The sequence below is a fragment of the Caloenas nicobarica genome, chromosome 5, assembly GCF_036013445.1.
Source record: "Caloenas nicobarica isolate bCalNic1 chromosome 5, bCalNic1.hap1, whole genome shotgun sequence".
Classification (NCBI taxonomy): Eukaryota; Metazoa; Chordata; class Aves; order Columbiformes; family Columbidae; genus Caloenas; species Caloenas nicobarica.
This window is the reverse complement of record NC_088249.1, coordinates 38,184,231-38,428,883: the sequence shown is the minus strand read 5'-3', so window position 1 is coordinate 38,428,883 and position 244,653 is coordinate 38,184,231. Positions and strand designations below refer to the sequence as shown.

Genomic DNA, 244,653 nt, shown 5'->3' with positions numbered 1-244,653 from the left:
TTTGTTCCTTTGAATGTTTAGACTTGCACAAGTTTGCTCCTTATACTTGGCAGAAGAGTAATTTGGAGGATATATTCTGTTGTTCTGTTTCACACTCACTTGGTCTGTGTTAGAAGTTCAAAATGCATAGACTTAAAAATAGCCCAGGAAAGTATGCCTTTAGGGATATGAACAGCTGGATAATTCACCTGAAGCTTGTATAGTTTGTGAGCTTTATTTCTGTTTCTTTACGAGGCAGACAACCTGCATGGCCTTATTCTAAGCCATTTTTCATTGATTAGGCCTGTTTCTCTTAGTGATTTAGTGATACAGATCTTTGGCTTCCACAAGATAATTTTGAATTTTAATACGGTAACAGGAGAACAGTAGAAGTGCCTATAGAAAACTGCATCAGCAGCCCTTTCTGTGAACTGTTTAAACTGTTAATACTGTCACTGTTGTAGACTGGATTCAAAATGGTTATATATATGGTGTGGGTACTTGATGATCTGTATGTAAATTTGATGCGGATATACATATGGACAGGATTCTAGGCAATGTTTCCTGTTGTTTGCTGGCTCGTGGTTAGTAATTCAGAATGTCTAATATTTCACAAGTAATATTATACTCTGATTCTTTCATTGGCTTTGCTTCGTCTTTTTAATTTCTGATGCCAGTGAGCAATGTTTCAGGTTCTGTGACCAATATGCTGTTTGTAAGCTGTGGATTTGACTCCACTGAAATAGAATTACCATCGGGGAAGAAGTGTGTTAAGTGGTTTGTTTTCTCACTTGTATTGCATATACTTATTATGGAAATTCATAGACTAGAATAGACTGGAAGATATTTCAGAAGTTGCTGGTTTTCCGTGTATATATGCATGTATTTAAATAGAATCTACAAATGTGTAAATAAAATACACAATACACACCTCACCCCAACTGTGTTCCATAGCAATTGTTTGTCTAAACTTTTCTTAAAGCCTTTTGGTTTGGTTTATTCTGATTTTTTAATTCTATCTCTCACTGAAAGATTTTCTGATGTTTTACCTGAAAGCTTATTGCTGCAATTTAAAACCATTACTGCTATTGCTTCTGCTTTGTGTGAATACAGAAGACAATTGATTATCGTTTACCTTTTTACTTACTTATCTACCTTATTTATTATTGTATTACCTTACTTTCTGCAACCATATTACATATTTGAAAATTGGTAATGCTGTCCCACTCGAGTCTTTTTCTCTAGATTAAAGAGTGGCTAAAGAATGTCAATTCACTCAGCTATTACAGATGACAACTTCCAGCGTTGCGCATTCTTGCTTCCTTTTTGAATGCTTTCCATGGGGAATGCACGTAGGTCTTTTCCAACCTAAATGATTCTGTGATTCTATGAGCAGTGTTAACTTCCATGAAGCTTGTGGTTGGATGGGATGGGGGAGTTTCAGTTTGAGAACTGCAATGCAATCAGTTGTTTTCAGTCTGGTTTGTGGAGTTGGCTGTGTGCCCGGGCTGGTCACAACTGAATGCTGCTCTTTTCAGGCTGGTTCTTGGACTGGTGAAGGCCATGCTGACCTGCAGAATGCACTCTGCTATCAAGTTGTGACCTTCATTTGCTCTGGCTGTTTTCCTACTTATTTAACTTGGGAGACTGGATTTATACTTGTGTAGTCCATTAAATACATCTGTTCAGGCTATATTTACTTTGTTAGTTCGGTTTAAAATATAATTGTAAGTTGCATTAAAACATTCTGTAAAGACCAGACTTTGTGAATAACATCAGAATTTATGGTTTGTACGTAGGCTTCGGATTATTGCAGTTTAGTGAGTTGCTTTTTGGCTGAATTGCAGTACCTGAACCTGTGTTCATTCTTAGCAGTCATATCCAAAACCTAAAATTAGTTTGCTTAAACTCTTTTTGTGCTGAGGCTTAAGCTGTGTAGTTTATCTCATGCTTGTTGGGGGCTAAAACTGTGTGTTCTGCCAGCTGAAGCTTAGCTGACACAAAGCAATTCATTAAGCTCAGGTAAATGGAAGTTGTACCTGGGCCTGTGAATTACCTTGGGCTTGTTCAGGGTGATCAGAAGCAGGATTTTCGTAGGAAGATTTTTCACAGTAAAATTTGTCCTTGTTCTAATGCCACTGAAATTAAAGCAATTGCATTAAAAGCCTGTTTAACTTCGTATGCTTACTCTTTGCATGATGAGCTGCAGTTGTCCTGCAGTAATAACGTCAAAGCTTTTAGGTGTTTTTGAATGTGAAAGTTGCTCTTTGGCTTTCTGTCTTAGTTCTCAGAATATTCTGCTGTCCCAAAGGCTAGCTCTAATGTTGATGCTGAAAATTGCTTCTGGGTTCTCCTGCACCAGGTTACAGAGGAAGGAATAAACTGCTGCACCATTTAAGGATTTAAGGTGACGAATTATCACAGTTTGTATAATGATCAGTAACTTGATGTGTTTATTCTGTATGTGTGTGGGTTTGGTGGTTTTTGGTTTTTTGTTTGGTTGGGTTGGTTGGTTGGTTGGTGTTTTTTTTTAATTTGTTTTAAATCTGGAGCTCCCAAAGCAGTCCTGGTGTTCTTGGAGATGCAGCTGCCTTCGGGGTCTGCTGGGTGGTGTAAATAGGGGAACAGACCTGATCCGCCCCAGGAGAGGGCAGTACTGCACTGGCACAAACCCGCCGTCTCTTGGCTCTGCAGGGTATTTCTTTTAGGTCTCTTTTGCTCCAAGTATCGAATTCCTATAAAAATCAATTTAAAAAGCAGAAGTACACCAACGAATCCCTTTGCAACACTACTCGAACTGTATTTATTTGTATTTATAGCTCTAACGTCCGGGGGCACTGATGTTAAACTTCTCCAAATAAGAAACCGAAGCTTCTTTCTCCTGATGTACCAGCTTTGTCTACGGTGCAGGTCGAATGTCATGAAAAAGCCTGAAAAGTCAGCAGATGAAACTGAACTTTCATAGTTTATATCATTGCAATAGTTAAGAGCTTTTAAAAAATCTAGTACTTCTGACCGTTGATATGGCAAGGAGTGCTTGTATGCTAATAAGCAACTCCTGGAAATTTTATGTTAGGTTCTGTATAAATCAGGTCTTAGTATTTTAGTGTAAGGGTTTTTTGTTTGTTTGTTGTTCAAGTTATCAGTTAATATAAATCCAAATTGTCCTCTGAGACTGTCTGCAGTCTCTTCAAGTATCCTTAGCAGTGAGAAATATTCTGGTCAAAACTCGTCTTCTCTTCAGTACTGCTGTTCTTAATAGAAGTGTTCAGATATCATTTACTGAATAGTCTGCTGATTAATTAATTGCACTTTTTTTTTTCTGTGGGATCAAAAGGAATAAAACGTCTCAACGATTTGTATGTAAAACTTACCAGAATTAAGTCCCATTTTAAAATTATTTTGGTGCTTAGGAAGTTTTCACTAACAGGCAATAATGAAGATATTTAGGTTACACTTTTGGTGGCATTGGTGGAGGGACTCTATGGCTCCCGATTATAATCAGAGAATTGAGTGCAGAATATGCAGGTATAAGTGGATGCCAACAATTTACATGGTTTGTGTATTGGTAGAAATGGAGCTGTGGTGTTACAAGTGTGTCCTAGTTTCATCTGAGATAGAGTTAATTTTCTTTCTAGTAGCTGTGTTTTGGATTTTGTAGGAGAAGAATGTTGATAATACACTGATGTTTTAGTTGTTGCTGGGTCGTCAAGGACTTTTTCGGCTTCCTGTGCTCTACCAGGTGCACAAGAAGCTGGGAGGGGGCACAGCCAGGACGGCTGACCCAAGCTGGCCAAAGGGCTGTTCCTTACCATGTGACATCATGCTCTATATAAACTGGAGTTGGCTGGGTGGCAAATACTGTTTCTTGGGAACAAACAGGTTATTAGTGCCATGGGTGGTGAGCAGTTGCATGTGTATCACTTGATTTGTATATTTTATTATATTATTTTCTCTTCCTTTGCTGTCCTATTCAACTGTCTTTTTCTCAACCCACAAATTTTACTTATTTTTATTCTCCTCCCCATCCCACTTTGGGGGCAGGTGGTGTGGCTGATGGTGAGTGAATGTTTGCATGATCCTAGTTGCTAGATGAGGTTAAACCATGACAAGGCCTCATTAGGTAGGCTGGCATGTTCCAGGAGATAGTCTCTGTTAAAAACCCATCTCTGAGACCTTCCAGTTGTCATCATCTGCTCTCCCCCATGGGAGGCACGGATGACTGGGCTGCATTTGCTGCTTCAATGGCTGCATGCCACTGCGTTGCTGCTGCCACGTGGAGCTGACTGGAGGAAACAAAACAAACAAAATCCCAGAATCACGGAATGTTAGGGATTGGAAGGGACCTCAAAAGATCATCTAGTCCAGTCCCCTAGCCAGAGCAGGAACACCTAGATGAGGTTACACAGGAAGGTGTCCAGGTGGGTTTTGGATGTCTTCAGAGAAGGAGACTGCCTCTGGGCAGCCTGTTCCAGTGTTCTGTCACCCTCACTGTGAAGAAGTTTCTTCTCATATTTAAGCGGAACCTCCTGTGTTCCAGTTTGTACCCATTGCCCCTTGTCCTGTCATTGGTTGTCACTGAGAAGAGCCTGGATCCATCCTTGTGACACTCACCCTTTACATATTTATAAACATTAATGAGGCCACCCCTCAGTCTCCTCCAAGCTAAAGAGACCCAGCTCCCTCAGCCTTTCCTCATAAGGGAGATGCTCCACTCCCTTCATCATCTTCGTGGCTCTGCGCTGGACTCTCTCCAGCAGTTCCCTGTCCTTCTTGAACTGAGGGGCCCAGAACTGGACACGATATTCCAGATGCGGTCTCACCAGGGCAGAGTAGTGGGGGAGGAGAACCTCTTTCGACCTACTAACCACCGCCCTTCTAATACACCCCAGGATGCCATTGGCCTTCCTGGCCACAAGGGCACAGTGCTGGCTCATGGTCATCCTGCTGTCCACCAGGACCCCCAGGTCCCTTTCCCCTACACTGCTCTCCAATAGGTTGTTTCCCAACTTATACTGGAACCTGGGGTTGTTCCTGCCCAGATGCAAGACTCTACACTTGCCCTTGTTATATTTAATTATTTTTTTCCCTGCCCAACTCTCCAGCCTGTCCAGGTCTCTGGATGGCAGCACAGCCTTCTGGCATGTCAGCCACTCCTCCCAGCTTGGTGTCATCAGCAAAGTTGCTGACAGTGCGCTCTAGTCCCTCATCCAAGTCGTTGATTAATATATTGAATAATACTGGTCCCAGAACTGACCCTTGAGGCACTCCACCAGATACAGGCCTCCAACCAGACTCCACCCCATTGACCACAACTCTCTGGCTTCTTTCCTTCAGCCAGTTCACAGTCCACCTCACCCGATCATCCAGTCCACACTTCCTCAGTTTAGCAGCAAAACAAAAAAAAAAAACAAACCAAACAACAACAGAACGGTTGCAGGGAGACTCCTGATCCATGTTGCAGCAGCCTAGTGAGTGCAGAATGGCAGGTGTGGTGGCTGCTGTTACCAGCTTGGTAGAGAAATGCAAGTGTTTATCACATCTGGGTGTTTCCTGCTGTAGTTTCTATGGGTATTAGAACCCAAGGTATAGTATTACTAGGCTGCTATACTTGTGTATAAAATCTGGAATTGCAGGACAGGCATAGTCTTAGATATACGGAAAAGATGTACCCATACTTGCTAGTGTTAACAGATTGACTCTGTTGTGTATAGTCAAGACAAATGACTGGAGTCTACAAATGTCTACTGTGTTACTTTCTAGAGTCTAAGATTGGGAACTCAGAAGTTAAGGCTCTCTACTGTGACATAAACTTATTTTGTGCCTATGTGGATTTGTATTTGAAACCTCTCTCCCTAGAAACACAAGCTGAAATCCAAATTCCAGTGCTAAATTTAATGCAGGTTGCTGCATGTATCTTAAAGTAGCTCCTGTTGACTCTGATTCTGAAGGGATGTTTAAAATCCTTTAGTTTTTGCTGTAAAAAGAAGGGTGTACTTTGCCGTTTTGGTTCAGACTTGCTACTCCTGTGTGCATGATTCTGTGCACCAACTAGTTTTTATAAGTCTCTGTTCTGGAAATGGCTGCGCTTTAATACGATGTTTGTCTTTCAAAATAGCATGATGTCTTTCAGATGGCAAAGTGCTAGATATCTGCGAAGTCGTTTTGAATATTTTTGGTGTTTTAGCTAAATAAATATTATTTATGTGCAGCATGAACAGTTACCTAGCACTTTATTTTTTTTTTTCCACTGCTGTCATTATTACTTGTGGGCTCAATCTAAGAATTATTTAATAATGTAATAATATTTACCTCTTCTGCTGATGGTGTAGGTATATATACATACGTGAACCTATCTCAGTCTACAAAACCAGGACTTCATTACCACATATTTCTGTGTATGGATGGAGAGAATGTTACGTTGAAGGCATGAGATTAACAAATGGTTTTCACCAGAGTGGTATCTGTGCTCTGCCGTGTTTCCTGTGGTACTGTAGGTCTGACATCTGTCAGTTCAAAACAAAAACTGGCCCCTCTGTTGATAATTTTAGTGCTTTTGTGAAATCTTTTTTTGCTAAAAGATCATGTCTGCAGATGGTAAAATGATCTGTCAGGCAGGTAGGGATGGTAACGAGGCTTTACACTGCCAGGACGTGGAACTGGACCTTATATTCCTTGCAGAGCTGTTGTAGAGTAGAATATCCTGATGGTGTGGTCTTTGAAGAAGCCTGTGTTGAATAATGCGGTCCTGCCTCTTCACAGGGGGAAAACTTAGGATCTACATTGGAAGGTTAAGTTCACGATATAGGTAATGTTGTCTTTAGAGCAGTGGCAGTTGGCAGCTTTTTCATTTTTCCTCCGGACTCATTTGTTCAGCTTATGGGTCTCTAATAGAGAAAGTGCTTGCAGTTTCAAGATTGATTTCTAGGTTTGTATTTTAAAATTGCCAGTGAAAAGAATGTTCAGTGTCTCCAAGGAAGTATTTTCTTTGGGGATCTAAATCTCATGTGCTACTTCATATTGTCTCTTGTCTGCTTTGGTTGTAAGGTTGTACTTTTATACGGAGAGAGGTGAACTGTTTTGCTTTTACACATCAATAGCAGATGTCAAGGCTCTGACAGTTGATTTCCCAGTGGAAGAAAAATTGGTGACATAGACCATAGGAATCATGGGTTTAGTAGATTTTTTTTTTTAATATACATTAAATACACAAGGCTTTGAATGGATGTAGAGACCAATGATAATGCAGGAAAAAACACTTCTCCAGAAATGTCAATCTGGAAATCAGTGTTTTGCTTTCAGAAAGCAACACTTTATCTCTGAAGTTTATAGGAAGTTAACTAAAGACAGTGTCACAGAGCTACTAACGCCTAATTTCTCAAAGCCTATAACCTGCTCACATCTAAAGGAAAGTAATCGGTGAGACTTGTGTGCAGGAAGCATTATAATGGTGTGAGTGTGGTTCTCAGAAATGCACAATAAATGAACATAGTCCTGTCTCGGAGCATGAGCTTCCTCGATGATCTTGTATGCATTGTATGCTGTAGAGGTACCCTTTGTGAAAGTATTGTTTGAATGATGCAAGAGTGACTTGCTTAGTTTTCCTTTCCCCCACCCCATCAGCTTTGAAGATATGTGGTGGAATTTCTTGTTTCAAGTGTTGTGCCTTTTTTTTTTTTTTTAAGAAAAGGGAATGAAAGTTTTATGAGATAAGAATTCTTCCTTCTAAGTCCTCTCTCAGGAGAATGTGGCAGGAGGAGGAAGCAGCTCAGCCCAGTGTATGCGGACTCACGTGGGAGGTTTCCTGTTATTGAGGTGTAAAGTGTAAGATTCTTTTGAGGTGTTTCAGGAGCACATCCTGAAGGGAGAAGGGTGGGAGGAGGGAAGGTTACCATGGGAAAGCAGTTTCCACATATCAGTACATTTTGCAGAGGGTATGTGTGGGTTCTTTGTTTGGTGGCAGGGGGAAGGGTTTGATGGGAAGCTGAGGATACCAACCTACAGATACCTAGTCTCATAATGATACTTTATATTGTCTGCTCATGTCTTGATTACTATTTATATGCTGTTTCATATTCTGGATACTTCCAGATGTCTCATTGTGACCTCAGTCTTAAATTTTATTCTTAGACTGCTGGCCCTTTGGTCATTCTAATTGCATGTGTATACTGATATTTATGATTGACCTTGGTATTGCCTTCAATCCACTGCCTGTTCCACATTGCAGAGACAGCTCTATAGACGCTCTGCTTCATGGAGCCCTTCTAGGAGCTGGTTTTCAGACTGCTTCTCTTCTGGGCACTGTATAGAAGCCAGGAACAGTGAACTCTGGTCAGTCGTAATTGCCAGGATAGACATCAGCCTGTAGACTTCAGTACACGTGCCTAGTGCAGAAGTCTCCCCATGGGAACAACACCACAGGATCTGTCCTGTATCTACAAACTAATAAAACTAACTTTCTACACAGTTTATGATCTGTCATTTCTGTATACTTGTGGAAAAAAAAAAAAGAAATAAAAAGATAGTTTAGACCAAGACATACAACACTTACATGGAAACAATGAACTGTTTCTGCAAGGAAATATTAGATAAATCACTAAAATAGAACTGCAGATAGGGCAGTCTTAGCACTGTTTTGTAAGAAGGTCTTCAAGAGTCTTAAGACAACTGAAACTGCATGTGTGCTTTGTGGAATTGGAACAGTAATTGTTTCATATACAAGATGTAATATATCAGTTTGCAGTTCAAAAAAAAAAACCAAAACCCAACCAAAAAGCTCTGCCTCTCAGCTTAATTGGATGGAAATCGAAAGAAGAGGTAGGATACAGAAGACGGTTTATGGGCTTGGTTGAGCTATCATTTTCCTGAGCAAAGCACTTTCTAATTGGGAGTTGGAAAGCTCTGCAGGTCCAAAAGAAAGAAGAATAGCTAAAGTAACTGGCTGTAGGATAATACAAATTCTGTACTATAACCTTGTGGGACATCAGGAAGGGTGGCAGAACTCTGTATGAAATGGTTAAGAGCTTCCAGAGGCTTTAAGAGGCTACCAGACCGTGGGGTTTAAGCTGTATTAATTACCCAGCAAGATGTAATTGTGTGTGGTGTGAAATGTTTGGTTTGGTTTTTTTCTTTTCCCTACCTGGGTGACAATTGAGTGTAAGTTGCCTAATAGCATTTACTTGTTTCCTTTATAAAACATGCCTGCTTTCCTAAAGCTAACAGACAGTGCAATTGTGTCAGCTGGTAGCACATCCTCACCTTGAATAGCGAACATAGTTTCTCGCCTCTGTTCAAAATGCCAAGTCTGAAAGAAAAGGAAAATACAGATGATCACCAAGTGTGTGTAAGGTCAAGGTCTAGGAGAACATTTGTGAGAGAAGTAACATAAAGGGTGAGAGTTGTATGGTGATAAGTCAGCGAAGTAAAATTGTTTCCACAGGTTCTGCATAAAATTAAAATCACAGATGAATATCTTTATACGGTGTAGCTCTGCATTTATACTGTGTCCAAAAGAGAAGTGCTTCTGACTTCAGATGATTGTCCTCTAAAAATTTCTTCTAGGATACAAGTATGTAGTCAACTTTCCCACAGGCAGTTGCATCCATTCATGCAGTTGTCAGTCGCAGCCCTGTGAAATGAGGGGGGATCCTTTTTGGTAGAAATTTTATGAAGAACTGTTTTGACAAGTTTCTTTCTCAAAATCAAAACAAAACAAAAACTACAATAAAAAATGGAGATGAAAGAAATAGGGAAAAATATTTTAAGGGTCATCTATATTTTGTTTTGGAATTCTTTTTGACCTACGTAGAATTCAAACCAAAGAGATTGTGCTATGGGGCAGACTCACCAAGGTATGGAAGAATCTGCTCATTGACAGTTGTATGTGGGAAATGCCTACTGTGCAGGAGTATACCATGACAGGGGGCTAAAAAAGCTTATATTGGGTAAATAACTGAAAGCAGGACTTTAGAGATAAAGTAAACATTACAATCAGGTGTAGACCTGTTACTGATTCCATTTTTTTTTTTTTTTCCTTGGAGGCAGCATATGTACTGTGTGTGCTTGGAAATCCATAGGTATAGACTGAGTAATGTAAACGGTGACTGTACTGAGGGATAACGCCAATGTCATTGAAGAAAATCAGAGGGCCTTAGAAACTTTACTAAATAATTGAACCCACAGTTACCTAGTCAGGGAAAAAAACCCAAACAAACAAAACCACCCCAAGCAACCAACAAAAAAGACAACAACAAAAGGCCCCACAAACCAGATGCCAAAAAAACCCTTCACCCCCCCCAACCTCTGTCTATGGACCTTTCAGTTTGAAATAGCAGAAATTGACTAAATCAGTAGGTGGTAGGTTGCAAAGTAGACATTTGTCTCTGAAAACCAGTTAGATTCCAGAAATGAAATTACAATTTTAAATTAATCAAAATTATGTCCCTTGCCTTCACAGCATAGGATATAATGGTACTTAAGCACACAGTTGCATCTAGACCAGTATGTTGTTTCCACCCGTTACCAGTAACAGGGAAGACAGTGATGTTCCGCATGTAAACTGGTATCTTCTGTCTTATGCATCTAGTGGCCCAGGGTCTCATATGTAAAGACTTAAATTTTTTTCATCCGGGAAGACTTAAAAAGTCATTGATGTATTTTTACTATGTGAAACTTTTTTTTTGTTTTAGCACGTGCACATTTTTTGCAGACACAGCGCCTTCTGACAAGGAATTCCAGAACTGAAATGTAAACTATATGGATAAGTACCACCTGTGTTAATTTTGAACCTGCCTTTTAGTAATTTAAACACAAAAAATCCTTGTTTTAGGACAGATTGCAAATGCTCTTCCCCTATGGCAGTCATAGACTTCTAATATAACTCACCTCAGCCATCTCTTCCAGCCTGAGGAGTCAATATCTTTATTTTTTGTTTATACAAACTGGCTGTATAGAAATTGTTCTGTACCTTTGACCATCCTTGTCATCCTTCTCCGTGCCTTTTCTAGCTGTAACAAACCTTAGAGAGTATTGAGGAATTAGGCTCACCAGAGATTCTGATGTTGTGGCACAGAGCTGAGAGTGTGCTGTCTTTGACTTGTGGCTCAATAGTGAGCTGTTCTCAAGTGATTCCTGGTTATACCCCACGATCTCGTTCTTGACTGATAAGTGGTTCAGAGGCTGAACCTGTATGTGCAAAGGTGGGATTTTTTAACGTATTTCACTTTCTCACACATTTTACTTGCCATTTAGTGTCTTATAACTCTCCCTCTTGTCCCCCTAACCTCTCTTCCCCTCACCTTTTGAAGGCCTCGAAAACCAAAGATGTTAAAAATTACTCCTACTGAGTTCAGTTGTGTGGGAAGAATAAAGTTCAGTTCCCAAGCTTCTCTGCAAGTCAACTGGAAATTGTCACTGAGACCTTCTTGAAAATTCACCACCTTACAATGCCCTTTCAATAGGTAGACTAGGGGGAGCTTGCTTCAGGGAAAACTTTGGGAAAAATCCATTACTTCCAGGTTCCCAATTCTAGTACTGATGAAATGACTTGGAATGCACCAGAAACGTAATGCGACTGATAGTAAATGGTTGCAGGATTTCTGAATTAGTGCAAAACGTTTTGATGGAAAGAAAAAGTTTCACAGGGTGGAGGTTACTAAGTGGCCCTGATTTCTTTTTGACTGTTGCTGGTAGTGGCAAGCAGAGCTACAAGAACTGGAAAACACTTTATTAAAAGTTTTGTATGCAGCACATCCATAAAGAATGTGCCTGTCCCTAAAGAGGATAAGAGCCCAGTACCTGCAGTTAAAAATAATTTATTCAGGCTTAGCTAATGCTGCAAAATCTGGTGATCTGTTATGCTGCTGGCCTGTGGTGAGCTGCAGTATGTGAGGTGTGGTGTAGCAGAAATGTGTAGCTTTCTGATTGCTTGCTGAATGTGTGCATGAATACATGCTATCAGTTGTGTTATAGCAGACATAATCTAAAGATATAAGCAATGCCATAAAGGTACTGTTTTAGCTAAACTCTGCTAGCCTTAACGTGTTAGATGTATCCTACACATGAGGAGGAATGAACTCATAAATGTTACAATTCAAAGTCACCTCTGTAGTATTTCTTAAAACGTGATTAACAGGTGATGCTGGCTTGTGGAACCATTTCCTCTTCCATTTTCTAAGTTCAGAGATGTGACCAGCATTTATTTATGTTGTCATTGCATGAAAGCTTTGTGATAATGGCACCAGTGGAAGGGTAGCTACATCAGCCTCTGGCTCCATAACTAGCACTGCTATACCTGCATGGAACAGTGCCTGAGACAATAAATCCTATTTGATGGCCCAGCAGCTCCTTTCTTGTGCCAAGTTATGTGCAGCTTTGTTCACCCGTAAAGCTTAGACTAGGCATGACGCTTGGCTGGTACAGTTTGTTGTGCTGACTTGGCCCAGCTTGCTCAGCTGGCCGACCAAACAAGGTGCAGACAGCTCCAGATTTGCTGTGTGTCATGGTGTAGCCAGCAAGTAGGCAAGACTGGCCATGGAGTAGGAAGACACGCCCTGATAGATGCAAAGCCTATTTTAATTCTCTAGAATTATTTTAATGGAATGTGGATTAGGTGCGAAATCCTGGAATGGCATTTAAAAGTTTCTTATCTAGGAACATTCAGATCCTCTGAGAGACACAAAACACACCTCTTCAGCTCATTTTGCTGAGCCAAAACAAACCCGTTGACTTAAAGTATCGAAATAATATGCATGTTACAATTTTTGATAATTTATAAGTATTCTGGGTCAGACTTGTGACTGCCTAAATTAATCTGAGGGATGAATCAGGCACTGTCTTGTTATTTTTGGGCGTCGTAACTTGACTATATCCTTTAATATTCCTGATGTTAATGGACAAATTACAAGACTTAATTTATTTGGCTTTCCCATTGCATTTCCATTGCATTTTGTTTCAACCTGCCACACACACGCTTTCCTGTAGGAGACTGCGTGCACGTCCCTTTTCATGGACGGTGGCCTGGGGTGGTTACTGCCACTGGCTTTTTGTCAGGCTGGATGACAGGTCAGATGACATGCTAGGCTGCCACCCATCTGTGGCTGGCTGTGGTGAGAAGGGCTGGGAGCATTGAGTGGAAAAGCAAGAATTTACTCTGTGTTAGTGTGACAGCAGGAGTGTCCTGTTCAGCCTCCAGAATGCTCCAGAGTAGTGCCAGGTATGTTAATGCCAAGGCCAGTGACAAACTGTTTCCCCATGATATCCTTCTCACAGGGCTGTCCTTGAAGACATGCCCAATTCAGTAGAAGCTGGAGTAAGTAGGAGTAGTTGAGATATTTATAGTGCTAATGAATTCTCCCCCCCACCCAGAGACAATTGGTTGAGCTGAATGTTTTGCTTACCCTTTGTTCCTGGAGTAAGATTTTTTTTTGTAGTCTGGAGGAAAAAAAAAAGCATTAACTGTTGATGTTTGTATGTGTTTGTCTTCTGCTTTAAGAAAGATCTGTCCATAAGAAGCTTGAAACTACTTTGATGGCTGGCAACAGTGCCATAATGTATGGACTCCTAAAACAAGAAATATCTGATCTTGAAATCATAACTTTGCATTCGTCAAGAGTTTCCACTGGCTGAGACTTTTGGCTTTGGCTTTTAGGGCAGTGTTATAAACTGAGTGGTACTTTCTCATATTTATGAAGGAAATCAGTTTAGATACTGTAAATGGCTTCTTCATGATAAAAGACTTCAACTAAATAAATGTCTTGTACGCTTCTTTGGCTCTATAGCCTGTGACTAACAAGTCCCATGTTATTTGAGAGACATACATAGTAAATCCTTAGTGATCTTGACTACAGGTTGTTAATCTTTCTTTAAAAATCATTGTATGGTGAAAAAATTTTAAACTTTATAGCGACATGTCTTTTATGTTTTTCATCCTTCTATTACCTGATTTTTCCTGATTAAAAGTTTTGGCATGAAAATGCTGCTTTCTGTGTAGGTGTTCCTCTGATCATTCTGTTTTGTTCTTCACCTGAAGCATCATCATCATCCCTATAAAATCAGAGTTGGCTGTTGTATGAATAATTAAAGTGTTACAAACAGAACTGTGATTTCAAGTGAACAGAGCAAAAGCAGATAAAACAATTCAAAAATTGGCTTTCAAGGAATATCTCTATACTAGCAAAGTGAAAAGAAAAATGAATAATGCTGTGTATATAACACTGATTATTTTTTTTGAAATTGTTTTCAGATGTAGTTTTGAGGTTGTCCCAAGGCTTCCAGCCTGACTTCAAAGGTTAAATGAGACTCTGTAGGTCTGTGTTCATGCTTGCATGTGCATGCCCAGGTGCTGCAGAGGGACTCTCTGTGTGTGCGTACAAAGAATGGTCAAAATAGAAATCCTGAGGTGTAACCTCTTTGTTCTAGTGCTAGTACATGTATTCAGCATTCTGGGGAAGAGCAGAATGGTACACAATAGTCCATCACAGCTATATATAGATATAATACCACATGTATGATATATTAAAAAAGAAAAGTAGCATTAAGGTTGCAAAATCAAGACCTCAAATTTAGGAGATTCCAGAACAAAGTTTTTCTTGAAGAGTTTTAATTCAGCTTCTTTATGTGCCATTATAATACAGTTTTGTTTGCAGGGCTGAGTCCTTTCTTCCACTCTCCTCTGCCGCCCTTGTACATTAGCAAAGAAGCTCCAGCGAGGAGAGGTGCTGCTCTTCCCTCCCTGCCACCTGCTGCAACACTGACTTCTGGGTGAGGAACCAATACTGCAAAAATACAGATGGAATCCTTGGGAATTTAGTTGCCACATCCCAACAGGTTTCTGATGGTATTTTTTCATGGGTTAGGCAGTTGTGGGTGGTTTTTTTCCACGGAAAATTTGTAAAGCCTACATACCTAACACCAAATTCACTGAGTCATTTGAATTTCAAAGCCAGGAAGATGTACAGTCACTCGACTTTATTAGTGGTACCTTGTTTGCCCTCGCTGTTGGAAATGCTTAAAATTGTTCAAATGCCAAAACTTTTAAAAACTTATTTTTATCTAGTTTCTCCTCCTCATTCCTATTTAAAAACAAAAAACCAACCAACCAAACAACGCAAGCAAAAGACCACAAGAGTCAAAACAATTTACCGATTAGTTTGGCTCCGACAAGGAGCGCGCTGCCGCGCTTCGCCGCCAGGGGGCGCTGCAGGCGGGGCGGGAGCGCTGAGGCGGGAGGGGGGAAAGGAGGGAGGGAGGAATTTGCCGGGGAGGATTTCCCGTGACCTTAAAGGATTCACGCCCATAGGCACTCACTGTACGCAACATACATTGAGTTTTATTTCTGCCACACCCGCTCGTGTCATCTATCTGGGGAGTCAGCAGATAAATTAAGTAACTGCTGTGTAGTTGGATGGAAGAGCTACGTTGCATGTTGCTGTTAGCAGATTTCTTTCAGAGTATCTTTTTTTTTTTTTTTCATTAAGACCATGCTTTCATAATGAAATACCACATATAGGCCAAATTCTGCACTTACAGGTCTAAATAATTGCTAATTCTTTGCGGGTTGGGACTTTTAACACTTAATCCTAACTTCAGACAGTACCAATTTCTCAGCTGGGTTGCCTTTATGAAAACAGTATACAAAAACTTGCACAGAAGATTTCAATGGCAGCATGCATGTGTTTTAAAACTTCTATATAAACATAGATGATGATCTGCTTTAGTTTACACCAGTATAAATGCAGAATAAATCTTACTGGCAGTGTAAACTGGATTTGATTGTGACAGTGTTGGACAACTCTTCTTCCCGTTGAAGCCAACTTTGGCAGAACCAAGCCCTTAGGTTAGAATTGCATGTTACAAATGGGAACAGAATCTGACTGGCAGGGATTTTTCTGTTTGTTTGTTTGTTTTTAACATCTGTGGCCAACATTCAGCCTTAAGGAGACTAAAGCTCAGCCCCTGAATCCAATAACTCCCAGAGTTACCGAATAGGAAACACTAGGCATAGAGACCTATGTGGAATTTAGGCTACATGAATCTTGGCTTACACAGCTGTATTGCAGCACTCAAAAATATTCGTCTAATTTTTCAAGGTGTCCTATAGTTATTGGCCCTTAGCCCTTAGCAACTCTGCATTAGCTATATAATCATACTCTGATTCTAGATCCTTTCTTTAAGATATCCAAGTCTCATCAGCCATTGCTTCCTAAATTATTTTCCAGTCTTTTCTGATAACTGTGTTATTCCTCTTCCCAGTCTTATTTCCACAAGGTATTTAATAGTACAGCTCGCCTTTAGCAAATGAATGCAACGATTATGCATAGACAACTGTTTTAGTGTCTTGCTGAACTAGGGCCTAATTTTCTTGATAAGACTTTTGAAAACAGCACAGGGCTTCCATAAGCCTTTCAGTAGCGGTATAAGGATATTTGTGTAAGAATATGGCCTGGGAATAAAGTATTGCTGGTGGGTTAGAGTACATATTTTGGGGAAAAAATAATTAAATACGCAGTAACCACAAAATGAATGGCTATTGTCCCAGCATTTTTGATGCTATGCTAACAAGTAAGCCAGACTTGGATGTCCCCAGCACTCCAGTTTGGAATAGCGCCCAGCTTTGGAATATAACATGCTTACGTTTCTATCTGGAATACAAGTGGGATTCTCATGTTCAATAATCAGGAGGGAGTGTGAGTGAGGGAAACAGCTGCACGTCTCTGGCACTGGGCTTTGCATACTGACCCTTGTTGTATAACCTCCGTGCTCCAGAAGTTGGAGTCCATTTCAGGAGGTGGGCATTTATTTAGCTGGGAAAAAGTGTTAGCTAGTGAATTATTCTACATGTATAAATAGAGTAAGGGAGTCCATCGCTTCTCTGATATGACAGTGATATTAAGCAATAAGTACCTCTCACCCACAGCAAATGCAAGTACATTTCAGACTGTTCTGTGCTGTCTTTCCCCTTCCCCCTCAGTGGATTGAGCCAATGTCTTTGTCTAGAAGAACTATGAGAGTAGATGGTTGTGACTGCTGGGAGAAATTATTACTATGTAGGGAGAGAAGGTTTTCCTAAAAAAAAGTTGGAGAAGAACTAGCCAATGGCTAGGAAAGAGTAAGAAGCTGTTGCAGGGCCAAAGGGGAGTGGAAAAGAACATGGGTCTGTTATGCTTGCTGATACCATTTCTGAAGAGTTGTAAACTGGGTAAGGATCAATTCTGAGGCTTTATTTTCTGGCCGTTGGTTGCACAGGGTTCCTGAAAGCTGGATTCCCATGGCTTGCATTTTCTAGTGAGCTGCTGATGCTTGCAGGAGCCAGGCCAGGAGAATCTCTCCTAAGAAAATAATTCGGTAAGATATTCTACTTTGTGCAAGCTGGAGCATTGCAGTAGCAGCTGCAATATTGCTCTTCGTAGATGTTTTTATTCTATCAAAGCTGTTCTAATGCCTTTAAATCATATTTCATAAGGGCTATATCCATAGGCACCAGATGGGAGAGAGCATTCCTCTGTGTGTGAGATGGGCAAACCTTTTGGGTTTTGCAAGTGAGTGCAGAATTCAGCGTGTATAAGACACTGTCCTCAGCAGATGACTGTTCTTCCACCTAGTTTTACAAAGTTCTGCTCAGTTTAAAAATCGTAGTGCTTGATCAGTCCTGAGCATGACAGGTACCAAAATATCCTATTAATAAATGTTATGAGGTTTCCTTGCATATGTTTGGTGGGAATTTTTCTGATGTTGAAGATGCCTATGTCTTCTTTCAAATATACAGGCTGGCATGCTCTCAGCTGGCTGCTGACCTTTAAAACAAACAAACATCGCAAGCAAGCACTGGGAAGAATAGTGAAGTGAGGAACTTGGATTTTCTGCATGTGGCACAGTTGACATGATGGAGAGAGCATAAGCTTTGTGAGACAATGTATTTAGACTTGTATTCTGCTCTCAGTTCTTGGATACCAATCCTTTCTGTGCTGCTGGCCTGAGATCTGAAGATGGGTTAAATATGTAGTATATATGAGCACCACTTGTAGCAATGTGGGGGAAAGAGTGTTTGGGTTCATGGGCAAACTGGTTAGGAAGCTTGAGCCTACCTGAGCTCCCTGGTAATAGCTGTTAACTGCGGCTTTTGGAACAATGCCTATCTAAACCTACTCTTGTGGATATTGGGGTAAATAGTAGCAGTGGTGCTGTTCAAGTCAGTAGGCCTATATTACTAATGCAACTGAAAGATGAGAATCTGGCCCTACGTATATGCCTGGTAAATCCTGCACTAGGCAGTCTGTCTTGGAGTGGCACAAGGGCTCTACAGGATAGTCCTAGAAAGAGCCTAATAAGCAGCATTAGTGGTAGCACAAATATGGGCCTTGCATCAAGCAGCATCCCATCAGCCTTTTTCTTTGCTTGGGCTTTAAACTTTGACAAGTTCTTCTCAGCTGCTTTCTGTTGAGGCAGCACAAAGTAACAATGTCAGCAAAGGCCTGTCAGCTCAAGCAAAAGCCTGAGCTTTTGTAGAAGACTTGACACAAGGGCTTAGATGTGCGAGAAGAATGGCTGGGGCACAAGTTGCGTGGCAGAGCTGCCGGCCAGAGAGGTGACCCCTGCAGTGGAAAGAGGTGTCCTGACAGCAAAGCTGCTCCAGCCTTCTTTAAAAACAAACAAACAAAAACCGCCAACAAATAACTCACCACCCTCGGCAATGCTGTTTCTCTGCAAGGGATGTTACCAATGTGGCTATCCATGTTAAAAAACTATCAGATAAATTATTCTGAAGGGGAGAATTCTGGCCTGAGAGCCTGTTTGGCCTGGGGAAATATGTATCAGATTAGCTACACAGGTGTAAGTTGTTGGGGAGATTTGGGGGCAAGAAGAGTGGGGCTGGCTCCACTGTGACATTGACTGCAATAACCTATTCTGATAGATTCCCAGGAACAATTTTGTGTTATACCAATATTGCATGTGTCCACTGAAGTCTGCAGTCATCAACTTTCAAAGTTAGGCTTGACCTAAACTGGTATTTTAGGCAGGTCAGTCTGTACCTTCCTGTTGTTTCCCTTCTCTACCGAAGTAAAGTTGGATGGGAAATGGAAAAACAATTTCGTGACACTTTTAAAGCTGGTTCTATTTAGCAGGATTTAAAGCACAGCTGGACAAAAGGAGGCTTATTTCCCCCTTACTTGCATTTTCCTCTGGTGTTTGGCCAATCAATGAAATAAAATGAGCTAGTGCCTTCTTATCCCCTTAGTAATTCCAAACTGTTGTTTATGGGGGTGTTTTTCTGCCCACCTTCAACCGCCCCATCGTGTTTTATTTTTCTAACTCTGAACTTTTTACAACGTGGAAGGTATTTTAACTTATAGATTGTTTTGAAAATAATGGAACAAAACAGAAAGAAATAAAAAAATATAAGTTGCAACACTGAAATTATTTTGTATTTATATAGAAGAGGGGGTGAAACCATTGAAGACATTAGAATAGTTTAAAAATACTGAAAATAAAAAATATTTCACAAATAATATTAAAAAAAACTAAAGAGAGTTGGCAAGTGAGACATTTTCTGGCTAAATTTAATTTTTAGTGTAGTTAAAAAAAAGACTGGTTTTGTTGTAAGCTGTATAACTCCTGTATGTTGTTCAAAAGTAGCCTACTTATGATAGTGTTTGTTCCCTTGGCCTTATAAAGACCGAAATACACTTTATAAACAAAGAAGTTTGAATGCTGAAAGAAGACAAGTTGTTACTCTCAAGCTGTGTCTGGACAGTTCACTTCTGTCCACTCTTGAAAAACAAATCTCCGTAGTGGAGTCAACAGATAGTCACAGTGAAATATTAATTCCTTTCTTTGAGGTGATCTCATCAGTAATGAAGAAAAGGTAAAGCTATTCAAATCAACAGCAAAATGCAAAGTTAACACTCTCTTTGGATGAACATGGTAGTTTATGTTTTTCTCAGAGTTGTTAATTTTCTCAGGTAGAGTTCTGTTCATTATGCTCAATGCAAATGTTAAACCTGTCTTAGAATCATAATTACAGTATGTTCTATGTGCTTATTAGAGGTAAGATTGATTAGCGAGGTATTACATTCTGGTTTCTACTGATGGGCAAAAGGGAGTCACATTGCAGCACTCTTCGACCACATTTGGAATCTGTGTTTAAAGGTGGTTAAAACTGTAGGTGGTCAATCCCCTGACTCCACCCACAGCGGTGATGAGGAACTTTTTGGAGGGTCAAATCTGTCCATATAATTATGCCCTAATCTATACAGTCTGCTCCCTCTGAGACTCAAGGCACCTTTGAAACTCCCTTTCAGCCCCACACTAGGAACAGACGGCGACAGGAGACACACCATTATCTCGGATGAATCAGGGAACCACCTCTGTATCCCATCCCTGGATATGGATGTAGAAATACTTTTCCCTACCTTTAATGCAGCATAGAGTGAAAATGAGTCTTAAAACATTCAAACATTCACCTTCCCCCCCCCCACCCCCCGCCCCAGCTAGTTACTCACTTAAGAAGTAAGGCAGGCAGACCTGTGACTCTGGATGTGTAAATCTTGTGCTTCATGATGGGAACTCAGTTTTGTTCCATCTAAATTGTGACAATGACTCCCCTCATAGAGAGGACAACCATAGTTACACACGTAGAGCATGTGTCTATCTGTATTACTAGATTATTTTTCCTGCTATTACCACAGTACTGCAGTGGCTACCATGCAGATTTGTATTCTCCTTTTAAGGCAGATTGTTCATAATGTTATTTTTTGTTTTGGGAGAAATTTAAGAACAATCTATGATAACATAAAGAATTTTTTGGCCACCACACTGAATAGATTTTCAGCAGTTTAGTAAATTGGAGACAGTCTTGAACCAGAATCTGGAACCTTAAACAACTTTTCTCTCCCTAAACTTTTGAAAACTTCAGATCAAGGCCTCAATGTACTTCTTAATAGTAGTTACTCCTCTCTAGTGTTAAAATATATTTCTTTTATTGGAATGTCCCATTAAAAAATAAGGGGCTAGAGTCCGGACCTCAGCACAGATGTAATTTAAGGTGTAATGTGATAGAAAACCGAGTAGTGAATACAAAATTAAAACTTTGAGTACTCAGAATCAAGCCTGAAATCAAGATAGCCTAAAGGCATCCAAAAATTGTTGCCATGGCTATAGAGGGGAAATTTGCTTAAAAATAAAAAAAATTTAAAAATTAAAAATTGGAGTTACCTTTTAAGAATGCAATTCCCAAAGTTGCAAAGAATGAATCATTGGCACCAATTTTTACGCTGTGTAGCTCCATAGTTATCTTTGTTATGCTGACTGCATAACATTTTTGGTGATATGTCTGCAGAGGGCTGGCGTTGAGTCTGTAACATTGATACTCTGATACCTTTCCCTCCTCTTTCAGCTAACCAACTATTGGAAAAGATCAAAGAAAGAGAGGAGGGCTGACAAGAAACAGTGTATAAGAGATGCCTGCATAGCTTTAAATAAATAAAAAGGGGTTAAGACTTGAAATCTGTTGCAGAATATCCATGCATGTGGGGCCCTGTTTTGCTGTAACAAGGTACGTTAACAGCACACAGAGCATGCTGTCCTATTTAGACTTATATGAATCTGGTCCTTTCAGTATTAATGTATTTGAAGAAAATAAAGTTGTATATCACTGGAAATACTGGGAATATTAAAGCTGAAAAAAACCATGTGGCTTCTCGTAGACTAACAACTCTTTGTCTTTTATGTTTCCCTCCATAGCAAAATTAGATTTGTGGCTTTCAGTGTCAGTCTCTAGTTTGTTTCACTTTCCAATTCACAAGAGTTGAGGAATGTGCAAGTAAGAACCTAACTTTCCCTCCCTCCAGAAAAGAGCAATCCTGCATTAAAACTTAACAAAATGAAAAGGAAAGCAGCAGACAATAAATACAGGGTAACAACTGCTCCACAGTGAAGGACTGTCAGTGAAAATAAGGCTTTGCAGGCTGAATATTTTTGACACCTCACAGAAAGTATCAATGCACTTGCATTATGTAAATAGTAAAAATGTTTGAAATAGAGGTGGATCAGGAGGGTAGCGATATGATCTATGACACATGACACTTGAAAATAAATTACACTGTTTTTCTTCTCACTGGGCAGAGACCAGCTGCAGTTCTGTAGAGGGGACCAGACATGAGACCATGGATTCTGCCTTTTAAAGCCCTGCTCACTTTATCCCCACAAAGGCAGCACACTTAGGCCTTGTATTAATGCTATGAATTTTACCCCAATAGTTTTATGTCAAAACTTACCTTCCTTTTTAAAATTTAAATTTCGGCCATCCAAACACTTGGCAACCTCTCATTAAAAATATGCCCACCTAGGGTTTTTATGCCAAATATTTTTTCAGTATTTATATTTTCTTGCAGCCTCCTTGTTATGTTTCAGGTGAGTCTGAATAAAGTTATCAGAAGCTAAGTAAGAATGTAAAAATCCTGAAGTTGGAACAGTGTATGTGTAACTGAGTGTGTCTCAGATATGTTGGTCTTGTGTTGAAGTGTAAAACAACAGTAACACTATTAATGAGTGACTTATGGTAGCCTAAAACCAGAAGAAAAACTAATCTAAAAATTTTGTTCATAAATGATTGATTGATGATGGACTGTTGTGTCTGTGAAAATGGAAGTAACTATGGTGTGGCATAAAAGTTTTATTAACATAGGTTTGTGATTGTCCCCTTGCAAATAGTGAATATATGAATAAGTTACGTAGCTCGTTACAAGTGAAATGCCACTTAGTGCTCCGTGCCTTTTTTCCAGCTAAAATGGTAATTTAGCTGTTGTGGATTTCTACATGAAACACACTGTAGGAAAATTGTATGGTCACATGAGCAAAGCCTGATGTCTTTGTTACCATGGGTGAGACTTCCCACAGTTCTGATGAGGGAGCTCTGTCCTTGGGCAGATTCCTCTGAGCGAGGCATTGCTGTTGACTGGTTCTCCTGGCCAGCATCATGGGGTCTGACTGGGAAAAGAGCTATCAACCATCCAAGGTCATCTGTGGCTGTTCTCACTGTTTGCTGCTGTTGCTGGTAGCTGATAAAGGCCCAACGTCTGAATAACAGGAGCTGCAAGGGAAGCACATGTGCAGCTTAATCCCATTTTTGCAATACGCTACCTGCCAGGCTGTGCCAAGAGCTCTTTGCCTGCAGAGCAGGAATGGGTCTATATATCCAACCCAACAGGACCAGAGGGATTCATTAAACTCTTAAAAATGACCTCAAATAATTTTTTAAAAACTCTCTGAAAATGTCATCAGTTTGCATTAGAATATCTCAGGGCTTTCTAGAGCTTGGCTGAAATTTTGTGCCTTCTCACAATAGCACAAATCCGCCTCCAGTTCTGCAGCGTGATACAATCCTAGGCTATTTTTTCTTTTATGTGAAGCAAAGTTTTTGTTATCCCACAAGTGGATATTGCCCATCCTAGGGTAAATGCTAAAATTTGGTTGATATTTGCCATTAAGTGAATGTCATGGCAATAACAAAAGTCAAACCAGAAATCCTCATAGTAGCAAGATGTGATATATGTTGCTAGTTCAGGGTCACCAGTTCAGGTGCATGCTAAGCTGTTTATTTCTTTGCAGCATGTACATCAACTGTGTGCTTGTGAAAACTTGGCAGTTTGTGGTTAGCTTTTCCTGTGAACGGTGAGAGAGTACTGCACAGGGGGTCTGAAGTCACACTCAGTGTCACCTGGGCTACCACTATATTAAAGAATATAATGTGATATGATAATGGAAACATTCTTAAAGATGGCTTCCCAGAACTGTTTGGGGATAGATCTCAGCATCTTGGCAACTCTCCAGCTGACAGAAAGCTTGTTTCTCCTAAGCTGTGCCTGTAACCAAATAGCTTAGATTGCTTTGATGGAAGAGATGATTCCTCCCAGGGAAGGATGCCTGGCACAGCACCTAGGTGGACCTAGTAGCTGGAGTAGGCAATGTTTTGGAAAGAGGGACCCTAGACAGATCTCAGAAGGTTTAACTTTCTGCAAACTTCTGATGAATCCTTAATGAACAGGAAACTGCTGCACTGCTCTCTTCTCCCCTCTTCTCTGTACATAATCATTTCTCTGTCTTTCTGTTCTCCATCCCCTTTTCTGCCTCGGTGTTAGAAAGTTTTAAGTTCTCAAACAGTTAAAAGAGAGATTTTGGTTCTCTTTGGCTTTTAAAGTTCAGCTCATTAGCTCAGAAAGTTTGTTATTTCTGCTTCTGTTAACACCTGAATATCTCACAAACATCATCACTCCCATTCTTTTATTTGTGAAGTTGTGAGTCAAGTTGGTTCTGTAGTCTCCTCTCTTTTACTGTTCTTACAGCAGTGTATTTTAGCTGTCTTTAGTTGAGTTTCTTCTGGTTATATAAACGCAAAGAATGGAGAAGCAGGCTTGGTTTTGGTGGTGGTTGTTTTGTTTCTTTCAAAGGGATGGAGGGTGCCTGAAGGGAAGCAAGACCTTTGAGAGACAGAGAGAAGTATTAGATGACAAATCTTACGTTAATATCAGACAAGAAGAAAACTTCTTGGTCTGATTCTGCTCTTGGTGACACCTAATTTACACTGGTGTAATTTCGTGAATTTCGGTGGACTGACTTCTGAGAGTGACATCAGGATTGGCACCTCTTAAATCACTTAGGTCATGCTCCATAATTCATTTGCAAGCTCCTTTAATTAGTTGCAGGTAAGCCCAGGCTTCCTGGAGTTTGCTGCCTCCCCAGAAACGGGCTCAGCCCGCACCCCGCCGCGCTCCGGGGGTCCCGCCTCCCGCCCGCTTTCTCACCGCGGGGCTACATGTGCGGAGAAACGCGGGTCGGGGCTCTTCCCCCGCCTCCCCTTGTGCCGAAAGCGGGGGGCCCGGCTCCCGGCGCGGCACAAGTTGCCCTGTGGGAGAGCCGGGCCGGGCGGGCCGTCGGGCGGGCCGTCGGGCGGGCCGTCGGGCGGGCTGTCGGGCTGGCTGTCGGGCGGGCCGGCCGCCGCGCGTTATGTAAGGGCGCAGGGGCTGCGGGCCGGGGTGACTGACAGGGAGGGGGAAATTCCTGGGGGAGGGGGAGCGGCAGCGGCGCTGCCCTGGAGCCACTGCCAGCGCCGGCAGCTCCCGGAGACCTGGCGGGGAGAGCGGCTTTGGAGAAAGGGAAACAGCTCGGGAAGCACGGTGCCGGGGAGCGGGACGAGCGAGCGGAGCGGCGCGGGGTCCTGTCCCCGGTGGGGCACGCCGCCTGGGAAGCGGGCGGCAGCGACGGCGGTGCAAAGAGACAAGCGGCGAGCCCGGCTTTCCCTCTCCCGGCGCCGGTGCGTTCGAGCGGGAGCCGGAGAGCTGTGGCAAAGCCTCCCCCTGCCCGCCCTCGCCCCCTCCATCCCCCCTGGTGCGGCGGCGGCCCCGCCGACGGGCGCTGCCCCTTTAAGACCTGCTCGCCGCCTGTTCCAGGGAGAGGGAGTGACCTCTGGGCTTTGACAGCTCCCCTAATAACTAGCAGAGCCCCGGCTCCGCCCGCGCCGTCGGATTGGCCGGCGGGCCGGTATGCCGCGCCCTGATTGGCTGGTCGCTTCCCCTGAGCGAACCTTTAGAACTCCGAGACACAATATTCTGTTACATTGTAGCAAAATGGCGACTGTCATTCACAACCCCCTGAAAGCGTAAGTAGGAATCAAAAATGTACATATTCCGCGTGGTTTAAATATGAAAAAAGGCGCCTTTCCGGCGCCGGCTGCCAGCCTGAGCCGGGCGCCGGCAGCCTCCCGGCGGGTCCCTCCTCCCGCCCTCCTTTCTGCCCCAGCGCCTCGCTCGTTTTTTGTGCAACACATCCCCGCGGCTCGCGCCGAAATTAACGGGGAAAAATTGTTCGGCTCGCGCGCCGGCTAATTGGCGCCCGGGCGCGGAGAGGGGGCGGCGGGGCGGGGGGGCGGCGGCGGGCCGCGCGCGCCCGCTGCTCCCGGAGCGCAGCGCGGGGACGGCAGCGGCGACGTCCCGCGGGGCTGCGCGCACTTGGCAGCCGGCGGGCCCCGCTGTCCGGGCGGGCTCGCCCCGCCGCGGCTCCGGGGTCCGGCGGGGGAAAGGGCCGGCCCAGGGCAGCGGCGGGGCGGGGGGCGCGGTGCCTCCGCGCTCCGGCCGCAGCTCGGAGTTGCCTCCGCGAATCTTGGCGGAGTTGGGATGACTTGGCGAGGGGGAGCGAAGCGGCCCCCTCGCTCCTCGGCCGAGTGGCGGGGGGCGGCACGGGCGGTCGGCAAGCGGGGCAGCAGCGGCACTGCCGGCGCACCCCGGCGCCTGTGCGGGAGGGAGGGCGACAGACTTGCGCGGAATGAATGACTCGGGGCTGCCGGTCGTTGATTTGGGGCAGGAAGTCCGGAGATCTGTTTTGCATATGACAGGCTTTCGCTTTTCAAAGTGGCAAAGAGAGTTGATTGTGTTTCCATCTTAGGAGCGGGCACAGGCAGCCAAGGGCTGCTCGGACGGGATCTGACCCACTGCTGGCGGGGGAAACAGGGAGGGAGAGAGCGAGCGCGCGGGAGGAGGCAGGTGCTTCTGCTGCCGAGATATTCCGGGGTTCCCGATCTGGAAACGGGGCCGGTTTCAGAGGGGGACCGCGAGAGCCGGTTGTCGTCTTGTGGATCGCGTCCTTTATTTTCCCTGTGGTCCGCAGCGCACGCCGTTAATCCCCGAAGGCATTAGCGAGAGTGGGATTTGGCACCGTGTGTGGGGAGAGGAGCTGTCTTAACCTTTTTGAAACGACTTCTTTGCTAACGGGGGCAGCGCTCTGGCTAATAAAGCAAGGAAGCAGAGTACCTGGCGGTGACGCTTCGTTTGCACTTTCTGGCTGCGCTGAGTGGGTGTTTTTATACGTTTGAGTTTTCAGAGATGAAATTAGGGCTGCGACTTTGGTTTTTTTTCCCCCTCTCTCTTTTTTTTTTTTTTTTTCCTCCGACTCAAGTCTCTCCGTCTGGAGTTGGAAAAACAGTTGAAGGTTTTTCCAGGGATTCCTACCGCTGTCTCTCGGCGTTCGGGAGGGAAAGGAAAGCTTCGAGCAGGGACGGGGTGCTGACATGCTTATCAGCTTTCCTGCTCCGTCCTGGCAGGAAGCCTTCGCTTTCATTTACCCGTCCTCTCGGTGGCACCTTACAAAAATCCGCGGGGAGAGGGGAGCGAGGTCGTCAGGGGGTTAATCGAAGAAGTCCGAATATCCCCAAGGGGGGTGGTGGGCTTGAACACGCTCTGAAAACCGGGGGGAAGAGACGCCGTGCCCCCCGTTTGGCGGCAGGTCTAATACTCGTGCAGGCGAGAGCAACTTCTCCCCGTGCCTCTCCCGGCCGCCGGGCGTTGCTCAGGCGCGGGCAGCGCACCGCGGGGACCGAGAAGAGCAGCAAAGGAGGGTTCGCACCGCCCGGCTCCTCACCTGGGCTGGGAACAGCCGCGGACGTGTGTGCCATTCCCGAATATCGCCCGTAGTGAGGAAGCCCGGGCCGGGTGGCCTCCGGGGCCGGCGGGCGAGCGGCGGGGAGCGCCCCGGGAGCGGCGAGGGGCCGCGGGAGCGCGCCGGGGGACGGGACCTCGGCCCCTCGCCTCGCACTTCGCGACACCGTGGGGCTCCCACGAGTCGCGGCAGGTCCCTGGAGAGTGGGGGGAGGTCCTGCCGAAGGGCCGCTTGTGCCGAAATGAATCGAGGGCCTGATCCCGCTGCTGCTAAAGTCGGGGAGAGCAGGATTAGGCTCTCTTATAATTAACTCCCTTCTCCTCCCCTCGCCCCTGGGGGGTATGAGAGGAGGAAACAATAGACATCAAGTGCTGGGTTCGCTTTTCTCCGTGTGCCTTTTAAAGTACTAATGTTATGTGGAGGAAACAGAATTGTTACCGGCTGTCTGACACCATCTGCGTTTTTTATTAACAACTTGTTTAATAAAACATTTTATAATTTCCACTGATTCTTTAAAGTTGCTGATCGGGAAACAATACACATATAAATAAATTATGCATGGGAAAAATTAGGACAAAAGCAGTAGGACACATAATAGGGGAAGGGATGCAGTGCACAGTATTTTATCCTCATGTGTCCTTCCTGACAATGAAAAGGAGCTGAATGACATTTGCATTTCCTCTGTCTGCGTTTTGATTGTATCTCAAAACCCACAAACGCCCCCTACAGAAACTGGCCACACAAAGGTTTTGCTCGGAGATGGGGGACAATGTAGAGTCTGAGAAATCCTGGCTCAGGTATCAAGCAGCTCCCTGGGTGTGCTTGTGCATTTAAGTGTGTCCAGAATTCAGTTTATCTCTGGCACTTGGACACGTATGTGGCCTTGGTCATACTAGACTAGTCTCTTGGGATAATGTATTCCAGCGTACCTGAGCATCTGTGGGAATACATTACACAGAATAGCTCAGTGTGTGGAGTCCCTTATTAATGATTGGCACCTCCTTACACTCAGCCTGCCTCTTTATCCATCTAGCACTCTCTTCTCACTTTCTGGTTCTTTTTTGGTACTTTCATCTCTTTGCTATTCTCTGCTTCCTCTGGCGATCAAATCAACTTGACACAACTGCCTGTTATTTCTACCATTTAATACCTTGTTGTTTACCAGCATGGTGCTACAGGCAAAAATATCAGAAATCCAAGTTTAACAGATCTGCAAGGGCAAGGCAGCAGGTGTCTGGATAAACACATTCTTCTTTATCTGTAGAAGAGGCAACATTCAGATAGTTTTGATGGGATGGTAGTGGATTTGAAGTGTTGGATTTGTTGGGTTGTGTTTGTTTTTTTTTTTTTCTCCACTAGCCTGTGTACCTATCTCCAAAGTTTTTCATTCAATCTTCTTCTCTTTTGGCTATCTTAATATGGAGACATTTGAGCGATGCAGTAGAAGAAACAAATACAGTTTAAAAGCATCCTGAATTACTTCAAATGTCAGTCAGAAATGTCAATGAACTTTGAAAGGTTTAATTAATTAATGTTTACAACACCCCCGTGAAGAAAGGATTACTGCCTTTGTTTTATGGACGGCTAAACTAGGACAAAGTGGTTCAGAAACTTTCTAATCCAAAGATCAAGTCTAGAATGCAGCCATTCAACTTCCACTCTTAGCATCTAGTCCCATTTCCTCTGTCTCTGCCTTATTAGCAATGTGCATATGGTACCATAATGCATTTAATGTAATTAAGACCTTGTAATTTACAAAGTCCTATCTAGGAGCAGAGCTGGTTTCCCCTCCACCCCTTCTCTGTCATTGCTCCCACAGCCGACTTTTATTTCAGGTTGTCATTTAGACATTCTCACTGGAACATAGGTTAGGCTATTGCCTTTTCGGCATGTGAGATTCCCGCACGCCATGTAGCTCTGCCTTGGTGCTCACCAGAGGAGCTGTTGCCTTCCAGTAGTTTGGCTGGTGCTGGTGCTCTCCCTTTCTTCTGCTCAAGACTCTGGTACAAAAGAGGCTAACTCAGGCACAAATGCTAGGCTAGGTCACTTGCATGCTGACGATTGCTGGATAACTTCGATGTGCTTGGGGACACTTATTCCCTGCCAGGTGTTTGCGGACTGGATCATTGCAGACTTGTGTGCACGGTGCTAGAGCTGACCTTATAAACCCTGCCAGGCCTGGTCTGTCCCTGCGTTCCCGCTGCAATCATATAGCAGTGGTCACTTGTCCAGTTCTGTACCTTCTCAGATAAAATTGCCTTGACAGCCAGCTCTGACCCCTGGGCTGCCAGTTGGCCATTCTTGTGATGATGAATTCTGTAGCATGCGACACCTCTGAAGAAATGGTCTGTTCGTGTCAGCAACAGGCCAACACGAGTCTTGGGATCTTGTATGGCAAGAGTATTTCAATGGCGATAACTCTGGCTTGAATTCAAGCTGGGGACTCTTAACTGGAAGGTCCCATATGCCATTACCCATCTCCAAAACAGCCTTATGTCCTGATTAAGTGCTGATGAAGGCTGTTGTGTTTTTTTTTTTTTTAGGAGGGGGTATCCTGTTGCATAAGCATCTTGTTGCTGATTTTTAATATTAAATTGAAAGTATAATGTGCAGTGCTGCTTTCAGCTGGTGGAAGCAATGAAATAGACAGACAGTTAGGTTGCCAGTTCAGTGTTTACAAGTGATGTGGAGGTGATTTTAATGTGGCTTCGCAGAAGGGAATTTTCTTCTGCTTGACAGAACAGTGTTGTTGTGCACATTAAATCACATACCAAAATCTCTACAGCATTTCCAGTGTGACTCTAAAGTCACTTAAAAACATAAATGAGCCCTAGTGTGACACATTTCAAACCCAAACTGTTGTCCTCATGAATCTTCTGTATCAGCACTAGCTTCCAGAGAAAATGAGGGACAAGTGTTATTGTATTTACGCAGGGAAACATGAGCATAAAACTACAGTCACTGGGGGCAGAGAAGCCGAGTTAAGAAGACGTGTTGAATATGAGAGAGTCTGATAAATGGTACGTTACTAGAATTACAGTGTTATGTCTGGTTCCATGAGTTGCTTGTGCATGATTAGCTGCAGTGCTTTTGTAATTTTGTTTTGTTGGTGTTGTAGCCTTTTGTAGTCTCTCCAGTTGTGTGGCTGGATGGAGGTTGCATCATAAAACTGTTGCTAAAGAAAAAGTTTTTAGAACATATGATTTGTGGCATGTGGAAGCAATATTGACCTGTGTGGGTTGGGCTACAGAAGCCTAAAGGTATGATTTTTGGAGAGTGCAATAATTTCAAGGTAAGCATATGTCCAGTGGGCTGGGTGCATAATGCCTGTGAGATTGGATTCACAGTGTCCGACTGGAAACAGTTCGTTCAGACCACTCAGAAGTCTGGTACACAAATCAAAATGGGACTCTGTCTTCAGTCTGAGTCGCGGTGAAGGTAATGTGGCTCATCCTTTGTGTAGCCTAATGAAAATTGATTTCTTCTTCTGCCTTCCTAAAACTGGAAGTGTGGTGTTTGGGGTTTGCTCTCAAGAGCAGACTTTGTCCATCTTGTGTATCTGTCTTCTGCAATTTATGACCATTTGCCGTACCTCTGCTGTCCCGAAATGAGGCATTCCAACGCCCCCATTCGCTGCGAATAAACCATCTTTTAGGATTATTGTTTGCCGAGTCTGGTGTTTTCTCACTCAGGTTTGTCGTTCATGTCAGAGCTGAATTTCTTTGCTTGGTAGATCAATTTTACAATCTTGGTATTTATTCTGGGCTCATCACTGTGTTGTCTGTATGTGATGTTGCCTTGAGCAAGAACCATCCCTGTGTTGTTTATCCCCGAGGACTTGTACGAGTGGAATGAATCTGTTTCGGCAGCTGACGTTTTTCTCCCTTGGACAGACCGACCTCTGATCTGAGGCTCCCCTGGCTGGGGTGACATACTCCCGTGTGCAGAGAGGCAGCACCAAGGCAGCGTTGCTGAAGGCCTGTTCTGAGGGCTTTGTTAGGACTGTGCTGCTCTGCCGGCTTTGCCTGACAGCTCTGCCCAGGATGCAGAGGCTGAGGTGTGTTCATTGCTTCTTTAGTGCAGGTCCCAGTTTTAGCACTGGTGTGTTTCTCTTAAGGAAGGTTATCTCATCAACACAATCTAAAATAAAGCATACTTTTAAAATCCTCCCTTTTTTAAAAAAAAACCAACCACGAACCAAAGTTTTTCAGATGGAAGTATTTCTTTCTTGTCTTTAAAAACTTCTCTACAACCTGTGGAAAAACCCAAATACACTTGACTAGTGTGCGAGTAGCAGAAAGTGGTTTTCCTTTCTACTTTCTTATTTCAAAAGAAAGAGCAGAACTGCCCGGTGTATTTTTGCTGTCTAAACTGAGTGACACGTGACACAAATATCGCAAGTGAGTGCTTGAACACTGAATGTTTAAAATTCTTATTTATCCTTAATAGCCTAAATTATCAGAAGTATGACACTTTTTTTTTTTAATTGTTATATATGGTTTATTTCCCAGCAGAGCATATTTTAACCACAGATTCCCAGCAGATGTTTCAGAGAAGAATAATGCAGTGTCTCTCCGACTGCTGGCTAATATCCTTCTCACACCCCTAGCCCCTCCAGTATGGCACTTGCAGGAGTATGTATGTCAGCGCGTGTCTCAGTTTTCAGGTTACCTGCCTGAGCCAGGTGCAGTCAGAGAGCTGCAACTCCAGCGGCATGGAAGGCTGTACTGGCATCCAGCTCCGTCTGAGGGGAGGCTTCACTGGGAGGCAGTGGAGCAGTGAGAGCTGGGCAGGGACGGGCACTGGTGCACGAGGTGGCTGTGACCAGCAGCCTGTGCTCGCCAAATCACGAGGCATTAATTTCACGTTCTGCTGAGCTGTAGCTGGGAAAGAGTCCCCTGCCCAGGTGTTGATGGGGACACTGACTACACCAATGTTATTCTTCCGGTGAGAAAGGCTGGAAGTGATGTTTAATATTGCAGTGCCTTGTGACAGAACTGATCCAACCTAACTGTGGATCATCTCTCCATTCATACAACTTTGTGAGTTGTGTCAGTCTTTGATAATGCTGTCCTTGCTTACTGATAATTTTAATAAATTAATACAAAAAGCCAGATGTAATGTGTATCAAGTCTTAGTATGCAAAAGAAAGGAATCCCACACAACTTATAGTTTTTCCCCCTTGTTTCTTCTCAGATTCCCCCTTGTGATACAAGGTGCAAGGCCTTGGTTAAGAAGTTGAGCTGAATTCTCTACAAAAACATGGCTCACTTCTGGCATTTTAGGTCTCAAAAATCTAAACAGGTTGGATGGTGCAAAGAAAATGAGGTGCAGCGCAGTGAAATAAGGCTGTGCCCCGAGCTGGTTAATTCCAGGCTGCCCTACCGCATCAGCTGGCAGGGCTGATGTGATCTGATCAGATGCGGGCATGCTACTCCTGCCAAAACGCAAAGTACAGTGCTTATGCTGCTTTTATGCTTTGAGTTGGCTTTGTGCTAGCCACAGGAAGACAGATTATGCCTGTTGGAACAAAATTTCCTCTTGAAAATGTTTTGGGTGCTTTTCACGTTTTGGAAGAGTAAGTGAACACCAGTGCAGTGCTTTGTGTGGCATGGCTGTGAAATTTTTGGTCTGGTTGTAGGAACTTTGCAGTTTCTAGTGTTCCTCTGGATCCACAGCTTGACGTGGTTAGTCACAGAGTTGGGAGAAAAGTTGAAATGGCTGGAGTTATAGCCCAGATAGTTCACTATCCAGTGAACAGTGCTATAGGGAAACTTATAATGGAGGCAGAAAGTTACTATTATTTCTTCAAGGGAAAGTAATGTCCGTATTTCCATTTCCTTCAAGAACAGTTCTGAAGAAAGTCCTCCACGGATTTGTGACTGTTCAAGTATTTTGGTCCCAATATTGTTTCCTGAGAGACTGTGTTTAGTCAATGTTGGGGACAAATATATTTTATGTTTATGATTACTTTAAAACCAACGCAATCTGAATAAGGAATAATGGAACAGCTTCAGAAAGCTGTTTTACTGCTGAACTCCATTGGTCTTGACCATGAATAAAAACTGCATCATGTTTGAGGTTGCTATCCTGCTGATTGTTCAGAGAAATCACTCACCAGTATCCAACATCAGAAATTTTAACATTAACCCACTTGTACCTACAAACTCACCCTGACTGCCTTTTAAAACAAACAAACAAACAAACAAACCACACACACAAAAACCAAACAAAAACCCCCAAACTACTAAAGGGTATTTTGAAGACTGTAGGTTTTTGCATTTTCTATGGATTCTTTATACTTTAAAGTTTCAGTTCATTAGCATGTACCTGTTGATGTGGAATAATGAATAAATCAGGAGCACAATTTTAATTCAGAGATTAGTACCTTTTATAGTTGGGGCAGTGCAGGGCAAGAGGCCTGTGAGATGTGGTGGGTGAGGGTTGATGGTGGGAAGACTCTGCAGTGAGCTCTTTCTCCACAGGTGTGGAGAAACCCTCTCGATTGCAGCATGGAGGTACCTCTCCTACTACGTCATCGTATCTGACCGACCCTTTAATATTTAGGAGATGCTTCTCCAAAAGGATGTGTCCCTCTGTTAATTTTGGTGATGTTAGTCCTCCCTGATCAAATGGCATGTGAATGGAAGTGATGTTAGTACCTCCCCAAGTAGAACGGGGCCCTGAAGACTTCTCGCTTCTCTCCTCCTGTGCTGATGCAAATGAATGGGAACTTGGTTGGGTTAGTTGGTGGTATGTTGATGGCAAACAGGCATTCCTGAGGTTGAAATCTAACAAAAAAATGTTGATGGGGAAAATACGTGGAAAACCCTTCTCGATTTCTGGTCACCAGATCTGATTTTTTTTTTTTTTGTGGGTAGTCTCAGCAAAATATTTTATGTTCTCTGAGCTTTCCTCTTCCCTGCCTCCCAACCTCTTTCCCCCATTGACCTCTACAAGCTCAGTCCTAGCCGTTGATTTATCAGGGCAGGCTAGCTCAGCACTGTGTGGAGATTGCTTTTAATTAACTCTCTTCGTTTTTTCCAACCTTCAGGGAGCAGCAACCCTTTAATGATTTTAATATTTTATCTGGATTTATATCCACCTTATGTGTTGTTTGTTGTTCTGCTTCCTTACCTGTTCTTCTTGAGTCGTTTCCCAAAATGAAATGTTTGTTTCAGGCCTCTCATTCAGGTTGAGGAGGAGATTTTTTAATGGCTTCTGGACTGGGAGGATGGAATCTCTATGATCTACCCTGGTATTTTGGAGGAGGATGGGGAGTATGAAGTGATGCATTTTGGTGCTGTCTTGGAGCAAGACTGGCATCAGTGTTCTCCCTCCATGCACAGGGAGAGGCAGCTTTTTTTCGTGGTTGCAGCATGGCGGATCAGAGCACACTGAATTAAATCTGACCCCTGAGTTCTTGTATGGCGTAGGCAAGTCATGAGCTTATTTTCACAGTCAGATCTGACTCTCATGCTAGTCAGGCTGAGTAGAGGAGCAGTAATGTAATTACCTGTTGCTCATATGTAGTCGACTTCCTGTGCGTGAATACAAGTCTAAAGGAGAGTCCCTCTTTACCTGCAAAAGACTACCTCTGCCTACTGTGAGTAACTCTACCAAGTGAGATCTCTTCAGACTGAGCAGAAAGCAGCTCTACAAAATTTCTCCTACCTGGAGTTTTCTCACTATGTATCCTACAATGAGGATTTCAGAAGGTACCGGCATGAAAGAATTAGGAAAAATATACGTTATTTGTAATGTAGAGTATGTGGCACTTTCATGCCAGAGCAAGAAAATGCTTTATAATCGTGCTTAAAATAAGCATCACAGTCCCTTTTGTGGGATTATTTTTTCCGTTCTTCTGATGGGAGGAATGGCGTGCACTGACTTGGTGATGGCCACACTAGTCACACTGTCAACCATTGACAAAATTGGGTGTTTAGAAGCCATGTTGCTTTGCTTTTGGTGTTGAGTGTCAGCATAGGAGTGGTGTGTTGAAAGTGAATCCTTTCTTGGTAGCACTTCCCTGGCTGAGATGAAATTAGGGGCATGGAAAAATGGTGGAAAAGTGAGTTAAGACTGTGTGCCCAGTTCTGATGGAAGATGTTCACCAACAGATACTGCTAAACCATCCTTAATGGCAGCGGATTATGCCTAGAGCTGATAAAGGCACTGTTGGGGTGCAAAGATTTTACCACGGAAATAAACCAAGTGGCAAGTAGCTTTAAAATATACATGCTGCACACCAGGCAGTTTGTTAAGTACAATTCATACATCGTATTCAAAGTCATCAGTGTGAGAACGGTTTGGCTCAATTTATTTTACAAGGCTACTTGTGAGTATGTGTAAGTGTATTTAAAGCCTCCGTGTTAAAACGGCGGAAGAAATGAAGAGGTTCCCAGATCTAGTCCTCCCTTACTGAGGAAAGTGACTCTCAGACACCAGCTGAAAGGAACACAGTCGTGGGTGCTACTTATCAAAATATTGGCAGTGCATCACTGTGTAAGATCATCTATGTCATCTGATCTGTGGTGTGTGTTTTTGTCTTTCCTATCTTCCTCTGCAGTCTACTTTACTTTAAAGAAATAATTGTTTGGGTGTATTTTTTTCCATGTTGTTGCTGTGATTCCACAGTAACTAACTCCTGGCATTCTCATCTGACCAGATTGCAAATGTATCTGGTTCAGGTATTCATTCTGCTGAGTAGATCTGAAAGTAAATTCCCTCCTCCCCTATTATTAACTTTCTAGTTTTGTTTCCACAACTAACTTATCTGCGAAGTCCTAGGGTTAGGAGAGGCTGTCTCTCCTGACACGTCTTCCAAATTCCTCACTGCTAAACACACGCCATGCACAGTCGAAACCTGTCTGGCCCTCAGAGGGCAGTCTATTTCCCAAGCTGCTGTTTCCAGCTACCTTCTCCTCCATGCACCCCTTAGAGGGGAAGAGGAGGAACAGATGAGGGCTGAGCACTCTGCCTTTGGGAAAGGCTCTGACCTGAAAATGGATTGCAATTCCAGCCGAATGGTTCCTCCCTTTGGTAACAGAAATGCACGCCTGGGCTCTGAGCTCTTTGCATTAATTCCATCTCTGCTAAACTTTCCCAGTCAATTAACCATGTCCATCTCCTGCTTTAGCAGCCACATGTGCATTTTCTGCCACAGCAGGGTTTTGGAACAGTAAGCCCCTGCAGCCTTTGCTGCAGCAGTTTTCCTCCGGCAGCTTCCCTCAAGCATGGTTATCAATCAGGACCTGTCAGGTTTTTCCCTCCGACACATCTATTTTCAGGGCTATAGGACTCTGACCTTTTGCTTTTGTCTTTATAAGTACTATTTTTTCCAACAGGGGCCAGCTCAAATGCTGAGTGTTAGGTCTTTACACTGGTACAAAAGCTGCATGAAAATTTCAGTCTTAGTGTGAGGAGATTCTGCTGAAGCTGGATATTTTGGTTTCTGTCATTTTGCCTTCCTTCGTTTTTAATTTTGCTTGTCAAAAAGGCCTCATTAAGCTGGCCAGTAGTTCTTGTGTGGTGCTCCAGGCAGCACCTGCAGTGCAGAGGTCTCCTCAGCGTAGGTGGCTAACAGGACTGGATGATAGATGAGTGACTTCTTGGAGTCTGAAGAGTCTGGGAGATGCTCACCCATGGGATTTGATACTGACTACCTTTGAAGGAAATTCTGCACACGCCTTTGGGAGAACAGTTTGGATGCTGGCACTAGTGGTCTCTTGGCAAAGCACTTAAGGGGTCATGACAGTGGCTTGAACATTATTTTCTTGCATGATGTACTACCATCAAAGGTCTGGTTGGGCTAGAGTGCCTATTAAAGCAAGAGGCTGTGCTTAATATCTTGTCTTGATCATGTGGATGAGCCTGGTCCTGTTTCTAGTGGGTAAGTACCTGTATCGTAAAGGCTGCCATCCCAGTTGGAACTGATTGGTTCCTGTGTGGGTACTTTCAGCTGAGAAGACAAAGACCAAATTGGCCACAGAGGCTCAATTAATAGAAGTGTAGATTTAAAAGAGGTTCCTGGGTCTTATGTCCAGTGCCCTGGTACCATGTCAGATAATCCCTTTCATAAACTGAAAAGTCCTTGCCTTAAATCCCCACTTGAACTGTTTGTTCCCATTACTCCTCTTGGGAGGGTTCCAGAACCCACTGCTCTGATGGCTGGAAATAGCATTTTAATCCCTAGCCTGGCCCTACTTGTGACCAGTTTATACCCATTTGTTCTGGTGCCAGCATGGAGTTGTTAGTTTAAATACTATTACCCCTTCCATGTCTTCTTCTCCATTGTCATGCATTTGTACAACACTATTATAAGCCCTCTCAGCCTTTGTTTTGATATACTAAACTGCCTGTGCTATCTTTTCCTTTCCTTTGATCGCTGGAGTATTTATTGTTTTGGCCCTCTCTACTCCGGCTTGGATTACTCACATTCAACTTCCCTGAGTGTGAGTAGGCAGAATTGTGCTCTGCTCCAGGTGAGGTTTTGCTCTCTACAATAACTTTATTTTTTTTACCCCTTCTGGGAGCCCCTTGCTTCTGCATTTGTTTGTGATCGTGTTGTGCTGGTGGTTCATACTCATCCTGTGGTAGATGGATACTGTTACGTTTCTTCTCCTGTCCTTTCAGCTGTTGTTGTTGAGATGATGATCTCCAGGGTACTAAGTGAATGTTATACTGAATTAATCTAATCCTTCTTTCCTGATATTCTTAATTTCCTTGATGTCCTTCAACTTGTCTAAGTGGTTAACTTTTATCAGCACACATACTTTTTTTGTACCAAGGTCATTAGTGGAAATACTGAATAAGATCAGTCCCTAGACCACTCCTTTCTAGACCTCCAGAAGTAGCCTCTTGCCAGCCAATGTAGTAGTAACCTCTTGCCAGCCAGTCTCTGGTAAGACTTCACCTGTGTCCAACACTCTTTCAGTGTTTTTTCAGTCATATCACTGTTCTTGTACTAATCTTCATCTTCTCCATTTACAGTAATTTTTCATGTAGTACTGTATAAAACATTTTCTGAAAGTCCAAATAGCTAAGAAGAAGATGTCTGGAATATCAGTATCTTATGAAAGCAAGATACCAAGTTATTCCGGTACAAGGTGTGAATCTTGCATCTTAGTTGTATCCTTGTTCAAGAGTGTCCTTGATTATTTTGCACTTAAAAAATTGCATGTGAGTAAACTCTGGCTCAGCCTTACTGCAATAATTTGCGAGGGTTGTGTTCTAAAACAACTAACAAAGAGTATTTTAATTTGCTTGCTATACTTCAGTAATATAGTAGTAACCGTGATTTGCAGTATCTGTTTAAAGAACTTGCTAGTAGATGTATGGTTCCATGTTGCAGTTCTTGGGCAGAGATTATTCAGAATTTATGCCTTGACTGCACAAATGTCTTTGTGGCTTCCACCTCAGTCGTCTCACTGAAGCACAGCATTCCTTTAGTTCTTGGCCTGTACCTACATTATATTTAATCTATGTACCATTCTAACTGCAAAACAGCTGAACTTTCTTTGATTGCTTTTATTTTGATGTCTGAAGAATAGTACTGTTTTTTAATAGCTTTTGCAAGTTCTAACTCTTGACTTTGGCAATTCTCTCTATGCTTCCTGACCTTTAAGATCCAGTTTTTTCTTCTATTACTACTGTTTTCTGCTCCTGAAGGGTGTCTGTTTAATTCTGATAGCCTTTTCAAGCTAATTATTCAGCCAATAACTTCTCCAGTCTTTCCATACAAGCTTCAAACAATTCTTGCACTTTTCTCTTAAAGAAATTCCCCAAGTTCTGCTGTATTCCACTCCTCCCATGCTTAAGAAGCAGGTTTAAAGCACTCAGGAACAGGTTTAAAGCACTCGGTGATGGTGATGGGAATTGTACAATTTTGTACATATTTTTGTACTGCAGAAGACTTAGGCCATGTTGATCTAGGGCAAGCAGGGGCAATTCTGCTTAATATTAAGTTGTTTAATTAGATCATGCCTTAATGTGGCTTTTAAAAAGCTCATCAATGTAAAACAATGTTGCATCTTTCATTGGAGTTGCAACCATTAAGTAAAAATCCAGATGAGCAACATAAAGTTGATTCTTTCTTAAATGGCCTTAAATGGCCTTGTTATCAGTCTTACTCAGAAAAAAAAAAGTGCGTATGCATAATACATATATTTGTGTGCATCTGTACTATAGGAAAGAGTGTGTTTACAGATGGTGTTTAGAAAAACATAGTATTGTTCCTTAATCAATGTCTTTGCATTTAAATATTTCCATATACTTCTTACTGATTTACAGCAGTATGTGGTTCAACTCCTTCCTACTGGTCAGTTTCAAAAAACTCATATAAATAGGAAAAAATTATACATGTATACTCTTTTTTTTTTTTCTTATTAGAAGAAACTTAAAAAAATATTACAGCACTCTTTGGATCAATGCATATCCCAGCAATCCCTTGCATAAGTGACCTAAAATTGTGTGATCAAACCTCTTCTCCCCTCCCCATCCCTAGAGAGATATTTGTAATTAGATAAAATGAGGACAGAATATGCATAAGTATCTGTTATGCTGGGATTCCTGCCCAGAAAGGAAACTAATGGCCTGAGCTGGCCATAATCTTTTGCACCCTCTGTACTATTGACAAGGCTACAGCGTGAGACTTTGGGAGTTCAGGAGCAGATTTTTGCTGCTGTCTTGTGGTAACCTTTCTAAATTGACTGTTTTCCAAAACAAGTGGAATTACACAGCCTATATTTTACTCGTCATTCATTGTCGGGGACATTTTGCTTGTAAGAGAGGGTCTGATTCTTTAGTCTCATGCCTATTGCAGTGAAAGCGAGTGTAAATTACTGCTTCTGTGGTCTGGAAGTGTTTCACATTCACTTTGCCTAGATGTGAGTGACCACGTGAAGTACAAGACAGTGGAGAACCGTGACTGGAGTTGCTGGTTATTTTTTTCCATCTCATCTAGCAATTACTACTTGCGTCTGCTTCTTCAGAGGAAAGGACAGTGGGGCTCTGTGGGCAGATTCAGCTCTCTCTGCTTGAACTAAGTCGCCTCATTGAAGTCTATGTGACAGGTTGTCTGGTGTTGTGGTACTACGCGATGCAAGAGGATCATCAGGTAGGTGGCATTTCAGAAATCCGGAGGCTGCTTTATGTACTATTACAGTATGCATACTCACAAAATTCTAGTTTTTTAGTCACCTGCTATATTTGTGGTTTTTGTGTTGTGACTTGGCAATGGTGAATCTGTCAGTCTTCCTTAGATATCCCAGTTGTCAGTAAGTCGACTGATGAAAAGCTTTTCTTGGAGCAGGCGGGCAGTCTGTGTGCTAGTCTTCCTCTCTTGCTTTGCTTCGATGTCCTTGGGGTAAATGTCAGTGAAAGTAAGAGAAGTATTTTGATAAAAGGAGGGGCAAGGTCACGTAAAAGCATGCCCTCCTGCACATTCCCAAGGAATGGATACGAAGGAATTGATACATAGGTGTCAATCCAGCATTTCCATTGCTCTGCCTGGTGTAGCTGAATCAGAAAGTAAGAGGACCAAGGCCATGCTGAAATGTTATTCTTTTTTTTAAAATTATGTCCAGTTTGGCATCTTTTTGAGCTAAGGAAGTTTGGCTTGCTCTCCGTCTCCACACACGGTAATTTGCAGAGTGGGAGATTTGGGGTGAATCTGTTTTCTGTGCTTACGAGGGAGCAGGAGCTTCTATGGCTGGGCTGGAATGTGTTGTTTCAACACACTGAATGTGAAAAAAAACCCCTCTAGCTTCATACAGACTGTGGTTTTTGTTTGTATTCAGTCAGGATGATTTCACTGAAGTCCAAAAAGTTATGCCAGTGTGAGAGACAGACCAAGTCTATGTTATTTCAGGACAACTGTACTACCAGAGAAAATTCCTTTTACTCCCCCCCTTTAATTTGCAGAATCTCCTCCCAGCTCAGATATTCAGTAGTGCCCAATGCTTAATTTGGCAGCAAACGTTGACATCAGCAGCCACCTATGAGATCCTGAGCAGAAGTCTATAGCTGGACGTGCAGGACAGGCAGCAGACGACTTCTTAGTAAGAGGGATGGTCAGAACAAAATCCTGGATCTCAGCGCTTCTTGCGAGCTTTGAAGATTGAACCTGGATCTGAAGTTAAATGTCTTTAATGGGAAGGATCCAAACACCCACATGCTTTGGCAAAGCTCAGATCCAAATTTTGTCTACCTAAAGAATCAAAGTTCTGTTTCCATGTAGATTCTTTTACTAGTGAGAAGCAAGGGAAGGGATAAGACAGAAAATATGACACATTGGCAAAATTGTTTTTCAATACTATGTTTTTCAAAGTTTTTTCCATGAGGCGTCAGCAGCTCTTAAAAATCACAGGGAGAGCGTACTGTTGTCAATGAGCCAGAACAGTTAAATGCTTTTAAATATTTGAGTTGGGTTATTCCTTCACCTTTCTTTCTCACAAACATGTCTGGTAAAACTCCAGTAATGAAAACACTTGCTTGGGGAGGGGGGACTAAAATCCTTTTCAGCAAGTAATGATGGTGACATTTTAATCATATCACAACAACACTGTTAGCAATGGTTTAGGTTTGGCATTGAACATATACACAACATTTGTTCTTTTATACAGTATTGGTAATACATAGTAAAAATAGCACAATTGCAAAACTCATTTGTTACACTCGTGCCAACTTTGTTCAGCTGACAGTTGCTGTTTGAACTTTTAAAGGATTGTTTCATCCATATGTTAATACCAACTGTATGATTAATTCTCTCTACTTTCAAATGATCCTCTTGCACCCTACATCCCTAGACGGTAGTCACTTCCCAGTTTGAGATACCTGCAAAACCATTTCTGTTAGATAAGCTGTGCTCACCCTGGGTGGTTCCGTACTTTGATATGGTATAGAGAAGACTCAAGATAGTAGCTGAAGAAAGATACTCAGAGCTTTTAAATTTCCTGGTACATTCCTACCCAGAAGTTTGTTTTAGGCACTTCACTGAGCCATTTCAGGATGGTGCTATTCAGAAATTTTCAGCTTTCTAGTAAGAAATGTTTTGGATGCCATATATTCTTTCTGATTATTTGCTGTCTGTGAAGGATGCTTGTTGTATAATTTCTCGGTTTAGTTTAATAGCAGGCTTTTGATTTTGGAAAAGAAAGAAACAAAATTGAGAGGGGAAAAAACAAGATCAAGAGCATCCATAAATGAACCCCGCAAGTCATGTTACGTAGTAACAGGTGCTATGCAGCTGGCATGGAAGTCTCCACTGGATCACACTGAACTAATTTCAGATTAACAAAGTAAAAAAAACCCAAACCAACAAATGGGAACTGGGCAGAACTCTTTCCAGTTGAAATGGGTGGATACTAGCTGGGAACAGGCTGACATGCAGGTAGACCTGCCGCTGCATCCTCCCGGAAGGTTAGAATTCGTCTGGAGAAGGCACAAATACATTTTAATTTAAAACCTTTTGAATTCTTCCTTTTTCCTACTGTTACAGTTAAACCACACTTTATTTTAGAAAGGTTGTTATTGTTTTCTGTATTTACTTCTTAACAGTTTCCTGGGTGGGGAGCTTAAAATGGGTAAGAAAGAATCAACATGCAGGAGTTTGTGTGTAGACTAGAACCTGATCCCAGAGGGGGAATCAATAGGCTTTCACACTGGGGAGGGCATCAGAGGAGATGCACTTGGAGAGACCAGAGAGGAGCCAAAAGTACCATCGATCCCTAAGAAGTCCAACTTACCTAGGAGTTACATGGAGTGATTTTGTTTTCTGACAGGCCTGCTCAGAGTTTCACTCAATGTTACATACTTATATATATGACAGTGAACTTGTTTGTCATGACTGATATTAGACCCAATCCTTTTTTGTTCCAAAGTACCACTAAAAAGAGTTGTGGGGTTGGTAGACCTTTGCATAGTTGGAGATTGTTTGAAGGGTGATGAAAGTTACTTCATAATAAAATTGTAGCTACACAGTAGGGGACAGTGCTTGTGCGAGACGTTTGTTTTCCTGATTTAAGTTGCCAGCACACTTCTATAGCAATAATTCTTACCAAATCACTCCTTAGCTTATGCAGGGTATCACCTGCTCTAGTCACACCGGTGCTCCCTGGGCTGCAGATGCCTTCGCTCCAAAGAGACTTGGGGCTTCCTGGCAGTTTGCCCCTCCAAAGATGAGGTGCCAAGGATAGTGCTATTCCAGCTATGAGGAAGGGAGAAGTAGGAAGAGCTGGAATGGAGAACTAGGGGAGGACAAGGCCCGCTGCCCCTTTTCCTGCTGGGAATGCAGGAGGGATGGGGGTGGCACCTGCGGCTGGGGAGCAGAGCTTTCCTCCAGTGGCAGCCACCCCCACGCAGCAGCCAGCACGACACTCAGCTTTGATAGTGTTCTTCTCTAGAAGCTTTTAAAGAAACCAAGCTGCCTTGGGAAGTCCTCTGGAGGCACAGTTAGTTAAAACCCTGAAAACACAGGCTAGGAACAACTGGTCAGGTCACCTGTGGAGACCCATCTGGATCAGTAACCGGGCCTGTGCTGCCTGATATTTGCAAATGATCTGGAAAAGAAAGTGGAGAGGGAGGTGATAAACTTAGCTGGTAATACTAAGTATGTTCCAGGTGAGAAAAACACAAAGTTGCTGCAAAGTGTTGAAGAAGGACCTAATGAAACTGAATGATTTGGCTCATTAAAATGTCTGATTATGTTCAGTTTATATAAATGTAAATTAGTGCATGTGGGGGGAAACAATCCCAAATTAATATATACAGCAATGCGGGCAGAACTAGTTACTGCCACTGAAGAGAAAGGTTTCGGAGTTATAATAGCTAATTCTACCAAAATATTAGCTTTGTGCTTAGTAACTGGGGAAGGTAATAATAAGGCAATAACACAAAGAAAGAAAGTGAGAAAGAGAGGGAGACAGGCTGAATGTTAGGAGGAAAGGAAAGGAGAGGAGAGGAGAGGAGAGGAAAGGAAAGGAAAGGAAAGGAAAGGAAAGGAGAGGAGAGGAAAGGAGAGGAGAGGAGAGGAGAGGAAAGGAGAGGAGAGGAGAGGAAGGGAAAGGAGAGGAAGGGAAAGGAGAGGAAGGGAAAGGAGAGGAAAGGAAAGGAAAGGAAAGGAAAGGAAAGGAAAGGAAAGGAAAGGAGGAAAGGAAACAAATGTCATTACTATGACACTATGTAAATCCAAGGTTTGCTGTATGTTGAATACTTCGAGAAGTTTGGTCTTCTTGTCTTGAAAAGGATAAAATAAGCTCAAAGATGTACTGAGAAGGAAATAAGGATGATCAAAAGGAACAAATTCCACATGAGGAATTACTAAATTGATTTGGGTTTTCCAGCCTGTAAAAAAATTTCTGAGGGATATATGGGAGAGGTTCATGAGATCATCACAGAAGGGGCAAATAGGGGATGGATGTTCACTCTCTCTCTTGAAGCCAGAAGTTAGGACATCAAATGAGATTATCAATAGACTGGTTCAAACTGGACAAAAGAGGATACTTTTTCACAAACTGGTAAATGAACCTGTGGAACTCTCTACAATGGGATGTTCAGGGTATTAAAGTTTACCCGAGTTCAAAAAGTGTCAGCTTCACAGAATGAAAATCCTTCTACTGTTATTGAGTACCAAGATACCTGAATCACAGTTTGTCAGAGGTTGAGAGAATATACCAGTATATTTCCTGCAGAATATCACTATATGATTCTGTGAAATCCTGTTCGTATTTTGTGCTCCTCCTTAGGGATTCCTTATTGGCTGAAGTTTGAGACAGAGCCCTGGGTTAGATGGACCTTTGGTCTGACCTGGTATGGCTGTTTTTATGTTTCAAGGGCTCTGGCAGTTGCATAGTACTTAGCAGTGTTGCAAGAAACGCTTTGAGAAGTTTCAAAATAAGAGACCCAGAAATACAAGATGGAATTATGATTACTGGCTAAATAAGCAGAGCTTTATTTTGTTCTTTGCAACGTTTGCTCCTTCATGTCAACCCTAGGGGGAAATCTGTGTGCCAGTTCACCCAGGTCTTGCAACAACCTGAGACAACCTGTTTATTAAACATACGCTTTGGCTGCTACACAGAGGAAATGGCATGATCCAGACTGGTGATGCAGAGACTTGCATTCAGTTTCTGCCTACACCGTTGACTTTCTCTATATTTCCAGCCAAACCCTGTACCTTATTGTCCCCCTGTTTCCCTATGCAAAGAGCACATAAAATCCTTTAAATCTCTCCTTGAAGAGCAGTTTGACATTAATTGTTGTAAAATGCTGAAAAAGTGCTAGAAGTTGTGAGTGGATGTAAAGTTTGTTTGATGCTGATTTCTTTAACGGGCATTACAGTTAAGAAATTCGCTGTCTTCACTATCTATTCATAGGCCTCTCATTCAGACTGGATAAGAAGGAAAACCTATATTCAGATTCATTCTAGAGGGAAAAAAATCTGAATTAGTTGTTTCTATACTTATTAGTCATTCATTGGTTTGGGGTGTGTATGTCGGAACTGGCAGGGTGAACCCCTGGGAAATCAGCAGTGGTCTGATCTGGCTAGAGGAAGCATTATTTTTTGTCCTTTCTGTCTTATTGCACGGTTTCTTTTTGGTTTTTTGTGCTCTCACTAGGTCACTGTTTATGAGATGAATTTTCTAGTCATGTCTCAGATTCACGATCACAGGTGACCTTTGCTCTTCCATGTGGCTTTCTTTCTGCTCCTGTGGCCATTTGCAGACGTGTCTTATAAGTTATTATTTATAATGAAAGGCAGCTGATGGCACTTGCACATAAGGTGGTTGTCCTCTCCTCATGCTGTGCAGTAGCATATCTGAATCTTGATGAGAAGACAAAGAGATGCTCTTGTTCAAAATTAAATATATCAGAGGCGCCAGAACTTGCCTTAGCATTTGCTGCTGAGCTAGGTGGTATCAAATTTCAGGGAGATATGGAAAAAGTCCTCATATCCAGCTGTTGTGTCCCAGGTAGCTGCTGCTTGCTTAAATCAAGTTTCAGTAAGGAGGTATTTAGCCATGAACATAACAAATTCTGTTCCTAACCTTCTCTACACATATTGTAGAAAATGGAACGGATTATTTAAGGCTTTCCCTCCTTTGGACTGACTAAAATTTGGTAGGAGAGGTGACAATGTGCTTGATTTCTGGATTTCTGGGAAGTGGTTTGATTCCTGGCTCTCATTGCTATTACATCTGATTGCCGTGGTCCTTAGGCTGCTTTGGTATAGTTGAGGTACATGAGTATTTCAGCTCCACCTTCTGTCTTTCCCCACTCACAAGCCCCGTTTCACTCCATTTTCTATGGGAGGAGGCTGCTAATTCGCTGCATTCCCACACAGGAGCTCCTCCATGGGAGACCTGTCTTTACACAGGAGTGGCTACTGCTGTGGCTCGGTGGAGTGATTAACAGTTGCATATTAGGCACTTGATCAGGCATCTGTAAATGCTTCCAGGATACTGTACACATTGGGTAAACAACATTAAAAAGTCCATCTTTTTCAGTGCACTAGCTAAGTATTAACATACCTTTCTACTGTTAGGAGAAAGCTCCAAGGTGCTGCTTTTATATATCAGCATTTCAGTTCTTGATATCATGTTTTTGAGAAATCTTTGGAGATGAAGCACAAGCTTTGGAAGCATGACCAAGAAGACCTACATGATTGCCTTTACACTGGGATTTAAGTGCTGGGATTGCATCAGTCCTCTGCCTCAAAGCTGTCATGGGTCAGGAAGTGTGGGAGAGGACCCAGGTGGCTGTGCAAACCTCCTCTAAGTTTCACCAATAAACTTCCAAACACTTTTCAAATGAAATATCTGGGACTGTGAGGTTCCTACAGAGAACCTTGCTGCAACAAAAGAAATTAGCAGCTCCTGTTAAAGTCTCTGCTTGGTGCTCATATAAGGAATAGTCCTACTGGGTGTGGGGGCAGTCACAATGTGAGTGCAGGTCTCCATTGCAAATGTGAAGGCAAAAGACGTGCAATTGCTTCTTTATATCATGGCATGTTTCCAGCGCTTGCTGATGGGTTCACAGAGCCATTACAGGTGGCTGCTAGGAAGACGTCTGTGGATTGTCAAAGAGAGGCTTGCAGTAAAAGAAGAAATGGCATCCACCTGCTAGAATCATAGAATGTCCTGAGTTGGAAGTGACCCACAAGGATCGAGTCCAGCTCCTCTCTCTGCATATGACAACCGCACAGTTCACACCGTGTGTCTGAGGGCTTGTCCAGTCTCTTCTTGAACACTGTCAGGCTTGGGGCTGTGACACCTCCCTGGGGAGCCTGTTCCAGTGTCCACCACCCTCTGGGGGAAGAACCTTTTCCTAATGTCCAACCTAAACCTCCTCTGGCACATCTTCCCGCCATTCCCTTGGGTTCTGTCACTGGTCATTAAAGAGATCAGTTCCTGCCCCTTCTCCTCCCCTTGTGAGGAAGCTACAGACCACCATGAGGTCTCTTCTCAGTCTCCTTTTCTCCCAGTTGAACAAACCCAGTGACTTTGGGCACTCCTCATAAGGCTTCCACTCCAAACCCTTCACCAACTCCGTAGCCCTCCTCTGGACACTCTGCAGTAGCTTAATATCCTTTTTACCCTGTGATGCCCAGAACTGCACACAGGGCTCCAGGTGAGGCCGCACCAGCGCAGAGCAGAGCGGGACAATCGCCTCCCTCGCCCGGCTGGCAATGCTGGGCTTGATGCGCCTCGGGACATGGTTTGCCCTCTTGGCTGCCAGGACACACTGTTTGCTCATGTTCAACTTGCTGTCAACCAGAACCCCCAGGTCCCCCTCCGCAGAGCTGCTTTCCAGCATCTGATCCCCCAGTCTGTATGTTTAGCCAGGGTTGCCATGTCCCAGGTGCAAAATCCAGCACTTGCCCTTGTTGAACTTAATAGAGTTGGTGATTGCCCAGTTCTCCAATTTATCCAGATTCCCCTGCAGGGCTTCTCTGCCCTCGAGAATGTTGACAGCTCCTCCCAGTTTTGTGTCATCAGCGGACTTACTTAGTATTCCATCAAGTCCTGCATCCAAGTCATTTATCAAGATATTGAAGAGCACTGTCCCTAAGATGGATCCCTGCAGAATCCCACTAGCGACTGGTCACCAGCCCCACAAAGCCCCATTTACTAGAACCCTTTGAGCCCAGCCCGTCAGACAATTGCTCACCCCACTGCATTGTGTGTTAATCCAGCTGTATGCTGGACGTCTTGTCCAGGAGAATACTGTGAGAGACAGTATCAAAGGCTTTACTGACATCCAAAAAGATCACGTCGACAGGCTTCCCTTGGTCAACTAGGTGGTAACCTCGTCACAGAATGAAATGAAGTTTGTTAAGCAGGACTTTCCCCTCATGAACCTGTGCTGGCCGGAACCAATGACTGCATTGTCTTTAAGATGTTTTTCAAGAATTTCCAGAATAATATTCTCCACTTTTTTGCCAGGCACAAAAGTGGGACTGACAGGCCTGTAGTTACTGGGGTCATCCCTGTTGCCCTTGAAGATTGTTCGGATAGGACTGTCTGCAGGCATGGCCTGTGGAGCCATCCTGGGTCACGGCAAGGAGCACAGACACCACGCCAAGTGCAGCCCCTGAATGCCATTCTTTTTCCCCAGTAAACTCTGCCCATCTCAAGGAAATGCTCAAATGAATTCTGCCACTGCCCTGCACTAAAGATTGCAATAGTAAGCTGTCTGGATTTCATACAACACCTACCCCCATATATTTTATTTAATTCATGAGATTCACCCTGGAATTTGTTTCCACTTACACTCTAAGCCACTTGTGTGTCAGCTACAGCTACTTTTTGACTTGGAAAAAAATGTTTATTTGAATGACACCTGCCTCTCTCTCAATTTTATATAGTTTTTCCCTCCCCACATGTAAATTTTGCATGAAGGCCATCATGCCCTCTTGCTCTTTGCATAAGTGTAGAGAGATACCTAAACACAACTTAGCAAACAGTTATCCTATGCAATGCAAACAGTAACTGTGCAAAGAGCGTTCACTCCAGCCTGTGCTGCCAGTGACAATGCTGAGAGCGTGGTCCTGTCTCAGGCATCCCTTGTTGACTTTATTTGTCTGGGTACATTGTACTGCTTTACTATCTGCCCAGTGACCAAAGGCATCCAGTTATTTAGCAGAATAACTGACTGAAAAAACCCAAAAACCACACACACAAGAAAACACCCAGTCTGGTTTTAGATATGCCACCTTTTGAGCCAAGACCGAGGGATGTATCCAACACTTGAAGTGCCTGTGAAAACAGAGCAAAAGATGTTAAACTAAAATAGAAAAATGAACTCTAAGTCAGTATTAATATTTCAGTTTATGGTTGTACCTTAATTTCACTTTCTACCTTTTTCTGTGTGTAATCCCAGTTCTGGTTATAGTTAAAGATTTTCTCTACCTTTTGCACGTCTGAAAACTGTCTCTGGCAGTTTTAAGGTAGTTGATAACACTGTGAAAGTGTTAAAGAGTCCCATCCTACAGTTTAACTCTTCTTTTTAAGGGGCCCAGGGACACTCTACCAGAGTGACTTGCCAGTCTTCCAGGCTCAGTCCCAGTTTTTGCTCACCTGGTGTTATTTTCAGTGGAAGAAAACAGAAATATTTCTAGTTGTTAGGATATTCTATTCCTGGAAAGGCCAAAGTGAGATGGGTGAAGCTAAACAAACCCCCCAAAAAGTGCAGTGACGAGTTACCACTGTTGAAGCAGGGCAAGAGGTCAGGACTGAGAGAAGGATTGGAAAGAAAATGCGTGTGTGTGGGTATGTGCATACATGTTTATGCTGCTTTGCTTTGAGAACGAGTCAGGAAAGGACTGCAGGTATGAAGGCACCCAGTCCTTTAAAAGGCTTGCAGCATTTTGATTCAAAGAAACTGATATTCCGATGGGACAGGGGACCTCTATGCAGGCTTTTTTCCTCACTAAACTCTTGGTTTTCCTGTAATTGTAATAGATACTCTTCCAAAATGTAAGCTCATGTGTCTGTGCTCTCCTCATACACTAATGATGAGTAAGGTAGTGGTGGTGTGGGCAGTTTTCCAGGTCCTATGGATGGTGTGAAAGCAGATATAAAGGCTGGCTACAAGGTGTGGTGACACAAGGAGGCTCAGAGAAGACCACTGCCTGGATTCTAAGGCAGATGTGTTTTAGGAGAGGAGGGCTAAGAGGGAAGGCTCTGCATGGGGAAGAGACTGGTAAAAGGACATTGGAGAATGAATAGGAAGCACAGCAGAGACATGGTAAGGTAGGTAGGAAAAGAGGTTTTGTAGGCCAGAAGAGAAACGAAGACACAAAAAGACAGATTGTAACACAAATTAAAGACATTTCCTTTAACTAATTCCTTAAAAAAAATACTATTAACTAGAAATCAGTATTGTAAGTAGCTCCCACTAGGCTGTGATTTCATTGCACTAATTGAGCCATTTCTGACCCACAGAACTTACAGCTGGCAGTTACCACTGGTCCCAGGCCCTGCTCATAACAGGATGGGCATGTGTTAGCAAATGAAGAACATGAGAGCAATTAGATATCCACAGTGCTCCTTGGGGCCTGGTGTAATATCCTTGAGTGTAATGTTGGGATTTTGCATGAGAAGACTCAAATCTGGAAGAGCTGCAGCAAGACCTCTTTTCCAGGCCCAATGTGAAAAGGTGGCAAGGGAGAGTTTAGGAAGGGTTGTGGTGGGAGCAGTGGGAGGGCACTCATGGCAAAGAGGGGTGAAACACAGGTTTGGTAGTGGGTGCCAAAACTGGTGATAATTGTGTTCCAGTTCCTGAGGGGAAGTGTGAGGCGGAGACCCCTCTGTGGATTTGGGTTTTTACAGAATAAATGGATACCTGAGCTCAGGGGATCTGATAACTTTTCCTCTCACTGGTAGTGGAAGGAAATCCCTTTTCCTCCTGCTCCTCCCACTGAAGAGCGGTGGCAGGGAATGTGGTGGCAGCCTCGCTGGACAGGGCAAGAGACAGTGTCAGGGACACCTCTGCACCACTGCATTGCAACATGGAAAAAAATTGCACAACTCTCAGGTTGAAGCTTGTGGATTACTGTTCTGCAAGGAAGCAGAAGCAAAGATCCTTTTGCTCCGGCTCATAGACTTAACCCTTGGGTTGCTAAGAAGGATTTGCCATGCCAGATCAGACCTGTAATCTGCCTCATCCAGAATCCTATTCTGGCAACGGTTTTTGAAGCTGGGTTTTTAGTGTCTTCTAGGGGTCTTCAGTGAAAGCTTTATCAGGAGAGGCCAACTGCTTAGGCTAAACAGACAGCGAATGCTGTCCTCAGAGGTGGTTGACTTCAACAGATTTCCACTCCAGTGCCATTCCCATTCCCATCCCCACTTCCTTCTTTTGGGAATCTGTAGGGACCAAGAAATGTAATCCCATTATTTATTAATATTTTGCTCATGGGTACAGAATGGATTCTGTGTCCACTGAATTTGGCAAGGTCCCAAGGGGAAGCCTGTGATGGTCGTTCCCTTTATCCTAAACTTCTTGCAGCCTTTGCGTGACCTGAAAGCATTTAGTCATAACTTCCCAGCTACAGATCTCAATGTCCATCATCACCAAATACAAATAGGCAGTTTCCCACCCTTACTGTCAATCTATCTGTGCTAGAGTAATTTGAGTAGTTTCCTATTTTGTGCCTTTTTTTTCTTTTTTTCTTTTTTTTTTTTTTTCTGAATTGATCAGTAGAAATGAGGACTTGGGAAGGGATCTTCAGCCTTTGTTTTTTTCCTGATATGATGGTTTGCTCACCAAGAGAGCATGTAAAATACTTCAGTTTGGAATGTGTCACATTTTAGCCAGGTGTTAACAACAGCGCAAGGTGTGCCAGGAGAGGTGAGACGGGCCTCGGGCTCTGTTGGTATATAAAATATTGGCTTAATAATCGACACCTTCGTGTTGTCCTATATGACTGTTTCACCCTTTTGTTCTCATTTTTGTGGCAGTGAGTAGCACATACAAGGCAAACACATTATTTTCTTTCACACCATAGATACAAGACAAAAGGATACAAAAGCCCAGCCCCATGACTCACAAGTGAATAAAAATGGAGTGTAGACATCATACCATTAATCTTCAGGGGGGAAGTATAAAAGCTGTTCAGGGTCAGGAAAGGTTTTCTAGAAGGTCAGCATTTGCAATTACTGTTGCAGTGGTCCTAAGGACACCCCCTTCCTGTTACGGTTTGGAGTGCTGGTCGTGTATTGTGTGCAACAAACCATACAAGAAGATGCTACGTGGTTTCTTGTAGGAATTTGGTGGGTGACTTTACTGCCTTGCTTTGTTCTGTCCCCTGTCCAGGTCAGGGCCTCAACACTGGCACAGGGCATTGTGCTGAAGGCCAGGGCAGTTCTGCAGCAGGAGACCTCTGTGTCCTGCCAACGTGCCTCAGAGAGTCCTTCCTGCGCTGCCACTATCCTCATCTACCTCCTTAAGAAAGGAGCCACAACCTGCCCTATATTTGCTTCTGATCATTACAGACTTGGTGGTGAAGAAACACACCTCCTTATAGTCACTGCGTAAATACTACCCGGAGTTTCACTACGTGCACTGGAACTATGGGTGGGAGAGTAGTTTCATGGAAGCAGTTTTATTTCCAAGAACTGCGCTGAGGAATTTTGTGCAGCCAGTGGAGAGACTTACCAGGCTTTGTACTGAATCCAGTGCATGCTGAACAGGATTTTGCATGTTTAATCACTGCTGTGTGACTGTGCGTGTAGTGCAGAAACAGTCGAAAAAGTGTGTAATTATGATACACCTCATTGTCCACTCTTCATGCCTCGAATTAAGGGTGCTCAGAGTAGCAGTTCACATCTTCAAAGCACTGCACCAGTTCTAATACTGGAAATTCCTGTGATCGGGCCAAGGGAAGTTATTCTCATTTTTAAAATTAGGGAAATGGAAGAGAGGAGACAGAAAGATGGAGAGAAACGTGAAGTCACAGGCCTGGGACTTTAGAAAGATTTAAGTAACATTTAGGAGTTGCTGGCCCCTATGTTTATGTTAAGCACAACAAAACATGCCTCTGTCTGATATTATTTATGTACTCTTATATGTAAGATTATTGAGTCCAGCCATAAACCTAACACTGCCAAGGCCACCATGCTAAACCATGTCCTCAAGTGCCACATCTACACATCTTTTAAACACCTCCAGGGATGGTGACTCCACCACTTCCCTGGGCAGCCTGGTCCAATGCCTGACAACCCTTTCAGTGAAGAAATTTTTCCTAATATCCAACCTAAACCTCCCTGGTGCAACTTGAAGCCATTTCCTCTCATCCTATTGCTTTTACCTGGGAAAAGAGACCAACACGCTCTATGCTACAACCTCCTTTCAGGTAGTTTGAGCCATAAGGTCTCCCCTGAGCCTCCTTTTCTCCAGGCTTTTGTTTAGCCAAAAGATTATGCAATATTTTGCCTCATGTGCTGCAAAACAGTGTTGATATTGAATTTCCAGAAGGCTATGTATGCTGTGGAAAGGAGGCGGAATGGAACAAACATGACAGCAGGGATGGTAGAGTGAAATGTTCCCCATTTTTGAAAAGTTTCTGGGTGTCTTCTGTTGTATTGGAGGTACACACTTAAAAAACTCAAGAACTTGATGGAAAGGCTTGGTGGCAGTCTTGTGCTCTGGAACTAGCAGTATGAAGAGCTCCTTTCAGCTTTCCACAACTGTAAAAAAGTAACCTCTTTCAGATGACACACATAATTCCTGCTAACATTAAAGGGATGTAGCTCATTCTTTTCCCCTTCTCTCTCCTTCCCACCAGAAGCATTGCCTTGGGATGACTCTCTTTTACAGTTTATGGATGTGAGAAGAGGTGGAGGAAGGTCCCCACAGCTCCTTTCTCTAGGTGGGGCATGACAGTGTTTACATACAACTCATGCTACCTCCACTGACCATTGTTTGTGGTGTATGACATACACATTTTCAAGAAGTAATTTCTTTCCTAGACTCTGTTTTTGACTAGAGTAAATGAAGACTGTCTAGGCCACAAGTGTTTGGTTTGGGGAATTTATAATACACTCTGGAGAGAGATTTAATGGGAAAAATAATGGAGCTTTTGCAAATCTTACATTTTGGGAACAGACTAATATTAATCGCTGAATACCCTTTCCTTAGAATGAAGAACACATGCAGTATGTTTATCTTTGTTAGATTTTCTTTGCTTAAAACTGTAGACTCCACTTTTGTTGATGTATTGGCGGTATACTGTGTCAATAGAGCTATTTTAAGTGAGTGCTGGAAGCAGTGGGTTTTGTGTGGGATAGGATGCTGTATTTTTCATTTTTGATCATGTATTCTGAAGTGCCAAGACTTGAGTTTGAAACAGTTGTCCTTGGAAAAACTGCGTTGTATGGAGAAATAAAAGGTCATAATCTAAGAAGAACATAATGCCAAGAAAAAAGGGTACACCTACAGAGTAATAACAGTTGAGCTGGGTACACTGTAGGTAGCAATGCAATGATAATGGTTTCTGCCTGGAGCTCCTGATTTGAAAGAACTTTATGAAGTCCTTACCACACTTCCCTTTACTCTTCTCTACCCTGCTTGGTGTCACTTTTTGAACATGTTGCCTAACTGTTCTCATTTTCTGTGAAAGCAAAGCTTTTAAACTGAAACAGAACCTCTGACCCTCTCACCTGACACCTGGTAAGGGTAGATAGCACGAGACTCTCACTGCTCATTGAACACCTGAAGCTGTAAGAGGACACTTCTCCTTTGCTAGGCTGAGGCTCCAAAAAGCTTAGCAACCTGTCTCTTTTTCCTTCAACTCAGATAATACCATTAGAACAGGAAAACTGAGGCAGAGATATACGGATATAAAAGATAAAAGCGTCCTTCCTCTTCTCTGTCTAGTCAAGTTGGGATAGGAAAATCCTTTTGACAATTCAGATTATGTGTTTCCTGAAAATGTTAATGAACTCTGCAAACTGCCTGGAGAAACCAGCATGGGAAGCATGCCTAGCAGTTAGATTTCAGGCATAATGAGTCAGAACACCCAACTTGTGTTTGTTGCATCCTTAGTGTCTTTGGACAGGTTGTTTAACTACTCGGTGACTCAGTTTCATTTCCTATATAAGGAGAACAATAAGCCTCACATGCACTAAAGGAGTATTTAAGGGTTAGTTGGTGCATACCCGTAAAAGGCCTTAAAAGGGCCAGTTGGGAGACAAACTGTAATTATGATGTGCATCGTGATTACCTGAGATTGCTTCTATGTGTGTACATGAACCTCTGCACGCAATTGGTTCAGGTCTGCTGAGGGCACCTGACCAGCAGTGGATTCAAAAAGGAGTTCGTAGATTTGGAAGGTGGAAGAGAAGTCTTCTGCTAACGTTAAACGACTTGCTTCGGTGGGAGCTGACATTTACTGAGGTATTAAATTTAGGCAAGGAGGGGGTGATGAAGGAGGAAAATAAGTACTCCTCATGTTTGGCTGGTTGCAGGTTCTTTCCTTTATCTACAGCATGCTTACAGATAAGATCTTACAAGACACCCTCATCTTCCCTTAAAAAGATCAAGGGATCCTTCTTTCAAAGGAATGAGAATATATTTTATGCTCCACAAGCCTTTTAAGCCTATGGCTTCTCTCCAAGGGAGGTAATTCTAATGGTGTTTCTAAAGATGTGTCTGCTTGTCCACAGGAAACTAAATTGAAACACCTCTTTACCCCCCCAGTTCACAAATGCCATGTGCACCTAACATGTAAGAGTAGGTCACTGTCATGGAGAGCTGTGTGGAAAAGGCAAAGACGAATTTGGTGGCTGCAGTTTTATAATAGATGTTTGATAGACAAGTGTGGGCTTTGCTTCAGTTCAGTGGTGTTACGGATCTTGGATGGGAAGACAAGGAGTACAAAGAAATGAAAGGTGTGGTTGAAGGTGGAGTCTTTTAGTAGGGCAGCTTCTTCCTTCTCTGAATTTCCCAAGTGTTTTCAGTTTTCTTGCTTCTGAGACCTTGAAAAGAAATGCAAGCCCTCAAAGAAATACTGCTTTATTTTTTAACTGAAATTTTTAGATATTCACATGTCTATAACCAGAGAATCTTTAAGAGCCATAAAAATGCAGGGCTGAGCCTTCTAATTGAAGAAAGAGTTATCTGAACTCTCTTTAAGTCGTTGTTCAAGAGCAGAATGCTGTGTGCTCAACTTGTGAGGTGGGTAGAGGGAGCAGGGAGTTTCTGGGGCAATTATTTGAAAACTAGAGAAGACTGAGCATTTTTTCACTGACTGTTTTGGAGTAAAGTATGCTGATTCACCAAAACCAATCCAGTTCACAGAACACAGTTGATTTTTTGATTAATTTCCTAAACCAAATAATTGAAGTTGTTTTTTGGAAAAGTTCTAGAGCATGTAGGAACATTCCATTTTGATATATTTTCTGATTTATTCCTTTTAAATGGAAATTACTTAGTAATTCAAAAGGCCCCAAAGCCTAAAATCAAAGTGAAGCACTGTAATTGACTTAAAGATAGTTTTTTTATTATTGTCAGTTTACGCTCTTTTCTGACACTTTAAATTTCTGTGCTGTTGTGGAAGAGGGCAACAAATCTCCAGACCACCAAAGCTAAGAAAATAATTTCGCAATCAGATTTAGTAAATGAGAGATGTGAATCCAAGAAGTTCTAGTCACAGTTCTCTGAATGTCTGTGCTGTGTTGAACAAATCAGAAGCCTGTACTAGAACTGGGACTGCAGCTACTTAAGTCTGCTGTGTAGGGTTGCAGTACAGCTAATCTGAAAATTGTGACAGATTATTTTCTTCTCTACAGGAAGGTTAAAAATTATGATTTTTTTTTTTAATTGTGCCATTTTGAGTGCCTGTCTTTACATTTTGGGTTTTGAGCCTTTAGGGTACAAGTCAAAGGCATTCTCTTCAAATCCCGGAGTTATAAACACTTTTATAACTTTGAAAGCTATAACTGTGTAACTCATATGGCTCTGGAGTTGAACTTTGAGGGAGAACACCACATTGCACAAAATGTGAAATCAAACCATGGGAACTGGTAAGAGCTGCCTTACATATTTTGTGGTATTGCAAGTGAGTTGAGAACTAGTGGCAGCTTCCGAAAATCAAGATAGGAACTTGACCATTCCCGATTCCTGTTTATGGACTGACTGACTACACAGCAGGCATGTGAAAATGAACATAAAGCTCCTTGAATTATAAAGCTCCCTGAAGTTGCAAAGAGAATGTGATTTGTGCTGGCCCCTTTTTTCCTGTGATGACAACCTATCTCAAACTCGAACAAAGTGAGGCTCTTTCTTGTTTGCCAGAATATATTTAACTTTCCATAACTTATTCACCTGGTGTGGAAGCTAGCTTGTTTATTTTTTTCAGGAAAGGTGCCTGCTTTTGCCCCACTTTATGATGGGTAAACAAAATCGCAAGGAAGATGGGTGGTCACTCACTGAATTATCTGCTTAGGTGAATTTAGCACTATGACCCATGGTCAAGTGAGTGAGAACCAGCAATATTTGTTCTCTTCTTCCTCCCTTTCCCCATTCCTCACATGTGAATCAGTCCTCTCCATAGTCAGGAATGTCTTGCTTAGATTCTGATGTTTTGTCCAAAAGGCACCAGAATGGGGGCATTAATTCATAGGGTGTTTCCTAACATTTGTGGCAGGCCTGCTTCCAAACCCTAATGCGTGGATGAACAAAAACTAGGTTGAAGACTATATGAGGGACAGCCAGTCGTAGGGAGACCACGACTGGGCAGAGAACCACTGTCTTCAGCTGAATCATTCATGAACCAACAAATGAGTTACATCTTCATCACAGGGGCTGGGCTCATTGAAGCTTTTCAATAGTCGTGGAAGTAAAGCCTTTAGATACGCTTGGCAGGACAGAGCGGGGGACCTGTGGGTGCTCTGAAGACGGTCCTTTCCCTTTTTTACAATTGTACCTAAACGCGAGTGATTAACATCCTTTTCCTGCTGACAAGGTTCTCTTGAAACTTATATACTCTGTTGTGTGCAACTTAGTTTTCAGAGTGGCTGTTAACGATTAGGTTCCCTGTAGAGGCTTATGTGGGGAACTGCTGTTGATGTGGAGTGAATAATGCCCCTGGGCCCTTCGGAGGGGCAATTTGGGTCTCCTCACATGGTGCTTTTGCAGCATGCTGTTGGAATGGCACCTGCCACGCTGCTGTTCTCCTGGCCTGGTCCCTGCTCCTTCAGCTGGGTCACCATTTCAGCTGGTGTTTTCTGTTGGGCAGATCAAACAGTATCCTGTTGTGCCTGCTGTGCTTTATCTCCTGTCATGAAAATCAATTCTCCCATCCCTGTCTGAGGATAGACTATTCCCTTGTGAAATGCCTCATGCCTTTCTCCCTCAAACTCTTACTTTAACTTCTTTATGGTTAGACCAGGTAGTTTGTTTTATTACCACATGTGGTTTATACAGCTAGGCCTCTGAGAGGCAAAGAACCCCCCCTAAGCCTGCAGCTTATGTATCTTTTTCACCGCCTCATCTTCCTTCTCTCCTCCCTGCCCCCCACACCAGAAAAAAAATTCAACTAATCAACCGTTGCATCTATTAAAATGTTAGTCTGTGGGATACTACATGCAAGAGCAAATCCTACAGAAACTTCTTGCACCTGCAGGGGAAATGTTCCATATACGGTATGGAGGCTGGCAGAATCTTGATTCGGAATAAAATTTAAATGATTCTGGTCGTTTTGCCACATCCTGTTTCTCTCATTTATGCATGCACTATTTTGATAACCAGCAAATAGTTTTCAGTTTGTGGAGCTAAAGATAGCCTTGAATCGCAGTACTAGTAGCCTGCTCCTTTAGAAGTGCTTGGCTTCTCTCCCCTGCAGAGATTGGGGACAGCCTTGAAAATTGGGGACAGCCTTAAGTTTCTTTCTGGTGTTTCTTTAGGTTTAGCATGACTTCATAGCTGCTTTTGAAGTCTTTCACAGTAACCCAAACATGACAAGCTGCAAAGTTTCATTCTCTGGTTATTCAAATGACCAGCACATCATCTCTCTTTTTTTTTTTTTCCTTAAGTTACAGTCCTTTGTTTCGTGTGAGATAAAAAGTGGCAGGAGAAAAGCAGTTGGTATGCTTCAATTTCCTGACTCTGCCCCAGGGCCTTCCCTTGTTAACTCTGCTTCTAGCATTAGGGCTTTTTTGGCATGTGAACCATTCTGCAGATTGGCTGATTTTGGCAAATCTTGTGTTTACATCCTGTTTCATCCCCCTCAGAGCACAGGTATTTTGATGTCAGAGAGAAAACTTCATCTTAAGAACACCGTCAGTGGCCACGGGGGCAATCACCGTGTGGACACCTTGACTAACATGGCAGCTACACCACGTCCAGCAGTCCTCCTGCTGCTGTCCCTGGGTACCGCGGCTCGCTCGGTAGCAACCCGTGGTGGTTCAGGGTGTTCTTTTAGCTTTGGCCATGTTTGAATGGCCATGTTGTCTCCTCCACCTCTTCTGCAGACTCCAGCGGTGGTTGGATTTAGAATTCGAAAAGCCAAGCCACATACGTAGGATTGGATAGATCCACCTACATCTCTCAAATTTGTAATGAAGAAGAGACATGTAGAGGAGACACATGAAAGCCCATTACTTGTATGTACTTTTATTTGACTTCCAAAACTGTTTGGTCTAAATATATTTTGTAATGAAAAAGGGCATGCAGTCTGCTTTGGAAAAGCAGTGGTGCTGTCTGCATTGGAAAGAGTGACGCAGTTTTACCTTCAGGTAGTAAATCCATGCAGAGCTCAAATATGAGTGAAAACGTTCATGAAAACCTGTGGTTTTCTAGCCCATTAGCTGTTCAAGTGAAGTGGTAAGTGGAACTTCGAGTTTACCTTGATCTGATAATGTGTTAATACTGCAAAGGCTTTGTATAGAGCTTTGCCTTGGAATAGTGTTTTCTTAATGAAGAAAAGAGGTAGAAGGTTACAAATCCAGTTGAATAGCTGGCAGGATTAAAGTGGGAAACTGGTGGCTTAATGGAGCTCCCCTGCTGGAAAATCCCAGTCGTGGCTCCACGGGCTGTGCAGTTGGCCATGCAGTTGGCTCCTCATGCGCAGGAGCTCACGTGGGCCATCGGATTCAGCCTTTGTGGAATCGGCCTTCTCTTGAAACTGAGATCTGGTTAAAGTTAATGCTTGATTACTCTCAAATTTAAAGAAAGACCAGGCTGATATTTTGTGCAGTTCCATCAAACTTTTGAAAACAAAGTTCTTCCTGACATTTGACATCTCTGGGCCTCTCACATGACATATGTTAAGCTGAATCAGACTTTGGTCTATGCAGGCTGGTGTGCTTCCTGAGACAGATGGAAAAGATATATGTTCTAACAAGATACTTATATAAAGAGTTTTAGAGGACAAAAGTGATAAGCAGCTCCTTCTACAGACTTATAACTTCTTCATGCTTCTTTTCCTTGGTCTAGCTGGAGATGCTAACCATCCACTGATTAGCACTGCAGCCATTTAGAATTGCACACAGAAATACTTGGCTGGCCAATGCCTGACAGAGTAGAATGTCCCAGCTCCCAGGGGTGGCTGGGAGCCCCGCACCAGGCACACTAGCCCTTATCATCAGTTTTTTGTGATTTGTAGATAAGTAGCAACCAGAGTAAGGATGAACTCGGTGAGACTGCTCAGGTGAACAAGACTGGTATTTTGGGGTGCCTCCCTCTCATCAGCAATCCTGGAACTATTCAGCTACGTGAGGCTAATAACATTTGGCTGTGTGTGCAGAGAGTTATGTTCTTTCCATTAAACAAAACGTGACCTCTACAGGTTCTCCTTTTCTGGTGTAAACATGATGTCTACACTGACCAGGGAACCTCTGCACTAGCACTGCTGATTCCAAATAAAGTAATGGTGACAGGACCCTTCCTGGGAACTTACTCTGCCAAATTCATAATGCAGCAATGCAAGAAAATGAACTAATTGGACCAGATCCTCACAACTGTCGTAAATCTTGGTCACCTTATGGACTTTGCTGGAAGTGTGCCAGTGTACACCAAGAAACAAATGGAAGTGTTTTCCTTCTTTACTCCTTACCATCACCATGTCTATGTTCTTTTACTTTTAGTATTTTTATGCAACTGATGCTTTTCTTGAAGGAAATCCTTTGCTTGCCTATTTTTTTTCCCTTAGTGGTGCTGCTGACCTTATGTGAGCCATTCTGCAGGGTAGAGATGTGGTTTGTTACCGAGTTTCGGCATGCGTTGCCTGTCCCTTCCCCTTCCCCCTCCTTCTCCGCTTTGTGGAGCAGATGGTGTGAATTCCCATGGTGGCTCTTGATGCAGCTGAGGTCTCTTCCCTGATGCCTCGACTGTATCATGGAAACTCCCTGTGGTCTTTTTGGAGAAGAGAACACACAGTTGATTATTGTTCTTTGTTTATGACTTTTGAGATCCTATTAGGATTATATTTCTTTTTGCTGTTCTCTTCCACCTCCCCTCCCAACCTGTCCCAAAGATCTTTGGTTTGAAACCCCCTGCAACTTGGGGAATATTGCTTTTTTCATTACTGTTGTTAGTTATATTTTTTTGCATTCCTACAGACACCTGTCCCCCACATGTTTACCTTTGTAAACATTCTCCCATTTTGATTGTATTTATGTTTTGTTTTGTTTTTTTAAGCAGAAATGCTGACTCTTTATATATAACAAAGGTAATTCTATTGTTTTCTGTTTTGATGTAGAGGCTGAAGCACCACTAATTGCCATGTTTAATTAGCCCCTTCTTTAGTGTCCCTTTTCTCATCCTTTGGGCCTCCCCCTCTCTTGTATTATACAACAGGATGATCACTAAACCAACGTCTTCCTCTCCAGTGGCCACCAATGTATCCTGCCCATACCCTGTGATGTTTTTTTGGTCTCTTTATCTGTTTGTAGCACCACATCCCTGTCTTCAATGCGCTGCATTGCTCTCTTCAGACCTTTTTGATTCTTTTTGACCATATTCTTTCCTCTTTACAATTAAGTCAGTGTTTGCACATTGGTGAAATCAGGAACAGAATTTCAATGCATGTATCCCATTGCTTATTTCTTGTGCCAGCTTCTGTCCTAGTTCAGCTTCCTGTGTTGCTCCAGCATTCTCCTGCCGTAGGTGTGTCCATGCATTTTCATGTATCATGTAATGATGCCTCCCCGACCAGGTGGATTGTGCTGCTCAGCTTTCCTCCAAACCGCTCACAAAATCCACTCCTTTTAGGCTAGCCTTCTTTTGCTGTTCTCCACCCTTGCCTTTTATGCCAGATTTGAAGCCAACTCCTGACGCTATTGATGTCATTTGAAATGTTGCCATTTGCTTCACTGAGATGAAGACTGAGTTCACTGTCTACAGATTTAAATATTATGAATGGGGGGGAAGTGGGGAATGAAGTGACACAAGAAAAAGAATCTTTAAGTTCATTTCACCCACTGAACAGATCCTGTGAGCTCTCACTGTTGTGGTATGTGTCCTCCTCTGCCGCTGTTTTTTGTCATCCTTGCTGTGCTATACATAATTTAGATTGTAAATTCCTCACATTAGACTCTTCCTGTTTCATTTCTCCTTAATATGGCATGTCCACCTATGGCATTGTGCGAACGTAGTAACTCAAGGAGAAGATATAGTCTTCTGAAAATTTTACCCAATTAAAAAAAAAAAAATAACAAACAAACCACCTTTTCATAGTACCAAACAGGAAATCTGTGAGCAGGGGTCAGGATCTCAGTGGAAAGTCTGGCTTCACTGTGTGACGGGACATGCAATGACCGCAGTAGGGAGCAGGACAGAAGCCTGTGGAGGAACATTTTGTTCATCAGCTTTGTATCTGTGCCATGCTGAGAGGTATAAATCCTTAAAATTCTTTGTATGGGAAGATGTAGTTTTCTTTTGAAAATATGCACACAGAAAAAACCTCCTTAGGGTCTCCAGCAAGTACTCGCCCCGGTTCTGTATTATGAGACAGGACAGGCAGTGACCCTGTGTTTTTTCTTACAGCGCTGTGTACATTCTCCTACATCCCGTCAGCCTCTCAGGTGAATCCTTAAAGGCCTGAGCTGTCCCAGTGACATAACGTTTTAGAGTAGCTTTTGTTTTGTAGAGAGCGTTGGGTTTGGTCCAGGCAGTCCTAATGATGTGCTGAGTGGTGGTTGTGTCCAAGCCGAGGCAGCAAGGAGCGCTGTGCACAGCTGGAGCTCGGGCTGGAGGTGGGGCAGTGCAGCAGGCTGTGCTCTGGGGACCCGCGGGACCCTGCTCTTCACCCTCCTGTTCGTTAGTAAGTGGTACGGAGCGATGTCTTCCAGCTACATAAGCTCTGATACTGCCTGATAGCAATGGCACAATGGATTCAACTTTATTTTGCAGATATCGCAAGTTAATTTCATTCTTACTGAAGTCACCAGCTAAACAAAGCCAACATTCCTCTCTGATACGTGAGAGATTACTGCCCCCCCCTTTTTCTTTCCCTGCTTAAAGTTCATTTTAAACCACCGAATACCTGACTCTTCTCTTGCTCCTTGATTTCTCTGGTTTAATTCCTACAATTTGCACAGTTCTCTCCGTTTAGAGAGGTGATAAAAGAAAAAGAGAGTCTCTTTCATGTCATGTGACAAGCCAGTGGTGGCCCCGTGCAGAGGGAGAGAGCTGCTTGCTCTGAGCATCAGCTAGCGGTGAAGGTCTGTCTGTCTTGCTGCATTTGTTCCTTTGATATTTGAAGAGGGCTCTTCTGAGACAGTCTCTGTCACTCCTTAATTAGCCTGTCACTCCAGGGAGCGAAAAAAAAAAAAAATCAACAAAAAACCTCTGGGATGGGAATCTAATCTGGCTTTCCTGGATGACAGGACACAACACAAGGTTGGCCAAGAAATATGTATTTAAACAAATTGTTTCATGTTTATACATTAACCCTTGAGAGAGTGTTTTACATTCCTTAAATAATGTGCTTTGTAATTGAATAATTTCCCATCTTTTGCTAAGACCGATGAAGGAGCTTATCAGGGAGAGCCCAATCAATCATCTGTTTCTACAGCTATTCCTCCTATCCATCCTTTTTGATGCTAGAAAATCCCCCTCTATCCCACTCCCAGACAAGTCTCTCGGAGTAGAAACCTTCTCTTCATCAGTACTTAGACCATTCTTGCTGTCCTGTACTCCAAGAACTGACAATGATGGGAAGTGGTTTCAGGCAGGAGTCTCCAAACAACTCTCGTGAACATAAAGACGCTCATGAGAATAGTGGGGAAAGGAGACAGAGGTCGGAGATCTGCAGCAGGAAAACCCTCTGCCTCATGCTGTCCTCTGAGGATACCAGTGAAAGCATCACGGGGCCGATGGGGAATTCGTGCCTCTCCACATGATGGGCTCACGTGTACCTGCGAAGCAGCTTCACTCACTGTCCTTAGGATCTCCGCTGAAACAAAAGGTATCACAGGAGTAAGTAAAAATATTAAACCAGGCTGGAATGTCCTGCTGTGTGGGAGACAAGGGCTTTAGCGGGAACCACTCGCAAGTGCCAGATCATGTTTAAGCCAGGGATAAGAATGGCCATTGTGGGAATTACAGCAAATGCAAAACACAGGCTTGGTTATTGTTTCACTCACTTCTGAGCAGTCAGTAGTCCATTCATTTAACTCTTATGAACAGGTGTCTCTTTCTTTGCAAGAGACCAGAATTCATGTTCTCAAGTACATAGGTCTGTAAAAGTGGTTTCACCTAGTATTTTTAGCTAATACAACTCTGATACTCTGCAAAACAATTGCTGAAGTCTTAGCATGTACCTTGGTTTTATTCCTAAGGTCACCTGCCACTTTAATTTCTCTACAACCTTGTTTTTGCTGCTAGAAAAGATACCTAACAGTTGCACTGTGAAATATCTTTGTTTTGTTCCTATAACATGGTATTTTCTCCATACAATTTTTAACTAGAGAGTTCATCTCTGGCGTAACTCCGACTTCACTGGAGTTACAGCAGAAACAAATCTTTGTCTCTAGAAAGTGAGTAATGGATCAAAGATTTATAACTAGAATCTCTCGTACCCTGTGGTCCTGTAAACGTTTTCCACATCAGAGGCAAGGTTTTCATTAGGATAAATGAGATAACACACTTCACTTCAGGCTTGTAGTAGCTGTGTAGGCTTTTTTTCTCTCCCCATTTAAACAGATTTAGCTGAAGCTAGTTCTTGTTGCTGGATTTCCAGATCCGTTGACTTAAATCACCTTCCTGATGAGCCTGTCCAATATTGTCAGCAGGAATGGAAACTATCTTGACCATCTACGCCAATACTAGGCCTTGACTGTGTGAGATAACTGGATCTTTCTTATTCTTTCAGCTAGAAAGGAAATTGGTAAGCAGTTAATTTAAGGTAAATCAATATATTACTTATCTAAAGAAAAATAAAGACACTGAGTTAAACATATACATGTTTTGACCAATGTAGTTAGTCCAGAAATAGACATATTTTGATGAATGATGTTGCAATTATAAGCTGCTTGTGACTTCCTTGCTTCCAGAAATTACTGCTGCCCCAGCCTCCTAGCAAAGCAGTTTGTCTGCAACTGCTTTCATTTCAGGTGAAATCAGTTGGTTTAGTTCTGATCACCAATTTAAACTATTTAAGCTAGCCCAGTTTGTTTTGCTTGCTGCAAATTAGGAATCTTCTTCAATGACGCTGGGGCAGTAACCTCTGATACGGTGGTGCTGTAACCATTCCAGCTGAAGCCAGATGAGGATGTCTGTGCACAGCAGAAATTGGTACAATTTCCTTAGGGAACTTGCTCTTCAGGAAAGTTCTGGGCATACGTGGTTCTAAAGAAACAGGCTCACTCTGGTACAGGTGCTCATGTTATCATCATCTGTCCACTATTGACTGGATTTTGTCTCCCAAGACACTATGCGAGGATGCAAGTTTCATGAAATTCTGTCAAAGTTTTTCCCTCAGTCCCCTTTATTTCAAAGTGCGGCTGAAAACTACAAATTTTGTTGGTCTTCACTGCAGATCTAAATGCCTCAGACCTGGGGCTGTTCGTACTTCACAAAGATGGTGTTCCTTGCCAGTAACTCATTTTATTGATGGATCTTCATAGTTATTTATGAACCTTGTAGAGAAAATATGATGGTCAAGGTATAGATTGACCTGCACCATTTGATAGCACTCCAGCATCTAAGAGATGAAGTATAACTCCACATTTACTCCTCACTTGTCCCATCAGTATAAAGAACAAAAGTTACATTCAGAGGCAGTTGTAGCAATTCTCATTATTGCACTCTACATCAGGAGAACCCTTAGTAAGAACAGTACAAACCAGCCCAGATTTAATAAGAAGCAACTTGAGCCTTTACTAGAACTGAACCATCTTGGATGACAAATTTCTGAAAAGTAAAGATTTCCTCCTCTATCGCTTTCACATTCTAGCTTACCAAAAGGAGTAGAAAAGCCAAAACAGAGTGAAAGTGCTCTTGCCGGATGGTAAGCCTGCTGGGGAGGCAGACATTGCTGCTGTCCTGGAGGAGGGCTCTGCTCAAATGGAATCTTAGCTCCGTCGTGCCAGACCAGGCAGTTTGAGTCCAAATCACAAATGAGCCGATTTGCTAGTGAGGTTCCAAAGCGGCTGGTGAGAGAGCTGCTATGAAACTTCCCAAAGCAGGGAACTAGTCCTGAAACAATTAGCCAGCTTTGTGGGCCTGCCCCACGTGCAGGTGTTTGAGAGGAGGCTGTTTATTTCAGTTCACGGGGATGTCTACAGGCTAAAATTTAATTGTGGATCTCCTCTATAGGGCTTATTTAAGCATGAGTATATGTACATTATGAAGTGTTTGTAAGGATGATTACAACATGGAAACGTCTGTTTCTGGCTGTACAAGTTGGAGGAAGAAGATGGTAAAGTACTCTAAAGTGGAGGAATTAGAGGGACTACTAGCATGAAACTCAAATTCAGCAGAAAACTCAGATGTTAGCTTTGCCTTATACTTCTTTTTAGTTATTTTTGTATTTTTCATATACTATTTTCTCATTTGTTCTGTATGAAAGGTGTGAAAAACAGCAAGATCCAAATATAAGCAAGGAATAGTCAAAACTGCAGTGTAGGCAAAGAGGAGCATTGGCTTTTCCTTTTTTTCCCTAGTGTCTTCCTTACAATGACCTTCAGTATGACTTATGTTAACAGGAGATTAAAAACCTTCTGATAGGAATGTGACTTTGAAGTTGGTCGTGTTCCTTTTACTGAAAGCTTTGTTGCAAGAGACCCCCGGCCTTCCCACCGCGCTGCAGAGAAGCCTGGCACTGCTGCGAGGTTTTTCTTGTGGACGGAACAGAAGGTGAGTGTTTTTCCCAGGGGATTTACAGCCTAACATGAGCATTACAAAACTGCCCCAGAACTCCTCTTCCTTCTCCCCCTAGGAGTAAGTTTCTCTTTTTGTTTTCATGAGGTCAAATTCGCTGCTGAGTTTTAGTGGATTGTGGTCTGCCCGCAGTGTGCATTGTACTCGTGCGATGAATTCTATAGGATCACCAGAAATTATGGTGTGTCAGGACCTCCATCTCAGAGCTGATTTGGGCATCTGCAGAATGTTCCATTAACATCAAGTTTGGGCTTTGATTCAACAGTGACTCACTGAGGGCAGCGCGTGGCTTCATGAAGTACCAGCTGTGCGCTCCGTACTGCCTGGGGTTTCAAACTAACTCACGGAAACACAGCCCCCCTTCAAAATACGTTCCCAAGTAGCTTGTAACGCAGCAGTGTGAGGAGGGCAAATACTAGGGACCAGTAACCACACTGGTGACAAATCTTTTATAATTGCAGAGCATCCCAGGAGAATCTGATTTATTTCTGGAGCCAACAGGGCTTTGGCAGTCAGGGACTTGTTCTGAGATCCCCTTCCTGCCAGTGACATACCTGACATCACCAACATGACTGGGTGGTTGTGTGGGATGCAGTGTGAGCTGATCCGGAAGAAGCTAAGGTTCTGTCTGTTTGTTTGTTTGAATGTATCACAGAACATTGTTGAGGCTACCAAGAGCACTGGAGAGGAATATTTATTTATTTATAGACATGCTATTTACATATCATAGCTTGAGGAAAGGCTGAACTCATTACACTAGAGCTGAACATGTGACTGTGTAGTTATCTGCATCACGCTGGATGGCTGTAGGCCAGGGCAATATGTACTCTGAGCTGCAGTTGTGCAGCTAAAGCAGTTGTTGTCTTTCAGCTTGTGTTTGCCTCTCTGCTGAATCTTAATGTCCCCTTGGTGTGCCAGCTAAGCTGCTCCTTTTAGATATCTCTTTAAAAAATAATTTAGATCAGCATAAACGAATAATTTAGATTAGCGTACACAAATAGTTTAAGCAGTAGGTCCCTTTACTTGAGTTTATCTCAACTGGTGAAGGTTAGGGAATGCTTGTACAAGCCCCTTGACTAGTGGCAAGGGTGGTAACTTCTGGCTGAGGTCTTGAGGATTAAGTCGAAGTAGCAGACTCTCTAGGTACCATGGTGGCACTTAGAGGACATGTGACAAAGGCATTTCCCTTTATAGTTATTTATTTAAGTCCTGTTTTGCCTAAGTAGTCTCCATTGGCAGCAACATTAATTGAAATGGAATACACTGTTCATAAAGGTTTCTTTCTGAATCACCATTGCGATTTAGTGTAATGGCTTTCTGTAGTATGTGAAGGAGGAGAGAGGGGGTAAAATGTCAAAGCAGATGCATTTCTGCTTCCAAGCAGAGTTAAGCTCCATCATATTCTGCCATAGTGCATCCAGCGTGAATAATATTGCAAGGGTTATGCCTGCTGCTTACAAACAGTTCTTTTTGAAAGAGTCACTTTTTTGCTGATATGTTATGTTGACAAATGCACAAGAGTAACTGTGCTCCCTGTTGACAGGGTGGCTTATGAGTAGCACACAGACTATCCATTTGGGAAGAATTTCTCTGCTGTCTCTCAGGCAGTGCTGTCTCACTAAACACTGCCTCTTTCTTCTTTGGAGGCTTTTCTATTGGTGTGCCTTTGCAATGTTATCCAGGTGAACAGGGAGCCACATTTGGACTTGTGTCAAGGGTAATCTCTTAATGAGACATCTAGCCATATTTTTTATTATCTTTGCGTTTGAAAGTATGTTACTGACTTGCTTGCATACCAAGCAGAGAAACTGGACAGAGTGGATAGAAAGATGTATGGTTGGTAGCACAAGATGAGAGAAGAAAGTGGTAGAGTAACAGTGCTGCAAGAGGAAATAGCAGGCAAGCTGAACTTTGTGGCCTTGTGGAAAGCCCGAGGTGGCAGGCACAGTAATGTTGACCTGGGAAAACTGTCTCATTGCAGCACGGATGGCAGAAACTTTGAAGGTGCCAACAGAGTGAAATGAGACTGAAACAAGTTCATGGCTTCTAAGGGTGAGGATGAAGATCCTTTGGAGGTGTTGAAACAACAGAGACAACTCCTACAACCTCCTTGCTTCCATTTCTTTCAACATATGAAAAAAATTACTGGATCAGTGAAGGATGTGTAGGGCTTGCTGACTGATGGTGCAGGTCCACAACTGGTTTAAGCCAGTGCTGTACTCTCGTCCTCCTGTTGTCTCTGACTACATGTCCCAAGCCCAACATTATTTTTTCTTGTACAAGCCATGGAGTAGTTTAGGCCAGAGAACTAACTGCACTTAAAACATTCTCGTTTTTTTTACATCATCATTTTACATCTAGTGATTACGTGAGCACTTGTGCTGGCATAAGGGAGAAAGCAGTATGAGGGTGGGAACTGTAGCAAAAGAAGGGTAGAGGACGTTTATTTTAAGGTCAGTGCTAGATACTGCTGGCTTAAATTGATCGTGGGGCTGTGGCACAGAGTGGCTGTGTAGTAGGCAGGGAAGGAGATAAAGCATGTCTGGTTGATTAAAATAGTGCAGGTGTTGAAGCCAATGTAGCAGGTCCTGTACTTGGAGACAGTTCATGTCTTCCCTGTGCTTTTAGCTCCTCTATCAGCAAAAGTGCAGATAACTCCCTCAAAGGGCTCCTGTGGGGTTTAATTCAGCAAAGCCCTCAGGAGGGAAGGTTTATAGAGGCAGACAGTGTTTGTAGATTGTAACCAGGTGCCTGTACTGACCAAGAAAGTTTGCGGCATTGACACTTGGCTGGGAGTGTGCAAGTTTCTCTGGCCTGATACAGACCTTCCTTCAGCAGTGGGATCCTGGCTTTGTAACGCTGGGTTTGTGCTGCACAGTCTGGCCTGCAGCCTTCAGTGACGAAAAGTAGGGCTAAGGCAATATCCATTCAGAGGGACAACGCTTGCAGAAGTGCCACCTTGTCTGCAGTGATAATTGCTGGTTGCAAAGTTGTCCCTGTGTAAGCGGCGAAGTGTCCACTTTCACTGAGAACCTACCCTTAAGCAGATTTTATCAGGTAGATATATCCTTTTGGTATATACCCATAGGCCCTGTCTACTCTCCAGGCCCTCTAGAAGGGGAAGAATAAGCCACAGTGACAGCAGTGAATATTTGTTGATCGTGCTGAGGGGTATGGAGAGGGGTATGAGGGTGGTGTTTAATTTTATTTTGAATGGGGACAATTGTAACATTAATGAAAGTGCATTGAAGTCTGGAGAAGGAACCTACCTGCTTCTCACTTGCTTCTTTGTAGCTCTCCTAAGCAGACCTTTCTGATTACTCTTGGCTTTTCCACAAAAGTTCACATGTGCAAGAATTTTGTTTAAATCTATTTCTGCTAAAGAGGGCAAAGAAAGACAGACCATTAGGTCCCCTAGAATGTGCTAGGTTTAGAGCAAAAGCCAAAGTCTTGGTTTTAAAATAACATTGATTCTTCAGTTTGCTTCTGTATATTTCCAATGCTACTGATCAGTTACATGTCTTAAGTCATGTGTCATTTTACTATTTTTACATATTCTCAGGTCAAAAACTGCTCTTGAACATAATGTTGACTGCCATAGGATCATATAATCATTTAGGTTGGAAAAGACCCTCAAGATCAACTGTAAACCTAACACTGCCAAGTCTACCACACTAAACCATGTCCCTAAGCACCACATCTACATGTCTTTTAAACACCTTCAGGGATGGTGACTCAACCACTTCCCTGTGCAGCCTGTTCCAGTGCTTGACAGCCCTTTTAGTGAAGAAATTTTTCCTAATATCCAATCTAAACCTCCTCTAACACAACTTGAGCCCATTTTCTCGTGTTCTATCACTTGTTACTTGGGAAAAGAGACTGACACCATAAACTAGCTTCCTCATGGAAGATTTCGTTTGTCTCCTTTTATCTACCAGTCGTATAACAAACGCACTTTTACCTTCCTTTGGTCAAGTAGACAGGCCATACCAATATTGTAAGCATGAAGTTGTGTTACTTTGCAGAAATGCCCTGCTCAGTAGTGTAACTTGAGTGAGCTCTGGCTTTGTGTCTGTATCTCTTTCGTTCTGGAGATGTTCCTGTCTTCCAGTACTACGCATGAGTAGAGGGGATGTCAAATACCATAGTATTTGATGTATTTTTATTTCTAGCTGTTCCTTGACTCCGCATTTTAGTACTTTTTCTTTAATGCTGTGCTTCTTATAAGAACATCAACTCAAGTCACAGTTCTGTTGCAGAACAGCTTGTTACCACTATTTTAAAATGGTTCCCAAGATGGCCTTACCTCAAATATTTTAGCATTTCCCCCAAACGCAACCCCACAGGTTGTTAACCTGACAGCACATGACAGCATTTACTCTAATGGAATTATCTGAGCAAATTTCGAATGTGTGCAGGAACAGTGGGTGAGAAGCAAGTGTACAGAAGTTCTTGCAAGAGGAGATGGGATGGGCAGTGTGGAGCTCACCGCACCTGCCTGGGGCTCTGCTGGGCTCTCCACGCTGCACTGTTCTGCTCAGCCAAACCTGGCCAGGCCCCGGGTCAGTAAGAATGACGAGAAGTTGGTCAGCACTTTCAGTCCTGGAGGTTTTCCACATAACAAAGCCTCTGGTGCTTCTGGGTCAGCTTCCTCTCTGGTTTTCATCTGATTTAAGTCAAAAAAGGATATACAGACAGAGTGATTTCTGATAAGGAAAAAAAAAATAGAAAGAATGAGAGTAAACCTACCAGACATTGCTTTGACCCAAGCCAGAATAGGAGCAAGAGGAAGGGAAACTATTACTTCTTCTCAAAAGACTTTCATCAAAAGGCAGTCCTGTGCATCCACCTGGCAAGAACACACAAGTTTATTTTTGTCCTGGGAAACTGTTTTTGGATCTTTGAAATGCAAGCCTTGTTATGGCAAGTTTGAGGAGTTTGCTGAGTATCAGACTGCTGAGGAATTTGCTTTGTTACATTTTTGTCTCCTTCCTTCTGCTCCTCCCCAAGGAAGACATCTTTTAAAGCTCCTGCCCCCTCCCAAAATACCATAGTAACCCACCAACTTTGCCAGAAAATGCTTAGCACATTAGCGGGCTTAAGTGTCATAGTTGTAATCCCTCAGAAGGCTGCAGAGCTGCATAGATTTCATTCCAGTATCCTTTCCAGCTGGTGGCTTTTTGACAACCCTCAGTGGGCAGAGTTACAAACTCATGAAGCCCATGGTACAGATGAAATGCGAGTTGCTGTATTGCACGGAGGGGATGGTCATATATGTGTGGATGTGGCAGAGAGAGGAGGGTTATGAGATCAGCTGCGTGTCTGTAGGGAGTGAAGTATGAAATAGTAAGGGTAAGTTTTCCATTACGTAGTGTCCAAATAAAAATGGTTGTTATTATTGAGGTTATCTGTTCTAGAATGAAAAAAAAAAAAAAAAAGGGTCAGCACTGCCCTATCCAGCATTCTCTGTAAATTAGCTGTATTTATGCCCTGTTGTTTTGGCTGTCTTGGATGATTCCTGTCTCCTCTAACTTACTTCTGTAATTGCCTGCGTGACAGATTCTACTCACAGCTTCAGGAGCATGACATAAGGAACCATTCTTCCTGAGTTAATGGAATTATGCTGATTTTTTTGTTTATAACCTGGTGCAACTGAGAGCACTTCTTGGTCACTGTCTGTATTAACACCTGTTAGCAAGAACAGAGAGGCCCCTGTGCTGCTGAAGCTGCTTATCGCTCTTGTAGATGTTCCTGTCTTTTTGTCTGCTCAGTGGGAGGAGGCAGGATGGAGCACAGGAATGTGTCATAGCCTTTGCATTCCCCTCCCTGCTGGTTTGAGGCAGCCCAAAATGAGAGGAGACTAGAGACCCATTAGCAAAGTGAGTGGGGGAATGCTTAGTAATCTCCTATATTCTTGAGCGTGGCATCTGACCTTTTGGCTGTGGCTGCTGGCAGGGCTGCGAATGGGCACATAGGCAGAGAGAATGCATAACTCCACTTTCTTTTCCCAAAATTACCATCTTGCAGACTTTTGGTGTGCAAAAGCTGCTTTCAAACTGCCTGCTGGTTTTAGGCAGAGCCCCGCTGTCACCTTCCCCTCACAGGACCTTGCAGCAGGCTGGCTCAGGAGCTGCTCTGTGATTGCGGAGGCTCAATGTTGATGGTCACACAGCTGATGGGCAGCACCTCGCTGCTTCAGAGCCAGTGGCCCTGTCCCAAGTTGCTTCCAGCCTGGGAGCTCCTCCCTCCAACAGGGCCAGTTGAACTTTTGCCTCCATGCAAAACAGTCCTTGCCAGTTCCCTTTGCCTTCTGAGCTCCACAGGAATGTGAATTCCTTCTCTCTCAAACGTGAGATGGTGCCCATAATTTCCAGCACTCGGTAGTGCCACACGTTCCCTGGTAAGTTCAGTGCTTGCCCCAGCCTTTACCAACCGTTTCTGGGTCTACATGAACTTTGCAACAGCTCTGAGCTCTCCCACAGAGGTCTAGCACTACCAGCTGAGTGATGAGAGCTATCCTGCTTTGTGTAAAGCAGGGACTCCTGGATTCCCTTTCCAACTTTGAACACTAGAAGCGGTCTGAATCCCGTCAGGGAACAGCGCTCCAAGTGCTGGCCTGCAACGTAGCCTGTCACTATTGGGCTGTAAATACCTTTAATAACTCTTCACACTGGCATTTCCTAGCTACAGAGCACAACCAGCTTGCAGCTCAGAGGATGCACATCTGACCACGCTGCCGGCAGGGAAGCTTTGCTAGGAACACTTGGGCTTGAATGCAGCTGTACACTAGTGATGTGGCAAGACCCTGCAAGGGCTGATCTGTGTTTTGTTAGGAGTTTTGTTTTAGTCTTTGCTCATCATTGGAGATGCAATGTGTTGGAGTGGCTGGACGTTCTCTCTGGAGGGAACAAGGCTCAATCAGTCCTGTCTACAGGGAGGAGCAGAGTCCACCTAGAACGAGAACAGGCAGAGGTGCTGATGTTAGTCTGCTTTTTTGCATACTTGTACACAGTCCACTCTATGGATGAAGCGATATAGTTGCTTATACTAGGTTGTCATAGTTACCCACTCTATGTGAAAAAAAAAATCAAGGACAAACATTCAGATTTTGCAGAATTGATAGGGTACTCCACTCTTTTTTATTACTTTGGGACAAGACTGAAGTGTCTAATGCAACATACTGTCTTTTAGAAACAAACAGAAGCAGCAAAAAACCACAGCTCCAAGTCTTTCTTCCAGTATTTCCCCAACATTGCATAACACTACGAATGCAAGCGGCATATTTTGAACAGGTGTCGAGTTGTGCCTCACTGCTTCCTGTATTTCAGTACCTGCTATCTGATTGGAACGGGAATGCAGGTATTGAGTGCCTGTGTGCCCTGTGTCTTGGTAACACTTGATTATGCATGCACTGAATCACCAGCCCTTCGCTTTTCTTTGTCCAGAACTGAAGTACTTCTCCTTCCACCTTTCTCGTCTCCCACTGCTTATACACGTGGTGCAGTCACACACTGGGCTGAGCTCCTCTTGCGCCAAATCCACTGTGCTGTCGAAGGAGGATGTTACAGCGCTGGAACCAATTGCAGCATAAAGAAGCCAAGAAATGCATGAAAAAAGGAATTGTGTTTAAATCATCACATCAAATAAAAGAAAAACCCAAATAAAAGCAAAGAAAACATGAAATCTCTGCTTTGATGTTCTGTGCTGGGAAGGTTTCAATCTCTTTTTAAAGCTCCTCCTCCACCCCCTTGCTTCTTATGGGATTGTATCCAATATTCTAATGTTCATGTAATGCCTTGACTTTGCTATCATTCCTCTTGGGATAATTATGGGTTAGTATAATGTACCTATTGTTCTGTTCCACAAAGCAACACTGTCACACGGATGGCAGGGGCAGGGTGGGGGGTTCTCTGTGTGTTCTCCTGCATCCACACTGTGCCTTCAATTAGTGTTCTTCCTTGCCATTCCTTTTTTATTTTTATTTTTTTTCCTTCCCATAGTGAATGGCTTCCCCTTCTCAGACTATTGGTCTCTTTTTCCAGTTACACTTGTGCCCTGTTCTTCAGTTTTGGCTGAGTTCATTCCCATCAGAGCAGCTTTGCCTTTCAGATGAAAATAACACGAAACCAAGGTAGTGAGCTATTGGTATTTACAGAGAAAGCAGATACGTTGTTCTTTCCCAGGCCTTATCAGTTGAGTCCCTTATATTGTCTCGCATTGTTTTCTCCTGAATTCAGAAAGAAGAAGAAAGCCTGCCCTGTGCCCACGGGCTCCACTCTGCATTTGGGCCCTGCTGCACGAGGCACCGCACAGACATGTACTGACATGGTCCCTGACTCTGAGTGCTCACACGTTTTTCTGTAACAGCATTTGTCTTTGCCCTCCAGGTGCAGGTGTGGGAGACTGCTCTTTAGAGTTGTAAAGTGGTTTTGGTGCTGGGGCTTCAGTCGCGTTTGCTAGACAAGGTGCTGAGTGTATTACGGGTGCTTGAGAAACATTATGGAAAGGCTGAAGAGCCCAGTTAAATCTCTGTTGTTCAACACAGGAGATAAATGTTGGTTCATAACTCGTGGAGAAACTGTGTAATCAGTTGCTCACTTTCTATTGTTGCCACCTCCAAGATAAATAATATTCAGGGCTGGTGCTGTATTTTAGCCAGTAAAGCTGTATAAGCAAATAGGTTCATCTTGATTAGCTGCTGTTTATTCGCTGTAAACTGCGTTCTGCCTTTGAGTCAAATGAGTGGTCTGGAGAGATGGTTCCTGACTAGCCCATCAAAGGAGAACAGTAGTGCGGTGGTTTTTTATTTTTCAGGACTTCACACAACTTCCTCCTCTTTGAATGTGGGTTTACCAGAATGATGAAGTGGGAACCTCCACACTATTGCATTTTTAAACCCTGTTGCTATAAAGGAGGCAATTACAGATTTTACAAGAATCTGGATTAAAACCTCTCTGCTAGCAACGAGCGTGCCTCAAACGCATGTACCCTCCCTGCTATAAAAGTGGACAAAAGCTTGCTCAGAGGTCAGAACTCTGTCTCTTCTTCTGCAGTCCCTGGGCTTCCTCTTGCTCCTGTTGCACAGAGACAAACCATGCAGTTTTCACTTGAATGTCTCATTTAAGATACCTTACATGAATCTTGGAAAGATAGGAAGGTTCATCCAGGCATAGCAACCATCCATTGCTATGTCGTTCCGCCACAGGAAGTGACTCCTAGTGTGAAGCCTTTAAAATTGTCAATGTCTCTGTACATCTTTGCAGATTTGCAAATCTGAAGAAACGTAATGTCCACCTGTGGGTGTGTGGAGTGGAGGAAAAGGGACTTAGTGGATGGACCTCTTACTGTGCCCTGAGAATGCAATCTTTTTAAAACAAAAAATAATCTCTTTCATAATGATAATGTGTAGAACTGTGTCTCCAAAACAAAAGAACCAACACAGATGCACAATTTGGCAAGCTGCAAACATTAAACAGCCAACCTCTTTCTCCCTGGTGTAATTCCGTGGACTTCAAGGGAGTTACACCAGTGGCAGTGAATCTGGCCTAAAATGCCTTTGACTAAAATCTGTTGGTTTATATCTGGTGTCCTGAATAATGCTGAATGAGATTTGGTGTGTCAGAAATGGAAGAAATCTCGTGTGTTCGGTGCAGCACGCTGAGGAACACACCCACGTGTGAGCACACCTGCATTCCCGCGTGTGTGCATGTGCCCCGATTGCTCTCTGGGGACATTCCCAGCACCGAGATGTGCTTGCGAGGTGTGTGTGCAAGCCAGCTCTGGCTGCGTTGTGTGTCTTGGAGAAGCACAGGGATGCTCCTCACAACTGCTGCTTGCCTTGTGCTTGCTTTTTGTATTTCTCCTTTGTATCCTGAAGTGGAAACCACAGGTTAATCCCCATCAAAGCCTGTAAACGATTGCCCCTGTTGGACCAGACCCAGAAAAATTCCTCCCGCTGGCTTAAGCATATTTACATACCACAGGTCATTACAAGTTGGCACTCACCTTTGTATTCATTCCCACATGTCAAAGCAGAGATATTGGTTCATTTTTATTTTTTTTTCCTCCAATATTTCTTCTGTTTTCTAGGTTACCTTTTTTTTTGAAGAAACAAGAAAGCCAAAGGACTGATCCCAATGGGTCCTGACATCTGCTGCAGTCATTCTTACTGACTCAAAGGAGACCTAGGGAAGGAGAGGGAAGAGTCTGGCTGCAGTCTCTTTTTTTTTCTCTTTCGTGGGCTCCCACCCTGCACCCTCCTGGGTCTGCAATCCACTAACTAGCTCCTCCTGACTCCAGCTGTCATTTTTTCTTTTTATCTACTCCTCTCTCAAAGCGCCAAATGTCATCTCTTGTTGTTCCCTTAGCTGGGGTCAAAGACTCCTTTATGTGCCTTACGCTGATCAAGGATTTTTAACTGGAAATGAGAGCGGTAATCAACTGCATGGTTGGGGAAGGGGAGAGATTAAATCCAAGAATTGCCAGTGATTGCCCCACGTGAAGAACAGCAGCTCGCAAAACACATGCTATCATTATGCTCTTATGATTATTTTATTCCCTTAGTGACAGTAAAATGCTATCTGTACCAGCAAGATAGAACAAAGTCCATCCTTGTTTAGCCCTGTGGTATTCAATGGATTTTCAGTGGGGTAGAATTGGGAAAATTTAGATTTACAGTGAGGAGTGACTCATATTTTCAGACCCTCTCCCTTGGAGATTTCAAGAAGGGGAGAAGGCCAATCAAATATATGTTTGTGTTCTAAATTGAGGACCCATTTTTGTTCAAAAATGGGGCAACCATTTTTATTTCCAATCTTGACTCTATAGCTATGGGGAAGTCATTGGAGGGTGCAGTGGCATGTGACTTCTGCTGTGTCCTGCCACTTCCACTTCATCAGCCAGTTTTTGGACATGCTGGCTGAATGAAAGTGGAGAAAGGAAGGATTCCTGGTGCCACTTCAGTCTCTGCCCATGATTTATTTTTTTGGTTTATTCAAGACAGAACCAAGCTCCAGGGACTGCAGCAGATTGCAAACTGTTAAGTTTCACAGTCAAACCTAGGAAGGCAAAACGGTTAACAAACAGGCTAGATGATGAGAATTACCTTTGGATTGATTAACTACTTTAATTTTAATAGCCTAAACTGTCTCCTTCAGTACGCTCTTTTTAAAGACTTGTCAGTCCCTCTAAAACATCTTCTGTTGTTACAGAGCTATAGGGAGAACAGTACAAAGTGTCCTGATTCTCCTTTTGCACTGATGGAAGTCAGAAGTACTCTGAAGTATGCAGGAATGGAGTCAGCCCTCTTCCAGAAAAGCATTTTCTTCACCAGAGAAAACCAGGCTGTATTTAGAGTTTGTTTAATGAAGGGAGACCTGGCTGGTGGAGAAAGAGGCTTCAATGAACTCAAATTGCCAACTTTTGCTAAGATGTGTGTTAGGGACTAACATGCTAGTATCATTCTGTGTCTATTCTCTAGGCATTTGACAGTGTTTTGGTAATGCTTTTGAAATCTGTTACTTTCTTAGCAACTCCAGATTCTAGAAGCCAGGGACTGCATGAAAATTTCAGTTTTATAGCAGAATTTTTTGTGTCTGTTTGCAGTAGGAATATCTAGTTCTGAAGTAATCTACCAGTTCAGAAACAGGACTCAAGTCATGATTTTTTAAGTGGTTTGATTTGGAAATACTGTAAGTACCAGATGCAGGTGGTAGCTGGAATACAGGAAGAAAGATGGGAATATCAGGATAAAAAAAGACCATATGTCTGGGGTTAAGCTGCTTGAACTTGTGCTTCATCCTCTTTCTGCCTATTTTTCCAGTTAAAATAGGAGAAGTGCCTGAATCTCAAGTTTAAGTTGGAACCTACTGGGAAAGTTTCATCCAAGTACTACATTGTGAAGCCCCTGAATCTGGGGGCATGTGGAGTTGTGCCTGACCTGGCTTTTCCTGCTTCCCTCTGCCATGATGTTTCAGCTCTAGCATGGAGCCTTTATATACAGTTTTCAGGTATGATTTTTGTATGCATTGTTATATGAAAAGAAGGATGGATAGGAGGAGTCAACAGTCCTAGAGATGCTTGTCAACTGTCTTCTTGGACTCCTACTTTGCCTTTCTCTGTAGCACGGGATATGGGTCACCTCCTGGGACCATCTAAGCACATTCATCCCACTAATCGCTTGGAATTGTGCATGCCCTAGAACACTGGTGATGCCCCTTTTCTGGGGCAGATTATAGTACTTGAGAGGCCTGGTCTTTTTTACTATATAACTTAAGTTTTTTTAGAATACTGAGAATTTGTACCCAGTTTTGTGTGGACTTCTATGTGCTAAATACCTTGTACATTATTTTCTGGGGTTGCTGGAGACTGGGCTCCATCTTTCAGTTTGTAATTTCCAGTCCTTTGTTCAAAGACACACAGTCCCTGCTGTGTGCTGCTCCATTTACCGCTCCCTTTTCACTCTTTCCTTGCCATCTTTCCTTTCTTATTCAAATTTGTCATTCCCAGTAGTATTGCTGTTTTGTTCAGTGGGACCCATGATTAAGTTTCCCCATTGGACTGATTTGGATTGACACCTGTCTTTTCAACCCAGTGGTCTTTGGACAAATCCCTCAGTATACATGCAAATAGCAACACTGAAGGTGTGGCCTCATTCTTCTTCCATCTTGTGCAGTCTTTTTACTTTAGCAAAACAGGTGTAAAACACTAGGAGAAATCAGAATGGAGTGCTCAGTCTATGCAAGCTTTAATGGCAACCAAGTGTACAATCGCATGGGGAAATGATATTTCTGAAGTTCAGATTCAGGCCCTAAATCCAGACTGAAGTTAAAATGTCATTCGTCGTAATTTACCTGTCACTGCAATATTAAATATTTTAGAAAATAAAATGGTGATTTTCTGGTTCCACCTTTTTTCTGTGCTGTTGCTCTATTTAAATACATTGACAGTTGCAATCACATGGAAAGATACTACTACAGTAGCCAGTTTGGTCCTTCAGGACATAAAATGAACATGTTCCTCAAGTGACTATAGAACATAGAACACTGAAGGAAGCAGCTAATTGCAGAAACCAAGTACTGTATTTTTACTGCCATTTTTGGAACACTAACAACTCTCCAAAAAGTAGATGTTGCTAGAACTTGTTCTTCTTTTTGCAGAACCACGTGTTCTGGGATTCTTATCCAATATTTTATCAAGATTTTGTCTTTTATGTAGGTAGAATTAACAGAAAACAGACAAACAAACCAACCTAAGCAAAAGCATGTAACATAAAGATTCTGAAAAGCGTCAGGTTTTAGATATAAAAAACTATCTCAAAAACACGTCCGCCTATAGTAAATTATAACCATACCTGCTGTCACCTCAAATCCTCTTGGAATTTTTGCCACAGATGCTTGCCAGATGCTGCAGCAGTTTCCAGCTGTTTCTCTACTCTTGGATGCACCAGGCAAAACTGAGAAACCTCATCAGCTGATGGACAAACTTACGAAGGGTAAAGCGGAGTAGGAACTGCTTAGTGGGAACAGAGGGAATTTAGTCTAAGATGATGCTGACTGAAGACGTAAATGTGAGCTGTTTATCAGCTGGCTTCATACCGAAGGCTCATTTTCCTTTGGCATGTTCTGTACTTGTACTCCCTCTCCTTCAGTCTTCCTTCAGTCTTTTGGCTTCCTAGACCAAAAAAAAAGAGTGTAAGAAAGGGAACCATGAACTTTTCATTCATGTTAGGTGTATAATTTTCTTAAAATTGAACTTCTTTCTGGCAAGAAGCCACAGAGAAAGCAAGAGAAGAGATCCCCCCCCAAGCTCTTCATTGCCCCCACAACAAGAAGGGATTGTATCTAAATGCATAAAATGTCAGATAAACACCAGGCATTCTTTGCATTCAAAAACCAAATGTGAGTTCCTATAGCTCCTCCAAAGTCATTCAGGGCAGCCTTATAAACAATCTCCATGTGGCAGTGATTAATTTGTAAGTATATGCAATTTGTCTAGGTATAGACATGACTATAGGTCAGTGATGGTCAAACCTGAAAAGTTTGATTCTTGAATGGACTGAGAGGGGGTGACATAATCACCAGGGTGTGGTAACGTGACGCTGTGCTATGCTGTCTTTGATGCTTTGTCATCATTGTTGTATATTGGTGGTAAGCAGATGCCTTAGTGCGGTGTCAGATCCTCACACCACAATTAGCTTGTAGAACTCTGCAATCATGTTTTCTTCCTGAGTGCTGGTGAAGAGTTGCTTCCCATCTGTCCATCTTCCTGCCTCTCTCTTTGACTACATCAAAGAGTGAAGAACAATCTCAAGTGCTTTGGAATATTGGCTAAGCCTTCCTGTTTGTTGGGCAAAGAGAGGCTCTGATTAAGCCTACGGTTCCTTTGAAACCCACATGTGACGTTTTAAGGAACTCAGGTTGAGCATCATTGAGCTACATAATGCATAAGATTATTTTCTGACTCTGTGAAAATGTCCTGTGTTTCACTGAGTGACATGGTGCTATCTCCTAGTCTTTCTCCTTATGCTGAGAAGGATACAGTGTGTAATTGCTTAGTGCATGTTATGCAAAAACACCAAAGAAAGAATCTCTGAAGGGTTTTTCTCTCGTAACTCTCAACAAAGATGATGGGATTTTTTTAGTATTCAGTGATTATCATTCGCAGTTCTCTTTGGGGAGAGAGGAGAGAGTGTATGTTTGGCGAGAAAGGGGCTAATCATTCTGTTGTGCATGTGACAGAGCAAACAATGTTGCTGTCAAATAGCAGCGGTTCCTGAGCTAACCACAATGGAGAACCCCCAGTTGAGGGCAGAGGAGACATTTTACTTGCCTGCTTTGTGCTCAGTAGCTACTACACCAAGATGATTCATCTGTGTGTGATGGTCCTCAGGAGAAGAAGACTTACATACCCTCCTTACGTTGTGACCATTTTGCAGATCCTTCCATTTTCTTCTCTCCTCAACTCCTGCCCCTTCCATTGCCTTGGAGCTGTTCTGCTTCTCCTGATGAATGTCAAGTGCTTTGGGCCTTCCGCCCTAATGGGTGGGGGCTAAGACTTGGATCTACCCCTGAGACAGACTGGAGCCAGCAAGGATGGGTTGTTTTAAATTGTGTGGTGACAAGCCTTTTTCTTCCCTCCCTGCTGGGGAAGTTTGTTGTGCCAAATGCCTGGAATGTGGTTTTTATCCTCTTCCTCCCCCTTCAAAACAGAAAGAGAAAAGTTTATGCTGTGAATTGTGTTAAATGGAGAACATAAATCCAAACTGTATTGCAGCATTGCTGGGCCTGGGCCCCTATTGAAGTTGAATGAGGAAAGAGCAGCTTTCTCTTGTCCTCCCCTCTTATGGTCTCCCCACATCAAACTCTTTCTTGTGGTACAGTCCTGTTCAGATGGGAGTATGGGAATGCCAGGAGAGAGTGTGCGTTGGTCCAGAGTTCTCACGGGTCTGAAAGCAATATGTGACTCCTTTACAATAATTCAGCCAGAATGAGACATTCTCCCAGGCCAAAGTTAGTTGTGTTGCCGGTGCAGGAGAAAGAGGGACAGAGTCCTCTGGGTACCTGTCAGAAGTGGCTGCAAGCCCATTTGAGGCAGATCCACTCTGCAGCAGAGATTGGATGGTCCCTGTGCCCTGACCATGCATGTCTGTACTGATGTCAGGGTCCAATGTAGCATGTTATATGACTTTTTACTCCTTGCATCAGGCCTGATACTTTCTCAGAACTTCATGATGAAGTATTTCCTTATGATTACTGACTGGCTGAAGAGATGTCTAATTACATCCAGAACTGAAAATTAGAGTCCTTCTCCCTGTCCCAGCCATGGAACTGGGAATAAATCGGTGCCTGTCAGCTTTTACAGGATATAATGGAGTACCTTACACAGAAAGCCAACCTAGGAGGGCCTTGATCAGAGCATGAATGGGAGTATAATAATCCACTGAGTGTGATAATGTAAACTTTAGCAGAGATGGATGAGTTCATCTGAAATGGCTCTGGAGTGAATGCCAAAAGCAAAAGCTTCTCTTTGGCACTGATATTTCAAGAAGAAAAGCAATTCACACAGTGGAAGAAAGGTAGATTGGGAGAGTAACAAGAAGAGAGCTTAAATAGAGGGCCCTGCTCGTCCCAAAATTTATTAAAACCAATACCGACTGGCTCTGAAGTCTGCTGCAATAAAATAATAAAACTTACTCTCAGATAAAAATGCTTCTCACGGTGGTGCAAGACCAGCATTCGTCCTTCAGTTCTAGATAATATAACATTACTACAGGAGGTATTTTAACCTGCTGGTAGTATTTTACTGCTTTTGCCCGCAAGCTCATCAATGTTTGTGTAGCATTAAGCATTAAAACTCTTATTTTTATCAACTTCACCAGCCCTTGCTGATGCAGTGCTGGAAGTCTGGGAAGAACTGCTTGCTTTTGCTGTGAGAGATGGGATGAAAGGTTAGAGGGGGTGGATGGCGATCGCATGAGCAATGCAGGTCAGGTTACTGGTGGATTCCTCTTGCAAGATAAGTGAGAGCCCTCTGAAAGGTAATTATTGGAAAGCATAAATTCCTGAGATAACCTGTCCAAGAAGAAATACTGACAGGAGCAGAGGCCATGTGTTAAAGGCTAGCCATTACTCCAGGGCAATGGGCTAACCTCTCTCTCTGTTTTTTTCTGTAACCTCTCCTTGCTCTGACAGTTTACTCTCTCAGTTCTTTTCCTTCAGTTACTTGTCAATTTTTTCCTGGTCCTGTTTATAGACCACTGTGATACTCATCTCCATTCTGTACTAATTGAGGTTCAGACAAGTGGAAACTCAGCATGCAGTTTAGTTTCGTGTCCAAATTCTTGTTTAGTCATTGTCTTTGCTTGTCATTGTCACTGCAATATTCAGGTAGCTTTTACAGCATAAAAAGGTTGCTCTTGTATTTCTTTAACTGATTTTTGTGTAGAAGAGCTTCAACTAGCTTTCAGGGATGACACTGAGTCAGCTTTGCTTCTGAATGAAGAGAATTGTGGGATTGCAGTTTGGGAAGGATGTCTTGAAGAGTGGGAAGCATTTCAGAAGAAAAGATGCAGTAAAACTGGGAAATAAGAAAAGTGCCTTCTCTTTCTCTATGGCTTCGTTATGCAAACTCTGTGTCTCATCTGTAAGGCAGAGATAATGATATCTGCCCAGCTCCTATTTCCACTGGTTGATTGATTAATGACTCTTTCATGATCCCTAGATTACACTTTTGTGACCTCCCGCTTCAACTAGTGCAGTGTGTTATATCCCAGAAAGAAAATGGAAGTAATGTGTTAGCTCTGGCTAGTTTCAGCTAGAAAAACATGATAAACTGACCTGAGCAGGCTTGCCCAGGTGTACCTGCTTCTAAGACCTCATTCTAAAAGTGCATGGAAGCATGTGCTGTCTGTTTAGCTGCCATCTCTGTTCAGCAAAACATTCAAGTGTCTGCCTAACTTTGAACTGAAGAGGACCTGCACACTCAATGAGGTGCTTTGCTGAACTGGTGCTTGGTCACAGGCAGGGTTTCATCATGAGTCTTTGAAGACCTCAGTGAACACACAGGACCAAGAAGGATCTGAGGTCTGCCCTAGCATGATTTGGATATGTGTTAAATAACTGGAGTCTTTAAGAATAGTGAAACTTGCCAAAAGAATAAGTTATTTGAGCAGAAGAGAGCATCTTCATTGTGCGGTGATAATTGCAGCAACACACTTCTGCAAGCTTTGCTAATTGGTAAGTGAATTACAAGGCTTTTCTATTTGCTTTTGCTGTTCTACAGTAACAACCATCTCAATCTGATACTTGAGTTAAGGCGCTGCTGAGAACAGGAGGCAAGCCAGAAGAAAAACTTGTGCAGGAAAAGTTGGTGTATAGGGGAACCACCATCAGATATATGAGTTTCTGAAAGCTAGCTGTGGCAAGTGCTTTTTCTTGACTTTTTCAAACAATTCCTCTTACATGCTGCATAAGCATCTATAGAAACAACAGCACAGGTGTTTGAAACATCACTCCTCAGAGTTAAAGAAATGTGTGTGTTTGCAATGATGGTTTTCTCTGCTCCCATGAGATGTGCTCCAGGTGCAGAAGATCCTGTGCGTAGACCTTTGAGTTAGTTCAAGTGTGCTCTCAATACAGGGCACTCTTTATGCTGAGGGAGCTGTGAGATGATGTATTGGAAGACACAGTGCATCTGTTTCACCTCTTACTTCTAACTTCTACTGTTCCTTTTTCAGGCGTAATAATGATACTTCAGCAGAGGAATGCCCGTAATCTGCCCTACTTCCATTTGCGGGTAGAACTGGGGGAAGGAGGTGAAAAAAGGAAATCTAATTCACAGTCCTCTTGGGAATTCCCCTATGTAGCATGAGTCAAGTATATCCCTGCTGTATGCCTGCTGAGGTCTGTAGATTTATACAAGTATCAGAATGATTGTTCCTGTGTATTCAAGAGAAATAATAAGTCAAAGAAACATAACTTTGATTATCCAGGTTTAAGACGCCTTTGTAGAGAACAGAAAATATGATTTCCCATTGTAAGTGTTTTGTGTGGTTAATAATTATTGACTAGGTAGAGTAGATTTTTGTGTTTTCTTACATGTGTATTCTATTTGTCATATGTATTGTGACTGGGGAACTGAAAGGGCTACCCATTCAAGATTAGTAACTTTATCTTTGAAGTAATGGCTATAGCTGGTTTTTTTTCCCAAGACTGACCTCGGAGGCAAAGTGAACTCTAATAATTATGTGGTTTTATTCTAGATCTATATAAATCTCTGCTTTGCCACTTGTGTGATCATTTTCATCTGAGCAAAATGGATTGTTTCCTGTAGCGGGATTTCCTTTGCAGCAGGAGATACACGGTTCCTACAAAAGAGGCAAGTCAGCAGAAAAATGTGAGCTCACTAACTCTTTCTAGTAAAAAGACAGGAAGTATGTAAAATATTAATGTAATTACAGTGTTGTGGGGAAGCTTGCCTGCCATTTAGGAACATTTCTACTGCTCTTCTACTTGCATTTTTATTTCAATCTCTTCTAAATTCTGCCATCTGGGTTGAATGGAACTATACATTTGTCTACTAAATAACTGCACAAGGTACAGGGGAAATCCCAGCCTGGGAATTTCCAGGAGGGCTAAGAGAGGTCATTCAGAGCAGGACGGTGTTGTAGGGCTTGGATGGTTTCGACTCTGCAAAACCCACATGCTCTTTCCTGGCATCTCCCTGCCTGTTGAGATCTGATGCAGATACATGGCTTCATGAAAGATGTGATACATAGAGACACATTAAAAGGAATGCTCTTGTCAGCTTAGCTGATGTCATTTGGGCTGACGATGTAACTGCGGTGATAGGGAAAAACTCCTCCCATTTGCATTTGCTGTGTCTGCCGGGTGGGCTGTGCTGACTGAGTGACAGAGATGTCACCACCGATGGTGTGGACAGGCAAACAAGCAAACAAGTGTGCTGCTTGACTGACACAGGCTGGCTGTAGTGCTGGAGACTACCTCTGGAGGCAGAAGGGATTTGTGAGCTGGACCTCAGCTCCTCCAGGCAATGTCGGCTGGGTTTGCTGGAACAGACCAAGTGGTCTCGGCTGAGGTGGTGAGGGAGCGCTCAGGGAGACAAACAGCAAAGAGCAGCAGGGTAGGAGAGGACGGGTGATATACTTTTAGCCAGCACAGCTAGAGCTGGAAGACAATGTCCGGTTATGATCTGAGCATCTCTTAGCAGAGACAGTGCCTAAAGTAACGCACACAATTCATTAGCGAGGTGAGTGTGCAGTGTTACCCGTGTCCTGCAGAGGAACTGTGAAAACTACAAAGGAAGTCATGGGAGAGTCATTTGTAGAACCCTGGGTTGCTGGCTTCCCAGTGCCAGCTCAGGCGGTACAGTATGTTTTTTACTAACGTACCTTTCTCCTGGTTGTAGGAACGCAAAAGATGAGTCCACTGTGGGAAATCAAGACTGAGGGAGTTGAATGTGCAGATTTTGTCTTTGACTACATCTGACCCCTAAGGCTATGATTGCACTAAGCTGAACAGACTTCTGGTGACCCCGAGCCACAGCAGCTTGAGATGCTTTTTAAAAAATATATATTAAAAATAGATTGGATGTTGTCATGTCCAATCTAATATTGTTGCTGAAGTTTTCGTTAGTTCATTTCTTTAGTAACTGGAGAGAATTTTTGACCTTTTGGGAGAGGTTAGGACCAAGCTGAATTCTGACAGCTGTCTTCAGATACAAAAGAGGTCTAGGTTATTACCTTTTGTACCTGTTGTTCATTTAATTGGCTGATGCTGCATCTCTTTAAAACAGAAACCCTGGCCTGAGAAAGAATAGATGCTCTGAGATGTCCCCAAGGAGTCTGCCTCTGAGATTAACCTAATTGGTCACTGTGCTGCGTCTAATAGAGATTGCATGCAATGTCTGTCTATGGAAACACCTTAGGCAGCCTGGTGTGTGGCATGGAAACTGCTGCCGTTATCTCTTCATGGATATGGAGAAAAAGAGAAGTGGACAAGTTACCACAATCACCGTAGTATGGTTGTTCACAGTCCAGGATACTTCAATGGGGCTGAGAAATTAATCTTCTGAAATACCTCATCTAAGCGGACATCATCTTCTACCATACACAAATACCTGTTGTATCTAACCAACAACTCTGCATGTCAGCTGCTAAGTAGGATGGGCATAGTGATCCCAGCTTTCTGGCTTTGAGAGCTGGGAATATTGCTGCCGGCCGTGTGTGGGGCCATGCACAGCTGCAGGAGGAGGAACTGCTCCAGCTCTTTCTTCCTGCGCAAAGATGGCAGCAGCTCTTGACCCTGAAAGCCAGATCTGGCCTGTCAGCAGAACACCCTGGTGTACCACTCTCTTCTTGGCAGTATTAACTTGTGCTGCTGTTTCTTTTCTTTAAATGGAAACGTTGGCAGAGCTCTCATACTTCCACAAGACTTGTGAGGATGGGGCTAATCAGATCAGTTTTCCCCAAATTGTAAGGTATGCCTACCTTTTGTCGTTTTTCTTCAGAGATAGATTTTTTGCATGAGATCATACCTGTAGTTTCACACAGGATTAAATTACAGTTTAAGACTGTTTCCAGAGTAATGAATTTCGCTCACTCTATGAGGCTGGGTTCTCTGTTATGATTCAGCATCATACCGTGATTCAAGCAGTGAGAAGCCTGTCGATTCTGGCCACAAATAGCCAATAGGGATTTCCAACCCACCAGGGGAATTCTTGCTGATAAATACCTGGCAAAAGGGGATTCTTTCGCCCTTCTGCACACAGGGGATGTGCTTGTGTTAGGTGCTCATAGAGGGATGCTGGAAAATCTCACATCGCTTTTTCACTGATCTAGGATTCAGCCTGGACTCGTAGCTCAGGACATCTCCTTGACTGCTGTTAATGTCTGGACTGTGCCAGTGCTGACTCAGGAACTTGTCATCAGCTCTCTCATGGTTCCTAATCTCTCACAGCACATACAGTCTATGCACCTGGCACAGTGCTTCTGAGCAAGTGCTTGAAATCTTGTCTGTTTTGACCTGGCCGTATGGGTCTGTATGGAAGATCCAGTGAAAGGCTTTAACTCCCTCTGCAAGCCTTTCCTATCATCTGCCCTTCAATCATTGCTGCTCCAGCAACGCTGTCTCTGCTTGCAGCTGTATACTGCTTTGTGATCTGATTTGTGTACTCTGGCTACTACTGAAACCGTTCCGCTGGCCATTTTTTTTCTCTGATTCCCATGCTGGGAAGAGTTATCCAAGCCTCTTTTTGTCCATCAGGTGAAATTATTCAGTGTGCATAGAAATGAAATAGATGTCTCAAGGACTCTGGCTCTTGGAGAGTCTAGGATAGACATGTGTTTGTAGTTCTTTACACAGCTGCCAAGTTTATGTTAAAAAACTGAAAGCCCAGAAAGTTTGAGTCATTCTGTAGCCCATCTGGAAATCCTGTTTTGCCTTTGCTCACGTTCACACCCTTTACATCACTGAAAGATGTTGGGCAGGGACAGACGCAACTGACCCTTATAAGAAAACTGATTCTGCACATTCCTGCACTTTCTGGCTTGCCCTTGGAGTTTGTGGTGGGATTTTGAGCAATTCGTTAAGCTTCACCTAACATCAGGAAAGCCATTCTGTATTTCTGTTGAGTCTCAGTATCCTACCTCTCTGCAGTTGCAAAAGGTGCATGATTTAGCATTTAGGAGCTGCCTATAGACTGGAAGTTCCAGAGAGTACAGACAAAGGAGGGGCCCAGCCAGTCCTTTGTTATTTAGGGCTTAATAGTGGTCTGATACTCTTGAACAGGTCATATTTCCTTTTGCTTCGATCTTTTGATGAATGTTGTGTTAGCATCCTGCAATGTAGCGTGAGGAAGAGCAGAGCAGAATACTTTATCTCTTCTGGGAAGATGCTCTGGAACTGGGGGTCTGCAGCCTGAAGGGGCTGCAGTAGTCTGGTGATACTGGGCTCTGTTAAGCACAGGTTTCCAGTTGCATCTGCTGTTCTGAGTCTAGAAAGGAGAAGCAGCTGTTCAAGCAACTTGAACTTAGCCCACTGTGCCCTTTTTGAAAACTAGTGATGCTTCAGAGTGCATGAAGAAAAGAGATGAGGACAGGCTGGGGACCACTGATCTCTTTGGCTTGCTTTGTGATAGGGTAGGTACCACACTTTGCAACTGGCTCTGTCTTGGTTGCTTATCTAGTCTAAGGTAGAGAGTTGTAGTAGGCCAGCCCAGATGTGAAAAACACACATGAGCATGGCCAGACCAATGCGTGAAAAGAGAATTATGCTGACTGGAGGGGGAGAGGCAGGGGAAGGCCCTTTTGATGATTGTCTATTAGATTGCCCACATTAGTGTCTATCCTTGAATCATAAACAACGTTAGCTCGTAGATTGTAATGTTTCCCACTTCCAGCCAGCCTCACTACTATCTCTGCCTTCAGCCTCTGCCAGCCATGCTACCCTCGCTTTCAACGCTCAGAGATTTGGGAGAGTGCCATCTGTATGAGGGGGAAAAGATACATAAAGCTGCGTATCATCAGCCTAATAGCTGGCATTGCTGCCCATATACTTCATCATATTCCCTGGAGGTTTTGCATAGATATTAAATAGAAGTGGTGGAAGAATTGAGCCCTGTGGCATTCTTCATGTCAAGGCTCATGGAGGGGAGGAGCAGCCGCCTGTCAGGGGCCCCTGGGATCTGCTGGAAAGGAACAAGTGTAGCCAGCTCAGTGCAGTTCTCTCAGTGCTTGCCAAGACATGCTGTGGGTCAAGCTGTACCTCTTGGTCTGCAGTGGCGCAGGCAGCTGATGCTCAGGTAGCATCTGCATGATTTCTAGTCTCTGTCCATCTTTGTGAGAAGGCCTGAGACCCCACTGGTGCTTCGTTTCCAGACTCATTCATTCTCCAAAAGGAAACTGCGGAATATCTTCTGAAGCCACGTTGCATCACTTCTTTCCCACCACTTCTCAGATCTTACCCAGTTTGAAACTGGGTGGCAGTGCTGCTGAAGAAAAAATTCTGATTTTAAATACCTTTTTCAGTTGCCCTCAGTGTTCCTCACAGTACCAAATTATCTAAAATATAAGACTAGAGGTTAAAAGTATAGCAAATGAAAACTCCATGGTCTTGAGCAGAGCAAGACCCACATTTTTGATCATGGCTGGGAACCATGGCAAACTTCAGAAGGAAAAGTCTGTTACTTTCTGTTACATGATTAGTAATTTCTTTCTGTGCTATCAGCTTTTTACTTGCCTAGTCATGTAGTGAGCACGGTTTTAGAGGGAAATGACTAGAAAGGGGCCTGGCCTCAGGAACTGGAGATAATCTGGATTCATAGTCAGAGGATCTGGTGGAAATTTCAGAGCAGCACTTAAGGAGGACTGGTTCTTCGTTAGACAAGTTTTCCAGGGGCAATGTAGGCCTGTAATCATGGTTGAGCTTGGCTGGTAATACGTCTTCAGTGAGTGCTCTCCTTCTCTGGATCCTAACCTAAAATGTGGTGGGCACTGCAGGAGGGGTGAGCTAGATTCTGCTCGTTTTGTAGCTTTTGTAAAAGGCATAGCGCACTTGAATCTCTGGGACTTTGCAGGATGGGCTGAAAAGTCATGATGGAGAGCTGCTCTGCTGCTTTCAGGGCCCCTCAGGACCCTCTGTCAGCAGAGAAACAAGCGTCCTGAAGCAGCTGCACTGAAGAGCCAGGCTCTTGGTCCTTGTTGCTAACTTACAGGCTTATAAGCCAGGCCAGTTCTTGGTTTATGTTGTTGTTGTTTGGTTTGGTTGGGGGTTTGTTTGTTTGTTGTTTGTTTGGTTTGTTTAAGGTGTGCCTAGACAGAGGAGTCATGGCACTAGGTATTGTACCAAAAAGCAGTAAGTCAGAGTCTGCTCAGAAATCCTATGGTGTAGTTAGAGCAGGCAAGCAAAGGCTGAGAGAAGGGAAGAGTTGTTTTTCGCTGACTTTATTGTTTAGCTGACATGATTCCAGGATAGAAAACCTCAGTTTCTTAACACTTAAAAGGACAGTGACCTAATGAAAGTCACAAGGCCTGTTCCTCCATCGTGGAGCACGCTCCCATGCCTGTGACTCCCTGCAAGGCTGCACAGGATGGCACCGGCCTCACGTCCCTGTCCCAGGACCCGCGGGGCTGGTGGTGCCTGGGGCATCTTTCAGAGCGCCCGCTCCTCATTCGTGCTGTCCTTCCGTGGCTCTGAGCCTGCTGCTTAGTGTCAGTTCCCCTCTTTTTCACCAAAAGAGAGCACCTAACTCCTACTGGACATATACACCTCCTATGCAAACTTGCAGAAGATTGTAAAAGCGTAGGTTGCTCTGTACCAAGCCAGGGAGCTTTTGTTAGTCAGAACTTGGTTATTTTAGCATCCTTGCACTGGAATGTAAATGCAAAGCCTGTGTGTGTGCCAGCAGTGTCACCAGTGTGCCTGTCCCGAGCAGATGAGATTTCACCTGTGGCCCTGCACTGAGGGGCTGTGTGCTTTTTGCAGTGTGCTGACAACTTTATTCTGTATTTCCAGTCATGCTACTTTCAGTATGATTTGCCTTCCTTGGCCAGCAATTGTTCATGTCTGCCCCTTGATTTTTTTTTCCACAGTGTTTTTGAAATCTGCATGTATGCTGATGATTTTGTGTCATTAATATAAATCTAGACAAGTCTGTGCAACCTTTCACTCCCCTGTCCAAAGGGAAGGATTGACCCTTGCAGTCAGGCACAGCAAACACTGAGTCATACATACTTCTCACAAAAATAATGCAGAAATTCCCCATAGTTTCTACAGATACTTTTTCAGGAGATGAACTGTAAGTCTTCCACAGCAACACAGCTCGGGAAAACGATGAAGCATGTAACATCAGATAATTAATCTTTGTGACACATGATGTACTTTTTACTATTAATGTTGTCTGCCTTTTTTTTCCTCTTCTCACTTGCTCAAACTCACCCGATCCATTTGAGTTTCATTTGAGCTCATGTGCTTTCCAGTCTTACTCCAGCTCCATTGTGAAGCTCCTGGGAGAGGGCTGGGCTTTGTCCCACCTCCGTGACTCCACAGTGATGAGCACAATAGGACCATACTTTCCTTTTTTTTGCTCCGATTACAGTAATACTTTCTGGTTTTCCTGCGTAAGATGAAATATGCTGTGTTTGGATATGTAGCACTGAAAACAAACAAACAAAATCCTAAGTTTAAAGCTCCTTTAATAAAATCCACTGAAATTTGGAACAAGTCAGAGTCACTCCAGTAAAGACTAATGGTAAAACAAAACAACCAACCATCCAAAAGTAATTGCAGGAAAGCTGTTTTCCACTGAGATATGACTGTCATAAGGAAATACTGTTTCTTTACTTTCCTATATTTTATTATTTGCCACTTTTAAAAAATTCCATTCCAAACATAAGTCAGGGAAGCCCTCGAGGTCCCAGTATCTCAATACTGACCTTTCCAGTGAATATTTAGGGGCTGGTGTTTTTGATCATGTTTACTGTAGTGGCGCCAAGGCGAGCTTTCTTAAACTATGGAGGTGGCTAAGTGCTTCTCCAGAATCATTTTTCTTTAAGGCAAAAGATTTAAAATCTTTAAAATAAATGTAATGAAAGAGCAAGATGAAAAGGTTGTGTCAAGAGTGAATTTGACCCATTAACTTGGTAGCTTCTCTGCCATTAGGATCTCAAAAACCCTTTTCTCTCTCAGAAAAATCTGAAATTTAATCTTGCAACCTACTTAACAGTGTGATTTAAAGCCAAATATTTAGCATTCTAAGATTTATAATTATTTTCAGTCTTAGAAGAAAGTGGAAACAGAGGTCACGTCCAGCCAGATCCTATGTCGGAGTTGCTAAGACCTATTGGTTTTATTAACACAAATGCTTTGTGGTGTGCATATTCTAATGACTGGAGTAATTTTTAGCATAAAGACAACCTATGCAGTGGTGGCAGTTTGTTGTCACACAGCTGTGCTCTTCCTTCCAGTAAACTTCCTGGAGTTAGCTAGCATCCCTGGCTTAATGTAGGGAAAATCTGACATAGCTCTGTGGAAGCTCAAGTGTTCGTGGAAAGAGCTGTTAATCTTTGATCAACTGGAGTCTCCTTGTTACTGACTTTGATTACACAAGTGTACAACTTTAATTACATCTTTTAATAAGCTTTCATTTCTTCCTAGTCACATTCTTTTTATGGTAGTGCAGATTATCTTTTTCCTTTCTCCTCTGCTCCCCTTCCCTCCCCCCCCAGCCTTTATATGGAAAAAGGGCTTTGAGGTCATTGCAGGGAATTCAGTGTCCAGAGGGATCCTGCTGTACGGGCTCTGCCCTCAGCTCTGCCCTCCACTTGCTGGTACAGCCCAGAGAGCTCCCTCCAGCTGCCCTGCAGACATCATTCCTGCAAACATCCATCCCTGCAAACATCCATCCCTGCAAACATCCATCCCCACGCTGGCTGCTGCCCGTGGCTGCTGCTGGGGCTCATCAGGTAGGGGACAGGACTGTGAGGTATCAATGTTCACACAGGCGTTGGCTGCTGCATGAAACCTCTGAACAACTCTTAGAAAGTCTCTGCAGCCAAAGGATGTACTCACTCTTGTGTGCAACTCCTGCTTGTGTAGAGCTGTCCCCTTCTCTCTTTCCCTTTGGGACACTCTGAAATGCAGTGGCTGGGTGGCAGAAGGCAGCAGGAAGCTGGTGGGCTCCAGCATCCAGCCACTGTGCTCGTTCCACATCCAGGGGCTTGGCATGCTGGATACCCTCTGCTCATTAAAGAAATGACCTAGTGGAAGCTTTGTGAGAGACTTACAGACCTGTAGTTGTAACTACTTGAGATATGGCTTAAAACAAGCATAAAGAAATGCTTTTTCACATGTATCATATTTCAGCTATGGAACTCATCACACTACAACATTTTAGGTATGAAAAAGATAAGTGAGTCGAAGAGTTGGTTAGATAAATGCATGGAAGAAAGATTCATCAAGGTCTATTAAACCATTGGGTAACCTGAGACTTCAGGAAGTTAAGTTCTGATCATCAGAAATGACAAGGGGGAACTAGAGGCACCTCTCTCTGTATTTGCCCCGCTCTTGTGCTCTTCCCTGAGCCGCTGCTGTTGGCCCCTCTCAGTGAGGCCAGTACAGCCTGGGGGAAAAAGGTACGGATCCCATGGAAGCCCTAAGGCGCAACCGAGGAGTGACTTAAAAGTTGTGAGTCACAAAAAAGACACAGATGGTAAAACAGAGCAATTTGCACTCATTTGATATTCAGAGGTGTGCAAAAAGAGTATACTTTTTAAATGCCAGTTGTGCCTACGAAAAAAGTAGCAGGGAAAACAATTAATAGAACAGGAAAGGGAGCCTCTTTTATCTCTGTGCATGTATCCCTTCGGCTCCCTTGCTGTGCATGCTCTACTCTTTTTGCACATTAATGAATATCCAAGTCAGAGCAAGTTATGCTATGTATCACTCTACTCCTGTTTTCTAACGAACTTCCTGCTAATGGGTAGCTTTCCTAGCTATTCATGTCATGACTGAACTTCACCTTGACAATAGATCAAGAATGAGGTTCAGCAGTGTGGCCCACCTAGTTTGCAATGCTCCAGCATGACAGCCGCTTTGTGTCCTCAGGGTTGCTCTACTTTGATGCTTTTCCCTGTTTAGAAAAATTTGGAGAGAGGATTCTGGTAAGCTCCAGCAGGCAGAGTTTTTAAACCTTTCTCAAGGGAAGCTGAAGATTCTACAGAATTTTTGAACAAATAGTTATTTATGAAATAAGCGACACTGTCTTTAGAACTGTTCCTCCCACTGGGCTCCCAAGGAAAGCAGCATTTGGCATGCTGGATCTTACTGGTTGCTGTTGTAGCCTGCTGCTGTTGGTGCCTCAGGCTTGTCTGTGGAAAACTCTGGAAAGGTTATGACAAAATGTCTAGTCTGACCATTGCAGACATGGCCCTAGTTGTTAAGGGGTGTGTTTTCATGCCGCAGAAGCACACAATATGAGGACTATGTCCTGTGCTCTTACGGGCTCTCTGACACCAGAAATGCTGGAGTGGGATTGTTCTAAAATTGGCTGGTTTTCTGGTTGCTCAAAATATACTGCAGGAGTTGCTGTAACATAGAAGTGAAATGACTGGTTTGCTGAACTGGCTGAACAAACTACAGGGGAAGAGAAACAATAGAAATAGGTTGCTGTGGTGTATATGTTGCCTGACCCAGGATCATTGACTGGTGCTCATTTGCTCATTCAGTAGCTGTGCCACCGCTGGAAAGATCTGTGTCCAGTTCCTGAGAGTCTGATCTTTTAGTGGCACTTTCTGCATCATTTGCTTCAGCAGTGTCTCATGTCAGCAAGCTTGGCATGGGTTCAGGGAAAGTTTTCCTGCTTGTCCATTTTAAAACCAACCTTACGTCCCCTTTTTACTAGTCTTGTTTGAGGGGGCAGTGTGATCTTTCTTACTCTCTGCTCTGTCTCTTTTGGCAGACTCGGGGACCAGTTCTACAAAGAAGCAATCGAGCACTGTCGCAGCTACAACTCTCGGCTGTGCGCTGAGCGAAGCGTCCGCCTTCCCTTCCTGGATTCACAAACTGGAGTAGCTCAGAACAACTGCTACATTTGGATGGAGAAGAGGCACAGGGGACCAGGTTGGTAGTGTTGTGTCTGTGTATGCATGTGCATGTATGGGGGGCTGGCCACTGAGCCCTCATGGGGTTTAATTAATAGGAGCTCAAACCTGCTACAGGCCACACAGAAGAGAAGCTGCCTAAACCTCTGTGCCTGCGGGGGATTTCCTTTGGTAACTGCAGAGAGCTCATCCTAATTATTCTCTCTCTATCCAAAGAGGTGCCTGACATGGTAGTTTCTAAGGCTGCATCACTGTAGCTCTTTTAATGCTATTGATCCCAGTCTGTAGCAGAAGACACAATGCCCTTCCCTAAGCAGGACTGGTATTATCTTCAGGGTGGAGAGGTGGAGGTGAGAGTTTCTCAGATGAATGCTGAACATAAGGTATTACATTGGGAAGGATATAAAGCCACAGTAAAGTATAGGAGAGTCCACTTATTGGACTGGCCGTTGTTCTGATGGTTAAAAAAATACCTATAACTCCTCGTTCTGATTTGGACGAGTTACTCGGATACCAGTTCTGGAGCTGCAAGTTTCCTCAGGTGCAGAAAGAAGTTGGTATATATCCTTAAAGAGCTTTGGCTAATGCCTGTTCCAAAGCTCAGTGAAGCTGAGGGGAAAAGAGTGCTGTTACTTTTGTAGACTTTGGTCAGTCTTTCCTTTGTTAGAGTAAATCCACCTGAAATCCTTGTTTGAAAGGCAAAGGACAGACACCAGTCTGAAGACTGGAGATGCTACTCAGATGAAAGTCCTCCTGAACCCCAGGGGGAATTTTGCTAGAGTATGGCTCAGTATCCATCCCACCATAGCTCAGAGAGTGGATTTTTTGACAGCACCAAACTGGGTTTCTATCTTTTTTTCCTTTTCTTTTTTTTTTTTTCTCCTCAGTGCAGACCAGAGAATCCAGGTAGGGAGGGGGCTAGGGTGCATGGGCACCAGAAGCACAATGTGCACACATGCGAGTTCCTGTGGACCATACCAAAATAAACCCCAAAACTCCAAATCTGGAATTATGGGAAGGTGCAGCCTGCTCTTACCTCCTCCACTGGCCAGTTTGCAGGAGGTAGAGTGGGAGTAACACATAGAATATTTCCCTCCACTCCTGGGGGTAGACTAAGAAAGCAATTGCTGCCTCTGAAGATTTCTTAGCTGAAACTTTCCCTCTCCCTTTCCCAGGATCCTTGAGAGAGAAGGATCCTTGCACAGCTCCTGTTCCTAAAATATCCAAAGTCAATATAGTATTGTCTTGCAGTACTATCAGAGAAATCTTTCTATAGTAAAATACAGCCACTTCTGGTGCAGGAGACAACAGGTGCTTTACCAGTGTTAAAAATACCCTGAGAACGTTTCAGCTGCCAGAACTACTGGGGTAATCTGGGACTGCTGAATGTGGTTTACAAGCTGGGAGTTGTCTGAGGTTCTGGGCTAACCCTTCTTTTGTAGGTTGGTTCATGACCACAGCTGGGTTTTTCTTTCAGCTGAAAATCCCCCATTCCTAAGAGATTATGCTTAGGCAAAGATAGCTTTCCTTTTTTTTGTTTGTTAATCCATTTACCCAAGGAATTTATGTTCTTGTAACATCTGGTTATGAATAAGGTGCTGCTATTTTTATCCATTTGAATGCAGTCATAAGCAGGTATACATCCACTACCTCCACAGGTAATGTTTTGGCAAAAGCATCTGCTATAAAGAGAGACATAGATAGTTTTGTGTGAGTCTCATTGGTGTCTCTGCACTTACAGAAGAAATCATCATAAAACTGTTATGTCATCGCACCAGGAACCAAGACATCTTAATGCTTTGCCTTTCTCAGCCATGAGCTCTCTGGACTACCCTGAGCAAATTCACTGTGCAAATTTTTCTTTCCTTACTTCTGATAGTGAACTGTTTGGCAGCTTCTCCTGCAAAAGGGGATCAGTGGCATTTCTCCTGCAGGGCTGCAGTGGGGACTAGTGGTGGAACATACTTCACAGAAAGGCTTAAGTGAAACAAGCCTCCTGCATCTGCATTGGCCACCAAATCTGATGCCTTTGTTAGTTTGAATTAAAATAATCAATACAAAGCAGCCTTCCTCCCTCATTTTTACTCTTCTCTTTCTTCATTTTTATTAGCCCATTTAGTGCTCCGTTGGGTGTCTTTGCATCATCTATTTCTAGTAGTATTAGGGTGGGTCGAAACATCCCTCTACCCTTCTAGCATGCCTTCTTTCAGGTTGCGCACAATGCGTTTATGCCCATACTGAAGGGCTCTGAAAATTCTCTGCCAGCCACCCTAGTGTCTGCCTTGTGTTCTGTGTTCACTGCCATTTACTATTCCTAACCCGAAAAACTGTATAAAGACAAATTGCAAAGTTCCAGGACCTCTTTTCATGTACAGAGGGCTTAAAAAACAGAGAGGAGAGTCAGGATCTCAGCATATTAACCTGGTTTCTTGCTGTCCTTGTTGTTAAAGGAGTCAGAAAACAGCATCTCATGATAAAGAGTTCAGGGTTAATTTCACACAATACTGCACATAACTCCCTCCTCCTTTTTTTTCCCCTCCCCCGGTCTTTCACACCAGCTTTGAGTTATGACTCTCCTACACTAATGAGATAAACAACATAACTAACTGCAGGTTCTGCTATTTCCTCTGTAAGCAAAGGGCTGGAACCTTCTCTGGTTGCCCTATAAGGCACCAGAGGGAGAGACAACTGAGGCATGATTGAAGGCAGTAAGATCTGTATTTGCATTATTTCCATATGCACTGCAAGATCAACTGTAGAGGGGCTGGAGTCAAAGTCCAGAACTGACCTTCTCCTTGTTACCCCTCCTTTGTGTAAGTAATCAAAGATCCACACTTAATGTGAGCCAGCAGAGTGACAGATGGGGGTCAGGGTGGAGAACTGATGGTAGCATTTGGTGGGTTTGGATCAAGTGAAGGTCTGGTGTATGTTTTAAGTTCATTGGATGGCTGGGTATTAATGAGCCAGGGTATTGTGTATAGGAACAGAGAGCTTCCCTCAAGGGGTGCAGAGATGGATGTTGGATCATCCATCTCTTATTGATCTGTCTGCCACCTGGAGTGGGCTGTAGGCCCTCTAGGGAAGAGACTTTCCCACCTCTTTCTTTTCAAGGATACCTGCTTTGTTTCTTGTCGGGCTTTCAGCATTTTTGGTCAGCTTTCGCTGTCCTGGCTGAATCCAGGACTGCTATTTCGTATAAGAGTGCTCCATAATTGAACCCACATTAACAGATACTCCCTCAAAACTGCAGTAGATCGTTGTTCCTCTGTCTGGGACAAATGCTCAAAGCTGTGGTGCTTATTTAATTCAAATGACTCATCTGTGGGGGCCTGTGCAACAGGGGGCTGATTCTGTCCTATTGCTTTGCTCTAGCAAGTGTCATTTCAATGTTGTGAGCTCTTGCACAGGACCTGCTGTGAAAGGGTGAGGCTTCTTGCCTTCACCTCTTTAATGACTCACATCAGAGTCAGGCACAATCCACCTCATCATAATAGCAATCGTTTGCAGTGGTTAATGTTTGCAAAGTGCCATGAAGAAGTGTGTCCAAACACTGCAGAAGTGCTAGTTATTATCATTTTTATTCCCAAACCAGTCCTGAGTGCCCCACTCTGAAATATATCCTTCTTGGGGTGGGCATAATGCCCAGCAAGCTGTGCAGCAATGAAAGAAGGGTGCGAAAAGCCTCAGTCCAGTAGCACTTTGTGCCCTGGTATAACCAGGACCTCTGTGAATGCTCCATCACGTTGCCATACTCAGGCAGTGTGCTGTAGATGCTCTGTTTATGCACTGAGGCCCTGGAAGTAGGTGAAAAGTGCTGGGATCTGAACTGGCATTCCCAACAGTTGAAATATTTTAAATCAGAAGCTTAGGCTTTTCTTGCGGAATTTGATGAGCCCATTCCCTTGAGGTTAATAATTTTGTTGTGTCTTCACCCCTACCCCCAAGTATCAGGGTATTGCTTTTTATCATTATCCTCATTTGGTTCAGCGAGTCAGTTTTGTTCCCAAGCTGGTATACCTTCCTGGCTGCTCCAGAAGGGATGGCTGAGAACTCTTGGGCCATCCTGCTGCCCTTGAGCTGTTCTGCTTTCCTGGCACTGCCTTGACTGTTGTCCAACTGTTGGCACAGTTTCAGACATGGTAACACCACTCCTGTCCTCTGTTGTGTGGTCTTACCTGTTTTCTAAGGGCAATGAGTCTGGAATTGCAGTCGTGCTCTGTAGCCCCTTCAAGACTAACAGCAACAGCAGAAGGATAGAAGAGTCAAAGTAGAACTGGTGGATGGAGAAGGCAGGGGAAGCAGGGGAGAGGATGACATTCTTCTAAATTTTCTGTGTCTTGCTGGGTATTTCTGTGTGTCATGAGTATCTGGGGCAGCTGAGGATACTTGGAAGCCCTTGGCAGTGTGGTCCTGTGCCTGTACTAGCGAAGCATTCATGAAGCCCAGCTGTGTTCTGAATACAGGAGAGCAAAGCGTAGGTTGAGCATTGGCTAAGGGGTGTCTGTCAGGAGAACCAGGGCAGCTCAGAACCCAGCGTTGCCAAATGTGATTCAATGAAGCATGCAGTAATATAAACAATGCTGCTGTATCTCCTCCCTCATTTGGGATGTTGGCATGAGGAGGTAATAACAAGAAAGAAGATCTGTCTTCAAACAAAAGTCCAGAATTTAAATGAAAAATACAGAGTCCAAATAGCCAGACCTCATGGAGCTTGGTTTGTTCCTACTTGGACGACACAAATGTCCTGAGCTGCTTTGTGCATCAGGGCCTTACGATCTGCATGTTGGAGCTTCATATCTTTTCTCTCAAGGGGCTTTCTCTGCCCATGGAGGAGGCATCACCCCTGTGACCCAGGAGAGTCTGAAATTCTATTTACCCTGAAGAAATCACAAATTATTTATGTGCGGCTCTGGTTTCAGTGAGCTGAGTGAAGTATATAAGTGAGACTTAGATTCTCTGTAGGCCCGATCCCAAGAGGTGCTGAGCAGTCTCAGGAGCACTCAAGTATGTAGTTCTGCCTCATGATTTGCAGGATTGAACCTTCCAACAAGGAGACACCAGAAGAGCAAGAACAAAGATGCTACAGACAGTGCTTGTGGTTTACAAACTGAAATGTGATTATATTTATTTTTTGTCTTTAATCTTCAGGCCTGGCCCCAGGTCAGCTGTACACGTACCCAGCACGTTGCTGGCGCAAAAAGAGGCGTTTGCATCCCCCTGAGGATTCCAGGCTGAAGCTGCTGGAAATTAAACCTGGTAAGTATTTGTTTGCCCCTCTCTCTCCTCTCTGTGTTGTGGATCAGCTGGCATACATGCAAACCTGGCAGTTAGACTTTGGGCTTTATCTTTGCTCCTCTCTGACCATTTCTCTTTGTATCTGTTGCATCTTACTTGATTTGCTGTAACAATAACCACCAAACCCTGTGCACTCAACTCATCCCTTACAGAAATGTGTACAACTTGTATTGAATGCAATGGGAGCTGAATTTACCTTCCACAGGGGTGAATGTTAGCCTCTATTGTCAAATTTATAAGGATGTAAAGAATCAATAGGTTACTAATCATTTGCCTCAGTGTGTTATTAACACAAAATCTCACTCTGGCATCTGCTGCCTTGTCTTTGTGAAAAAGACCTCTGTGAGTGTGGAATAGTACACTGATAAGATTTTTCATAATGGGGCTGGGGACCAGGGGTGTGACCAGATTATGAACAGCAAAAATAAAATTTAGAGCATATGCCATATTTTTGTATGTGTGTATGCCTGTATGTGTACTTCAGTCTATTCTTCTTTCATTCTTGTTGTCCTTGATACTCTTCTCTCACAATTAAACTAAGTGAAGCGATGAGTCTGGATGCTGAATGAGTGACTGTAAAGCAGAGTGGAGCATCTACAGCTGTGTCAGGTAGAGCGTAGTGTTGTGAATTCTTCCCTGCAGTTAGTAATAAAGGCTCGCTGTCTTTGGGGTCAGCTATTATGCGAAAGAGGGAACAGACGTATTCACAGCTGTATGTGGTTTTTAAGAGGCGAGACACAGCCAGTACAAAAAGTACAGGAGAAAAGCCCAAAATGTAAATTAAAAATATTTTAAAAACCTGTTCAACAGAAGAAGATGTCTGGGAACCGAGCTATGCAAGGCAGTACTGATGACTTTGCTTCTATGCAGTAGTTGGTGAAGACAGAGGAAGGGGTGATAGAGACAAGTTCCAAGCCCAGTAAACTCAGAGGCAAAATTGTTGATGTTGATCAAAATGTTGATTTTGGTAGAAACAGTTTCTGAAGGCTCCCTACCTTCAATATAGGAGATGTCAGCAGACAGTTGGAAGGGGGAAGAAATGCCTGTAACCACTCAGCTGGGGTTCAAACCAAGGGTGAAATCTCAGCCAGCAAAGACCTCAGTCAGACCTCACAGCAGAGCTGCTCAGAAAGAACTGGTGAGGTCAGTCAGATACACTGATGGGAATGAGACTGGACTCTAGGAAGAGGATAACACTGACCCATAGAAATATCTGCCTCAGACTTTGTGATGGTGCAAACACTGCTGTGCCTTGGTAATTTAGTCAGGTAAAGCAGTAGTGTGGAGTTTCTGTCTTCTTTGCATTGTGTTTCTTTGCTGTGCTCACTGAATGCCAAATTAGCACATCTTACATGCCGGAGGGCGTGAAAGGCAATTACCACAAAGTTATCAGATAAAGAGACCTCAGCATGTCTGTCTCTGTGTTGTTTTCCCTGCTGTAAACATCTCTTCTGCATCTCAAGAGTGCTGCTTTTGTTGCATTGCCAGTGGCAGCCAAGTAAGGCAAGTTATATTGCTCTGCCATTTAAATCTATTTTCCAGCCAATTTCTATCTGGTGATTAACTTTCCTTATCAGTTACACCACAACATAATTTGACTCCATCTGTGCATATCCAGAATGGATTCACTAGCCCAAAATGAGACTTTTCCCTTCTCTGATTTGAAAGTATAAAACCTGTGGAAAACATTGGGTTGCCGTTTAAAGGTGGCTTTTGACAATCTGAGGAAAACATACTGTAATTTATTTTCAACAAGGTCAGCAGAAATCTTCTACTTTTTTTTGGGGGGGGGACACTGTGGTAAAGCTTAATGCTGAACTAGGAAGCTACCTACTGCTGGTCTCTTTATTCCTCAGTTAAACATTAGGTGACTGTGGGGCAAATATAGGGCAATTTAAAATCCCTTAAAAAGCACACAGATGACAACTGTAGGACACCTAAAATAAATTTGGAAGAAAACTAATCTAAATGTTCCATTGTTTCACTCCACCTGGGTACTGGACATCCTAGTCAAGGATGAGAGCTGTTCTCAGCAGCCAGAGAGTGCTTGTGCTGGGTTCATGTGCGATTGCCTGATATCTATATAGGAGGCTGTTGAATTGGTTATATGTTACATAACATAGGCAAGCAATGCAATTCTACATCACCAAATTAGGACCTAACCTTAGTTTTAGTATGTTTTACATTTGTTAGCTGTTCAGAAGTACTGCTTGTAAGACTGCCACTGCAACAAACACAGAAAGGGATCTTAGCTCCAAAAGTTGCTAATCCAGCAGCCGGTGGGATCAGCCCCAGGCAGTGCGGATACCTGCTTGGGCTGCATCTGGGCTTTTGGAGTGGCTCATCATAGCCATAAGTTGTATCCAGAAGTTGAAGACTTCTCCATAACTCGGGAGATACACAAACCTTGGATTTTTGTTTCGGTAAGTTGTAGCTAGTCATCAGCTGGTCAGTAAGTAGAATCAAAATATTTTCATGCTAGCTGTTCAAGGATATAATAAATCATTTAGTAATAATATAGTATTTACAGTCACAAGCTACTTTTGCAGTGTTGGTAGCTTGCAGGTTTAGGTAGTGTGTGACACAGCTCAGTGAGTGAGAGTTTCATATTTGGTAATACCAAAACCTAATGAAGAAAATAACCATGCTCCAACGGTCTATAACGGTGCACTATAATGTTTTTCTTGGGGTCAGTTGCTGCTTGCTTCTTAACAGAACATGGTACTTTTTATTGTTCTGGTCTGTTGCTTTTATTTAGTTTCAAGTGGAAACATTTGGTTTTAAGAACAGTTACAGCCAAAGTTGTAGAGATCAAAATGCTGGAATAGGTGTTGCTGGTGCATCCTTTCGATGTGTATTTTCTTGTGCCACAGTACTTAGAGTTACGTGCATGGATTGCCCTAGTAACGTTGTTTGATCAAGGCTCTAGCAATGTTCGTGTTCATACTGTTTCTAAGCATTTTCCATCCCATCCCGTAGGCTATCAGATAGATATGCGGTGGAAGTAAAGTGTCGCCAAAACCTACTTATGATAACTGCTTCAGTGGCAATACAGTCAATATTATTACCAGACCTTTAGGAATGGCACTAAGGATTCCTGAGATTTACTTTCACATGGGTTGATCTTCATCTTTCAGTGGTACATTCGTGTCATGAGAACCAAGCCTTATGGCTCAAGTATATTGATGTGTTGCTAATACTGTGGTTTTCTAGGTACAGAGTGCTAAACTTATTAGGTGTTGATACTCTCTTAATACTCATGAAATTACACTTCTGTTTAACCAAGTATGGGCAAACTTCATTCTCTGCAGAACCGGGCAGTGATATCACCACGGCACTTCAATGTGGAGCAGTGGGAGGATTGGAAGCAGCTCATGCTTCCACACTCACTCCTCAGCTGGTTGTTCTCCTGGCCAGTAAAAGAGCAAGAGCAGAGCAGAGCTGCTGTGCGTGGGAGGTCTGGGGGTCAGGGAGTGGGTGAGGGAGAGGTGGGACTGGGCTGGATAGCCTGTTCTTCCAGAGGAACAGGAGAAGAAGGAGAATTGCCAACTCTCCACCACCTCGAGCTGCAGGTGCCGTGAAGGCAAGCAGTAAGGTTCTGGCCCTCAGTAATATTAGAGGAGCTGGAAAGATGAGGGTTAGAAATGGAAGAGAGATCCCTGATTACACCCGAGGCCCCTGGAAACCTTAATTGCTCCTTATCCCATGTACTTAGTGGTTTTGTGGTATTGGGTGGTATCATGATTTTTGTGTTGGGTCAGGTATCAGTATGTGGAAGTGGTATTACCTATAGTAAACCCTGCTGACAGTCAGGTATTACCCAAGCTTTGCAGCTATGCAGATGAGAACAAATAGGGTGTGTAAGGCTAAAAGCTCCGGTGGAGTTTAAATTGGTAGTGTCCTGCTTCAGTTTTGCAAGATAGCTAAATATAGGTACGTAAGTACAGACACACAGAGCTTTTATTTCACATGCTATATAAGTGAAAAGCATATGACTGGAACACTTTTGTCTCAGTACATGGCTATCCTTTGGGTTTGGACTGAAAGCCAACAGTGAGGTCTCGCAGCCTTCCCACCCACTTGGAAGGTGTGGAGTAGTTTGTGTGTGCTGCTACTCTGGTGAGAATGAGCTGGTGTCCTGTGCTGGTGTCTGTCCTATGCTAGTGTCTGTCCTGTTGCTTATTTCTGGACAGTCTACTGTTCAGCTGAACTACAGAAGTGGCTTTTTTTTACAAAAAACAAAACAAAACAAAAAACAGCTGTTCAAGAGGTAAAAGTAAACAAAAGTATTTTTCATTTGCTATGGTGAACCGTGGTAGAATTTTTTGAGGAAACTACTGGAAACAGATTTTTAAATGCCACTTAAACCTGATCTGTTTTTAATCTGACATATGGGATATACCTATGTAAGTGTGCTTGTGGATGAATGGATGGGATCCCTACAGGTAAGCTATTACTCTTTCAACCATCTCATTTTACCTTGTACAGACTGCATCTGATTGTACATGGTACTGTGTTTTTTCTGGGAAGTGATGAGTGCCCCCACCTCTTGTGGAAGATGCTCAGCGTGTCTGTGGAGGTCACTGCTCTTTAAGATGAGGCACTTCACCAAGATAAAGTTAAGGTGAAATTAAAAAGCAAAGGACAGAATTCACATTAGTGTTGCTGATATGATAGCAGCTAGAGACTCAAGCAGCATGTTAGATCATCATCCTGGGGGTCATGGTGAAGGCTTTTTATACTCTCCGCTATAGTCATGTACTATAGCAGATCTTACAGTCCAAATATAGAAAATATAGTAAAAGAAGTACTTTGTTTCCAAAACGGAGAAGTTAGTGACAAAGATAATAAACTGCTCCTATGCAGGTTTAGCTGAAGGTTTGTGGTAGAGCTGGAAATTGAACCCAAGAACACAGAAAGAGCTCAGTTCTGCTGAATTCCGTATTCTTTTTTCTTTCTCTGGTTGATATTCCATTGTCACTCAAAGATATTAGAGCCTAAAAATAATTCAAACCACTAATTTAATGAGAATTTCTTTTATCATTTTTCTCAGGCCAATTAATATTGACTAGTTTCATTTCTGATTTCAGCAATTTCTACACAATGACACGTTGGTTCTTGTTCAATACTATGAGACAGCAGTGTTGTTTTGCTATGAGCGCTGTAAAGAAAGGCACATATTTTCTTAACAAAAGGTTTTGCTACTATATAGTATTTGTGGAAACTTCTCTGTGATTAAAAGTTAGGTTCCTGTTATATTATCAAACCTACTAGCTATGGCTCCTCTTTAATATCCATTAACACTGTCTTAGGATCAAAACCGGGAGAATAATTCTGGTGTGAAATAAGAGTATTTCTGCAGAATTCAGATTCCTGAAGGGGGCTATAATATCAATGTCTTGGTTGTTCAGATTCTGCAGATGTGAATTTACCCAAGATACTTTTTTGTAGAGCTAGATTAATTTTATTTAATTGTTCATGGCTTTTGTAAACATTTGCTGTCAGGAAACCTAAATTTGGGGCAGATGTGACATTACAACCAGCAGACAGGAGCAACTTTTGTTCTCTGATGACTTAGTCTAGATTCCTCAAGTAAGATGGAGTTTAATAGCGGTTTATCAACTCCTGTGGCTTTTGCTGTCTTCCCTCCAAAATCTCGAAATTAAAATGTTGGTTTAAATCTGCTTTTTAGTCAAGTACTTCTGCATTATGAAGTACTTAGCTTTTAAAATAACGCTCGTCTTTTTTAATATATTCTACGGTACTTTAAAATATCACTGATTTTAGAATTTTTTTTTTAATACTTACTTTTTTTTTTCCACATGCCTGATTCTCCCTGGCAGGTGTTTAGTTGGCAGTGGGCTCTGCACATCTCTTGTGCTCCTCAGGCAGGGGCAGCCGGCAGCGGTGGGTTACCAGCTGGGCTGGGACCTGACTCCAGCCCTCCCAAACCACCATCCATCGGGAGGTACCTCTCCAGGAATGGTGGGGCTCTGTGGGTGCAAAACGAGGGTAGGAGAGGGACTGAGCCTGCTCCACAAGTCTACTTTTTAACAGATATTCTTCTGTGGCAGGAAGAGCCTGTTTTCAAATTATTATTTGTTAGAAACAGGATTTGGTTTTGGTAGGTGGTGCCAAAGCAACAGTCCTGCAGTGTATTTAGGTCAAGTGTTAGGCAAATATCAGGTCAAATATCAAATAACTCAACATCACAGAGTGTGGACAATGATGAGCTTCATATTTGACCCACGTCAAAGAACTTTACTGAGCAATTCCACATGGGTCCTGTAGTTTCTGGTTGAGCTAGAGCAGATCTCATTTTCACCCACTCCCATCAATCTTTATTTTTGGCACCTCATGTAGAAGAAAACAAAAAAGTACTTAACTTTTTGTGGCAGGGAGGGTGGAAAATTTTCAGTTCTCATTTGATGTGTTACAGTGCACATCTGCACGCTGGCCATGCTGAATCCTGGTATATTGTGTACACGTCACATTTCTGTAGCACTTTGCAATAAAATGGGGCTTTACATTGTGAATCCAAATCTGGGAGCAGAGATGCTGCAAGGTTTTTGTTTGTTTGTTTGTTTGTTTGTTTGTTTTTATAGGGCTAGATAGAACATTTCAATCCAATCCCTAACCTTCTGTGATTCTGTGTAAGAAAAAGGCGACATTCATCATGGCTGTAGGAATCCCTAAACACCCCAACTGCTTTTTTCCTATAATTTCTTTAGCAAATTGGGAACCTCTCATGAGAATAGGGGGGAAATTCATTTTTTACCAGCTCTTGCTTTATTTGTACCAAAACAAATACTGATTTCTGCTGAGTCTTCTCTTTTGGGCTTCTTATCCAGCAAAGTACCTAAATATTGGCCTAAATTTAAGTAGGTGTTTGTTCATCAGCTAAGCCTGCATCTTACAGATGAATCCATCAGTGCTACTGCATCAAAACAGTAGGCTCCAATTCTCCACTTTTCTTGCCTTCAGGTTGTTCACAGCAGGACATGGCACCAGAGGCGAGAGCTGCCGCTCTGTGGCACTTAAACATCCAGCTATGATTGGGTTATAAAAAGAGACTTTGTATCCCCAAGAGAAAACTCATCAACGTGGGACCTCCTTGTGAATCGGCTTCTTCCTTTTACACACACATCTAGCCAGACTCTGTTCCATCTCATCCACCACCTTTACATTCTTCCTACAATGGGGACCTTTGCTGGTCCAAATCTCTGGCTAGATAGAGTTTGCTTCCCTTTTCTTATGTGGCACTAAGAATACCAGAGAACCTGCCGCTTTCTGCATGTATTCACTGAGACTGAATCATGGTGTAGAATTCCTGCAGTGAAATATCTTTGTCCCATTTCCAGTCTGCAGTAGAAGTGCCAACCTCCACATTTAATGTCCTGCCCCACTATTGTGTACTTGCAACACCTGTACCCCATGCAGGTCCACACAGCACCAAGGACAATGCAATATATCTTTTTCTCTCAGCTTCTCAATGTGTAAAATGGAGGTGCTAAAACATTGATTTCATATGTCTGTCTCAGATAAGTGCCTAACAGACAGCTGATAAATCTTTCTAGAGAATTTGGGAAGGGTAGAGAAGACTTTTTTATTTAAAGGAATGTATGATTACAGTGTGCCACTTGCCAAACCTTTCAAGTGCCAGTATTAAATGTTTTGGCCATCAGCAAGAAGCCTTGCAAAACTGGTATGAAAGTGTAGCAGCTCTGGTGCAAAACCTGGGCTTATGTGTACCAGGATGGTGATGAAAAACAAGTAATTTGTTACACACCCACATATACAAATAAGGAGACTCACCGTGGGTGAATTGCTGGGCTAGTTTCTGCAAGGCTGGCTGTCCAGCGTGTTAGAAAGATACCTCAAGTTTTTCACAGTGTAACTCTTCATGCTTCATTTTGGCCACCGATGAGCTGGCCTTCTGCACGTCATGGCTGCCAGGGTTGTGATAACTTCTCCTTCAAATCATGCGCTGTTCTTGCTGGGTATTGTTACGTGTGATAAGCTGCAAATTCTTAGACTAATTCAGCTCAGAATGTTCAAAGATGTGAGTGAACATGTATTTTCCCCCAAATGGGATTTCATGATTTTGCAGGTATGGAAATAAAACACGCTCATTTCTAGGAAAGCAAATAATATTCTATAAATAGTCCAGTCAAGAAAACAAAAACATTTTTTCTGCTGCTTAACTCTGCAGTCATGCTGCTAGAATTTACAGGATTAACTTTGTGTAAATAGTTTCTCTTTCATTTGTGGGATCTGGAACAGGTCACTACAAGTATTTTATGTGCATAGTTGTAGCAGGAGAACTGTGTTGGTTAGTGAAGATTGCTCGTATGAATCACCTGGGATTACTCCTGGTTCTTGTGTGGCTGAGCCAGTTTGCATAATTAGGAGAAAGCTGCTTGAAGAAGCCACTGGGCTTTGGAACCTCTCTGGGTTTTGATCAAAAGCCCATTGAAGCCAGACCACTCTGGCTCGAGTCATCAGGCTAAGGCAGAAGTAGCAACTGAACAAGATAAGGCAATTTTGGAAGCTGTTAAATCCCTGTCTGAGTTCTCCGTGTCTCGTCCCTGAGAGTGGGAACGTGGGCTGCACATGCAGCGACCCACAGACTGTTTTGATTTCAGAAGCAATGCAGCCACTTAGAGGTGATTTTTCCACAGGTGTGTAGTCTCAGCTGCATTTAGGATATTTGTGAAAATAGAGTTATGATTACTTTGGAGCCAGGCCATTTTGAAAAATGTTTTGGTCACTATAGTAGGCCATTAAATGGAAGGAATGAGTTGTGCTGATGAACTCCTCAGAGCCTTTACAGCATGACTGCAGGTCATCTCTGGGGCCTAAACCCGCAAGACACGAGGAAAGCTTGGAGGGCTCGGGTGGCTGAGGTGGCCTTGGCTTGAAACACCCGGGCTGTTGAGAGGGAGCTTGCTTGTGGTGCCGCCACCCTTCCTGTGTTATCCAGCCCGTTGTTTTGTTCTTTCACTTTTCTTGGCTACTGTGTGTTTGACCTACATCTGGCTGCTAGGACGCGTCTTTGGGAAGAGGTTTTTCAGCATGTGCCTCTTAAGCTGCCAAGGCCTGACTGTGAAAGCCATGTCTCTAGGAGACATATTGTTCCTACTGGAGAGGTAAAATGCTGTGAGATTTATCCCCTTACTATGAAGTTAACACCTCTGTTTGTAAGAAACCGTCAGGATTATGTATTTCTGAAACAAGCAGATTTAACCTTAAAAAGAGGGGAGTGCAGGTGAGCCAAGGATGGGAGAACGGGTGGCTTTGAAAGAGTGATTCGGTTCTCCCCAAGTCGGTGCGGGGGCCCCTAGGAGTGGGTGTCTCCAGCAGTTCCCTCAAGGCTTGTCAGGAGGAAGGGGTATGGGAACCCTCGGGGAAGCGCCAGGGGACGGTACCCAGGGAGATGGCGGAACCTGGCAGATTGGTTTCCCCCAAGGTGCAAATCATCAGCTCCCAGGCAAGGGGAGGGATCGCTGGGAAGCTGGAGCTGAACCCGAACAGCTTTGCTGGCAAACCTCCTCACGCTTTTCTCCATATGGCCCGTACTGACACCTGAAAAAGAACAGGCTGCATCGGCGAAAAGATTTTTGTGAAGCACAAGAATAGTTTAGATGCAAGTACTGGACACAAGGTTGTAGGAAATGGGTATATTTTATCTAATTCACTGCACCGATTTTGTATGTTCATGTGAGCAATCTTGGGAGTTCTCTGGTAATCATGTGAAAAAGGGTTTATAGGATCAAGTCCCCAGGGTCTTGTAAGTCTTGTAAGATGCCAAGCTGTCTAACCCCAGACAACGAAAGAACCCGAGTTTGGTCTTCAAGAACGTGAGTGATCTTTTTGTAGTTAATGGCACTTGTCATATGCTTAAAATTGAATCCACATGTAAAGTACTGGGTTGGACCAGACTTGCAGGTTTGGTACTCAGCATCCTGCAGGATGGAGCCCAGTAAAGTCACTGGGCTACTAGATCAACTGTGTAGTAGAACTTTCACACTCTTTTATAGAAGAAAAAGTTAACAAAAAATAGGAAAGATATTATGGAATATAATTACATTCAAAATATGATTTAAAAAAACACTTTTATTCAATTTTATTGTTCTCCTGACACACAGCAAATGAAATTGTTTTGTAGTCTGAAGTATTATAAAATTTATACCAGGTGATATTTTTCTGGTGTGTAATATAAAGGAATGAGCAATAAATGTTAATATAAAGTCTAGTTTGAAATCTTACAAGCCAAGCTTTACAGATTTGCTGAGAGTAGAATGGAGACCGTGATGACTTCCCCTCCCACATCCCCATACCTCTCACCACCTTCCTTGGTGCAAGTCTTCAGTCTGTCATTCCCATTCTCTGGAATAAATGTTTTATAGCCTGATAGTTGTCTTGTACCTGAGAGGTATTAAGTAAGTTTTTACTAGATTACGATACATTTCAATATTGCCTGCATTTTGCATTTGATTGCCTAATAGTTTATTACAGGTATTTTATGCTTCAGGATTCTGGCACCATTGGTGTTTGCCATGGTGTCCATTCCCAATAGTGAACTCTCTGGGGGAAAGAGGGTCAATGTAATGTACGTTTGGAGGGGAACTAAGAACGGAATTGGTGGATGTGGCTTTTCTGTGCAATGTCTTCCAGACCAGAGATGTCACTTAGGATGCACTTGGAGCATGGTTCCCCTTAAACAAACAAGGTAGTTTAGGGCTGGGACCTTAGCTGTGGTAGGTAGGTACAGTTCTGTTAAAGCCTACAGCGAGTAGCAATTTCTATCAGCTAAAACTATGGTTCTTGATGTAGAAGAAAAGATGAGGACTTTACTCCTTTTGATGGAAATGATGCACTTCTGAATGCAGGTTATTGCCTCGGGAAGTGTGGGGTTGATGTCTTAGGAACACATATGTTCATGATTAATATCATATACATATCATACAGAGCTGTAGTGAAAATCCCTGTGTTATGGGCCTAAAATAAACAGCATTGCATGATGGGAATAAAAGGAACATTTTCAAAGCTGGCTCAGACAGAGTGCTAAAATTACATTTGAACACTTCCAGCAAGTAACTTACTTCTTTGTGTTTTTGAGAGATGGTGAATGCTTTTATCTTCTCATGATTTCCTTGGTGCAATGTCTGTGACACAGTTACAGATATGTGCTACTCTGACAAAGTGAGGTTCATACTTAGAGGAATTTCTGGAGTGATGCTGTATTTGTAAATGATGCTGTGGCTACATCTGCCATGTAATGCTCATTGCCTAGGCGAGGTAGCAGCACAGCAGGAGAACTGGAAACGCAGAGGCTGTATCTGTGAGCAGTGCTGTAGACCAGGACAGTATCTGCAAACAAAGACACGATTAACTAAATAGAAAGGAGTCAAGATTAAGTGCTTTGTGTCTCTGAAGCTGCTATACCAGGATTTGCACTATAAATATACTTACAGTATATTCTTCCAGGGAGCTTTCTGTTAATATCTGAATGGGCAAAATAAAAAAATTAACCTCTGTCTCCTGAAGATGATGCCCTAAATACATCTGAACTCTCAGCAAGTGCTACAGATGGAACCAGAGTGCATCCAACTTTTTTGTTTTGCCTTTCAATCCTGAATCTTAATTAGTTCCCTACTGCTTTAGTACATGCACAACATTTTAATAGTCATAAGGACTTACTCCAATCCATGTTGCCGTTTCCACAATTCACTCTTTCATACCAGTAGCAATTCTCTCTCCCCTGCCCCCCATTTAGGAATAGCGTAAAGAAAACTAAATAGCCAAGCATGTAGCTGTAGATTGATGAGGTTGTCACACCATTGTCTTCACCATTTTCTTCCGACCTGCACTGTGCTCTAATAGATGGATGATTGCTGGGGGAGGGAGAGAGTTACCAAATCCCACAGCCAGATGTTCAGGGATGGACAGAGCGACCTTCTCAAGGAGCCCAGAGGAGTATAACTGTGTCCTTCTGAGGGAGGAGGACACTCAGGTGCCTCCGGCTGCCCGTGTTTATCTCTCTTTTCAAAAGGAGCACAAATGGGCTCAGCATGGCTGCAAGGATAGATGTTTCTCAGTGCATCGGGGGAGATGACCAGTCATCCGTCTCTTCACTGTGGAGTCTGCCTGCAGCCATCAATCTTGTAGCCCAGTACGGCAGCTCCTTTGGCTTAGTTTGGCTCAATGTTAGATGAACAAAGGGAAATGAAAGCTGAACAGGGGAAAGGAGAGAAGAAAAACTATTCTCTATTTCACTTTGTTTTCTCCTTGCATGGCTATCTCTCCCTCTTCCCCATTATCATCTATCTTCACTGTGTTTTGTAAGGTGTGGAAAGGGCCCAGAATATACATTTTCAGGATCTAGGAGTTTACAGTGTTTCTCTGTTAGCAGAGAAGAGAAAGGAGACAGAAATTGAAAAGGCAAAATTCAAGGCCCAGAGCTTCCATTTTTCAGACTTTTCTGTGTCAGTTTTCAGAACAAGCCTGACAGTGCTAGGTTAATGGTTGGACTTGATGAACTTGAAGGTCTTTTCCAACCAAAATGATTCTATGATTCCATGATTCTATGATAGTTTAGCTGCAGCAGGTGAGGAGAGGGAATACGATGGCTTTCCTCCATCTTGCTGTTTTTCTCCCTTGTTCTTCCTGATTCCTTCCTCAATGCCACTTCAGTGTTTTCAGGTGTGTACTTCATCCCTCTGATCCTGTTCTATTCAAAAAACAATCAACAGAGCCACATGATGGGGCTTTCTGGAGAAAGGTATGTACTGATGTCCAGAGCTGCGACGGCAGCTCCTGTCAGCAATCGCAAGCTCATTTGAGTCAAGCCTGCGGGATGCAGCAGCGCTGGGGCTGCACAGGCTTTGCACCAGCTGCCGGAGCTCATCCAGCACCTGCAGTTCCTGCTGCAAAACTGGAGGTTGTGCCAGTACCTTTTTTGCAGTTGGTAAGCAGCCCGTCAGAATAAAAACCATTCAGATACGTCTGCTTGTACACTTAGCACTGAATTAACTGATTTCAGCACTGAACTCAGATGGGCCAGTTTTGCCTGATGAAATACTCAGGTTTGGTGTACTTTGAGCCAGGCTGGAAGGAAAAGAGGTGTGTGAATTCACTACCTGCTGGACTCCCACATCTAGGGTCTGCTTTCTTCCACGGTGAGTTGTAATGTGGTTGCTTATTCTGTTTTCCCCTGAAATCTTGCCACTGGATATCACAGCAGAACATGTTTGGCTTATTTTGTAGAAGGCTTATTTAGAGATAGCATTGTTCCCCTTAGCACTGCCTCACTGAAGTGTTTGATTGACATTTAAAACCCATGCGATTGCATTTGCTTTTAATTTTCCTGGTTGACCTCAGTGATCTAAGCGTCAGGTCTGAAAGAGCCAGGCTTTCCTGCAGATTTCTGTCTCCCACACTTTACTGTGAGCAAAGAACTGAGATCTCGGCATACATGAAGCGTATTAGGAGATTCAAGGCCCAAATAAGCACTGCGACGGAGCAAGGGAACTCCGCAAAAGCAGATATTGGACAGAGAGATATGTCTGAATAATCTTTACCTGCTTTCAACCCAAATGGGCCATCTGGAGTGAACAGACTTATGCCAAGATGGGGAAAATTTATACCATCATGGTTTAAAGGGCTGTTTTGTAATTTGTGCTGAGGTTTGGTGGTGGTTTTGGCTTTTTGTTTTTTCACCCCCCACCCTAAACTTAAAGCATAAGCCCTCAAGGAAAACATTTGTTTGGTGAAAACCAGTTACTTCTTCTCCCCCACCTCGCATGCACAGGCTTTACAAGTGGGCAAAAAGCCTTTCTGAGTGAGGATATTCAGGGAATTCTTTCGTATTTTCTTTACAAAATAGATAGCATCCTTTTCCAACCTGTGCATTTAATTGTGCCCATTTTGAAAGAATGGTCATATTTTCTGCTGCTACCCATTTTCCCTCCCTACAGATTTTGAAAAAGACAAATCTTGTTCACGTTGTCATGAGACAGCCTACCCCAGATGGCACATCTGTGTCTTGGGATGCCCTCTGGCCGGCCTGTTGGCAGGCATTCCCGTGGCTTTGAAGGTCACCTTGTTTACACCTTGCGTTTTTCCCCCTCCCTATTCATAGTCTTGCTGAGCCTGCAGGCTGGGGCTTCACCATCTGCATTTTCTCTGGTGCCATTAATCTTCCTGTTTACCATTCCGTTATTAATTCTAGAGTTCACCTTTTTCTCTAAATGCTTTATAGGCCTCTTGGAATTTCTTGGCTTTTTGTGGCAAGAGATCTGAGCATCTCAATAGATGATTTGCTTTGTTCTTTCCCATTTCTGAAAGGATACCTACTAGCATCTCATGCCATTTTTCTGTTACAAGCCTTCCTTCTTATAACATTTTTCAATGATATAGCTTCATCTGTCAGATGCATCTTACCGTATGAGTAAATATTATCCTCATTGCTTGGAATTTGTGAATTGGCCACTGAAATCTGGTATCTGTGGAAATAGTCTTGCTTTTTCAGTGTTTTCCTTCGTGGGAAAAAATGTGTTTAAACCTGTTTTTGTGAGAATGTGTAAGAACACCTTGCATTTTTGGTGCATTTCATTTGAATGCCTCGATGCCTATGAATATTAAACAAGCCCTACCAAACCCCAGAGGATAGATGAAGACTATCTCCATTTGACAGATGATGGAAAAGCAGAGGGTACCTTTGTTAGAGTTTGGCCCAAGATCACATGGTGAGACAGTAGTGATGCCAAGCGCAGCATCTAGGATGTTTGTTCCCTGTCCCATCCTAAAATCATTGCCACTTTGTTGTTGTTCTTCAGTGGTTTATGCAGGTTTGGTATTTACTGAGCCAGGGATGCTGAACTAGCTCTGCGTGGCATGGCTGACTTCTTCAGACACCGTACCACGCGAATGTGGCCGTCCTGCTTCCCAGGCCTGCAGAGCACTGTCTTCCCGCACATGAGAGCTTTGCAGACCAGAGATACAGGATCAGAATTGGGACACCCGTTAATCTGGCTGGGCAGTGCTAATAACTCTGCTGCACCCATGCTGATGCCTTCAGAGCTGACTGGGTGTCTCTGCTGCTCCCCTGCACTTTGGGTTTTAGAAGAGCATCTTTAGTGGAGTTGCAGCATCATGTGGGCATGTGGAGCCAGGCAGAGCTGAGCACTGCACTCAACCAAATAACCCCCCTCAGTCCAGGGCATGAGAAAGCACAGAGAGGGCTTCCAAGAATCATTGCAGGACTCAGATTGGCTTTGGCAGGTTTATCAGCTCTGGCTTAGTGCCGGCTCTCCTAGGCCTGGACTGAATTAATTGGGATGCTTGCGCACTGCAGTTGAGAGATAACTGCATTACAGAGATTTATCTGTTACTAAAGGTATCCCCTCCACCATCCTCGATAAGGAAGAGGAGAAGCTATGCAGAATCTCACAGAATTTGCAGCAAGGTTATGGCATGGCTGGTTTTACGCATGGTTTATCTGTGAGTTTGCATTCAGTATTAGCGGTTTTATTCAGTGCTGTCACATATAGAAGTAGTACATTTGATTGCAGAGGTGGTCCACTCCCTGTTATCTTTTGCGGAGGGTGCAGTGTGGTGGTGACTGGCACAGCTGTGTGGTGTGGGGGTGACTGGTGGCTGATACCTGTCTGGTTAGCTGGCAATAATCACATTCTGTTTCTTCTGAGGGGTCAAAAGGCCCATCCATCTCTGTGCATGTACCTGTATGACCACTTGCAGATAGGTGGGCAAAGTTATTATCTTCCTCCAAACAGGCCAGAAGCTGTGTTAGAGTGGTGCAAAGCCCAAAGGAGTAGACTTTGTACTCAGAAATTTTCTCCAAGTTGTAGCAGTTGCCCAGCCTCTATCCCTTGATATTGCCTACAGTGTTGGCTGATGCTGCAAAAGTCCTGGTGCGGTGTGAGCCCATCTAGAACGCAAATGCAAGAGTGACCAGAACACAAATGAGTGCTAGAATAATGTTATTGAATGGAGATATTCCTTTATGATTTAAGCCCTGAGGGTAGTTACCTGATCCAACATTTAGCCTGATATTGTAATTTGGCAGTCTTTGAGAAGCAGGTACAGTATATTATATGTGACAATGATTTATATCTGTGCTGAGAAATAAATCTGTAAAGAACTTCCAAGAAACAACTGACAGGAGGGCTGGTTTTTTTTATTGAGAGATTTTATGGAGGCATTTTAGTGTGCCAAAGAAATACAGCTGCTTGTAAAGTCCACATTTTGATGATGGGTTAAACTAAACAATGCTTAACCTTATGTTTGAGGGCCTCTGCTATTTTCTGCAGCCTTATTTCTCCCTCCTGTTGTGTTGTAGCCTCCAGGGATGTATTTTAACTAGGGACTTATAGAAGCTTTCCATTGGATCCTGGTCTCCAAAGTTGTCCTCTGTTTTTTCTGCTGTTTACACCCAGGCTGAAGAGTGAAACTATGCAGCCCCCCATGTCATAGCTTCCTCTGCCTTCTTCCCTCTCTTCACTTTCCCTGTCGCCCTACCCCGCTCCAACCCCACCGTGAGACTCGCAGCTTTGCAGGAAGACCTGCTAGTGAGAAACTGGGATTTTTCAGTCTCCCAGCGCTCCCTGGAGCAGACCTCACTGGTGCCCAAAATTTGCAACAAGTGTTTACTGCAATTCATTTGGGAGCTTTACAGGATCCCATGGCTCCAGCCTGAAGAGGAGTTTCCACTTAATGGCAGATAGTCCTCTGAACTATTCTTTCCACACAAAATGGTTTGTTTCTGAGGTAACACTCTCCTCTTTTCAAGTACTCTTGCTTCTAAAACTGGTTTATCATTCTCCTCCACTGGATTCTTGTTCTCACCACCGCCCTGTTTACGCTGAGAGTGCAATAATATACATGAGGTTTGAGGGTGGAATTGGCAGGGGAGACAAAGAGTTATTGGAGTAGTCTCACAATCTCCAGTATAGCCATGGCTTTATTGCGTCTGGCTTGGATTAAAAATAAAGTGAATTTGATGTTTACTAGTCCCTAGGGCCATTTGTTTGGCTTTATGGACTCATTGTGAGAGTCTGTGTTATCAGTAGCCTAGTCCCCAGGGAGGCCCAGGACTGGGCTGACAGGAGCTCCCGTGGGTCAGAGTTGGAGAGGATGGGAAGTGTAGAACTGGCACTGACAAGTTTGCTGCAGATGGGTGCTGAATTGCAGTAGTGTTGGGAGGACAGGCTGGGATAGCAGAGACCGTGGAAGGTCAGGATTAAAGCATAACAGCAATAATGTGATCATCTGCCCTGGGATAGCAGTAGGTGGTGCAGAAAGAAGGGTTTTGAAGATCCAGATCTGCAGGAGGAGTGAAGATCCGTGCTGCACTGTGCTGGTGAAGGCGTGCTTGTGAAAAAAGGCTTGCAGAGCCCTGCCTTTAGTATACCTGGTGCTGGTGCTGTTCACTGCTGTGAATGCATACATTCCAAGGACGGTAAGAAATCACTGCACTGGCCATGAACATAACAAGCAAGCAAGCAAACAAGCTAAGGAGAGTGGGTGTATGCACACAGAAAGGCTACAAAATCCAGCTATTCACGTAAGGCATTGTCTCCTCTCTCTTTCTTGAGGGATTCCACCCCCCTGCCCCCACCCTTTGCACTCTAACGCTGTATTTGTGCCTTGGAGATGGGGAGATGAGCGTATGATGGATGGATGGATGCTGCTTGTCTGGGTTTTTCACCACCATTTCCCCTGGGGCACTCTGTCTGCTGGCAGAGAGCACCATCCCAAAAGATGGTATCTTTTGCAAACTCGACAGCTAACAGACAGCTTCTCTCTCTGCATATTTCCCCAAAGAAGAGCAGGCTTAATCTGGTTTTTATATGGCATATTTCATTATAATCTTTTTGACTTCCCATGTTCCCAATACGCCATAATAAATAAAACGCTGGGGGTGGGAACAGCAGAGATGCTGAGGCTTCACACTCTTGTGACACTGATAGATTCTCATTTTAAACTGTCATGGGATTTAATTGCTTGCTGAGCCACTGCACTGCACTTTCAGACACATCCTGCCACATCCTCTTAATGAGCTTAGTGGCTGCATTTGCTCAGCAGTAGTTCTGTTTGCTGTGAATTAGGTGGCTTTTTTAGACCACCTATATGATTTTAAAGAGGTAGTGGTTATTAAGATAATATCCATGGATTTATCCATCTTAAACAGCACTTCATGGACTCTTAATATATAGTTTCCTCTGGCACTCATTATGTTCCAAGAAACCAGCACCAAGAAACAGAAATGCAAGAATCTGTGTGCAAAGTCAGTGTTTGTCTAAGAGGGTTTTTGGAAGCCGAATTGCTTTGGTTTGCATAGTAGCTGTCTCTGGCGTGATAGATCATGCTGGAACTCACCCAATAAGTATCTCTGTTCCCAATTAGAACTGGAAATGGAGCTGCTTACGAGTGCACAGAGATGATGGCTTGGGTGGCAGCTGCTACTGTGGAGATGGAAATGATCCATTGTAAAACAAATACATTGCACTGTATAGAAAAAGAGATGGTTGTTTTTAATCTATGTCTCAAAGAGACACAGAAAAGTTGTTTAGCTCTCAATGCATTGTAAACCAAATGTAGTATATTTAAGGACAGGAATTTGCAGCTATTTTGGTGAATCAAAATTTGAAAAAGCCCACCATTTGGTAGGATTTGTGAAAATGTGCTTCTTTGGAAGGCAGCAGTTCAATAGATACAGGAATGATGCTGGCGTGGGTGCTCGTAGAGATTCTACCACCGTGGTCTAAGGACCTTAAAAAATAGAGAGGTTGCTGCACTGAGCTGGTAAGCAGAAGTAACCATGTTAATGTAATCACTATGAAAGAGACCCTGCCAAGTTAAGAAACATAAATTTTAATTGTATGCATACACATATCACATATTTGAATTATAACACATGCACAATATTTAGCCGTGACACCAATAACACTGTGGTTTATTAAAACAGGAAGAATTCTCAAATAATATTTTATTTGTTATTGATGGTTTTTGTTGATTCGACATGTTCATTTTGCCTGGTTCTGACTATTTCTTGCATCTACTACACTAACCAGGTGCTGTTGCATTTGCAATACTAATCAAAAGGAAATTTATCTTCACACCTTCTTAAAATTTTTATATAAAAGAGTAAGCTTTTAGTTATAGTGCTTTTACTAGTAGTTATTACTTTTAATGAAGATTATGTTCTCTGAAATGGCAATGTCTGAAGAAGAGCTTGTGATACAAACTAGGAGTTACAACAGAAAGAATTTAGAACAATTAGTGGGTAGCAAATGTTATTACCTATATTTAAAAAGGATTTGGATGTGATTCAAGGATTTAAAGACTCATAAATTCTACATGAACATTTGAGAAATTGATTGAAACGGTAATTAGGTATAAGCAGTAAAGCACCTGGGAAATGATATAGGAGGTTCTAACTGACTAGTTGGTGTTTTTTTTTCCTACTGAGGAAAAGCACATCTTGCTACTTTCTCAAAATTCTTTGCATGATATGTAAAGGACTAATACATAAGGGGTTGACAATTTACTTAGACTTTCTGAAGACCTTTGGTATGGTATAGGCCTCCAAACAGAACCAAAGCATTGTCTTAGATGAAAACTTTTAGAATAAAAGACGAAACAAAGGAAAAAATGAAAGAAAGAACTTTCATTATAGAAAAAGGCTAACGGCTGGTGCACCAAGGTTTGGTCTTTGGTCCAATGCTGTGTAATACAGCAATGAACAAGCTGGAGAGAGAGAGTACCTTGTAAACTACGAAGATTTGCATGTGGTACAAAGTTATTTAGAGCCCTCGTGGCCAGGGAGGTCTGTGTGGGCCTCCTTGGGGAAATCTGGATGTGCTTGGTGAATGGGTGGTGGGATGGATATTTTAATTTGTCACATACGTGTTAGAAGTATTACGTATGGCAAGTTCTTGTTCCTGTTACAAGGTTCCTAATTCTGCTTAGTATGCAGCTTGGACGCTGCAGGACACTGCCTGAGGGGCAATATAAAGAATACTGTAACACTTTTGTTTAAATGCGGGATGTGGCCTCATCTGGAAATATCAGGTGCAGTATTGGTCTGTTTTGGTAAGGTTATTGAAGAATAAGAGGAAGTTTAGAGCAGTCTGACAGGAAAAAGCCACATGGAAAACTTCCCACAGCAGAGTAACAAAAAATATTGTGACTGTTTATCTTCGAAAGGAGAGGAATAAAAAGAAATGACAAAAAAAGTTTGGTCAGGAACTTTTGTTTTCCCTGTCTCGTAACAAGAACGAGCAGGGAAGCAATAAAGCAAAGTGCTCCTTTCCAACCATAGTTCAACATTGAACTCACTCAATTTGGAAAACATTGAGGGCAAAAATGTATCAAGATTCAGAAGAGGCTGGGCTATTCTGTGCATTTCCAGAAGAGCCAGATTTAGGATAACTGCAAGTGATACTGCATTTATCCCTCAGGACTGACCTATTAGAGATCAAGATGAAATGTAGGATTAGGGTAGATGATTTTGTTTGCATTTCTTTCCCGATAGACACTCATACCTTCTTCTGCAGCACCTGATGTGACTGCATAGTAGAGCACAACAAATGTCAAAGCAAACAGAAGCAACTGTGGGGTCACAACTTAATTTCTCAAGGCTAGAAGACTCTCTCTGGCCTTGCTGGAAGCTTCTGACATTGGCTGGTGTGCCTTCATAAGCAGGACAGTGGGTGGAACGGACCCCACTTTGCTTCCATACAGCAGTTCCCATGGTCTGGGGGAGGCCTTGATTTTTCACCGGAAAACTACATTTCAGGCATTGAGTTGGCTTCACAGTTTTCTTCAGGGCAGAGGCATAAGAGAAAAAATATACCTTTCTAGCTTTTGTGGGAAAATCCTGGAGAGTTAAATAGGAAAGAGTAAATTATGGATTTAGTGAAATGAATTTAATGATCTCTGGTATCGTTTAACTATTTCTCTAGGTTAACTGAACCATTGTTTAGAGTTTTGGAGACTTTTTTCTCTGAGGATTCAAAAAGTGGTTTGGAAACTTAATTTCCTCTCTTCATTACTGTATCCTTTACAGACTAGCCATCTTCCAGGAAGGACTGTATTCGTTACAAAGAATGCATTCCTTACTAAGAAGTTGTCTTTGGACCTTTGTAGGTTTTTATACTGTAAACTTTACATTCCACATAAGATAGCATCTGCCATTTCTCACTTTCTAGAGCTACTTCAGAACAAAAATGGACTCCTAGAAGCTACTGGTGGAGAAGAAAATGAAGGAGTTGACTAGCAGTAAGCTTAGTGGGCAGATGGGAGGCAGCTGCCCTGAGTTTCTTTTTGATGGATTTCCTGCTCACTAACTTAACTTCTTGGTGGCTCAATCTCCCCATCGGTAAACTGGGAATAAAAGTATTATCTCATGCCGCCTTGTCAGTGGGATGCTAAATTAAAAAATTTAAAAATGCTCTGAGAGTTTTGGCTGAAAAGTCTCCCGCAGTGTTGCTGGTGAGAAGTAGCAGCACCACAAAAACCAAGCATGCCTATCAAAGACAGCTGCTGGTTTTTGACCTTAGAGCCTACCTTTCCCTCTGACTTAATGCTCAATATCTCTGAACAAACAGGAAGCAGTTTTACTTTAATATACATTCTACTTCTCCTTCACCCGTTCCTTGCTCATTCTTTTTCTCTAATGCATTCGTTTGCTGAGAGTGTCGGTATCCAGAGACAGGCAAGCTTGTCACAGTGAAGACATGTTTGTTTCCGATGCCCTTGAGCTTCCTTGAAGCGTCTTCTCTTGCTGAATGTATGATGACCCCGTGGGTTTTGCAGTCCCACAAGATTCCAAATACAAAGCAAATGCCCTTTTGCACCTAAGCACAGGACTTTGAAACCAAACCAAGCCCACAGCTAGAGATGATTATGGAGGTTCCTTAGTGACTTTGGATTCAAGTGTCGGGATTTGCACATAAAGCAAGTCTAAAATGCCTTATTTCTATTGAAATGTCTGGGTTTAGCATCCAGAGGGAGGAACTAGGAGTTCATACAGGGAAATTAAATCTGTATGATTCTCTTTTGACTTCTTGGTCTTTTTTATAGCTCAAGTAAAGGAGAACTTGGGGAAGGTGGCATAAAGGAGTGGGTATGCAGAGCTTAATGCTGGAAACAGGGGCTTGATTCGATAGACCTCCTTGTGATGGGAAGGAGGATCAATCCACAGTTGACCCCATCCCATTTTGTGGGTTGTGCTGGGGGGGTTTCCTTTGAAAATCCCAGTGGTTTGGGTTTTCTGCATGGTTTGTACTCAGCCTTTCCCTTCATGAATAGAATAGATTTTGCTGGAATCTTTGCTGGATTTTCTGTGGTTATTGGCTGAGCAATGCTCTCTCACTTCAGAAGACTTGAGCAAGCATGTTGTGGAAGCACTGATCAGGGACCCTGAATCATTTGCTGGCTTAGAGTTTTTCATATATAGAACAAACGTATTCCTGGGACGCAATTGCCCCCAAGAAACAGATTATGCTTTACTGTCCCAGGTGGAAATGTTCATTCATTATTTGGATTGCAGGAGTGATTTGGGGCTTTATAAACGCATGAATTTCTGCCCTGCAGAGTTTATAACTCTGATAGAAAAGGCAGGGAGCTTCAGGCAGACTGGGAAACACAACACAGTCCTAAAGGATGAGAAGCGGACAGAGCTATGACATAAGGACACCAGATGCTGATTTGTGAGCGTCAGTCCTGTACATTATTACTTTATAAATCTGTTGGCCTAGAGGAAGGAATTCATTTTAGAAGGGAAGGAGTACTTGAGAAATCCACACCTGGCATTGTCAGGTGAAGAGGCATTCAGAATGTCTCCATGCCATAGGGCTGCTCTGAATGAACTCCTGCACAAGTGGGGCAGAGGCCAGGATCTACAAGGAAAATAAAATTCTTCCTTAGGTGTATTTTAACTTCTTGCTAAAATTAACATGCTGTGTTTGCCTGCCTGCTGCACAGCCCTGTAGTCTAGTGGCAGCTTTTGGAAAGGGAGTAAAGCTTTGTTTCTTCGTGTGCACGGCGAGTTGCATTGAGCTTCTCATAACCGTCCCCATCTCTGGAGCCCCGTGCCCCAGGCCTGGCCCCCACCAGCCTTTGGCTCTTCCCACAGTGACTGAAGGTCATCCTCTTCCGTGGCCTGGGTTCTGTACTCATGGCTGTGCTGGCTGGTGGTTCTTCACTGGTGTAGGCCATGTAGGTTTTCAGTAAGATAGACATGAACCCTAGATGGAGATCCTTAGTGGTTAAAAGAAGAACTTGAAGAACTCTCAGAGACAAGCTTGAAAGTCTGCCAGTCTTCTACTTGTTGTCTCTGTCCTTCTGCTTATTAGCTGTCTGGGGGAGACACCTACAGTCACCTTGTTTTATTTTTCAGAAGTCGATCTGCCTCTTAAAAAAGATGGGTTCACATCGGAAAGTACAACTCTGGAAGCTTTGCTGCGCGGAGAGGGAATAGAGAAAAAAATGGACACTAAAGAGGAAGACACTATACAAGAAATCCAGGTAAAGGAGAACTCCATGCTTTGACAGCAGGGCTGGATTTTACAACTTGTCTCTAAGCCTAGCAGATTTTGTCCTGTGGCAGAACAGTGCATCTGTTGATAGGTGTGTCATTCTACTGTCAAAATGCTATCAAACCATTGTGCTACACTGTGATGCTCAAAATGAACCTGGGATCTCACACACTTCTCCTGTCACAAGAATCTCAGTCTTTTGGCTGTGTTCTGCATGGCTCCTGTGCTGGAATTTGTTTTGCAGCACTGTGAGATGATTAGAAATAAAGCTGACAAGCAGAGATGGGTCCCAACCATAAACCGAATTTTAGTGCCTCATATTTAAAGTGAATTTGGACATGGATTTGAATTTGGATCCACAGCTTCTGACTGTAAACAAAAACGTATTGTTGCCTTGCATGGTTTTGTTTGGTGCTTTTTAAAAAAATTATATTTTTTTTTTTTACCAAGAAGGCTTCAGGAAGTAAACAAGCAAAATAAATAATTAAAATTATTCTAATCTTAAGTATCTCAGTTGTTATTAGTGATGCATGTAGGAAAAATATTGCCTCCTCAAACTATTTATTGCTTGAAAGTTATTTGTCAAGATTCCATTTCATCCCTTAATAATTAAAAGTAGAAACATGTTTCTGGGTCTATTATAGAAGGAATTCAGCCAACATAAAAGGTTCTAATACAAGGGCATGTCACTTTATAAAGACGTCTTCCATTGCTAGGAAAGCGGGCCTCTCCTGAGGGAGCAGCACCAAATCTTTGGTGATGCTAAACCACTATTGTGCTATGAGCCTATTAGTGATTTTTAGTGGGAGCCATTGGCAGTGTGTCAAACTTGGTAATTTTGGCTGAGAAATAACACGTTGCACCTATTCCTAAAATTAGTAAAGATCATAGGGGGCAGCCCCCTCTCAAATGAAATAAGAGTGTGGGCATCAATTCTATAGTAGTTGGAGCTCAGTCCTACTGGTCTATTTGCTAGAAATTTCATCCTTGTAAGGGCAGCAAAATTAGTTCTCCAGTTCCCACTTACTGAGGTAAAGGAGCACCACCAAAGAGGAAGAATCCCCTGCTCATGGAGTGGGGAAAAGCTTGGCATGAGGTCCCCTCTGTCCTTTTTCAGTGGTATATCTGGATCTACTAAGCTGAGAGCCCTAAAGCTCTGTTGATGCCTGCTTCCGAGGTCCCAAACAGTCATGGTGCAGCATCCTTATGAGATCCACAAGTGCCTTTGGATGTTGCTGTGTGATCTGATCTCCCAAATTATCCCCAGCAGCAGTTCAAGGAGGGAGACTTCAGAGATGGTGGAACCAACACAAGTCTGGGCATTGCAGAGCAGGGAGGGTGCGCAAAAATACACGGAAATTTTTCAGCTAAACTGCTGGAGCTGTAACTGGTCACCTGGATGCTAGTTTCAGCAGAACAGGTGCAAAAGGCATGTCTTGCTGTTGTTTCTTACGCAGGCACAGGTTATCTGGATTCAGCCTGTATGACGCTTCCTGAAGCCTTTACTAGTAGCCAGCATTCAGTGTGTGCTGCGGCACCCGGCAGCTAGACTGGACCAGGTCAAAATCATGATCGGTGCCTTTTATCCATATGACAAAAGGGACAAGGCAAATCTCTCTTTTGTTCCTTTGCATGTTCTTTTGTGCCGTAACTTGAAAAGTGATGGCCTCAGTGATGGCGAGAGTGAGCAGGTGGGATAGACATAATTGTAATTCCCACCTCAGTCCCAGCCACTTACCACCCTCTCAAACTCAAAGTATCCATCAGGAGAAGAAGACTTGGTGCTTAGCTGCGCTGAACTACATTGGGCTGAGAAACTCTTTTAGAAAGACAGAATAGGAAAAGAAAAATTACTTTGCTAAAAAGGGTAAGGGTACCCCCTGCTAAATAGATGCAGTCATTGGGACCTGCTGTACAGTTGGTATTTAAAAGGGTTGAGGATTTTGCCCTGCAGTAAATTGATGTTGAATGTGTGTCCCCATCGTTTGCTGGAGAAGGCTTAGAATAGCCTTTTGGCTGTGCACTGGAAAGACTATGCCCCTTCTGTCAAGAATTATAGTCATTACCATGGCAGTGCCACCAAATTCAAACTTGGTTACTTATTATCTCTTTCTTAAATTGATGCTGCAATTTTAAATGAAGAAAGTGGTTTGTAATATTTCTTTTACCTGCTCTTGGGTGCTATTATTGTTGTAAACTAGCTCCTTCCCCTCCCATACACAGTATGGTTGCAGCCTTCTCTTTTTTTGGAGATGCTTTAAGATATGAAGCACTGTGAAAATACAAACTTATGTCAGTAAGGTTGCATGTTTTCTTACATAACACTAGTCTCCTCACGTAAAACGTTTTCCGAGTGCTTCAGTTTTCTAAGATGAAGTCAATGAATAAATTTAATTGCATGAATTTTGAAGAAACTTTTTATGTACGTAGAACTGGAACTTGCTCAACTTTTCCACCCTCTAGTAGTTAGTACTCTAGTATTATGTGAAATTATATCTCATGATGGTGTGACCTCATTAATAGATCTTGATATTTAAAAATAAAAGGAACAAAAACCAGATGAAGACTTGATCCTCTACCATGTTCTAAAAGTTGTTTGTACTTTTTAAAAGGGACACCATCCAATATTAGTCTTAAAAATTTAGCTGATAAATTAAGAATGAATTTGCATAGTTGGTCCTCCAAATATAAGCTTTTAAAAAATTTCTGTTGTACTCTTTCCCACAAATTCAGAGTTCGGTGCTTGAGTTATGCAGGAAGGGGAGAAAGCCACTGTGATTTGCTCCTGTTCTCCCTCTGTTGGCTCTCAAATAGCTGTTGAGTAGAAATTATGTGGAAGGGACAAATATAGTAAGAGACTGAAAAACCTCCCCATCAGTTTAAAGTCACTGATTTGTATTTGCACCGTGGCTGCCTGTTGCAATTTAGATGAATGGTGGCATGGCAAAGATAAGTTAGTGATTCCAGATGAGTCTCTTATGAAATGGCACTGCACCATGAATGGCAGGAGTGGCTGGGGCCCATTTCTGTTTTTCAAGCAGACATGCCAAAGATTGAGGGGATTTCAACTTTCCACATTGGTGTTGTGATGGTTTGTCTTGCCTTTGTCCGTGTGATGTCCGAGTTGTGCATGTTTTCAGGGCGGCCAGCCTGTGTTTGATTCTGTAGAGGTTACATTTCAAAAAATCAAGATAAAAGGATTGAAATTCCCTGGCCTGGGCATCTCACAGTTATGCAAGATGATTAATTTTTGTTCCTATTAAATAATTAATTGAAGGAACTATTGCTGTTGTTCCTATTAACTTCCGTGAGACCTGTACTTCTTCAGGATTCTCATGCAGCAAAACCCTTGTTTCCAGATAACAGAGTTGTACCTGTACTGTAAGCCCTAGATCCACTAAACATACTGGAATATATGAAGGAATTTTCTCTATTTTTGCTAAACAAAGAAAATTGTGAGCTGCCAAGGAGAAAAACACTGATTTGTGTCTTCTTAGAGTGCGTTCTCAATGTTAGAGGAAAACAAAACAATTTAAGGTACAAAAACCAAAATAAAAAAAATCATGCAAACAATTTCCCAGACAGGGCCTGCAGTTATACATACTAATACTTGTGTTGTCTTGGGATATCGGCGCTCAGTAATACCGCTATTATTTCTTAGGAACCTTTTTTTCGTAGGTGACTGATATCAGTGGTATTTTTAAATATGAATTCCTCAGAGAACTGAGGGTGGAAGGGAAAGCACATTTTGCTTTAGTGGAAAGAAGTAAGGGTTCTGGGATCTGATTTGGCATTATATCATTATTCAACCGCAGTCTCTGTGGTAAAGAGCAGCAGTTGGTTGTGTGTGTCGTCATCTTTTCTTCTAACCATTCCTGTTTACTGTTCAACCACAGAGGGTTTTAGAAAATGATGAAAATGCAGATGAAGTGAATGAGGAAGAGGATTTAGAAGAAGATATTCCAAAACGAAAGAACAGGCCTAGAGGACGGGTAGGTGGAGAGTTTACTGGAATGGGAAGGAAGGAAGCAAACCTCTGCTTTCTAGTGTATATTTGTCACGTGTACTGTATATAAGAAGTGTATATCCCTGGATATATGATAATCATAACACTATAGGTCATTTTCAGTCATATGGTCAAAGATTTGTAATATTTTTTCAGTTTGTTTTTGTCAATTACCAAGAAAAAATACTATTTTGAGAGCAAAAAGTTGGGGTAAATTTATTATAGTGTTGTATTTACAATTCTAATATAAACTGTAATAGTTATTATGTCATCCTGCTATTACAATGCTCTTACTTTAAACCAACACTTACTAGTTACAGAAAAGCAACAAATTCAGTTACGACAGCCCCCAAAATATTAACGAAAGTAACTTGAACTGTGTTAATGCATTTTGCAGCTTTCTCCAAGGTAGCACTTTGTGGCTGACACTGGCCCTCTTGAGCCCATGGCAAATCTTCCGTTTGCTTAAAATGGGCAATATTTTATCCTTACGGGAGTCTGTGTCCCTTCTCTTACCTAAGATGTCTTTTCACAATTTCGGCAGGGCACCAGCTGAGTAATGAGGCCAACATTTTAAAACTTGGAATCAACATTTTCAATTGCGGCCCCGTAAGCTAGGCATCTAAATAAACATGGACACAATTCTCAGACGTTTCAAGCATTTTCATCTGTCTTTGGCTCCAGCAGATGCTGCAGGGGCACAGGAGCTGTAGAAGTACCTTTTGATGTGCTTGTAGGAGTCAAGCAAGAAGGGCCACATTTTAGGCCAAATGAGCAGGATATAATAGCTTTTGAATAAGAGACGTGAAACCACATTGAATACTTGCAATGTACTTCTTATGCATCAGACCCTCTCTTTTGGTTTCTTCTGTTATTGTGTTGTTTCAGTTTTCTGCTCCTCTTTATTTTGGAGCTTAAGTCCTTTAATATAAGATCAAAGCACTTTAATAATTGGATAAGTATATATTTCACCTTCCTTATTCTCAAAATCACCTGAACCAGTTTCTTTCTTTCTTTCTTTCTTAGCCAAAGACCCCCACCTGGAAAAAAATTTTCCAGAAAAATGTAAGTTTCAGAAAATTTGTATGAACCAGTAACCAAACCCAGCAGTTAGAATCAATACATGCACACAAGCTTGACTGTAGCAATCAGCTAATATTCCAGGCTAACAACTCTTTTCTAATAAGTTGCTCTCACATGAATCGCACATGCTGGTTAGAGTGAGTAAAAGGGAGTGAACAGCTAAAAAAGATGTACTGCTCAGGAGAAGGGAATTTGCTGTATTCATGTACCCCAAACCTACACAAAGTCCTGAAGTTGCTGTTATATACAAAGTTTTACTCCTCTGTTCAGGAAGCTGTTTCAGAATAACTTTGGTACTTTTTCTCTGCAACTGTAGGGAAAGGAGTTGGAGGGCACTAGATATCCCGTTCATTTTGAAACATAAATTTGTGTCTTATTTTTGCCCTAGAAGCGGACTCCTATTAAGTACAGGAGCAGCAGGATCTCTTGGTTTTTTCTTGCAACTAACTCCTGCTCTGCTAGTGCCCTGGCTTCATTCAGTACAACAAAGAGAAGTCTGAAGAGTGCCAAATACTTTGAGCAATTTTCATTTTTATTTGATGGCATGAATAACCAAAGCAAAATGTGGTCTAAATTAGGATTTCAAAATTAGGGCCAGATTCTCTAGCTGTTGAAAACTGGTAAGCCTGAATTGCATCTGGTTTTGCCACTCTTCAAGCAGCCTTTTTCTAATGCGAGCCTGACCCAGTGTAGGGAATTGAGGCGAAGGATTTGAAATCAGGGGACATGAAACCTGGGCAGCACTTTGTTTCTGGGAAGGAGGTGGGTAGGGTATTTTTAGAGAGCAGAAGAGAGGAAGGACACACATAGGAAACTAGATCCTTCAGAGTGTGGCCTTTGGGGACTCGGAGAAGGAGTGAGAAGAGCTGACAGCATCATTGCAGGATTCATGCAACAGAATTACTGCTCTGGACTTTCCAAATCGCACATGCCCTTTCCTTTCCCTATAGCATGATTTTATTTTTAATCCTGGACTCTCCATCTGTCCCTCTGGCTACTCTCTCTGGCTGCTTCAGGGCTGCTTCAAGGCTTCCATGCCATGGCTTCCAGGCCTCACACGTTAAGTCTCGTAGCCTTTGCTGCATCCTGTCAGGAGGATGAAGGCAGTCGTGGGTGACTGGATTGGACAGACTGGAGTGCTGACAGCAAGCACGGGGCGCTTGGTTTAGTGCCTCTGGGGCAGCTGCTCGGTTTACAATCTCCTCAAGGCCAGGCCTGAAATGGTGGGAGCATTAGGAAGGATGCTGAAGGCCGGAGAGATAGATTCACAGAAGGAGGTTTTTAGTGTCTTTGCTGTACAGGGAGAATGGAGTAGGAGCTGGGAAGAACAGTTTGCTAGGAGACAGGAGAGGAATGCAGCTGCACCTGTACAGATTGTCTGCTCGTCAGCTGGGTATCCCATGGGACAATTTCAAAGGCACTAAAGACATTTAGGAACCCAAGTCCCATTGAAAGTCATTGACTGGAAAAATCTCCCCGTGTGTTCAGTGCGTGGAAAAGTATGTCTGATGTGCAGCCATGATATGAATGCTGTACCCTTGCCTTTCTGTAGAGAGTGGTTTGAAGGGAAACAGCTGGCTGTAAGACTAGCGAAACTCTGAGCAACAGACCTTAAATTACCATCCTATTCTGAAAGGTGCCTATGTAAAAAAAGTGCGTTCTTACTCAACAGGTCCATTCTCAGTGTGTAAACAGAGTCGGATCTACCAACTAGTGACAAAAATAAGACTTTAGAGCTTTTTCACAGCCCTGAAAAGCCAATGCAGCTGGTAGGCTAGGGAAATTAGATCCTAATCTGGATACCAGCAGAAATATTTATTAAGGGCCAATCACTTGTTTCTGTGAAGACTCTCTGATGAGCTGAGGGTTGTGTAGGAGCTGCCATGGACTGAAATTCAGCTTGCAGCACATTTGGCAGTATTGAGGGAAGAAAGGAACTAGCCTGGGATTGATTTCATAGCCCAGAGGGGGTTTATAGAGCTGGCAGTTAGAGAGAAAATATTGCAGACTAGTAAGACGATTTTATGTGATATGGTCAGTAAAGTAGCTTCTTTCCACCGAACAATTGTTGCTGGGGCCTCTTCCAGGGTGAAACTGCTTTTCAGTTCACCCTTACAAATCTCACTCTGCACATGTGTGCTGATCTGCACAGAGGTCTTTGCAGAAGGCAGAGCTATACTTGTCATACCTAATAGTATTTACCCCATCCAGACAGCTGCAAATCCATGTCTTTCCTTCAGGACTCTGTTAAGAGTTAGACCTGAGCCATCCCAGGGAAATAATGTGTGAAGTTTTTATAAATCCCTGTTTTGACAGACTTTGGCAGGCCAGTGTAAAACTGTTCCTAGTTCCTCCTCTTTAGATGTCCAACGGAATGCAGCTCAAATAGTGCTAGCTCAGTCCCAAATCCACAGAAGAGGGACAGAGCTCCTATCACCCCTTTGTGTCTGTGGTACTAATATTCTCAGAATTTCTACATCTTCTCCAACTTTACTTGGCGAAGCTCTGTCCCTTTCTTATTTTCACATGCAAAAGCTTGAAGGATTTGAGTCAGGTGGCTTGTCTAGGGTGAGAATCATCAACAGTTTAATAAAAGGAGCACAAGAAACAATTTTGTTGCTTTTACTCAGGAACAGGGTATCTGACAGAATTAATAAAGGGCTATCTAGCCATCCACCTGCAGATCACTTCCTCAAATAAAGTTCAAGTCTAAAATTATTGTCATCTACACACTGTACATTAGTGAACGTGAAAGAATTGAAGGCCTCATCTCAGTTCCCGGTTCCACATCACAGCCTCCACCATTGAACAGATATGTCCCCTTTTTCAGCATCCCAGCTGAGAAGGGTCAGGACAAAGTAGCTTTGACGCTGAATTCCACTCTTACCCCTGGAGCTCAGGACAGAGCAGTCTGTGCTGTGGAGAAACAGAGCTTTTCAGTTTCCAAGGCTGCTGGCTTGGTATGTCGTAGGAACACAGAACTGCAGAGAGACCTTTCTGGATAATTCCCGTCCTCTGTTATTGCAGGTAGCCATGTTACCTAATCTTTTCCACTAACTGACCCAAGCTCCATTTTGTAATTAGCCATGATATCTTTGTCCCAGAAGGCCATTTCAAAGCATTGCTTTTCAGGTAGAAAATGAAACAAAACAAAACAAACAACCCCGCTTGGAAAATATTAAAGAAAATAACTTCACCTCTCTTTTATTTGATGCCTGTTTTCTGGCTGATTTAATGGTTATATTTATCCTCTAACACCTGTTCATCTATTCATTCATTCATATTCAGTTAAGCAAGGTATTTGGACATCTTCAGAAATGAATGTGTGAAGATACTCAACTGAATATGTGCTGGCAGTGACCTACTGCTGTGGATGAACAGTTTGGGTTATCTGTGGAGGGGATCTCCACTGCGTTACAAGGTCCATTAACATAGCGCGTATCTTAGGGGATAAAAGGTCAAGCCCACCCTTGATAAACCTCTGTGGAAGCTGAGGATTTCTTTAGTTTATGTTGCACATTTTACATAGGTGGGTGAGGGGCATGAGGAGACCTGAGGGGTGATGGAATAATGTTAACATTCCTCTTGTCCTTGCAGGCTCGAGGATCTGGAGGTGGCAGGAGACGGAATGATGCTGCCTCCCAGGATGATCATGACAAACCCTATGTTTGTGACAGTAAGTAGCACCCACACAGCTGATTCTGCTTCCAGCCTGGTCTTACCAGCTCAGTGCACTCAGGGCTTCATCTTTTCCCTTCCAGCAAGATATTCTGCTGCTCTCTGACTTGCATGTTTGCCATCTGCTGCTGCTGCTCTTGGTGTCTGTGCATGAAGGAAATAAAACTAAGTCCTCGGCAAGACTCCACTTCCCTTTGACTTATAATAAATCATCTCTTATACTTTCTTTCTTCTTCTCTTTTTCTGGCTTCTCTTCATTTTGTCTTCCTTTCCCCCATGTAAGATTCACCCTCTATTTCTTTCTCTGTTTCAGATAGTTACAAACAAAAGCATAACTCAAAAATCTCCGACAAAGGTACTTCAACCTCATCGTATCTCTTCATATATTTGGTGATTCTCTTTCCTTCAGTCCTTTTAAAATCTCACTGGGCTAAATTTTGAAGGTCTTATTCTCATCCCTCACTTAAAGTACTCTTGTGGCATCATCAGGAGTTGAGGCCTCCTAAGAAACAAACACAACTGGAATGCTTTTGTTTTGATACATATTCCCTTTGAATAAGGCCATGCTGTTTGACGTCTCACAGTGGGACTCCGGGTGAAATAAGGCACTGCCTCAACTGAGAAATGATACCAGAGCCCAATGCCCAAACTGAAGAAGGATACCAGAGTCCTAGCCTGAGGAAGGAGTCCAGTACTTGATACACAATGTATTTTTTTTACAGTCTAGTCCTTGGTGCTTTCCTTCTTCTTTAGATACTCTTTTTTTGCTTCACTATGTCATTTCTGTGAAGGGCATTTATCTTACATGCTTTCAAGGTCTCTCATCTTAAGGCTTACTGTAGAGTGTACATGCAGCAAGAATTTGTGCTACTGGGTGCCTTATATCCTATAAGACAATAACCTAGCAGAAGTTAATAGAAGTAGGAGAATAGCAGAAGGTCTTCACTTCTGTGATCCAAAAATGTTTAGTGGTTTTGAGAACAATTAGAATCCCCCTTTCTCCACTATTTACCTGTCTTGCAATGTTCCTGACCTTAAAAGACCAACTGTTACTGTGTCAATCTATGGGGGTATTTCCTACGTGTTTTTAAAAACATGAAGAAATAAGAAACATGCATGGTAAATAAGAACTATATTCCATGTGATCAAATCATATTATTTTACGGTGAGACCAGGTGGCTCTGCACAGCACAGTGATGGAGATGTTGGGTATTTTGCTTCAGCAAGATGAACATTTTAAGGGCAATGAGTAGAAATGGAGAGACTTGCACAAGAATGGGAGTGTCTGAACACATGATCAAGGAGGAAGAGCTCTTTAGGATATGAAGAGTCAGGAGATTTCTACTGTGGCTAAATAGGAGTCCAGTATGGATCTTGCTGAAATCCACAGCTTTCCTCTCCTGGTATTTGCATTATTGTCTTTATCTCTTTTCTGGAACATCCTTTTAAATCCAAGAACACTTGTCAATGGTAGCCATTTGGAACATAGTGATTCTTTATTGTCTGATCTTGCTTTGCTTTTGGATCTTACAGAGAACCCACAATGTGCATAGTAGTGATTTGCACAGAGTAGATAGAACATCTAAGATATCAAAGCAGGCTGCAGAAATCTGGGCTGCAGTCAAGGCTCTGGTGCATTGTTGTACTGATGGAATTTTGCCTTGGCTTACATTTTGGAGCATAAATTTCCTCTTTGGTTTTGGAAATATAAACTTTCCTATTTCATTTGGCTGATACCTTTCATTTTTAGGAAACTTATAGTTAGAGGTGAGTCATAAGGAGTTTTGGAATCCAGACTTCACACAGTGACTCCTCCTTTCCCATTGTAGATAGCTAAGAAAAGGGTTATGTGGTAGCAAAACTCTTTTACCTGACTGTGGAGCAGAAGGAAAGAACTCTGCCAATTGTAATGCCATCATCCTGAAGTAACACCCTACCCTGTGAACTTTCTGTAGAAATATTAATTGTGAATAATTGGCTTAAGTTGAGGCCTCTTTCCTGCTTGAGTGGATTTCTTGAATCAATATTTTTTTCAACATTATTTGCTGAGTATCTTTCTAGATAAATCTCAGTCTAGTTTTGGTAGGTTAGAAATTGGTTTGCAGTACTCCATGTGTAGATGCTTTGGGCAGATGTGGTTTTTTTACATGGAAGTATGCAGGTCAAAAATAGTGAATGTTTCCTGTTTAGAAAAACATGATTCCTCCAATCACATTATTGGTATAAATAGTTACCTTAACAAGTAGACACTTTTTCCCCCCTGTATATTATTTAATTTACCTCCAGGTTGCTTTTTCTGCAAGTGTTCTGATATTTGAGTTTGGAAAGTGAACACAAAGAAGAAAGCATAAGCGTATCTAAACCAAATTAAATTTCTTATTTTAACTGCATGGGCACAAAAAATGATTTGTGGTGCAAAACTACTGTGCTCTTTTTTCATAGTTACACATACGTATTTATGGGAAACAAGAATATATCATCAGGTTTCATCAGTAATAAAAAGGTTAAGGGAAAAAAAACCCCTAGTCTATGTGTCAGTAAGATGCTACAAGAGCAGTATCCAGCTGACACTGCCCCTTGTGTTGGGAGATAGCAAAGTTATTTCTGAAAAGGGCTGCCTTTTTGGAAGAGGCATTCAGCTATACACCAATACTAAACCTGATCTCAGTATTAAAACTGATTGAAAATAGGGAATTTGTATATGGAGGAAGGTTCTCAAAACTCAAAATGTTTTGTCATCCTGTATTTTTACAAAGAAGTGGTTGATTGCCTGTTTTGTGGAATGAAATATTCTGAAATACTTCAGTTGATTTTATTGAGCATATACTGTACCAGAAGTTCAAAATAAATGTTTGACCATTTAAAACATTGACAAAATTGCTAACGTAATCATGAAATACTTAATTTCCTCAAATCACCAAGTGGAAAACTAGTTGATCAGATTTTCAGCCAGTTACACTGGATAGTGTTGTGCCTTGAGCTCCCTTGGGAGAAACGCTTGGCAGGGCAGCCTGGTGTGAGGTGGGGATAGGCTGGAAATGGTAATGTAGCCAAATGCGTCAGCTGCTGTATGAGGCCACATCCAAACATCGCTTGAATACCTGGGCAGGAGGTAGAACAGGTGCCTTAAAGTATAGTGAAAAGTAGGGTTTGAGGAGCAAAGCAAAGCCTCTGATGTCAAGCAAGAGAAGTGGAAGATAAACCACCACAGCTGTTCACGATAAACTGGGCATGTGATTTTTAAAGGAGCGACAGAGTGAACAAGTGTGTGAATACCTACATGCGTAATAAGAATTGATGTCATGTCCTTGTCAAATTATTGGCTGGAGAACTGTCAATTCTACCACAATAGTCTTCTTAAAATCTTTCTACTATTTTAATATTTTTATTATATATTATTTACTTTAAAAAATAATAATAATTTTTAAAAGCTTATCTGAAGTTTTATCTAGAAACTTCTATTCTGGTTTAACAATGGCAATCAGTTGTAGCACCTGAGTTTCATGACTCCAGAGGACTCCTTCCTTTAGCCAGAGAGGTTTGTTTGAGCTGAATCTCTACTTTCCTGCTGTCCATGCTGATTTGTCTGTTTTCATTCTTCTCATGTTCCCACGGAGACTTAACTATTTACATACTTACACCTTTGTTATCTGACTGTCTGTCTATGGAAGATTCCGCTTGCCCATATCTAAAAGGAGTTGTTTCTTTCTTTTCCTTTTACCAATATGTCCTCGTCTCCTTTTAGTTTTACTCCTGTATAAACTGCTATTTTAGCATGAAAACTTATGTTGGTATCGTATCCTTTATTCATAGTCCCTCTGAGGCTGAGATATGCGTTCAGATCCATTCCTTGTGTGAAATGAGAACTGACAAACCTTTCTATGATCTCTGCTGGATCAGTGACTAATGCAACCTTGTGTGTACCCAGAGATGCTGATCCTGGAGTGTTTTGTAGAAGCTGATTCTTTTGTCAAAAACTTCATTTTCAGGTTTCTCTAGTTATTTAACCTGAATTTTCTCTGCTGCAGTCTAAGACCAGCAGTTCTTGCTCTGTTCTTAGTGAATAACAACGTCTTCCTTCTATGTCTGTAAACAACTACTGCGGCTGTGTTTTCTTCAGTTCTTTTACTAAGCTTCTTTCTTTTATCTGAAAAACCTCCAAAAGGTCTTATTTAAGTATAATAGCAGTGGCCAGAAGTAAGTAAAATGTGCTGTTCTGAGAACAGAAGCAGTCCGGAAGAGGAATGGTTGATACATTTACATGTAACTTACATTTCCTTATAGAACTGGGATTTGTGCAACATGTTCCATAATGTATCTATGAGAGGTACAACCTAATAGGCTGTTTAGTAAACCCCTTTTCCGTGCAAGATGCTCCTCTCCAGTGCTGTGTCATGTTTCAGTGGCAAAGGAGTTTTCATCCTTGTCCTCTGTGTGAGTTCATATTTAATATACCGTTTGCTAAAGCTTCTTGTTCCTTCCCTCTTCAACCTGTTTCTACTCAGGCAGGTCATCTATCATCTTTAGTTTCCTCATTATTGTCCCGCTTATACTGTATTTTATCTATTTATACTAGATGTCATTAATATTTACCAATTATGTCACTGTTTGAAAGACTTCTTTGATTAATGAAGCTCACATGATATATATTTATTATTACTCCAACATTTTCACAATCATTTCTCTGCATGTTTGATGCTTTTGCTCTCTATTTTACCCTCCAAATTAATGATAAAAATTGAGGCAAGCATTGGGCCAAAAATGGACTCTTTCGGGTGCCTGAATATGGAGAAAGGTGCCTTGTGAAGTTTTAAAAAAATTAGGCTCCTCATTCCCACTGATTTCATCTGGAAGTAGGCTCCTAAACTGTTTTCCCTGAGTATCCCACTAAGTGCCTGCCGGCTTGTATTATGCCTACAGGTCATGTAAGGCTTGGGCCTTAAGTGGACACTTGGAACTTGACTTTGAACTACTAATAATTATTCAGAAATGTTTTGTTTTAAAAAATGCTTGACTCTACATCCAAATCACTGCAGCTTGAAACATGCTTCTGCTTTTTATGTAAGTTCATCATTCAGTAGGGCATAGAAATTTGATTATTTTGAGGTTAATTTTTTTCTTCGGCATTCCCTTTCTCCACTAAATGTACTGTAGGTTCTGCCAACAAAAGGCTGGAGTCTTCAGGTAGTTTAAGTGATTTAAGATGAACAGATTCCAGTGAGTTTCAATGGTTAATGAGGATTTCTGTCTTTTAGTTTCCTTAGAAAATACCACTTAAATATTATATTGTTCTGGCATGACTTGCCAAATGCAGTTCCTTGAGGCCTATTCTTTAGGAACTCTTTTATTGTATACGTTCATAAAGTGATGGCTCTAGTAACTACCTTGCTAACTTCACCTGCATTCTTTCTCATCTCCTTGAAGTGGACCTGATCCTGTCATACTCATTTTAACAAGCACCTCATTGATTCTCTGGAAGGTTTGCTGCAATACAAAAGGCTTACAAGATAAATAATGATTTAGCTTTATTTTTACCAGTTCTCTGAGACTTAATCTGTTGCCTCATTGTTACAGATACTATGAATGAGTCCAACACTACTAACTACTGCTTCTTAGCACAGACCTTTGGTTAAATATCACAATGACAAACTGATTTGAAAATGCTTTGATTATAGCATTGTGTTTTTACATGCTTGTTATGGATCTCCATCATGACTTCAGATTGCCTTTAAACTATTAGCAGTTTAAGCCCTAAATCATCTCCCGGTATTATCCTTTCTAGTGAATCCCTAAGTAGTTAATAAGCAGTAAGATCTAGAATAAGATGATTGTTCAGATGAACCCAACAAACAACTCTCCCACCACAGCTGCTGTACTTGGCATTCATTGATTATATCATTGTTAGGAAAGCCAAGATTAGAGAAGCAAGGACACTTTTTTGTTGTTGTTTAGATATTGAATGACACAGGTCTGGAGTAAAGAACATGGTAAGAAAAGAACAGAGTTGACTCTAATAGTTGAACGTTTTCTCCTCATATAGGCAACCTGTTTTCTCCTTTGCTCCTGCTAGCAATTAATTTATTGAAATGTGGACATATATATTGTTGACTTGTGCATGTTTTCTGCTGGAGTTCAGTGTGGCTGTGAGCTTAATGCAGCAGGTATATTCTGGAACTTGTCCTCTGGGGGCACTGAAACAAGGACTATTTACCATCTGCAGAAAATCCCCCCTGAAATGGGTTGCTAACCAGCTGCTCCAGTGCTAGAGGTGTATAGCAGGACAGTACTGATCAAAGAGGGACAAATGTGATGTCTTTCCATCAGTGGAGGTCAAAATACACTGTTAGCATTTGAGATCTCTAGATGCGCCAGAGTGTGGACATAACTGTAACAGGGGAGATTATATTACCAAACCAGTGCAAAACAAGGAATGCTTTTTTTGGAGTGGTGCGGATGGTGGGACGGGAAGATAACTTTGAGGAATGACTTGCCTGCCAGCAGCTGACTTACAATTTAGCACTTGGCACAGCCCAGCTGAGAAGAATGAACAGGAGGCAAAGGAAAAAGTGAAGAAAGACAATGAGGCGGGCAAGATGCAGTGACAAAAAAGTCCCAAACAACATGTACTCCCCCAATTTCCTGTTTCCAGTAAAAACATGGATTATTTACTTCTGTCTCATACTGGTGACAGATTGTGCAAAATGTATGTGGAGAGCTGGCTGGAACACAGCTCACACAGCCTGCCAAGGACCAAATGTGTAACGATGTCAAAATGACAGCAACACAGCCATTAAATATTTGATGAGGAACTCTTTTAAGTCATAGATTTCAAATCCGCCTTTAAAGCAGGGGAAGTATTTTATATTAATTTTACTCATTGAGAAACGTAAACAGAGCAAGAATTTGCTTATCCAAAGTGTTGCAGGCTGTTACAGGCCAGAATTTAGAACAGAGCTCTCTTTTATGAAACAGTCCATGCTTATGATTAAACTGTCTGCAATTTATGATTTCCCCCCATAACACAGTTGTGTAACGTCTTCATTTCAGTCTTCAAATTGGAAGGGAAGTAAGATTCATCATAGGAGAGTGAATGGTGGCCTAAGAAAATCTCTCCTTCCCCATTTGTGGTGTTTGATCTGCACCGCTGTTATTACTGCTTCCTTACCCAGCTCGTTCCTAAGTTGGCATTCACGTCAGGTTAGAGCAAAAATACATCCTTTGCATGCAGGAAGAACTGGAGTGGGTTACGTTCTACAAACTCACACTGTTTTCATTGGGCTTGGATACCTAATTAAACATCAAGCCAACTTCCCAGTGTTGGGATTCGAGACAAAATCTACCACATGCAAGGATGATGAGCCTATCCAGCAAGGAAAATTAAAGATTAAAAAAAAGTCAAAGTTGCTGAAAGAAAAGCAAGGCCACCTGGCAAAGTTTATGAAAGGCACACTCTCACTTGTTATGTATGAGCTGCATAGCATTAGGAACTAATCACCAGCATACATTTTAGACTGGGAGAACCAGTTCTCATTATGCTTTTGTCAGCTTGGAGAATGAGAAAGATGCTGTGTGAGCACTGGTCTGGATGCTGGAACTCATGAATTCTAGTCCTGATAAGAGCAAAGATCACTGTGTGGACAAGTCACTTAACCCCTCTGTGGTTCTCTTTTTTCAGAAGTGAAATGAGAGTAGTATTGTCCACTCAGGAATGTGGAGGAAGATTAATTAATGTTTGAAAAGCCAGTCTTGCAGAAGGAAGAGTTATATAAGTGCTAAGTGTTTATTAATGATCACCATTTTATCGAAACTACTTCTTAGCACAGTGATATGGTAGATTAATAAAATGTGCTCCATCTGGAAAATAAGAGATTAGGGTGAGTTCAGGAAGATTCAGTCTGGTGGAGAAATCATGAAGTTCCGACTTAGCTTTTATTCTAGCAGCATCTTACTGAAGCCAGTGGTTCTTTTGCCTGACTAATAATATCACAATATCCTTTTTTGCCTGCAAAAGTCTAATTTGCTTGGGGAATAGGAAATCTCTGCAGTTTCAACTCATGGCATAGCTTTGGACTTTTTCCATGGCAGAACATGAGTTTGAAAGGCAGAGAAGTATAGACACTAAGAAAAAAAGCTACTGGAAACTGCACATCTTTGGTTCTACAAAGGATCTGCTTGGACTGTGTAAACGGAACTCCTTTGCCTCAGCTCTGCTTATAAAGTCCTTCAAACTCCTTTTTAGTGAGGCATGTCTCAGCTTGCTGCCACCCTTGAAGGCCATCTGAAAGAGTTTTGGTAGTGGGAAGGGCTTAGCTGTAGAATTACTACTGCCTCAGCTTACATCAATACTTGCTGTTTTTTCCTGGTGAGCTGATACATTTTTTTTGCTGGAGAAGGGCAAGTGGGCTAGCCCATCTGATTTTCTATGCCATCCTAAACTCCTTAGCTAAAATCCCTGCAGGATCCTGTAGGGAATGGAGGCAAGGATGCAGCCTTGGGACTTCCCACAGGGAATGCAAGTTTCCTTCTGTGCATCGAGGGAGAAAGATGCATGAGGTCTCTATTCAAGGACATGATGCTTTTGTAAGATAACAACAGTAGAGCTAGAATTGTGGATATGTTTTCAGGTAGAGTTGAATGAAATAAAGTCTGGTAGAATTTCTCAAAATACTTTTGTTTTGAAATTTAAAAGTCCCCCTATTTGGTAAATGGGATTGGGTTTTAGAGTTTATCTGATTTTGCAGCTGGGTGAGCATAATTGCAGGATCAAGCTATGTAAGAGCAAGATGGAGTTGGATAGTTTGTATCACGGAGCTGTTAAGTCCAAGTACCTCCTCCTTTGTCAGTACAGCACGGATCACCTTATAGTGCTCTGAAAATAATTTAAGTAGACAAAAGTTTTTGGGCAGTATCAGTGATTCGTAGCAGAATTATTATTTTTTAACTTCCATCTTCAAACACACACAATTAGGAATATAGAGTAGGATAACTAGTATGACACTCAATCTGCTAGAAATGTAAATCTCTCTCTCCATTCTAAGAAGTGCTGTAACGTTGGTGTAATTAGAGGGGGTTATCTTTCTGAAATAATTTAAACATTGAGCATTTTGTAGCTCTCTCTGGTTTGATGATTACTTTTGTGTTACACTTTTTCAGCTGTTCAAAAAGTAGAGACAAAGTCGTGTGAGTCTCTTCTTATTTGACTCTGTCAGCATCTGTTCCACTGCTTATCCTTTGCTCTGTAGGACCACAGAGGAGGAGGCGGAGGAGGAGTTTACCTCTCCAGAATGCATTAAAAGAATACATGGCTGGTACTAGAAGATGGGAGATGGAACTGATGTTTAGTGGAGAATGTGCATCTAACAGCAGACTAGTTGTTCAAAATACTGGGTGATAGAATTAGGTTTACATATGAAACAAGGGCAGATGCTTCGAAGAATGGATGTGCATATGTATCTGAGCATTTCATTTCTCTCCAATTTTCCCCCTTCCCTCATGCAGGAGTTCTTATTTCTAAATGAAGGGCATTCAAAGACTTAAAAAATCTGTGGCTAAGGACGTATTACCTTTGGAAAAAGCTTTTGTCCTGTTGTGATGACTGTGTGATCATCACTTTGCAGAATGGAGAAAGCTGGGATAAAAGTATCTAATATTCCAGATCACTCATCTTATTCATATCATGAGGTGGTTTCACACATTTCTAATAAGGCAAAATATTTTCCTTGAGGGACTTTGCAAATCAGCTACAAGAGATGGAGAATGAAATATGTTATCATGCTAGGCTTTGATTTACAATTTTCTATCATCTGTCCCAGAATGTGGACCATTAATTGGCTTTTTGTGAGTAGTAGCAGGAAAGTATAATAATGGAAGTTTTACTTATATGTAAATGAGTAATTGGGGTGAGTCTTTTTAATTTATGGAGCAGTATGACATTCCCAGACTCAGGTGTCTGGAGAATGGAAGTAAGTATCTATTAATATATACATTGCAGGATACATTTTCTGTATCAGGGCTGAGTGAAGTTTTTACGAGTGGATGGTCACTTCCCCCTTGGAGGTTTTTTCAAGGGGTCTAAAAACAAGACAGAGAACTAGAGACTTCTGGGTTCTTTTCTCTCTTCTGGCACCACTTCCTTCACTTCCCTAAGCCAGCTATGCAGGGCAGACAGCTGGGCATGGCATCTATTCCTGTGTGAAATCTTTGAGGTTAATGAAGCTAATGAAGTGACTGAAAATGGGGCTGGGAGTAAAAATTTGTGAGAAGGTCACTAAGCTTCTTTGCCTTTGTTTCCTAATCTTTTAAAATGGCAATAATTGTATTTGGTAGACAAAATAGCTGTATAAAAGAAAATGAACATTCAGAGACCGCTTTGAAGATGAAACAAGATAACTTTTAGAGACAATAACATGAATTAAAAACTTTACAGGAGCTGAATTTGTATGTAATGAGTCTTATGATGAAGCTTGCCCTTGTGGTGAGCTCTCTGTGAAAATGTAGACCTTTCATCACCCTGAATTGTTTGTTCCTGTTCTTAGTATCTGTTGACTTAGTCCTAAAATAAAGAAAAGTTTAAAAGGAGGATTCTCTGTCATGTTTGCTAGTATTTATTGGGATGCTGAATATGAAATTTACCTGGGCAAATAAGTATCACTACTACATGTTCTTCTAGCAAGAAACTGTGGATGATTTTCACCTCCTTGTCTTGACTAGGAATCTGCAAATAGACTTATTTATTACCCTTTTACAGAAATCATTTTTAAAGCAAAAAAACCCCAAAACAAGCCAACCAATCAAACAAACCTTGTTCCCTTTTCTCAGAGATAAGTAATGAAGAAAATAATGTCCTTTCTTCTCAGTCTAGTTCCCATTGCTGTGCATTCTGCAGCACAAACATCATAACTGGCATTTCATTTAATTTTATGTGCAATCTTGTTAGTAATCTTAGCAGAGAGGATTAGGGCTGTATGAGCTGCAGAGACCCGATGTGCATTTGCCCAGGCCCATAGGAAGGGCTGCAGGCAGCACAGTGGGAAGGACGCTTGTCTGGGGACCTGCAGCTGCAGGGCTGCCCTTCTGTCACACTTCACAGATATCGGCTGGAAGAATTTCAGGCAGGCACATGGAGTGTGTGGTGCTGCTCTAAGGGGAGAAGGGAGAGTTATTTGAGAGGACGCTGCCATTGTTGCAGATCACACTGATGTTTCCATTCTCTCTTCCCCTCCCTCATATCTCCTTTCTTCCCAGTCTGTGGCAAGCGTTACAAGAACAGGCCTGGTCTGAGCTACCACTATGCTCACACCCACCTTGCCAGCGAAGAGGGTGACGAAGCCCGCGAGCAGGAGACCCGCTCTTCCCCTGTCCACAGAAACGAGAACCACAAACGTGAGTAGTATTTTGCCTTTGAGATCCTTTTCAGGGATGTTGCCTCCACCCTGTCTTTGCCTCGCGGAGGCTGGCATGATTGCCTGGCTCCGTTGTGAGTGATTGGGACCTGGATGCCTGGAGCTAATCAGCCACAGCTCACACGGGTGCTGGCTCAGCTAGTCAGAAATTCATTTCAAACCCAGCATTATCTCTGCAGCAAGTCACTTTTCCATTACTGCTCCTGTGGGGAGGAGGTGGCAAAGAGAGGGGGGAAAAGAAGAGATGCCCAACCTGCCCATCATCAAGCAGCCTCCCAGTGGCTGTTAGCAGGGATGTCAAGGAAACACACATGCCATATTTTGAGGGGACTGCCTTTATTTTGCCTTTGAATAAGAGACATTCATCCATGTCTTAGTCTTTTAGGCATGAAATTCTTAGCTGCTCTCCCCCTTATCCCTGCATCTCCTCCCCAAATGGCTTACCCTCAACTTTACCAAAAGCCGCTTTTTAGTTGCAGTTTGGGAAAATCTATGAAAAAGCATCAGTACTGATCTGCCAGGAAGAGCACTGGAACATGAGAGAGGAGTTATGCACCTGGATTCTTATGCTGGTATAGGGCTGAAAGACATCTTAGTGGTCCAGATGGCCCTGTTTGACTGTCCTTCCTGTGCTTCTTAGGCACAGAACTGGGAGTCAAGGAGACTGTGTTTTATTACTGATTTTTGCAAGTCTCTAAGCCCCTGTTTCTCAGTTTTCCAGCATGCAATACTATGTGATGTTTGCTTTCACCTTGGGATTTGTGCAGATAGCTTTGTTCACTTTCAAAAAGTCCTTTCAGATCACCATGTGAACTGTGTCATTTTAGTTCAAAGTAATGAACAATGTGGACAAAGCAATAAAATGCTTATGGGAAAAATATCCAGGCAAACACTTTCTAATACATTAAGAAGAACTGGAAGAAATATGGAAGTAGGAAAACATTTTCTTTCTGAGCAGGATAATTGATAATTGTCCCCAGGGAGGTGTGGGAGGGGGTTTCCTTCCTCCAAAGCATCTGCTACTAGCCACTGTCTGAGCTTGAAGAGCCGTTTAGTGTTATCCCATTTGGCAGTCCCTATGTTTCTGTCACTTTTATGCTCTACCTTTTAGTTATTTACATGTTTTGTAGGTTCACAGCAAAAGTAATTTTGACTCCTCCAGCTGTTGATAAACTGGAGCTGTCAATGCACCTAAGAGCAACTGCTTGGGCAGGCTGGAGAATGGCAGTGTTCAGCCAGTAGCTTTTGTTTACTTAGCATTTACATCATTTTTTCCCCATGCCTGCAGTAGTCAGTAATAGTTGCATATATGAGAGGCATATTGCAAATCTGTATTGAATTAATATTGATAATAGCCTTGCAGAGATGCCGAAAAAGAAGGGTAGTGTCACCTGCTCTTCATATTGTCAGAGAGGCTAAGGACGATCTCAGTCCTTATGTTTCTGGTGCTTAGGAAATGATAGAAATTAGCAAGAAGAAGAGCTAGAAAAGGTGTGGTAAGGTTAGGAGCAGCCAGCCTTGACTCATGGAAAGAAAGGTGGGAAAGGCTAAAGCAGGAGCTGCTTGGGGTTGTGCTTCTCCAGAGCTCCTGTGTGATGCATGTGGCAGAGGGAAGCTGTTGACGCACAGATCCCCAAACAGGCAGAAGTTTAGAGCCAGTGGGATAAACCCCTCTCAGGTCCAGATTCCTGAGCAGAAAGAATTGGCTTAACAACCAGCCAGGAGCTGGTGAGGTACAGGCAACAGCCATGTGAATGTGAAGATCACCCCTGGGGATAGTCCCAGATGCCGGAAGGTACCTCTCCCAAATGGCTTAGCTGCCGCAGTGGCTGTTTGTTCCTTTTTGCCTGTTTGTTTGTTTACAGCCTTGAGCTCAGATCTTGCATCTTTGCTCTTTCACTTGGCGTTATTTAATTTATGCTGCCATTTATCTTCCATGTGAATGCTAATTGTCTACATTGCTAATGTGCAGTCATTAAATGGTCCCTTTGTACAGGGGGATGGTGGGGAGCCAGGGCATCAGATCCTTCGTCTCCCCTAAGAACTGCTAGGCATGTGTTGTGAATTAGATTTGACAGGTCTGCAGTGTCGCAGGGCTCAGGCTTCAAGAATCCTCTCTGCATGGGCTTGTGGGGCGGGGGGAGGGAGGAAAGGCAGGAGGGGGGATGTTAATCCAAACAGCTAATCTGCAACCTACTGAACAGCAGGACCAGAGATATGGTATAGAGCAGGGTCTGGTTATTTGCTTAGCAGCGTGTCGGAGAGATACAAGCAGCCTGATTTAGAAAAGGCAAGGCAAATTCAAACCAGCCATTTGGAATTTGCCGTGCTGTGGGAGGTGAGCACTGGGTCAGCAAAGTTCAGGTGGGCGGCTGCAGTATGAACTTCCTTCCTTCCTACCCATGTCTCCTCTGCAGCCTCCGCTCAGTGTGGTACCTGCAGTAACAGCAGCTGTGCTGATGCAGGAGGGAGCTTTATGGAGCAGGGCTTCTGCAGCGTTCAGCTATTCATGCCCTGGCTGGTGCCAGCCCAAGAACTGATGGCCTCTAATATTCCTGCACAACCTGTCCCCTTTATCTTTACTCTTCTCCTCATGCACAGACTAATTGTGGTAGCTCAGTAAATTATCCAGGGACTGGAAAAGAGATGTAGATAGGACAAACATACCTGAAACTGAGAAGCACTGAATAGATGTGTATCAAAGAACAGGAACTGGCCCAAGCCCCAAGTCTCACCTTGGCACATCTTGCTGTCCTTCTTCCTCGCCTATAGATTACCCTCTGCAACACAGAAGATAGTTAAACAGTCTTCTCTGGCCTTTGCCTTTCCTAAAACATCTTATCTTGTGCTTTGTTTGAGCTTTAGTTGCTTTGTGTGTCTTATTTGACATACAAACCCTTTGACACAAATGAATATCCCTTCATCAGTGCCTAGTCTTGCCTCTGCCTACACAAACATTTATTTTTGACATGTTGTCTGATTTTTTACCTGACTATGGAACTGTGAAAAGGAAGTTACAGAAAACCCTTAAAAAGTCAACTGCCTCCTTCGCTGGCTCCATTGATAAAAAGAAATGATCCCACACCATTCTCAGCCTTTTTTTCTGCTGTCTTTTCTTCCACATGTTGGCACCGACAGCATGAGATTTGTGAGCCCGGGGTGCATCCAAGCCTTCCACAAAACACCTGCTGTTTTATTCCAACTCACTCCATGGGCCCAGGCCAGCTCTGGGTGCAGCTGGTGCTCATAAATTTGGAGGCACTTCTGATACAGGAATTACATTAGACTTCTATCTATTGAAATGTGTATGTGAAGGAGTGTACCAGTATAAATGTTCTTCCTTAGTTCCTGTTAGAATAGGATAGTGTGTCTACATGGAGAGAAACTTCCTCTCCTTTAAAGGAGAAGAGTTTTCAGTGGCATTTTGCTGTGTGAAATGTTGGTTACAGGCAGCTGTGCAGTAAACAGCAACTGAACAGATCTTATGCCCACAGGCACTTTGGCCAATGTCAGTCTTAAATAAAGCACCTGGTGTGGGCTGCTACTGACCTTGCTGCCATGTGCAGGTTGGTCCATCCTGCAACACAGGTAGTTAATGAGGATGCAGCCCTGTGCCCTCCTGTCACTCTGTTAGCTCGTGCATCTGACTTGCAAAAACCACCTGTGCACATTATTTCATGGCATCAGCTTGTTGTGCCCAGTTCCATTGCAGATTTTATGATGTGGATAAATCTCTACTGGAGAGACCAGCCAAAGTTGTTTGTGTACTCTAAGCATAATTGGATACCCAGTCTCCAGAGATAAAAAATTAATGTGCTAACCTCAGTGTGCCTCCAAGCTGTCCTCCAGCTCCCCCACACAGTCATCTTTGAAACATTTTTATTTCCATCCAGGCAGGGGGCTGGCCATGAATAAATGACGAGAGTCAGCCCCTCAGTTGGAGACGAGCTGTTTGTTCCTCTCCACAAGCAGTGTCAATTTGAAAAGCTACATCAGGCCTACTTTTTCCCTGCCTCAGTGCTGATCCTCGCTGGGGCCATGATGGGAGCTACTTCTGAATGCAAGGATCCATCAATGCCAACCTTGCGACAAGACACCCTGCAGCAGGTGCCTTTTCAGTGAAAATATGTACATTACCTTCAGTTGACTTCTCATTAGTTTAATCTGTTTGTTTTTTTTCTTTTCTAGAGCTTGTTTTCATAAGGAAAAAGAGTCAGAATACTAAAAGGAACAGTAGTGATTGCAGAGGTTAGAACTTCATAAAGATTTCCACTCAAGCCCTGTTTGCAGCTGTAAATTTCTCGGACTTTTGTGCCTGTGTTTTGGGATGCTGAGGAAAAAAATAGTTCAGTTGTTTAGAGTTTTCACAGAATCACAGGATGTTAGGGATTGGAAGGGATCTTGAAAGATCATCTAGTCCAGTCCCCCTGCCAGAGCAGGAACACCCAGATGAGGTTACACAGGAAGGCGTCCAGGCGGGTTTTGGATGTCTCCAGAGAAGGAGACTCCACAGCCTCCCTGGGCAGACTGTTCCAGGCTCTGTCACCCTCACTGTGAAGAAGTTTCTTCTCATATTTAAGTGGAACCTCCTGTGTTCCAGTATGTATCCATTGCCCCTTGTCCTGTCATTGGTTGTCACTGAGAAGAGCCTGGCTCCATCCTCCTGACACTCACCCTTTACATATTTATAAACATTAATGAGGTCACCCCTCAGTCTCCTTTTCTCCAAGCTGAAGAGACCCAGCTCCCTCAGCCTTTCCTCATAAGGGAGATGCTCCACTCCCTTCATCATCTTCGTTGCCCTGCGCTGGACTCTGTCCAGCAGTTCCCTGTCCTTCTTGAACTGAGGGGCCCAGAACTGGACACAATATTCCAGATGAGGTCTCACCAGGGCAGAGTAGAGGGGGAGGAGAACCTCTCTCGACCTACTAACCACCCTGCTTCTAATACACCCCAGGATGCCATTGGCCTTCTTGGCCACAAGGGCACAGTGCTGGCTCATGGTCATCCTGCTGTCCACCAGGATCCCCAGGTCCCTTTCCCCTACACTGCTCTCCAACAGGTCATTCCCCAACTTATACCGGAACCTGGGGTTGTTCTTGCCCAGATGCAAGATTCTACACTTGCCCTTGTTATATTTCATTATTTTTTTCCCTGCTCAACTCTCCAGCCTGTCTAGATCTCGCTGGTTGGCAGCACATTTGGAATAGTGGAAAATCCCAAACTTGTCTCCTATGTATGGAGACCCATAGGGGACTTTTTGTTGTTTTGTTTGGAGTTGTGGGTTTTTTTTTTTTGTAGTTTGGATATGTTTTTTTAATTTGGTTCAGGGTTTTTTTTGTTTGTTTGGATTTTGTTTTGTTTTTTATATATACTGTCTGGGCAGGACCTGAAATGTTGTCAATGTGCAGCTCCTCTCATTGAAGAGAACCACCTCATGGTTCTCAGTAGTTTATGGGAAAACATTTCCAGTTTGACTAATTAGTTTTTGAAAACCATATGTTGCTTCAGTAACATATCAGCTCTTCAGACAGAATGGTATAATTTATGTATTTATATATTCTTTTTCTTTCTTGCTATCTCCTTGCTTTATTTCTGCTCTGTGTGGAATTTGAACCAAGTAAAATCCAAAAGTTTTGACTGAATTTGAACTTAGGTGCTTTGCATTCTCACACTCCTCCAGTGAGTAATTCCCAAATCCAAAGCCTACAACATGTTGCCAGGATGGATTTCATGACACTGGGCATTCTTACCTGAATACTGAGGGATGCTGCTGGATGAGGCTGTGTATTGGGCACTATAATCTTTCCTTGAGTTCCCTAAGCTGATGGTAATGATGCATTTTTGTGTCCAGAGGCCAAATCTCAGGAGAGGTACCCCTCAAAATCAGGAAATCTGTATGTTAACATGTCAGACTCTTTTGTCTGCCTTTCTGTTCTGTGTTTCCCACTGTTTATTGTCACGAGACACTACGCAGTTACAATGATTTACTGTGAGCAGTGGGATTTTGGCCCAAGCTTTAGGTGTTCCTGCAGAAGACTCTATAAGATCAGCGCACAGACATTTCTGTGAAGTGCTGCCTTATGGTGCAGGAATGCTGACTCTCCAAATCTGCAAGATCTAATCAGTTGATGCTGTTATTTTCCTAGCTGTACCTTCCACTACCCACCTCACAGCTAATTCATTAGCTGTTCAACTTAAGGGCCATATTGATTCCTGTAAAAGACATGATCTAATGCTCTTCGTTTCCCCACATTCAGAGGCTTCCTCTGACTCCTACAGATGTACCTCCTTCTCGTAGCACTTCTTCTGGCTTGTAGTCCTCCTTGACCGTGCCCCTCCATGAGCAGGGCTGTTGGAAAGGCGAATCTGTTAGAATTGCTAAAAACTGCGCAAAGGCGATAGCTTCTTCTATTCCCACAGCACCAACTAACTCAAAGAGGAGATAAGATCCAGTTACTAGGGAGAACTGGCACCACTTTGGGTGGGTGGTTTGCAGCACCTCTCTCAGTAGCATAGCCTGCTTCTCTGGATGCCAGCAAAGGGCATGCCCATGCTGTGCAGGGGATCGTGGTGTGGGGAGCCCAAGCTAGCAGAGGCCGTCAGGCCATGCAAACTGATTAGCTGGACTCTGGGAACAGAACAGCAGCCGTTTCCCAGTGCTATACCCAAGTTCAGAGCTTATTTGGTTAAATACTGTGCTACATGGACACAGACGTGAGGCTACCAACCTAAGCTGCCCTTATGGCCTGCTGGAGGGTCTCTGTATCAAGTGCCCCAGCACTTCCCTGTTTGGTGTTAGCCAACAAGCTTATCTCTGGTGTGAATGACAGAGTAAACATGCCCAGAGAGGCTGGCCATTTCCTCTCATTCAGTTCGCTTTACATTTTTTCCTGGAAAACTGCAATGAAAAAACCCTGCAGTTAATTCACTGGTGAGGAGGCCGCAGAAATGACTGTACACATCTCTGCCTGGCTGCGTACCTGTGAGAGAGCGATAGCCTTGAATTCATCTTGGCTCTACTTGGCCTGTTCCTCGCCACACCATGTTTTTCTTTTATTGTTCCTTTCCAGGTCAGGGTCTAGCCCTGAGCACAGAAGCACCTCCACAACTGCCCCTCTGCTCCCCCGCATTGCTCATTGCACCCCAGCAGTGATGGGGGCAGAAGTGGGTGCATGCCCAGCCAGGCATCTCCCTCCTCTTCCTTCAAGAAAAGCCACAGTCCAAGTGCTGATTTTCTTTTTCCTTCTCCTTAAAGCCATTTTTGTATTTAATTATGATGTTATTTTTTGCACGAGCCTGCCTGTCCTCCACTGATGCATTTTGAGCAGCAAATGAAGGGACCACGCTGCAATTCCTTACACTTGAGAGATGAAGCAGTAGCAGGTGGCAAGGCCAGAGGCAGCCCCGGCTGGGCACTGCGGTCACCATGGAGACGGGCCAGGCCTGCCAGGGATGCGCGCTGGCAGCGGGGGCAGCACTTAGGCTATAGGTTGGGATTATATGTCATCAAGTCCTCCAAGGGGCTGCACAACCACAGGCTCAGGCTCCTGGCTGGCGTTTCACTGCGCAGGCGGCCAAATGTTGGACTTGAGCTCCGACAGCAAGAAACAGGGAGGCGTCAGAAAGGAAAACCGGGCCCCTGTCTCCAACAAAGAGTCCTGTAGATTGGGAAAAAAAAAAAAAAAAAAAAAAAAAAAAAGCAGCACATCCACCCTCCCTCTCCGACTTGATTTAGGCCTACAGGCAGGTTCCTGTGGTCTCTATTGTGCTCTGCAAATTTTTGTTGCAAACAGAGTAAATGGCCTGATTCAAAGCCTTTCAAATTGAATTGAAAACCGCCAGTGGACTTTATTGGTTTTGGATCAAGCCCAGAAGAAACAGGTAGGAGCCGGACAAAATGTGCTAGGAAAAATCCCTTTGGGAGTGCATATATGCCTGACTGTAGCCAATTCAATGTAATCATTTAAATAACTGATGCAAAGCCCCCCACCCTGACAAGGCACAGACTCTACTCATTCTCTACTGCCTTGCCAGTCATGTGGATATGAGAAAAAGTAAGGATAAAATGCTACCAAACCTAGATGCACAGCTTAAACCATGGTTAAGTATTGTGCTGTATTACCGACAGACAGAGGAATATATGACTGTGATTTGGTACCACAGAACAGAGAAAACAGTTTTTCTTTTAGCACTGGCTCCAGCTCAAAGTGTTTAAAGATCATGATCCAAATCGTCAAAATAACTTCACTTAGAAATCAGAAAACTGAAAAAATACAAGATTCTAGGGTGGTTTTGGTTTGGTTTGGTTTTTTCTGTGTGTATTTAAGGGCCACATTTTGAAGGAAAGCTATTTAAAATATCTATATTCTGAGTTTTCTGATTAAAAACCAAACAAATATTCCTTCTTCTGAACTTGCCTTCCATTCAAGATATCCTCTGCAGCCATGAGAGCTAGGAAACGGAGATTCATATTGAGTCATGTGGTTCCAGGACATGATGCAGAAAAGAAAAAATTTAATTTCTTGATGTTATTTCTCTAGAAGCAGCTTTCTTTTATTATTAAATTGAAAATATGAGGAAGATAATTTCCAAGTTTTAAATTACTTGGGGAGGGGAGAAGGGAAGCTAGTACTCTGTTCAGAGCCCCTGCCTTCAAAATCAAGAAGGCACAGAAGTTATTTTAAATAATGTTTAGCTTTTCAGGGTTTGTCCACAGGGCAACGTTACTGTGTGATATGCTACAGAATTTATTTAATTTACAGTACTTATTTTGCAAGAAGATTCCTGTGAATGATGGTACCATATTTTAAGTAGGTCTTTATTCTGCTTAGCTTGATATAATTTGAAATTAACTTGATTAGGCTAAGAAGAAAAAATATATTTCAGAATAAGCACATACCAAAGTTATTTGGAAATATTGACTTCATTCTCAGTCTGCATCCTGTCTTCATAGGAATAACCTTTCAGGTCCAGAGAAACTATCATTTGACTGTGCAGAGATTTCTGTGTCTCCCCTTAATCCATTTTTTAAAGTACTTTTTAAAAAAATATTTGGGGGCAGATGTAGATGAAGGCAGGGCCTTTGATGAAACTAGAAAGTGACACCGAGTTGAAATGGCAAGAAGCACTGATTTAAATCCACCCCCTACCAGCACACCTCAGCTCAGGCAGTGCTCCTCAAAGCTCCTCAGAGCTTTTGATCTGTTGTTGCAGTTTGCAATGTAAAAGAAAATCAGAGGAGTTTTGAGTAAGTTAGGACAAGACCGTCGTTGGTTTTCAAGGCTTTGCTTTAGAGCAGTTTCTGATTCCAGGTGAACAATTTTTAGACAAAATCCTCAGCTGTAGTCAGCCAATCCAAATGATTGAGCTAGCAGTGAGTTACTTCTCATTAGCTGAGCAATGGTCTGGCTTAAGCTAGCACCTTATACTTCGTGATTAACGTGTGCAAAAAGTGAATACCTAGTTAATTACTGTGTCTCAGATGAAAAGCAGTAACACATTATTCCCTAGTAATTTAATTGCTTTCACTTGTGAATCCATTCCCATACTTACTTTTCTAAGTAATTTTATTGATTAAGGGGTGGGATTAGGGTTGGGGTTTTGGTGCATGATACCCTTCTCATGAATACTGCACGTTTTATCTTGCTATCTTTGCTTTCTTTCGTAATTCCCTCATCATTCATGAACTACAGTAGAATAGAATTAAAAACTCCAAGGACGTACACAAAAAAAAAATCATTTGAAAGTAAGAACTCTGCTTACTGTCATCTGGAAGTCTCTTTATTCTCAAACCTTCTGTGATTTAGCCTGGGGCTTAATTCACTGTATAATACTGATCAAGAAAATAAGCTTGAGTCAGGTTTGATTCTAGGTTTTGCACCTGTTAGAACAAAAAACATTGAAGAGAATAACATTGCCTGGCTTATTTGGCTCTAGAGATACATCATTGAAGACATCATTGATGTAACTGCAGGAACTTCTTATCTATGTACAGCTTTTCAGACGTGACACCTCTATCACACTCAGCTGAGCCAGGTCCATATTTATGAGTGACGAGCAATAGATGAGCACATAGGCACATTAAAAATTAAATTGGAAGAAAAAAGAAGAAAAGAAAAAGGAGATGATCAGAATCCATGCTTATTTGCTTGCCAGTAGTCTAGGAGACTTGTTCAGCTTCATCACAGTCAGTGAGTATCATCCACCTGTCCCATACATGGCCGATGGAGTGATCAGTATATGTATTTTTGCAAGGTCCTCTGTCCCATTTCCAGTTTGACAGTCAGTGGATCTTAGGGTCATAAGCTGCATTGGAAAAATTTAAGTCAGTATATGCAGAGTATTAAATGGATTGTACCATTTTGAGTGGTAGTAGAAGTTAAGCTCGCTCTTAAGCCCGCTGGCGAGCACCTCGAATGCTTGTTTGTATTTGTGGCCTCACCACAGAACTGTTGTGTGTTCATGAGTAAAGCAGCTCCTGACTCTACCTCCAAATCTTTCAGCTGTAAAATGCAGTGCAGCCTCCTCACCATGAGACTTAATTAGGGCCCAGCAACACTCTGGTTAGAGTCAATGGCAAAAGAGGCTTTGGACCTCACTGAAAGATCATATTAAGATCTTCATATCTGTAAGGCACTTTAAGAAACTCAGATGAAATGCGAAGTAACATAATAAGGAATGAAAAAAAAATCACCGAACGCTGAGCGTGCTGAGTGCGCATTGTACATGGCCTCTCTGTAGATGCAGAACAATATAAAGAAGTAATTACTTAATTTTTTCAGAATGGGATTGTAGTGGGAAAAATAAATGCTAGGGAGATCTACTTTTTATACACAAAATATGTACAAGTAGCAACTTTATGATCATTTTGTTACAGCTCTTAAAACGAGCCAGTGCACTAGGCTCCCACCTGGTTCCTGTTCTTTTTTTGCTTATCTTGCACGTACATATTAAATGCCTCTCTGCGCACAGGCAGAAAACTAATCTAACACTGGGAACTTCCCTCTGGTTTTGCGAGAACTGGGGATCTGCTAACCAGGACCATTTCAGAGCCAAGTCCATTGTTTAGTAAATACTGTCAGGGACTCAGTGACCTTGCAGGAAGATATTGATGTATTTGCAGCCTTACGGATTTAAACTTTTTTCTTAATTTCACCTTACCTGCAATCTTGCAGTTACCAATGTCCAAAGAGCTCAGCTAATCAACAGCTGAAAGCAAACAAATAACTAGATGCACCCAAACCAGAAAAGCAGATTGAGCTTGGAGGATGTTTTAAAGTGTATGGCTTGGACTGCTACCAGAAGCCCTTTAGAATGTCATTGTTCTTTTGGGGGAAATTTGGCTGTGGACAAAAAGACCATTAATAAAGGCTGTCAAAACATCTGTTAAAAATCTCCAAGTTACAAAATATGCATTAAAAAGATAATTAAATATAGATGGTACGGTTTAAAGGTCTTCAGTTTCTAGTTTGTAGAAATCTTCATGGGGTAGGATTAGACCACATATACCACTGGATTTTTTAAGTTAAAAAAGGAGAAACAAGGATGAAGACCAACCATTCCCTCCACTCCCCTCTTCCTTCCCCAGTTCCTAGTTAGAGTGTACAGGAACAAAAAGTTTTCCCTCTCTGGAGAGCAGAGGAAGAAAATGGCAGTTGTGAGCAAGAAAAAAAGCACATTGCTGTTCTGCTCAGCTCAGAGAAATGCAGAAGACCTCTGCCCTTCTCTTCTTTCTAGCGGAACTGCCTCCTCCTCTACTTAAGACCCAGTGTGTGTCTGCTCCTTTACAGCTATTACTAGCTGGAAAATAAGAAAGCAATTTTCGTCCTTTTTTTCTTGGCTGAAAGAATTTCTAACTCTCCCGGCTGGGACACCTAACCCCGGGCCGACTCTGCCCCTGTGCTGGGTGCTGGGGTAGCGCTGGACCCGCTGCCCTCCCCGCGCCTCCCAGGGGACATGCACTCTGCTGCTGGTAGCTTAACCCTTGGGTAAACCACCTACAAATGGCTTTGCCTGTGAATATTGCTAGGCATTTGAACCAACTTCTTGACTAAGGACACCCTGCCACTTTGAGATGAAATGCCCCCGAACACTACTTGAAACAAAACCATTTGGGGTACCTATCCCCCCATCTCCCTCCTGTTCGTTTTTGAGTTTTGGGGAATGTATTTTTCCTGTCTGAATTTGTATTTTGTGGGTTTATGATTATGACTGCTGTCTGAAAAAAACAGACTTGCCTTACTGACAGAATAGGTCAAAATCTGCATCAGGGATTGTTTCTATGCCTGTACATACTATGAAGTCTCTGAACTGGCAGCAGCTCCTTGTGAGGGAGCAGCCTGGCTGGCATTAGAAAGGAAACACTGAAGTGCATTTCAGGCAAAATAAATACAATGCAGGTTGTACTTCAAATGGAGGTGGGCTATACAGTTCACTTTGTGTTCTGTTTGACAATATTTTGGGAAGACTGTGGGCTGCAAACTCACCCAGCTAACAACATAGCAAGGAGAAGGGAGAAATGTCCAAACTGAATGCTCTTTAAGTAAATCTCATTTCTAACCCGACTGCAGCCCAGAAAGGACCAGACGGGGTCATCATTCCCAATAACTACTGTGACTTCTGCCTTGGAGGCTCGAATATGAACAAAAAAAGTGGCCGGCCTGAGGAACTTGTATCATGCTCAGACTGTGGGCGCTCTGGTAGGTGACTCCTTCTTGCATCTTTCTTGTATAAAGGCATTTGTGTGGTTCGTTTTTTGCTCCTTCTGAAGATTTTGAAGAAAGGCAGTACATTTGGGAGGGGATAAAAGAAGAAGTCTTACCTCTTGTCTGTGTTTGTGGGAAAGGATGACTGGGAAATTTGATGTCATAAAACCCATTGTTGGATTCACATTTTTAAGATAATGGGGTCTTCTGAAATAATAAATTTTTAATGTATTTATTGGTTTCTGTGAACATTGGTACATGTACTAGTTGCTCTTCAAATGGAAGAAGAAAATCCTATGACAATGTTAAAGAATGGGCTCTGTCTTCAAATGCCGCAATTACAACTATAAATTACTTACAAGATTTATGAAAGTTGCATGACAAGCATTTCCATTGATTACACATTTCATGCATTTCTTCATCCAAAAAAGAAATAGGGAGGAAATTACAGGGTAGGGATGGGGGTAGCTGTCAAGAATTATCCTCTTACAAGATGACTATCATTAATTTTGTTTAAAGAGGTTTTTGTTTCTCCATTTTCTTCTCTTCTCTGTTTTTAAATGTAGGCAATTGTGTCTTGTTTTCTTCCTTCTTTCTTTCTTCTTTTTTTTTTCCCTTTCTTCTCTCTCTCTCTTTTTAAATTTTTTTAATTTTTTTGAAATTTTATCCCAGCTGAGCAGTTATTTATAGCTCATATGGGAGGTGGTGGCAGTGTTAGAGGGAATGGGAGACCTTTAACAACTGCATATTCCAGCTTTGGTCCAAGTTTCTACTTGTGGTATTTCTGGGCAGGGGTGATGCTAGTGGTGATAAGACCATCATATGGAATTCTGAAAACCAAAGAGACCTTGAAATTCAATATTGCTGCTGCTGCTTCTGTACTGTAGTCACTGAAAGATGTCTGTTGTGTGATGGTTGAAATGTGATGTGGAGTGTTGTCATGCCAAGGGAATGGCCTCTTTATATGCTCCTGCTGAAGTTCATAGTAAGCCTCTTATCACATTCAGTGGGAGCAGGACTAGACTCTCACTGGCAAATTGCCTTCTGCAGTTGTTGTGACCTCTGAAGATATTCTGAAGTGATACTGACTGGTCACCAGAGGACCGCTGGCAACCCCTTTGGTTTTCTCCAGAGGCATCCTTACAAATGCTGTGCAGTCAGGGGCATGGGCCTTTTAGCGTATACATGTTTGCTTCTTAATATCTGAAAGGGGAAGCTAATGGGGTCTGTGGTGCCATCTTGGAAGATCATTGCTCTTCCCCTTGATTGTTATAATTCAATACAACTCATTTCAGCATTGTCCTGATATGGCACAGTGAGATGGGTCCATATTTTTTTGCTATTTAAACATTGCTATGGTGATTATATCAGAATGTTACACAAATACGTTAATTCCCTTCATTCCTTAGTGCAATGGGACAAGTAGATCAGCATGTAACCTAAATTGTGCAAAATCAGTTCCATTAAATGCTATGCTTGTACAAATTCTGACCCATCCGGATCGTTCGTAGGGGTCTGCAATGCTGTGACTGATGTGTGATGAAAGCGATTAAGGTACAACCACACACTAATCTCTCAGCTAAAACACTGAAACATCTTTGGTGGCTGCCATCTTTCTCTTTCTGGATAATGGAGAACATTTTCATTATACTGAAAGAGAGGTCATGGAAATGATATTATTTCTTCTATTCACAAAGTCAGTAAAATTACATCTCTACAAGGTGGTTCTTCTGCCAATTGTTTTGTTATATCCATTTTCTTTTTGTGAACAGGACTTAATTCTTCATGTCTCAAGCAATGCAGTGTACTTGTTATATGGCTGATTCCTGTAGCTGGAGTGGGGACCAAACAGTTGGTTACTTAATACCATGCTACTGTTTCTGAATAATAAAATACCTGTTCTCTAAAATCTCACACTTTCATTTTGCTGGGGTACAAGAGATACCTTTTCCTCTGCATTTCCAGAAGAGGGAATTTGAAAGCTATACTATTAATCACATAACATGTTTGATTGAGGGAGAAAGTAAACCTCGGTTTCACAGATTTCACTATTTGACTATATCTCTTTTTAAGAGTCGTGTTTTTGTTGTTGTTCTTGTTGCTGCTGCTATTGATGTCCTGTGTGGAGAATTTCCCGTTCCATATTGAAAGCTGGATTGACTTGCACACATCTGAACTTTTCAGTGTTTCCCAAGAACATGAACCAAGGGGTTTTTAAATTTTGAAGGAGATGCCATGAAATTGGAATAAAAGCATTTATTTAGGTTACTTTTGCTTAGTCTTCAAAAGGTATTTCATTTTGTCTGCAGAGGAGGGTCTTCAGGATCAGGGAAGGACAGGGATAAAAAATAGTCCTGAGGTCGATGAGCTGTCTAGCGGGTTACATTTCTATAGCAGTAAATTTGTGACAGTTGATGCCAGTCTGGACAGTCATTATCTTAGAGCTATCGGTGTCTGATTACTGATACGGTCTAAAAATCTTTTTAAATTGATCTAAGTAATCATGAGAAAATATTTCAATGTCTTTTGAAGAGAGGAAAACATGATTAACCCTTTCGCTGCCATAGCTATGGGCACCTGTGTTGTTTGTAGATTTTTTTTCTTTGAAAGAGAAACTGATCCTTTATTATTTTTCTTACTGCAGTTCTACTGAGCTATGTTGTTGAGGTGTGCGGGCATATACAAGCGTACACCTATGAGCTCGATAGTCTGAATTGTTTAATAGTAATGATGATTAAAAAAATTATGATGATGATGCCTGTTGCTTAACCCATGTGCTGATATATTCATCATACATGTCAGCTCATTTGGGAAGAGAAGGCAGGAGGGACGAAGCAGCGCCAGCACGCACTACGGAGGACTTGTTCGGTTCCACGTCAGAAAGCGACACCTCGACCTTTCATGGCTTTGACGAGGACGATGCAGAAGAGCCTCTCTCGAGCCGAGGAGGTGGCTGTGGTGGCAGCTCTCCCTCTGCAGACAAAAAGGGCGGCTGCTAAAATAACTTAAAGACATAAAAACTCTGAGCGATTTGCTGTCCTTTTTACTGCTAGGATTATTATTACCTTTTTCTTTTTTTAATATTAGGTCCTTGGGGTTGGGTTTTTTGGGGTTTTTTTTTGGTTGTTATTTTTGTTGTTTTTCCTGTGGGGTGTACACTGAAAGCACAAGTGTAAAAGCTCTTGACAACTACTTTGAAGAAACAGAAGGTTTTGATTTTCCTGTTATTTTTTTCTTTTTCTTTTTTTTTTTTTCCCCCCCCACTTCCCCCCCCCCCCTTCTCTTTCTTGCTGGAAACATAAAAGGTGGATTTAATATTTTTTTTAATAGTGAGCAGAGTTGATTTTCTTGTCTTTTAATATATATATCGGCAAACCACGAAAAATACAGATGGGTTGGAGAGCAGAAAGAAAACCCAAATAGTTTTTTTTAATTATTATTATTTATATATTCTATATATTATTAGAAAATTTACTTTTTAAATAAATATAGAAAAAAACCCACAAAAAAAGCAATGGATGTCTACTTGATAATAGAACTGTTTCTAGAGAACCACTGTGGGCGGACTCTATCGGAGGACAAGGAAATCCTTGATGTGATGGCTTCTGCATTTTGAGATTTTGCACTTACTGTAGCGTGTGGAGTTTGGCTCTTCTACACCTGCTACACTTGTCTTTAACAGCCTGAAAATACAAGCAGCACCACTGAAGACCGTGACCTTGGGGAACACATTGCCATCCCTCCTTTGGACACCTTTACACTCAATAGATCTCTTCCTCCCTGCACCCCTTCACGTCTTCCTCACTCCGTTCTATTTTTTTTTTTTTTCTTTTCCTTCACTTTCCCTTCATGGACAGCAATTTCCAAGCATAGGGTTGGAATATGAATGGCAAGTCATAGACATCAAAGACAAAACAGATGGAGGAGCAGAATCATGGAAGAAATTATGTGGAAAAATGCTTCACCTATACTTTTCCTTCCATTTTAAAAAAATTAATTCACAGCATTTTTTCCTGTGTCGCCCGTTTTTTTTTTTTTCCTCCATAGTGTCTTGTGAGACGCTTTGTTTCCTTTTCAATAGCTTCTCTTGAAATAAACCAAAGCAATACTCATTAAAGTTCCAAGGGCAATGGAGAAGAGAGTGACTCCCTTCCCAGCGACTTTCCCAGAAAGGAGGAAACATGCCACAGGATTTGAAAGGTATGTCCAAGCTGAAATGTCTTTCACTCAGTTGTGAAATCTCTGTGCCCCAAATTTTCAGCACACCCTTGACTGAGCTTTGTTGTAGGAATAAGTCTCATGGATTGTGTTATGAGTATGCACCACATTGACACTCCTGGTGAAGCTAATGGATTCTTTGGGAGCAGGATGCAGCCTCATGTCCAGTCAGAAGTAATTCAGGAGGAGTCAGTGTGTAGGTTATGTGTTGCTGTCCTAATGCAGGCAAAAAATCTCCTTGGAGTCAGGGCAAGATTAGGTTGTAAGGATATATTTTTACTGATGTGTATATATAATGCCAAACAGTGAAATCATGACCTCATTTAAATCAGAGGCAAAATAGACATTTATCTGGACAGTGCCTAATCCTTACACTGGAAATGTGTATTTTTGATACCAGACTAAAAATTTCAGCCTCGCAATGAAGGCTTTGGATATATATTGTTCTAATGCATGAATGAAGCCTATCCAAACGGATTCCCTTCCTCCCGTTTCTTTCACTGGGGTAGCACAATACTGACTGTGAGAACTCTTTCAACTTTTTCCCCGATCCAAAAAAGAGAGAGGATCCATGAAATAGAGGAAATAGCCATGAGATAAGCAGTGGCCAGATTCTGCTTTTAGGTACAAGGCTGTAAATCCAGAATATATGCTAATTGATGTCTATATTACATTAATAATCTGCCTTCAGGATAGTGTTACAACACGTTACAAAATACTCCTGTATTTTTATAGTGCAAGACTAGAGCCATGAACACCTGCCAGGAGAAAGCCTTGTTTCAGTTTTCCCCATATTGATAATCCTTCTCTGTTGCTATTCTGTTCCTGGTGGTGTATTATGATTGATCAAGTGTCAAATCAATGATATTTTGACATAATGCTGTCAAAGAGAAGTGTGCTTTAACTGATAAAAACATTCCTTCCTTCCTTCCTTCCTTCCTTCCTTCCTTCCTTCCTTCCTTCCTTCCTTCCTTCCTTCCTTCCTTCCTTCCTTCCTTCCTTCCTTCCTTCCTTCCTTCCTTCCTTCCTTCCTTCCTTCCTTCCTTCCTTCCTTCCTTCCTTCCTTCCTTCTACAACCTGTCCTTCTGTCCTTTCTTCTCTGAAGTAATGCAAGAGAAATTTATAATATTTTGCTGCTCTTCTGTATTGACTAAAAGCTCAAAGTTCAGATGCTTTCCAGGGATGAGAAACAGGCATACAGGCATCTGCTTTTCCAAAATCCCTGAAAGAGTTAGGACTTAGTTTGTGTTTCTGTATCACTTTATATGTGTGTGTATAGGTAAACATATATCAGAAATGTATATACACAGACACATACAAACATACAGGTAATGCAGACATTTAAAATACAGAGCAAGAGAAGTCAAGATGGAAGACACTTCCCAACCAAGAATGGGTGGAAGCAGCCCTGTGTGAGGCCCTGGGGGCTCACTCGTTCCATACTGACTGCACTACAAGCAAAGAGTAATATCAGTAAAGTTCAGTGGCTTTTGTCTAAATTTATGCTAATGTAACTGAGAGCAGAATCTGGTCCAGAAGTAGAGTTGTTCCCAGTTCTGAAAGAAATACCACAAACCTGAAATGTTACAGATTTTAAAAAATGAAGTTCAAGTTGATTTCTTCTGCCACTCCTGCCCTTCAATCCCTGCACTTACATTGGTAGCATTAGTATTATATTATTTCCCTATAAATTTTTTTTCCTTTCTCTTACTACTCTATGATGAGCCCATGTAAACAACAAGGAAAACAGAAAGGGAGCAAGTACCTAGAAATATGCCAAATCCCCAGTAAACAGTATTATTTCTTGCATCCATCTTGCATCTACTTCTATCCATGTAACGGTCATGTCACACAGATGAGAAGGTTAAGAAAAGAGCTTAAATTTTACCCGGTGTTCCTTAAAATACAGTCAGAGTATGTTTTGACAGGGAAAGGCTCACAGGAGTAGTGAAGACTTGAATTATCAAGGACTTGAAGAAAGCTCAGCTTTCATTTTTCTGCTTTTCACTGGATGCCAGCACAGAGCTCAGCCTTGCTAAGCACAGTATTTATCCAGCTTCTTGTACACAGTTGCAGCCTGTCCTGAGCTCTGTGCTGCTGCAATGACTATAGTCCTCACAGCACCTGCGATAGCTGGCTGAAACCTGCCCAGCTCCATCTTTCTGAAAAACACTCACAGCATTAACTGCAGAATAGGCATACTCTAAATATCATTTTTTCCAAGTGGAGCCCTTACTATTGTCTTTTGTGAACCATGCCTAATACATTCTGGGCTCTTTTGGAATACAAACAATAATCAGATGCCCATAATTCATTAAGTCTTGATTTAGTTTCACAAATGCAGTTACTGTAACAATGCATACGGTCTTAATCCTTACGCAACCCAACCACCCATCTTTGTGACAACCGGGTAGCGCAGTACCCTCAGAAAGAAACCACAACAGCTCACAGAGTGCATAAAAAGTGCCAACCAACATTTATTACAGATAGCATAGAAGAATATCCACCACTGTTATTTATACCATTCATGTGTGTATGGACAGCCACTGGTTCAATCTAGTCCTGAGAGAGGAAGGAAGGTAAAATAAATTCATTGTTATGGAGAGCAGAGTAGTCCTTGGATTCCTCAAGATGTCTTATTAGACTGAGATGATAACCAACATGAGTTTAGTCCAGCAGGCTGAGCAGTGTGGCACCAACCATAGGAAGGCATTGATCACAATGAGGAAATTAAGACATAGAGATGGCAGCTAAAACAGTACTTGTTTAAGGTCGATTGTAAAGTAGTGTTAATGGTGAATATTGAATGGAGTGTTGATATGGAAATGAAATATTCTCAGGGCAGGTACTGCCTGAGTGAAGGCTGGGAACAGGGCAAGAAGGTTGGTAGCTCATAAGTTAAAGATTAAAACAAAGAGGTGGCTACATGAGACCCTCTCAGATGGTTGAGGGGAAAATGACAATGTTAATGGGGCAGAAAATATATAGGAGGAGATTTCATAAGTCAAATGAAAGAAAAAAAGGAAAGAGGAGCCTGACACTAGCACAGCCAGGTCAGAAATGAGGGAACTGCACAATGTCAATTGTCTCTTCAAAGACACGTAAGTCCCAGAGCAAACTAGGAAGGCAAAAAGAAAGTTTTCAATGTGAATTCTAGGTTGTACCTAAAGAATACAGTCACGCTTGAAATCAGACAGGAATGTGATGCTCCGTATTCCCCAGTGCTTTCAGCAGTTCAATGAGACCTGCTGTCCTGAGCTTCATAAGAAGATCTTTGAAGGTACAGTCCTTCAACTAATCGTGAGCCTTGCTATTCCAGTCCTCCTCCAAAGATGTTCTTCTTATTAGAGAAAGGTTAGCACAAGGCTCTCCAAAGATTCTCCTGAAACATATGCTCCCATACAAACCATGTACCAAAATAAGACAGCTCCAATGTGCAAGGTGACTAAAGGGATGTTTCATGTTAGGCTCTAAATTCAGACTTCTCTGTTTTTAATCATGTGAGCTATCTCCTCAGGCACCTTTTTACTGCTCCATACTAAAGGATCTTAGAAAAGACACATAATTTCCTGAGCCATCCTCTTCAGACTCTGATTCACAGATGGGAGCAGGAGAAGTAAGGAAGTGATGTGCTGCTTGAGCAGCTGATTAGGGGGAAGAAAAGCTACACAGAGTGGGTGCTGATTCTCAGCATGTTTGCTTTTGCGGATCTTAATTAGTTGACATTCTAGCAGGGACAGACCTCAGCTCTTGCATGAAAACAGTATAAAATTTTAAGTGTGATCATATATATTGAGAAAATTTTAAGAAAATATAGCATTCTGGCATGACAGTTAAAAAGTAAAAGGAGACCATGAGACATGGATGGAACTGGAGGGATGGAACTGAAATCCGTTTTGCTTCACTTTGCATCTCTTCCCTCTACCCGGGTACCCCCCAGTTTTGTGGGCTGGATATGTATCTCTCGTATATGTAATGGTATTTGGAATAACATTGTACATGTGTGGTAGGGTCATAAATGATGATCCCAGGCTGCTGAAACAAGGTCCAGAGAGAACTTTGCCACTGGCTTCAGAAGGATTAGCACTGAGCTTTCTTAGTTACTGCTTTTATTGGATGAAATCTCACTGTTAATGTGCTTGCTAGTATGGTGTAGACAAGCTCTGAGATGGCCATTTGTTTCAGCAGAATGTGTTATTAGAATCCCCTCCCCGCATTGTGTTGCCTTTGAGCTTTTACATTAGTTATTCATTTTGAGTTCCAGTTTGCCATTTTACAGACCTCAGCTTAGGTTCTTGATTGAAGACAGAGGCTCAGTTTGCTGCCTGCTGATGCACAGAGCAAATGAGAGCTGCACCCAGAGAGTCGCCGAGTCCGGGCTCTGCCAGAGCACCACTGTGTTCTCTCCTGCCTGCCTTGCCTTTCTTTGGTTAATTCTTGCAATGGTATTTTGAGATGGGCCCTAACGTTTTCAAATACCATCAAACTATGGAGCTTTCAAAGCCTGACTCCTCATGCAATTTGCCTCTTCCCCGTGGCAAGCAGTTTTACTGGATCAATTCCTCAAGTAAACACTGTATTGACATCACTGGGAGTCGTCTTACTATAAAAACTGCAAAATCTGCCCAGTGTGTTTTGTGCTGCAACATATGTAGATGTTTCCAATAAACACCCATTTCTTATTTTCCATGATTTTTTCTTATTTATATAAAATTTGTAGCTATGAGTATATGTAAAGTATGAGACACATGCATGTGTTCATGCTGGCATGGGGTTGTTTTGACAAACCCGCACAGTGCAGGAATGCAGCCAGGCTGAATTTTTGCTGACTGAGCCATTACAATAAACCCTACCAACCTTTGTTCTCTTTGCCAGATATCTACCAGGGCTGAAAAAAACCCAACCTGTATAAATACCATAGAATACTGAAATTGGGTCAGAACTGTTTTTATGTCTCACTCTGTATTGCCATGAGTGTTAAGTTGCCAATTTTGGAGAAGACAAGTTGTAGTAACATTTAGAAAAAAACCCCAACTGTTGCGATTTCAAGTTCTAATAGCTCTGCAAAGGGGATGCCACCAGTTCATATCGTTGAGTTTTTCTTTCAGTTACTGTCAACTCCTAAGATTTTGGGCCTTGGTGTCATCAAAAACTGATGTGAGAGGTGTGGGGGGGATATAGGGGGAGGCACTTGCATTTTGTGGGAGGAAACAGATTATTTTATTTGCTATCTAATGCTGCTTGGGTGTTTAGCAATATGTAACTTAGCCAATTCATGGATGAAATTCAATGCAAAATGCAGTCTTTCACTTATTTCCAGAAGTTATCACATTGCTGCCACCCTATGTATATTGTTCAAACTTCTAAAAATGTCTTTCGTGCAGTGCTGCACGCACTTGTGGCTCTGTACAAATAATTAGTAATATAGCAAGGTAATCCGAGCAGGATTTCATAGGCAAAGGTATTAACCTGTAGTGAAGAGACAGCTATCTAAGCTGAATGATGAAGGTTATTTCATGATGTTCACAGTAAGAAAGACTGACAGCATTCGGTGCCTTTCTTTTGGATGTCCTCCTTCATACCCTATCTGTTTGCTTTGTATTCACTTTTGGCTCCCGTGGTCAGTTGAAACTGAGCCTGTCAAGCTATATTTTCAAAGAACTAGAATGCAAGCAGTGTTGGAAGGCTGGTTTGTGCTGCTTCTGCTTTTTTTTTTTTTTTTCTGAGCACTTGCTTTTGTTGTTTGTTTGAGTTTGTTTAGTTTTACTTTGTATTGCCTTTCCCTCTGCAGTCAGCCCTGCCCTCATGGACTCCAGCATGCTTCAAGCAAGACGTTTCCGAAGAAGGCCAAGAGAAGCCAGGATGCTTTGATGCTTCTCCTCTCCTTGCCCTGACCCTTCCGTATCCGTGTTTCATCTGGCACAGGAGCCTGGACTGTGGGAAGTCATCTTCCAACTGTTGAAAGAAGTTCTGGGGATGCCCTAAGCTGGTGCAATACAAAGAAGTTTTTTAAAGTCTTGATTTCACTTTCTTTTAAGTGTGTGTATAAACCCAGGTCAAACTGGAATTGATCTACAGTAGAACTGACTGAAAAACAAACAAACTGAAAAAAAGACTTAACTATTTTATTTATTTCAATATTTAAGAGATAAAAGAAGTGCCGAAGTTGCACAGTATTTTTGTTTGAAATACATTTTACTTCAAATTTTAAATGCAATTTTGTGAAGACATGAAATTTTAAAAAGCACTTAATGTAAAATAAAGACTGAATATTTACTTTAAGGAAAAAAACCTTTTTTAAATAATGAAAATAAAGATCAACTCTGCTCTCTCTCTTACTTTAAAGAAGCCATTCGTACATGTGCTGAGTATCTTTGTTTTTTGCAATTTGGATGTGGTAAGTGAAGATTGTTCTGGTTTACTTTCTCCTTAACAATATTATCCTGTTAGATGCTGAAACTTACTTTGCTGTACTGTGTTAGCCACAAATCCAAACAAAAACTGTTGAAATAGCAAAGACCAGGCGCAGTGGATGGATTTTTTCTTACTAGATATTGTGTCCCATTCAAAGGACTGTCTCCTCCCAGTAGGATTGATGTGTCTCTTCTGCACAGTAAAAAAGGTTTTCTCTTGAGCAACTCTGTGAAATGCTTCTGCTGAAAGAGGGGTTTAAAAAAGGAAAACAACTCTGTTAATTTTAGTATTATTTTTTGCTTTGGTAATTCCACAGCTGATTGTGAGTTGGATGTAAGCGAAGTATCTAAATGTCCAAATGCTTTTGGCACGGAGCTTCCTGTTGGAGTCAGGGGTGATGCCACGTGTAGAAACCTTGTGTTCTTCAGCCCTTTATTAAATGGTAGTGGGCTTGGAAAAGCATACAGGTGCACCCGCATGTCAGCAGTAAGCAGCAGGGGTTACTCAGCAGGAGAAGAATGTGAGTTCCCACAGCTACAATCCTAAATTGCCCTGTGAGGCAGCAGTGAGGATGAATTCTAAGTTGTTAGCCATCTTCTCAGTGAAATAAGGTGTTCTGCTTCATCCAAGCACTGGAGGATTTTGTTGGCTGCCAAATCTGGTCACAGTGGATGGCACGGGGCTGTTGACTGTCATGTGTGATGCAGTCTAATAAGGATGCAGGATGGCCTTGTGTCCTAGGGAAGGGAATTAGACTTGGCTCTGAGATTAGCTTCTCTTCTGTAACAGGGGTGCCAGAGGTACTCATTGGTATAGACCCAGGGTATAGACAGAAAAAGTGGTTTTGTTAATGTGGATTATGTTGGCTTTTGGAGTGAGAAAAGATGTGCCTACAAAAAATGCATCCTGGCTAGGTGAAGTTGCCAGAGAGCCTGATCCTGCATCACGTTTCTTGCACTCCTAAAACTCAAACTCACCTCATTGAGAGGTTTCCATTATTTTGTCCTCTTCTCCCTTCCCCTTCTCCTGCTCCTTCAAGATTAACACACGGGGCCAAAAATAACCATGTAAGATGTCTGGTAGACCTCAGTCCTGCTCCCACTAAGTTAAATAACAAAATTTATGTCCCAATTGGGCTCTTTAGCAGGATGGTGGGTTTTTTGTTAGTTTTGTTGATTTTTAAACTTGCAGTGGTGAACTGCGTCTAGAGGAAAAAAAATCAAATTTTATTTCATCAAAATATAACAAGACACACAACTGTGATGAAGATTTGCAAACTGTAGGGTCTGCGTTCAATTTGTGTAATATTCCTTCCAAATAAAAGTTCTGCTTCCAATGCCCCTACTGTTTATTCCTCTGTAAGTATTACTTTATCAAACCAATTCCACAAGGTCTTTTTTAGTGCAAATAATCTTCTTTTAAAAAGACGTTGTTGAATAACATACTTGTACATATACTTTTCTAAGCTCTCCATTGTTTATAATACTCTCTTTGAAGCTTAAAATAAAACTTCCTCCTCTATTGATTTTGTTTCCTTTTTCCATTTTGTAAATTACTACTTTTGTCCCTGGATTTTGTTTTATATCATTAACCAAGAACTTTCTTCCTTTTTCCCCTTTACTTTCTCTTCTCCATTCATTGGACTACAGAAATTGGTTCTGTTGCTTGCTATAGTGAAGGTAGGCAGGAAATAAAATGCTTCTTTTGTGTAGGACTCATTTTAAGAGCACTTCCTATCATTTGGTGATAATAGAGGAGATTCCTAAATGTGTTTATATTTTAATAACGTTCTCCATGTGATTAATAGAGTTGTATTAAGTGAATTTAGGTTCTAGGTTGGAATCTAAATTGTATGAGAGCTTTTTGTATAGATTTTAGTGACATTGCTTTACGGAGTCCTGAGCCTACCTATGCCATGTCTAATCTGGTCACTGGAGTAACTGGAAACTGTGGTTCCTTATGCTGTATGTCACAGTGCAGGCATGAACCCCGCCTTCTTCTTTACAGACATTAGATCAGTAGTATGGCTGTATAGGATGGAAAGAGAAAGAGGAAATACTGTTTCAGATTACATGCCATCTTTTTAGGAAACTCCCTAATAGGCCTGCTGTCATTTTTGTGAAGCTCTCTTGCCTTTTCTCTGCCTTCCAATCAATTTCTCTGCTACCAGCAGAGGCTACAGGTGGCCCTTTTTACTTTGCCAGCTGCCTGCAAAAATAGCAGCTGAGGCGTAGTTAAGAGATCTTCTGAGTGAACTGTCCTCCAAAGAAGATTAAATGGCAAATAAGTCCTAAAGAACACGTCAGAAATGAATCCAATCAGGCAATATAGGAATTGTACAGAATTGTACAGGTGGACTCCTACCTGCCTAATTTTTAACAGTTGTGTGTGACAGAGCGTGTATCTTTGCAGCAGAGAATTAACTATTCTTGGTCGTCTTTTATAGCCTTTCCCTATGGAGTTTTATTTTTCACATGTGTAATCTTAATTTCCATTAGAGTTTTGTTTCTTCACTCTTTCTTCAGGTCAATATGACTTGAAAACGTCGCTGCTTGCCTTCAGACCTTGTCTTTACCTGTGCAAGGCCTTTGCTGATTCATTGGAGGAAGGAGGAAACCAGAAGGCAGTTTCAGCAGCCTTTTGCTGTTCTCAGTCACTGTGGCTCTTGGGAACCTGTTGGGGATCTAACAGAGCAGCCTTTGGACTCCTGACTGGGTTGTCCTCAGCTGTTCTGTGTCTAAAGAGGTCTTTCCTTCCATTTCACCTGTTAGGCACTGGGGCCAGAGGCAGCTGAGGAGGTGGGTAAGGTGCTAACCCTGCTCCTGAGCCGTGCTGAGAAGGTAGCGCTGATGGTCTCCTTAGAGCACAGACTGGGTGACAGGATTGCTGGTTTTGAAACTCCTCCTAGAAACTTCCCATTGCCTTTCTGCTATTTGCTCTCAATAATCTGAGGTACAGGCCTACAAAACTACTTCTCCGTAGGGATTTCATGGGGGGCAAGTAATTTTCTTTCCCTGCCCCAAAGCAGAGAGGGGAGGAAAGGTGTGCGATAACAGATCCTGAGGACCCGGCCATTGCTGCTGTTGTTGTTCTTCTCCGAGCTCCTCTTGAGCTTTCTGCTATGCTGCATGGGACAGAGAGACCCAGACAGAGGTTGTACTGAGGGCAAAACTGAATGCTGACAAATCAAAGAAAGGAAAGCTGAAGAAAGGAAGCAAGGAAACTGCTTGTGGCATCAGTGCACTTTTCTTGTTCAATAGGTCATCTCCCGTTCTAGCTCAGTTGTCATTTTCATTGTCCCCAGTGTGATACGGAGAGCAGAGAGCAGAGCCAGACGTGTCTGCTAAGGTAACCAGGAGTGAAAGTGTACATTGAAATCGGCCTTTATGGATGTCTGTAAACACCCTGTTTAGATGGATGGGATCCTCCCCACCACAGCAGAGCTATTGTTACAGGCTGTCAGACTCCAGAGAGCAACTCTGCATTAATCTTATTTCTTTGAACATTTTTGTGCCCTTTTTTTTTTTTTTTTAATGACAAGGCCCTGGGAATAGAAATGTTTTAAAGGAGAGTTTTAATTTTGCACAAATTATCTGAATAGAAAAAAAAGCCACTGTTTCCTAAGCCCCAGAGCAGATTTACATTGGCACGCTGGCTAAGAAGGTATCTTATTTTCCTGTCTGGAGAAGGGTTCCTGATGGTGAGAGTCAGGCGTGGCAGGAGGAGGGAGTAAAAACATCTGCCAGCATTGCAGGAGCTAACGGGTGCCCCCAAAGCCAGGTTTCTCTAGGCTGAGACTGAGCTGAAGGCTGGCAGAGCTGAGGGCTGGAATCCTGAGTTCTCTGAGTCGACTAAAAATGGCATCGGCTTCTTTGCTGTGACCTGAACTAGAATATTACACTGGTTTAAACTTTTGTGTGGAATCAGGAAAAAAGTCTGGTTCAATTTGCATCCTGGAGCTGTGAGCCCTCCTTGTAATCAGTTCCTTTAGCCCATAGATGATAAAAAACCTCAAAACCCTTCCTCTCTAAACCCAAGCTTTTAACGTTCATTAGCAATGACATAAACTTTTCTATACCCCATCCTGTCCCTAGTGTTGAAGATGACTGAGTAGGACCTCAACTACATAAAGCATACATAGCAGAGCACATAGGCAGCGACTGGTTCCCTTAAGCTTTGGCTGAGCTTGTCCAAGTTGTGGCTTCATGTGTTTAAGATCTCCATCGTCTCTTGGAAATTATTGTAAAATTTTATTTCCTTTGCTGCACCAAAGCTGGACATTTGCCACAGTTTAGTCCCATCTTTGATTTTAATGACTTAAGATGAGAGCCATCCATCTGTGGCATCTCAATTTCACCAGTATGTTTTTTAAGACCTGACTGCATTTTTTGCTGTTTGAACAAATGCTCTTGCTGTGTGTGTTTGAAACTTTTACCATATCATCTGTTATTTGATGAAGTTTTGTCCTTACAGCCTGTAATTCTTCACAATCCATGGTGTGTGTTCCCCATGATGGGAGAGGTATGGCATTTACCTTTAAAAAAGTACAGATTTCTGGAGCGCAGTGTTGTGGCTAATATTGCCAGCCGGGATATAATTAGAAACAGTTTTGTTTAAGGTTGTCTAAGATAGCTGTGGTAGCCCTGAATGGCCAACAAACCAACGATAGCACTGCTATGGAACAGGCAATACCCTCTGAACATTGAAACTGGGCGGTGGGCTGAAGCTCTTGGAACTACTGCTGGAAGAGGCAGCCGCTCTGGGGAGCCTGCAGAGGGGAGCCCCTTCTTTGGGTTCTCAGCTGATGGATGGTATCTCTTGAGCAGGAACAGACGTAGCCTCCCTTCAATGTCTTACACCGAGTGGTTTTTTTTTGAAGTGGTTTCATTTCTCAGTGCTGTTCTTCTCATTATGTTTCTTCGGTCTTTGCTGTTAGTGTCCTGGTGTTGGTGGCTTCATTGTGGACTGCAGGAAGAGAATGAACGTGACCAAATCTTTCAGATATAGCCTTCTTTTTTTGAAACAGATTAGAGGTTTTAAATAATGCTGGAGAGTTGTCAAGCATTGCTGAAGACTTAGCTTACTAATTTGGATTCCTTTCATTAGACAACAGCCATTAACTTTTTCATATAATCATTTCAGAAGTCAGTATTGACGCCAGCTCTCCAAGGTGAGAGAAATAGCTGAAAGCTGTGCTGTCACTAAAGGGATACCTTTATTTTACTGTCAGATAGCTAGTGAGACATAGCTTTCAAGTTCATGTAGCACTTTGTACAGTGGAGTTTACATGGGGTGGTTTTAAGCCTATGTTTGAGAAATTAATTTTCTCCTGTTGGTACAAGTCATAGTTGTTTCACATCCGTGCTCTGCTGGGAGTGACTTAAATGTGTTAAACAACACTGAAGTCTTTTCCAGCCCTTTCCTCAGACTCAACAACTTGTTTCACAGTGCAGTGGATTCTGCAGCTGGATCTTGGCTCAGAAGCCTCATCCATTGCTGGGATATCTGGACTTGGGCTTCTTAAAGAACAGGTCCCAGCTCTTCTCAGGTCTTTCCATACCAACTGTGTCTCTGAATGTGTCCATCAGCCTGGAGGCTTAGGAGAGCTTTTAACTATCCACAAACTCTCTCTGTGTTGAATTCAGATCGCTATTGTACTCTTCAGACATCCAGATGGTCCAGAGCCATGTATTCCTTCACCTGGAGAAGAGGACCTTTCCCGGGTTAGGGAGCTTTATTTCCCTTGCAAGGCCAGGTCAGCCTCTTCATTAACTAGCTCTTCAAGACCCCTTCCTCACTTCCATTAGGGATAAGATTTTACAAGCACTTAGCAATCTGAAAAAAAAAAAAAAGGAGATAAATTTCCTAAGGACATCTGCAACCATTAGATTCCTGTGCGACTGTTTACTTATTTATGGGCCTGGCAGTATGCGAAGAACTACTCCCCATTAGACTCAGTAGAGCTGTCACTGAGAATTGCCAAACATCTCTTGGGCTTTGGGATGCCACCTAACAGTGAATGCCACAGGTGATGAATACCTTCAACAGCTGTTAAAAGTGCGAGGGGTTGAGGCACCCAGAACCTGGTCAGAGCAGCCTGTAGGAGAGGACTTCCCAATCTCTTTGCCATTAACAGAACCACCGGGCAACAGTCCTGCTAGCCAATATATCAGCTAGCTAAGAGCAGGGTCAGAAGACTCACAGATCCCCATCATACTGTGGAAGATCATTTTCTGGCGTTAAATACAATAATCTTCTACTTTTGATTAGTCTCTGTTAAACAATTCCTCTGGTGCTGAAAAGGAGCAGGACTAGTGAACTGTTTAATGAGGGACACTTGTGTCCACTGCCATGGAACTAGCGAATTTCTTGTTTAATCTAATGTGATATTTAGCTGCTATGAAGTATCAGTTGTATAGGTTAAAGCAACACTACTCTCTTATTACAGGTTAAAGCATGGCCTGCGCTTTGACTTAGCTACTCTGGGGTGGAAGATCTGGTGAGCTCTGAGGAAAGAAATAATGGATTTTAATCTGGTGCTTTTGCAGTGGCGAAAAAAAAATATATCCTACTGTTTTGGTGTCTCTAGCAGCATTTTATTGGACTCAAAAAGGCTGTTCAAATAACTGAACTGAAAAATAGCCTTGTGAGGAGGAAAGATTTTGGTTTGATTCTAAATGAAACGCGTTCTCTTTTTCTCAATGAAATGGCCCTTTCCCTTCCTTTCCCACAGCCAAGTGTGTACAGGCTTGAATGAAACATTTCACTTGTGAGTATTTTTCCCTCTCTTAGAAACAATTGCATCCAGCTCAGTTTTGAAGTAAGATACTCCTCCAAAATGAAAGTCCAACTTCTTGTTTATGAAACACTGGCACAAAATGTCTCACCCTTTCTGAAAAATCATTTTCTCCCTCTGCTGCCTCTTCACCCTTTCTCCCTTCCTGCTTGCTTTTGACTGAAATGACTTCGTTCAGATTCCCTCCTTCACTCAGATGTTTAGATCAGCCTAAAATTGCATTTTTTAGAGAGTAAACTGAATCATTTCACCCCACCCTACCCACCCTGCCCCCTGCCCCGAACACATACTGATGCTCTGGAGGGTGCAGTTATAGTTCTTACTTCCCTCTAGATACTGATGTTGCTGGGACTTGGATGGGGAGGTGAAAGCTGACTGCCATATCAATAAAATCTCTATTGGCACTGAGAAATTCCCAACCAAATGGGCATTTAACTAACAGAGAAGGAAAAATACCAGTAGATGATGGGATTTTTCCAGCTTCTGGCACTGCGTGACAAGCACTGGAGGGTGTGTGCAGAGAGCACTGCCCATTCATCAGCCGAAAGGGTTTCTTTAAATCAATGAGGGACTGAAGTAACTTGCTCCAAATTGGTTTTGTTTGTGTTTAGTTGAGTGAGGCAGTTCTACTTATGTCTGAATATACAATCAAATTAGCAGCAGTGCACGTTAGCTTGTGTGGGAAAAGTCAGACCTCTTGCATTTACAGTGTGTTTGCGTCAGTTATCAACCATTTACCCATCATGTGCTGCATTTCTTTACCCGGATGATACCTGGTCACCTCATGTAACATCAATGAGGTCACTGCCTATGCAATGGCATGGTGTCTTCTGCGTAGTTAAGTTTATTTAATATTAAAATGATGGCATTTAAATAATTTCTCTGGAGTTTGCCATTTGATTTGAAATTTTTGGAACTGTGCTGGCAGAGAATTAGTCTAGAGTTGTTCCTGAATCTTTCTAGAAAGAAAGTTTGTCCAGAGGTTAGTAATACTCTCTCCTTTTTCCCTTTCCTGTCCCCTAATTCATCAACGTAAACCCAGCCTACCCTGTTTTCAATTGGCACTGACTTTTCTGGGTTGGCTGTTTCCTGGCCTGTGGGTGAGGTCACCTCTGAAGTTCTCCCTGAAGCCCTCGGTGTTTGAAGAGGAGTGGAGTGGTGCAGAGGGCTTGTCTGGATGCTCTCCCAACTGACTGGCTGACCATAGCCTGGTTTTAGCGAGGAGGTGCCCGTGTCATGAAGCATTGCATCTGTTGCACTCTCCCATGTCACCCCAGTGGAGAAGCCCCTGTTGGAGAGCCCCGGGGAAGTGACATGTCCCATCCACTGCCACCACTGACACTTTGTTGGGTCAGTGGGAAGATGCTGGAGCCAGCCTTTTCGAGCGCTGCCCTGATAACACGGGTACGCTGAGCCACACTGGGTGTCCCTGCAGACGTGCTGCTGTTTGTCCATCTGTGCTAGCGGGGTAGTTTAACACCAGGAATACTGGGGAAGAAGCAGGTGTTTGGATAGCAGACATAGGTTCAAGCAGGTAACAGAGTCCTTTTCAGGTTAAAGGGAGGGGAGGAGGGGCAGAGCTGATATCGTGTTTTAGGGAAGGTTTTAACAAAGGTAATGCTCTCATGGAAGGCTATTCAGGCTGCCATTTCCCTAGTGTTTTCAATACCACCCCACTCCTCTCATTATAGCTGGCGATTTTGGCTCTCCCAGTGGGGAGGAGATGTTCTAAATGGGCTGCCAGGGAGGTGGATTTAATGCACTAGGAAGAACTGGCTTCACCAAGTTAAAAAGCAAAACAAAACCCAATCCTCCATTCCTATTTTTAGTGTTTATGACCAAGTATTTTTGCTTGGTTGCTCATTTTGAAAGGGTTTAGTGAGCCTGCCAGTTGATTGAAAGCTCTGTGGTGTGTGAGCTGGCCTGGCTGGGGAGCCTGCAGTGCATAGTGACGAGGTCGGAGCTGCGCCGGAGGTTTTTTTCCACTGCAGTTTGTTGAAGGGTAACAAAAATGTCCCCCGGGCAAAGGGGATGTTGGCTTTCCAGGTTGTGGTGATTCATCTTGTCTGGATAAGCAGCCTTCCTCCTACTCCCGCATTTTCATCTCCATCTACCTCACCCTGATTTCACTGTGCAACATAGTGCAAAACCTGCCCTGCATTGGGCAGATGGTGCTGCTGGGGGGTCTCGGGCAGCCGACCCCCCCGAGGTGTACCTGCTGGGCAGCATTAGCATGCCATGCCTGTCCTCCTGGCCACTTCACCCTCTATAAATGGGTTTATTCTCATTATTAGGAGCTATGTCCCTGGCATATGGAGTCCGTGCGGTGCCTGCAGGCAGGTTTCCTTCCTGTTGGTGTTGGTAAGCAGCCCAAGTGCCTCCTGGCAATTAGCAGATCGTTACCCATAATGCGATGCGCAGCGATGCAGCCTGGTGGATTTTCTGGAGGTCACTCTGACCTAATTCACCCCCAGGAATTGTACAGTGCTGGCATGACTTACCAGTGCATTAACAAGCTGATGCTTCAGTACGAGGTTATTTGAGTGCTTCCACATTATTCTTCTTAGGCAAGAAATAGCCATTTTGTCTAGCAGCCAACAGTGGCTAATAGGGCTGGTCTGGGAGAGGAGAGGAGAGAGGAGAGTGCTGGCTAGTTTTGAGCTGGGACATCACGGGCGTGCAGCATTTCCTTTGGCTTTAATGTCAGGGGCCATTTCTGATGCCCTGGCTTGCAAACGTGCAGAGCCCGTTTTGCTTCCTCACTTGTGTGTTATCACAGAGTCTTTGCGGTGAACGGGGCAGCATGTGTCAGTGTGCGCGCGAGTCCCCACTGCTCTGACTCGGAGGGGATGACAGAGGAGCAACACTCTGCCCCAGATCTGCCCCAGATCTGCTGCAGCCCAATCCCTGGATGGCATGGAATGAAGGTGTAGATCTCAGCCCGTCACAGGGGATTTTGGAGGGGCAGGCACGCCTGGCCAGAGTGGGACCCCCGCACGGCAGGAGGCACCCCCACAGGGCTTGTCCTCCCTCTGGCAAACCTGAGCCCAGAGCAGAGAGCTTGGCTGCAGCATCACCAGCCCAAATCAGGGTCTTCTCCCAGGGCGGTGATTTGTATATGCCCAGGTTAATTGTCGGTGGTTTTTAGAGGCTTTTAAAATCTGTAACTTCTGTTTTTCATTTCTCCCTGCTAAGATAGGTATGGCTGGACTGTGCGTGCTGAGGAAGAGGGGGCTATGCAAGGAAAGGCACACACAAACCTATTGCAGTAAAACTGTTTTAAAACATTTCTCAAGTAGCTTTTCTGTAAGACATGGGGCATCTTCTACTGAGGGGATGGTGTTTGTGGGGAGAGCGATTTGACTGACAAACCATTAGGATGCCCGACGTAACTTGCTCCTGGCTTCTCTGCTTGTGTGCTCTGGAGGTCACCGCCGAATCCCACCCAGCTCCTCCCACCACCCTGTGCCAGTTACTCTGCCTTGTCTGTGGCTAATCTCTCTGGGTGCATGTGAGTCTGTGTAGGCACAGATCCTTCATTTTGTTTGTGCACGCGAGCAGCCTTTGGGCAGAGCTCTGCTCTCGATGAACGCTCTGTAGCCCAGGCTCTTTGTCCTAGCTGATCCTCTTGATGCTTAAAAACATTTCAGAGGAAATTATGCAGCGTTGTAGAGTCAAAGCTGGGAGTGAGTTGAGCCGATTGATGGACTTTTCCTCAAGCAACAAAATTTTCTGGGGATTGCCTCGAGACGAGGGGTGTTCTGGTAGGCCTCACTCGCCCCGTGCACTTTGGTGTTTACATGACTAAAGCAAGAGCAGGATAGTGCCAGAGAGTGAGCTGCAAGTGCCACCTTCCACTCATCAGCATTTTATAACTTTTGCGAGATCTCCAGTGTTGCTTTCAAACACAGATCTCTCCTGCTTTCGGTTCCCATAGACTCCAATTACACCTGCCTAACTGCGACTGGGACCAAACCACCATCTTTTGCACGGGGGCTTTATTTGTCCCCTGGGTGAGCAATTAAAGCGATCTTTCTTCTACTCGTGCTGAATATTCGAGCAGTGGCTTGTAATTTATGTCTCTTTTGCCACTGGAACTGGCAGTACCGAAAAAGCAACCACCACCTCCGGAGCGCGGCAGGCTGCCAGTCCGGGTGCTAATGCAGCAGTGTGCCCCTTCCCTTTCTGCAGGCTCGGTTTAAGCTCTGTCCACGCCGGCCAGAAAGAATATAGGGCCAGGAAATGAAATAATAGGAACTATAAGATCTGCTACAGCTGGATAGTTTCAGAGCTCCATCAATTATTAAAGGCGTTAATTCTTCCACAATTGCTGGCATATTGCAGCATATTAGATTAGAGGCAAGCTGGTCTCTGACCAAATCAGACCGACCAGCCTGTTCACCGAGGCCTTCGAGTCCTTTTGGCCTCAGTTCTGTAGCAGAGTTGGTGGTGCTGGAACACGGTGCCTTGGACAGCAGGAGCAACAGCCAGGTTTTCTCATTTCCATCAAGACGCAGAAATTCACAGTGGTAGTATTTCCTCTCCTTCTCTTCTGCCTGATGTCAATAAAACCCAACGGAGCCTACGAGAGAGGCATCCTTGTTTGTTTGTTTGTCTGTTTTTCTGAAGAAGCTGGATTCAGCGGGGCTCTGTGCCGAAGGGGGTGACACAAGAGCTCTTCACCTGCAGACTCTGACCCCCACCCTGCCCTGGCTGCTGGGAAATCTGTCGTATTTTTCTTTAATGAAATACTCCTGCTTCCCTGTATCACAGAGGTACTGCGGCAGGTGGTGCCTCAGATCCTCATCCCACAAAGACTTTTGAAGGCTGTTGTTTATGAGTAGCTCCATCTGAGGAGGCAGGAATATGTCCCTGGTCTGTAACGCCTTGACTTTGTGAGGTGGGAAGGGCCAGGAAAATGCCAAGAGCTCCGCATCCTGAGCCCTTAGACATGTTTGGTCTTCTTCTGAGAGCTGCAGGTCCTGGAGCCCTGGGATTCTGGCAGAGCCAAGTCTTTCAGCGTGCTTGGGTGGTTTGGGTTTTTAAGGGCCCTTTCTGACGCATCTGTTGTTGACACCACGTATCTGTAAGCATGCCTTCTTAGACAGATGAGGCCTAATTTTTTATATCATAAGCATAAAATCATACCCCTTATTAGAATTACAAGTTACTTTTCCCTTCTTTTGTATGAATAATGGTAATAATTCTGTCTAATGATGGCAGTAGTCACAGCAATCCTTATTCAATCTTAGCAGGAGGAAATTTTGCAGTTTCTTTGCATATAAAACTTCCATTATTTGGATGGCGTTCCTGTGACATAGGTCATTATACCTGTAATACGTATTTATAGTTGTTTAAAGACCCGAATAGTTTATGGGATAAATTCTGATGTGATATAGCCAGGAGCCCTGTGGGTTTTCATTATGCTATTGATTAAAAAGCCCACCACTACACAATGAAGATAAGGGAAAGAATTGGAAACTGTGTGAAAATTCCTTTTACACTATATAAATATTTTCACATTTGTTTTAAAAAAATGAGTCTTTGCTTATTTTTTTTCCCTCTAGATAATCTCTGCCTTTGTTTGAAAAAGGTTATTGATTGGATTGTTAACTTAAACAGTCTGTGGCGGGTGTGACAGAGCACATGGCTGCAATTAATCTTGCAATGCAGAATCCATTATTGAAGAAGCACTAATGAGCCATTCTAAGGCCTTCACTGGTCACAGAGCGCCTGGAAGCACCAGATTGCTCCTGCTCTTTAACATCAGTTTTGGTCTTCAGTATTATATAGCCAGTGTAAGCAAGAGAGATTTTTAGATTTTTTTTTTTTTGGGGGGGGGGGGGGAGGAGGCGGGGGTGGGGTGGGGTGTGGGAGTGTGGAATGGGGGTGATATTTGTGTTGAGATTCTCCTTACTGCCAGTCTGCAATTGCACAGGGTGTGGGAGACAAGAAGCGATCTCTGAATGTGCTCACCCCCCGACTCCTCTGACCAGATGTCTGGTGGACATAGTGTACAATTAAATCCAGTGGCATGTGAAATACGGGTGTCACTATAAAATATGCTCTCAGTCACAGGGTTCAGATCCAGAGGAGAGTTTTGACAAAGATGAGGGAGCTTTCAGACCTGATCTATACTTTAAAATATTGCTTTAAGACAAAGGGATGAGCTGTTAGAAAACTCCTCACTGCAAGTTTTATTGTCGACGTTGTTTATAGCTATTGCGGCATAACAAAAGTTTAGGTAGAGAATAGTTATGGTAGATTAGAAACTGTCGATGTTAACATATCACCTTCTCCTTCAACAGAACTGCTCTCGGGGTGTGTTTTAGAGGTCTGTCTATTGACTCCGGTGACACCATAAATACGTGTTACTTCTTCCCCTGGTTAGATCTGTGAAGCTGATACAACACGTGAGAGTGATCCAGGGTTTTCCAGGGCTGAGCCACCACCTGAATTATTAACTGATTTCCAGCTGCAGACCCTGCGCTGCACACCTTCGCCATAGCAAATGCTGTTTATCGCAAGATTAGCAAAATAAGACTATTTCTTCATCTTGACCACATAAGTGATGAAACTAAGCAAGAAAGACAGCTCTCTGGCTTGTGTGCTACAACAGTGTCTGTAACTTGACCCACATTTTGTGCTGCTCTTTGTGTAAAACAAAATTGTGGGCTGAACTAGCCTTTTTTTTTTTTTTTTTTTTTTTTTTAGAGATAATTTGAATCTACCTATTGTAGCTTGCCTTATGCAGCCACAGGGCTTTGTCTTCTGCCACAGAGGGAATGCCAAGCAGTACTGTGATATGGAGTAGGGATGGTGTTTACTAACACCGCTCCAGGAAGTCTTGGATGTGTGAATTTTCTCATAGGTCATGAAAAACATTGCTTTTGAACCAAAGTAGCAGGAAAATAGAGAGATGGTGAAGAAGGAGAGCAGGGAGGGCAGGAAAAAGAATTGTAATGCTTTGAGTATCTACTGACATGCTTGCCATACGCTACAGTGCCTCATCACGCTGCTGGCATAAGTAAAAATAGTCTTTCCAATGGCATTAGGTTGGGGTCATGGTACCACAAGGCACATTGTTTAATGTGAAAGAGGATCTGACTTGGAGGCTGAAGCGAGACATGTCCACAAGGAATTCTTTTTCCCTTAGACATGTCACAAGCCCTGGGCTAACAGAGAGCAATCTACAGCAATGCAGACTATGGCTGTGGGCATTTGTTGGACTCTTTTGTCGTCACAGCATTTGGAGAGAGAGCCCAATGGAGTGAATAAATTGTTTGCTTTAGGTGGGATTTTGTTTGTTTTGTGGGTTTGTTTGTTTGTTTGTTTTGCTGGTTTTCGTTGTTATTGTTTTGCAAAAGATTCTTGTATTGCTACTAAAAGAAGTCACCATGGCCCCCATGCCAGTGTTGATGTTTTCTAAGAGATCCTCAGCCCACAAGAGCCCATTTCTTTTAGGCTTATAGTGGGTGTGGCTCGTAAGAAGGGCTCTGCAAAATAGGATGGATCACTTCAGGGATGAGGCACCCTAGATGCAAGATGCAGCACAGGAAACCTGCAGAGGTTTTTTTTTTTTGAGGCAAATGAGGAATGAGACAAACAAGACTGATAGCTGGAAGAGAGCAGGAATGGCTGCAAAGGGACAGAGATAAAGTGGTGAACAGAACCTGACCTTCGTGTCGTTTGAGAGAGTCTCTAGCTGGAGTCTCTGCGATGAGCAATGTGTGTACGCAGGCAAGTGAGCACGTGAATGTGTGTATGCATTTAGCTGTGATTTATTTCTCTAAGTTTGATTCCATTCTTTCTGTTTCTTTTCAAATGTGACCGAAGCTATTTAACTCTCTGATTAACTCAGCTCCCTGTGTGAGTTGTTTTCTGTGATGTATTCCAGCGCTGTACAACCTTTCTGGAAGCCGCCTTGCTGCTGTTGGGATGAATTCCTCCCCGATGTGTAGTGTGGCACATTTGTTCTGTTTGCTGGTTTTGGAATGAGATTCCATGTTTGCTGTAAATCAGATCTGGAGGAACGTTTCGGTGTCATGTCAGGTTCTGCTAGTTTGGTAGCATCAGAAATTATATGAGGTCCTCTCAGCAAAAAACTATCATGTCACAAAATCTCCTTCTGGACAGTTGTGGTTTCAAGGTCCCCAGAACTTTAGTTTCAACTTGGTCCACTCTAAATCTCAGTAAAATCTGACTCTTGTTTTGTGCTGACATTTCAAGGGCTCCAAAACCCAGTGATCTTCTTAGCCTATCTCAGCTCATCAGTACTGTCAAAACATTTATTTATTCAAAGGTTTAAGAGTGTTATGAACGATGCGATTCATCCCTCCTTCCTTAAATATCTCCTTTATTTTCTGTTCCATTTCCTTAATTACTTATGTACACACATTTCTTTGCTGGACAGGCTTAGTTTTCTTATCACTACCATGGAAATAAAACTGGAGAACAAAAATTTTCATTACACCATTTGGTGATATTGGTCATGCATAAAAGTATATTCCCTGCAGTATTATTGCCTTACCCAGCAATTCTGAGCCACTGTTTGTTTCACTGGCTAGAAAACATAGAGGCTTCTTGTATGGTGGTGATGGGTGATGCTACGACACAGCAAAATACTGCCAGTAGGTCTGGTAATGACGATGGTGCATCTATGCCCACATCTGCCTACCATAGCCATGCCTTTTTTTCTTATTGGAGAAGAAGCCTTTCTTTCTCCACTTTGAAAAAGACTCTTAGGCTGGTGAAGGTGGAAAAGATATTTTTCTACCCATTGGCTGTAGTCTAAGAACAGCAGATCAGCTAGAGGTGAAAACCCCCGCGCACCTGACGGTGTGTGGTTCTAGCAGTGGCATGCGGTAGTGCTGGATGTGCGCACCTGTATTTCTAGTTTTTCTATAGATTTGCAATTGGCTACCCCTGTTCCACGTCCCCCGCCCCCAGCTGTGCGCAGTGTTATGCTTGCGTGTGTCGGAGAGGGATGCTAGGTACGGGGCTTTCCAAGAACACAAGCAGTAGCTTACGGCAGGTGACTTAGGGACAGCCTCAGCCTGATAGGGGTGGTTTGGGAGTACAGTACTTTTTTTCAGCGGTATATTTTTCTTGTTTTGTTTTGCAGAAGGAACACTGATCCTACCTTTGGTTTGTTTGTTTGTTTGCATTTTCCCCTCCAGAAAGCCCATTGCTGACCCTGCTACTGTGATACTGCTGTTTTGCAAAGCTGGAGTCGACACGCATGTAGGGGTGGGGGTTGTAACTCTGGCAATTTGTCCTTCCCGATTAGATGTGACTGTTCTGCTAGCTTTCCCTCTTTATTCCTTTCATTTAGATTGTTGTGGGAGCTGGCTTGGGGTTTTTTCCTTTCGATTTCTTGTTTTAATCCTGGAAGGTTAGCTGTGCAATTTGGTTTCTTCTATGCCAACCAACTTTAGTGGCAGAGCTCTTAAAAAAAATAAAAGTTGTATCCCTCCATCCTGTCTTGCTTCTTCCCTGTATGCTACTGCTTCCGTTTAAGCAAAGTTTGCAGAATTGCTCCACCCATTCGGACACCAGAAAGGGAAGCTCTGAAATGGAGTATAACCTCATTTCTACCAGGTCCTTCAGTCCGGTTGAAACGATGCTAATTGAAGCTGTAGTCCAATTTCTATTAAGACAGATGGGCTCTCTCTGAAATTGGGTTTGTTTCTGATTTCATCCTTTCTCTTATTTCCTTTCAAAAAAACAAACAAACAAAAAAAACCTCCCACAAAAACCAAACCCAAAGCCAAACCGTTTTTAAGAGCTCTGAGTAAAACTGCTTTGCCAATGGGGAATGGGTGGGGATGACTCTGATTTTCTCTTGTGCCCGGCAGCGAAAGGGTTAATGCCTGCTTTCCTCTTTGGTATCTGTTAGTTGCAGCCCATGTTGTGGTCAGTCCATGTCCATGTGCGTTTTGTTCCCGAATTTAATACCAGTTAATTAACAAGCAAAAAGTGAGCCTTAACAATGACAGTTGTTTCCAATCTTCCTCAGGACACCCGACCTGCCTGCAGTTCACCACAAACATGACTGAGGCTGTTAAAACCTATCAGTGGCAGTGCATTGAGTGCAAATCCTGCAGCCTTTGTGGGACCTCTGAGAATGATGTGAGTTCATTTACCTTTTCACGCAAATGAGTGTCACTGCAAGCTACTGTCATGCCCTCCCTTGAGGTGCACGGGGCAATGGTGGGGGTCACGGCTTTACTGCTGCTTCCATACATCTCTGAGGACGAGCCACTCCTGAAAGCAGAGATGGGTTTCTCCCCAGTGCCCCCATTCAGCCACTGGTCTCTGCTCAGATTGCCATGGGTATCATCATATAGGGACACTTAAGATGGTGATACTGGTGGTTTGTATGCATATTCAATAGAAATAAGCTGGAGGCCATAAAGTCATGTCGCAAGAGAGTAGTGTTTTCAGTATGGTAGTCAGGAGTAGATGTGAATGGGTGATAACCTGAAAGATGGCAGATATGTTTCTTCTGTCCCTGATTTTGCTTACTTTCTTGGCATGATTTTTTAATCTTAATTACAAGACTTGGGAAACATGAAAGCATTTGAACTGGGATGGCTAGGCAAATCTCTAATCACCTAATCATCTCTCCCAGTGATTTCCAAACCTGCAGCTGAACAGTGTCCTCTCTGTGGGGTTTTCAGTTTAAATTTGATGCTAAGGGTCCTTGGTAGTCTGTGAGAAACTTGGAGAATTGGCAGTGACTGGAGAACTTTGGAGACGATTAGCTAACGCTTACATTCCCTATCGCAGAATAAATTTGAAGCCTGAGATTTTTTTTTTTTTTTTTTGCTTTAGCAGTACATAAGGAAATCTGAAAACAGGGAGCTGTTCTGTGTTAGGAATCACGGGATACTTCAGAGCAGCTTTTTCCCCCCCAAATACAGAAGCGAGCTGCAGACCACATGGTGGGATCATGTCATTTCCATCTGTCTCACAGAGTATTTACTCAGCTGAGTTTTGGAGAACTGGCTAAGTTCAGGTGTTTGTCGGGAAAGGTTTTCCCTGAAGGGATGAGATCCAGCATGTGGTCACATTAGAGCCCAGCAAAGCTGTCCTCTGAGTACAGCATATCCTCGACCTCACAGCTTTTGCTTCTGTAACATGAGGCCACCTTGAAGGCCTCCACCTCTCAGAGAGATTTTCCAGTTAGAAACTGAACTGCCTTTTTTATGAGAAGTTCTCTCTGCGGCCTCTCAGAAATATGGTGGTTGATCGTGGACTCATAAATGTGATGCCTGTAGCCTTTTACATTCCCGATAGTCTCTTAGTCTCTATGTTGCAGCTCTGCCTTCCTAGCTGAGCACTGCTGCTTACCATGCTTGTGTTTTCATACTGGCAAGAGACTAATTTACATCATTTTCTCTCTCTCTCCTCCTCTGCCTGTTTCCCTACTGCCTCCTCAACAACCTTACCTCAGGACCAGCTGCTCTTCTGTGATGACTGTGACCGTGGCTATCACATGTATTGCTTGAATCCACCAGTCTTCGAGCCCCCAGAAGGTAACATATATTGGAAGCCTGCTTTAAAAATCGCAATAATGTCCTTGTGGAGAAGGGAAGAATTTCAGAAAGGTGGCCTGGGCTGTGCAGGGTTAAGGAAGCAGTAGCAAAGCAGAGGCAGGTAGCACTGGAAAGAAATAAAATTAATAGACATGGAGGTCTAGTGTGATCTGAGATGTCCTATCCAGTCTTGCTGATCTCTACCTCCTCTTTCAGACATGGCTCTTTTGTGGGTCATGGGTACCTTTGGATATCCCAGATGGCATTGGACACCTCAACTTAGTCAACCAAATTGAGCTCCTATGAACTGTGACTTTGGACTTGCTAAGAAGTCGAAGTCCCAAAGACAAAGTCCCAGACAGGGAGATCCTCCCTGGAATAGCTGAGAGTCTGTTGTCAGGAGACAGGATTAGGAGGAATGACCTTCCTTGTTCTTTGGTCTGTCTGTGCCCCAGAGGGTGGGAGTTCTACAGTCTGTATTACATTTACTACGTAGTTAGGTCATCTGCAGGGGATTCAATCTGAATACAACTAGTTGTAGTTTGTAATTTGGTTCTGGAGCAGAGGAACTAGTGCCTTACCATTATTGATTCTCTGACTAAAATCTGCAGAGAGCTGTAGAGCTGGAGAAGGAGACAAGCAAAGTGCGAACGACTGTGGTTTACATGAGGGATGACACGAGTAATTACGAATCAATCATGCATTCAGGAGCTAAATATTTGTAACTTTTGTAAAGAGGGAACTAAATCAAGACGGAAAAATTTTGAAATGAAGCTAATAATTAGCTAAATATTTCTGTTTGACTGGGAAGTGGTGTGCTGAATGTATGAAAATATAAAACACCTAGCGGCAATGCACCCCCCAGCTGCGTTATAACTTGTGTAGAGGGCCTATGCACACAACACCAGGGGTAGCAGAGCCTGCTTCAGAAAAATACAAGGAATTCCAATGTTAGCGATATTTGATATCCTATTCAAGCCAATCTTGACATAAACTCTGAGTGCCTGGATTTTATGTCATTGCTATAAGAAGGCTTTCTTCATTTGCAGGGAGCTGGAGTTGCCATTTGTGCCGGGAGCTGCTCAGAGAGAGAGCATCAGCTTTTGGCTTCCAGGCCTGAGGAGCTCCAGCAGCCAAGACACACTTTTCTCCTGGTGTTGCCATACCAGCACACAATTCCCATCCAGAACGCAAAGACACAACCCACATCAAAATGAATGGACACTCAAATACAGGAAGAGGTATCTGTGGTATTCACTGTCACTAAGGCCGTACCTCCTGAGCTCTACTAGAAGGATCGTGTACTTGCCTGATGCTCCGGATGAAATCTCTTCACTGCTACACATGGTTGCTGCTTGCCGTTACAGGCTCACATGCGTTATAGAAGGGGGAGGGTTGTTATGTCGACATGGAGAAGTCAATTTTGTGTGGCCTTGTGCTTTCTGTTTAGTCTTCTTTTTAAAGAAGAAGTAATAAGATATCTCCTAAGGAATTATTGGTGAGTGCTTTGGCTGGGAGCAGCACCAGTTGTTTCTCTTCACAGGCTCGACTGGAAATCTCTTTACTGCAACCACTCTCTGTTCATAGGAAGCTCTGAGGGTTGCATTAGTTTGATACTTCCCTGTGGTCATGAACAACGTGTTGTCATTGAGAGAAGCACTGAGCAAAAATTTCTGGGGTGACGTTTTCTCCCTTGCATCAAATGCTCTGATTTGGCAGATCTTTAGAAATTGGGTTTTAGTATCTCTGAGGAAGAACAGAACCAGTGTATACACATATAGATGCTTAGAAAAGTCCACTGTCTTTGGTATTTCAGGATATTCAGGCACACCATTCCACTGCAGTGCCAGCATACAGTTCAGACACATCTTCTTTTTGTTGTTGTTCAAAAAATGATGAATGGTTATGTATGTAACTGACTTGCTGTTTAGCTCAGAAGAGTGAACAAAAGAAAAATGTCATCTTAAGTTCGTCATAGAAAGTAAAGTTGTCAGTTTTCTGAGCAATCTAAAATAAGCTGCAAAAAGGAACAACTTTGGCTTAGGGTCAAATGAAGCACTTTTGATTAGTTTTTTGAAATTTCCAGACTAAATGTTCTGCAACTGAAAGTTGCATTTTATTCTGGGAACTGCCTAATTAGGACTTCCAGTATTTCCAAAGTGTTACTGTTTTTTATTGAAGTAATTATAAAGATCTAGGTGAATTTTGACATAATTTTGCCCCCAAATTCTCTAGAACCACATTTTTGGCAACCGTGATAATTTGGCAAAAATCTTCCCCAGCTCTAAAGAAGGGAATAAGAAAGATTTTCATAAGTATTTTAAAATTTAAATAAAATACTTGTGCTTTATTGAAACACACCTCTACCTGTGAAATGGAGAAACATTAAGCAAGAGCATCGATTGAAAAGATATTATTACGGCTGAGTCTTTTTCAATAATTTACGACATCACTATGAGGACAAGTGAGTACATTAAAGAAATTCTACCAGATACATCTTTAAGGTTAAAAACTTGCAACTCGCTGAACTGCTGAGAAGTCCAAAATGACCATTTTGTTGGGTATGATGTATATTACTTTCTATGCATAGATTTAAGTGGGGTTATAATATAAATTTATGAGATTCCTTAGCAGCGTGTGACTCGGGTTGCTTGTACAAGTAGGTAAGGACATTGAAGATTATATTTGGCATATTTATATTGGTTGAAACTTTCTGCAAAATTAAATGTTCCCAAACACTTGAAAGGACATTGTGAAAGAATATCAGTGAGCTAATTTTTCTTCCTTCTCCTGCTAATTACACTTAGTTAGAATGAGCTATACTGACCTAATGCACTTTCCCTCATTATTTAGATAGTTCCTTCACCTTTTGTGTTTTGTTCAGTGTGCACACTGAAAGTAGCTGTGTTAGCTGCTGGATTCTCCCACGTACTGTCACAGCCTTTTCTCAGGCTGCAGCAGAAGTATTTTAACCTGTTAGAAAAAAGATTTAGAAAGTACTTATGCTAGTCATATTGGACCAAATCTCTCCTGGAGCAGCTGCACTGGCTACCTGTGTAATTTATTCAATACCTAAGGCTTTCCATGTGATGGCCCCTCAGACGAGCTAAGAGTACAAAGAACTTGGAGCATCAGGTGCGGGGAGGGTAAAGCAGGAGCCCATGGACCTGTGTTAGGTGTCTGGCACCTGTTGGAACAAAGCTCTGGAAAAAATGTAATATGAAGCGCCTTCTTCCCAGTCTGGAACTGCCCTGGCCCTCAGGATCACTTGGTGTCCACAGCTCATCTGCATGAACATTTGCACCTATTCATTGGTGTGGTTGAACCCTGCTGACCTGGCACTTTGGGACCATTGCCACAGTTCAGACTGATACAAAGTCCTGTTGATGCTGTGGCCAGCAGTGCAGGTACGTGTTCACCAGGACACTGCTGTGCTCTGTCATAGGAAATAAGTGTTTTGGCAAGAGGGACAGGAGCCGAGAAGTGTGTGTGCTGGAGGAAAGTTTTGTGGTGGTGCTGGTGGTGGGAGCAGCAGAGATGGGGTAGGGTTTGGGCTGGTGCTTGGCTACCAGGTGTGCTGGGCTTAGGGAGCTTCATCATGAAAATGGCCATCGCCTTCCAGTTTCCTGGTATTTGCATTGACCTTGGGAGAGGAGTAGGCAATATCTGCATTATCATATGGAGAGGAAAATCCACAAGGTTTTAGCCAGTGTGTTAGGGAGACAGCAGTGGCTCATCATGCAAGTCTCAGGTAGAGCTGCTGGTGAGACCAGCTGGTGCAGAAATTCAGTTCTCTCCATTCCTGTGACAGGGACATTGCTAAATGAGCTGTGCTCTGCATGCACACCTGCTTTCCTATTTTGAGCTTTCAATCCGTCGCACTGACTGTTTTCTCCTCCCACAACCACTCTGAACTGAACAGTGTCTTTCATGTTTGGAAATATTCCTCAGTGGCCTTGCTGAAGTTTATCACTAGTGAGATATGACCGAAGGAGAGATTACTAGATCTTCAACTGCGAAATATTGTTTGCCATTTGAGATCGGCATAATCAGGTACTTACCCCTGGTGGTCCAGCTGTGTTTCATCTCCTCAGCTTTGCGCTGTGTTGCTGTGAAGCCAGGCAGCTTGGCAGCAGATAAGATGCAAGCTCTTCCATTCTGAGAACTTCCTTCAGCTACAGTCTCCCTTCTTCACTGGCTTGGTCTAAGTTAAGGGGCTGGAATGAACCTCTCAGTGATGTTTTTAACATGCATGCAGAACCACATGTCTTGGCACACTTTAGAAATATTCATCAATCCACCAAGCGAACAATCCTGTACCTGCTTTACCAAGAGGTGGAGAGGTTGTGGCACAGCCATCAGGGTGAGGAAGAGCTTAGAGACTCTGAGAACCAATTCTCTGTCACTTGGTACCCCCCTGGGGACATCCTTCCTGCATGACTGTTGGCATGAACTATTTGGGCGACTCCATCTGCTGTCAGGTGCATCTTGAAACAACTTGCAGCAACGATCTGGTCTGGGCAGCAAGCAACGTGAGGACTCCAACTGTGTAGGCTTCTCTCTCTTTCTGTGGCAGGACATGCAAGTTTGTCGGCAGCCCTTGGGATGATCAAACTCTGGCGTATTCCAAAACTCTTCTGTGTAGACAAGGCAAGCAGTGTTTTAGCACAAATCAGGACAAACTACCACAGGAGATGGTAGATCCTGCATCCCTTGAAAGTCTCCAAATCGAGAATGGGCAGCTTCCCAGATGTGTTTTCATTAAATGCAATCTTAGTTAATCATACAAACGTCTGACTGAAAAAGGCTTGTGTTATAGAGGAAGTCAGGCTGGACGATATAATTGTTCTTCCTGTCCTTATTATAAAAACAGATGTTTACTCTGGGAGAGGATGTATTTAAACACAAGCTGTGTCTGCATAATGGCCTTAAAGTATGTTAGTTAAACGTATTCATGTGATCCTTCCCATTTTTAACCCATTTTGGATAACCTAAAAAGGTCAGGTATAGAAAATCATCTTTACTGATGCAGTAAATTGCGCCTTACCTCCTTCATGCCCACAATGGCAACTACATTGGTGTCAGCTACCTCAGGCTGTTTCAGAGACTGAACAAGTCAGACTCTATTGCATGAAGCCGTGGCTTGACGCTGGCTTTCCCTCCATCACATTTGTGTGCTGTGCTGCCCACTTTTCTGCCCCATGGTGGGGAGACTGGCAAGGGAGGGGAGCAGGGGAGCTGCTGCAGGGGCAGCCTCAGAAACCAGAGGGGTGGAGAAATGGTCACAAAAAAGGGGTGCATCCAAGCCGGACCACTGTGGACGTGAGCTCATGTTGCTGTGACAGAGCTTCCCCTGCAGCTTGGAAAAGGCAATACCTTTAAGAAACATGAGACGGGTCCCATCCATTCTGCCTCCAAACTGTACTTCCAGAGATGTGTCTTTGGACTGAGTTTACAGCATTTCTGTAAACGCACCTTAGGCCAGTCCTTGAGCTAGGAAAGCCACAGTTAAGTGTGTTCTTTTGAAACAAATGTTGCTGTAAATAACATTGAGATCATTATTTCTCAGCTTTCTTTAAAAGGAGCTTAGGAAATTCTGCCCCAAAGGAAGACTCTCCCGCATCGTGCAGTGTTATGGGACTGTTGCATGTTCTTTACACCCACAGCATGTGTTTTGACAGGGGTCATTTGGGAGGTGGGGAGTGGATGGGGGTAGAAAGGAATATTAATTCAGCTTGTCACTGCCTGAAGGATAGTGTGCATTGTGCACAAGGAAATTCCAGGTAGAGCTGGGCATGATTTTTCTGCATGGAAAAAATTTATTTTTAAAAAATGTGCTTTTGAGAGAACAACAATTATTTACATATCCAAGTTCAATCTGGCAAATTATTTAGTACAAAAAATACGTGGAGAATATTGGAAGAGTTGAAAATGCTTGTTTCAGTCCTTTTAGGATGAATCATTTCAATATTTGAATTTCAAAGTTCATTTAATTTCAAAATAAAATAATTAAATAGCCTTCATTTAACATTAAAAATATAATCTGAGGCCGAAAAGTATTTCAGGTCTATCTGATTTGAAATTTTCCAAATTTTGCTATTTAGTGTCATATCCACCATTGTGTATCTGGTTAATTCAGTTCCAGCATGTCAAGAAATTGCATTAGAGAAAACTTTACAGTACCTACTTAAAAGAAAGTTAGAACCTATGGAGGAATAGGAATCTTTAACATAATGCAACTGGTTCATCTAAAAGTAAAAGAAGATAAATAAAATGGAGAAATACGTAATCTTGAATGCTAGGAGCACTCTCTTAGAGTGAGACATCTTGGTTGATCTTACTTGTCTGTCTATCTAATCAGTTGGCAATGCCAACTGTTAGTCTATAAAACTGTTGTTCAGAGCAGAAGGGGGAAATTCTCTATGTTTTCTCAATATATAAAAAACTGGACAAAGCAACAGAGACTACATTAAGAACAATTTGGGTCTGGGTGAGCAGAACATGCAAATCTCATGGAGGAGATGACCAGGAGGTGGATTGTCTTGTCAATTTTCTTATAGGAGGCTGCGGGTTGGACAAGAGGAGAGCCTCACCTGAAATTTTAACAGTCAACCAGACCTTTATTTTCGGGAAAACAGGTTCTGTGGAGGTTAGCAGGCTGATAGGAAAGGAAAGCCCTGTTTATCTAGCCAGGTCTGGCTTTGCTATGCTTAGCATCTCATACTTTTTGCGTGATATACTACATGGCGGGACAAGGGGAGCATGTGTTAATTTTCTTTAGGCAGCTGAGCAGGGTGAGCACCACTGCTGGGGCCATCCCTCTCCTGCCCCAGCCCCCACAACAAGAGGTGTCTGCAGAAACAACCCACAGTGGAACAGGCAGAGATGCTCATGTACTCCTGGCTGTCCTTGGCCCTCAGATAACCACAGCTGACCCGAATGGGACGCAGCCCATCCAGCAGAGCTGCTGGTTGTACTGGACCGCTCGCCAGCGCGGTGAGCCATTGCTGCTCAGAGGTCACCTGGAAGCGTGACATGTCACCGCACCTAAGCGGTGTTAAAAAGGACAGGGTTTATTTCCACTTAGAACAGGGATTGCGGCACCGCTGTGGGCAGGTACCCAAACTCTCTGTGCCTCACTTCTGGAGAAAAGGCAGGATGGCAATTCTTAGCTGTTTCTGTAAAGCACTTGGAGCCCGCCAACAGCATGCAAGCTCTGGGTGCTGCCGTTTACCGCGGTGCTGCAGAGCCAGGCGGTAGCAGAGCCAGCTCTTCCATACTGCTCCCTACACTGCTTATTTCTGCCAGCTGTGGGCCCGTGGCAGGTGACAGGAGCAGGTGACAAGGCAGGGGCTGGATGCCAAAGGCCCAAGACCCTGCAGAAGAAATGAAATGGTTTAGTTACCATGGCTGTGCTTCTCCCCTGGTTAAAGAGGGCAGGACCTGGGACTGGCAGGCAGCCAAATCCATCTTCAATGGTGATATAATTACTAACAACGACCTCCAGCCTCAGCAGTAGTTAAATGGCTTTCCAGGACAGGCACCTAACCCGGTTTGGCTTACGTAAGATAAACTCAGTTTTGCTGGAGGGGAAAGGACAGGAGGGGCGTCTCTGGTCTGAAGGGGACTGATTTATGAGTGCAGCTTCCCATCCCCTGCTCCCCATCTCATCCCATGGCAGTGCAGGCTCTGGCTGCCTCCTTTCTACCAGTGCTGGTGTCACCAGCCAGGGCCAGAGCATCAAGTCCCTGCTCCTGGGGAGCAGTTTTGCAACAAGGGTGCTGGCGCTGTCCCGGCTCTGTCCCCTGTGGTGCCGGTGGGGGCACAGGGTCTCACCGCACTGCAGACAAGGGTAAGAGTGACCAATACTGCCAGACAGTGTCCCCAGCGCATGGGGGACGGTGGGTCTCTGGAAGGAGCCAGGCTGCAAGGTATGCGAGCACAATTTGGCTGTCCTGATGGCCCATTCTTAGCAGGAGGCAGAGGAGAGGTGTGTTACCGTCCGGTCTCTCTAGCTGCACTGGTGGGGTGTTTGGCGAGTCCCACCAACCCTATGCATCGAGGCACTTGACTAGGGGGAGGGGGAAAGGTAAACAATAGCAATTACTTCGGGGGGACAGAAGAGTTTTTAGGGTTTACCCTCTTATTGCATAAATCTCAGTAAGAATGCCAGGCATTTTGCAGCTGGGAAATGAAGCCAATAGCTTATTAATGTTTGGTGTGTGTTTCTGCCATGTTGGATGAAAATGTGAAGTGCTATTACAGCATTAACCCGTGCATTTAGAATATACGTTGTTACTGATGTTTTGAAATCAGGAAACTACTATTTCCAGATCAGCTTACCTCCCTTTGCATGCATGAAGTGAACAATAAAACACTTCATACCTGAAAATTGCTGATTTTTCAGGTATTGATATTTTCTTTCAGACTCCTGTCAGTCTAGTCATCCATCTGATTCAGTTCATTGTAACAAACTGTAGGTTTCACCTCCACAGTGAATCAGGAAACGCTTCCTCTCTCCCCACTTTTCAGAAGCCAAGGAGAGAGAAGGGCAGGTTTTATTCTTTGTATTCTGGAAGACTGATAAAGATGACAAGTCCATTTCATGTTCATCTCCTTTCTGTGTCTTGGATGATTGAATTGGTTGGCTGGCAGAGGGCTCCTTTTTGTAGCAGTCTGAAGGGTCTTTGTTAGCATGTCTCACTGGTGCGTGAGATACCACAGTCTGGAGTTTTGTCTCCTTGGATAGGACTCTTCTTGCTGTTGCCTTATAAGACTTTGAAACTACTAATTCGCATCAAGGAACCATGTGCCTTCAGTCCTGAAAACCAAGATAAGGATTTACCTTAGACTCCTCAAGATTTTCTGCCAGAAAGGCAGAAATCCCTCTGCCCAAGAACTCTGCCGGAGCACAGATCTGTTTCCAGCCCAGACATCTGCTGCTGCTGGACTCAGGACTGCATTTTGATGGCCACTACACCCTGCCAGGGCAAACGTTGCCAGAAACAGTAAAAGGGAAGTATCTGCTAGAAATCAAAGGAGAAGACATGAATGTTATGGCTGATGGACTCTCCCTTGGTAGCTCTCCTAGGAGTATTAACACATGAGATGTGCCCCTGAATCCTTTTGGGAAGGCAATAGCAAGTGCATGAGGAGTTTACAAGTGTCGTCTTCTTTGAGCTTCATTACAGAATATCCTTCATTGTTCATGTTCCATTTTCTTCTCTTACAATATATTCCTGGATTTCAGAGACAGTGTGTACCAAAGCTGATTTGATGGGTCTAGAGCTATTTGGAAATAGAGAGAGGTCCAAACCAAACCATCAGCTTTCATCTCCCCCTTAGAAGTGTTCAACAAACCCTTTTGATCATTGCAGAGAATCAAACTTGCGTGCTGACTCAATCCCAACTCATCATTAAGATCACACAATAATTCATAAAGACCCTTTTGTAGTCATAAAATGTTCTTTAAAAATGCAGGGAGAAATGTTTCCTCTTTACCTTGATGGCTTTCCATTTTTTGGGGGCTGCAGCAGAGATCAACCGTCCTCCTGTTTACTCTGGTTTTCTTCCAGCACCACAGCCTGGTTCACCAATGACAGGGACTGGCCTGGGAATAATTTATTTCATTGAATTGCGGAAGAGAGGCTCAAGAGCATTGAAGTAAATTGTCGTCTGTGCTAGACAGTCAGGTCTTCTAGGAACCAGAAATTTGTGTACATGTTAAATTATTGCTTCAGCTTTTCTTCATCTGCCATTTCAGACTGAGTGTGCCATTGGTATATACATGATTTTTCCCTAGAAGTGGTTGCAAAGAAAAACATCAACAACTAAAATTGGGGGTGAGGAAGACTGAGTGTTGATCCTATATTCGACTTCAGGACAACATTGTCCCCATTATTCAAAAGGGAAAGAGAAGGATAAATCTGTGATATCATAATGGATCTCTCAGATAAAAACTGTGATGCCATCAACTTTTAAATGCACTTTTAAAATGCTCAAATAATTATCCCGAAATAGTGGCATTCCGATTAATACATTGGTAGACCATTACTATGTGATACTGAATTTTAATTAGAAGGAGACTTTGTTATATATACAAATATATATGTATTTGTGTATCATATTAATGATAAAATATGGCTCACCTATCAGGAATAGATCTAGAGTCCTATAATAAGTGTCACTAACCTTGAAGGAAAAGAAGGAAGAGGGAGAAAAGCTTAATTGTTTTGCAAAGGTGTGCCAACATTCTAACAAAACAAGGCAAAACATTATCCTTTACAACTTAATCTCAGTCCCATTTGGAGCATGATTTATCGACACATGAAATAGTACCAATACTCTAAAAGATAGGACAGATTCTCAGCTGCTCTCAATCAGCATTCCTCCATTGATTTTAAGCCAAGAGGTTGGACTGGTGTCTTAAAGAGGCCTAGTCTAAGTAGTCTTAGACTTCAGTCTTTATCAAAAGATGTGTGCTGCTTAATAGTTGAGCACATCTAACACATGTGAGAAAATAGGTGTTTCTATCCCAGATGATATCCCGGGTCTGTTTACACTTGGTTCTGGTGATGTCACAGGCTCCAAAGGAAAGTGAAAATCTCAGCAAAAGGTCATGATGGAGCAGTCAGCAACCAGGGCAAATTTCTTTCTAACTCCATGGAGCTTGGCCTTGATTCCTCAGTTTTCAGTGTATTGGCTTTCGATTTTCTGTAAACAACCCCTTACTGCTATATCAGGAAACAGTGAACAGCAGTGCATGATTTTCCTCTTCTCCCTCTCTCACCCATTTCTAATCTGTTCCACTCTTTCAGATCTCTCTGTCTCCTCACGTGGAAATCTTTTCCAGCCCCTATCATTTTTAGCATCTGTCCCTGGAGTCAGTCCTCTTCAGCATCATTTGCTCTGAGACAGGCCGAAGTGAAAGTTTGCACGACCAGGCTATGCCATAGATTTACCAAGTGGTGCTTAAACCTTCTAAGCTTTACTTCTCCCCCAACATGATGTCGTGACAGTGTCCTTGCCTTTTAGCCACCCTGCGAGCAGGGCCATTGTCACCTCTGGGATATTTTTGCTTTGTGGTTACAGCTCATCTCAAAGGAACCTGTTTTACAGCCAGGGAAGCCACGCAGCCCCGCTGCCGGCACACACTCGCCCTCCTTCCCCCAGTGCTCCAGCTGGGGACGTGGTCAGGCTGCCGGCACATGAGATCACATCCAGCACAGCTACTCCCTGGAAGCCAAAGTGTTGCTTAGTAACCCACTCATGGAAGTACCAGAAGCATTTTTCAATCTGTCACGTTGGCGAAAAACGCTGGCTTCTTGATTTAGAGGCATTCTGCTGTGCGTAGCAGGGCTGTGCTCCATTACCTTGCACCCAGCGCTGTCTGCAAGTGAGGAAACGAACCTCTCGTTGGATGGACGGGCTGAGGGGGGCTGAGGACAGAAGAGATTTGCCCAGGATTGCATGTGAAGCCATTAGTTGGTTCTCCTGGCATCTAGTCCTCATCCTAACTCCCTTCCCATGGGAGATATTTCCTCCTTTTAAAAGTGCACTCCAGGGTCCTATAGCAATTGGCCAAACAGGACCCTGCAGCACCTTCATCTATTATGAGACATTACTGCAATAAAACATGGTGTGTCATACGGAAACTGGATGAGGTATTGCAATATTTATGTTGTAAGCCTCAGTGTCATGGACAATTGCTACAGAATAATGTATGTCTTTTTTTAATGCAGTGGAATCACAGCAGCTTCACAAGAGCACACAGAACACAGACCATCTGGGATTACATGGTGTCCTCAGTTATTTTCAAATTATTCTGTTACAGAGAGTTAAATGAAAAACATCCTCTCATTTAAAAATAGACTGTAAAGGCTTTTAGGTTACTTCCCTTCCCCTTTTAGGAATAACTCAATTTGTGAGCAAAACATCCAAGAACTGTGTTTTGACTTCAGAGGCTTCATCCTTTATCTGGTACTGGTTTGTCTGTAAAAATGGCTTCAAAAAGTAACTTGAGGGCTTTTATTTGAGGTACCTTATTGATTTTGCTATCAAATCTCTTCAGTTTGGAAGTCAAAAGGTATTTTAAACAATGCCTGTCTTTCATCTCTGGGGTCCAGCCGGACTCTTCCCATCCTGCTTCTTGTCATCAGAGAGAATAGAGCCATAGTCTTTGTCCCAGTCATGGTATCACCCATTTCTGTGGCGCACCTCTTGTTATCAGATTGCGTCCTGGAAAACCTCTGCAAAAAGCTGAAGAGGTTTCATAAGGGTCGTGGTAGGTCCGGAGTGGTCTGAAAACAAAGTTGTTAAGACAAGTGTTCCCCAGAGGCTCTTCTGGTCTTCAGAGAGTTTTTTACCGGGGAGGATGCTCAACACTGCAGTGAGGAAATCAGCAACGCTTGTTTCTTGTGCAAAGCCCTTTCAGTGCGGGGTCAGTGACACACACAATGGTTGTGCGCTAATGCTTGACTCAGCATAAAGATGAAAAAACATCCCACAGCACGAGAGGCTCCTGACTTGATTTCTGAGGACTTCTGAGGAAGTGATTATATTCCTGTGGTCCTTCCTGGTTTAACAGATAAATTTGGTTAAGAGTCTTTCAATTTTATTGCATATAGTTGCATTTTTATTGCATGTAGTTTAAGAAATACAGAAAGTGATCAAAAAGTGTTCCTGATGACTGGTGTGTGGCCAGTGTAAGAGCAATTGGTGACTCACTGTGGGTCCAAGTGCAGAAGTGTCTACATCACACAACTGAACTGAACTGGCTTCTCTAGGGAGCAGGGAGCATTTTTGGCAGGGGAGCCAGAGACTATGAAGGCTCGATCAACATTTTAATTCTTAGAACTGGCTATGCCAGCTCAGAACTGATGGAAATCTTGCCCTTGTAATGCTTTGCTCTGTGGAAAGAGGATTCAGAGAAGCACTACATGTACAATGCATTGTTTGTTTTAAAAGTAGCAGGATATCTATTTTCAGTCTTCTAATACATTGACCTTGATGTTTGTTCATAATTAAAGTCTTGTCTTACCAGCAAGACATTGAAGCAAAAGAACTGTTGTTATAAAGAGAGTGGGCTAGGGAAGAGCAGGTGGACTGGGTAACTTGTAGGCAATACTGAGAAAGCACAACTGTTCCCTGTATTCACAGGGGAAGAACACCTCTTCTGCACATTCTGCACATTCTGCAAGATAAAATTATTTGAGCTGAGATTTTAGAGGAACTGAGTTAGTCAGCTGCAAAGCAGGGCATATTCTACTAATTTTTTTTCTTGCTGTTCCGTTTTTGTGGTTTCTATCTGCTCGTATACTCGCAGTCTTCTTGTCATTATTAGGCATGCTCTAGGTTATCTCTGTCTCACCTGACAGGGATCTGCCTGCCCTTATGGAAAGAACAAAATGTGGGTTGGAACCTGCCCCACTTCCTCTGCCTATACATGACACCTGTGTATGTTGAGTGACTGCAGCATAGTAGCTTTTGTAATGCAATAGCTGTGGTGTCAAGATAATGTGATTGGAGAAAACTAGGAATACTTAGATCTTAACATGAATAGAAAAATGAAAGTATATGAAAGGGTGATAGAACTGAAGACATTTTCTTACTCTTAGCCACCACCATGTTTTCTACAATATGCCAACCTCTGCCTCCTAAATAGCCTTTTATCCTCTTTCCAGCAAAACCTGACTTTTGTTTCTTTACTCTGAGCTGGAGCCATTGGTGTTTAGTCTTTTCATAACGTGCTGATGAATTGAAAAGCCAGCCTTGACATAGGTTTGCCAACTTCCATAGATTCCCGGGAGAGTAATCTAATGCCAGTCAGTGAATAGCCTGGAGGAGTTTTGGATGCTGCTGACTGAAGTGTGCGGTTGAAATTTTGGTCCTTAGGACAATAGTGATAAGGAGGTTTTTCTATCAGTGCTTGTGAGAAAAACTCAGGAGTCTCAGATGAAATTGATTGTCCTGTTAGTCACACGGCAAGCACGGAGGCAAGCCAGAACAACCGAGCAAGAGGAAAAATAAGGCCTCTTCCCTGAATAATACCCCAGATATCACTCTCACTTCACAAAAAAACCCCTTCTGTGGCCAGTCCTGGGGTGGCAAGTAGGTGGGCTCACAAGGCTGGAGAGACATGTCACTGTAGCATCTTTGTCACTGTGTCTTTGATTATGTAAATGTACAAGAATAGGAGAAAAATGCCAGTAATTTCTTTCAAAAAAATTCCTTTTCAGCTATGTAGACTACCTCCAGGTTGCCTATTGCTACCCCCTGTGAGGCCTCATTGGAGTTTACACTATGCTGCTTGATATTCATTTACGTTCGGTGGCCACAGACTAAGGTTACAGGTTTGGGAACCAGTACCTAATTGCAAGGACAGCTTCTTGTGTTATTTTTTTCCCCCTTTCCCTCCTTTGTAAAGTGTGAACCTTTTTTTGAACTCTGAAGTGACTGTATCGTTACAATGTGTGTATGTAGAGATTTGTTTTGAGATGGCTTGTGTGGAGGACCTTTGCTCCTCTTATCTCATGCTCGGTTTTATTAAGTGCTTGGTAACTTTACCAGCCTTTTGTGGGGGAGGAGACGTGATGGAGTGGGTTCTTCCACTTCAAAACTTGGTGTTTTTTTCGAGGGAAATTTGCCCAGCTTTACGTAGAGTGGTATGAGAACCCAGGGTGCTCCTGACTGTTCTTCAGTTGTCCTGATCTGATTTCTTCCAGGAGAAAGAGATCAGTCTTGAAACCTTCAGAAAAAAAAATAGGTTGCTTAGTGCTATAAGCCAGCCCTGACCAAGAAGGCCCATCGGTTTGTCATGCATGGAAACTTGCATGATGTTTCTCCCCCATCTGAAGGTGTCTATCTGAGCACAGAGTGAATCACACCCTTCGCTCGTGACAACTCACATTGCTCCGTGGATGCTAATGGAGCTACCACAGCTTGCACCAGCCAAGGACCGGCCCTTCTGTGTTTTGGTGGTTAGGAAACCCGTATGTGAAACTCTCAGTGTTTGAGAGAAGAGGGCAATGAGTGTTGGAAACCTCTCAACTTTGCAGGGTTTCTTTGGTATTCATACACATTTGCAAGAATGTATTCCAAGCATCTTGTACTGTTATTAGTAACTTGTACTGTAGTTCGTTAGCAGTGTTGACTACCTACGTAGCTAATATTCTGTTGCAACTTAGAAAAAGTGTAAATGATTGCAGAAAACAGGAGTTTAGAACTTGTATGTACCTTTTTTTTTTATATTAAAGCACTTCAATTAAAAGTACAAGGAAAAAATTCCTGCAGGTTTTGTTGTATGTCCAAACAGATGTGTGGAAAGAGAAGGGAGAGCTCTCTTCTTGAGATCTTCCCTATTTGCTTTGGTACTAACAAAAAGAGATGGTCGAACTCTGGGGAAGGACTCTGGATGTTAAAGTTGATTCAGCAAACAGAAGATGTCAGCAACCTAGTTCAGTATATACTATAAACTAATGGAGTCCCTGCAACCGAAGGAGAGGCACCAGAGGGATCACCGAGCCATTTCTAAGTGATGATTCACACAGACGTGAGTAGCTACAAATGGGGTGGTAACTGGGGAGGAGTTAATGAGTGAGTCCACTGCGTGATACATTAGATTTCCTTTATTTTTATCACAAAGTACCTCAGAGGTCACCGGGAGTATGTTGATGTAAAAGTGGAGGAAAATTGTCCACAGTGCAGGATTATCTCAGGAGTACCGGAAAGTTGTGGGCTTGGGTACTGGAAAATGGCTGCGCACACGGGCAACAAATCACATCTCAGAAATTGTTTTTCTCCACCCCCCGCCCTGAAATGTGCATATCCAAATATCCAAATACTTTTCTGGATCACATCACTGTGGGATCGGCGTGCGTAAACAGACGTCTCTGAAGCGGCTTGTGATTTGGTGATCTCAGCCCAGCTTTTAGTAGCCAGATGCCCATAATATGAAAACAACCATCAAAACTGTCTCTTTTGCTGGCACTGTTTAATCAAAGGGACAATGGGGGAGAACGGTAGTCTTATTTCTACAAAGAGCCCTTCAATGTCAAATTTGCCATACAGTAGAGTAGCATTCACCTCTGTGGCACAGACCACAGCCACTCCAGAGAGGAACAAAAGCTCTCAGACAGCACGCAATTAATCCAGCATCTATTAAACCAAGCATGGGTAATTTTGAAGGAACGTAACAGATTTCTGCTTTAAATTATTCTAAGCACTATTTTTTTTTAACTCTACACGGTACGCACAGTTCAAAGTACAAACCAGAAGGCTGTGTTTCTGGCAGCTGTTATCTTCCTGGTAGCTGTTTTACATCCCCAGTATCTCATAATCCTGAGACAAAAATCAAGTAAAGCGCAGCAGAGGAACAACATTAAAATGCTGCTGGCTTTCCTGCTGCCCACAGCCATGATCAGGTGCCCAACACAGGAGCAAACAATTAGTTCCATGACCAGGGGAACTAATGAAATCTGGTTTCCTATGGCTTTATGACAATACATTGCCTTGGTGCCAGAGACTTGAGGATCTTGTATCCAGATTAGCATTTTATCAGCTATAGTCTCTGGAATGGCTTAATGAACTTTGAACTGGTGATACATTTAGAAAAAAAAATATATATATTGTACGCTACATACAGTGAGAGATGAAAATTAGTGGTGGGAATTTATGAGATAATTTAGAGACACAGATCAAAACAAATATAGCTTGTCTGCTAAGTCCTAAAACTGGGACTGCTGCTGGTTTTATTTCTGTAATGTCTGTCTATACTCCTGGAGTACAGAGTGCAACTCTATTGAATAATAGTGTGATTGCCAACGGGGTGATTCCAATAAAAGACACAGAGTAGTTGGAGCAGTAAAGTATAAAGGCATAAATAAACAATATGTTTTCACAGAGAAGGAAAATTACCCAGAGATCTAAGCTGAATGTGTATTTTTTAATCTATTTACAAGTGATTTGGAAAAGCAGATGAAAAGTGAGTTGAGAAGTTTACTGAGAATGAAGAACTGTTCTGGGCAGTCAAAACAATAGTTGACTGTGAAGAGTTGCAGAAGTTTTTCATGATAACGAGTGACTGGGTTGTAAAATGACAGATGAAATCTACTGTGGATAAATGCACAGTAATGCTTCTGGGGAAAAAAACCCACCCTAATTATACATGCATAATGAGGGGCTCTAAATCAGCCATCACTGCACAGAAAAAATGTTCACGGCATCATTGCTAATTCTGAGAAAACGACAGGTCAAGTCTGAGCAGGTGTCAAAAAAGCAAGTAAAATGTTAGGAATTACTAGAAGCAGAGAAAGAAAAAAAAAAAAAAAAAAAAGGAGAAAACAGAAAACATCATTATGTCCTTGCATAAATCTGTGGTGTGGTCCTGTTCTGGGTAGTATTTTGCAACTCCTCCATGCCATCACCCTCCTGTCCCTGCAGCCCAGCACACATTCCAAAAGCCTGTAGGAGGGCCAGAATAGGCACAGGGGACAGCCAGAAAGCATTTGTGCTGTGGGGCAGCTTCCATGCGAGGAGAGAACAAATGTGCTGGCACTTGTTGGCAGTCAAGAGAGCTGGCAAACAAGAGACAGGTCTGCAGGTTTGCCAGGAACCAGCTGCTGCAGCGAATAAGCTGCACCTCCAGCCCCAGATGTCCCAAAGCATCTGGCTCCCTGCAGCTGAGCTGTGGGGTGCACGCTCCATATGCCCCTTGCTTCTCATATTTTTGGCCCCCAAGCTTCCTTTAGAGGTCATTGTTAGGGAAGGTTTTTTTCCTCAGCCAGGCCGGTCCTTTGATTCTTACATCTTATACTAGCAGAGTTTATTTCTGTTCCTGGATATGTTGTTCTACTACTTTAATATATGCCCATACTGGAGGAGGAAAATCTATTTGACACTTTAACCATAGTCCTTCTCGAGCAAGTGATGCTGTGCCTGTTTATTTCGTTCAGTACAGCTGATAAAAGGTTATTAAACAGCTTGTGGTTGAAGCTTTCAGCATTTTTCTGGCACAAAAGCTGTATGAAATATTAAGTCCAAACTCAGCAAACCACAGCTAAACTCGGAGGGAACGCAAACCTAGCACCACATAGGCAGAGGATGAAACTCCCATCCACTTCTGTGGCACCAGGATTTCATCTGTAGGTGTAGAAGCTTCCCAAGAAGTTACAACAGTGATCACAAAGACTGAAGGTAGCCTTTTGCAACAGCAGAAATTGATTTAATGGCTTCTTACTATGTGCTCCCCAAAGGCCCTTGTGCAACTATCTGTTTCGATACCACAATAGCTTACTGCTGTGCAGCCTCTTCTTTAGTGATTTTTTTACATGCCCACCTTATTCCCAGGAAATAAGAATCCACAGGAATTGAAAAAGCCTCTTCCTCAAGGCTGCCTGCCCATGCTAAATGGAAGACAGACCCATCAGTCTCAAGGAGAAGCTACGGAGAGCAAAAGTACCTCCCCGGCAGCCTGACCTTCACAAGGAGACAGGGGACTCAAGATTCGCGACAGGCAGCAGCTCCCTTTAATAAATATTTCACGGCAGAGAATGGTAGACTTGGGGAGAAAATGGAGGGCAGGGTTCAGCCTGTGACGCAAGGTGATGTGACCGGACCTTGTCTAGCGGGACTGGAGGCCACCTAATTGGCATTCCCCCGCCATGCTTGTGAAAAGCATTCTGTAGTCCTCTGGGAATGCAAAAATAATTAAAAGGCCCCTCAGCACGCAGTGTTGCTAATGGGCTATTGCCTGCCATGTGATGTTTTTGTGCTCAATTAGAGCCGAGCAACGCAGACTGCTAAAAATTCACGTCTCCCTCCAAGAGACACCTGGGTGGACCAAGCCTCCTCTTCTGCTGCATGAGGTCCATTGCCCTGCAGCGTTTGTGATAAAGAGCTGAAGGTAGAGGTGACGGCTAAGCTTCGTGCAGCAGAGCACACACTTCTCTGTTTACTGTGCAGCAGACCGAGCTCTGGCACTGGCAGCCCGAGAGAGCAAAGCCGGTCGGTTCAGCGCAGTCCTCACACACACGGGCACCTCTGCGGTGACCTTGAGCTGCAGAATGACTGTGCATATGGTGTGAAGCAAAGGCCCTGGATGTCTTCCAGGGAAGGGCTTGCTCGCACGTTGCACGTCTGCGTGGACTTCTGGCTTCTCCCAGCGCAGTGCAAGGCTTAGCCAGTGCCAGCTGTGGCTGCCTGGCAGAAGAATTCCTCCAATAACCCCCCTTTTCTCTGCACGGAGCCTGTAAGAGATGATGCTGAGAGACCTATCAACACCTTTTGCATTTTCTCAGGAGGGATTTGGCCACCTCAGGGCAATTTCTCTCTGCAATTTCAGATTTGCCTTCTGTCCAGGCACCTCTTTTTATTTATCCGCTCTGCTGTGGAGGCTGCCTTGACAGGTCTGTGTGCCTAATGCCTTGTGTCTGGTGCTTTCGCAAGCCTTGATTTGCTTTGCAAGCCATCAGTGCTTCGTTTGGGCCAGAACAACAACTCGTCTCCAAGGTATGGTCCGTTGAGTATTCATGGGCTAAACTTTAGGTAATTAGCATTGTTAATGTTCTCTGTGTGATATTACAGCTGTGGGCCTCATTAAAATGTTCTCCTGGGAGAAGCCAGGCGAAGAGTCAGGTGTCAGCTTCGCTTCATGTGGAAAAGCCTGCCTGTTATTCTGTGAGAATTATTTGTTTAAACACAGGATTTACACATGATGGTGTGTTTAATCCCTGGTGCTTCTGACAGTCTGAGAGGTGGGCTGAGCTGCTGGGCAGCATCTGGCGTGGCTCAGATGGCCAGCCCCTGGCAGCCGCATGGCCAGGAGGCTACCCGGCCAGAGGGAGGAACTCAGCAGTGAGGGTTTCCATCTCTTCTGCCAGGAAAGCCTCGGGACGTGGATGCCTCCCCAAAACACGGGCAGCAGGGAGCAGGCAGGAGCCTGCAGGCTGGTGTCCCTGAGTGCCCACTGTCTCATCCCATCAGACCCTGTCAGGTCCTACCCACTGCCTGGCCAGTCCCAGCCTCAGCAGCTGCCCTGAGCAGCAGGAGACTAATGAGCGCTTTTAAAAGAAAGGAGAAAAGACAAAAGGCTGCAGAGATCAAGCTGGTCTGAACTGATGGAAGTTCAGGTGGTGAGAAGTAGAGGTGGCATTTCTTTCTCTGAGGGAGATTTCCCTTCTTGTTGCTAGGGAGGCCCTGACAGGGAGGCAGGAGAAGGTGGCAGGTCTTCCCACCACGGACTAACCTCCCTCAGCGTAGATAGCCGTATGAACCACCCTTGCAGCAAGTGCCATGCTGTCCTTTGGCATCTTCCTGCGGCAGCACCAGCCCCTGCGCCTCAGGGAACGGATGACATGGTCCTTCCTGTGGCACCACCAGGAGCAGCGCTGATCATCCCAGCCTGCCTCTGTCTTATATACAAGGAGTGGGAGGTTTGGGCATGTTACCACCCTGGGCAGGTGGTTATGCCCCAGTAAGAGGCCTGGGGGAGTCCACGTACCTCAGGTAGTGGGCACAACACAGTTGTGAACTGCAGGCGGCTCTGCATTCACTCTGTGACCTTCCTGAGTCCTCTTCTCCACGCCTGCCAGCAGCTGGTCGGCCAATTATTTATGAACAGGAGCTGAGCTTCTTCACTGGAAGGTGGTAGCCGTGGACAGATGTCAGCGCAACACATGGGCACGTACCAGCTGTTTGCAGGCTCTGAGCACAGGCAGGCAGAGATGCCCATTAACAGAGACAGAGATGTATGGCAATGTGTGCTGGCTCCAGACCTGGCCTGCCAGCAACTGCACAGAATTTAAAAATTTAAAGCATACATGCTGGTGCTGTTGCTATTTTTTAGGGGCTTGTTTGTGGTTTTTGTTTGTTTGTTTTAGTTTAGTTTATTAATTTTCACCCAGTATATCTCCCGGTATTGCTTACTGGGGTGCTTTCAGGGGAGCACGGAGAGCTGTGCTTGTGCCTGGGGAGAAGAGCCACCCTACGTGTCTAGCTTGAGCACTCAGTCCCAGACAAAGCTTTGTGTTTTGAGATGCTTCATGTGACTGTCATCTTGCCACCATCTGAAACCAATGCCTTCAGCTTTGAGGTAAGTTTCTCCAGCAACCGATTTTGTTGCTATTTCCCTTGGGGGGTTTGGCAGGCCGCTCAGATGGGTAATGTCCATGTTTGAAATTCTCTCCCTTCCTTTCCATTTTAGCTAGTTAAATGTCCTTGCTTCCCACGGATCTTCTTTCTGCTGGTGGGAGTGGTAGGTAGGTGGCTGAAGAGCAGAGAGATGGAGAAACACAACGGAGGTATCTGGTTCCTGGTGCGAAAAGAAGCTGAGGGCCCGGGTGGGAAGGAGGGATGGTGACGGGCAAGTGGGAGGAAGCCTAACAGGATGGAAAATGAGAGAGAAGACAGTGCTGGATGAGGATGGGGATGGAAGACTGCAGGGAGAGGATTTGTACAGTGGGATGCTGCTTTGCATCAATTATGCAAATCACCTGGACACGTTGTGCGATGTTTTCTTGGTTTTGCTGTTTTGGCAGGGGAAGGCTGGCTGCTCCCCAGGCTGCTGCTGCAGCCACTGTCAGAGGAACCGAAGTCCTTCCCAGAGCTCTGCTGACACCACTGGCTGCCAGCCCCCAAACTCAGATGCAAATGAACAGAGCCGCCTTGATGTCTCCTGAGTTAAAACAAAATGAAACACACACAAAAACCCCTTAACAGGGAAGGGGAAATTGGGCTTTGTCTGAAGACCTGTAGTTCCAAGTCTTTCCCCAGCACTCTAGACAGTCCAGAGACTCACCCTCTAACACATCATTTTCAGGTTGCTGTAGCAGGGCAGAGTAAAAGTGATGATCCCCATCCCTCTGGAAGCAAATGTGGTGACGAGGGTGTTAATGGCCATCTGTCTGTCTTACCAGTGTTATTTAATAACTTTTGTTGCATTTCCTCCTTGTTTTAGCCCAGCTTCTGAAGAAGACAAGTGCCATCATGAAACCATCTACTTCCAGCTAATGCTATCTAAACTCCTTGGTCATTTCAGTGAAGTATGATACAAACATGTAGTTGTTAGAGCCTCATGAAAACATGTGGATGAGCAGAGGAGTGTGGATGAACAGAGAAGGAGTGTGAAACACTTTGTTAGTCCTTTCTGAAGGAAGGGACGCAGCGTGACGTTACACCGTAATAAATGCTAGGGAACGAGAGAAAAATTATGAATGGCCCAGCTGAATAGAAAATTGCAATTGGAGCCTGCATCTTAAAGCCACTAGAGAATCCCATTCAAAGTGATGGAAAACAATGCGTTGTTTCTTCTGCTGCTCATGGAGCATCATCTCTCATGCTGTGGTTGAAAGACAAAAATGACTGTTGAAAATTTCACAGTGAACAGCACCTGGCCAAGAGCACAGGAGGGTAAATGCAATTGCTTTGGTCAGCTCTTGAGGCGAACACCTCAGCTGGTTCATATTGGAGTACCTCCACTGAGTCTGCTGTGCTGTTTTACACCTGCCGAAAATCTGACCCATCAAATTTTGTGCTGAGGGAAGTGTTTAGTTCTTATTTCACTAATAAACGTGTTATACATCAGCAAATTACCTGTTATACCAGGCACTACCTACTCTTTCTGGTGCATTTCACTAGAGCTACATCCAGTCAGGATCTCTGTTGGTCTGGACCTTCTTGGACCGGGGACGAGCCTGGGGCAGAGGAATGACACAATGTAAAGCTCAGAAGGATCCAGTTTTCTCTTGGGCCTGTCCAAATATTCAAAATTATTCAATATATTCATCAACGACTTGGATGAGGGAATAGAGTATACTATCAGCAAATTTGCTGATGACACCAAGCTGGGAGGAGTGGCTGACACGCCAGAAGGCCGTGCTGCCATCCAGTGAGACCTGGACAGGCTGGAGAGTTGGGCAGGGAAAAATTTAATGAAATATAACAAGGGCAAGTGTAGAATCTTACATCTGGGCAGGAACAACCCCAGGTTCCAGTATAGGTTGGGGAATGACCTATTAGAGAGCAGTGTAGGGGAAAGGGACCTGGGGGTCCTGGTGGACAGCAGGATGACCACGAGCCAGCACTGTGCCTTTGTGGCCAAGAAGGCCAATGGCATCCTGGGGTGTATTAGAAGTGGGGTGGTTAGTAGGTCGAGAGAGGTTCTCCTTCCCCTCTACTCTGCCCTGGTGAGACCTCATCTGGAATATTGTGTCCAGTTCTGGGCCCCTCAGTTCAAGAAGGACAGGGAACTGGCGGAGAGAGTCCAGCGCAGAGCCACGAAGATGATGAAGGGAGTGGAGCATCTCCCTTATGAGGAAAGGCTGAGGGAGCTGGGTCTCCTTAGCTTGGAGAAGAGGAGACTGAGGGGCGACCTCATTAATGTTTATAAATATATAAAGGGTAGGTGTCACGAGGATGGAGCCAGGCTCTTCTCGGTGACAACCAACAGTAAGACAAGGGGTAATGGTTTCAAACTGGAACACAAGAGGTTCCACTTAAATTTGAGAAGAAACTTCTTCTCAGTGAGGGTGACAGAACTCTGGAACAGGCTGCCCAGGGAGGTTGCAGAGTCTCCTTCTCTGGAGACATTCAAAACCCGCCTGGACACCTTCCTGTGTAACCTCATCTAGGTGCTCCTGCTCTGGCGGGGGGATTGGACTAGATGATCTTTCGAGGTCCCTTCCAATCCCTGACATTCTGTGATTCTGTGAAATATTCATAGTACATCCACATCCAAGCCTTCAGTGTTTCCAGAGGTGGCCTGTATTTCAGCAACAGGACTTGTGAAAGGAGGTGTTCTTCCCCAGGAAAAAAGCTGTGCACAGCACTCTGTCCCCATGCCAACCCTGAATGGCTCTTGGAAAAATTTGACCCCTCCTGTAGCCGGGGTGAGCAGACAAGTCAAACTGAAAACCTTGGGTCCACATTTTGGCTGGTGCCTGGTCAGTAGAGCTTTACTTTTTGCCTAATGAGTTGGAGGTAAATAGCAGAATTCGGAGGCAACAGTGCTTGCTGCGAAGCCTGTGCCATACCCAGACCTTTGTACACGTAGAGCAGAAGCCATGGACAGAAACTCAGTGTAAGAATGAGAATCAGGTAAGAAAACCAATTCTGAGGAGAATTTAGAGCAGGTTTTTATAAGATGGTAGAGGCCAGAACAGTGCCATATCGACTACTAACATCTTTACTAATAACACTAACTTTGGAGAATTGCTGGGCACAGGGTTTTCATCCAATTTAAATGTAGCTCTCCTGTGTTTCCTTTGCTGTGAACTTGTGCAGATGAAAGGAAGAATAATAACTACCTCACAGACAAGCAGTTCCACGTACTGGAGATTAGCAGAGGCACTGGGCTCTTGCCGGGTGCTGACACTCCCATGGCACTGAGCAGAGCCTGCATTTAAATTATTCTGAGGAGAGCCGGGTCTTCTGCAGGGGCAAAACACCGAATGCATCAGGGTCCAGGCAGAGGGATGCTCGTAACTCACAGCTCACTGAGTACAGGAATGTCCACTCGTTATCTGTCTGATGGACTCACGTGTGCATCCTTTCCTGATGCTTTGGTGCACGTGTGCATTTCCATGTACCTGTTTCAGGGCTGACATGTTCATCTGATGATACATATTTAAATAATGTAAATAATTGACACGCAATAAGAAAATGAGCTTTATCAAATGAAGTGAGACCAGGCAAGGCCCAGCATCAATTCATATTCATATGCTGTGCATTTCCTCCCTGTTTAATCTGTGTTTTAAAGGAACCCATCTCTACTGGGAATTCCACTGCCAGCCCTCACCGGCCTTGTTTTGTGCATAGTATGCCTTCAAAACTAATCCAGCCTTAAAGCCAGAGGCTCACGTCAGCTTCATTTTGAGAGTGAGCATTTAATTTCTGCTTGCTCCTGTCCTTTAAAAAAAATCCCCAACATTTAAGCTAATAAAGGGGAAAGAGCAGGGAGGGAGTACAGAAACAGCAACCTGACTCTCCATCCATCACAGCTAAAGCCAGCATTTTATTATGGAGCTGGATTTCTCCTTGCCCTCTCTACCGTGCATTGACATTAGGACTCTATGTCAGGCTCCTGAGGCCGATTTCTCCTGGGTTTAAATTCAATGCCCCTGCACTTCTTCCTCCTGCCTTTAAAAGTTTCTTCTCTTCTCTGCTTGTTTTATAGTGGTAGCATAAAGTTTTGAATGACAGAGCAAGGACTTAAATCAGTAGTGCCTGGTGATCCTGATGGCAAGCACCAGCTGAACAGTACAATCTTCCCTAAATCCAGCTCGCCTTTGATTCGGCCGTGTGTGTACCCTTTTCAGGCTCTGTCCCTCTGAACGTTTGCAGCGTTCCTTCTTTGTTTTTGGCCATGTGCGGAGCGGTGCTTTTATTAATTGTGTGCTGCAGCCTGCGAACAAATTAGCATGTGTGCACAAAGGTGCTTTCCTGGCCACCCCATCCGTGCAGCTATGCTTAATTGGTGTGAGTGTGGCAAGGGAGAAGCTGTCAGGCAGGCAGCACATTTAGCTTCCCTCTTTCTTCCCCTCTCGCTCAGGAATTCAGCAATGTTATTTTTGAATTGGAGTCTCCAGGCGTCTTGTTTAATTTATGCTGCAACTTTCTTATCGTCCCCAGAAATGCAATTGGAAAGAAAAAATCCATGCAGAGGATCTTTAGAAGAGGGCGAGGGAAGCTGCCGATGGTGATTATGCAGTGAGACAATCAGCATGAAGAGCAGCTAGTGCTGCCGAATAAACAGGTTATCGGTAAAAAATGGCAGATTTGATCAATTTGTGTTTTCATTTGCCTCTGTGTGAGGCTGTAACCCTTTAACTTCAAGCCTAGTCATTAAACTCAGGCTACTCTTCCTTGAAAAAGGACTATGTGGAAAAAACTCTGTCTTCCCCTCCACCTCCCTGCTTCAGACATTTAGGAGTAGCACAGCATCTCCGAGCTTATGCCTGGTGTTTCTTCCCTGTCTCCTGAGCCTGAGGCTTTTGTCTTTGCCCTGTACTGCTTTCCTGGGCTTTGTCCTGTTTTCAGTCACATACAGACCATGAAGAACTTGCATCTCTTCAGCATTTTCAGGGAGGCTGATGAAGGCACTGCTGGTCATGGAATATGCCCCAAGGAAAACGGCTGGAGCATGACCGGAGCTCTTTGAAACAGTGCGAGGGAGTGGTTTCGTGCACTTTGCCTTGGGTATTTGCAAAGCTGCAATCCAGGCGGAGAGCTTCTGGAGCAGGGCAGGGAATGTCTCTCTGGCATTTGTCACCAGGGTCTGTGCCTCCTGCAGGGGCAAGGGGACAAAAGTCGGCAGCCATCCTGTCCCCCAGCACATCCCCAGCTGGAAATCCTGCCACAGGAGGTGGCCCTGGCACCCCATCCCTCACAGGGAGGGCAGCTGGCAGTAGCACAGCACCATCCTTTCCCAGCAACACTGCTTTTAGGGAGTCAATGGCCCAGCAGCACTCAGAGGTCCATAGGGCTGCAGGAGAAAGGAGAAATTAGCATGCCTGTCCCTGTGCCTCTCAGGCCCTCAGCATCCAGGTCTCATAACTCTCCCTTTCTCTGTGCTATCCTGATGCCTCTATTGTTTCTCATCAGCTCTCATTATGTTGATTTAATGTTTTCTGCCTTTCTGGGGCAGAAATAGCACTCGTCCTTCCCCTGCATCTTCCAGACAACGCTGTGCAGCTGTGGAGAGTCCTTGAGAGTGCATTAGTGGCAGCTCTGACCCACAACTATCTCTTACTTATCTGCTCCAACAAGAGATTGAATTCCCCAGCCCTACAGACCATGACAAAAAGATGAATGGGTAACCAGGGTGGTTACTTGAGTAAAGCAGAGCTGTCATGTTCACTGCAGAGGCACTGATTTCAGCTCCCCCTCAGTGCTCCCACTCAAATACGTTTATGACAATTAGGAAAATTGGGTTTGTTTCGCAGAATGGTGCTGGTTGCCTATTTGGACCATGTGTAAATGAGCATGACCTGCACAGGGCACAACCCCCCTGGGAGGTGCAAGACTTGGCTTCTCCATTCTGCCTGCTTTTCCACGGTGTGTGCAAGGCGGGGTATATTGCCCAAGCACTCAGTGGAGAGGGAAACTGAGACACACTGTGGTGTGCCTCAAGACATGGTGCAAGAACAACAGGTTTAGTTTGTGCTGCAGCGATGTAAACACGTGACTGTCCCAAGGTCATACCCTGTAATAGAGGATTCATTCAACACAAAGCTTTGGTTCAACTGCAGTGAAGGATTTATCTTGCTGGAAAATACTGTCCTCAAAGTCACTCAGAATATTGCTGGACTCAACAGCTCAACACCTCCTGCGAAGTTGTTTGAAAGGTAACAAGCAGCTCATTTGAAATGTGGCCTGAGGCTTGCTTGGAAGCTAGCTCCAGGCTGAGAAGTCTGCTTGGCCCACCAGTACCCAGCCTAGTGCCGGCTGCAGCCTGCCTCTGCCTGAGCTGCCTTGCTTGTAGGGCAGCCCTAGGCTCCCTGCAAATCCGGCACCCCTGTGAAACGTTCATCAGTCCTAGAGAGCCTGCAGCTGAGCCCAAGCTTAGCTTTGTGTCTTGCACCAACTGAAAAGCCAAACACATTTTCCTTGGTTTCACTGCACCTCCTGTTCTTAGGCTTTGCCTCCCATGTGCAATGTCACTGCTATTCATATTCTCCTTGGGGTGTGTCAGACAGGCAGTGGCATTTTGTCCTGCTGTTTCTGAACCCACCAAAACCTTCAGCAGTTTTTTTACGGAGGTGGTTCCAGCTCCTCTGGTTTGCAGTTTTGTGCACCGACTCCACCTTTCCTCTCCCAGCTGCAGTAAGTGGATTTGCCCAGGTCTCCATTCCCACCATGGCTGAGTGATGGTCCGTGCACATCACTGTAGAAAAAGCTGGGGCTGAGATTTGTTTCCTGAGCGGGGCTGTGCAGCTGGGGGAGGCTGCTGCAGCGAGGGCGGGTACTGTGCACCCATTCAGGGCAGCCTGCTCCAGGAGGGACCATTCTGTGTTGGTATCTGGAAGCTGTTGGGAAACCCAGCGTAGGAGCTGGAAGCTGGCTGTTCCTGGGCTTGCCAGAAACAAAGCGCCACTGGGAATTTTGTGATCACAGAAGGTGGGGCAGCTGGGGGTTCTGGCCTCAGACAGGAGCCACCCTAGTTCCCTGCTTTTCCTCATCCCTCCCCTTTGGGTTTCTCCCTCTGGAGGAGGCAAGTGAGTCATGATCTTGAGGAACCAGCACAGGCACAGAGCCAGAGGAGACCAAGGGCAAGCAGACAACGATGGGAGGTGCCACAGGAGTAGGTCAAAGATGGAGGAAGGCGAGTTTTCAGGGAAGACAACCTTATTCTCAGCAATGAAAAGGTTAATTCCCTTGACAGCCTCTCCCCTTCCATCCCAAAGTCTATCTATCTCAGAAATAATCAAAGTATTTAATTAATATTGTACTAGTCCAAATAAGTACAATCGTCTTCCAGGAGTATTTACATGTCGGGCTATAATTAGCAGCCTCCTTGGCACCAGCCCACATGAGTTGACAGGTCATGGTTTCCATTACATACTACATTTTTCCATATCATTGCTCAGTCATGAGTGACTATGAAATGAGTTAACCAGACTCAGCAGAGACAGAGAATTGATGGAGCTATGGTGGGGACCAGAAGAGTATCAAGTGATATTTTTTTTTGACAGGAACTTGCTGAGAATCATCAGCACCTCAGTTGAATTACTACCTCATAAACTGGATTTTTTTAAAGTATAGTTTTCAAGTAAACTGAGAAGTGGAATACCAAAATTTCTATATTTCCTGATGTTGATGAACCATTTCTTCCCTGACTGAACTTCTTTCTCCTACTGAGGTGGAGACTTCCAGTGTGCAGCCTACTGGAAGGTGTCTCTTGTTTCAGCACAGGCAGGTGGAAGGAGAGATGGCACTTGAAAACCCAAAAATGTTCTTGAACACTTTTTCCTCCTAGACCTTGCTGCTAGCTGCTCAGACATGACAGGACACATAAGGAAGAGCAGTGAAGCTTCAGGCCAGAAATGAACTTCTGGCTGTGGAGGAAAGTTATTTGCTTGTGATCAGAGACTTTGGGATGCTGAGACCTTGAGCACTGGTGTCCCCACACTGCACTTGCTGGGATATTCCAGCTTGTTGTGTCCCATATATTGCAGCCATGTCCCATACGTTCCAGTCAGACAATGGCCGGGGTATGCTAACACTGCAGCTGAGAAACAAAAGTAGAAATTAACCCTTACACAACTTAAATACCAACACTCCGCTTGGCCTGACCCCATAAAATAAGGCTTAATTAACTTAAATAAATAACTTACATTCACTTCAATAAATTAACTTACTTAAATTATGCAACTATAGTCGAGACTAGTTTCACAACATTGTTTTTTTCCCCTCAGGAAAGACACCACCAGCATTACAGTAAAACCAGCTTAGGATTTTATTTATCTTTTCAATAACCTATTGCCTGGGGGGTTTTTTGGTAATATTTCTGTGGTTTGTTTTTGTTTCCCCCCTTATTTCAAGAAAGTGTTGCTATAGATAATCTGCATAGATTCAAAGAAGTAACAGCTTTTTATGGAAATGCCTCACTATAAGTTGAAAAGCAGTACAGGTCATTAGAATAAATAAAGTTAAAAATTTCAGTGAGCAAGTGAGATAAATGGACGTTTTCCTGTGGAAAGAGATTTTTTCTGTCAAAAAATGTTAATTCATCTAAACTGAAATTTTCCACAGTAAAATGACAATACACTTGATACAAAACTCTTGTGAAACAAAGTAGCAAACAAACAAATGAACAAAACTGATTAAAAAGCCATTTAACTTGAAATGTTCAATTTTTATCATCTTTAACATCACACTTTAAATGGCGTTCTCTTAATTATGTTAACATCGAATTGAATTATATAACAAAAAGTAAAAGTACAATGAAATAATTTCCTTTTACCTAAGTCTACCACTTGGATCAAAATGAAAGTAATTTTTTTTTCCTAACTTCATTCGGAATTACTAGGCATCTTTCATTTTATTGCATTCTGCAGCAGACGAATGTTTAAACCATGGAAGTCCCACCCTCAAGTGAAAAAAAAATCATTTGCTGCATAGCTCTTGGGAGTGATGACAGCACCTAAAAGATTCCTTGTGCAAGCACGAGATCTTTGCCTTGTCCCTGGAGGCACCCAATTGGCATTTGACAGATTCGTGCTGCTGCAGTAAAAGGTACAGGAAATCTGCTGAGAACTGCAAGGTTTGATATGGGAAAAACATGGAGTCTAGAAATAAAGTATTATTATTATGCTCAAAATGTTATTAATAAATGTCCAAGATAGATACATGAATAAATCTAGAAAAAATATCAATGAACAAATTCTCACCTTTTCTCTTCCAAAAAGGTTAGCATCCTTACTTTGTCCCTCGGATATGCATGTTGCATATTTGCAAGAGCAGTTGTGTGGGCAGAGGCCTAGCGAGGCACCCACACCAAAGGGAACCCTCCAGTCTCCCTGGATGATTTCTGACTTTCTTGCTGGAAATTCAGCTCTACATAATGTACAAGAGTTGTGCAGAAATGATGGCTCTTGGTTTGCTGCCAGGTTGACTCCTCATTTAACTGGGTTTCTCCTTGGATGTTCAGCTCTGAAGATGCCATTTGTGCATTGCTCCTCACTGGCCCACTGAGAAGAAGACCCAGGCTGCAGTTTGGGTGGAAATGCAGCAGCAGTATGTTTGACAGGGGAGGAAGGAAAGGAAGGATGAAGCATTCCAGGTGCATGCAGATTTCAAGCTGGTGCCCTGCCCTGCTGTGAGGAACATTAATGCTGACCCCCACCTACCAGCCCTCTTGCAGCTGCACATGGACAAAGATGCTAACAGGGAGAAGTGCCTCCTTAGGCAAGAGAAAGGTAATGGGAAACTAGCTGCTGCAATGCATGAGGCAACATAAATCAGATGTTTTTACTGTGAAGTTTTCCTGCTGAACCTCTTGCCTGGGCCCCCCCAGTGCCTCATGTGTGGTTGCCACCAGTCTCTCATGCTGGCAGCAGCAAACCACCCTCCACACCTCAAAGAGCACAGGGCTCTATTATACACTCACATGTCTCCCTCAAAATTGGCACCATCTGGACCACCACCTGAATGTAATTTCTTCCTGCACAGCTTCTCACTTGATTCGCCAGCTTGTGTTTTTGGTTTGGGGGGGGAGGGTGGTGAAAGGTGGTGAGATCTGGCACAGTTGCACACTTGCATAAGCAGTGCTGCTGACAGAACTTTTCTTTAGGGTTTAATTGATCTCTGCACCTCTTTGGAAACCTGTGTCACTTATTCAAAGGAGCTCTCTAAATCTGTGTCCCTCAGCCTCCAACCGGGAGTAAGTGGGGTGCTGTGACCCCTCTAAAAGAATAAACACATTGACCAGCCTAAGGACAACCTCAGAAACAATAAGCAGCTTCGTGTTTGCGATGCTTCTACAGGGAAGGGAGAACATGCTGGGACAGGACTTGGAGGAGCTAGTATCTGCTGGGTGTCTGGTGGTTCAGGTAGCACAGGCACCCACCCAGCATCCTATGGATCAGCCCTCACTGACAACTTGCTCTGAATGCTCAGGTGAAACCAATTTTGGTCCATCACCTACAGTGCAGTTAAAGCTCTGTTTGCACAGAAGTAACCACGATCACAATCTTGTTTTTAGGAGTTTACTGTATTCTGGGACATAGACTCCTAAACCAAATTTTGATTTCATAAATCTGAAAAATCCAGGCTGTTGGCCTGTTGCTGCAGAGTACGTTCCTGTACCAGTGCTGCCTCTGCTACCAGCCAGTTGCTGTATGAATGGCACAGGAACATTATGCAAAGGCCACTATTCATATGGGCTGTAATCAGATGGTACCTACACACACCGTCCCGCTGTACAGGATCCAGTTACAACCTGTTTCTCTTTCTGAGATGAACAATAACAAGTATATTGGAATACAGGGAGTGAAATTATTTGCATACAACAGTAAAACACAAACAGGGCACACCGTAGAATATTTAATAATGAAACTTCTTAAATACTGAAGTTTTAGTAATATTAAATACACAGCTTCTTAGAGGGAAGCTTGGAAAGGAAAGATCAGTGCCTGTTGCCTTCACAGAGACCTTGAAGAAATGAATTGGTTGCATACTGCAACCTATAAATTACAAAATTTCTAGTTAAAATCTCTTTGAAATCATGCTGCATCACATTGTATGTCAACTAAACAAGGGTTTTAAATGTTTCAGCATACACAGACACACAGCCTTGTCACTACATGCGCCACACTAGTGAGCTAACCTGAGAGTCACACACCTCTGCCTTTCCTCATATAAAAGACCGCACAGTTACCATCATTGTGGAAGCTCTGCAAACACACAGATATTTTCTACATCTCTGTGAGCACTGATTCACAAGGACAAGGAGGTCTAGCTACTGCCTCTCCAGTAAAGCCGATGGACAGCCAGGATCCATGGAGGGCAGCACTATATCCAGGCAGGGACTAGTCACGCAGAGACTGGGTGACACCTTCACTGGTATTAAAAACAGGATTTGACATTTTGGTTCTACCTAATGGCCAATACATTAAAAAGCAGGAGTGGGCAGTGTTGGCTCCCACTCAAGGAAAGAGAAAGCAGGTGCCTTGCTGAGGAGGGCTTCTATAGAGGCTATATGCATACTCTACAGAGATACTGCTCATTCATATTCTTGTTGCAACATGCAGCTGTGAAAAGCTCTCCAGCAAGCCCAGGATAAGGGAAATTCAGGAAGACATGTTGCCTCCACTGCTGAGGAAATTCTTCACCATTCTTCATTCACCATTAATTCCGTAATTTTTCTGCTGCCTAACTTCTTTTTTCTGTCTGAGGGTATCACACTGCTGCCTCCTCACCTGTCCTGGTCCGACCAGGGATCTGCTTACCCAATTTTTGGTTTTGGGGAACCAGTTGCTCTTTGTGTTCTGGCTCTGCTCCTCTCATGTTTCCAGCCAGTGAGGCTGTATCATCAGCTGTATCGCCTGTATCCTCCACATTTGCAAACAAGCCAGCTCCACCATGTGACAGCCGTGTAGCCTGGTGGCCTTCTGGTGGAGTCTCTGTGAAAGCTCTCCTAGTTTACAGCCAGGATATGTCTTCTAGAGACCAAGACAAAGAACATATCCGTTCATAATTACAGGGAGGAGAAAGGGGTATGCTGGGCCATTCACAGCTCACTTGCAGGTAAGTGGGGTAGGGCTGTAGGTCTGTACTAACCAAAGCATTTGCCATGTCCTTCTGGGAACTGAGCAGGTCTAGGTCAGCCAGCAGAAGCTGTGCCAGGGAAGGGCCATGGGTCTCAGCCTTTTATTTGAAACTTTACTTCATCACAATGTCAAGAGCTCAGCTGCTGGTTCAGCACAACCCTAATTAAAACTGTATTTTATGTCCCTTTAATGAATGTTTTAACAAATGGGAGTAGGCACTGATCACATATCAAAAGTCAGTTCATTTTGACTGCTCCAGTAAAACACAATAAGTACTTGCCCATAGCCTCAAAATAGCTCTTAGCCTGACATACAAATGGATTAAGACACAAACACAGAGTTAACACCAAAGAAACTTAAGGAAAAAAGTGTCTATCCTAAGATTGAGTAGAGGATGGAAGGATGGATGAATGGATGGATGGTTAAATACCGGCACGGGTTGCCCAAAGAGGTGGTAGATGTCCCATCCCTGGAGACATTCCAGGCCAGGCTGGACGGGGCTCTGAGCAACCTGATCTAGTTGAAGATGTCCCTGCTCGTTGCAGGGGGTTGGACTAGATGACCTTTGAAGGTCCCTTCCAACCCAAACTATTCTATAATTCTATGGTTCTGAATGATTGAAATTACTAACATGTTGCTTGTTCTTAATGGAAGAAACTGTGGGTTGTGGTGTGTTTTGTTTTGTTTTGTTTTCCCTGGAAATAATCAACCACATCTTCCATGAAATTCAGAGTGCCAACAATTGCTCTTTGCCTACTAAAAATTGAGTCTTGGAGTGGTGTCAAATCTCAGAGAAATAAAGTGCTAGCCAGTGGCAAGAAAATGCCATTTGATTTATTGTATACCTTTAAAGTGAGTATTAGGCCTTTTCTATGTACATTAAAACCAGCAGCCTTTTAATTATGGATTGGTTGTTTCTAATAGCCTTAAGATACAATTATTATCTGTCCAAATGAAAAACCGCCTGGGTGGCAAGGCTGGAATACAGGCTTGTTGGTTTTACCCAAACAAGGAGACCTTAATGACTTTCATGGAAGTTTTAGCTGCATAAAGACAGTAGGCACCTACCCTGCAGGTGGATACAACCCCATACATCCACTGTGCCCAGAGCACAGCAAATGACACCAACTACCATTTTTCAGCAAACAAATAAACAATTACTTAGGTTTGGTTGTTTTCACACCCCTTTTCTTTTGTGGTATGGTCTGAGTTAGAACTTGACTTAGAGGAATGTTTCTGGAAACAGTCAAATTAAAATAAATATCAGAGAAAGGCTGAGCAAACCCAACTATAACAGTCATGTATGAATTTTGGGGTTGCAGAGACAATACCAGGTGACCTACATGTCCAAGGAAAACTAAACAAATCTCCCAGAATTTCAACTATCCAATGCCAGTAGCAACCGCTTTGCAAATGAGCTGCAGATCAAGAATTTCTCCAGGAATAACTCTCTAGCAAGTAAATATTTGGCAAGTATATTCAATAGTGAATAAATCTTGGAGATACTGCAATCTACTTGCGGGCAATTCGTTAGCACAAGAAGAGATGGAATTTGTCAAAGACATCTTTGCCCAGGAATGACAGGCTCATAGGCTAATAGAAATTAATTTTCCATCTCTAATATTGGGCACTACTTCTGCTTGGTATCACAGACCCTGACAGTTCTTTGGCGTGTGATGTTGAAAACAGCCAGCTGCAATTTGTGTTTGCTTTTAAATTTACAGTTTAGCCAAGGGGTTAGAGAAATGCTTCATGTTGGAAGGGAATTCGCTCCTCCGCTGGGCCCACACAGAGTCTGCACGGTGCTTTGAAGCTCCCTGTAAAACCTCAAAGCAGCCTGGCTGTGAGGTGCAGGCGGTGCGTGGCCCCACCTGGCCCTGAAGGAAGATGTGTCACCCCATAATGACCTCTCAGGATGTGGCTAGGGCAGTGACAGGTTGCCTTCAGCATGTTTGAGGTTAACACCTTGTGTTCTGCCTGTGTTTTCAAGTCTCCCATCATCACTGTTGGGTGGTGGTAATGAGCCTCGTATGGGTGATGATATCCCCCTCCATGACAATCACAAATTACATCCCTGATGCAAGTGCTGTCTTAAAGAAATGAACCTGTATCTCAGGCCATTATCCAAGCACTCTGGAGAGGCAGGAGGTGATGGCCAAGATTTAAACACACAGGAGTTCAGCAGCCTCAGGGGAGATGAGATGGTGGGAGGGCAGCAGGCTGGGAAGATCAAAGGACTTTATGAGTCACCAGCTCATCAACTGGGTCCTTGCCTCCAAGGACAGGGACAGAAAGAGTGGGAAAGGGGCTCACTGGGACCTCTTTCTTAACCTCCTCTCCCACGGGGATCTTCCATCAGCCTACGTGAAGTGCCTACTTCTGCCGTGTTGAGAAGAAGCCCATTGAAACAGGTCGAACTCTGCTTCCCTTCACCGTACATCTTGCCAGCAGAGACCCCAGCACAGCAGGTGCTCCTGTGGTCTTGCAGGGGAATGAGTAAATTGGGTCATTTCAAGTGCATTCCCACACAACTGCTCAGCTGGGATGAGTCACCAGGAGCAGGCTGCTAATGTCAGCAATGTCTCCTGCCTGGCTGCAGGGTTAGTGCAGCACTGAGGGGAGCACATATTATCTCCAAATAAGAACACCTGCAGGATATACTATAGGAAAAAACATGTTTCTCTTATTTTATGGGGAACTTGTGCATAGGAAGCCCTGCTTGACTTTGGAAATCTGAACACATATATATGCATTCACCAAGCATGATGGTACAGCGTTGTACAAAGCTGTGCTGGTTTGACTGAAAATGAGTTAATTTTCTTCATGCAGTTAGAAACCTGTCTTTTTCATAGCTAGCATGGTCATTATTTGGACTTAGTTTGAGAACAAGAGATAACACTCAGGGACAGTGTTAATGTTTTTAATTGCCCTGGTCTGAGAGCCAAGGACACTCTGAGCGCTCTGCCCATAGGTGTGAGGCATCGAGGAAGGGGGGCATAGATGGGGCAGAGCCTGACTGACATCCAGACTGATAAATAAGGGTATTCCATCCCATTAGCATCATGCTTCAGATTTAAGGAGAGTTGGGATCTTCCCATCTCTCTTTCTTGCTTCTTCACTCTTGGAGACCTGTTTGGAGGAGTTTTGTTCGTGACATTTAGATCAGCCTTTACCATTCTGCCATTTTGCAGAGGCCTCTGGGCCTTTTCTGCCTTTTTTCTTCGTTTCTCTCAGCAGGATCAGCTATTTGGGACCAGGTGCTGCTTCCTGGGACTGGCTGCTCAGTGTGGGTGGAGTTCATGAGGAATTGCATTGAGTATCTCTTATTTTATATTCTGTTTCTATTTTATATATAGTTACTAGTAGTGTATTAGTATTTTTTATTTTATTAAACTGCGTTTCTCTCAACCCAAGTTTCTCCTTTCCCTTTCAATTTGCTCCCCTATCTGGGGGGAGTGGGGAGGGGGGCGAGTGGGTGGCTATTGTGGTTGTATTGCTAGGTCGGGTTAAACCATGACAAAAGCTTCCTCTAATATGACTGCAGGATGGTTTTATTGCACAAAGCAAAAAAATCCCTGTCGAGATTATGCAAGTCCATTCTGTGAAAAAACAATTCCAGGAGTGATCTAGGTGGTTTTAACACATTTTATTGGAACTGTTTTCAAAAAGACCTTCACTCGTTGCAGCCAGGTGCATTAGTTTCTGTGAGGACAGATGCACAGGTTTTGAGAATGTCATGCATGTCAATAATAGAATTATTTTTTGATCCTACAGATATTACAGTTTTAAATTCTTTGATGATCTGCTCTTCCTGGACTGGGCATAACTGCTGATTCCTCTCGCAGCGCTGGGCACAATCTCTTTCTGGTGGGGAAGCTCCCCTTTTCAGCTACTGTGACAGGATCGAAAATGTGCCCAACAGCAAAGCTGGAGCGGGTTTGGCATAGACTCTGTCTCTCCTTGGCACTCTTGCTAGGGTAAATTTGCAACTGAAATTCCAAATTTGGCAAGAAAAGTAGGAACCATTTTCCTGGCAGCCCTCCATAGGTACTCAGGAGAGTGGATTGGGGGTGGTAGCCACAGAACAGATGGCAGTGTGGGATGAAGGCAGGTAAAGTGGTCAAAGATGTGCAATAAATAGATTTACTAAATATGTTACAACACAACACGTGTGATACATGCATGTACTTTGCCATGAAGAGCACAATGCCAGAGCAATACCTTACAGAATGACTGGGTAATTGTGCCGTATGGACAAGCACAGCCCTTCTGTCTTCACATTATTATGTTTTTCCTGAGTGATCTTTTAAGGAAAGAGAAAGGCAGCCAAGTTGATAGCAATCTTTGAGAAACTGGCATATGAGAAGAGCCTCAGCCATTACAGTCTGAGGTGAGGATAAGGCTTAAAAGAGACATGATAGTCAACAAATATCTGCACTATGTCACAATGGAGAGTGGATGTTGATGCAAAGTGCAATGAACTCAAGACAATGCAAAAAATCCATCAAGGGAAATACTTGGGGGAAAAATCTATAGTGCTGAACACCTTTGCTGTTTGTGGCCTACAGATGGCTCTCACTGGTTTTAAACTTACTGAGAGATAGCTTTTTATGTTTTATATCAGACTTTTTTTTTTTTTCCTTGCAGTAAGAATGCTTCAAGTATGGAAAAATGTGTTCCTGAGGGCATCTGCTAAGGTCCCAACCCTGGATATTTCAGAGGCATTCTAGAAAAAGCAATCTTGGTGAATATTCAGTAGGGAAAATCCTGCTGATTACAGGGAGCAAAGCAAGATGAGCTGCCAGGTCTTTTATTATCTATGACTCCATGACTATTGGTAGTGAAGGGAGTTCTTGCACAAAAGACTTTACTGCCTTTATTTATGCCAGGGCTGCTTCCAGGAAGGAGGAATCCATCATGTCAGAGACGAATGCAAACACAGAGCTTCCTCTCTTGCCCTCTCTCTCTCCTTTTGGACTGTCCTTTCATCTGACACAGAGACTGTGGTGCTCTGCATATACTCTGAACTTGATTTGCAGAGATTCCTCAGAAACAAAGAGACACTAAGGGCAGGATCACCTCAATATAATAACTTGACTGTTTTCTGGGAACTGCTTCCTTGGTTAGAAGAGAAAGTCTGGGAGGGAAGGCCAAGTCCCACAAGAGTGGGCTGCAGCCGTGCCCCGATGGCCAGGCAAGGAGCCAAGAGAAGGATGCTGATCCGGCTCCCTTTACCTGGAGCCAGGGCACACCATTCCCGTGAGTCATGAGACCTCAAAGCCCGGCAGACGAGTTGAGAGGTCATTCCCAAACCAGTCTTAGTGATGGAAAATTGCCACCGTATTAATTGTGTCAAGAATACCCAGAGTGAGAAAGAGAAAACTCCCATAACCAATTCCATTATCTATTTGGTGCAGATAGCCCTAGCACTGCTCATGCCATCGCTTCCATAGGCAGAAGCCTACGGTTTGCTGTGCTGTTTTCCACAAAGCTCTGACAACTCTCAAAGGATGGCAGAAGGCAGCTAAGCTCTGCCCAACTTTGGCTGTGAGGGCTGTTTTGCAGAGGAGGGGGCAGGGTGCAGCAGAGGAGTTCAGCATCACAGCACAGGGGCTCTGTGTCCAGAGGCAGGTCATCATAGGAGGACAGACATTTTGGGTAGCGTGGGTCAGATGCTGCAGGGGAAGGGACATGGAAGGTCAGGAGCTTGGCCAGAGTAGGGCTTGCAGATGGCCCATGGCAGTGGATCCAGCACAATGAGCACAGAAAGATGGGGTTTTTCCCACGTTGGATGTTTGTGTGTATGAGCAGGGCTGGCTGAGGGTTCTTCCTGGTGCTGGCAAGACAAGATTTTTCTGGACTGCAGAAAGCTCTAGCTAGCTTGAATCAGACAGACCATGCCCAGAATCTGTCTGTAGCCCAGCATGGAGGATCTAACATCTGGTATCAGCCATCAACTGAGAGGAAGACTTGAGGCCTTCCCTGCTGCTGTCTCTGTAAACAAATATGCAGCTGCACTGACAGAAACACTTATAGAAAATGGTGTCAGAGATTTCTGCTGTCCCGGAGGTGACAGAATAGCCAAGAAGTCCTGAACACAGTGTGCAGGCAAATGCTGCAAACTTGGTTTGCCAAGGTGCTGCCGCCACCTGAGGTCAGGATGTGCCAGTCCTGCCCACATGCTAAATTGCACTGTGGGGCTGAGATTCAGAGGGTTGAGTCCAAACCCACATACGCATCCCCCTCCTCCTGTTTTTGTAATTGCGGAGCAGATATAGAGCTCAGTAGCCTTGCATGTGGCAGCACTTGAGGAGTATTTCTTTCAGTGAAGAGACTGATTCTTCAGCCAGCTTAAGCAAGGAAATGTCAGTTTGACAATGCCTTTATGAGCTGTACAGACCAGCCTCTCTAAGAGGGAGTCAGAGAAAACAAGAGTGAAGTGACAAAGGGGAAAGGCAGCTGAGATCCACAGGTGCTGAAGCAGTGGGATGCAGGGGAGATCCAGTGCAAGAGCGATGCAGCGTGCTGGCAGCATGACACACAGAGAAGCACTGATGCTCTGATGAGCAGAGCTGCAGGATGGCTTGAAGGTAAATAAATAAAGCAATTAAGCCTGTCCTGCAAGCCAAAGGACTGCACATGGCAACTCTCAGTCTGATTCCCAAGATACTAAAGATAGACTCTCATGTGTGCTAAGCAGGGGATCTAGTTGATGAAGATATACATTTCCCTGGCATGTACTGGTCCCTTGCTTCAAAACCAGCAATGGTTGCAAGTCCTGCAGTGACAAATGTCACACAGAAAACAGAGATGCTCTAAAGGATGAAAGCGTGTGACTCCCTTCAGGCCAGACGCTGCAGCTGGGCACAGTGGGGGCTTGCAGGCAGGTCTGGAAAGTGGCACAGCCCTTGGAACAGGGTCACTGGTTGTCACTCCTTGTAGCTCTACAGCTTCACGTGCACAGATGTGCATGGGCTGATGTCGCCAAAGATGAGAGCTTGCGCTGCAAACACCTCTCAGCTCTGGGACCTTTCAAACCTGAGAGCTGTGGTCAGCCAACTGGTCTTGCTCTCCCGTGAGGCAGCTCACCCAGCTTGCTGATGGGCTCCTGCCCAGCTTGTTTAGGGGGATCAGAGCCTTTCACAGGGTGCTGGTGCCGATGGAAGGGATGAGGATCACAGAGGAGAGCATAGCTGCCAGCAGCACGGACGTGGGCTGAGGGGAGCCAGGTGGCTTCAACACTCCCCCGGCACTTGACAGAGCGTTCAAGCCTTTGTTTTCCGTGTTTGCAAAAGCTGGACGGTGCGTCAGGAAGGGCTAAACCCCCGCGGGGGCGGGCGGCCGGCGCAGGCTGCGGCAGCCGGGCTCCGCTCCGCAGCCGCGGCAGCAGCGGCCCCGGCGCTCCCCGCAGCGGGCGCAGCTGCGCCCCGGCCCCGGCCAGCTGGCTGCCGGCCCTGCCCGCCCGTGTCCACCGCCGAAATCCTGAGCAGCCTCCGTGCCTGCCTGAGGACAAAAATACTCGGCGGCAGTGACACGTTCCCGTTGTCCTGGGAGGGCGGGCGACAGAGGGTTCATGCGAGGGGGTGCTTCTTCCCACCTCCCCTGCCCTGTCTGCTTTACAGCGTGCTGCAGGGCAGCGCTAGAGGATGGTGCTCACGCCCCCTGAAGCAGGGATTCACAGTCCCATTTCACCTCCCGGAGCTCACCTCCACCCACCTTTATGCTCCTCTTTCAATGTCCACCACAGTCCCCCATCCCTCTCCACGGGACTCTCCTGCACATGTCCCCCAGGGCTTGCCCTCTGCCAGCATGGGGACACGGCCCTGGAGAGAAGCGGTGAGCCTCCTGTGGTGGGCAAGCCCCCATGGACAGAACTTGCTGCCCTGGTCTGGGTGCCTTCAATCACAGCACAGGGCTATGAGGCCCTTCAGATTGTTTTCTTTGTAGAGGAAAACCCCACCGTGCCTCATTTTTCCATGTTTGGACCCAAAGGACCTCCAAAGAGCGGAGTGTGGCATTTCAGAATCCCAGATGCTTTTAGGAGAAATGGTGTGTTGTATAAAGCATCGTTTGAATTTTTTATCTGGTGTGCCTTAATCCATGTGGCATCAGGGTCACGTTGAATTATGACAAGAATCAGACACCCACGGTGCTGGGCTATAAAGCTGTGCAGCATGCAGGAATAACCTGCATGTGGAAGGACGTAAGAAATCTTGATAAGGATCCAAAAGGGAAAAATCGCTCCTGAAATCCCAGTCCAGAAGAGGATTTCCTAGTCCATCCATAGAAAGTGCTCCTCACGGCTGGCTATCACCTACTATTTATGGAAGGACAGCATGGTTTAAGTCCCCAAAGATAGGAGAGAGAAGCTCAGTTTAGTCTCTCTGCTGACAGATAGCAGTATTCAGGGATCAATGCCACAGCTGACAGACAGTTGTTCTCTGCCATGCAAGATGTTTCAGAGTATCTTCTGGGTCCCCAGACAGGAATGCACTGGTAAATCCAGTGACATTGCTGTCAGCCCTCTATGGATGACCTGGGCACTTCCGACCATCTCAAACAGCATTAGACTCCTGCACACGCAACTCATTTGAGCACCAAGTCTGCAAATTGCTCTGTAAATTCTGCCCGCTGACATCCACCCTCTGCACGGGGTGAATACACAGTTTCCTACTGGAAATGCGGGAGGGCAACCACACTGACACTTGTGGCAATAGCCACAGATTCACATTAAAAGGCTTCCAGTAATAGCATTGCTGTGTAAAGGAAACCTTTGAAAAGCTTGTTTCCAAATGCTTAGCAGCAGGATTAGAAGGTTGCTTGCTCTTAGCTGTGAGCTTTGCAGATGCTAAGGGCTGGCAAAGCAAAATCTGTACCACATGAAAAACTTGATCAGGTCTGACTCACTCCTGCCGTGAGATTACTTTTCTCACTACAAAGCATTTCTCCTCACCAGTAAGTTCAAAGTATGTATGGGCATGAAGATAGCATATTGTTCACCAGCTCACTGTTCTGCTGAGCGGCCGCCTTGCTTGTTCTCTGTCTCAAGTTATAAACAGTATTGAGAAGCTGAAAAATTGCTCACAGCTTAAATGACAAAATAATGATAACCTAACCTATCTTACCTTACCGTGAGCTCTACTTTAATAATCCTGTTTAATCATTAAACCACATGTATTTGGTTTGCGTGGCAAGGTTTTAGTAGTGGGGGGGCTACAGGGATGGTTTCAGTGAAGAGCTGCTAGAAGCTTCCCCCATGTCCGACAGAGCCAATGCCAGCCGGCTGCAAGGTTTGGTTTTAGTTCTCATCCTACTCTGATTTAATTGGTAATAAATTAAACTAATTTCCCCAAGCTGAGTCTGTTTTGCCCATGATGGTAATTGGTGAGTGATCTCTCCCTGTCCTTATCTCGACCCAAAAGTTTTCATTCTGTTTTCTCTCCACTGTCCATCTGGGGAGGGGGAGTGACAGAGTGGCTTTGGTGGAACACCTGGTGTCCAGCCAGGGTCAACCCACCACACCACAATAAGAGCAAGTCAAGGAGTTCAAGGCAAGAGCCAAGCCAAGGAGTATCAGATCACTGCTCAAAACTCAAACGGACCACAGTCAGCTAGAGACAGAGGAAGCCACATGAACGGATAGCAAAGCTGTTGTGCAAAGGGTCAGAAAGATGTGGCAGAAAATTTATATGTTTGGATGGGTTGAAGGAGCCAGAGCCAGCTGTGAGCTGCTCCTGCTAGTCAGGAGTCTGCAGCGGTGCCCTATTTACATGCTCTTCCCAGGAGACCATCTTGTTATCTAGCACACACACTCCATTCAAGCTTTCCTGTTGACATAGATGCTTTGACTAAACCCTTATGCCTGATGATTACTGAGTATAACAGTAGTTGCTGGGTATTTTCCAGAATGTTTTACCCTCCACTGAAGGGCACGAAGACAGCAAATGGACAAATGTGTTCTTTGCCCTTTGTGCTGCGTATTATCTTATTTATCTTATCATCTTACCTGATTTTTTCTAAGGACATTTCATATAGAGGTGAGGAAATAAAACAAAAAATATGGAAAAGCAAGAAAGGAGATAATACAAAAAATTAAAACTTGAGAAGATACACTGCTTCTGTCACTTAGCTGGAGACACTGAGAACAGGGTTAGGCCAAGCCCTGTCCATGGATGCAGCCAGAACTCAACTGATTCCAGCAGGATTATTCACGGGTGTGTGTGTGCATGACAGACAGAACAGATTTGGTCCTTATTGCTTCAACTTTTCCAGGATGCTCAATTTATTTGTGCATTTCAGGAAACAGACCAGTACAGTCAGATGTTCTGTACCTGGGTTCCCCTTCCCCCACCCCAAACCAGAAATGATTGGAGGCTAAAAGCATCACCCATGCCAGAAGAAGAGAGAGCCAAATGCTTTCCAAGGCAAAGGGGTCACCAAAATCACCAGGGTTTCACCTGAGTAAGAACTAACTGAAGAACTTCACCACAGTCTGTGACAATTTGGCTGAAATGACAGTAAGTCAATTTTTTTTTTTTCAGACCAAAATAATAGACTGGATGGGGGAACGCTCTTGCCTCAGCTTCTTTGAAGTTGTAAGATTGGTATTGCTGAGATCATTCCAGAATTTGGGTTATGGTGCAGAAAACTGGTGTGTGTTTTGCAGTCCAAAATGAGCCATATTTTGCTTTCATTGTCTCACTACCACCTCTTGTAGGATTTGACTGCAGCATGGAAGCATCCTGATATAACTTTACAGTGCATTGTGTTGTTGTTACTGTAGTAACTTATTACTAGGACACCTTGTGTTATCTTTATTGCTGCAGTACCTGATACAAATGTACCACCGTTTGTCCACACATATGGTTATTACTGCCTTATTCCCCAAACAAATTTACTGCAGCATCCTGTTGTGTCTTATTGCTGCATTATGAAAATGCTACTTTACTACAGCGGCCTGTATTACCTTATTGCTACATTTATCCTGGTATTATTATGTCAGCTTACTGCTACTTTTTATGGCTGCCCTGCTACCATTTTATTACAGTACTCTATGGGATCTTAGCACTGAATTACACTGAGTACATTAATCCATTTGCTTTAGCCTAACACTGTCTGCACAAGCTTGTCGAACCTTCCTAATGCTTGTCCTGGTGCCGTTTCACCACAATAGCCACGAATGCTCCGGATACTCTATTATCTGAGTAACAGTGTACAGCCATATTTCACAGCCATAGCTCTGTAAGTATGAGAAGCTTTGTAGCTGGTTTGCACAGCATGGACATTGTAAAAGCTTTCCAGACTGCCTTTCCTTGAAACAATGCCATTTAGAACATAAATAGAGGTGGAAAGCTGATTTCCTAACTCATCTTCAGGACGATGAGGTAGTTGGAAGACATGGGACACTTATAAAGCAGCAGATTACTGCTTGCAACACTCAGTGGGATACTGGTGAGTGTACAAGAGCAGCATCATTTGGAATAAGCGATGTCATTAAAAAGCTATAATTCAGGGATGAGGTTCATGTGGAAGCAGTTGCATGTTAGTATCATCATACGTGAAGTAAGACACATGAAGAGCAGTTCGTACGTGTTCCCAGGAGGAGGCCTTGTCTACTCTCATGTTTGTTTTAGAGAAATTTAGTCAGGAAATGAGAAGCAAAGCTTTCTGCTCTCCAGAGAACATGCAGCTCTGTCCGCTCAGCTGGCCATTACTGAGCAGATTAGCCTGCACGAGTGTGCATTTAAATGGCAAGCTGTTCAGCATCCAGCCCCCCCTGATGTACACCCATATGCACGCACTCTGTGTCTGTAAAAATTCCCTCCATGCACTCAACTGTTCAAATACAGCATATTCCCCACAGGCAAAACACCGAGGCAGCCAACACAACTGTCCTGCAGGAACAGAGCAGGAACGACAGAGCAGGCGCTTTGCTCATGGGGCAGTGGCACATCTCCAAGTTAAGGTCTGGCACTGCTGCTCCCCGTACAGATCATAGCCCCAATTCCACTTGTCCCATGCACTTGCCCCATGCACTTGCCAGCATCCTCCAGTCCTGCCCATGTGTGCCACCATGCTGCGGGACACTGAGGAGTAACCCCCTGGAACTACCCCATCCTTCTCCCAGGAGAAGACCTGTCCAGTGTCAGGAACTCACTGCACAGAAGAGAACCCCTGGTAACACTTTGCTGTCTCTGCTCCTTGCTACGCACCAGGGTTGCACGCTTCATGCCTACATCCCGCTCAGGAATGCTCTGCAGACCAGTCTGGAGATTCACAGGACAGACCTCCTGCTGGAAAATGCCTCAGCCTGGAGACTGGGCAGCACTGGCAGTAGAGTAGCTTGGGGTGTGAGCAGCAGCTGGTTTACAGAGCTCCAGTGACGCATGGCAATGGTGGGTTTGACACAGACAAAAACACCGTCGACAAGGCTCTGAGAAGGGCCAGCCTTTGCATTTCCCCAGGGACAATGTAAGGGGACACATACGAATGTGCATGAATGAACACCAGGGCCTGTTACATGAAGACTGAGGGGATGCTATGGATGAGTGGGCAACAGAGGACAAACGGGTCCTGCAAGGACAGCCAAGTGACAATTTGGAGGGGACAAAACATCCCCTTCAGAAGCAGGACACCACATGAATGTACAGGCACATCCATGATGGTTCTGCTGTCTCCTTGCTTGTGTGTCATGTGTGTAGGGTGAATTCGGACTGAGGCTGTTTATGGGAACAGGCATTTGTAAAGAACAGATATTATACTCAATATTGTACTGTACATTCATGCAGGTGTAGAGGGTTCTATGTACTTTAGGTAAAATTGGCAATAGGAGCCTTTTGGAGAAAAAGAAATGTATCAAGATGAGAGATGTCACGAGTAAAGAGGGAAGGTCCTTTTTCTGACAGAAACTATGGTGGCCTAATTTTGTGCATACATAGGCCTAGATATTAGAGTAATACTTGCCTCAGAAGTGAATATTGTCAATAGCCAGCTGTCTACTTAGCTAGATGGTTTTGCCTAGGTAGGAACGCAGACTCGTAGCCATATAGCACTTTCTACCACCTGCACAAAAAGCCAATTTGCCTTATAATGAGTGAAGAAGGCCAAGAAATGTCTATTTTCACATATGCTTCAGATCTGAACTGCTTGCAAAATACGGGAGGTTTTGTGGCACTAAGTCAACTGAGTGTTGAAAGTTTCATATATAGCAATATACTGTATGTGAATGCAGTCCATTTTCCTATCTGCAGCTAGATACATGGGGTTTTTTAATTAGTCACTTCAGTTCTGTCCTCATCCTATTGTCCACACTCGCAACAGTTTGAAACAAACTTTAGGGTCATCTCTTGCAGTTGTACTCATGGGCTGCAGGTCAGAGGAGTTTTAGCGGAAGATCATTTCCACAAGTGGTACAATTTCACTCCTACACTTGTGCTTCACAGCAGAGTCGGTTATCTGAACTTTATATCACAGCTGGGTGTGCTGCTGTTCAGGAAGGGTTACCTGGCACCCAGCACCCTGCCCTATCACACCCTGCTTCTGCTGGGCCCATCTCCATCAAATCCCTCCTCACTGTAGACTGAATTTTGACACCTGTCCACATCAGAGTTGCCTTTCCCTGTATACACATGGGCAGGTTTTGGCCCTCTGCAACTGGAGTTGGAGTTTCCTCTAAGTGGTTCAATTCTATCTACTTGGAGTGAAGCTTGAACATCCATCATTGAGTAAGTATGCAAAACCTTAAATAAACAGAAAATCAAATACAATAGAAAACAACTCACTTTTAAATACCGCATGTGTGTGTTTGTGTGTGCATTACACAACTGAAACATGACTTTTGAGCTTCAGGCAGAGTCTGATCACATTTGCACTACACGCACATGCAAAGCGATTCTGCCGACATCAGATGATTTGTACCAAGATTGAAGTTTGATTCAATGGGGCAGATCCTCAGGTGATGAAAACCACTCACGCTCTCCTGTCTTCAGGTGAGGATCTGGCCATTATCTCTGGACATGCTACATGCTATTGGAAGGACAGCGAGTGATGAACTTAACTAGTGTGTTTTCTTTTTTTTTTTTCTCCATTGTTTTAAAGGAGAGATGTAGGAAAGAAAAACAAAGGTAAAGTCAATGAATCTACAGGAGAAATGCATTTGAGATTTCGTGGAAAGGAGAAGCAGCTTCCAGCAGATATTTTATTGGATCCAGATGGCCACAAGAAAGGGAGCAACTGGGACTGTGGCACCATCTATTACAGCTGTGTTTGTGCCAGGGACAGAAGAGATGAAGGAAAAATAGCAATCTCTCTCAGCTCTTCTTTCTCCAAGTTGTGGTTGGGTCTGTTTCCTTACAGAACAAAACAGCAAGCCCTTGCCTTGTTGACCTTCTGCATATGGTGAAGAATGCTCCTCCAAACCCTGGTCAGAAACAAAGTACCTGCACAGAGCTCGGCGTCCTGACAAAGCTGTGCAGGTAGGAAAGTGTCGATGCAAACCATGATGAGAGGGGCTTCCCCGACGCATGGCTCCCCACTTGCGTTGGCTCAGGCTCTCTCCCCCATGGGGACCCGCTCTCCCCGAAACGCCCCGTCCCCGGTGGTGGTCCCAGGTGTCTCTCCCGCGGGGCGGCCGGCTGAAGCCGTCAGGAGGACTGCATCAGGCCCGTGAGGCGCTTGCTCGCCAGAGACTTTCCCTGGAGAGAGGGACAGACAGACAGACGGAGAGACCCAGAGGCGTAAGTGATGCTGTGGGGTTGTTTGGCCCCGGAGCGGGGTGCATGGCTGCCCACCCTGGCCCTGCTGACAGGGAGGCAGGCAATGGGGGATGAGCATGCCCCCAGCATTTTGGGTGCCTGTGGTTTTGCACCAGGCAGGTGGTTTGGCAAGGAGGGGTTGTGGCTAGTGATGTCCAGGTGGCTATCACTCACGCTGTGCACCAGGACACTGTCTCAGGAAGATGTTTCCTTTCTCTGTTATGTGGAAACTGGGTGAAGCAAAACCCTGTGCTGTGCTCACCCCTTCTCGTCCTGCCCGGTGCCATCCTGCCGGTGCCGGGCCATGGCTCCCAGGCAGGGACAGGCTGTAAAACCCAGGCTGGAGAGAAAGCTGGGATGCCCTTCCCAAAGCCTGCCAATCAGTGCCACCTGCACACCATCTACTAGAAACAGATCTAGGAAAAAAAGTGGTTTTAGAAACAGCTTAGCCTGTCCCGCCCTGATGCCACCCCTTTGCCTGCTTCTTGGCCTCATCCCCTCGGTTGCCGCTTGCCTGCTCCTGCCTGGCCCTCCTGCCTTCCCCATGCTCTCCTCCGAGGCACCATGAGGTGCATGGCCATGGCAGCCTTGCTCACACGCTGCTGGCAATCACACCAGCTTCCCCACTGACTGGCGGGACCAAGGACCAGGGACAAGGTCACCTGCACATCTGAATCCCTCCACTGGCTTATGCCATGCAGCCCCTGCATTCATCCGGAGCAAGGGAGGACCTACAGTTGGTCTTCTCCATTCACACACAGCAGGAAGCGTATATCCCCACAGGGGATAGTGATGGCTTTGCAATTACAGATCCAACAGTGAAAAATTGTTTAAGGTATTGCACCAGTTGCTGTGTTTCTTTAGTTAGCTTTCTTCTTGAAAAATGATCTTTTTCTCATAAGAAAAAAAAATTCTTGGTTGAAATAAACATCCAGGGAATACCAGAGAGCTGTGGAATACCTTAATCAATCTTAAACAACCTCCTCTATGTTACTATATTTAGCCAAGATTTCCTTTGCAATAGAAAGCCTTACTAATTGCTGTTTGACAGAAAGATCCACACAAAGAGCAAGAGAAACAGATTATACAGTGAAAATGAGTATATGCAAAATATAGGAAAATTTGAAATGTAAAATTTAGCAGGTCACATGAAATAAGCCTTGTTTAACAATTTAACACTCTAAGAAAAAAAGAAACACCCCTCTCCCCTTTGATTTCTAGTCTCTTCTCATTTGGGGCTGTACCAGGAGGATGTAACAGTTCCCTACAGAAGCCTCATTTTGTTACTCAGACGTGTGCCTTTTACCAAATAATTTGCTCGGCTGCACAAACCCATACAGCCTGATCTGGCCACTTCTGATCCACAGAAGGTAGTTGGCTGCTGTAAACACTGTTGTCATTTAGACTGTCCTGCCTGGGATGAGATAGCCCCAGTCACTGCTCTGAGGCCCCTCTGTCTCTACAGCGGAGCTCGCACCCAGGGCATGGCTTGGGAAGGACCAGCTACCTCCTAGAGATCAGCAGATAGGCCAGCACCACTGCCATTTATGGCATGCATGGTTTTTTTTCACTACAAATCAAATTTTTTATTATCTTTAAAAGCACTTACAGGAAGCTCAGCCTAGTGCCACCCCGGGAGGTGGCCAAGTCCTCCACAGGGCAACATGGCAATACATGGGGGGCTGCAACCACGGCTGTCATTTTGCTGCCACTAAGGAATATCAGGGAAAGAGTGCTAAGGAGCTACCAGTTCCTGAATCCAATTTATAGGAAGAAGGTAAAGATGTGGATATAAATTTCCTGAAGGCTAGCTGGTTTTAGGAAAAAAAGTGTTAGCTTCTACCTGTATTTGGATGCTCCCTCTGAAAAAAGAACAAATAAGCCTTAGTTTTGTATAATGACTATTCAGTCAGACTCCAACTAATCTGTGACAGGCAGGTCCTCCTGTTATCTTCTCACAGGCAGGCAGCTTGGGGGTCTGCCAGCTCCCCGCATCAGGGTCCATCGGGCCTGAGGAGCAAACACTGTTCCACATCCAGCCCCGATTCCAACACGCTCCTGTTCAAAGCGGGAATTGGGAAATGCCAGTGCTGGGCCAGGCTGAGGGGAGGGGGCAGCTGACAAAAAGGCTGCCCCGGAGAAGGTGGTGGATCAGATACGGGGCCGACGGCTGCGGTTTGTGCAGAGCAAAACCTCGCTCACCGGTTTCCCAGTGGCAACTGCTTCCCTCCGCGGGCAAAGGCGGTGGGCTCCATCTGCAGCTCCTCCTGTCTTGCAGGAAAGGTGTTAGCCCAGGAACCCAGATCTGCTGGCTGGCTCTGCAGCAAACGTCCCGCCTGCGGGCTGGGATGAGTTCCCAGCGCGGAGCCCGGCTGTCCGGGAGGAAAACTGCGCCAGGGACGTGTGAGGTGCCAAACGGCCTCACGCCCGGGGACACGCAAACAGATGGGTGCGAGAAGCTCTGTTTTAAGACAGCGAGAAGCAGGCAGCGATGTTGTCTGCTTGGCTGTCATATCCACCTCTGTGATAAGACAGATGGCAAAAGCACCCCTGGAATCACATACAGGGTTTAATGCTGTGAAAATTCTGGCTACAAGCAGGAGCGCCGGGGTGTAAGTGCGTGCAATGTTTGGCTTTAGTAACGAAGTGGCCCTTGACTACAGGCATACTGATGTAGAGGATTTTGTTTCAAATCAACAGAGACAAGTGTCACCCTCACAGTGTGGGTCTGAGCGATACCAACATCTGCCGGCTGGAGGTGGGTGGGATGCTGGTGATCAGCTTTGGAGTCTCCCATCTCAGGGATTCTCATTAAGAAAAAAAAAAAAAGGATCAGGAAAAAAACAGGAAAACTGGTACTTGTTTCCTGTTACTAAAATTCACAACAAGGGAGTAAAGTGTTGTGTCACTGGTGGGAATGCTAGATGGGGCCCACTTGCTGAGGTAAATCAACGTTACTCAATTTGTTTTCAGAGAACTGCTGCTGATTCACACCAGCTGAGGGGCTGGTCCCTGGCATCTCTGTTTCTGGTTTAGCCCTCCAGGGCTTCTCTGTCACGAAGTCCACCAGGAGACACAAAAAGTTTGTGCTAGTCCACTGATGACAGCCAAAGCGTAGCACACGCGACAGCTCCTTTGGGATGGAGTGGGGGCTCAGGCCCCAGGACCCGCATCCTTTCCTTCCAAATCCACTCACCTCTGCTCACCAGGAGGGCATCCATGGCCAAACAGTCCAGGACAGCATCAGTGTGCCTTAGCGTCATTGCTTTCCTGTGTCCAGAAAAGAGGCATCCGGGTGACCAGGCAAGGGTGACCTGTGTCTACTCGAGACAGCAAAGATGAGATGCACCCCTGTATTTTTTGCGATCCTGTGGCCCTTCCCTGAGGCTTCTACGGCATGAGCCCCTGAGTCAGTCAGGTGAAAGGCTGCTCTAAGAAGCTGGAGGTAGCTAAATCAGTTCATAGTTGGATGCAATACATGCCAAAAAAGTTCAGACCCTAGAGGTCATGCTGGATTTCATCCGACACTTGGCCAGCATCCCCCAGGAAGATCTCTGATGGAGTGAGGAAGTTTTGGATTATTACCATGTGAAAGTTTGGTATAAAGAACACCTAGTTTCTTCAAAAAGGCTCAACTAAAATAAATTATTTTTTCCTTCCACATGTCTTTGTTCAGCATAAAACCAGTGGCTGCCCCCACATTTCTCTCTCTCCTTTCCTCACTGAAAGAAAATGTGAACAACTCCTGCCTTCTTTCCAGGAGAAATTTCACCTAAGATGTTCCGGGAGGGGAGTTGGAAAGCATATGTTTTCAAGCTGAGCACACTACAGTGCTTCTTTCACACTGTTGTACGCATATGCTGAATAACTTCAGGTGGGATTAGAGTGGATATAAGTAGTCAACTTTTTACACGGGGTCTAAAGCTTATAAAGAAATCCCCAGTCCTCCAGTTGCAAAATATTTGTCACTACTAATCAGGGTTACAACAATTAAAAACCCAGACTGTTGTCGCTCAAACAGCATAGCACAAGCAGTAGGACATATGTTGTAGGGCATATGTTGTGTGTCTTGTTGGATGCAGGAAGGTTTTCTTTTCTCTCATTCCCTGTGAGCAGCTGAGCTGTAACACAGCTTTCAGGCAAGGATCATGTGCAGCTTCAACCGTGTCTCAGTAAAGGTAACGTCCAGTTCTCTCTGTGCAGCTGAATAATTTTTTTTTTTTACCCTTGAACACTGGCATGACAGGACCCTCAGTTTTCAGAGGCAGTGTAAAATCTGATTTTGGAGTAACCTAAGGAAAAAGTCATGAAATTCTTAACAAACCTTATGGATCTGCCCCCCGGAATCTGACTTCCAAGCATGTGGCCCATCCTACTGCTTGGCTACACGTCAGGCAGAGGATCAGACCTTGGCACTTGCAGACCATCAGGGCCCTCACTGAGGCCTGGTGAAGATTAACCTGTAGGTCATGGGAGATGTTTAGCATCTTTGATGGCTGAGCAGCAGAGCAGAGCTTTGCAGAGCAGCTACTAAACTAAAGTGTAAAATGCAATTAGCAATTAGTTTAATGAAGCAGAATTCAGCAATTTAATGTAGGCAAGAAGCCAAGGAAGAGGAAAAAAAAAAGTACGTCCAGGATTTGACACAAAAAGGAGATGGCCCTCCTTTCAAACCTCCTGCAGGAGCCACTGGTGTTTCCATCTTGCTCTTTGCTTTCATCTACCAAAACCAGCACTTGAGAGAGAAGGCTTAGGCTGTGCGCTATCTTCTTTTAATGATTTTAAATAGAAAGTTTAGTTTTGTCCAGTACCAGAGGTTTCACACAATATCAATGTGCTTTGCCCAGCACAGAGCGCAGTGCGTGCATCTAGCATGCAGACATTCACCACCACCAGCATGCACGAGCCAGAACTCCCATGCATTTGCAACAACTTACCTCAACACTCAGGTGGGGTTTATCCCAAAAGGAGCTTTGTGGCTGCAGTGATGGAGGAGAGGAAGCATGTGGGGAGCTTCTGGTATGGCAGCACGGGCTCCCCGGTTTGCCACGTCAATACAAACCAAAGCGCTTTCATGCTGACTGTTCACCTCCACGCCCTCCACCCACCAGCTTAGGACTTTGTCTGCTATAGCTGACTTCACCTCCTGCCTTCCACCTCTGCCCTTTTCCCAGCCTCCTTTCCCAGCCAGAAGCATCACCTGCCTGGAAGAGAAGCCACCTCCTGGGGAATGGCGTTGCCCCATCCCTCTGTAAGACCCACAGCAGAGGACTGGGGTGCGTCTGCGTCTCTGCTGGAGAGGAGCAAACCCTTCTTCCATCAGCTTGAATCTGAGGTTCTCACACGGTGACAGGCACTTCTCGGACTCTCTGCATTTGAGCTAATGTACTACAAGAACTTGGGCAGTGGGCAGACAACATCGTTCTGAAAAAAGAGCTTGTCAGGGCCCCAGGCCTGCCAGTGCTGTTTGGGTTTCAATGTTATATTACACTGCAGATCCTGGGGAAATTTTATTTTTGTGTCATTTAAAAAATATTCCTTTTATTAGAGTTTTTTTTCTTCATGAAAAGATACATTGCAAACATAAGATAAAGTAACATAAATTAACAAGGTTAACAAGAGTTAAAAACATAAACAATAAAGGAAAATAACTTAGTTCAACACAAAATAAACACACACACATAGACTATGAATATATATAACATAAATTAGCACACGAAATGTGGTGGACAATACCACCAATCACAAGCTGATACAGACTGAAAACAGGAGCTGCCAAGGGGCTGTAGAGGGTAAGCAGGGGAGCGGCTGCTCCTGGCGTGCAGGGTGCTCACCCGCTCTCCCCAGTGCAGCCTCACCAGTTACCCCAAATGCCTGCAGAGTGGGCCCCACTACTCTTGTAAGGCTCGACTGAGAAGTTACCTGAGCTTCTCACCATTACTGCTTATCACAGTGAGGCTAAGCAGCCTTGGGTTAGGTTCCTACATATGCTCTTGCTTCTCTTCCAGCTTACACCGCTATGGGAACTGTTCAGAGCTGCAGTCTAATTAAATCGGTATAGCCCGTACCCATTTTATTTTGTGAAGATTTCCTAGGCTTCCTAAGTGAGGCATTGCGCTTTGTTATGAGAAACATCAGCACACCACTGTGCACAGCACAAACCAGGAGCTGACACAAGTCCTGTACTCACCCACTCCTAGAACAGCTTCATAATGGTTGGAGCTCTCGTCTGCCATCCCACCAGCACCGGGAGGAAGATTCTCTTCTGCTATGGAGTGGTCTGGGCTCCTTGTATCTGACAATGTGTTTGAGCCCATTTTGGCATTAGTTGAAGCAGCCTATGGACTGCTTAAACTTACTACGCTGAAGGAGGGCACTTGAGCACAGCCCTGCCAGGTGGGCAGCCTTGGGCCATGAATCCAGGGCCTGGCCCTCCCTCCAGCAAAAAAAAAAAAAGTGAAGGTGAAGGCTCAGATGGATCACTGCAGCCAGTATGCAATGGTGCAGTAGAGTGTTTTCTCGAGCCACCTCAGAAAATGCTGTTACTGCGCGATGCTGGTCTAGCTCTCGGGCAGGGTGCGATTCTGTTCTTTCCTTTGCGTGCAATGGACTCAAGCTTGTTTAATTGCCGTCAGTGGGACTGGGAACCAGATATCTAAATCCCTTGCACAGTCAGAGGAAAACAAAAACACCACTGAAATATCAAGCCCCTCTGGAGTATCAGTATAAGCTTGACTGAAACTACAGCATTGCCTAAGCCTGCTCACCCCTCCCAAGACCTTGCTAAGGTCCTGGTTTGGTATTTGCAGCTAGCAGCTCGACCTGTCTGTAGTAGGAAGCTACCAAATTTTATCTTCCAAAGTCTGTATGTGGCAAGAATAAGAGTCAGTAAATGAACAGTAAGCATATCCTAAGCCCCACAGAGTGCCTTTCATCCAGAAGGATCCCAAAGCACTTCACAAACCACACACACAGGGATCAGTCACCCACCGCTGAAAGGCAGAGATCTCGTGGGCAAAAGGCAGCTGCCATTCTGTGCCAGCAGCACTACACAGCGGTGGTTTTAGGAAGAGAAGAATAACTTACCCACCAGAAATGATGAATACTTATCTTTTAAAGGAGCCCCCGTATACGGAACTGACTACACAAAACACATGGCACACATGCAACTTACCGCTTACCAAACTGACAGGTGTGCAGCATGAGCTTACACAGTACATACATTTTCCAGGTATGGTACTATGTTGATACTAGGAATAGATGTGATGTATTCAAGCACGCAGCAACCAGTCAATACATGCACTGTGCCGGCCATGCACCCGGTCCTCCACAGTGTTGGGTACTGACTATTGCACAAAAGAGAACAAGCAGATGCCAGGATGCAAATGCTGACTGGATCCTCTCATGCTTCAGGTACATTCTGATGCCTTCCATCACCTATGTAATGCAATTACCTTTTCCCAGTAAAAGCCAGTATTTGGTAATCACTGGAGCAGTGGAGCAAGCACTTTTTTTTTTTAAGCAAAATATCTTCCAAAAATAAAAATAACCCTTTTCCCAGATGTCTTTTCTTGGTGCCAAATCTAAGGAACTTTGGCATTCCTATATCCTTCCCTTCTAGCTGTTTTTCTGATACACACTTCACCAGCATCTTAGGGTATCACCTTTTTATACATTCCAGTTTTTCTGCCACTATTGTCTACCCATAATGGCTTAAACCTTTGTTCTTATTATATTGCAGGTTGTGAATGCTTTCCAGGCCCTCAAACGGTTATCTGTTTATGCATGCTGGTAGAGCTGGGAAAGTGAAAAAGTGGGAAAGCTGTTAAGTATATGACAGTTCTATCAGATTATCAAGGAATCAGTTAAAAAGAGAGTCCTGATGATAACAGGCAGCAATTCTTTCTCCAGCCTTATGCCTTCTTCACTGTGTTCATGGTTAGTATTTGTAAAACATCACGGTCATGCAGAGCTGTGCAAAATATCACACAGTTCACCTGAGAAAGATAAGATCCCATCAACGCATTTCATGTGTGTGACACCATGCTCACGAATTACGAACAGGACAAGGACAGTCAGAGTGTCCAACAGCAGATGAGCCAAAATGAATAAAACCCAGCACAAAGTAGTAGCAGTGGCCAAGGGATGAAGCTGAGGATCAGGAAGATGGGAAAGCGGCAGCAGGGAAGAAAAAGGATAACAACATGGAGCTGGAAGAGAAGATTGCTGACAGCATCTATGAGGGGCCCGCCAGGCAGGCAGAGTAGACACTACGGGTTTCATAGCTGTATAACGAAAATGAATAAATGTACATGGAACTGAAACTAAATGTGGGACTTTGGGTTTCACTTAGTACTGAACTAGGATGCACTTACAGTTCTGAGCCAAGGTTAGTTTAGTATAAAATAGCCAAAAGATACCAGAAAACTAAAGCAGGGGAAGTGCTACCATGAAAATGCCAGTTTGCGCCACTGCAAGGAGAAGGGCATTTTAGGCTCCAGACAAAAAGCATCCTAGCCACTGAGCTTGACAATTGTATTAAATACAAGATCTCCAGTCATATTCTTGTCCCTGTAAAAGTCATCTCTGCATGAAAAACGAAGGTGGCTCCACACTTGTTAAGGATGTAATGTGGGACTTTGTCCCCAGTGCTCCTGGACAAGAAAACAAAACCACCCTGCTGCTTCTAACACAAGGACTACAGCAGCTCCTGCTTACCAGCTTCTGCGTTCTGCCCACTGCTGCTCTGTCTCATATGGTTAATGAAGCCAGGCCAGGCTGTCAATTCAGCTATTCACCTATGCCCGGGAACTGAGACAGTCTTTGGTCTTCATTGACTTGCTGTCCCATACAAAATATTCCATCCATAACATCGAGGATTCTTTAAAGAAAGCTCGTTAGAAAATTTTTATTCTTAATCTATAGTCTACTTTGCGTGCAGCTTGAAGACAGACCACTCCTTCCTTCACCTTATTCGCTTTCTGCATGGAGCTGAATTTATCACCTGGAAAAGCCTGATCCCTTGATACATTTCACACCACATGTCTTCTCTATATCTGGGGTCTTCTGCAATGCTGACATTAATATAAA

At 43.5% G+C, this 244,653-nt stretch overlaps 1 protein-coding gene across 4 annotated transcripts; it reads left to right on the top strand.

The window, feature by feature from the left end:
• Positions 1 to 25,514: 25,514 nt before the first annotated feature.
• DPF3 (double PHD fingers 3) lies at positions 25,515 to 190,307 on the top strand. Of its 4 annotated transcripts, XM_065635541.1 has the most exons (12): positions 25,579 to 25,630; positions 96,700 to 96,860; positions 101,990 to 102,097; positions 125,565 to 125,692; positions 129,600 to 129,695; positions 130,736 to 130,774; positions 134,390 to 134,468; positions 145,715 to 145,852; positions 158,445 to 158,573; positions 186,026 to 186,138; positions 187,466 to 187,547; positions 188,597 to 190,307. In XM_065635541.1, exons 1-12 carry the CDS (start codon positions 25,599 to 25,601, stop codon positions 188,665 to 188,667), a joined length of 1,176 nt encoding a protein of 391 aa, XP_065491613.1. In that variant the 5' UTR covers positions 25,579 to 25,598; the 3' UTR covers positions 188,668 to 190,307. The 4 variants fall into 4 exon arrangements, 2 of the variants coding, with proteins under 2 accessions (XP_065491613.1, XP_065491614.1); XR_010606271.1 differs by lacking the exons at positions 186,026 to 186,138; positions 187,466 to 187,547; positions 188,597 to 190,307 and adding exons at positions 161,382 to 162,779; positions 168,589 to 168,941 and having other exon boundaries at positions 25,515 to 25,630; XM_065635542.1 differs by lacking the exon at positions 130,736 to 130,774 and having other exon boundaries at positions 25,603 to 25,630.
• Positions 190,308 to 244,653: the final 54,346 nt, after the last annotated feature.

What these genes read in the sequence shown, in the direction of transcription:
- DPF3 (XM_065635541.1), top strand. Translation starts at nt 25,599, where the DNA reads ATGGCGACTGTCATTCACAACCCCCTGAAAGC. An exon ending in GAAGAGGCACAGGGGACCAG is followed by an intron (nt 96,861 to 101,989) that starts GTTGGTAGTGTT and finishes TTTAATCTTCAG; the next exon opens with GCCTGGCCCCAGGTCAGCTG. An exon ending in AGAACAGGCCTAGAGGACGG is followed by an intron (nt 129,696 to 130,735) that starts GTAGGTGGAGAG and finishes TTTCTTTCTTAG; the next exon opens with CCAAAGACCCCCACCTGGAA.